The sequence below is a fragment of the Cynocephalus volans genome, chromosome X (assembly GCF_027409185.1).
Source record: "Cynocephalus volans isolate mCynVol1 chromosome X, mCynVol1.pri, whole genome shotgun sequence".
Classification (NCBI taxonomy): Eukaryota; Metazoa; Chordata; class Mammalia; order Dermoptera; family Cynocephalidae; genus Cynocephalus; species Cynocephalus volans.
The window spans coordinates 19517291-19805648 of NC_084478.1; the positions used below are offsets into that span (position 1 = coordinate 19517291).

Here is a 288358-nt window from a genome sequence, read left to right on the forward strand (position 1 = left end):
TTAGATCTCCTAGCAATTTATGGCCAAATCAAAACTTGTACATTTGGTTAATATGTTCCTAAAAAGCTGTTAAAGATAAAAGGAAGGTGTTATAATTTTACAGTGACCAAGAGGCCCAGAATTAGGGATCATGGGGGTAATGTTGGCATTTATGTTTCTCAGACAATTCCATTAAGAGTCAGTTATCCCTCCTTTATTTTTATTTCAAGCTCATATTCACAGAAACTCTCTACATGGGTAACATTTTCCCTTCCAAATAAATCACTTTGCCCCTGTCTTTATGGGATTTTTTTTTTTTAATCAATTTTAACTTCCATGGCCATTTAAAAAATTATGACTACTCTCTCCTCCACCGATTAACTCTCCTGATCGGGCTTTGGAAAACTTAAAAAGGCTCATTTTCTATTTCTCATATGACCATATTAAACCCTGGTTCTATGACTGACTTCATTGTATACCTACTTCCCTTCTACTTACCTGTTCAAAACTCAGTCAAGTTCACAAGAAAGTAAGAATGCCTCTGCATGTTTGAAATCCAAAGAGTGTCCATGTAAAGTTCTGGTCATCCATAGCCATGGTATCATGACAACTTGGAATTCAAGAGATTTTATTGGTTATCCTGTCAAATCTCAGGACGTGGCTCAGTGTTGTCATTCCCAGAGTGTAGGCCTGAGTATCAGACAGAAAAGAGAGGGGCCACTTTAAATGGCCTGGCTCTTGATTGGGCCTGCTTGACTATGATTATGAAACCTTCACATGGAGAAAACATTTCTCCAACCAGAAAAACAAGTCTTCCAGGTTCAGGGGAAATGGCAATGACTAAGCCTTAAAAAAAAATTCCACTACCTACTTCTCCTTCCAAAGTTGTGAGTATTATTGTAGAAGAGGAAAAAAACAATTATAAGTAACTGTTCAAAGTGCTTTGTGTTGTAATATCTCACTTAAGGATCACAACAAACGTACAGGCAAGTATTTTTATAGCCATTTTATGGATTATGAAACTGAGCTTAACTATATTGCCAGACCTCATTCAGGTAATAAGTGGTAGAGCCAGGACACAGATCAATGCAAAGTGTAGGCCCTTAACTAAGTTGTAGTCAGCAGTCTCAGGCAGTAATGGAGGCATAAATAAGAGGCAGAGGGACTTGTGCCTTCAGTGAACACGTTGGATTGATTTCACCACATCAAAAAGAGGCAGACTCTTACTACCCTTAATGTGAATCAAAATGCACTATCCTTTGAAGAAATAAAGCAGTGAAATGTAAATAAGAATAATAATAATGATAAAGCATGTCAAAAGAGTGAGTTGGGGGAAATCAGTGCAGAAGTTTCAGTAAGGTTCCTCCCACATCTAGAAAGCTGAGATTCACTCACTTCTCACATGCATTAGGGGAGAAAACAGGCAAGAAAAAGGGGAGCATCACGTGAGCCCCTGAACAAAGAGTTAGAATGTTACTTTCATTAAAGGTGAAACAAACCTCTACTCAGGTAACTTCCTGAATGAAGCACTTGCGTTTAGAAAGAAAAATGGGAGTAGTCCAAATTCAAGTCACTTAGGCAGAAAATAAGATTCACAGGATCAAATTAAAATGGAGGAAGCAAGTTATAAAATCTGAAAGCTAAAATAGATGGCCAAGGAGCCTGAGATAATAGTGAGGCAGGAAAATGATGGAAGTCAAGAAACTTTGAGAAGCAAGGGAAGGGGGAAAATTGTCTACAGTGATTCTGTAGGAAAACTAGAATAAAGAGCCAGAAAAAATTAGGAGACTGGGATGCAGGAAAGCGGTTCTAATTTTCAAAAGTGTCAGGGGTGAGTGTGGATTTCATAAATGACAGAGGGAAGAGTTTGACCTTGACACCTGATAAAATGATAAAATATCACTTCTAGAATGTGGTTTGCACTTGAAAAAATATAGCTCTGATGCACTAGGTATTCACTAGGAACAAGTCAAACGCTGCCTGCCTTATTCCCTCTCTGACAAAAGAATACAATAGTAAAAAAAAAAAAAAAAAAAAATCAAAGACACGGTGTGTCTTCCATTCAACAAGGGATTTAACAAAATGTGAAGTGATATGACTAGATCCAAATATCCCGCAAAACAATCAGAAAGCACAGAATTAGGAAGTCTTCTGATCAACAACAGTTCGTGTCTAAAACAAAAAAGAATCTTGATTCAACCATTATTATTAAGTACCTACTGTATCCAGACTCTACTCTAGATGCACTAATGAAGCAGGCAGGAAAAATTCCTGTGAGTATTGTGTTCTATGAGGTGAGGGCAGAGGAAAGAAACAAATAGTTGGTGATAAATACTATGACTTCTAATAAGGAGAGAATGGAGGATAAAGAATTATGGGGTGGGGAAAGAGATCTCCTATAAGGAGGGTCTCTCTGAGAAGGTGACATTTGAGCAGAGACCTGAAAGAAGGGATGACAGCTATGTGGATACCTGGAGGAAGACTTTTCAGGACAGAGGGAGCAGCAAGTGCAAAGGGAGAAGGCAGGTCTCAAGAACATCCAAGGCTTTGTGGCTAAAGCCCAGTTGCACAGGGGAAAGTGGCAGGAGGTGAAGTCAAGGAGGAAGCTGGGGCCACACCAGGAGGGCTGTAGAGACAATCGGAGGACTCTGGTTTGACTCGGAGCAATGAGCAAAGGCACTGGAAGGATTCAAGCTGAGAAGTGACCTGGCAAAAGTTTTAACAGGATCACTCTGGCTGCTGCTTAGAGAGCAGACACTAATAGGTTAAGGGTGGAAGCAGGGAGACCAGTTAGTGAGCTACTGTAGCAGCTCAATCAAGCTGGTTGAATAAAAGCTTAATATCAACCGTAAATCCAACCTGGATGCCCAACAAAAGGTAAATCCATCTCAGATTATTTTCGGCTTTGTTAACAGAAGTATTAGATACAAAATAATCTAGAGGATCATGTTCATTTCTGAGGACCACAATTTTAGAGACACAGAGAGTATCCAGACAAAAATAAATATGACAGTAGATAGGTCTAAAATATGAGGTTGAAGAACAGCTCAGACATGGAAGAGAAGATTTAGTGTACACAGCTCCCCTCCATCACAGTACTGTCATTTAGAAGATTTGGGTAGCATAACAGTTTTACTCTGCCACTTGTTAGCCATGTGACATTAGGCAGGCAATATCCTCCCTGCTCCTAGTTTCCTTCTTTTAAAGCTGATGATAGTATCATAAGTACCTCATGAGGATGTGATGAGTATTATATGAATGAAAATACACAGAACAATGCTGGTGGTCTAGTAATAAAAGCCAATCAAAATGAAGAAGCAGTATTATAAATGGGGAACTTCCATCCCTCCACAGAATGTGTAAGCGAACCATCTGCAAGGTCATCTTTCAAGGACACTGCAGCAGAGATTGGCTGGGAGTCTCACTCAAAGGTCCATTTGGACTGGAAAGATCCTGCATTGTAGAAGTTTGCTACCCTGTGCTGAAACAGTAGAATGGAGGAGCTCACCAGTGGAAGGAGTAGGGTCATTTGTGAAAGAAAAAGGGAGCCTGCATGAGCTGGCCATGGAGAACTTCTCAGGTGCTTTGGTCACCCGATTATGGTCAGGTCCTCGTATAAAACCTCCTACATGCAATAAGGAGAAAACTTGAGTCCATCACTGCTATCTCGAGGGAGAAAGGGAAAGCCATAAATGTAAATGACTGCCCCCCAATACTTACAGATGTTGTGTTTGTTGATTGCACATACTTTGCATCAGGCTTTGTACATAAACTCTTCACAACAACGATTACAGACAGGAATTGTGAGATCCATTTTGTAACTAAGGAAACCAAGCTTCCAGCATTCTCATGACTGGAAAATATTCCCACAACTGATAGCGGGGCTGGATTTTGTCCTCAAGCTATTTAAGAGACCTCTTCTTTCCACAGAGTCATGGGTTCACTCATCTGCTAACTTCATGCAGATTTAGTAAATCCTCATCAATCTGTCATATTCTTGAGAAGAAGCAGGCCCACATAAGCAAAACTAAAATGTACTGCTTTGATTATACCAGTTTTACATTGTTAAATCATTTTAAGCAGAAATTTTTCTAAAATGTATTCCATCCTTATCAAGATGTTGCCTAGACATTATTTTATGTGTGTGCGTGCACGCCCGTGTGTGTGTTTTCAGATAACTCAGTGTTATCTTGAATATTATTTACTGGCTAGGCTAAAATGTGGCAATGTCTTTAGGGCTTTACATTACATGGATCCAAACAACTTTATTGCTATTAATTCTGCTGTCTCTGCACATTCTGAATTTGCTTTCATTTGTTGGACCATCAACTTCTGATAGCCCTGCCCACCACGATTCCCCTCCCTTTCTGATCTGCTGTCTGTTAAAACCTAAATGGAAACTAGATAACCATGGAGTTCAATCAGAAGGCTCCCTCATCATAAGCTCAAACCTAGGGGTGGGTCTTCACTCTGCTAAAGCAAAGTGCATAGACTTTGAGATCCATATTTCCCTTATTGCTCAACTTTTTATGCATACCCAGCTGAGTCACAAATGGTGAGGATGCCAAATAGCTACAGTGTAAACCTCCTCCAGTTCCTCAGGTCGAGAAGGTAACTTTGGTAATGAAAAGAAAGGGTGTTTCGTGCAATTTCTTATCTTAATATCGATTAATGCTTCTGACAGGAACAAGAGAAGGTATCAGGAATACAAAGCATAAAGAAATTTAAAACTTTACATGACCAAGAATTATTTGCACTTAGTACAATTGATTTTGACCACGTGTTTATCACACAAAGTGGATTTATAAGTGCTTTACACAAAAGAGATAACAAGTTGGCTTTTCCACCTAAGGGAGAAGCTAAATCTCTTTCCTGTTTACATTTTTAGTTGGATAGTCCTTTTTTTCCTACAGATAGAGCAAAGATAATCTTCATTAACCAAATTGACAAATATTTTAACAGAGTTCAAATTTGTGAGGATAAACTGTGGATTCCATGGAGGTTGTACTGATTGTTACTAAACTGAATTTATGATAATACAGTGCTTGCCAAAGTAACCCTAATTTATTTCCACACCTAGACTATACAAAATATCAGATAGCACTAGCATAAGGGAGATACTAGTATAAATTTGCATCTAGGGCCTTAGAAGCAAAACTTGAGCCTTTTTCCTAAATGAAATGGGATCCATAGAGTTTGAACAAAAGAGTAACATGATCTCGCTTATATTTTAAGAATCATTCTGGCTGCTGTATGGAGAAGAGACTACATATGCAGCAAGACTACAGGCAGAGAAATCAGTGAAGAGGCCATTTCAACAATCCTGGTAAGATATGACACTGATTTGGTGGTAGCAGCAGAGTTGGTAAAATATGGTGGAATTTGGAATACATTTTGAAAGTAAAGCTAACAGGATTTTCTGGTGAATTTGATACAGGCTATGAAAGAAAGAGATTCAAGGATCACTCCAGGGTTTTTTGGATTGAAAAACTAGAACAAGGTTGACATCAATTTAGATGGGGAAGGTTGCTGGTAATATAGGTTTGCAGGGAAGACTAAAAGTTCAGTTGAGTTTGATATCTGTTAAAAACCCAATTGAAGATGTTGAGAAGGCAATTGGATATACAAATCTGAAGTTTGGCGGAGAGGTCATGTATTAGTCCATTTCTGTTACTTGTAACAAAGTATCTGGAACTGGGTAACATTTTAAAAAATGAAATTTATATTGCTTACAGTTTTGGAAGCTGGGAAGTCCAAAGTCCAGGGAACAAATCTGGTGAAGATCTTGGTGATGGCGACAGTGACCCAGGGGTCTCACATGGCAGAAAATGGCAGAGCAGAGAGAGAGACTAACCTCTCATGTGCTCTTCATGCGCTCTCCTTTTTAAGCCCTCAGAAGCACATCCATGACCATTTTTAATCCATTCGTTAGGCATGGTCCTCAGAATCTAATCATCTCTTCAAAGCCCCACCTTTCAATTACCATAATAGGATTTCCCACCTTCTTAACAGTCACAGTGGGGACAACTTTCTAACACATAAAGCTTGGGGGACACAATTCAATCAATCCACAGCAGGTTAGAAATGGAGATATAAATTTGAGAATTGTCAGCTAGAGATGGTTCGTCAAATATGTCTTTTCAGCTAAGATCAAAAGGAAAAGATCCTACTACTTCAGGATCCCAGTGTGCTGAAAAATTTCATTTAGTCCAGACCTCAGGAGGGAAATGGAATAGATAAATAAGGGAGGAAGTTACTTGAAACAACCCTGCCTAGATAAGTCATATGTGGATTGAACAGAAAGAATATATAAGAGAGTTTCGAGAATGTGGCCAGAGAATTACACGTCTTCACCGGTTTGTGGCAAAGAAAGGTCTCTTGAGCACAGGGTCGTTGAGTTGAAGCAAGATGCAGGTTCAGGGAAGACAGCTGATATGAGAGAAAGTCAAGTAGCTTAGACACAATCCAGGTCAAGGCTGCAACATTGGTGGGCATTCAAAGCATAAAAGACTCATTTTGGAGCCAGCTCCTGCCTCTCACCTAGTATCTGAGGTGATTCTAGTACCAGACTTGTTAACTCTTCCAGTTGGATCAGAAAACATGACTCTTATACTCAATCCATAGACTGAGATAGAGGCCACTCAACCATCAGTAGTTAAAAGGTATGGCACCTCTGAGAACTCCTGGTCATAATTATCTCTGGAACTGGAAAGGGCATGCTAATTTCAGAATAAATTAGCTAACATGAGTTATAGAGAAATAAGGTTACTCTATGAATCACCAAAGATTTGTATGTCATGTATTTGATTCATAACTGATGAATGAGTGGCCAATTCAAAGTAGATTATATAATATAATATATTAATATGGTGAGAACTCAGAAATAACATCAAGATAATCAACTATGTTATAGTTTAGTACATCAAAAAAAATAGTATTTCTAAAGTCCTGAGAGAGAAAAATGGTTATTGCAAAGACAGAATGGCATGGCAGAGTATATGATAATGACTCTATTATAATGTACAGAATTCCCTTTTCCATTTGTGCCCCTCTCTGACACACAATGTCCAAAATAAGAGCTTATTAACATTAATTGTGCTGGAAAGATTGTAAGCTTCAAGGCTGGGGATGTCTTCTTTCTTAGAAACATCAGATCTCTGGAAAGCTAGAAAAACCAGGGTGAGGCTCAGAAGAACACAGCTTGTTAGTCTGATATATAGAACCAGAGAAGGGGGCTTAATCGGGGCTTTGAAGTTTTCTTCTAGGTCATCCTGTAAAACTGATACCCTGCACAAGGATGCTAATGTTTATTTGATTGCAGGGCTCCTTTGTCCTCTCTCTCTCCAGCACCTAAGCAAGTAGGAGATCTGAGGGAAAATTTGAGAGGTTGTAGTGGATTGAATTATGTCCCCCCAAAACTCACTGTAACTTGAATTGTGTCCCCCAAGTTTTATGTATTAGAAACTTAGCCCCCACTGTGACTGTTAGGAGGGTGGGAAATCCTATTATGGTAATTGTAAGGTGGAGCCTTGAAGAGGTGATTGGATTATAGGACCATGCTGCAGTGAATGGATTAAAAATGGTGGTCAGAGGCGTGGTTCTGAGAGCTTTAAAAGAAGAGGAGGGTCTACTCTCTCTGCTTCTACCATCTTGTAATGTGAGGCCCCTGGATCACTGTCACCGCCACCAGATGGACTTTGGACTTCCCGGTCTCAGAAACTGTAAGCAATAAATTTCATTTACTTTATAAATCACCCAGTTCCATGTACTTTGTTATAAGCAACAAAAACATACTAATATAGAGGTTATAGAACCACCTCATTTCCCAAAATCACAAAGATGGGGAATAGATAAATCACTTTGTAAATCCTCATGTACCTAATATCTGAGCTTCAAGGAGGATCAGTCTGAAAGTCAAAAGGGTAAAGGCTTTAATCTCATGTCTGCATAAATACATGCACTTGGACAAGAATTTTTCTGAGGCCTCAGAATCTATTGTATTTTATATCAAAATCTCTTGGCTTTTGATGATGCAGGATATGTGATGTCAACATGAATATGTAAAAACTAGAAGTTAAGTTGGGTAAGAGCCTTACTATTACTTCATTCTTTGCCACAAAAGACACTTCTAAGATTTGCCAACCTGTCTTTAATCTCATTAGAAATCTACTTTGGCTGAGATATGTGTTTAGTGCCTAGAAATTACACAACATAAATTCAAGGGCAGTGTTGCATCATTTCTGAGGACAGTCAGAATGTGGTAGGTCTTAATATTAATTTGGATTTCATCCAGAAGGTAATCAGGGTCCTATTGCCTTGGAATTTGAATAATGCCGTCGTACTACAAGATGATATTTTTGCATCTCAGTGATTCCCAATGTTTCAACATTGGTTGAAAAGCAAAGAAGAACTCAGTGACCTCTACAAAGATGAAGTCATTAAGCAATTGTGAAGATTAAAAACTTGAGAACACACTTGGAGGAAATTTCATAGTGAATATCCTTCTCTGCTCAGCCTTTTCACTGGATTTGGTAGTTGGTATTGTCCAAAGCTTTTCTGACTCTCCTAGATCAAACTGGAATCTCCCTAAAATTAGCTGAGGAAAAAGAACAAGTTACAGCTCACTGGGCAGCTTGATTATTCTGGAGAGCTGATTCAGAATCCTATCTGGATTTATTTGGTCAAGAAGTCTCTAGGTCCAAGTTCCATACAAATTCAATATGAACCTGAAATTTATTCCTGGAAGATCTATGATGTTTAGGAGCATGGGGAACTCTGAAGACACTTTTGGTAGTTTGGGTTTATGCCTAAAATTAACATTCTCCTTGGAAAACTGGAGAAACACTGGAGGAGGGCAAAATTCTCCATCTATTACTCAGTTGGCATTTCAACCCTGGGACTCTTCTAAAAAGAAAGATACTGGTAATAATAAACAAACAAACAAACAAAACAAACAGACAAACAAAAAACAAGTAAACAAACCAGAGGTGATAAGGCTGAGAAACAGGCAAAGCATTAGGTCAGGTCCCAAGTCACTCATCATAGAGCATTAGGCATTGGACGTCCAGCACCCTGGAGAGCTCCACTGGGATCACAGAACCTCCAACAGGTATGGAGAAGTTGTGGACAAACTGCCAACTAGAATAGTGGTAATGGGGTGTGGGTGGGGGTAATGACAGAATCGATAAAGAATTACTTAGCTTTTGTTTAACAAAGAGGCGAGGAAGGAAGGAAGGGAAGGAGAGGAGGAGGGGGATTGGAAGGGGAGGGGAAGAAAAAGTGGGGGAGAGACAAAATTTTAGCACATTAACTAGAGAGCCCAGGCCTGTCTTTATACATTTTAAATAATGGCTAACATTTATATGCCAGGTACTGTGCAAAGCATTTTACAAGCATTATCTTCTTGAATCTTCACAGTCACCCTCTGAGTAAAGAACTATTATAATTTCCATTTAATAGGAGTATAAAGGAAGACTTAAAGAGGTTAACTAAACAACGCAAGTCTAATTGACAAGTGGAGGTGCCCAGATGTTAGCCCATGTATTTATCAGATGCTCAACTAATTAGGGGAAAAGCTTTGTAAATATTTTCTGTGAAGTGTCTGGCTGCAAAACTGTTTCTTCACTCTTCCCTGTATGCACACCCTTTATAATGTGACTTTGCAGTCTCTCCTATCAAGAGGTGTAGTCTACTTTCCCTCTTCTTGAGTCTGCTTTAACCAATAGAACGTGGCAGAAGTGACGATGTGTCAGTTGAGTCTATTTTGTTCTCTTTGAAGCATGTCTATATCAGTGACATAAAGCAGTGGTTCTCAATCAGGGCAATTTTGCCTCACAGGAGTTTTGTCACAACGGGGGAAAGGGTGCTAATACATGTTGTAGAAGAAGCCCAGGAATACTACTGAATATTGTACAATGCACGTGACAGCACTCCACAGCTGAGAATTCTTTCATCCCAAATGTCAAGTGCCAACGCTGAGGAACTCTGAGCTAGATAGTGCTATGAAAATATCGATCTCAAGAACTGACATGTATGAGCTGCTGCAGGAAGCACCCCAGGCTCTCCCAAGCCAGGGCAGTAGGGGACCAAGGGCCTTGGCCATGCCCCCCTGACACCTGCAGCCAGCCCAGCAATGACCATTGACCACCAAGCTGCAGCAAGAAGGGCCCTGGGTTCCCAAGATGGGGTGGTGGCCACACACCCCTGACATCTGCACTGAGCCCAGCAATGACCAAGCCACCACTGGAAGCTGCCTGGTCTCCCCTGTGGGAATGAGGGGGGTGCCACAAGCATCAATCCCACCCCTCCTCCTTCCTCCTTCTTCCATCTCATTTCCTTTCCCTTTCCCCTCACCCCCTCCCCCCAAATGCTCCACAACAACTTCATAGAATGTAAAAATTAATAATATAATCATATAAAATAATAATATAAATAAAATATTTTGTAAAAAAATAATATAATATAAAAAATAATATAAATTTTATTATATAAAAATAATATAAAATAATAATACAAATAATATTTATAATAATATAAATAATAATGCAATAAAATAATAATATAAATATTTATAATATAAATAATATAAGTATTAATAACAAACATATATATTAATAATACAAATAATATAAATATTATTATAAATAATAATAAATAAATAAATAAATAAAAAGAACTAATGTGTGTGCATGATTCCACCTCCCTACATCTCAATCAAGGCCAAGCAGAATAGTAAATCACCTATTCCCAGAAGGAAACTGCCAAGGCTCTCCAACACAAAGTCTAGTTATGTTTAGATGTGTATGTGTGTGTATATGCCATGGTTTCCATAACAAGTAGGAGAAAGCAGGAAAAATTAAAACATAAAATACTAGACCAGATAATTAGCCCTGACTAGAACAACACAGCAGGGAGAACTAACTTTTAAAATGTTTATTACGTGAAGGGCACCAAGGGACCTTACCTCGCTGGGTGCTCATGGCCACCTTTGTGGAGGTTGTTATTTCTCTTTTTTTTTTTTTTTTTTTTTTAAATTTTATTTTGTCGATATACATTGTGGCTGATTATTGCTCCCCATCACCAAAACCTCCCTCCCTTCTCCCTCCCCGCCTCCCCCCAACAATGTCCTTTCTGTTTGCTTGTTGTATCAACTTCAAATAATTGTGGTTGTTATATCTTCTTCCCCCCCCCCCGGTTTGTGTGTGTGTGTGTGTGTGTGAATTTATATATTAATTTTTAGCTCCCTCCAATAAGTGAGAACATGTGGTATTTCTCTTTCTGTGCCTGACTTGTTTCACTTAATATAATTCTCTCAAGGTCCATCCATGTTGTTGCAAATGGCAGTATTTCATTCGTTTTTATAGCTGAGTAGTATTCCATTGTGTAGATGTACCACATTTTCCGTATCCACTCATCTGATGATGGGCATTTGGGCTGGTATTTCTCAAATGCTCAAAAGGTTACTAACTAGCTCTGTGTCACCCAATAAGAGAACTGGGATTTAACCTGTCAGTGTGTTTTCCATTGCAACCCCCGCCTCTTTCTGTGGGATGCGGTATAAAGGTTCAGAAGAACCAGTGAGACTGTCAAAGAAAATAATTTTGATTTTTTTAGATAGATGAAAATGACAGAGTACTTGGGACTTGAAATTTGTTGACGTCAATACATAGGTGATATTGCCCAGGCATCTCTGTTTCTCTCGAGAAAAGAACAGGAGGAAATGGACTGAAAGGACCCAGTGAAAGCTCATGTTTAGTCCCAAGGGAGAATCACTTGGCAGTTGTAAACACCGATGCAGACTACTGAAGGGTGTTGTGTAATGTCCATCTCTGGAGGGTTCCATTGGCTGGATCCTCGGCCAGGCAGGGAGGGTTTGAGTGTGGCCTGACTGAGGGGGAGAAGATGGATGACTGGGGCTCCAGACGAAGCTGCTCTGGGAATGAGCCCAGCTGTGGCCTCATCTCCACTCCCCTCTACTGCTTCCTTCCCACTCCCTCTGTAAGGACGTCAGATTAATAGGCAGCTTAGCATCTTCTCCATTCCACCTCTAACAGGCTGACCCAGTGGGTCCTCTCTCCCTTCACTCCCAACCCTCCCAGGACCCCATCTCTCCTGGCCCTTTATTATGTCGGTTTTGAATGGCTACCTCAAGGTGATCGATATATGGGTGCTCATTATACTATTCCTCTAACTTTTCTTTATGTATGACAATTTTTATAATAAAGAATAGTGAAGGGCTTACAGTGGTTGAGAGCAGAGTATGTGGCGCCTCGTCACCATGTGGAGACTTTGGCTTTATCCTGGGAGAGACGGGTAGGCATGGAGAGGTTTAAGTAAGGGAATGCTATGGCCTGGTTTTCTGTTTTAACAGGACATGTCAGAGTTTTCTTCCTCTATTTAAACCTGGCTCAATACCAGGAGGATGAGGAGAGTTGCTGTTGTGGATGCAGTTTTGCCAGAGCCTCTGAAATTACTCACAAGAAAAGCATAAACAGCAAATGACCTAAATCAAGTTGTAGCACAGGAAAATCATCATGTCAAAGAGATACTTGCACTCCCATGTTTATTGCAGCTCTAGTTACAGTAGCCAAGAGTTGGAACCAACCTAAGTGTCCATCGACAGATGACTGAATAAGGAAAATGTGGTATATGTACTCAGTAAAATACGACTCTGCTGTAAAAAAAAAAAGAATGAAATTCTGCCATTCGCATGAACATGGATGAGCTTAGAAAAAATTATGTTAGGCAAAATAAGCCAGGCAGAGGAAGAGAAATACCACATGTCCTCACCCTAAAAGAGAGAAAGAAAGGAAGGAAGGGAGGAAAGAAGAAGGAAGGAAGCAAGGAAAGGTCACAATAATACACTGAACTTTCAAAAAGAGAACAAAACTGTGGTTATTAGAGGTGGGAAAGTGAGGGATGGGTGAGAAACTAGTTAAGGGTCACAAAGATTGATTACACTTTGTAAACATGAGTATACTAATTATCTTGATTTGATCTCATATTGTACACATGTATTGATTTTTGATTCTGTACCCCACAAATATATTTAATCAATTCTGTTTCAATAAAAAACTGTCAAAAATAAATGAATAAATAAAATTCTGAATAAAAAATAAATTAATTAAATATATTTTCTTTCACTCTTCAAAGAGCATGTTAGATCTCCTGGAATTGTCCCAAATGAAAGCCAAAAGGCTTATCACTTGAATGAATTGTTCCACTGCTGGCTTATGGCCCTGTCCTCTCAAGAACCTTTTAGTCCTTGCTTGTAGGAGCCCCAAGCAATTAAAAAATAGGACAGGTGACTCATCCCCACATACCTGGCAGATATGCCAGTGGCGCCAGTCCTCAATGTACGAGAGGCTAAGGGTCATTATAGTATTTGACCAGATGCACAGAATTTTGCCATATTGACAGCTAATTTAACAAGACAGCTTGTCCATCTGTCAGATAAAATTTTCAAACTGAACTGATTGGGAAGCCAGTTGATTTGATAAATGTCAACTGGTTCAACTATAGTCATAGATTCAAAAAAAAAAGTAACCATTTTAAAACATGATCATTATTACTCGATCAGGTAGAAGTTAATGCTGGGATAATTAGCTTTTCAATCTCTCTCTCTCTCTCTCACCATGTTCCCCCACCCTACCATCACCACTGAGGTACTTTCTTTGCAGCTATACATGCAGAGTTTTATTTTAAAGTGTTTTGTTTAACTTCTTTGTGTTGAAAATTCAAACAAATACTTTATCTATGTTCCCTCCTATTATCTCCCTGCCAGATCTATGTGTGGTTCTGTCTTTCCAGATGGGCAGATTATCTTACTTCTGAGATTCAGCCATCATAGATATGGAAATATATTCTATAGTAAAATATTTCCCTTAAATAAGCACTTTTACTCCTTTTTGTGGCTTCTAGTTGAGTAGTTTTAATATCAATTTTAATAAAGAAAAATTTCATTTGCAAAGTACATTCTCATTACTAATTTGGCTGTTTTTCATTATTTCATTCTATTCTCACAATAACTGTTTGGGCATATGGAGCAAGTATTAATTCCTTTTTGAAGGTAGCCTATGTCCAGTGGGGACAAGTTCTTTAACTGGACTGTCTCCCCTCCACTTTGATGAAATCCTGCTTGCCTGGGGCCACCTGATTAGTAAATGATAGTGTTAGGAATAGAATTCAGGCAGTACAGGTGAATCTACTCCCAGTGGGACCTGAGGTGGCATCCTCTCGTCAAATGCTGGAATATTTCAATACTATGATGGTCTCTTTAGGTACAATAAATAAAGACCATTAAGTATAATAAATGAAGACCGTAAAGAGCATTATATCTGTTCAGCTCAGGTGTCACTACAAAATAGTTTTGAGAGGTTTCTGGATTTTGGAGTTGCAGATAAAGGATTGTGGATATGTATTCCCCTGGCCCTGGTGCTCTCTGCCACCATGTGAAGCAACCAATTGTTTAATATGCAGTGACTACTTGCACACTTTTTCTCTTACTCCAGAGCTTCTCTGGAGAACATCCAAGCTACTGCTGGTCAGGAGAGAGAACCATCAGCCCCAAGTGTTTTTTTCCATCGCCTTCCTTGTGCACATGATGCAACTCTCTTCTTTCTTTCACTATTGTGAACTCAACTACACTTGGCACAATATCACTCAAATAATTTTTCACCTCTTTCTCTTTTAACTTCTTCTCTGACATCTTTAGAAACGGTCAGAGAAAGAGAGGAGGATTAAAAGGATAAGGCCATATCACAGAAGCCAAGAAAGGAGAATGTGTCAAAGAGGGTGACAGGATGCCCTACACTGTAAAATACTTCAGAGAGATTCAGGAGGGTGAGGACCAAGAAGCTGTGTCCTTGACAACCAGAAATTCATAGTGACCGTTGAGGGAGCAGTTTCCTCAGGGTGTGGGAATGCAAGCCAGAAAGCAAAGAGTTCAGGAGCAAGTGGATGGTGGTGAAGCCGACAGGAAATACGAGTATAGACCTTTTTTTAAAACTAAACAGGGTAGTATCTTTTAAAAGCCTTCAGAATGCCTGTAAGTTCCCTTTACTAGTTTCATGTACTTTCTTAGTCTCCCATCAAAATCTGCTTTTCCTCAAGCACTGACAACCAAATTACAATCAAAGCTGTTTCTTATTAAATTGTGTTCTTTTTGTTTGCTTTCATTAAATTGCTGGCATTATAACAGTTTGTCTTCTAATATTTTACATCATAAAGGTACTATATTTCAGCTACACTGTAGGTCAATACGTTATTGCGAGCTGGCCCAAAGTCTGTTGACATATTTATATGAGGAGTAGCTTTTCTAAATTTCAAAGAATTGACTAGCAAACTAACAGATTGAACCACATAAAATTGCTATTTATGTAGGTCAAAAATGGTTGTATAGCAGGCTGGCTGGTTAGCTAGTTGGTTAGAGCATGGTGCTGATAACACCCAAAGTTCAGGGTTTGATCCCTATACTGGTCAGATGCCAAAAAAAAAAAAAAAAAAAAATATATATATATATATATATATATATATATATATATATATATATGTAGTATAGCTGGATTTTATATGGTTCTACCTCATAAGTTTTCAAATGCAACTTTGATATAAACTGAATATTGCCGAATACTTCATTATTTATTAAATATGGTGGGCTATGAGCCAATAGCTTAGGATAACAAATGAAGTCCAGAAGACTTCAAGAGCGATTAAGACATGAGTCTTAATCGAACTTTTGCTAAATTTACAAATGAGGGCCACCTGTTCACAGTAGCAAGGCACCTGACAATGGCACTTTCCAGATTTGCTTGCCCACGGTGGCTACTGCTCACCTTTGCTCTATGTCACACCCAAGAGATCTTGTTCTACCCTTTTCAATGGTCTTCAGTGTGATCTAGCCCTGTTCTTCTGGGAACCTACTTCCAGATCGGGCCACAAGGCATCAGACACTTAGGAAAAAAAAGTAGGTTCACCTTCTCTGGGTCTGATTAGACGTCTCCATCCAACACCTCACAGCTGTATTTAGTGTTATATATTCACTAATTTTCAAAAAATATAAACAACATCAAGGGGTAATTATGAAAAAATTACATCTAGGGACACAATTGTCATTTCTTTACTGGCCAAACTCCCCTAATGCCCAGGACCACCATAGAGACTTACACCAACTACTCACACCCCACTACTACCTCTACTGTGTTATAATAATTAAGAGGAGATTAATGTCATGTATTATAAATTGGCTCTTATTCTGTGCCCATAACTGATATAAAATTCATTTTCAAACAATCTATGAAAATAAAGAGCAGAAGAATAACTCAGTAAATAACAATTATAAATTATTCATTCATTCATTCAAGCCAAAATTTCCTTAAGAATGGTCTTCTTAGTTATAAACTTAATGTCATCATAAATAATGAATTGGTGCCTTGTAGGACATTCTTTCTCTGAATCTAGCATATCCTGAATAAAGTGTTGGCCATTCAATAGATTCTTAAGGAAGGGAGAAGGGAAGAAAAGTGCAAAGGAAAAAAAACATCTATGCATTTGCTTATGTGATCAAAGTTAAACATACATGTGTATTTTTTTATGAAGGAAAACAAAATAAAAATGGGAAACAAAATATTATGTTAAGGGGCCCCATGAATTTGAAATAAAGACCGGTAATTTAGACTCTTGTGTTTCTTTTTACTCCTTTTAGTTCTTAACCTGTGTTTTCTCCTATTCCTTGTTCCTTATCCAGGAATGATGATAAATGTGCATATTTCATGTGGTAATATTTATACCTGGAATCTGATCATTGTCATTCTAAATGCAGTTAACTCACTCATTCTTTTAAATTATGATGTTTCGTATTGCTTAGTTCTTGTGGAAAACATGAACGATGAAACTACGCTGAAAAAACGAAAGTTATCTGCATTTACATTTCTTCTGTGAAAAAAGTCCATATTACCATCCCAGCTAATTTTTCCTGTGCTGACTTGATTTTCAGACACTTCCATCTTTCCAGTTTTACCAAGCAGTTTTTGACAAGGACATGGAGACTGGAATGACAGCTATATTTCCACTTGTTTTACATTTTGTTTCCAGTACATATCACCTTGCAATGTGTTTTCTCGTGGCACATTACACAATTGTTAAATTAAGACTGAGAGATGCAGTGGATGATTGACTGTTCTCTAATTATCCAGAGTGACTGTCAAAGGCAGTAGGAGGATATATAAGCTCTATTTTGCTATTGTATTGACTGTCAAGGTTACAGCACATCTCTGCTAGCATAGAATACTTCCCCAACAAGGATTTCTTAGTGAAGCAGACCTTTCCCAGTGGAATAAATCCCCTCCCCACCAGCATAAACAGTGAAGAAAAGGATCTAGTGATCAAAACAGGTTCAGCCCGTGCCTTCAAAATAAGAAACATATTTAAGATCAGTGTTTCTCAACTTTTTGTCATTATTGAGACTTTTTAATAGACTTTTAATAGACTTTCCTAATAGCTCCCCCATGATATTTTAATACCTTAGGTATACTGTTTATCTGTTTATGTACTGTTATTCTAGGAGGGCTATAAACCATTGGGCTTTCCCATTGTGGCCACCTACTGAATCAAGCCAGCAAAGAGAGTCTCTAGAACAAGTCTGCTAACAAGACAGACTCATATATAATATAAAGTAATTGCAAGAGTGTGACCTCTCATCACCTTTGCTGTATTCCATTCATTAGAAGCAAGGCACAGGCCCCCATACTCACTCAAGGGGACTGGATTACAAGAATGCATGAACATCAGGACATGGGAATAATAGTGGGGACACTATAGAGTCTGTCTGCCACAGCTTCCTTTTTCACTTCTTACAGGTGTATCTCCTGAGAGCACTCCCCAATAAACCTTCTACATGCGATTACTCATCTTAGAGTCTGGATCCAAGGAGCATCACTGGATGCAGAGAACCGAGGTAGAGACTGTTGCTATAGCCCTAACTATGGGTGATAGCAGTGTGAGATTGAGCAGTAAATTTTACTTCCACTAATAAATGTATAATCATTATTAGAATTTAGAATGATGTGTGGCCTATCCAGAAATAAAATCAATTCTTAAAACTATAAGATGTCCTCGAATAAGGATACACACAACAAAAATAATTCATTTCTAGGGCTGTATAGCAGATTAAACATAACTAATACAATTAGACTTACTATGTTCCACAGTGTGAAAATAAATCTCAGACCACAATCAGTCGCACAATCAAAAAGAGAAGATTAGCATTTTATTAAATTAGCATAGATTGGATTTTCACAAATTGAGGAGTCAACGAATAGAACTGCACTACTAGAGACTGATATTCAGAAAATATATAATCAACTGTTGGTATAACAGGATAAAATCAACACTCCCATTTTCATCCATCCCATTTACAATAATTACTTTTTACTTTTGCTTATTTAGTCATATACAAAGTGATATAAACGATATTCAAAAAATCTCTACTTCAAATTATTTCTACACCACATATTCTCCATTGGAAAAATTATTTTTCATTAGGTCTTCAAAGTGTGAAAAATTATAAGTCTAACCCTATTCCTGGAAATGCTTAAATCAATAATTACAAACATCACATGACTGCACTTACACATTGTGTTGTCAGAAAAATATTTTAGAATATTTTGAGTAGTCAACAGGTTATGATTTCAATGTTCTTCATGGGTATAACTGATAGCCTTTCACTTTCAAGCACATTCAAAATTCCTTACAAAAGATGAATGGTGAAACAAAATATATAATCTTCCCTCGATATTTTGGGATGCTCAGCAGCTGCACAGAAACAAGTGTTGAGTTTCTTGGAGAAGTAGAACAGCAGCCCTTCAGAGAGGGGTGAGCCACTCATCCTTTGTCACGAAGACGTCATTAATACGCCCTCCATTCTTGTGCAGGCGGTAGCAGGGGACGCCATTTTCACTTGTGATCACATTCTCACACTTTTTTTCAGTGTCATCCACTTCAGGAAGTTCGTTGTCCTTCCTAAAAGCACATAAAAAGAGTGATTGGGGTCTAGGAGGAGAAAGCGTGGCTGAGAAAGGTCTGTGCAGACATGGAGAACAAGAAGGGGAATAGGAACCTTAGAATGATGAGGTAATTGATGATACTGTGTATTTTCAAATAGATTTCAAAGAACATAAAGAATTGGTGAGGTGAAAAGATAGTATCAAGATAAGAAGTCTGCATGGATGACATATACATATTGATAGGAACAAGTGGTCTTATTTAGAATATTAAACTAAACACACATGAACATGTATATGAATGAATATATGAGAGTACTTCAAAAAGTTTATAGAAAGACTCATATTGCCTTTTAATTCTATTTTTCCACAAAATTTTTGAAGTACCCTCATATATGTATATATGTATGTGAATGAAGATGTCTATATGTACACATATACACATATACATTCACCCACACAAATTGCATAAAGGAATGTCAGAAAAATGTATGGTAAGTTGGCAAGTTTAAAATTAAAAAGACTTTATGGATAAGATCTCAAAAACATAGTCAACAAAAGGAAAAATAAACAAATGGGATTATATCAAACTAAAAAGCTTCTGCACAGCAAAGGAAATAATCAAGAATGAGAAGAAAACCTATAGAATGGAGAGAGTATTTGTAAACTATACGTCCAGCAAGGGATTAATATCCAGAATATCCAGAATATAAAAAAAAATAATAATAATCTGACTAAAAATGGGCAAAAAAGCTGAATAGACATTTCTCAAAAGAAGACATATGAATGGCCAACAAGTATATGAAAAAATGCTCAACATCACTAATCAACAGGAAAATGCAAATCAAAAAACCACATTGAGATATCATCGCACCCCAGCTAGACTGGCTATTATCAAAGAGACAGAGAATAACAAATGCTGGCAAGGATGTGGAGAAAGGGGAACTCTTCTACACTGTTGGTGGGGCTGTAAATTAGTCCAGCCATTATGGAAAGCAGAATGAAGTTTTCTCAAACAACTACAGATAGAATTACCATATGATCCAGCAATCCCACTATTGGGTATATACCCAAAGGAATGGAAATTATCTCAAAAGGATACCTGCACTCCTGTGTTCATCGCAGCTCTATTTACAATAGCTAAGATATGGAATCAACCTAAATGCCCATCGATGGATGACTGGATAAGGAAAATGTGATATATACATACTATGAAATACTACTCAGCCATTAAAAAGAATGAAATTCTGCCATTCGCAGCTACATGGATAAGCTTTGAAAAAATTATGTTATGTGAAACAAGCCAGGCGCAGAAAGAGAAATATTTCATGTCTTCACTCATAAGTGGGAGTGAGTGAGAGAGAGAAACAACAATCACGATAATGCATTGAACTTTCAGAAGGACAGAACAGAACTGTGGTTACTAGAGGTGGGAAAAGGGGAGAGGGAGGGGATACGAGAGAAATTGGTTAATAGATACAAGGAATAATTACATTCTGTAATGATGAACGTGCTGATTATCCTGATTTGACCATCACACATTATATACCAGGTATTGATATTCAACTCTGTACCCCACAAATATGTTTAATCAATTATTTTTCAATAAAAAATTTTAAAAAACAGAAATAAAATTAAGCTCTAAGAAAACCTAACAAAAATTGAATTTAAAAATGAAATAAATTCCTCTGACAGGATTTGGCAAATTAATGGTCTGCAACTACTGAGGGAAAATGAAATTGAAATGAGATATCAGAAAGCTAATTCACGTTACTTTGAAGGAACTTATAGGTTGTAGATATCACTGCTTGGCTCTACTCATTACAAAATGTTGTGGTCATTTGTAAGTCAGGTTTTTGGGACTCAGAAGATATTTTCTTAACTACATTACAACTCATAGCTGTATTTCCAGGACATTCAAAAAAACTCTACATGACAGGATACATTTTTGAGTTTCTCATACCCTGACCTTTTGTGGACGCTATCCTAACCCAAGTCATAAGCAGATCCTTAATATTTCCTTGGAGTGTGGAAAGCTGTAGCCTCAAATTCAAAAGTTTTTCCTGTCTTTTGTGAAAGACTAAGACACTAAGGCAATTATGCTTGATGTCATGTAATAAAGGAAAGAAGAGAGGTAGGTGCCTCTAAGCAACCAAAGGGAGGAGGGATTTCCCTGAGGCTTATCACAGGTTGGTGTTGAACCACTCCATGGGCACCATGGGGGCATGATATTAGGCATGAGGCTCCCAGACTTGCCAAGGAGTCTCTAGTATCAGGAATCTATGGAAACTCCAAAGAGGCAAACCTGAAGGGATCATTTGGCTGGGATGCTGGGCATTGCTGTGGTGACCAGTGTGGACTCCCACCACTATGGGAGTCCCTCAGAACCTTGATGAGTCTTTGACAGATGAGGAGGTGGTGAAGATGCCCTGACGATGACCGAGATGGAATTTTCCTTTAGTCCAGCATGAGAGTCAATTTTAACGTGCTTTTAAAAATGTGGTGGAAGAAAGGGAGAAAAGAGAAAGCTCTTCTTTACAGAAGAATACCAACTAATGTAGAAAGGGTAACAGAAACAGAAAATCACCATTATAATAATAATTGATTCTGAAGAGGATCATCAATGGATACTAAACCACTAAGTAAGAGATGGTTGGGGAACAGGATATTCACATGGTCTCAAAGTACCATACCACAAGCAACATACTAATTACAAAAAAGACACTTGTATTTTTCCAAGGGAGAAATCTGGTGAACACCATCAGTGAGACAAATTGACAAGTGCATCCTGATATGATATACTGAGAAAATCAGATATATATTTTTTTCTTTACCCCGCCCATTTTTTGACCTGAATCTCATAATAAGGAACTAATCAGACACATCCAAATTTAAAGATGTTTTGTAAAACAGCTAACCTGGACCCAGCACAGAGTACACACTCAACACAGTGGATGGATGGATCAGTAATACAGATCAATGTCTGGCTGGTTAGATAAGTTAATGGATGGACGGACTAATGCTGTAGGAAAAGCTACTCAGATAGTAGTCCAAGGCAGTTCTTGAGTGGGATCTACCACAAACAAGGAAGAAGGAAGGAAGGAAGGAAGGAAGGAAGGAGGAATTTCACACATGAAAGTTCTTGTATCTTTTGCTTTTTTTAAAAATGAATGGAGGAAAATAATTAATCTTCCTACCTTAGGAATTAGGAGTTAGTATGAATTTTGCCAGGCTTCAGTGATGTTTATCAAACAATTTCAAATAGTTGGGGTTCATAAAGTAGCATTCCAATACTATAGATCCCAATGTCATCATCTGAAAGTATGAGGGTACTTTAAAAAGTTCATGGAAAGATTCATATTATCTATCAATTCTGTTTTTCCACGAACTTTTCTAAGTACCCTAGCATTTTGTTGTTGTACATACCACTACCAAATGTCACAGTGTGTTGCTACAGGCAATCACTGAATTGGAGTAATCAGATTTTAAACATTCATTTATAAAACTTCTGACCCAATGTTGGGTTAGAAGTCAGGGATTGTAGTCCCGGAGACCTAGGAAATGATAGGCTACTGGAGTTTTCTATCCTCAGGGTACAGACACTGCACTGGCCATTCCAAGCATCAGCAATCAGCGGTCAGCATGGCTGGGGTGGACATAGAGTTGAATGTGATGAGAGGGTCCTCCAGCTAAGTGAAATCACCCACCAGGAGACTAGAACTTTTGGTCCCTCCTCCCATGGACAGGAATATTGTCACTTTCCATGTCCTCCAGAAAGCAAAAGCAATTGACATTCTACAATCATCAATCACATCACTTCCATTCATAGCACCCAAATTCATTAACAGCTATGTTTTGAGTGCCTATTGCATGTGTGGAGGAGACACAATCCTTGTCTTAAGAGGGATTCAATGAAAGAGAAAAACTCCACATTCACTTATCCTCCCTTCCCCAATTTGTAATGCTTTATAAAAGAGAGGGAGAGGGCCATGGGCCTTAGCCCTGCCCCTACCACTGCACATCCAGGCCAGCTACAGAGCCAGCCCCATACCCAGGTGGGTCTTGGGAGATGGACCATGGGCCCTACCCCCACCCCCATCCACAACAAGATCCTAGAATTTACTTATTAACCTTGTGTGTTTCTTTGGGGTGTGTGACTTATCTGCTCATGTCCTTCACCAAATCTCTGCTTAGCTTTTTCTAATTCATTTTTAAGAGTTCCTTTTGCAGAAAAGATGTTAATCTTTATGTATTTTTAAAAAAACAGAGTAGAATAATGGCTACCAGAGGCTGGAAGGGGTGGGCTGGGGCAGGGATATTAGGGGTGAACTAATGGGGACAAAACTATGCTTTCTACCCTAAGTGAGTCACTGTGCAGGATATGCATGTATTGAAACAATACACTGTACCCCCCAAAATAAATACAATTTAATTAAAAAAATTTTTAATAAAAAAAGAATGATTTTCATAGAGATAAAACCCTAGTAGCAAATGTATATTTATAAATTATCATCAAAAAATGTCTAGTTCATGTAAATTCCCCCAAAATTACTCCTCACTGGTCTAGGAGTGAATAATAATTTTGCATAATGCTAAATAGATTTCAAGCAGTCAAATCTTACCCTGAAATTTGTGTTTTAAGTATGAAACTCATAGTACAAAAATCTTAGTGAACAGAGTGAGTAACAATGCAATGGTAGTCTTAGAAATAATGGGTTGCCTGGAACTGTGGTTATGGGGGGGGGAGGCGAAGGGGATAGGGAGAAATTGGTTAATGGACACAAAGAATGAATATGTTTTGTAATGAGGAATATGCCAACTATCCTGATTTGATCATCACATACTGTACACAAATGCTGACATTCAACTCTGTACCCCACAAATATGTATAATCAATTATGTTTCAATTAGAAAAAAGAAAAAACAAACTGTGGTGTGTGTATATATATATGGTTGCCGCTGATCATTAACAAAATATTGGCTACTCCATACGAGTTAGTTTTCCAGGAATGAGGATGCGTTTACACTGATCCTTCCATTGATCCTCCACGTGACTAGTGAAGTAGCCAACACTCCTTAGGAGCATATGTAGGTTTGAACTCATAACCCCAACCTCATTAGCACCAGAGACCAACTGACTGAGCTCGTAGCTTACAGACAGTTACATCCAAGTTTTATAAGACTTTCCCTTTAGGCTGTCTCTACAATAACAAAAGAGCCTACTGAAAACTTAAATTTTGGTCCTGCACACAATTATTTAGCCTCTTCTCTGACACCAGTGAAGAGATTTTGTTTTTCTCTTTTCCGAATTAGCTGATTATTTCATAAAATTTATTCGAGCAAAGAATCACATGAAGCAAACTTCACATGGGTTCTCTTTGCTATAGATACTGAGCTGGCAATAATTCTTAAACAAACAAACAAACAAAACAAACAAAAAAAACCCTGCGAGATTGTCAGTGTCTGCAGTGGACAGAAATAAGGCCTTACTGACCCAAAATAATGTACCAAGAAAAGCCCCAGTGACTCCCATAGACTAGTTTACTGATGGTGAGACAAGCAAAATCATTTGTGCCTTTTAATTGACTTTTGTTCCTTTCCTGATTTCATGTTTAATTTGTTCTCTAATTAAAAGGGTAGCCCCTGATGTAAAAATACTGTTGTGCAAAACTCGGGACCTTCAAAACACATAATTATGGAATTGTTCCTTACTTTCCAAAAATCATTTATCATGAAATATATTTTAACATTACTGCCGGTGATAATAACTAATTCACTGATTAGATGTGATGACTAAATAAAATAACAATATAAAGCACCCAAGCAGAGAATTTAAATGCTTGCTACTACTTACTGCCACTTGAAGGTAAATCAAAACAGGAAAGCACAAAAACAAGGAAGGAAACTAAAACATCTCTGAAATTGTGATTCTAGGAAAAAAAAAAGGAGTTGAATTTACCAAAATTTGATTTAATGTAACATTTTCAGTGATTTGATGAGGCTCTGTGTCTCCTTGTGTTCTTTCCAGCCCTCCCTTCAGCGTGGCCTTTGCTGGCACATTCTTTCACTGTGACAGGGACAGAGCAGGGACAAAAGAGGCTGGTGCTGGTAATATATTTGAAAGTAAGAATTCTCAAACTTTAAAATGTGTTTCTCTTTTTACAATCCAAAATACTTCTGGTATTACCTCTGTAAATTTGCCTGCCATATCTATACTATGATATATTAAAAATAAGCAGCAGATTGTTCTCCTTAACATGCAGAAATTTTATAAAAAGTTTGACTTCCTCTAGAGTAAGTGAAAGTTACACATATCATTTTCATGCACAATGGTTTGTAGTCATTAGGAGAAAAATAATTATTTGGGTAATGACTGCAGTCATTTAAACGATCTCTTCTCTATTAAAAAAAATCAATTATTTTTTCTTAAGAAAAAAAGAAAGAATGGCCAGTGTCTATTTGCCAGTTTCTTCAGTAAAAGATGTTCTTATGGAGTTCGAAGAAAAATGGATACGGGCAGATCACTGCAAAGAATCTCACCTCCCCTTCCTCAGCCACAAAGGAAAAATAATCCATCAGGCATCACAAAGAAATTGGGAAGAAGTAAAAGGAAGATGCAAGGAGGTAAGGACAAGTTTCTCTAATTTGGAAGAAGGATAATTTATGAACCAAAAAGATTCTGAGGGGAATCACTGTGGAGAATTATCAAACTAAGCTGTGTCAGTGGCAAATCAGGTACATATTGTTCTTTTGCAACCTTATATCCAGTTGTTCAGAGCCTTGGCATTGCTGGGCTTCAGAAATTGCAATGTCAGGAACTTGCTAGCAGCTGGACATGACAAGCAGCTCAAAGGTTACCAACCATTAAGACGGCACTTTGTCACATTTCACAGTGTGTGCTGTCATAAACTCATTTGCTGCTTGTGCCTCACTCTTACTGAGATTAATAAAACTTAACTATCTTTCTGGATCCTCCTGATTTGACATTCTGCTTAAAACATGAATTCTTTTTCCTGAAAAATAAAACTGAATGTTAATACCTTCCGCTGTTCCTGCAATGTCGGGCGGTTAAGGAAGGGGATGAAAAAACCTCACCTAAAATACCTGGAACTAGCTCCTAGGATCCTTGAGAGCAGGTATCTCTCATAAATCCAGAGAAGAGGGGCAAAAGAAGTATGAGGTGGCCCTCCCAGCTAGGAGCTGCTGAGGAACAGCGTTCACTCTGTTCTGAGATAAAGTTGTGGCAACTAAATGCAGAAGAGTATTTCTGTCTCCCCTCAAACAAAATGGGGCTGAAGAGCCAAGGCCCAAGAATAACCAGAAAAACAATAAAGGACAGACAAATATGACATTTGAACAGGACAGAATCAATTACTGGGGAATTGGGACTGTCCTCATAATCAGTCTGGATGATTCCTAGAGGAATTATCAGTGTTACCAGAATGATTTGAGTGGGCATTGAAGCACAGTCAGATTGATGGGCTTTGGGATAAAGCCTATCTGGTTTTAAATTCTGGTACCATTACTTTCTAACCATGTGACTGTTGACAAGATTCTTTACATCTGCCATGTGACAGCAATAATAATAATCAGTATCTATTACATGGCAGAAATCAGACTAGGTGCTTTGTAAGCATCAATTCATTTAATTACCACTGCAATACTGTGCAGATTTTATCATTATCCCTGTTTTTCAGATAAAAGAACTGAGACTCCCATATGTAGAGCAATCTGTCTTTCAGAATGGAGCAATATTAATGAAAGGAGTTAATCTAGAATTCTATTTCATCTTCCCAGGCTTCACTCAAAACACTCACTTTGGATTTTTATCAGCAAAGAAAAGACAGTTTTTAGCTCTTACATTTCTCATTTTACTTACACTTCTAAGACTAGTTATTTATTTAATTAAAACTTGATAAGAATGTGAAGTTTCAGTATATGAAAGTGTTGAATAAGCCCCATTCCCTTGTGTAAAAAGCAACATTTGTGGAGATCCAAATGCACTTCTATTTACTATTGACATTATGGGAATAGAAGTATAACTAGAAACAAACCAAGTGAATTTACTAATGACTCTGCTCAGCTGTGAGCATTAGCAAGGGTTCTATGTCCCAAGTCCTTAACCTGGTTTTGTTACCAAATACCAGATTAAAATATTCTTGTAGGCAAGGACCATCCATGTTATCTATGTTTGTCTCTTCCACGATACATACTATATCTCCTATCACAGAATGCATGGTCAATAAAAGAACGAAATATTTTTACCTCTCTGGGCTTTGGTTTCTGGAGGGTTGGATTTAGATAATAATTAAGGTCCTTTCCTAAGACCCATTTGCAACCATAGATACAACTAAGGTCTAGCATTCTGTTTATATACTGGATTCATATATCAATTCTACTGTGTACACATAAGTCTGAAATTGGACTGTGTCTTTGATTCCCCTTGTATACCACAAGTACCAGGTTATATAAAATTAGCACTTTGTAACTGCTTTTTATGGTGATGCTAGTAACTTGATATAGCACTTTCCAGTGTATGAAACACTTCTGTATATTCTCTGATTTTGTCTTCTCATCATTACAACTATTTAGGAAATCATTACTATCCTTTTCCATATGTGACTTGGCTAAGGTTATTCAGCTAATAAATGCCAGGGCCTGAGACTGGAACCCAAAACCAAGAGTTTTGGTCCAATGCTCTTTCTCTTAAAACACACAGAACATCATTAACTTCATCACCACCACCATCATCATCTTCACCATCATCATCACCATCATCATTAATCACTACCATCATAAAGCTGACCAGATAACTAACACATCTACATCTGGGCTGGAGCTAGATAGACACAGATCTAGTACAGAATCATTATGAAGTATAAGCCGTTCATCTTGGTTGCCTTCCCACCTGTCCAGCTCCCTAACTGCTGCCCCCAAATAGAAAATACCTTTCCTAACTCTTTTCCTTCAACAAACCTCTTGTTTTCACAAACTGCTATTCTCAACCAGATGATAATAGAGAAACAACCTCCTCACATTATTTCACAAGGAGATGGCAGTTGTTGTGTGCTGGGACTGGCTGTTATTGACTTGCAAGAGCTGACTGTTAAATATTGAAAATTTTTCAGGCTTGTTAAGAAATTGGCAAATGCTACAAATCATGGTATATTTTTAAAGATAGCTGGTTAACCAGTTCACCATTATTACAGTGACCAGTAGACCACATAGGATAATTTGCATTTTTAAATAGGCACTTATTCAGCATGGAGTAGCTTCAAAACAAACATATAGACCAATGGAACAGAATAGCAAGCACAGAAATAAATCCACGCATTCATGGTCAACCGATCCTCAACAAAGGTGCCAACACACAGTGGAAATGACAGCTCTTAAATAATTGGTGTTAGGAAAACTGGATATCCAAAAACAGAAGAATGAAATTGGACCATTATCTAACATCAAATACAAAAGTCAACTCAAAAGGGATTAAAGACAAATGTAAGACCTCAAACTGTAAAAGTACTAGAAGAAAACATACAGGGAAATCTCCATGATATTGGTCTGGGCAATGAGTTTTGGGATATGACCCCAAAAGCACAGACAACAAAAGAAAAAATAGACAAATGGGATTTAGATGAAACTGAAAAGCTCCCCATAGGAAAGGGGTTAATTTACAAAACATATAAGGAACTCAAACAACTCAATAGCAAGAAAACAAATCACCTGATTTGAAAATAGGCAAAGGACCTGAATAGACATTTTCAAAAGAAAACATACAAATGTCCAACATGTACACGAAAAAAATGCTCAACATCACTAATCATTAGGGAAATAAAAGTTAAAACTACCATATGATATCACCTCACACCTGTTAGAATGCCTATTGTAAAAAGATGAAAGATAGCAAAAGTTGGCTGGAATGTGGAGAAAAGGCAACACTTATACACTGTTGGTGGGAATGTAAATTAGCGCAGCCATTATGAAAAACAGTATGGAGGTTCCTCAAAACATTAAAAATAGAACTACCATATGGTTCGGCAATCCTACTTCTGGGTATAGATCCAAAGAAATTGAAACCAGTATGTTAAAGACATATCTGTACTTCCATGTTCATTGCAACATTATTCACAAAAGCAAAGGTATGAATTCAACCTAAGTGTCCCTCAATGGATGAATGGATAAAGAAAATGTGGTGTATATATACATATACAATGGAATACTATTCAGCCTTTAAGAAGAAGGAAATTCTGTCACTTACAAAACATCTGAATGAATCTGGAGGACTTTATGCTAAGTGAAATAAGCCAGGCATGGAAAGACTAATGCCATATGGTCTCATTAATAGTGGAATCTAAAAACAAAACTCATAAAAGTAGAGAGTAGAATGGTGGTTGCCAGGGGCCAGGGGTAGGGGTAGAAGGACAGGAAGATGTTGGTCAAAGGGTATAAGGTTTCAGTTAGACAGGAGCAATAAGTTCAAGAGATCTATTGTATAGAATGGTGACTATAGTTAATAATAATGTACTTTAGTGCCGACCCCGTGGTGCAGTCGGGAGAATACGGTGCTGCTCGCGCCGCGGGTTGGGATCCTATATAGGGATGGCTGGTGCGCTCACTGGCTGAGCGCGGTGCGGCCAGTAACAAAATAGACAAAAAAGACAAAATGATAATAATAATAATAATAATAATAATAATAACGTACTTTATACTTGAAATTTGCTAAGAGAGTAGATCTTAAATGTTCTCACAATGAAAAATGATAAGTATGTGAGGTGACAGATATGTTAATTAGCTTGATTTAAACATTTCATGATCTATACCATAAAAATATAGAATTTTTATCAACTATATCTTAATAAAATGAAATAGGTGTTTATTAACTAATAAAATCTCAAGCAATGAGTCAGTGAACTGGAGAATTTTCTACAGTATGAAGGCAATATCTGGGTGGAAAAAAGATTCTTTCCCAGCACCCCTTAATCACAGCAATGGGTTAAGCTGATTTTGGATAATAATAATAATAATAATAATAATAATAATTACTGTTTATGTAGTACATACTATATCCTGGGTCTTTTATACACATTTATGTCATTCAGTCCTCATAAAAGCTCTGTGAGATATTATCTCCCTATTACAGATAGAGAAACTGGGACCATGGAAATCAGGTGACTCAACCAAGATTATACAGAGAAAGGGCAAAGCTGGTATTTCAGTTTACCTGGTTAGGGCTCCATTGATTGCATGCTTTCCATCCACTGAATAATCAATATAATGCTGTTATTGACAAAGCTAACAGAATTGTTAAAGCATTGTGTTGCTTGAGAAATCTCCTCAATAGTAAGTTTAAATAGGCACATGTGTTAGATGACTCTGGCACTCTTCTCCATAGAAGCAGAATGGTGATTTAGACCATCCTGTGGTCCCTCCAGGTCTTCTAATGTATGGATCGGACTGCTTAACATTTCTTTGACTGTCTCCTCAAGACTAAAGGCTTTGGGGGCAACTCCTATCTTTTCTATGATTAGAAAAGACTTTTATAGCAATTATCAGGGCTCTTCCCACTTCAAACTGCATCTTCTCCTAACCTTTGAAGCAAAATTGTGCCCAAGAGAAACCCACTATGGATTGTATCAAACTTAAAACACGACAAACTATTTATCTTCAGAAGGTTGTCATAATTGTCCTGACTATATTTGCTAGTTACTGATGCTCTCCAGGTTTACACAAGAGATTTGTCCATCTGTTTTCCTAGTTGGAACATGAAATGAATTTGTGAAGGCAAGGTAGTGACAACAGCCTCACTTCTCCCAGGCAACAGATTATGATGCTACACACCTAATTATTATATTACTGCAGATATGCTCAGAGGAGGGAGATAGCTGATCCCAGCACAAACTAGCTGAAAGACCAGCAAATGGCAAGATAATAAAATAATAGTTGACAGCCAACAGTTACTGAGCACTCACCGCGTCCGGGTACCACTCTAAGCACTCTACCGTATTAACTTTTTATCCCATCAAGTTAATTATTTCCTATATACCTTAAAAGTTATCTATGCACAGACAGCAAAGATAAATTTAACCAGCTTGACTCTAACACCACAAACCATTTTCTCCTGAGCTCGGTTTCCCTGACTCATTGTTTGTTCTTCCTGATTATCCACAGTTAATCGATTATATGCAAGGGCAGAATCTAAGGGAGAAATATTTTGAATCGATGCAATCTACATCCAGAGTCCATTCTTCCAACTCCTACACTATATTGTAATAATGAGGAAATTAAGAACCAAGGAGGTTGAGTGAATTCACTAAGGTTACAATTGTTAGAAACCACAGAGTCATAGCATCTCAGAATTAATGCAAAACTTACAAATATTAAACATAGGTATTCAAATATTGCAAGAAAAAATTTCTTGATATTCTAAAAACAAAACAAGCAGCTTGTCGCAATTCTCTGTGCATTCCACGTCATGCTGAGATCATCAAGAAAATCAAGCAAGTACAACTTGATCCTAATCTTTGAGTTTAATGTGGGGACTAGACATAAACCACATTTATTCCACAGCATTTCACTTATCATTTGTGGAAAAAAAAAATTACAAAGCCGAAGATTTAAAATGATTACCTTCTGTTACTAACTAGCGTGAAATAGACAGAAAGTAGTAAACGTCAGGAGAAGCATTTAGTCAAACACATACTTGGCCAAACACATCTCACATGCCCCATGTGGGTGCCAACCCTTTTGAAAACCATGTCCCTGTGACTTTGAAATGCGTGCCTGAGATTTCTCCTTACCAGAATTCCTCTTCCTCAGCATCAGAAGGGAAGGTTTAGAGGCATCAAAGTGTTTAGTGAGGAGTTGAGAACCTTCCTGTCTTCCCCTCTGGAATAGATACTTGCAAACAAAATCATTTTCTCCTTTCATCATGCCGAAAAACTCTGCCTCCTCTCCTTCTCCACTACCTCAGTAACTCTCCCAGTGGTCTGAAATTTCCTCCTGAAGCAATATCAAGAGTTCAGACATCCAAGTTTGCAAGTGCCCCAGAGTCCAGTTAAATGAACTCAAGGAGTGGGACTCTCTATATAAATTGTCAAATTGAAAGCTCTCAAAATAAGTGCATTAGGGCTGGCCTGTTATCTTGCTGGTTAGAGCGTGGTGATGATAACACCAAGGTCTAGGCTTCGATCCTTGTACCAGCCAGCCACCAAAATAATAATAGTAGAATTAGAATAACCTGGATATTCACTAAAATGCATCCCCTTCAGAGATTCTAATTTAATGGGTCTGTGATAAGGCCAAGGAAACTAAATTTTAAATAAGTGTTCCAGGTGATTCTGATACAGGGAATTGATTCGAAGGCCCCGAGGAACAAGCTCTATATGACATTACAGGCACCAGAGGGATGAGTGTCTGTCAAAGGGAGGGAAGTATAAAACAGCACAAGGGCAACTGGGACAAGATGGCGGCCTGCAGGCACGGGGCCAAGAAGAGGTGAGTCAAGGTAGCAAGGAGGCATGGAAAGAAGTGTGGAACTGCTGGCACTTGGACGTGGATAATTACCAAAGATTAACTATGTCTACCTGAAAAGTCTTACTTGCTCTGTGTCCAGCTTACAAAATCACAACACAGATATTAAAATCAAGTCTAGATATGACACACTCACATGGTATAGGATATAGAGAAAGATAGTAATAGAAGGAGACTTTGGACTCTAAAAAGTATCTGAAGACAAGATCCCAAGTGATATTTTAAATATCACCAATTTTCTCAAAGTTTCAAATTTAAGACATTTTCTTCAGCCAGAGGAAAATCTCCTTATTTTTCCAAGTCATGACAAAATAAATATGAAGATGCTCTTTAAATCACTACCTTTAAATATCTTACCTTCTATGTTGCCTGATCCCTGATAAAACCAGTACTGAAATTGCAACTGCGATGATGCAAAATACCACACCAAATACAATAATCCAGATGGGTGCAGAGGGGTCCATGGGTGATGCAAGAGTGGAAGGAATTTGTAGAAATTCCAGAGTCTGGTCATTCAAAAAGAAAGCATTGTTGATCCTGTTCCTGTTCATTCTAAAATTCAATGGTAATAAAAAAAACCAAACAAAATAAGACAGGAAAGAAAACAAAAAAAACATTAGAAACAAAATACAGACCTGTGTTTCCATGATTGTAAATATCTCTATAAACAAACCATCCTCCTAGCAGGAGACTTGAGGTCAACTAGAATGTTTGTTAAGAGCAATCATGCCACATTCTAGTAAGTTACTCCTAGTAAGTTGAAGTGCTGGTGGCCAGAGAGATGCCATCTATGTACCCGCCACTGTTGTGAATGGCCTAACAGTAACCACAAGTCCTGATCTTTCAGCTCTGCCCACCACGTTATTTTCTGAGAGGCAGCATCTAGATTAGAATGACAGAATTACATTTAAAGTGGCTTACATAAATATCAACAGTCTGAAAAAAGACAATTCTGTGTAAGATGTGGGTGATAAACACAAGAAGAAAAGAAATCTGGGAGCAGAAGAGAAAACATGAACCAGGAATGACTTCAAATTCATCAACTCATTTTTTTAAATTAATTCAACAAACATTTGCCAAAAACTTATGAAGTAACAGATATTACAATAGGTGCTTGAGATACAAAATGAAATAAAAATACCAAGGAGCTTACAGTCTAGAAGGATGGCAGATTAGTACGTCCACAACCACAGTGCAGTGCAAACTGTTCTGTGGGAAAGGCAAATATGGACACAGTGGAAGCACAGAGGAGGGCCAAGTGTATGATAGTGAGAAGACAGGGCTGCTTTCCTGCAGAGGCCATTTTGGAGCTGTGTTTTGAGGGACAAGTGAGAGTTCTTTATCCGAAAGTGTGCAGTGACACAGGAATGGAGACATGGGAAAGGAAGACTTGCTCAGTAAACTGCAAGCAGTTCCATGTGACTAAAGGCAATGGTGGTTTAGGAGTCCAAAAGTCTAGCAAAACATGTTACTTTTCCGGAAAAAAAAAAAAAAAATCGGCATTTTTGATGGTGGAAGCAGTGAGGGAGGGGGTGGTAGCAAAGACTTATTTAACTGAAGCCAAATAAGTTAACTTCTAACTGGAATTTGCAAACTAAGTGAGGAGATTCCTCGAAGGTATTTTATGTCCTTTACTGAATTCACATTACACAAGCTGACTTCATATAACTCTAGAGAAGCCCTGGAAAATAGAAATATGAGCCTTGTGTGACTTAAAATTTTCTAGTAGCTCACTAAAAAAAAAAAAGTAAGAAGAAACAGGCAATATATTTTTTGTCTAATATATCCAAGAAAATATAATTTCATCATGCAATCAATATTCATATGGTTTACATTTTATTTTTTACTGTCTTTGAATTTTGGTGTGTATTTTACACTTAGAACATGCCTCATTTGGGATTAACCACATTTCAAGTGCCTGATAGCCACATGTGGCTGGTGACTACAGTTAGCCAGCCCAGGCCCAGAGCCTGATGGTTCTGGCTTGAGAATCTCTGCAGACCGGCTATCTGATTCTTCCCAGGCTATCAGGGAAGACATCTTTTAGCAAATTAAAATCTATGCTGAGGCATGATTATTCATGGATGTGAAAGAATTCCAGCCAGATAATAATCTACAGCAAGGGATAATTTAAATGTAATTTTTATCAAACTAGAGAATGTTTTCTTTTTTTCATAACCTAGTATTGATAATCTGGGAACATAACTTTCCCACAGAATGATGAACCTGACTGCTAAGATATAACTCAGAAAAAAATGAAAAGTTGCTCTGCATTCTCATTTTACCTACTGGTTGGCTAACCCTTTGCTATTTTCTCACTCCAAGCTGGGAATGTACTATATCATCTCTCAGGCTGATTGGAAGTTCTAGTTCAGGTACAGATTAAATCTCTTCTACCACTGAAATCCCCAATCACCATGCATATCTTTCACCCAAGATCAGCCTCGAATTAGGCCAGGCCCTCATGAAAGAGCTACAACAGACATCTTAGAACTGCTTGGTCATTCCCTCTCCTCATTCCATAGTTGAGGTGATTCTACTAGAAAAAAATCATTGGATATGGTGGCAGCATGCTTAGGTTCAACTCCTCATTCCTTTTCTTTCTAGCATGGTGGTCATAGCAAAACAATTAATCTCCCTGAGCCTCTCATTTATAAACCAGGACTAATAATAATTACTCAAAAATCATTGCTGGTAATACTAAATGTCAGATGCACAAGAACATGCCTTGTGAACCAGAAAGTGTTATGCAAATATTAGGTGGGACTAGCATTATTTAGCCCAACCACATAGATTCTTCAGCCTTGAAATTCCTATTACCTGCCCTCTCGGTACCATCTCCTGTTGTTCACTCTATCCTTCCCTCCTGCTATTGTTTCCTTTATTTTCATCCAATCTTGATGTACCCTCCTCCTTCCCTAATGTAAATTCTCATTCTGTTGGCCATCCTCACCTCCTAAATAGCTTCTCCTGACATTTTGCTGTGACTGTATTTATTTGCTTCCCCAACCTTTACCCTAAGCATTCACTCTTCCTCCTCACATCAACTGAAGCCTGGCTTAACCACAGTGCCTTCATTTTTCTTGCAGCCCTCCCAGATCGTAAGGCTTGAATAAGATCTCTTTTCAAATGAAATATGATATTTCTAATTCTTACACCCTAAGGGGTGAGTCTTAACAGTATTCTTAGTGGCAAAAGTATAGAAAGAATTTAGTTCAAACCTTCTTGTTAGAGCAGATTAAACTATTTCCCACTGGTATAAATCCTTGGTGCCTTTGCTTCAGCAAAGGAAATAAATTATTGTTCACAAAAAACCTTTGGCATTTGATTATACACTCGTTATCTTAAGTGTTAATATTTTACAGAGAGTAAATTAATTCTTTCAACAGGTATTTCTTCGTGGTAAAGAGAATAATATGCATTTCTGTAACTTGCAAATCTTTTTTGAGGAGAGTTACTTTGTTCTGTTCTTTCTTGGGGGGAAAATAATTTATTTCCTGATCTCATTCTTCCAATATACCTTTCTCCAACAGCAATCACATGTGGTATTGGAAGTGCTGACACACCTGAAGTGCACGTTAATTGAAAACAAATTACATCCTTATGCTCCTTGGAAGTTTCGTTTTTGAAAGTCTGTTATGATCACAAGAAGGGGAAAGGGGCAACTATCAGAAAAGACTGTGAAAGAGTGGAAATGGGCAAAATAGATTACTGTACTTTTTATTGATTGGCCCATCTAGTGCACCTTTCTGGGCAATTTCCACCTTTCTTGAGCTATTTTGCAAATCCATAAGTTCTAGAAAACTGACATAATGTAAATGATTCTTGTCCATAGAAAATCAAATAAACTGTGTCTGATGGAACATGATTGATTACTACCTGATTATAGATTGACACATCTTTTTGTGAATGCATTTTGCCTTTTCTCATTTCCTACATATGTGTGCTTCCTTCAAGTCTCCTTTGAAGCAGTTTTAACATCGTACTAGTTCCCTCATTAATTAATGAGATAATAAAATCTTTGATAGTATTCATTTTTAATTTGTATGAGTCATAATTTTACCTGTTTTTTAAAAATTATCTTTTAAAGGTAAATTCTGCACATTGACTGAAAAAGGTAAGTCCTTAGAGACCCAAGAAACGTGAATATTTTTCTTGGTCTTAAAATAAAAGTCAAAGATATGACCTGTCCGTCAAAACTCCTTACAATTATTAACTCAATTAATCTTCTCAGCAACTCTGAGAGAGGGGTACCAGAATTATTCACATTTTACAGATGGTAAGAGAAAGGCAAAAAGAGAGTGAGTAACTTGCTTGTAGACAAACAGTTACCAAGAGGCAAAGCCAGAATGAAAAACGTAGGCGTTCTGACTCCAGAGTCCGTGTGATATCAAACCACCACATAATAGTGCCATTCAAGGTGTTCTTGCGAGAAGCAGACAATACTAAACATTCCTAGTTAATATTTAAACCAGGGTTTCTCAACTACAGCATGATTGACATTTGGGGTCAAATAATTCTTTGCCATGGTGTACTGTCCTGTGCATAGTAAAATGTTTAGCACCTTCCTTAGCTTATGCCTAGTCGATGCTGGTAACACCACCACAACCACCACACCCAGTCATGACAACAAAAATGTCTCCAGACATTGGCCAATGTTTCCAAATATTGCCAGATGTCTCCTTGAAGGCAAAATTACCCTTGAATGAAAACCATTGATCTACACTAATCTCTAATAGAAACTAACAAATGAAATCTCTGCCATCTTAATAAATAAGTCAATCTTGTGGAGCAGAGAGAAAACTCTTTAACATATCTGAAAACAGCTGAATTAATTAACAAGGTGACTGACCAGCAGAAGACATATTTAAGAGCAATTACCTTATGGCTGACTGTATCTCAACAGCAGGAAGGGTGTGATTTTTCAAAGGGTCCGTAACCACAAACCAGAATGACACCCTCTGGGTTACATTGCAAACCAAGACATGGGAAATTCTGCAGACAAAGGAAAGAAAAAACACATTATAAGAATATCATCCCAAATGGCATTAGACTGTTCACTCTGATACTATTACCATCTTGGCATCTTAGCTATAATTTAAAAAGTCATTTCTACCATTATGAAGAAATGTCTTAGAAGAAAACTATATAGGAAATTTCCTTTGTTTCAAAATCATATACTTGGGGATCATTCCTTAAGTATGAAATCTGCCCAAAAGGGGGGGAGGGGTTTAGTCAGTAGTCTCATTCTCCATCACCTGTTGGCTGACAGCCCTGAGTTTCCCAACACTTAGCCCCTCTCTGAACCAAAGAATTCTTTGGTGTTTCCTCATCAAGCTCTTTTTAGTGCCCTGCCCATTCAGCCTTCCACCTTCAGATCCACGCAGAATCTCTCACCGACTCTGGATTCGATACTTGCTGTTCTTCTATGGCCATACCACCCTGAATGTGCCAGATTTCGTCTGATCTTGGAAGCTAAGCACGTTTGGGCCTGGTTAGGACTTGGAAGGGAGGTCAGATCTTGCTGTCTGCCTCTACTTCTGACCCTCCCTCACTCAGCATTGAGGAGAGCCCCATAGGTGCCTTCTGCATGTACTTCTGAGGTAAAAGTTCTCAAGAACAGTTACTTTTACATCATCTTGAACAGACCTTCAAACCTAAATGCTAATCAGATCACCAACAGCGTTCGAACGGTTTTGTGCATGCTCTTCAACTGCAAACTTGAAATGGGACTCACTCTACTTTGTATACATGGATTACCAGTAAAAGTGGAGAGAGAGAAATGGCATTGTCAGAGGGTCTTTAGCCACAAACCTGAGATATGACACCCTGGGTTATAATACAAAAAAGACATGGGAAATTCTGTAGACACCGGAAAGAAAAATACATTGTAAGAGTCCATACCCAGTGGGTTTAGACTGTCCACTCTGATGCCATTGCTATGTTGAGAGATATCTTAGCAAAGTCATTTCTATCATTGTGAAAACTCTCTTCAGAAGAAAACTATAGCATAGGAGTATCGCTGTGTTTTCAAAATCGTAGACGTGGGGATAATTCCATAAATAAGGGATCAGCCAAAAAAAAGAACTCATGAGTGAATGGAGAGTGTGAGGGGTCTCATTCCCTGCACCCCCTGGGTCACCCACCCCGCATCCCAAAACGCTTGGCCCCCTCTGACCTCAGAAACATTTTGGTGCTTCCTCATTAAGCTCTACTAAGTGTTATCATCATTGGGCCCTCTGTCTGAGATTTGAGCCAAATCTGTTGCCCGATCCTGAATTCGTTGCCGGCTTCTACTTTATCTCCCCTGCACTGCAGCTTTCCCACGGGCTCGACAGCTTCCTTCTGCACGTGCTTTTGAGGGAAATGACTTCAGGAAGAGGTTGTGTCACACCAACGTGAACAGACTTTCTAACTTAAGCACTACAGTCAATTACCCAGCAGCCTTTGGACACTGGTTTTGAAGTTAGATCTTTTCAATTATTAGAGGAAAAGGCCTCATTTTACTCCAAGAGACCAGTAGAAATGAAAGGACAGAAATGGCATTAGGATACAGAGAGAAGACAGGGACGTATGATGGGTGAAAATTAAAGGAGCATCCACATCAACTCAGCGCTATCAGGGCTAAAACGCAAATCCTAGGTGGCTTTCGCCATTTCCTTAAGAGCTAAATTGCAGAAAGTGACATTACCATCCATCCTAGAAGAAGGAAACGTGCGTCGCCGTTACTTATGGCAGTGAATCAGTTACTCGATTTTCTGTGTTATGGTCGTTCTCACAGTGATGAGCGCGAGCACCCTTCTGTCAGTAGCTATCTGCAGTTTTCCGGACCAGGCCGAAATTCTCGCATTTTCTCCCTTTAACTGTCAGCTACAAAAGCAGAGGCAGCTGCTAGGCCCCTCGTGCCCAAGCCAAGGGCCTGGGGCCAGCAGTGGGAAGGACAGGGGCCCGAGCTTCCCTTGTCCTCCGGATGGCACGGGGTCCCCGGGCTGCCGAGCGGTCCCCTCCCGCGTGCCCAGGCCAGGGCTGCTGAACTGCGAAGAGGGGCGGTGGCCTCGCTGCCTCCGCGGGAGCCACCTCCTGACCCCTGACCCACCCCGACCCCGTCGCTGAGGCCACCAGGTCACCTCCCACGGCTTCAGCCACCCCCAGACCCCGCTCCCCTCGCCCTACGGAGCCTCCTGGCTCTTCCCCGGGAGCGGACTGAGCGAGGCGCGCGGCTCCCCAGCTGCCCAGGTGTGCGGTGGCACGTGTGATAAGTGATCATCAGTCGTGACGAGGTGTCATTCATTAATACCGATTACCAAACTATTTAATGTTTTATTTCTGTTAACATTTTACTTAATGTTTAAGAAGTATTAAAATGTTCACATAAGCATTATTATTTAAAGTGTCATTTAAATAATAATAATAATAATAATAAGAGGCAGCTTTATTGTCATAGGCATCGTCATATTCTTTTGTTCAAAGACTCTATGGTTTCTCCAACTTGGCACTATTGACATTTGGGGCCGATCATTCTTTGTTCTTGGATGTTATCCTGAGCATTGTGGGGTTTTAGCAGCTTCCCTGGCCTCTGACCAATGGGTGCCTGTAGCGCACCCACAGCTGGGACAATCAACAATGTCTCCAGACATTGCCAAATATCCCTTGGGTACAAATGTCAAAAAAAAAAAAAAAAAAAAAAAAAACCCCAAAAAACAAAACACTGGTGGAGAACTACGGAGGAACAGTGACCTCTACTGGCAGAAACAGTCAAGTTTGATCTCTCAAAATAAACAGTTTTATACTATTGCATACCAAATATGCAGAAATTAACAAAATAAAGTGTCACATTCCTGGAAAAAAATATTTTGCCGATTTTATAGAATACTTTGGCCTTACTACTAATCAGGAAATGCAAAATTGTTACTAATTTCCTGTCTGGCCTTACTGTTAATAAGGAATTGCAAAATTGTTCAAAATGAGCTAATATTTTGAACTTTTCAATTTGGCAAATATTAAAAAGTTAAATAATACCAAGTGCTGGTAAAGATGCATGGAATTGGAATCCCAGGTGGTGCTGTGGTAGCGAACGGGTCTAGCCACTCTAGAGCAGCAACCGGAAGTGTGTTTTAGAACAGAGAGGGTAGCTATCAGAAACTCGTGCACACACACAGACACTGGTGAAGAACATCTTTGCAGCACTTTTTGTCATGGCAGAGAATTGGGACCACCTAAATGTCCATAGGGGAATGGATAAAAGAAATATAGTATACGCTGTCAAGGGAATACTATATCTCAGAATAAAGGAAAGAAATAGTCCAGGGTTTCACAACCTCAGCACCATCAGGCCTATGTTGTGAAGATACCCTGTGCATTGTAGGATGTTTAACAGTAAACCTGGCCTCTACACACTAGATACCAAGGAAAAATGTGTCCAGGCATTGCCAAATATCCCCTGAAGGATAAAATCACCCCCTGGTGGAAACCACTGAACTAGAACTACATATTTTTTTAAGAAAAGGTAAATTTCAAAAATATACCATCAAGTGAAAAAGATAGGAGGTAGAATATTATGTGTAGCACATGCCATTTATATAAATTAAAGAAATACAAAATAGTATTTCTGGCTTAATGGAGGAGGCCAGAAACCAGGCAAAAGCTCATTTGGATACCTTACCTGTATTGTTCTTTCCACCTAAGGCCTCTTTAAATACTGTTCAAACATGAAATTCATGGTATTAGAGAGTCAGAAAATACAGCTGTAAACAAAGCAATGTCCCTTCTCCCACGGAGCTTGCTTTTTAATGGGGTGGAGACAGAAGATAAACAAGTAAATAAATGCATATACTACCCAGGGGGTGGGGTAAGTACTATAAGAAAAAATAAAGGGAGGGATATATACAACTCCATCAACACAACTGAGGGCCCCCAGTGCTTTCCTCTGTCCTATCACCATGGAATTCCACTCTCCCTTGCAACGAATTCATTTACACTTATTCAATGTTTCCATTTGGTGGCAACTCATACTTCATTACAGTATCTCAGCAAATAAAATGAAAATTTTTTATCTACTTAGAAATAAAGATTCCCACAAGATTAAATTTGTTGCTGAAAATATCAAACCCTACATTTTCAAGAGAGACAGTTATTGTTAGATACAAAAAGTCCCTGGACTGAAACTCTAAAAATCAAGCTTTTATTTTGAAGTTTACTACCTGCCAATTGCTGGGCTTGAGGCAAGTCATTTCACTGTGCTTGAGTTACTAGGAAGGGCTTGAGCTCTTAGTGTGTCAGTGGGGGTGTGCATTGTTGGCATTTGAGGTGAATAATTCCTTGTTATTTGGAACTGTCCTGAGCCTTGCAGCATTTTGATTATTGACCATCCCCACCCTCTAAATGCCACAGCACTCTCCAGTGACAGATATAACCCCAAAACACATCCTATTTTTATATGTCCTATGGGTGAGGTCGGTACTATACCCAAGTAAGAAACACTTCTAAATCTCTTCAAAATTTTCAAGATCATGAACAGCAAAGGAAGACAGAAACTGTCACAGAGTGTATCAGACTAAGGAGAAGATGATTCTGGAACAAAAAAGGACATTAGTAGAAAGACTAGAAATCCAAAAAATATGTCTGTAGTTAAAGAAATGATAATGAATCAATGTTCATTTCTTTGTTTTGAAAAGTCTACCACACGTATTGAACATAATAACATTAGGAAAACGGAGTGAAGGATCTGCAGCAGGGTTTGCATCCCCAGCACTATTATCATTTTGGCCTGGATAATTCTCAGTTTTGAATGTCTGTCCATGGTTTTCTGTGATCTATAACAGCACCTCTAGCTTGTACACGTGAGATGCCAGTAGCACATCTAACTGTGAAAACCAAAAATGTATCCAGACATTTCCAAATATCCTTGGGAGCAGTGTGCAAAATCATTCCAAGTTGAGAACCATTGGCATACAGGATCTGTCTGTATTATCTCTGCAATTCTTTTAAAAATCTAAAATTTTTTCAAATTAAATTCACACACACATAACATACATACATACAAATAAAGAAGCAAAGCAATTATTTTAAAAGTTGCCTGGGCACAGTAAAATTATCTACAAGAAAAAATCTAGGCAATGTTTTATTAAACAGTTCTTCCTAGCTTCATTGGTAAAAAGAGCAGATACAAAGAGATGAGGGCGCTTGAGGAAGTTCGTGGAAAAATAGAATTCAAGACAATACAAATCTTTCCATGAATTTTTGAAGTACCTTCATCCTTTTAAAATAAGAAGGAGCTGTATTCAAATGCAAGATATTGGCACCCATCAGCATAAGGATGGTCTTAATAATTATCTGAAATTTTTAAAAATGAGTTCTGTTATACATCCAAATGTATCAAATACTTATTGGGATACCTCCCACTGTACTAGTGTTGTAAGAAGCACTATCTCCATCATTTCTCCAAAAAGTGTTATTAGGAAAAAAGGTACATAGTTTTAGCTGCCTGGGGTCCTCATATTAAGTATCCTTCCTGCATGATCATTCTGCACAAAGATAGGACTCCTCTAAGATTTTAAGCAGACAAAATTTAAGCTAGTGTTCAACAAATGTCAACCATATAAACATAATTGTAGAGAAACGTCTATATTCTGTTCACATACAGGCAGTTGAACCAGGAATTAGTAAGCCCACTTTCTAAAGCAGCAAGGTTGTGGGAAAGGGGCCGGGGAAAGCTCACCCTGCTCCGAAGACAGACATATGAAGAAGGAGACACACCCACGGGCTGGGCCTTCTTGTTTGAATGATGATTTGAGAAACTAACTGATATGGTGGCTCCTCCAAGAGTAGGAAACTGAGGCTCAACAAGAGCTAAAGCCCAGGCAATGCAGAACTACTACTGTTGCCACTGTGTGCCACATCCACCATGGGAGCATCCTCCCAGGGGACTAAGGTGCAGGAAGAGGAAGAAACAGGTGGGTGGGGGCACTGTTCTCTTGTGTCCACCGCACCTCAACAGACAGGCCCTTGGTTTAAGAGGCAGGATGTTAAGCGTGCTTCATTCACTCACACATACTTGCTAAGAGCTAACCGTGATTAGCCAATATGGTTAGGAATATTTCCTACTGCAAGGGCATTTAGATTCTGTGAACTTTTCCAAAGTAGCAGGTGCAGGAATTTAGTGATGCCAAGACCCTTGACCACCAAGGCCAGTGTCTCGAGCCCATCAGAACATGAAAAGCCAAAGTGGAGTCAGTAACTCCTGAGATGCCAGAATGTGCACATCATTCCATGCCCCATCTGAGAATAAACCCAGGCATGGGGAGGGCAAAAGGCTTCTAAGATTTTGTGTGGCTTGTCCCCAGTCTTTGTCAGGAGGGTCTCCAATCCCTGCTCTGATTTGAACTTCATCGTCTCCAAGCACAGAACACCCCGTTTTAATTTTATGAGCTTCAGGGTCAATAGCGAGTCTATCAAATACTTTTGTCCATCTGCAACAAATAGATTTCTCTGGGCCCTGGGACATGAGGACAATGCCCAAGTCTGTCCTGAGCTGTGAGCCCCTGCAAGAAGGGTGGCCCCACATGAGCACTCAGTAAGTGATTGCAAGATGGATGGATGGATGAAAAGAAGGTTAACATCTCACTGTTTCTGACATTATTCCCAGAGGGACAATCAGAAAGTAAATTGGGCTGGGGCTACAATAACAGAAAGGGAGATAGGGAAGGAAGATTACTTCCCCCAAAGTTTGTCTACCCAGTCATAAATATTCAAACAACATCGTAGCACAGAGAATGTTCTAGTAAAAGCATCCTAGATAGCATGTAGCCAAGAGGAAGTGTCAATGTGAGGAGATAAATGGTGCTAAAAAGGAAGTAACAGGAAGAATAATTTTAGAGTTCAGTAGTTTCATTTACTAAGGAATGAAAGGATACTAGTTCCTTCCAATAATAGATTATGTACAATTAATGTGACTTCTCCATGGTCTTTCTTCCAAATGTGACTATGCTAAATGTCCTCCAAGATTTGAACAGAATGAAATATTAATCAAATAACAAGCACTTATTGAGCTATATGTGTCTTTTTAAAGCATGTTTTGATGCAATAAATAAAATGAAATGATGTCAAGCACAACTAAATAGAACTCCTACATTTTCAAGATTTTAAATATGGATGGGTCTGATGGAATTATTTGAATTCACTTGAAAACTCATTTTGACCAATTGTTTTACCAAGAAATTATATTAACACATACACAAGTAACTTCTTTAAATAAATGACTAAAAAGAGGTGAAAATGTTCACTCGCTTTCCTCAAGTGTGGGAAGCCCTGCTTTGATGCTAATTCTCTAAGAATTGGCTCCACTACCATTTCTCATCAATGGGGCCAGGCAGGGCCAACTGTATCCAAGGGGTGGTAAGAATCAGGCTCTTGTTTCTAGAAATCAAAAGGACTAAATGGGAGCTGGGCTGCTGTTTTATGAGCACAAGACCATTAATCCCCTTACCCTGGATACAACAGCACATTGTTCCTTTTTAGATCACAAGACTTATCCTTAAATAATTAGGCAGAGGAAGAAATCCATTACATGCCCTGAACCATTTAACTCAGAAAGAGAAAGCCGTGCCTGAGTTAGACTTCTACCTCTCTTGCTAAAAGTGACCAATTATCCTACAAGCCAGCATTTGAGTAAACTAGGCAGATACATTTCCCAGTTTACCTGAGAAACATTTTAAACTCTAAATTTAGATTATTGCTTTCTTAGAAACTACTTCGACATTTTAAAATTCCTATGAAATTATTTCAGTAAATCTGGCCTAAATCATATTGTAAATAGTTGAAAGCACCTTGCTGCCATCTTCAATCCAAATCCCGAGAAAAACTCAAGGAACCTGACCTAATGAAACCAGATCTTTCTTTTAATTTCATTTTTTCCATCCAGCTTCCATTCTGCTCCTAAGAAAATCAAGCAAATAGCAAGAAAACCATTTGATATCAAGATTTGTGAATAATAATTTTGAAAAGAATTGTTTTCTTGTTGTCACAAAGTCTATCTTCCTATAATGTCTATTAGGGCCATGTGCAATGAGGGACCCATGTCACCAGTCATTTCAATCCCAGTGGCCAGTACCTACGTAACAGTCTGTCAATGTCTCGATGACTGGGGACACCGTCTAATTCTCCAGATGTCCAGCCGCTGCTGCTCTGGTGGCAACCTGAGGGAGTCCTGAGGGTGTCTGCAAGTTGGGGAGCATCCTAGCAAGAAATAACATGCCAGCCTCTCCCTTGTTGACACCCCCCCCCCCAGCAGTTCTCTTCCTGACTTGAGGCAAGACTATCACTCAGAAAGCAAGCTCACTAGTGGAAGCTCACTGGTGGAACAGGCACCAACTAATCTGAATGGACCCCATTGTCTACACCTGCACTGGCTGCACTGATGGTGTCCATGCACAGGAGCCCATTCCTGCCCCTGTCCTATGGGGAAGGGAGTGGAAATGCCACAGCGCTCTCTACATCGTGCCTCTCTGACCCTCATAGGGGATCCCTGGCTTCTCTTCCACTGCCCACCTGGGGTGATGGTGACTGGACCAGGTCAGCCCTCCAGCAAGCCCTGCGTGGAGGCAGCCTGGACCTCTCTTTAGAAATCACATCTTCTTCCATAGCCAGTCAAGGTTATGCTGTAGGCATATGCCAGTCGTACGGTTCCAAATATGAAGAGGCACCCTCCAGAGGTCATGAGCTCTGTGTCATTGGTGCTGATGGAACTTATAAAGGAGATAGTGTAGTAAGGACTGGGTACTAGGCAGAATGGAAATGAGAGTGTTCATTACTGCATTAATTACTTTAGTAGCTTTATTTTCATTTCCTGTGATTTTATTTTATTCTTTGTGCTTTGCAGTACCTTCAAAATCTTCTGTAGTACTCGTGGATAAGCAATGAGGAGGAAAAAGAATAAACAAACAGGCAATATCCAAGATTTAGATATCTGAAGCCATTCTGTAAAAGGATATTTGCCACACTCCAGAATTCACTCTACCCACATGGGACCAAAAGACCTCTGGAAGGCAGAAGATTTAAAATCTGACCCATTTGACAAGCTACTGGTGTCTTCCATCCACCGGTCACACTGGAGAGAGGCAGCTTCTCTGCAAAGCCATGTTCAACCCCATCATGCACTGCACAGTGCCCATTCTCATAGGACTAGCCTGTTCATGTAGGGACGCAGCCTCTTTTATGGCAGCGCATGTACAAGCATACTTCCAAAAGTTCATGGAAATGTTCGTATTATCTTTTAATTCTACTTTTCCACAAACTTTTTGAAGTACCGTCATAGAATCCAGCCCAGTACTTGAATTGCACCTTAAACACATCCCACTCATCACTCATTGCTGGGACTCACACTGCCTGACCCTTTACAGAAAAACGTTTACTGATCCCTGGTCTACTGTTTTTTGGTTTTTTGGTTTTTCTTTTTTGGCAGCTGGCTGGTACGGGAATCTGAACCCTTGCCTTTGGTGTTGCAAGGCTGCACTCTAACCAACTGAGCTATCCCTGGTCTACTTTTGTAGTTTCAACTTTTACAACTGGCATTGGCAACAAAAAGCTTCTATGTATACTGTGTACCCAATTCCAAGTCAAACACCTTTCAAATAAACTAGATCAGATATTCAGACTCCTACAGTGCCCCAGCTTCTGAAGAAAAACATTTCAAAGGTAAACACAAAATTAATCCGAAATGTTACATATTATATTAGTTTTTCCCAAGAATGGAAACATAATTTAACATAATCAGGAACCAGGTGCAATGTAGGCACTTAGAGGAAGTAATAGTGTCATGAACACAGCAATGTATAAAACCTGCTTACAAGAAGGGCTAGAAGAAAATCCAAAGACACTATTTGAGGTCATACTGGTTAGCATTGTGAGATAACCAGTGCCTTTTTTTCTTTTTTTTTGTTTTTCCAATTTTTTTTGTAATGTGATTACATTATTTTCACTGAAAAAAGCTGGTTTAAATAGTTGTGAAAAGAATGGTGCAGTTTAATGGCATAAAACAAAAGTAAATATATTTTTTTCTAAAAATCTATAAGAGGAATAGAGTTTACTTAGGGCAAAACTTTGTTGTACTGTATACCTCCTTCTTTTAATTTTTTCAACCATGTGAATATACTATTTAAATACATATATTAAAGACATGTGTGCACACACAAATAAATAAATAAATAAATATATATATATATATATATATATACACATACACGTATAACATGTATATTTCTTTTGCTTCCTCAAACTCCACTGTTTTATTCTTTATATTCATAGCCAATGCATCAGATATTGTAGGTTTGAGGGAGGCCAATTAATAGTAATTCTCCTCACCAGGCTCTGAACCATTATAAAATGAAGACAAAAGAATGAAGCAGATAGGAGACCAAAATAAAAGGCTAGGTTGAAGGATATGACTTTAATCAGCTGGCAATTTTTCTCTCTAATTAAGAAAAAAAAATCCTAAAATGAAACAAATTCACCTACACTTTATCAGGTAGAGCTAAAATGCAGCAGGTATCGCCATGTACTGGTGTAAGTAACATGCAAGATATTTAACACCTCATATGATATGGCACCTTCCAATCTAAACTCACTTCAGCTATAAATTATAGCCTTAAAAGTATGTGTACCTGCCCATGAGGGGCCTGGTTCTGTACTTAGTTAGGCAGTAGCACAGGAAAATGCCTGCTGTCAAAGGGCAAGCTAGTACCCAAACAGAAAGGAACCCATGCCTGGGTTCTCCTTCCAGCTCACCAGAGAAGTTATTTCACCTCTCAAGGTGAGGAGTGAAAAAGGGAATAAAGAGAGATCAGGAATGTTACCCTAATCACAAACAGAGAAGAAAGAATAGACAAAATTATGAAACTATTAAAAGTTGTACTAAGTGCTTTTAAGAAAATAAACAAGGTGAACAAGGTGCTATGATACATACCAATAGTGGGAAGGACCTATATGTATTTAGGTTATTTTACAAATTAGAGCAGAGTTCTTTAGTTTTTATCTGCATATCCATCTGCAAGAAAAATTATATGGGTATAATAGGATGTAGAAAGCTTAGGACATATGACAGCAATTTGGGAGGATATTTATCTTCATATCACCTATTGAGCAAACAGCATGGTTGGAACATGATATAAACTGTAATTGAGCCAGATTACAAAAGTCTTTTTAAAATGTTCAATAAAAATGTGGGTCCCTTCAAAAAATTAGATTATTTTCAAGGTCAAGATCTGAAATAATGCATTGTCTCAAATAAAACTGCAAATAATCAGCTACTATTTCTCACTGTTTGCTTACTCTGTTGCTTCTCTGTTGGGAACTTTTCTCATGGAGAAAGCCACCATCGCTTTGAAGAGATATTCTTCATCTGTATCCCAGGTATACTGAAACAGAAGGAAAACAGCAATGTGAAAGCATGAGGTAAAAACGGTCCGTTGGTTTCCAACTGCCCACAATGTCTTTCGTCTTTCGTCTTTCCTCTCTCTCTCTCTCTCTCTCTCTCTCTCTCTCTGAAAACTGGAGATCACAATAAATTAATGTTTGGGGCAGGGATTCTAGAATAATTCCAAGTTCAGTGTGTTTCATATTGCACTATCTTCTTCAGAACTTGCAGTATAAGTAGCTGGTCAACAAATAGGGCATTTGGACATTTCAGCTGGGCCATATATGGTTCACTCCCTTCTTCTCTTTCTCTCTTCCCTCATATGCTAACTCTCCCTCCTAATTTCTTTTCCTTTAATAATTTCAGTATGAATTTTTTTTTAATTTTCTTAGATGTAAACTTGCATGTGTACACTGTTATGGGCTGAATTGTGTCCCCCCCAAAAGAATTCACTTTGAAGATGTGACCCCCAATACCTCAGAATGTAACCATATTTGGAAATGGTGTCTTTACATAGATGATTAAATTTAAAAAGGTCATTATAGTGGAATTTAATCCAGTATGACTGATGACCATAGAAGAAGAGGAAATCTGGACACAGACATGTACAGAGGGAAGATAATGTGAAGACACAGGGGGAAGAAGGACATCTACAAGCCAAGGAGAGAGGCCTGCGACAGATCATTCCCTCACGGCCCTCAGAAGGAACCGGCCCTACGAATACCTTGAAATCTTGGACTTCTAGCCTCCAGAACTGAGAGGAAATCAATGTCTGTTGTCTAAGCTGCCCAGTCTGCAGTGCTTTGTTACAGCAGCCCTAGCAAACGAATACAGTATATTTGACTCGTTCTGCTCCCTCACAAGGCAAATGTAAAAGCCTGATGCAAAAAGAGACTGGCATGTTTAAGGACCATCAAGAAAGCAACTAGGGCCAAGCCCGTGGCGCACTCGGGAGAGTGCGGCGCTCCCGCCGCAGGTTCGGATCCTATATAGGAATGGCCGGTGCACTCACTGGCTGAGTGCAGGTCACGAAAAAGACAAAAAAAAAAAAAAAAAGAAAGAAAGCAACTAAAGCAGAAACAGGAAAGGAGAAAGTAATAAAAGCTGAGGGGAGCGGAGAAACTGCGTGGGGGTGGAGCTGGCATGTCATGGGGACGTTGTCAGGATTGGGATTGCACTCTGAGATGGGAGTTTACTATTACTGACTTTTTCCTCCTCTAGTGGGGGGAAGGAGATAGTAAGTAAATATAGATGATTCTTAAACAACCAAAATGTATCACTCAGTTACCTTCTCTGGGTAAGGTCTATGACTGTACCTCCTCTTTTTTCCTAAATACCTTCCTAACATATTCCTTAAGCTTCCTTCTGTTGCTTGCTTCTACTTCACTCTTTCCTCTTTCAGTTGTGTCTGACATAACTCCACAGTGAGATATTTCATCGAGAAGAGAAAACTTGATCTCTTTTTTCCTCACATGCAAGTGTCTAATATTACATTTTAATATCAACTTTAGATAATATTTGAAGTGCTCCTTCAATCTCTTAATGTAAACTTTATATTTTCCATTATATTATTAAAGTTTAAAAATAATTGGTTTGTGGCATAGCTCCTTGTGTTTGATAATGCATTTGTTTCCAAAATTAGTTTTACTCAGAATAAGAGCAGCTATAGTCCAATCTAATAAAAGAGAACAAAATACAAAGAAGAAACTGGCCTGGTTAGAAATCACATGCCAACACCATTCAGTCAGGGAAGGCTGGTTACCATGATGCCAGATGAAGACTAAGGCTGCTCCAGCGTGGGTGAGAACGACAAGCTCAGTGCAGCTAAAATGAAGATGCTGGCTGGCTGTCCTCGGGTCATGAGTTTAAAATTGCCTTTCAGATCGTGGAGAAGAGATTTGACCTGATCTCCATCCTTTCATTGGTTCTCCTTAAAAACAAGAGCCTGAGCTGGCTGGGTAGGAGTGCAGTTTTGGTCACAGAACAAAGTCCCCAAGCTATTTAGATCAGAACAAGACTGAAACAATTCTAGATAGGGTTGCATATCCTGCCAGTGCAAGCAACTGATCTTGGGTGAGTATGAAAGGACTGAAAGCTTGTGCAGCAGGCATAGTTTATTTCTACTAGGGCATTCAAAACGTTTCAAAGAGAGTGGATCCATACATAAAAGGAGTTGAGCACATGTAGTAATGAGAAAATGTACAACTTCAGAAAGGATAAGGAAAGAGTCACTAAAGCTAAACATATGCATACTCTATGACCCAGCTATTCTACTCCTGAGTAAATACTCACACACAAAAAAAAGCATATGGAAAATAAATGTGCAAGAATGTTCATAGAAGCTTAGCTACCTGTTCTGCATGTATTTGACACATAAGAGGTGCTCAATAAAATGTGTGAAATTGAACACATCTTTATATGAGGCTTCACAGACCAAGTGGTGCATAGTAATTGCATGTATTTACCATCAGTTCAGATTCCTTGGCTCTGCACTTCAATAACAGTTGTGCCAAGGCTCTAAGTGTGCCAGCTCACCTTGCTTTTTGCACACATCTGAGAACACTCAAACCATGGCTAACCCCACATTTTAGGTGAGTAAACAAGTATAAGGGGAGAAAGTCACAAAACAGTGTTTGTTGGTTTAATTCTAAATTCATGATGACCTACTCCAAATTGCCTGAGAATCTTTAGGTTTCGCCATCAGTTCTCGCTCTCTTGTGGGTCACATGACTACTATGTTTCAGGACCTAAACAATATTGGTTCCCCACCTATCCTCTCTTCTGTGTATTCACTTCTGACTGGAGACTGCCCACTGACTTTCACCTGTGCTCAAATCTTCCCCATGAGAACAACAGCAAAGACATTAAATCACTTTACTGAATCTTCCTTTCTTCCACCTATTGCTGTTTCCCTCTTGCTCTTCACAACCAAAATTCTCAGAAGAGTTGTCCCTATTCCTGTTTCTGCACATTCGCTACCCATTTATTTTAAACTCTGTCCATTGTTTTCCTTCCAGCTCTGCTACTCCGCAAAAACAGCTCTCTCTAAAGTCGCCATTGACCTGCACATTGCTTAACAATGACTGTTTTTCAGTCTTCATCTTGCTTGGCCTCTCAACAACATTTAATGCTCTTAAACACTTCCTTCATCTTGAAACAAAACTCCCTACCACAGCTCACATATTCCTTTGCTTGGTCCCTCCTTTCTCTCTAAGCTCATCATGCGCCGTGCTCCTTCTCACTACTCCAATTCCAGACACCTTAGCCTTTCTTCTGTCCTTCACTCCCACCACGGTCCTTCCTACGATGAACCTTTGCACATGCTGTTTCCTCTGCCTCTCCTTCTTTTATCCTCTGGTTCATTTCTGCTCATGCTTTAGACCTCACAGCAAGTGCCAGGTACTGAGGCCGCTGATGAAGCCAAAGCCCCCTCGTACTACTCCCTCCTGCAATACTTGCTAAGATTGTGCATTTGCATTGGGTTTACTGAATAGTTAACGGATGACTGATTCTACCACTACTATAAGCTGCACAAAGGCAGGGGCAAGCGTGATTTGAGCACCATTGTATCCCCAGCATACAGCATGGCGTCTGCCCTTAAGAGTATTCTGAGATGGGCAACCCTACATACTGCCTGGGTTCAAATCTTACCTCTGCCACTGGCTGGCTTGAGATCTTCAGCCAGTCACTTAATTTCTTTGTGCCTTGGATTTCTCATCTATCCAGTGAGAATGGGAGTACCTGTACTACCTTCTTCAAAAGGTTGTTGTTGTAAGGGCTAAATGAACTGATAGGAGTAACATGCTTAGAAGGGTCCCAGCTAGAAAGTAAACTAAGTTCTTAGTAAATGCTGGCTATTATATCAATTATAACTCATTGGGTGAATAATAAAATCATACATTTGTGGATTGGCCTACAAACAGAATACTTGTAAGTTTCTTTAGCATTCTTTGTTGTATGTAGCCTGAGACATCTTAATATCACCTTCTATTGGGAAAAAATGCACAGACCACACTGGGAAACTGAAACTGGAGTTAGACTCTCTTATTAACTCACTAGTCTTTATTGTTCCTATATCCACATAGGGCCTAACTTCTATTTCATAAGCATATATATATATATATATATTTTTTTTTTTTTTTGTCGTTTTTTCGTGACCGGCACTCAGCCAGTGAGTGCACCGGCCATTCCTATATAGGATCCGAACCCGCGGTGGGAGCGTCGCTGTGCTCCCAGCGCAGCACTCTACCGAGTGCGCCACGGGCTCGGCCCATAAGCATATATTTTAAACTGTTACTTTGATAACTGAGAATGAATGAAAAAACTTCATGTTAGAATTGGAAAATTTCTGTGCTGTGAAAGACCTTATGTGGGTAGAACCATCCCTTCTTTTCAAGGACTAGAAAACCGAGGCTTACAAAATTCAAAGGACCACAACGGCAAGGGGCAGGCCCAACTCAGACTTCAGCGCCTGACTCAGGCCCTTCTGCTGCACTATGCCGGGTTGAGATGTCCAAGTTTTTTAAATTGTTTTGTGTAATCCAAAACTGCATATATTTTCTAGCATATGCTACAGATTCAACAGGCAAACTTACTTTATTAACAATTTCTCGTTTATTATAATCTACCTTTGAGAAAAGATCGGATTTGAGGTCTTTAGAAATAATGTATTGAAGATTAAGATACTATGCAGAGAGGTGCACGATTAGAGAAAGCACAGTGTTATTAGCAAACAAAATTGACATGAGAAATGAGCATGCAGGTTCTCCACTTACTGCGTTATCTCCCAGAGCTGTTTTGATACTAAGCCTCACTTTAAAAGCATTTTCTGCATCTGTCGGAAAGAAAAAGGAGCAGTATATGATAAGATCCGCAAAAACAGAGCCCGATAAATCCTAATGTTTAGTGCAACTCAAACCAACAGAACACAGAACTACAATTAAACTGCCCCAAGTACTCTCCAAACTTTAACCAAAATCATCTCAGGTGGCTTAAAATTTTCTCTCAAACTCATGAGAGTCACGGGCTCAAGTTGCAAGCCACAACACATCTGCAGATTTAAAAAAATAAAGAGTTCTTTCAGTCAACGACTTCTCAATCATTTAGAAAAATGTTAATCTATTTTTAAGTTTCAAGGCTACGTACCCGGCTCACAGAGTTCAGCATGAGTAGCAGTCACCACAAAAAACAGCAGCCACAACATTCTTTCAGAATGGAAAACACAAGGCAAACTGAGGAAAAAAAAATCTACCTTCCACTCAAAGCTGCCTTAAACATTCTGTGACCCGGATTAGAATATCTGAGAAACAATGGAGTCACCGCCTGAAAGGTTTAATCATTAACACCCATCATTTGGGTTAATGCTTCTATAGAAGTGGCCCATCTCCTGTTATTTCCAAAATCTGTTTTGAAAATGCAAACTCTTCCTGTAAAGAACATCCTCTGTTGACTCAAAGGCTGAACCCTCCTGCCACCCCTCCTGCAGTTCTCTGCTTAAGTGTAGGCGGGAAGAATTGAATCCTCTCTGCAGGTTTTCCTTTCCAAGGCTATTATCTGGCTCACAGATAGGCTATCTTAATTTGGGAAACAAAGATCACTGTTTCCTATCTCTAGTAAACAAAGGATGCTCTTCAGAGACTGGCCTCACCTGACTCTGACCACAGCAGGTGAACACACCTGGAGAGCTTCCACTTCCAACAGAGGGATTAGTTTTGCTCAGCACTAAGGTCTGGCAGTTGTGTAAAATCTAAGTTGATGATATAAAGCAGTGTGGTCCAATGGAATATTCTGTGATGATGGGAATGTTCTATATCTGTCCTATTGGATATGGTAGCCACTAGACATGGCTGGCTATTGAGCATTTGGAATGGGGCTAGGGCTGCTGAGATATGGAATTTTTGATGGACTTAATTCAATTTAGGTAGCAATGTGTGGCTGACTAATGACTTCCTTGGTCAGTGCAGCTATGCAACAGCAATTAAGAGCTACCTGCCATGAACTAGGTTCACTGGATTATTTTTCTAATACCCAAAACAAAACCTCACAGTTGTGGTTATAATCATCCTCCCTGGGAGGGAACTGAGGATCTGGTGTTTGAGTCACTGGCAGCAACAGGATGAGTGGAATGGGTGTGGCCTTACCAGCCAGACTGACTTACGCTGGGACCCTGTCCCCACCACCCGGAACCACCCTACATCTCTGGCCATCATTGGTCAAAACTGACGTTGCAACAAAACCTCAGAGATGCGTTGAGGATGGAGATCGTGAGTGTGAAAGAGTCCCCTGCTGGGTGTTCCACACACACCACAGCAGCCCCCCCAAGGGTCCATGTCAGGGCTTTTCTCTCTGCCGTGCTGCCTCTTCATGAATTCAGTCCCCAAATTCCACCTCATTCATCAAAAATCATGAATGGAAATATCAGATTGGGTGACCCTGATGTTAAGTAGAAAATTTGGATTTTGAATGCAAAAATGAGGAAAATCACCAGGACACTTCTGCAGCAACTTGAGAGACATATTTCCCCCTCCTGGGAAGGCTGGTATTTTATCATAGGTGACCCACTTCTGTTAGCTCAATCCACCCCAGGAAGCTTTCCACATCTCTCTCACCTTGCTTGCAAGGGCAGTGAGTCAGGAAAAGCTGTACTAGAGGGAGAGGCAGCCAAAAGGGAGCCCAGCTGTCCTAGCAATTCCACTGTTAGGTGCAATGGAAATTCCCTAGAAGGAAGAGCTCAACTAATCCTGGAAAAAATTGTCAGACTAGATAAAGTCATCTTGGGAAACGTTAGACTAGATAAAGTCATCATGACAAGGAAAAGTCAATACACATGGAGACAGAGATTGTAACCAAGCATATTACTGGCGTTAAGGAACAAAGCCATGTTAGATGCATGGAAACCTGATTCAGCTTTCCTGTAGTCTTGCACTTCACAAAAGTGACAAATTGCTCCTTATGCTTTTACTTAGTCATCTGTCTGAACAGGATTCAAGACAGTAAAATACCTAAGTATTTTTTTTAAGTGTATCTTATTCAGAGTAAGCCACTCATTTGAAAAGAGAAGAAAATATTTTCTTTTGAATCATGATTTCTCGGTGTTTGTTGTCTCAATTTAAAAAATGATAGAAAAAGAGCTATAGGAGTTCTGTATAGCAAATACAGAGAAGCAAAAAGAGAAAAGTAGAAAACACCCATAATACCACAAGCATGGATGACCAACGCTGATATATTTTAATAGCTGGAAAATACCTTCCTTAGCCTTGTGTATTCTTATATTTTCTTGTGTGATGTTGTGGTTTTGGAAGAAAATAATCTAAGTGATTCATTTTCAGAAATAATTCAGGCCCAGCCTGAAAGTTGTCTGACTGGTCCAGCCCATTCCTGGGGGGTTGCTGAATAGATAAAGTTGTTCTTGAGATGGTAATGAGTTACCAGCCCTTAATTCTTTACTTAAAATGCACAAAGTTGCCCTTGAGATGGTAATGAGTTAATAGCCCTTTATTGTTCTCTTCATTTCCTAGTGTTTCTCCTTTCACAGGGTTTTGGGTGGGCCTTTTTCATAGGCTTGTCCTGAGCTCTCAGACAAAGAAATTTCCTACAAGAGGGTAGTAAATTGGGGTACTCTTAGAAGTCAGCCGGGAAGACTGTACACCCCAAACAATGAGAAGCCGGGGCAGGGACTTGTGCACTAGGGAATAAATTCCTTGTTGCAGCCCTTTTCCGTGTGCCTTCCCATCAGACACCCAAACCTTGCAAGGCCATAATTGAAGTCTCGCTTTGCTGTACATCGTGTCTCCATGTCCATCCTTTGGCCTTGGATGGGTGAGGGCATTTCTCACAGGTTTTGTCTCATTGTAGTGGCACTATCAGAATAGGGTGTTGTAATGATGGTAATAACATATACCCCTTGTCTTCTTCCTTAATCTAATGAGAATGCTGCTACTCCATGCAATCCACTGAGTCACTTTTAAAATGACATTATGAAAGGTTCCTTTTATTTCTAATTACTAAAAATTATTTTTATCAGTAAGTGATGTTGCATTTTATCAACTGTCTTTTCAGTATCCATTAATATGATCACAGGGTTTTTACCATTTCGTGCATTCTATTAACCAATTTCTTCACATTGATTCAACAGTTACGTAAACTGTTCTTTTTTTTTTAAGTTTATTTTTAGCATGCTGCTGGAATTAATTGCTGGGTTTTCTCCTAGGATTTTAAAACGAATTTTCTTAGAAGTATATCATGTATGTTCCTTTTCAAGTACTGATCCTTGAAGTTGTCTTTTTTTTTTTTTTTTCCTTTTTCCTGGCCCTTATATTACCATCTTGGAAATGATACAGAAAGATTTCTAACATTGTCTATGTTTAGAAATAATTATAATGCATTAAAAAAATGAGTTCACAGGTGAAGAATCTGGGTGGGCCATGCATATTTTAGAGGAAGGGTTTTTTGAAAACGTCTTATATTATCATTGATATCAGGTTTTATACTTCTTTCTGAGTCCAATTCGGCTGTTTACAGTTCCAAAAAAAATTTTATTGTGTTAAGATTTCTAGTATTCTCATGGAATTTATAGAATATTTCCCATAGGATATCTACATTTGTTGCTATGTTCTCTTTATATTTTCTAGTGTCTATATACATTTTTCTCATTTTCTATTACACTTGCCAGAAGTTCACCCATTTTTTGTTGTTGTTTAATCAAAGAACAAAATCTTGGATGTAAATTTCAATTCTATTCTTTCTGTTTTCTGATTCATCAGACTTATCTATATTTGTTAAGTCCTTACTCCTGTGGTCATTAAACTTGTTTTCTTCTTTCGATAACTCTTGACTTGGCTAATAGGCTCATTTATTTTTAATCTTTCTCAATTAATAATGACAATATCTGTAGCTATGATATTTCCTTGGAGTACTGTATTGGCCACATGAAATAAGACATATAAATATACATTGTTCTCATTCTTATTTTCTAAATAGGTTAAAATTATAGTTTTTATTTTTTCTTTATTCCAATAATTGCTTCAAAAAGTGTTTGACAACAGCAAAAGAAACAGCAGCCCAAAATGGCATGAGTCAAAATACAGGCTTCTATAAATCATGTCAGGGGAATAGCCAAAAGCTCAAATAACAGATATGAGACACTGTAAATAACTCGACTTCAAATATGAAGACACCACAAGTTACATGTCACATGGAAGGTACTAAAAACAAATTCATTGTGATATAGCTTGATGGAGATCTCAACAAAATAGATGGGAAACAGAACTAGGCACTAGGGTTCTTGTCTCTCAACATAATGTCTTTATTTGCTTACACTTTTCAAAACTTTGCACAAAACTGGTGTTTGTTTTGACATACAAGTTTTAAGTAGTAAATGTCGAGATTTATATCTGCATAACTTGCTTCATAAAATGCTCATTTCAGAAATTTCACACATCAGAGCTTAATAACTTATTAGTAGCCATGGTAATGATGACATATAAAGCAGTTTCAATCATTCTGAATATGTTAGTATTTACTTCCAAATGTTCAGATCTTAGAAAGCGTAAATAAATAGTTCAGATTACCATTGCCAAAAGCAATACAAAAGGGCACCGAGTCTCCTGAGACAATAAAATTCAATTTCTCCATGTTCTTGATACTCCACAACACTACTGAAAAGTGGTTTCTGGGCACACAGCTATTGATCTACTGATCTGGAGTAAGTAAATTACGAGATCACATGAAAAGACAACATGTGTATTCTTTTGATTCGTGCAAGATGTCTTTTAAAGTTCAACAGAGCCATAGATGCATGTGGGGATATGTAGGCTCCATTTACCTGCAAGAAGTAGGAGGGCTAGTGTTGCTTTTAAATTTTTACACTGATTGTTCAGTTCCATTGTCACAAACAGGAATTTAGTAAACCTATAGAGCTTAAAATTACTACAGTAAGCTGTGAAACAATTTCCAATGTGACATTACGCTTTATATTTTTATTGGGTTCTGAGAAATGTATCTGGCTGTGACACAGTAAAATAAATCAAATAAAACCTTTACTAACTGAATATGGAAACCTTTTATAAGATAAAACTTTTCACTTTTTAGGTTAACAACTTAATTAAATGGCTCCAATCAATGATTTTCTAGAATAGAAGCTGCATCATTTTAAATAAATGTGATCCTTTCTAGTTTAAATTGGAATAAAATCGATATACTATGTAATAAGCCTCACGACGTTTATATTATTACAATATTGTCCGTATAATTAGGTAACAAAATAATTTTATTTTGTTTAAATTATCAATTAGTATTTACATGCATGGAGAGACAAGAAATTTTTGTCCACTGTGCAAAAATATTCTATTTTAACTCAGTGGTTTTCATTTGGGGGTTATTTTGTCCTCCAGAAAACATTTGGCAAGGTCTGGAGACATTTTTGGTTGTACAAATGGCAGGAGAGAGGGGTGCTGCTAAGGCATCTAATGGTAGAGGCCAGGGATGTTTCTAAACATCCTACAATGTGTAGAAATATCATTTAGGCTTATATCTGGTACCTTTTTTCTCCTTATAGTTAGGTTAATAGAAATAACAGACATAAGAAAGAACAGAAGATAAAAGGGAATAAAATAGTGTGAGTGTGTGTGTGTAAAACTAAGTATACTATTAGATTGTAACATCATTTGTTCTATGTTCTAAAATTACTATTAAAATAAGCTCATTTATCTTTTTATTAAGACGGCTAATGAAAAAGAATAATTTCCTGATTTTTGGAGCCCTGGGCACATGTGGGCTACCAGTCCAGCAGGCCTTATTTAGTATGTAAGGGCACACTGCAAACCCAGTGTCATGGGATGCCCTTCCTACCTTCTATTGTCCTTCTCCAGGTCATTTGCATTGAAGCCATTTCCATGTTAAAATCCTCATTAGCTCCCAGGGTCAAGTCAGAGAATCCAAACTCTTTGTCCTCTAAGCTCTGTTTAGAGCGAGGCTTTGCAGGTGCATCTGCATTCATACTCCATCCCCCAGCCCCCCAGGAGCCCTTCTATCTGCCAGTCCCTGCAAGTTGGCTACGTCCTACCTCTCTCTGTCCCGTGTGTGTGTTTTCACATGATTTGCCTAACTTGAATCCTGTGAGCTTTCATTTTTTACTTTTAAACATCTTAGCTATTGTTCCAGGTCTACCTTAATTATCACCTCCTTTGAGAAACCTTTCTTTTCTATTGCTTTTGTTATAGGGTTTTATAATTGACTTGTGAAATCCACTTACTTCTTATCCTCTCCTTCTCCTGTGTTCCCACAGCATTTTGTTCACTTTCATAAATGCATCTATTGCCCACTTGATTTACTTTTGTGTCCTACAAAATTGTAAGTTTCTAGAGGGCAGAGGCTATCTTTGGTTCATTTTTGCATTTCTTAAGCCCAGGAATATTTGATAGTTTAAGAAAATTGAATTGACTAATTTGAATCATAAACGAGAGTTCTAATAAGCTTGAGACTGGAAATGAAGTACGCTGCAGGGTTTTTCTTTTCTTTTCTTTTTTTTTTTTTGACAGTTTAAGCCAAAGAAAAACAATTTCCAGTATCCTTGATAAACAAGGAATCCTGGGCTTTAGAATATTTTTTCTCCATTCCCATACCTATGCCCTCTGTGAGATGAGAAAACCATATGAAGCTAGGATATTTGAAGAGCTCATCAAATTTTGTAGGTTAATCAATAGCCATAACTATTATGAACTTTGTCTCATTTTTAACAGATTAACATTCTTTTACTACAGAGAAAGTTAATCACTACTGTTTGGAAGTAAAAATTAATTCGGACAAACTGTAATTCTGCCAACTTTATATTTCTAAGAAAGGAATTTAAAGGACAGTTTCTTAAACAGGATGTATGGGTGACTATGTGTCTCATCTTGTGCATAAAGAACAATACTTTATAATAAGTCCCATGTGGTAAAAGCAAGATTTTACTGACACTGCTTCCTAGATAAAGAACTGTTGTCCACTGTTGCTCAGGTGTACGAGTTTTCTCATGATTATTTTTTTCTACGCTAAAATTATTACAGCTACGCTGTATGGAGTAGTATTTTCCAACCTTAATCATCTATTTGGCTGCTAGTTGGAGGTCACCCACTGACGTTCAGCCCTGACCATAGGTACTTCCTTGGCCAACTTCTACTGGGGTCGGGGGGAGAGTGGCTACCGGGCTACGTAACTTTTAGATATATGCTCTCATTTTTATAACAGAATCTTAAACTACTCTCATTATGGTTGATATAAAAGACATATGAATTATGTCTTCTTTAGGTTTTGGACAGCAACAGTGACCTTAAACCCTGTACAGTCTGAAATTCATCAAAAGCCTTATAATGAGAAATGTTTCATTGACTGCCTAAAAGATGTGCACAGGAGACCTCTATTACTACAAATCACAGATACTATATGGGTTGTTGTTTGCAGCCATTTACCCATCCTGCACCCATAACAGACATTGTTATCCTATTACAAAACTTTTTCCTTCTGCACAGACTACACGACAAAAGTTCCAACTCACCCATTCAGCCAGCTAATATGAAAGGATGCAAGTTGACACGCAAGTTGATACCTATTTGCCATCATGGGGAAAGATGATCTAAACGCTACCGTAAAGTAAGCAAGACAATTGAGGGTCTGGGTACTCAGCGAAACAGGAAAGTTTGGATGGTTCATAAAGGTGATTTAATGCTTTGTGACTGTTGCAGCAGTTTACATTAAAGGGCTCTGTGGGTAACTCCTTATGATACTTATTTCTCACTTAGCTTGCAGCAACATCATGATAAGGAATTGGATTTCCCTCAAGACTAAAAATTAAGAAAAACTGTGCTTCTCACAAACAAAATCCTGATTGGTTTATTTGAATGCTGTCAACCTTAAAATAGTTATTTTCCCTTTTTTATGGCCATTCGGAAGCTTAGAGCCAAATCTCTTGCCCACCTTCACAACCTTTATGGGTCCTATGGGATGCACACATAAGTGTCAGTCTTATCAATGCCCTGAGAACCTAGAGCGTGGCTAGGACGCAATGCAGGTAAATGCGCATGCGCAGGATGAGCGCGGCCAATGTGGCTCTCCGGGTCGCGGCCTGTGGCCTGGGAGTACCGCCCTCATTAGCCAGGACAAAGGGGTGTGGAATGCAGGAGGGAAGGGATGTGACGTCGACCTGAGGGGCCTGGCCACCGTGGGAATGGCCCCCGCCAGTGGGTAGCGCAGGCGTCAAGGCCCAGCGGAAGAGGAGTCACCTGAGTGACTGAGACTTAGTCTGTACATGAAGGGCGGGACAAAGACCGCGGGAGAGGCGTTCCCAGGCGGAGGGCCGGGGAGTTACCGTGGTGGAGAGCAGAGAGGAAGGAACAAAGTAGGACAAGTGTGACTGGGTGATCACACTTGAAATGAGCTGAGCTCAGGGGCGTGGAATGGGCGGAGCGTGGAGGCGTGCCCATAGATGGAGAGGCGGGCTTTGGAGTAGCATACGGAGGGGCGGGTAACTTGAAACAGGAAGGCGGGACATGGCGTACGAGGAGCGAAGAGACGTGCTCGGAACGCGGAGGCGGGGCTTTGCCGCGCTCAGGGGCGTGTCAAAGATGGTGGAGCCCACGGAGGGCAGGGGCGTGGGCAAGTTAGCGCGCAGGCGCGTGGCCGCAGCTGGAGGCCCGTGGCGGTGACAGGCGATATGCAGCCAGGGCGGAGAACAGCTGCGGATCCGGGCGCCGGCGGCGTGGAGAGCGCGGCCAGGACAGAGCTCCAGGCTTTGCCGGGGACTGAGGCCTGACTGACGGGGCGTAACCTGAATCAACGAAATGACGTCTCCAGCGTGTGGGCGTGGACATAGCGAAGCGAAGTCTGCGGGTCCAGGGGCAGGCAGTGGATGTGACGAAAAGTAAATGGTTTGGGGAAAAAGTGAATAAACCCTGGCCCTCCCCACCCCTCAGGGTGTGAACTGCTGCTCTGAATGTTGTTATCCTACCTAGAGGATTCCTCCTCCTCAGCATCTCAAATCTCTAGTGTTTACAGCTTTCCTCCTCTGCCTTCCTCACTCTAGGGTATTCGTTCCTGCAAGTTATTTGGGAATGGATAGAATTCAAGCTAAGGATGGTGGTGAGGAATAGCCTGAGGGTCATTCTTCAAGTGTCTCCATGCAAATTAGTATGGAGAAGGTTCCAGCTTCAGAGGTTCATTCTAGTGAGGCCCTGCAGCCTCCATACCTGCACTTAACAAAACCCAGAACCGAGTCCACTTCTACCTCAAAGAGAGCAGAAAGGCTTGTTGGTTTTATAACAATCACATGTGTTAAGCATTTGTGGCTATGGGTCATTGGCATTCCAGTGTGGGTTTATATGATTTAAGATTATATGTGAGAATGACTGTTTCTCTACTGATCTATTAAAGTAAATGTGGAAAGTACTTTCTTGACCATTTTTTTTTTAAAGATTACCCATAAGGGGATCTTAACTCTTGACTTTGTGTTGTCAGCAGCACGCTCTCCCAAGTGAGCTAACTGGCCATCCCTACATAGGGATCCGGACCTTTAGCCTTGGTGTTACCAGCACCACACTCTCCCAAGTGAGCCACGGGCCGGCCCCTTTTGACCAATTTTAAAATGTTAAAATGATGTCATACAGAAACTGGCCAAGAGAAAGATGTCCAGTTTGAATTTTGGAACAGGTTCTTTATTGTTCTTGTTAGCCATTGTCTTTTTACTAAGGTTGGTTCACAGACTGCAACTTATTTCTGTGACTCTTAAGTTTCTCGAAGTTGCGTATTAATGTTTGCAAGCAGTTCAGTAGCTTCACATTCTGGAATATTCTGCCCCAAATTAGAATTGCTGAGTCACCCTAGCTGACCTGCTTGCAAGGGTGTGCTCTGTTGTAAACATGGAACATCAAGTGAGGCAGCAGATGGTATTCCTCAAACCTCTTCCACCTCATTCCCCTCCTGGAAAGACAGGTGCTCATCCATGTCTGGGCATTGCAGGGATTTTCCACTGTACCATATTGACATGGGGGGTGTGGATCATTCTTTGTTGTTGGGGGCTGTCCTGGCTTCAGGTGTTGAATGGCATCACTGCCCTCTTACCAGTACCACACTCCCCCCATCCTAAGTGACCACATTGAAAAATATCTGAAGACATTACCAAATGTCTGGGGGGGGGCACAATAACCTTGGTAGAGAGTCACTGAGATGACAGGAGAGGATGTGTGCGATGGTGGAGAGATGACTTTAATCAACTGGCTAAATATATCTTTTAAATAGTTATTGTATATATTTCCACTATTCACAATGAATTAACATAGTTTTCAAAGAATGTCTTGCCTCAAGATTCAAGTTTTCTCACATTTTCCTCTTGGAACCTGTGTGCACATAAGAAAAAGAATTCATTAGTAATGCTAATCCAGCGAAATCTGTTCCCTTGAAACTACTTTATAAGTATGTTATTAGCGTAAGTTTATTTTCTCCATGGCTGGCTGTTCTCATTGAAATGGACTTGCCGGGGTCATCATACATTTCCGACTGCTGGGTGAACCTCCATCCTGCCAGACTGGCTTATTGCAAACACTGGCACTTGGCAGTCTAAGGCTTAAAATGGAAAAAAATTAATCACACTGATCCAGTTATTAATGTTTTGTGTGAGTGGTGTTTTTTTCCTAGTTGTTTATTTTGTTTGTTTTTATTTACGGAAATGTGAAAGTTAAAGATCTAAACTCCAATATGCTTATGTCTTTAGGATAGTTCGCTGCTTCTCAGCACTGACAAAAGCCGCATCGCAGTGGCCTGAGGAAGTGGGGCTTCCCTTGATTGGTTTCTCACATTAGTTTCATGTTTCTAAGTGACTGGGAGAAACAGGATGCCGTCACCATTTGATTTTGATTTTGCCATATTAAACTGTCCCGACCTGTTTTCACCCAGGAGAATATTATGGTTTCTGCGGACCTGAGCCACTGAGCATGTCCTGTTGCTATATTCTGGACCCTCACCTGCTTCGTTGTAAAGACACTAGTCATTGTTTCTGGCAGCTCAATACATGAATAGAAGGGCCACTCTACACTAGTGACCAAGCACGACCCGAGTTCGTGAGGGTTAGAAAAGAGAACGTGCCGAGTCCTTAGATAGTGCCTGCCACACAGGGTTGGCAGCTACTGCTGGTGAGACAATTGTCATCGTCATCATCATCTTTATCTCTTCACAGGTGCAGTGCTTGCCTCAGATGTATAAATGTGACCATTTTAAGAAGATGTGAAGCTGAAGAAGGATTAATGGAAGGAGGAAGTGGTGGCAAATTCGGAAAGCAGCACTTCAGGACAGCCCCACGCTCTGCCCTTGTGCCTTTGCTGCCCACGCTCCCCGCAGATAATCTTTGGCTGTCAATGAGATTGCTGTTTGCTGTTATCTCAAGTAATGGACAGGAACTGTTGACAGTCCTAAATTTGGGGACTTGTCATCTAATAAAATGAAGATCAAATCCTATACCTGTTGCCCAAGATGAAAATAAAATCAGTTTCACATAGTGTTTATCACCTACTGAAATTTAGCCTAATTGTCACATTAAAAGAAACATTTAGGTATGAGACCCTAGACCATAGGAAAATAAACTTAATTATGTTAATTCTTAGCTTAATGAAATATAAAGAATATCAGCTTGAATGGAAATACTACAAATTTGGTATTATTCCAATGGTTCTCAATGTTCACGATCTCCCTATTTTTAGAAAGAAGAAAAACATTGTAGGATATCCTGGACTAGAGTGGCGCTGTCTAAAATGTAGCCTCCAATACTCTGGTTTCTCTTCAGATCGCATAAATCTTTCGCCTTTTACTAAAATGTAGCCTCCAGCCACTTGTAGTTATTTACATATAAATTTAAATCCATTAAAATTTTATAGTCACATGGGCCTATCGTTTACCATATCAGATGTCTCTATCTTCAGAGAAAGTTGTTTTTAACAGCATTAATCTATATTATAACTGAACTGTGTTATAAAGTTGTTCTATTATTTGTCCAACTAATTTTGAAGAACACAAAGCCTGGAGAATAATAGTATTAAAAGGCTTGTTTTGTGGTGTCTTCACGAGGAACTCTGATATAGGTTGGGGTGCCCCAGACTGTTGTGTTTCATTAGCTTTTGAATAATCTTGAGAAACAATAGGCGGATTAGGAGCCCCTTGGAATTGCATTAATGTCCTCAGTGTTATCTTCAGCCACCTGGGACTGACAAATAGCCCTGGAACTGAGAAGCAGGAAGTGTGGGCTTCATTCTGCTGTGCTGGATAACTGCACGTGTATCCTCTGGTTAATGGACTCAACATCAAAGTGCCTTTTACAGCCCTGATGCTCCAACAAGGCACTTTGTGATTCTGCGAACGTCCTCCACAAAGTCAGATGGAGGGTCCGTGTGTATCCTGCCACTGTGCTAAGGCATAGCTAGTTCTACTAAAATGAGCCTCAGTTACATGAGGGAATAGCACATCCCTCATGGAAAGGGCAGTACAAAGCAAGGCACAGGATAAAGAGCAAATGAGGGTACAGAGGAATGCTGTCCAACAGGTACAGAATGTAAGCCACATAGGCAAATCTAGACTTCCTATTAGTCATGTTAGAAAAGGGAAAAAGAAACAGGTGAAATTAATTTTAGTAATATATTTACCTACTATATGCAGGATCACTTTAATATGGAATTAGTGGAAGAGTTATTAAGGAGAGAGTTTGCATTCTTTCCTTTGTCTTCAAACCCTGGTGGGTGTTCTACATTTACGGCACCTCTCTTTTGGCCTGACCAAGGGCAGCAGCATGGGAGGACCAGAGTTTGGGAAGAATGAGCAGAAATGAGATTGGATAAGTGGGTGGGTTCCTAGCAGGAAAGCTGGGCTCTTAGACACAGAAGTCACAACTTGATGGACAGTCTTTAGCACAAGCACATGATGAAGGTGGTAGTTGAGGAAAACTGCTGAGCTGCAGAACAGGAGTGGAGGGGTGTGATGCAGGAGGAAAGGCACCAAGATGCTCTGCATGAGGTCTGGGGTGGAGGGGCCCAAACAAGGTGGTCATGGGCAAGGCAAGGAAGAGATGAGCCCGAAAGATTCTTAACGAAGAAATAATGAGGTAATCAGCGGGGTATGAGGATTTAGAGCAAAGAGGAGAATCCAACCTTGTCAGCGATGCCCTTCATCTTCCTCGTTCCATGCACAGGTAGTGGTGTGCAGAGCAGTGGGGAGGCAGATCATTAAGCACATGTGCATATAATTGTAACCGTACCGAGTAATAATGTCGTGGAAGACGAATCCGAGTCCTGTGATTACAAAATAGTGATGCGAGGGCTCATGTTATAAGAGGATAGTCAGAGAGGTCAGGAGGTGACAGGTAAGCCCATAACAGGAGCAAGCACCGAGTGAAATGAGGGGAAATTTAAGCAAAGGAGGAGGATCAGGAACCAGGGGGCTAAGGTAGGAATGAGTCTTCCACATTTGAAGAGCTGAGGCTGGAGAAATAGGTGGTGCAAACATAAAATAAATCCAACCAAGGGCTGGTCATATAAATCAGAACTAAAACCGAACACACCCTCTGAAATCTAAAGGTCCTTTGTCGCTTATCAGTCATGGCTTACTGATGCCTTACCAATGGCAGAGTGCTCACTTAAACCATGGTTGATAAAATCTCTCTGTTTATTTCATTTTCTAAATAGAAGAAAAACCTGAAAATGAAGACTTTGATAGAACACTTAATCATCTTCCTGTTTTGAGGGACGGTTTGACAACTACCAAGAAATCATTTTAAACTGTATAAGGAAGAGAAAGGGAGGGGAGAACAGAAATATGAGTTTATCTTTAGCAAAATAAGCTCTGGGCAAAAAGGTGCCTCCACTAAGGGGAGAGGGACCAACCGCTCCTACTCGGGGGATGCTTTGGGTTAATAAAGGAGTAGATGGGGACGAAAACCTTCTGGAAGCTGAACTTGTAGCATTAAGGTCATGCAAGAGCAACTGAGGGAACAGGCCCGGTTTCCTTGGGCTGGTGTTTGCACGGGTGTGAGAGATGCTACTTTCCATTTCCTGCATGAAGTGTGGACACTTAAGGGGACCTGATCATTCGTTCACTTCTTGCCTAGTCTTCACAGTAGACCCTCATTAACTGGCTTTGAAAAGTGAGAATTCTCAAATTTCAGCCAGTCGGAGTATCTCAGAGGGGAAGATGTGGTCTCTCTGTGCCAGGAATCTTCGAACCAACATCAGATCCATTCAAGGGCTTTCCAGAAGGCATCTGCATCCTGGTAAGATATTTTCCCAGTCCAAATGCATTTCCTATTTTAAGTTTCTGAAACAAAAATTTCTTCTCTTAGGGACGAATTCTTTTACACTAAGAAAAATAAAAACAAACATTGGGTTTGGATCTCTCCAGAGATAAGACAGTAATGTGTTATAGGAAGAAATAGGAAAATAAAAAAAGAATACTCTCAATTTCCCTCGATCAGGATTTCTGAACTTTGGCACTGTTGACATTTGGGCCAGATAATTCTCTGCAGTGGGGGCCCTACCTGTGTGTGCATTGTAGGACGTTAAGCAGCATCACTGGCCTCTACACACTAGATGGCACTAGCACCCTCCTCTGTCACTGTCCTCTCAGAGCCCAAATACTTTAAAGCGATGAGAGGCCCAGAGGGACTACACCAAGCTAACTCCTGCAAGAGAGGAGAAAGTCGGTGCAGCCCCGAGCTCAGGCTTGTCTCATCTTTTATTGTGGTACCATGACCTTGGCCAAGTAACAAGCTGAGTATACTTTCAAAAGAAGTACAGAAAGGAGTGTGTGAACAGGACAGAAAACGATCTCAGTCTTCCCTACTACTGAATCAGAACATCTTCGCTGTTCAGCATGTGCTGTTTTCAGCACGTAATGTTCCCATTCTGTGCACTCAAGGCTTTTGCCCTCTGTGAATGCTTTTGGCCTCTGTGCATTTCCTGTACTAAACAGGCCCCCGTGTTCCTGTATCTCCTCTAGTTGTGACAAGCAAAACTCTCTGCAGAGGTTGCCAAATATCCCCTGGGGGAAGAATCAGTTCCTCTGTTGAGAACCACTGGTCCAGACACTTCCAGGGGAGCTTGACGTCCATACCCCTAGGATGCTTTTGCGCCCCACCCCCCAAAAAACAAGTCTACGATTTTGAAATTCCATCTTTGGGCAGCTACTGAAGCAAGAGGAACGTCTCCTGTTTTAGAGTAAACTAGAGGCAGCTTTCTGGGTTTTATGGAAATAGGAGGATGCCCTGCCATAGGTGGGGATTTGACTGAGTAGTAGCTGCCTTGTCACTTTCTCAAATCCTTAGACTCATTCTTAGCAGGGGGGCGAGAGGCAGGGAGTCGGTAATTGTGAAACTAGGGCTCGGTCTCACAGATCCCGGAGCCCATTGTCCAGACTGGGTCACAAACCCTTCACACACAGGCCTACGAATTAGGTAATAGGAAAAGGTCCTTGGAGCCATGGGGGAAGAAATAATAGGCTTTATTCAGAGCTAGGAGGGGTCAACCTAAAACGTCTTCCTGGAGCGTCCTCTGGAAGCTTCACACATCTGCGCCGTTAATCCTTTATACTCAAGTCCATAATCAAAACAAAACAAAACAAAACAAAAAACGGATGCACACGCGCAATCACATTGGACAATAACAAGGGACACCCATGCTCACGCGCATACCCACCTCAGATGCTTGGCAAGACTCCAAACATCCGAGGGGCCCTGACCATTTTCCTTATATTTTTCCAGCAGTAATGATTTCTCTGGGTCACGTTTCTTCTAGTTTTCCTCCTTGTCTTGATTCTACTCATCCATGGTGCACATCTGAAGGGCAGAGAAGTGGACCACCCCTAACTGATACACGTGGCTTCCATTCCTCATGCATGGATGTCACAACAGGTCTATCTGTGTTATCAGGAACTCTGCTGATATTTTTCAGGGACCTGCTACAAAGACCTAGTGCTTGACTTTGGAAGAAAATCAGCATCGGTGATGTCTTTAGTGCCTGTGTGGATGAATTTGTGTACACCTTAATATTTCATATTCGTGTGACTGCGAACACCCGGGACCTTCACAGTGCTGATATTCTACCCAGGTGTTACAGGGTTGCTGCCTAGTCCTCAAAGTTTGCTCACGTAAGAGGTGAATTCAGCACGCACACTAGGTGGGGTGCGCCTTTCATGGGATGCAGGCTCCACGGGCCTTTACCTCTACTACCCAAGCAACTAAATACAGACAGTACTTGATTGAAAGTTTGCTGCTCAATAATTCTTCCTCCATTTCTTTTGTTGAAAAGTTTGTTGTTGAAATTAAATTAATTGGTCTTTGTATTTAAAGCTATTTTGTGGGGTTGGGGTCAGAAAACTATCAACGGAGACAAGAAACTCATTCGTGAATACCCTGTTTTCTCATGGACTAGTCTCAGGACTGATTACACTTGCTTTAGGTGAAGTTAGTAGAGCTCCCTGGGCTCTACTAGACATTTCCCTGGTGGGGGCTCTCTGTGGGGACTCCAACCCCATTTTTTTGCTCAGCATTACTCTAGTAGATGGCCTTTGCCATGGCTCCTTCCCTGTGGCAGGTCTCTGCCTTGGCCCCAGGCTTCTCCATATATCCTCTGAAATCTGGGTGGAGGCTGCCACGATTTGTTTTTTGTGGCTGGCTTGTTACACTTAGCATAATGTCTTCCAGGTTCATCCATGATGTAGCATGTGACAGAATTTCCTCCCTTTTTAAGGTTGAGTGATAATCCATTGTGTGGATGTACCACTTTTTTTTTTTATCCATTCCTCACCTTTTGACTATTGTGTGTAGTCCTGCTATGAACATGAGTGTATAAATGTCTCTTCAAGACATTGTTTTTAGTTCTTTTGGGTACATGTCCAGAAGTGGAATTGCTGTATCATCATTACACTAACTTTTGAGAATGTGAAAAAATTCCCTTCTATTTTTTCTGCATGTTTCCTTCTACTAGTATAGGTAATATTTTCTATTAGTTAATACATATATCTCAATGTATAGATTTTAAAATTGCTATTGACATGAAATGAAATGAACACTTTGCCAGAAATCTATCTGTATGGGTGTTGAATATGTGCTAATTTTCCTCTGCTTGCTGACTTTACAATTAACTTCTATGTGAAATACTGATACTATTTAATCTGATTTTAAATTTTAAGATTGCAACATAGAGCAAAAGGACAATTAGGCAACAAAAACATTTTATATTTTTGGTCACCTGATAACATGTACGTATTTTGTCATTCATTTATTCATTCAACATTTACTGACTGCCAACCATGTGCCATGCACTGCACAAAGTGCCAGGAATACAAACCCAATTCCTGACTCCCTAGAGTTTAAAATCTAGTGAGAGAAGCACCCTCGAAGTTAGAATTATAAAGCAAGTGTGACTTAAAAATTTCTAAATGTGCTGTGGGACCACAGAGTAAGGCATGTGATGTAGACCGCTCAGAGGAGTTTATGGTGATTTCACTGAGGAGGGGACATCTACATTGGGTACTGAAGGATGAATAGGAGTTTGCCAAGAGAACTAGAAGGGCATCTTAGACTGAGGGAAAATCGTGCTCAAAGGCAGATATGATAGTATGTTCTGGAAATGGCCAAAAAAACAAAGTGATATGGCCAGAGTGAAGAATGTCTGATGTAGGAGAGGCAGGGAGAATGGTGGTCATTGAAGCCGACAAGAGCAGGTGGAGGGCAGGCTCATCAGACACTCTTATTGTTAAACAGGACAGCGGCATGGCATGATTTCATTTAATTCATTAGTCAATTAGTTTACTGTTTTTACATTAACCCAGGCAACAGAGCAGGGCCGCAAGGTCAGATAAATCTAAGTGAGAGATGGTAGGAGCCAAAACAGAGGCTGTGGCAATAGAAATAAGAGAAAGAGCAAGTTTAGAAAGCATTTGTGAAATATAAACAACAGAACTTGAAGGTGCAGTCCTCTGAAATAGAACTGAAGGCGAAGTTGACCATGACCTTGAAGATGCTTCACTTGGGAGGCTAGGGGAATGCTGGTTCCAGAAAGAAAGCTCATGAGTGATGGATGATGAGTGACTTGGAGGGAAATGTAGGGAGATCATAAGGAAATGGAATATCTGCTCACAACTTTTTCTGTAATTTAGCTGTAAATGTTGCATCAAAAAAAAAAAAAAAAGAAGCAGCACATTTTAAGTGGTCATCCCTGAAAGAAGAAATGTATCTTCAACTATTGTCACATTGGAAAACTTTTTAAGAATCTGTTTCTCTCAAGACAAGCATCTTCTCTCCTTTAGATGCAAATAAATTTGCATCCTTGCTATATAAATTTTTCTTTCCCCGAATAAATCCCTCTATTCCAAAATAGTATTAATTGCTGCTCTTGCCTAAATTTCTTCCTATTCTTTATTACTATCTCATTTTGCAGCAGATTGTCATATGCTTTTCTCAGTGGCTTTATTTTGGGTGAGGAAACATGATTAAATATCATCTGCGGAATGAGGCTCTCAGTTTATTTTGGAGCGATTCTGTATGGTCATGTCTTAAACCCTCTTTTAATGGTATTTCGGCTGCACTTGGTGTATTGGAATGCAGTCAAATTTGAAAGCTTCGAGGATGCAGCACTGGAAGAAGATGTTTGGCTGTGACAGGAGTATTTTTAAAGGTAACAAAAATCTCGCCAACTTTAAATGATGTTTTGTATCCTAGCATGAAAAGATACATTACAATATTCTTATTCAGTTTAAGAATACTGGGATCAATACATTGGTTAGATAATCAATGCTTGAAATACAGGATTGTTAAGAATATATTTTATATCTTTTAAATGGTCTAAAATTGCACTATCCAATATGGCAGCCCCAAGCCATAAGTGGCTATTGAGCACTTGAAAGGTGGCTAGTGCCACTGAGGAAATGAAGTTTTAATTTTATATGATTTTAATTCATTTATGTTTCAATATAAGAACATATAATATGTTTAATTTAGTTATTGTAAAACAAGAATGTTTGGAACCACTTGAGTATGTGTCTGTACGTTTTGAGGTGTAAATTTTTAAAAACCTAAATACAGATCAACTATTTCTTTTTTTTTTTTTTGTCGTTTTTTCGTGACCGGCCCTCAGCCAGTGAGTGCACCGGTCAGTCCTATATAGGATCCGAACCCGCGGCGGGAGCGTCGCCGCGCTCCCAGCGCAGCACTCTACCAAGTGCGCCACGGGCTCGGCCCCAGATCAACTATTTCTGATGAAAACTTAGCATCCAAATTGATGTGTGCTGTAAGTGTGAAATATGCAGCAGATTCTCAAAACTTAATATGGAAAAAAAAATGTAAACTTTGCTCAATAACTTTTTCACATTGATTACATGTTGAAGTGATAACATTTTAAAAATATTTGGTAAAATAAAATATGTAATAAGATGAATTTTACCTGTTTCTTTTTACTTTTTAAATGTGGCTACTAAAAAGTTTAAATTACCTCTGTGGCTTGCATTGTATTTCTATTTTTAAGCACTGGTATAAAAGGATAAAAGCATATAACTAAGTAAATAATGGTTAAAATGTGCAATTAGTTAAAAATATATTTTAAACAGAATAAAAAAGATAAAGGCAGACAACTATAGGAAATGATTATAACAGGAACTAATATTTGCGAGTGCTCTGTGACTCTGTATTTGCTAAGTACTTAGTTTATCTTCCCAAGAGCTCTCGGTGACAGTACTATTGTCTCCATTTTTCATATGAAGAAAGTGGAGCTTAACAAGGTTAAGTGCTTTCCTGCCGGGTCACACAGCTAGCTAATGGATAACGGGTGGTACATTCCTATACCACACTCATGGGGCCCCTGAGTTCCCGCAGGTTTAGCAGCTGCAGGCCTCCCACAAGTTTCTTGCTTTAGTCCACTCTGGAGGCTGAGTGTTTAAAGCAGGCCGAGGATTTTTTTTTTTTTTTTTTTTGTGACCGGTAAGGGGATCGTAACCCTTGGCTTGATGTCGTCCGCACCGCGCTCAGCCATTGAGCACACCGGCTATCCCTATATAGGATCCAAACCCGCGGCCTCAGCGCTCCCAGCGCCGCACTCTCCTGAGTAAGCCACGGGTTCGGCCCAGGATTTGTTTTAATCAGGTGTGGTAAGATGTACAGACATGGGAATGACTGTCGTGAAGGAAGAATTTTGTTATACACACAGACCCCTTGAAGCAGGAGGCACAGCACATGTATAGCTACACAACTACGCCAACTGTCGGGATAGGGCCATTGCTATGCTAATTGTATGGCTAGGGCAATTCATAACTCAAGCCAAAATGTTTCATTATTTTAGTTATACTAAGTTTCCATTTGTATTGTCAGGGCTAGGGCTCAGACCCTTCAAACGCACTGTACAGACTGGGTCACCAGAGCCCTCACACGCAAGTCCATGCTAGGTAATTGGAAAAAATCCGGGAAGCCATTGGCAGACATCAGTCCTCAGCTTCGTCAGCAGCAGCAGCTTACAGATCTGGCAGCAGCAGCCTCTAGGAGGGTCCTGGGGACACTTGCAGCAACAGCCTCTAGCAGCAGTAGCAGCATCCCCGGGACAGAGAAGGGGGCGCTGTGGAGCACAGCTGCTTGTCCTTTAAACTTAAGTCCGTAACCCAGGACACCTGGGTGTCTACGCGCATCTACATCAGACAATAGCCAAGGAACACCTGGGCACATGTGCATATTTACATCAAATGCTCCACAAGATTCTGAACATCTGAGGGGCCCTGACCATTTTCCTTCACTTTCCCTACAGCACACCATGCAGGGCTACCTGGGGAAGCACCAGGGTTGGTGACAAGGCAGAGGGAGCCAGGGGAAAGTGTGGGCAGGAGACTTCACTGTGGGTTTCTTGGGAAGGAACAGCAAGGCAGGGTAAGCAGCTGAGGATCTGGCTACTTTGAATATATTCAGCCTGCTTTGGGGTGGAAGGGCAGTCCCTAGTTGTGTGATACTTGACCCTGGGGTGGTTAGAGCAGGAGAGTCGTGGCCCCATGAGTAAGAGCCCCATAAAGGAGAAGGTTGGGGGTGTGGGCTGTGGATTGCTTGGCTGGCATATGAAAGGTGCTCTCCCAGTTGTTTGTGCACTATAGGAATTAGCCAGCCTTGGGGGGGACAATCCCTCCAGTGTCAGCAAGGCCCAGATGTCCAAGCATCAGATACAGATGCTAGAAAACGTGGTTATTATACAGAGGCTCCTGGAGCATGCCCTTGAGGCCTCGGGCTTGTGCTGAAAGCTGGGCCTTCCTGTGCTCTGGTTTGCTCTAGAGCTTCAGCCTCCAGAGTCCCTGTGGTCCGCGGCCTGGTGAGTCTCAGTGGCAAGCGAATGGAACCAAGGCCACTTTCCCTGCAGACCGCAGGCACATCTGCAAACAGCCTGCTCATCTGCTCTGTATCTCATTTAATTCAGCAGTGTTCGTCACATTCTAAGTTGCCAGTTTAAGTCAGTTTCAGACTGTCATTTGTTTTTAGGTAATCACCAGGTGGTTGATTTTAATTTACATTCCATTCACTTCTGTAGTCGATGTCAATTGTTTTTAAAACTTGCATTTTCTCATTTATTTTTCTTTAGCTACACAAACATCATAAAGAGCTACAGAAGTTGGTGGATACTTTGCCATCAGTTAAGCATAAGGTAATATTTTTTCCTAAATCACTTGAAATATATCTTGTGTTTCAATCTCAGAGCAGAGACATTACCAAGGCACTTTGAATCGGGAAGTGTAATTAAGTGAACTGTATTCAGGTTCTCTTTGAACGTTCCCTTAGAAGGAGACTTGCCATTTATGATGCTGTGTTGGGAAAGCCCCTGGCCCTGGGTTACTTTGCAGGGGACAGAAGTGATTGCGTTGGTGGGCACTGAGCTTTCTGGTTTTACTGCCATGCCTCTGAGGACTTGAGGACTCAGGAACATACTGCTGCCTCCTGTTCTGTTCCTGATCAGTTCTTGTGAAAACACTCAGTGCAGCCTTCTTTTCTCTAGTTACCCTCCCAACTCGGGGAGCAGAGCAAAGTTTTACAGAAACTTGACTTTTCCAGCTGGAAAGAAAAATGATCCCTCTCCTTCAGGTTGGAAACCTTTGTCCAACCCCCAAGATTAATTCTTCCATATTCAGAATCCCAAAGGGGCCTCTCCCTGGAAGTCCATATATTCCCCCATCCGTCTGTCCGCCTACCTTTTCCCCTCTCCTTTCCTCCTCATCTTTCTCTTTTTCCCTCTCTCCCTAGTCCAGGACCCTGGCGTCTCCTAATCTGCACTGTATTTTAGAAAGGAGAAATGCTCAGTTAGTCCCTCTTGAGAAAAAGAAGCCTTGTTTCTGCACCAGCCACTGTCTAATACCTCCCAACGATACTCAGAGGACAGCACCTGCTGTAAAGTCACTAGAATTGAGGGAGAACAGGGTTTTGGCTGTTTTCCCACTGAGGAGGTTCAGAAATGCAGAGCTGATTGCAGAAACAAAGCCTGGGCATGATTCTGTCCTAAGCAGTGACTCTTCAGGGAGCTGCCCAGAGGTACCTGGAGCTCCCTGGACCACGGGTGGTCCCTGGACACCTCAGAGAATCATCATTTCATCATGCGATTCCTGAGTGTTTCACCACTAAATAGTGACTCGGTGACCCCCATCTCTTGGCCAAGACAGCTTTGTGGAATTTGGGTCATTCAACCCTTCCTGCCTGATGCCCACTTGCCGGGATTACTGGACCAGCTCAGGGTCTCTGACTACCCTGCCCCTCTCTGTGTCTGTCACCTGGATCATTAAGAAGCAGCCAGTCAAGGTTGATCATGATCAGGAACGTTCTTCCTACAATTTCCACCTAAGGAAATCCTAATCTGCCCATTTAAAACAAAGCTGGGTCAAACTTTGGCATCAGTTATAATGTCTTGTAATGTTTGTACATTTTTATTAAAATGTGCTAACATCTTGTCTCAGTTTGCAGATGAATTTGGGGATGTGTTGGGAAAATATAGGAAAATAGGGTCCCTCAGCTGTTCCGAATCTTGCCGAGCACTTGATGTAAATCTGCACGTGCACCCAGGTGTTCCTTGGTTATTGTCTTATGTAATTGCGCATGTGCACCCAGGTGTCCTGGGTTATGACTTAAGTATAAGGATGAGTGGCTCTAATCCACAGCGCCGTCTCCCCCACCACACCCCCCTGTCCCCGGGATGTCCCCAGTGGGCCACGGGGAGGCCACTACTGCTGCTGGAGGCTGCTGCTGCCGTTGCTGAAGACTGAGCTCGTGTCATCTGCCAATGGCTCCTGGGATCTTTCCCAATTACCTAGCGTGGACCTGCGTGTGAGGGGTCTGGTGACCCAGTCTGTGGAATGGGTGTGAAAGGTCTGAGCCCTAGCCCTGACAATACGAGAGGAAACTTAGTATAACTGAAATAACGAAACATGCTGGCTTTAGTTATGAATTGCTTTAACAATAACATTGGTGTGGCTATTAGCTATTGCCTCAACCGACAACTGGTGTAGCCGTGTAGCTTTACAGGGTGCTTCAAATTAACTAGAGAGAAGAGCTAAATCATAGAAGAACATGAGCTTTTTACTTCTATACTGGACAATGGCATGATTTATTATACATGTATTGGTAGATTATAAAAAGGAACACCCTTTTTTCCACTGACATTCATTATAATCTGTTGGCAGCACACAACCAATATCAATTAAACCGGAACTATGCCTACATAGAAGTGGGCAATCCCATGTGCCATTCTATGGGGAACTGTGTGTCCTTAATCATCATTTCTTAGTGTTTTGATCTTCTGCTTATGCTGCTCAATTTCTTTCTGCAGACGCTCAGTGTCCTTGTGATGAGTGATCTCCACTTCATGGTGCTTTCTCAAGGCTGCCAGTCGTTCTTTAGTCAGCACTCAGGACGAGCCTTTCTCTTCGGTCTGCTCTCCCTTTCCGAAGGCTCCACCAGCTTTCCGATGCAGGTGCAAGCTGGAGCCTCGGCGTGCATGGCCCTCACATCCACACACGGGAGGCCAGTGCGCAGCTGCCACGTTTGTTAGTGCTGCACCTCTCCTCAGACCCTCTTCAGTGCAGAGATGATGTCTGGAAATGGATGTGCTCAAAACCCTTTAAAGTCCTGAAGGGAGTTTTGCTATAGAATCTCAGGATAAAGACAGAATCCAACAATCTCTATCCAGAAATTTTAATGAGGTCGATTGTTTTGAACTTGGGATTTATTTTTCCCTTGGAGACTAAGATTATGTGTTGATTACTACATCAACACAAAAATCCTGTTTAATACATAAATTAACAAACCTATAGTAATAACTGCTTTTACTTGTTTGTATTGGATTTTTATTGATGAAAAATTTTTCACAAGAACAAAAGCTTCCAAACTCTTTTTTTATGAAGCCGGAATAACAGTGATACCAAAACCCATCAAAGATTGGAACTCCTCCCTAGTCCCCTAAAGTAACAATAGGCCAATATCTCTGAAAAATATTTAGCAGAAAACGAAAGCTAATAAAATATGAGAAACAGAATCCAGCAGTACATTAGAAGAAATATATACTTTGTCCAGGTAGGATGTATTCCAGAAGTGCAAGGATGGTTCAGTACTAGGAATGATATACACATGATGACTACATTTCATCCCATCAGCAAATCCAAAGAGAAAAATCATAATCATTTCCATAGGTTCCTAAAATACATCTGACAAAACTCACCAACCCTTTATAAAAAAAAAAAAAAGAAAGAAAGAAAATTAGTAAAACAAACCAAGTGAGGATTCCCTAACTTGGTGAAGTAGATGAATCTCAGTTCAAAAATGAATAGTATGTTTGAATTGAAAAAGATATATACTAACTGCACTGTTATTAGCATAGTTAACATTATTCAGGTCGGAGCTAATACAGTTAGACCAAAAAAGATAAAGAACATTAGAGGAACAAAAACTACTAAAAAAAAAATAGATAATTTGGCAATTAATGGAGGACCATATTAATTTATAGAAATCAATTTTTTTGACACATATAACTCAATTAATTAGAAGACATAATGAAAGAAGGAAGTTTACTTATAACAGAAGCTAAAAAACTAAAATACTTTTTGATAAACTCAACATGAAGTGTTAAGAAAACTGTAGTTTCCCTGAGTAGAAAGACCATAGAGACCTTTGATGTCAACTCCCATTATGTTGTGAACTCCACAAATTTAACGTGGTCTTAATAAAAATACCAACAGAATTTTTAAAGTGGATATACTACTACTTCTAGGGTTTATGTGGAAAAGAAAACAAGCAAGAATAGTGAGAAAAAATTCTTAAAGACAAAATGAGTGATGATTAGACACACAATAAAGCCAAAATAATTAAATAGTATGGTATTGGCACATCAATAAAATTATCAATCAGGGGAAAGAAATAGTTCAGACATATGCAGAATGCATGAGAATTTAGTTTATGAAAAAGATAGCATGGCAGTTCAGTGTGGGAAAAGGTAAATTTAATAAATGGTGTTGGAGGACAACTGAGCAGGCATTTGGGAGAAAAAGTTGGATCATCAGTCCTTACAAAAATATATTCCAGATGGAACAAATCTTTAAAAATAATGCCATAAAAGGCTTCCAGTCAAGATGGCAGAATAGACAGTCCCCAGTTTCACTCTCTCTCACAAATCAACAAATTTACAACTATAAAAAATCAACAACAGCCAAGCTGGGGCCGCTAGAGCTCAGGGGAAGAGGAGGAGAGACCTACAGAGTGCGTGAAGGCAGGAGAAGCCACGATGAGATAAAGAAAAAACCTCACCGACCATTTTATGCCATGGCTGCTTTAAGGCTGGAGCTGCTGAGTGCATGGAGCAGGAGCATGGAGCTGTGGCAAAAGCCACAGCTGTGCCCTTTGGATGAAGTTACTTGGAGGCGGCAGGGGAGAAGAGGGCTGTGGTGGCTCACAGGCCAGCAAGGCCACTAATAGGGTTCCCGTGGACCCACACAGGATAGAGGAGTCACAACTGAAAAAAAGGAGCCACTCAGAGGCCGGTGAGTCATTGCAAGGGATGGCACACATCCTGTGCCATGGGAAGTGTTTCCCACATGGGCAGTGGGGGAGACAGGCCCACCAGAGGAACCGTGGGGCACAGCAAGGACAGCTGATCTGCCCCCCAGTCAGTGTAGGACCACTCAGAGGAGACTGGTCAGGAATATAGAATTGCATGGGGTGCAGTTTGATGAAAAGACTCAGGCCCAGATCAAACTTTCTACACAACCCAGGTGCACCAGGTCTCCGGAGAGCTGGAAGTACCTATAAGTTCAACTGTAAAAACCTAAGCTGCACAAGAAGCCTTCCCTAGGGAATCAGAAGCAAAGCAGCAATTTAGCTCAACCACACAGCTCAAGTACTGGTCCCCACAGGAAGTTTCCCCATTTTAGAAGTAAGCAAAGGACAAAAAGTTAGTTTCAGCCCAGGCATACCACCAGTGCCTCAGGGCCCACCCAGGGACTGAGTTATGGAGCTGGGCACTGGACTCCCCCTCCCACAACCAGGCACACCACCAGCACCAAGGAGCATGCCAGAAACATCACCTCCATGTGGGTGGCCCACCACAGCCACCACAATAACCACTGCTTCCACGGAAGAGGCTAGATGCCACAACCACCATGCAGATGATCTGCCAGCCACTGGAGTGCATTGACATGAGGAAAATCACCAGCAGAGACCAAAGAAAAGAAGAGGATGTCTCTCTCCACAAAGCCCATTTCAGAGCGACAGAAGAAGCATCTGCTCTATGATAATATTAGGGGACCTGAACACATCTATCAGCATTGGACAGATCATCTAGGCAACAAATCAACAGAGTAACCATTACTCTTTCAGAAGGAAAGAAGAAATCTAGCGTTATCAGAGGTGGGAGGGAGAGAGGGATGGGAGAGATTGGATAAGGGGCATAAAGAATAAGTATGATTTGTCACAATGTCTATGCTAGTAATATTGATTGTTGAACCCCCAAAATATGTATAACCAATTATGATTCAATAAAAATTTTTTAAAAATATCATGTAAGTGGAATAAAAACAATGTTTGGTTTTGAAAAGTGTACAGATTTGGTAGGAGATAAAGATAATACATTAAATAGTGAATTATTGAGGGCTAAAATTGTACTAATAGTATTCCAAAATTAGAGGTAATAAATGTAAGTGGATGTAATTAAGGATGAATTGCTTCAATAGTTCACTTATCTAGTATTTGAATTCATTCAACTAACAATTAGTTATCTCCTCTATACTGATTACTATGCTATCTACTTCATATAGCTTATGTAAAATTCAAGACAACCTCATTTTATAGAACATAAATCTGGGGCCCAGATATATCAAAAATCTTGTCTAAAATTGTATTTAGATACGTATTTGATTGATCAAAGTTTATAATCACTTTATATGTTTGATTTTATACAATTGCCTTTTCGAGGTTCTACATGAAAAATTGGGTTTCTTCCAACTGAATTGGATGTACCTGGGTTATGAGCCACATAATTTAACAGCTGTTCTTTTTTAAAAATAAATTATACACAGTAATTTTAAATAGCAAAAAAAAAAAAAAAAAGAAAGATAAGAAAAGAAAAATAAATAAATAAATAGAAAATAATGCCATAAAAGTACTTGGGTAAGGATAGGAAGATTGTTTTGTATCTCCACATGGAGGAAGCTTTTCTAACTATAAATCAAAACCCAGAAGCCACCAAGAAAACAACTACCAAATTAAACTACATATTATTTTTTTTTAATCCTGCATGATGAAGATCACTATAAACCAAAGACAGATGACTAAGAAAACCTTTGCAATTGTGTCCACTCACTCAGCCATTATTTAGAGAGTGCCAGCTATTCTTCTAGATGTTTGGGACACGATAGTGAACCAAACAGAGAAAGAGCTAATTGCCTTCATGTATATAAAGTTTCTAGAAGTCAATTTTTAAATGATCAAAACAGCAAATGGTATTAACAGACTGTTTACAATTAAGGAAACAAGAAGCTCATAAACATGAAAAAAATTTCAACCTAATTCATAAAAAGAGATGAAACAAGATGAAACTACTACACAGAAATACACCTGTCAAATTAGCAGAGACCCCAAAATTTGATCACCTCAGTGTGGGTACAAGTGTGAAGAAGGGGCAGCTTCACGCATTGCTGGTGAGTGGTAATGGCACATGAATAAAGATATAAATCAATGAAACAATAGGCTAAAAAGTATTTTGATTCACTAGCAATTACAGTATTGAAGGAAGGTAAAATGCTAAATTGGTACCATTATAGTAGCTATCAAAGCGCAAATGCACATAACCTTTGCTGAGGAATTTATCCTGCACATAAATTGCACACCTAAACTGTGATACATATGCATGGTTATTCTTTGCACCACTGTTTGTAGACATCCTAAACACCAGTCACCTGTATGGTATTCCTTTCCCACAATGTGTATCCTTAGTCTAAATCATGAGAAAACACAAGATAAAAGTTGATGGAGGAAGAACTTCTACTATACTTAATGTGCCCTCTTCAAAAGCATCAAGGTCACAACAAACGAGGCAGAAAAAGTCAGAGTGGAGGAGACCGAGGAGCAGTGGATCTTGGAACAGAGAAAGCACACTAGCAAAAAAACTAGGGAGATCTGAATAAAGCCTGGGGTTTACATAACAGTACTGACCCAGTGTTAATTTCTGAGATTAATGAGTACATCGTGATTATATACAATAACATTAGGGGAAGCTGAGTAAAGGGTCTCAACTTCTGCACTGTTGGCATGTGGGGCTGGATCATTGTTTGTTGTGGAGGTCTGTCCAGGGCACTGCGGGATGTTCAGTTCAGCAAGCCTGGCCTCTACCTACTAGATGCCTATAGTACCACCCTCCCTAAGTTAGTGACAACCGTAAAACTCTCCAGACATTCTCTAATGTCCATTTGCAAACTCACCTGGTTGAACAGAACTGATAGACTCTAATGATACTCTGATATCAAGTAACTAATGAAATCCTTTACCTCTTGATGCATGAGAAGGAGAAGAAAAAAACGTCTTCCATGTCTATGAGAATGGCTTTTAATCGACACGTTGATTTACCATAGAAGGCGTATCTAGCAGTGACTCACTTAATGACTGCCTGTAGCTCACCAGGAGAAAGTTGCAGTTTGTCACAGGGTCTTTAGCCACAAACCTGAGATATGACACTCTGGGTTATATTACAAAAAAGACATGGGAAATTCTGTAGACATCGGAAAGAAAAATACATTTGTAAGAGTCCATACCCAGTGGGTTTAGACTGTCCACTCTGATGCCATTGCTATCTTGAGAGATATCTTAGCAAAGTCATTTCTATCATTGTGAAAACTCTCTTCAGAAGAAAACTATAGCATAGGAGTATCGCTGTGTTTTCAAAATCGTATACGTGGGGATTATTCCTTAAATAAGGGATCAGCCAAAAAAAGAACTCATGAGTGAATGGAGAGTGTGAGGGGTCTCATTCCCTGCACCCCCTGGGTCACTCACCCCACATCCCAAAACGCTTGGCCCCCTCTGACCTCAGAAACGTTTTGGTGCTTCCTCATTAAGCTCTACTAAGTGTTGTCATCATTGGGCCATCTGTCTGAGATTTGAGCCAAGTCTGTTGCCCGATCCTGAATTCGTTGCCGGCTTCTACTTTGTCTCCCCCGCACTGCAGCTTTCCCACGGGCTCGACAGCTTCCTTCTGCACGTGCTTTTGAGGGAAATGACTTCAGGAAGAGATTGTGTCACACCAACGTGAACAGACTTTCTAACTTAAGCACTACAGTCAATTACCCAGCAGCCTTTGGACACTGGTTTTGAAGTTAGATGTTTTCAACTATTAGAGGAAAAGGCCTCATTTTACTCCAAGATACCAGTAGAAATGAAAGGACAGAAATGGCATTAGCGTTCAGAGAGGACAGGGATGTATGATGGGTGAAAATTACAGGAGCGTCCACATCAACTCAGCGCTATCAGGGCTAAAACGCAAATCCTAGGGGGCTTTCGCCATTTCCTTAAGAGCTAAATTGCAGAAAGTGACATTACCATCCGTCCTAGAAGAAGGAAACGTGCGTCGCCGTTACTTATGGCAGTGAATCAGTTACTCGATTTTCTGTGTTATGGTCGTTCTCACAGTGATGAGAGCAAGCACCCTTCTGTCAATAGCTATCTGCAGTTCTCCTGACCAGGCTGAAATTCTCGCATTTTCTCCCTTTAACTGTCAGCTACAAAAGCAGAGGCAGCTGCTAGGCCCTCGTGCCCAAGCCAAGGGCCTGGGGCCAGCAGTGGGAAGGACAGGGGCCCGAGCTTCCCTTGTCCTCCGGATGGCACGGAGTCCCCGGGCTGCCGAGCAGTCCCCTCGTGCATATTCGCTGAATACCTATTGTCTTCTAGGCAGCGCGATACAGGAGAGAATAAGACTGTCCAGGATCCATCTTTGCCTCTGGTGGGGTCGGGGCAGAATAAGACAATAAAAGTAAGCAAATGATGTGTTGACTTCAGATTGAGAAAGGTCTATTGATAAGCTAAAATAAAGTGATGTTAGAGAAGAGAAGGGGTTGCTCTCTCAGATTGTGGGCAGAGAGGTATTTTTCAGGGACTGATTTTGGAGACAAAATGTGAAAGATGATGAGGGGGGAGATATGTGAAAATATAGTGGCACGGAATTCTGGCCAGTGGAAGCAGCAAGAACAGAGGCCTGAGACAGGAACGAGATATGCAAGAGAGCCAGTGAGCAAGATGAGCAGTAAGCTGAGGAGAAAGGGGTTGGAGATGAGTGTGAGGAGGTGAGACCTGCTAGAATGCTAGACTGTGGATTTGTAGAAAGTGTGAAAGCTCTCCCTGCTGCAGGGAAAGACCTGCAGGACATCAGAAGGGGAGTTGTGTTTTGAATCAACTCCTTGAATTTCATTATTAACTTATTTGGTAGCTACTGTCCCCAGCAGACACCAGAGGTCCACACATGAGTCTCCTGGGGGTGGAGGGTTGGTGCATGGGCAGGGCAGCCTCACTGTCAAGGGTCAAATTGCTGCAGGGCTTCAATGACACAACCACAATATAAAACTTTAAGAGTTTTTAGTACTTATGGAACCTGGGGTGTACAAGGCATGCCTGGAGGAGGCCACATATACAGGGAGGTCAGGGAGGGAGTGCAGGTGGGCTGAGTGGGGACCCTTGGGCCAACACTTTTATAGCCAAACAGGTTTTCTGCAGAGAGTTTCAATTATTGGGTTTGAAGCAAGAAGGCACTAGTTCCAAGAGCTCATGCTGTGACTGAGGGGTGGTCACTCTAAGTTTTCAGGCAGATGTCTGAATGGTCCCTTTAAAGGAAGCAGTGGGAAAGCAGGTAGCCCAGCCTGCTAGGTAGAGGACATGCCCCTTAGTCTTTATCTCTGGCCACCAGCTGAAGCCATCCAGGCAGGGCATAGAACTGGAAACTGTGTCAAGGGTGACTGAACTTTTTTTCTGGTATAAAAAGTTAAACTTATATTCAAAAACGGATGCCAAAGCAACATAAAACTATAAGCACTCACTACACATTACTAAAACAAATTCACTTTTTAATTATTTTCCTGCAGAAAGACCTGAAAATAAATGAAACTGTTTTATTATAAATGTGCAGAGATCCTGGTTAATGGAAATCTTGGACAACAAAAGTTCAAATAAGCTGGTTTTACTATATCAGACATGAAATAAGAACTGTAAAATTTGAGTTTTTAAAACTGTTTTTAACATTTTTAAATCATAGTAAATGACAAGAACTGAAAATTATTAATAGCAGTATTTCTCAACTTGGAGTAATTTAGCTTCCGCCCACCCACCCAAGAGAGATGTTGGGCAGTGTGTGGAGATACTTTTGGTTGTAAAAACTGGGGGATTGGGTGCTAATGGCATCTAGTGTACAAAGAAGAACTACCCTACTCCACCTACTCTCAATAATCAACCAACCAGCCAATGTAGGCATTTTCAAGGCCTGAGATCTTTATCAAAATTCACTTTATAGGGTCCTGTTTCATGGGAAATATAACGCCTAAGAATCGTCTAAGATGTAGGAATACAGTTTTTGTAGTTATGTAGTTATGCAGTACACATTCAGTACAAAAAACCATGATACTCTATGCATCGCCTATAAATCTGATAAGCCTCTTAAAATACACTTTTAAGTAACCATAAACCAAAATGTGATATTTTTTGAGTGATTTTAGTGTATAACTTAAAAATTCATTCCTACACCACCATACTAGCACTCCTGCCCAAGAAAATGATAGCAGATCACCTGGACGTAACAAAACACAAAAGGTTATTTTTCAGGAAGAATGAACCAGATCTTCACACACGTAGCAATGCATCCAAAATCAATACTAGGCAAGATGTTTAGGATTTTTCCTTATTTATCATCAAAACGTTTTTTTGTGTGTCTGACTCAGTCCAATTCTCTCACAAAATATCAAATATATTATATTCAAGGCACTCTTTTAAATGATAATGGAATTAAATATTAAGTTGAAATCAACTGCTACCTATAAAATGAAAATTTATATTTTATGGCATAATATGTTTTGTGTTATTCTGAAGAAATGGAGATTATTTCTATCTGTAAGTAAAAGTTGAGCAGTTTTTAACTCCAAATTAGGCTCCTTGCTGTTATTTATACGAAATGATTATAGGACAATTAGTAAGAAGACAGCTAATGTTATTCCCAGTGATCCAGGTGGGAAAAGGAAGTAGCCTGGTCTATCCAGACAAAGAAGAAGAGAAGATCTATGAATTATGTAATTTAAGACAAAATTCAAAATGAGTGTAGAAGTAACTATTTGAACAGTAGAAAGAGGAGAGGATGGCACTGAAAGTGAGATTGTAAAATTTACATGAGGCCAAGACAACATTTTTCTCCTTTTCAGTCCTCTCCTATGTTTCTGAGGTGTGAGCAGAAGATTATGGAGCTTCCACAGAAGCCAAGCACACAACTGAGAATGTGCTAGTGCTGACACAAACTGCCTGTAGATCCGAGAAAATACTTAAGACTGAGTCTCACTTCTGATACTATGGGAAGATGAGGGCCAGTACTGCTGCAGTGCACACACAACAGGATGACGCTTTCAGCTGAGAATAAAAGGTTTTAAGTGTTCACACACGCTAATACTCTATATATACAGGAACCATACATCACTCTTTGCCCAGAAAAGTTCTGGGTTATACTTGTTGTCCAAGTTTGTAGAAGATTGCATCAATGTATCCAATTCTTCACCGTTCCCTCTCCCCATGTCCTTTGCTACATAACTTTGCTATGTTCCCGCACTCTAGGGGCAGCATACTATTTATCCCTTCATTCTGGTCTTGGCCATGAATTTTGTTTGGACAAGATATGACTCAAACAGAAGCTTGAAAGAGACTGAACATTTTAATACTAGAATTAAGGTTCTTTCAGTACTTGAGAGTGGATGGAAAAGCCGCAATCTCCATCTGAAATCTCGAAGTTAGGGAAGAAATATTTGACAGAATATGGAGGAAAACATCCATCTGATTCAATTCACTAGCTTTTCATGCAACTAAAAGCTGAAAACAGGAGAATATTCTTTCCCTGGTCACTATCAATAAGAAGTAAACTATCCAAAAGGGTGGAATTGGGGCAGCAGAGAAAATGCCAAGTGTACCTTGTAAATTAAAAATATCTCCTGATACAACCATCAAACTATTCCAAAATAGGACTGGACATAAAAGTTCAAATTCACTGTTTTGTCCCCAGTGCCTGGTATAGGGCCTCTACATAGGGACTGCTCAATGACTATGTGAGAAATAAATAAATGGATTATTGGAAATTATCCTAGAAAAAAAGGTTTATTTATGTATGTGTGTATGTATGTATTTATTTATTTATTTGTACCATAAATAATTGTTGAGAAAATACAATAAGCCATGCCTACAGCAAGTGCTAGAAACACAGAACTGAGCAAAATAAAACAATAAAAAAATAAAATCACAGCCCTTATACAGCTGATAGTCTGGTTTAAAAAACAGAATAAGAGAAGTACAAAGTGATCAGATGATACTAAGTTCTGTGGAGGAAAAAAAAAATATATATATATATATAAGAGATGGGTAGGGTGGGATGGGAGGACATTACAATTTTCAAGAGGTGGTTAGGGAAAGTCTCACTGGGGGGGGGGACATTTGAATAAATTTTTGAAGGAGGTGAGGGTGTGCCACATAGATACAATTCTGAGAAGTAGAGTGTTCTGGGTGGAAAGAAGGGCAGGTGCAAAGGCCCTGAAGCAAGAGTGTGCCTGATGTAGTTCAGACACAGCAAGGTGGCTAGTGTGGCAGGCGTAGAATATGGGAAAGAGAGACTATCAGGTGAAGAGCTTGCATAGTTCAAGGGGCCAGATCTTGTTAGGCTGTATATACCGTAGGTAGAACTTTGGCTTTTATTCTAAGTAGGGTAGAAACACATTTGAGCAAAGAAGTGGGAGGGTATGACTTCTGTTTTAAAAGTCCCCGCTCCCGTTATTGTGCTGAGAATGTACTAGTAGGGCAAAAAGGTAGAAGCCAGGGGAAGAGAATATTAGAAATTTCCAAATGAAAGATGATGGTGCTTTGACACTGGTGGTAGTGGTGAGGAGCAGTACGATTTTGAATACGTTGTGAAAGTCAGACAGACAGCATATATGAGAAAAGTAAACATAAAGAGTCAGAAAGAGAAAAGTCAAGAATGACCCCATATTGTTTAGAAGAACAAAAGGAAGGATGGAGTTGACACTGCTTGCCTTGTGTTTCGACTATGAAATGCTCTTTCTTCCTACAAATAGAATATTTAGACGTCTAAATATTCTATCTGTATATAGTTGCTTGGGTTACCTATATCTAAACTTCAGAAATATGTGACACACTTCTTTAATGTCTTCTAAAACAACTCAGGAAGTATACAAATTAAGCTCTTAGTAGTCATAAGATGTGGATGAATTGCAAAACCCTTGTGTAAAAGTATTTTTTTTCAGAGCAGAGTCATCAAAACTATACCATTTACTACCCTAACTTCTGGGGGAAGAAGTGTGAGGAAGGCAGACGTCCAATATGGAAGAAGCCTCCTGAGTCTTAAGATTGATACCACCCGGTTGGATTTTGAACTGCTCTTAAGTTTTTCCTTCACAAAACAAAATGGAGAAATATCAAATAACAGTGATCGTTGGGATAAAAATCGCATTGTTGTAAACATCTGCTGTAACCATTTGTTCATAGTCTGGGAAAGAGCATTACATATTGGGAACAGCAAAGTGGGGAGTCAGAACTACTCTATAAAACGCCTGGGTTCAAATACTGGCGTCATCACTAACTGTGAGGGTTTAAACCAAATACTTGACTGAGTTTGCAGTTTCAAGGTTTTTTCTCTCCAATAGGACAGTAATAACATCTTCCTAATGCCATTAGTGAATGAAGGTTAAGTGAAAAAGTAAATAATGCATACAAAAAAATGGTTTACACAGCTCCTAGGCTATGGCAATTACTTACTGGTATTACTTTGCTCCCTGTCAAACAATAGCAGCAAAAACAACAAAATAATAATCTTTGGTAGGTATAAGAGAGGAGGCAAAAAAAGGCATTACTCTGCTTTTCAAACCAAATAAGACAGGAACTGAAAAACACTACTGCAGAAATAGCAATAAGAAATACAGACTTGAGGCTCTTTTAGATTGTAAAGAGACTCTGTGAACCCAGTTAAGATAAAGAGACCTTAACTGGCCTAAGGGAAACTCTCAGTGATAAAATTATGAGAACACACAGATTTGTGCTGAATGCCTCTCAAAGAATACAACCTGAGGGCACATTCACAGAATTGACAGTATTATAATTGATTCTAATAGACAGTTTAATATGAACACAGCAGAGAAAAAAATTGGGCCATTAGCATCCATGTCATTATACTTACTGTGTATTTGCACATCCTGTCATTTAAATTTGTTTTTCACTAATACATGTATTAGTTTTTCTGTTAGTCATTTATTAATTCTTATGTTTAAATATTATTTATGATTTGTAAATGTTACTAAACCAGCAGTATCCTGGCATTGATTTGGATTTTATCATGAAATGACTGTCTAACAGAAAACCAAATAAAATAAACAAACAAATAAACAAGGGGGCTGGCTGGTTAGCTCGCTCAATAGAGTGTGGTGCTAGTAACACTGGGGTCAATAATTCAGATCCCATGCAAGCCAGCCACCAGAAAAGAGAAAAAAAAATAAAAGAAAAAAAATGATTGTAATTCACATTCAACTCCCATGTGCCCCATCTATACTGTCCCAGGGAACATTCTCTGTGCTAGAATATTCTGGAGGCAACACTGCCAGAGAGGTGTGTGGAAGTTTTTCTGTGTTTTACTTGAGAATTGTCATATACCTCCAATGCTATGTAAAATGAAGTGATTGTTACAAATAGGACTCTTCAAGTCCAAATGTGCTTAGTGTGGCTCACTTCACAGATTTTCCCTTGCAATAACAGTGTTAATGTTTTGGAGAAATATTTTTTAAAAGAACACTGCAGGAGTTGCAGCTACATCAAAAATCAACTTGGTTACTGTTGAAATTATATTTAACAGACTTGCCACATCCAAGCTTCTATTTTTCAGTTGGCCATACACAGTTGTGCATCTAAAGGAGGAAGTGCGTGACTTTCATCTTGTCTTGATAATTTTATGTTATTACAAATTATATAGATGGAAGGAATGTGAAATAAAGTGTGATGAAAGCCAAGAAAAGAAGGGGATATCACAGTTTAATAGCTGAGAAAAACAATTTTGGAATCAGAAAGACATGTGTTCAAATCAGAGTCCCTCAATTTATTAGCTGTGTGACCTTTGGCAGTTTACTTAAGTTCCCTAAGTCTATTTCCTGATTCAAAAAGGATTCTTTATACTCCTGTATCACTGAATTATTACCAAAATTAAGTAAGAAAATATGTATAACATTCTTGTCACAGTGTCTTGAACACTGTAAGCACTTAAATATTACACTTGGTCAATTATGTTATTACCTTCTTCATAATAATAATAAGCACTAATTATTATTATTTGTTGTGGTCATTGTGATTATCATCACTAAGAAAAGAAGTAAAATAATTTATCTGTAATTGTCAGTATCCACTCTTGGCTAATTTCAACTCACAGTTTCCCTTTGGCTCAGTCCTTCCCTAACAATAAGGAACGAACTTATGGATTGGAAAATGTAAGAAAATGTGTGCTGGAAGACAGAGCTTCAGGCCTAAGTGAACAGAGGAAAGGGGCTGCCCAATTCCCTCTTGGAACAATATCTTCTCTCAAAGATGGATTAAGAGAGGGATCCAGGCTTAGGCCAAGTCTTATGGAGGAGACCCAAGCCTATTCCTCTGATTCTTGCTAATGGTCTACAGGTCACTTGCTCCTGCTTCTTATTTGGTCCAGCCTTTTCTTGTCGTAGAACGTCAGATGTGGACTTGGTCAGGACATAGGTGATAAAGCTTCCCTTTTGTCAAAGGTCCTAAGTCTCCATCCCCACACACGAGATGAGTAAAAATGTTTCCGAGGGACAACAATCCTTTATGCAAGAACATCCTCTAACTTCGAAGCTTCCATGCGTGCATTTAGCAGCAGCTCCCTGTGGCAAGTATAGTTACTGTCACATAAGCACATTCTTGGGGCAGAATCCTGTGGGGATCACAAGATTCCTTCGGGGTCGAGGCTATTTCAGACAGCCGAGAGCAGGCCCAGAGGCTCCCTTTTTAGGAGATCGTAGGTAAGGGAGGGCAGAAGGCAGGGATGGAGGTTGGGGAGATTGAAGTGGGGACAGTGGAAGACAGCAGGGCCGCCGGGAACCCTGCTGACCTGTGGCCCCCCAGGAGCCGCTGCTGCCCCTGTGACCACTGCCGGCCCGAACTGCCACCTCGGCCACCGTAGCTGTCCTAGTCGCCGCAGCTACCGTTGCCAGGATACGCAAAGTGGCGGCTGGAGCCAACCCCGGGTCTGGTGCGGTGAGGCCGGAGGTGGACATGGCGAGCAGACGGCGCCACGTCAGAGTCTGTGTTCGGGATGAAGACCAGCGCTGGGACCAAGTAGGTCCCGGGGACGTGTCCTGGGCTTCCACTGAGCTGGTCCAGCTGCCTAACTGTGAACTCGATGGGCTTGAACAAATCGCTGCTTTGGTTACCTCGGTTCTCCCCTCACCTACTGGCAAGGAAAGGCTGGCTCTGGTCCTGGAAAGTGAGGATTATATTCAAAAACTCCTGCAGCTGTTCCGCACTTGTGAAAATCTAGACAACACCGAAGGCTTACACCGTTTCCATGCAATTATTAAAGGCCTGTTCTCCTTCGACAGCAAACCTCTGTTTAAGATCATGCTTTCTGATGAGTGTATCATGGATGTGATGGGATGCCTTGAATACGATCCTGCTTTGGCTCAGCCAAGACGGCATAGGGAATTCTTGAGCCAAACTGCCAAGTTCCAGGAATTTATACCAATAACAGACTCTGAACTTAGGCAAAAAATACGTCAGATGTACAGAGTGCAGTACATATATGACGTTCTGGTGCCTCAACCACCCACATCTGCAGATAATCTTTCTACTCTTAAACATTTTATTTTCCTCAAGAAGGTTGAGAAGCCAGCATGCTGCAGCGAGATCGCAAGTGTTTGTCTGAAGTTTTGGCACAGTTAACGGATAAGACTCTAGATGATGACAAATGGCGTGAATTGGTGCTATTTTTCAAGGACTTCTGTGCATTTTCTAAGACATTTCGGCCTCAAAGCAAGTATAAGCTATTCCAAAAGTTGACACAATTGGAAATTCTTCCTGCTCTTAAAATCGTAATGAGTGCTGATGATGTGCTAATAAGATCGGCTGCTACAGATATATTTACTTATCTAGTTGAGTACAGTCCATCGAAGATCCGAGAACTTGTAATGGAGGAAGCAGAGAAGACTGAAGGTGATGACCTTTTAATGAATGTAGTGATTAAACAAATGACCTGTGATACTGATCCTGAGCTGGGAGGTGCTCTGCACGTGATGGAACATCTGCGCACTTTGCTTGATCTGCACAACATGCTGTCAGTATCCAATAAAAACGTAAGATGCGATTTTCTAAGTTTCTTCTATAAACATTGTCTGCATAACTTCATAGCACCACTTTTGGCCACCACTTCAGAAGACAAACGTGAAGGAGGTAATATATCCACCGAAAGCAACAATTGCCCCAATAATTATCAAACAGCACAGCTGCTTGCTATAATTTTAGACCTACTCACATTTTGCTTACAACAACACACACATTACATAAAAAGCTCTATTTTGAGCAATGATTTGCTAAGAAGGGTCTTGATTTTGATGAATTCAAAGCACACTTTCCTGGTCTTGTGTGCTGTTCGCTTTATGAGAAGGATGATTGGCCTTAAAGATGAACTTTATAATAGTTACATCATCAGGGGAAATCTGTTTGACCCAGTTGTAAATGCTTTTCTGCATAATGGAACCAGGTACAATATGTTGAATTCAGCTATTATTGAGCTGTTTGAATACATAAGAGTGGAAAATATCCCGTCTCTTGTTGCACATATAGTCGAAAAGTTTTATAAGGCACTTGAATCGATTGAATATGTCCAGACATTCAAAGGATTGAAGATTAAATGTGACGATCAGAAGGACAGGGAAAGTCGAATACAGAATTATTTGCGTTCCATCCCATATGGTAACATACCTCAAGGAGGTGCCAAAGTCTCGGAGGTAAAGGAAGAAATGTGTTTTAAAGAAGATATGGGAGTAGCAGTCATGCCATCATTGGAAAATAACTTTCCAGATTCTTATGATCAATTCATGGAGACAAAAAGACCAAAAGAAGATTGGAACGAGGTAGGCCTTCCCAAAAGAGCATCACCTGGTGACTTAAAATTTTGTTCTTCTCCTTCTGCTGCTGCTGCTAATGGAACAAGGAGCCCAAACGGTAGCAGCGTAGTTCGTTTAGTGGATTATCCAGATGATGACGATGAAGAAGAAAATAAAGAAGAAGAAACATCCCCCAGGGAAAGACCTTATCTCAGCAAATAAAATCTTTATGGAAGACCCTCAACATGTGCTTCAACTAAAATTCTACAAATTTCAATGAGCTGAAAAGTCTGATTCCAAAAGCTTTCTTGTGTGAGATATACAATAGCATATATGATGAGTTTAAGAGGGTTCAATTCTGTAAAAAACAAGATTTTTCATAATCTTAAAAAAAAAAAAAAGTAACCAGACTTGCTTGATAACTTGTTAGCAAGAAAGTCTTAGTTTGGGGGAAGACACAGGCTGATAAAGTAATATTAATGTAGTGTAGTTTCAGGGGTTTATATTAGAAACAACTGCGACAGTTCTTGCAAAGTCTACTTGCACAATGGTTCTAGCCATGGTGTTCTTCCCTTCAGTTGCCTTTCTGAAATGAATGTTTATGTTTATATGGAAAACAAAGTTAACTAGAGTAAAAAATAAAGTTATGCTGTCCAGATCTTTGTGCAAATATTTAACAAAAATTCAGCCTGATGGGTAGAGGGAAGGAACTTCCAGAATATATTTCTTTTTTTTTTTAAATTTTATTTTGTCAATATACAATGTGGTTGATTATTGTGGCCCATTACCAAAACTTCCCTCCCTCCTACCTCTTCCCACCCAACAATGTCCTTTCTGTATGCTTGTCATGTCAAATTCAAGGAATTGTAATTGTTGTGTCTTCTCCCCCCCCCCCCCCCCCCCCCCCGGTTTATTTTTTTGTGCGCACGCGTGTGTGTGTGTGAATTTATTTGTTTATTTTTAGCTCCCACCAATAAGTGAGAACATGTGGTATTTCTCTTTCTGTGCCTGACGTGTTTCACTTAATATAATTCTCTCTAAGTCCATCCATGTCATTGCAAATGGCAGTATTTCATTCTTTTTTATAGCTGGGTAGTATTCCATTGTGTAGATAAATGCTGGAGAGGTTGCGGAGAAAAAGGAACTGTCCTACTTTGTTGCTGGGACCGCAAAATGGTGCAGCCTCTATGGAAAATGGTATGGAGGTTCCTCAAACAATTGCAGATAGATGTACAATATGACCCAGCTATCCCACTGCTGGGAATATACCCAGAGGGATGGAAATCATCAAGTCAAAGGTATACCTGCTCCCCAATGTTCATCGCAGCACTCTTTACAATAGCCAAGAGTTGGATCCAGCCCAAATGTCCTTCATCGGATGAGTGGAAACAGAAAATGTGGTATATCTACACAGAGTATATTTCCCTGAATAAAAAAGGCAAGCTGGGTTCAAAATGTGCAGTGGTTGATCTAGTTTTTTTCTTAGACAATAGATGGCAAGGAACAGTTTGGTATTATTCCCACAGGGTTTTTCTCCAGGACTTTGGGGGTGAGTAGAACTGAGTACTTTTAACTGTCTAGATTGAAAAGATATTTTTAAGTCATTTCCTGATTCATTAATGAAATTTATCCTTCTTTCTAGGGCAGAGGTAAGATTTAAAGTGTAATTTATAAAGACGAACATACAGAAAAAATAAAAAAACCCGTGCTGAATAAAAAGGCATTTCATATGTAGAAGCCATTTTGGGCCAAGAAAAAGTTACTTAAGTGTCAAAGTCAGCATACTGCACGTGAAGTTCTTTTCTGTAAACAAGTAAAAGTATACTATAAAAAAATACTTTATTAAAGAGTTTATGCAGTTGAATCTCTAAAAAACAGATCTAGCAAAGAGTTAACAGGATTTATTTCTAGAGGAACAAGTTAACTTATTCTATTTTTCCTGGAATTTCTTCAACTGAAAAGCAGTTTCTCGTGTTTTGAAGATTTCAGAGTTAATGTTAATTTGTGCTGTCTATGTAGATTAAAGTATAGTTTTCCATAAAACAGATATTTATTTTGTATATTAAAAGTACCACTGTACATTTTTGTACCATTTGGTGATATTCGTGCTGAACTATAAAATTTGGGAGTTAAAATGTTACCTGTAATTCCAAAAATAAAAGAGACTATATTAAATTTCCTATTGTGCCAACAGGAGACACAGCTTATGCAAAACTAAGAGCCTAGTGGAGAAGCTACAAAGAGACTATATTCCTAAGAACAACAAGCAATAATTTCATCAGATATAGCATCTACTAAAGTGTGGACATGACCTCAGGAGATATAATTACACACTGCAGAGGACACAACACAGTAGGGAAACTGCGTTTTTACACTTCTTAAGCCATCCTAGTTAAATCAAATGTTGTAACGGGATTATTCACATTGTGATTGTATGTCAAAAAAGATAGTTTGTTAGAAAGGAATTTCATGATTTCCTTCTGGCTAGACTGTCATGGGGGTGATTTTCTATAGTACACATGTACACAGAGTTGTGCTTTGAAAAAATATGTTTAAGTCTTTATTGTGGTGGGTGTAGCCGAAGGTCCCTAGCAGAGCAGCTATTCACGACTGGACAGAGAAGAAAATCTCTGTTTTGACATTATTTCTGTTTATTCTCTTCCTATCAGCTAGTTTTAATCTGCCATGAAAAGAAAAAAAAAAAAAAAAAAGAGGACAATAGGATTAAAAGAAAAAAAGAATACTGGCATTTCTTGCTGTATTTTTCCCAGTGAATTTGTAAGGAAAGATGAAAGAGGGTTTAGAAGAATGGGAAGCAAAAATAAATACATAAATAAATAAATAAAATGTACAAAAGAAAAACAGGACAGGCGTTCTATTGAGCTGAGTAAGTTCTGTGAGCCCTTTTCTAGTCTCAGCTACCTAATGTTAGTGGAACCAGTGTGACAAGCAAAATGGTGCAAAGGCAAATTCCCCATCAGATGGCAGAACCTACTATGCAGAGAACATCCAAGTGGGCAACGAAACACAGAAGAGCAATCCTTACTGTGTACACACTGAGTGAAACATTGATCAGAATGTTCCGTGTGTCTAGCTGTGGTGTGTGAGAAGAGAACCATGTCAAGAACGTGTAATTTCCTAGTTAAGTTTTTTAGAAGTAATTTCGAAAGGACCCTTAAGTAGGTCATTAATGATATGAAAAGAAGCAGTTCGACATGGCACTGTATGTACTATAAACTCCGGGCAGGCATTTTGGAGAGGTGCCCTGGACTCATCAAGGTCTGGGCTTTAAACATACAACTTCCGGTAGTTTGTATGTCTTGGTGACTTTCTAAACCCACCAGAAAGGGAGGGTGACATAACAGATAAAGCAAAAGCTTCGTATTGAGATGGCCTTTGATGATAATGCAGGCTCGGATGCTTACCAATTCCATGACCTTAGTCCACTTGTTTCTTCTCTGGGCAGTTTCTCTATCTTGTCTTAAAATTAGAAACTATGTATAAATCACACAGAACATAGTAAATACTCAAGAAATAGATTTTCAAACTCATTTTCAACAACAGCAGCCGTATAATCATTCCTAAGTAGATGGGGGACAAAGCCAGCTATAAGCACTTACATCACAAATTATGCCTAAAAATTCATAATCTTATATTCTGGATCAGATTGACAGCAACATAATAGATCAAGAATTAATGAGTTCAGTTCTGGTTGGCCAAGACGTCTATGTGTATGCGATGGGCCCTGCTGAGGTGCAGCTGAAATAAAGAAAAGAAAAAAGAAAAATGACCCTCATGTGGCAGTGAGGACACTTGGTAGCGTTGTGTGTGGCATGTTGAACAAGGAATGAGAGGTGACAGGAGTGAAGAGTGAAACGGAAATTAGGGGAGTCGGAGGGGACGTGGGAAGCGAATGGAAGGTTTGTAGAGGTGACAAGAGTCACTCAGCCTTCTTCCCTCCATGCCTCACCCCAGCAGGCAGAGCCGTCACCTAGAACGTGTCCCTAATAACAGACCACAGGTCCTTCCCCTAAAGCAATTGAAATAACAGGCCAGGTGGTCCTGGGGGTGGCGGGGAGGGGAACGAGGGGGATTAGGATGGACAGACACCACGAGAGTGGCTCCGACAGAGGCTCTGAGGACAGGAGGGGGACGAGGGGGACCAGGACGGACAGACACCCCGAGAGTGGCTCCAACAGTGGCTCTGAGGACGTGAGGGGGACGAGGGGACCAGGGTGACGTGCAGGAGGCGGTGCAGACGCGGAAGGCGGAGCGCGGGAGAAAAGGCGGGAAGACAGAGTGCCTTTTACAGGAGAAGAAGAGAGGAGTGGAAACGTGCAGGATGGGGACACGGCCCCAACCACTGTGCTCTGAAATCATTGCCGTGTTTCCTCCCAGGCTGTGCTTCCGAAGGGAGGCTCCCAGACAGGGATTAGCATTGCAGGGGTGCTAAGTCAGGCTCATGCCTGGGAGATGAGGGCCTCCCGTGACTGCAGACTTTCGCTTAAGGGCTTTCTGAAGGTCTTCCTGAACTTTCTTTCGACTGCACGTTAAGCGTGGATGTTTCCATCATAGCTTTATTCCCTCTCTTCGGCACTTGGACTCAGGTGTACCTGGTGGCTCTTCTCACCTCCTGCTGCTCACTCTCCATTGTCTCTCATTGGCATTTCCCCTAAGAAAACCCCTGCACACTAAATCTTCACATGCTGACTGCTTCCTGGAAAACTTGGACCAACACAGTACATCACTCTATTTTTTATAAGAAACAGAGGCACAGAACTACTATTAGTGAGCCTGTATTTAGGTATAAGTTCGTCTGACTCCATAAACTGAGTTCTTTCCCCAACATATAATGTGTCTCAAAATCTATAGTGAAAATACGTTAAGTATTAAAACGATTAAATGCAGCTGCTGTGTATATTTATTAACACTCATATAGAAATATGGAAACAATATATAAGGTCTATGAACAATCTAAGCACATACACAGTAACAGTGTCTTTCTGTCTACTTTGCCCATGCTTCCAAAGGTCATGTTAAGTTGAATTCTCCCCCCAAAAATGACAGTACTCTGCAGACTATTGTCATCACACTCACCACCGTAGTTGCTAAAGAGGTAGCTAGTAAAATTCTCACTGTTACCTTTGAAACGAAGAGAGGTAAAACAGCTAACTTATACCGTGTGCCAAGCTTCGTGCTAAGCACAGGACTTTATATGTATGGTGGGATACTTCAGTAGTAACAATGTGCCCCCATACTGGAATTTAGTGATAATTTAAGAAAAACGTTGGGAAAGAAAACGTAAGTTACTGTGAGTAAGCTTCAGATCCACTAAACAATGGTGGCTTGAAACAGAATTTATGTCCAACTTTATAAAACTCGGAATTAAATAACTTGCACGTCTGAGTCCATGAACTGAGTGCCCCGGGCACTCGTGTTCCTTTCCAGCTTTCCGTTGGTTTGTTTGAGTGTTTGTTTCCCTTTTCCTCTCTACTCTTTTGGAAGTTATTCTTTCTATTCTGATCTGGTTAGTTACCTGTAAATTGTAACATGCATACTTCATTTTACACAGGCTAAATTTAATCCGTCAGTATATCCTTCCCTTTTATAATTAAGGAAATTATTTTATATCCATCAGTCCTTTCGAGTATTGCATGTGATTGCTGTTTTAACATATCTGACACATTTAACTGTTTTTACTGGCCCAGGTTTTTGGTTTCCAAACTTTTGGAATCAGAAGCAAACCGAATTTCAGAGATATAATTTCCTGCCCCACTGCAATGCAAAAATTGAGAAGTTATGTGGGCACTATTTAGAGAAAACTGTGGAAAACTACTTCTGTTGGACCTTTGCTAAGGCAACACTCTGGACAAGAAAGACAAACTCGTATGAATGGGCTGAGGAGCCTGTTTAGCCACCCAATAACACAGGAATGTTTCTGCTGTACACATTTTCAGAGATACTCCACAAAATCCGAAGCGTGCGTTAGTCTATCACACTTGACAGTGGAGAGTGTACTGTATTTTAGCATATTTCCAAACATTGTGAAATATCAAAGAATGGTACATTTAATTCACGACTAATACAAGATGTGCTGTTTTAGGAAAGCTATTCGCAGGTTTTTTTTCAGATTTATGGATTTCTCTTTAAATGTTATAAAATTCTGTATAATTTTTACTGATCCTAAATACTAAGATGTTTTAAATGCATAATAGATTATATATTATGAGGAAAGTTACACTATGTTACAGTTTAGAAAATAACATTTATATTTAGAAAATAACATTTCCTTGTTATATATATATATATATATATATTTTTTTTTTTTTTCCACTGGTAAGGGGATTGTAATCCCAGGCTCGGTGTCTTCTGCACCACGCTCAGCCAGTGAGCGCACCGGCCACCCCTACATAGGATCTGAACCCGCAGCCTCAGTGCTACCAGTGCTGTACTCTCCCGAGTGAGCCACGGGGCCGGCCTGATAAATACATTTTTTATAATTGGATTATGTATGATTGTTTTGCATATCTTTACTAATATATTAGACATGGGTGAAAAGTTTTTTGTACTAGATATGGATTTAGTATGGTTGGGATTTTGTCATCATTGAAGTACTTTCTACCAATTGGGCTTCATTCAGATCACTCGTTTAACCTCTCTGAGTCTCAGGTTACTTACCTATAAAATGATTCTGATGCTATAAATAATAATCTAGATAAATTTTTAAATACGACAGAGATGTTGATGATTAGTATATACTTAGTTAATCTCACATTATAACAGTTTGTCTTTTATACCTAACAACTAATGCAGTTCATTATTATTTCTCAAATCAAATATTATATCTCAGTACTCAGAGATGTAACCACATGTTGATTCCCTGAAATTAGACTGTAAGCAATAATTTACAGCAAACTCATTTTTTTCTTTTATAAGGTATTTTACTCAAATGTAAGAGGACTGGCAGATTTTTCTCTCTTTTTTTTTTTTTCTGTCTTCCTTTGTAATTTATAAAGTGACACTTCAAACACGAATATATTATTCTTGTAAAAAATACCTTCTACAATTACTCGAAGTTGACACGACAAGCAAACAGAAAGGACATTGTTGGCGGGGAGGGAGGAGAGGGAGGAGGGAGGGTGGTTTTGGTAAGGGGCAACAATAATCAACCACAATGTATATCGACAAAATAAAATTTTTTTAAAAAGTACCTACTCATAAGATTTAAATCTCCTTTTACCATCATGTGTAATCTAAAATCTGTCAAGCCTACATATTGCTCAGGATCCCATCTTTATCAGTCTGATGTACATGAATTTGGTGTCCCATGGATTTCTATAAATGGTATACTTATATCAACTTCACATTATAGCTATGTGAGTATTTACATAAAATGTATATATGTTGTTATGTAACATTAGTAGATTTTTGCTTTTTGTCTTATCCATTATCTCTCACCTTCCTTGAGAAGTATTCTAAATTTCTAATAGGAAATTTAACTCCTAGTCTTTTTTTTTCTTTCTTTTTTATGACCGGTAAATGGATCATAACCCTTGGCTGGGTTTCACCTGCACCGCGCTCAGCTAGTGAGCGCACCGGCCATCCCTATATAGGATCCGAACCCGCGGCCTCAGTGCTACCAGCACCGCTGTGCTCCCAGCGCCGCACTCTCCCGAGTGAGCCACGGGGTTCAGCCCTTAACTCCCAGTCTTAACGAAGCAGTCTGGCTCTGTGCCAGGCTGAAAAAGATAGTGCTCCAAGTGATAAACATCTCCAAATCCATGTAACTGGTGAATATAACCTGAAATGGCCAAGTCTTTGTAGGTGTGATTTAGTGATGCCTTTAAGATGAGGATATTACTCTACATTATACTCGTTGGCCCTAAATGAAACCACATGTATCCTGATAAAAGGAAGGCAGAGGGAGATTTGAAATACACATAAAGAAGAAGACAATATGAAGACTGAAGATAGAGAAAGATTTGAAGTCCTGCCTTGAAGATTAGAGTGTGGCCACAACCCAAAGAATGTTGGCAGCCATCAGAAGCTGGAAGAAGCAAGAAGCAGATTCTCCCCTGGAGCCTCTGGTGTACTGCTGACATCCTGATTTCCACCCAGTGATAGTGACTTTTGGACTTTTGGTCTCTAGAACTGTGAAAGAATATTTCGTTGTTAGAAGCCACCCAGTCTGTGCATACAGTAAACTAATACATATACACTCTGGAAAAATTAAATATATAAATTAGAGTAAAAATGACTTGTTATTCTGCAATGATCTCATAGGTAGATGGTTATAATGTTGATTAAATACGGTGATGGAAGCAATGGGGGTACTTTTATTCCATTCCACTGCAATTTCGAAGTATGCATAGAAATAAACACTAACCTTTGATTCATATATTATCTTTTTAGAATTTTTCCTACTAACATATTTAAAAATTGTGAAGAGAGAAATATACTTTGATATTTAATTGCAGTGTTGCTTAGAGTAGCAAAGTCTGGAAACAACCTAAGTGTCCATCACCGAGTGATGAAAATTACACATTGTAGTACAGCATAGTATAGTATACATACATGTAAAATAATTTGAAAATGAGATTTTTTTTCTCTGCTTCAGCAAAGGTCCCAAAGTTGGAAAACAGAACAAAATAGTTGTTGTTAAAGTAAGGCCCTAGTCCACTTCGGCAGTTCGTATAAAGAAGTCGTATAGAGAAATGTTGCCTGCCCTTTAGCCCACACCTGAGACTGTGAATGGGGTTTAAATTGAAGTGAGGTCAAGAGAGTATTTTTTGGAGATGTTTTCCGTAGTGCTCTGGTACTTCCTCTTATCTCACAATCACACTTACCTCTTGGAAGGGGCCAGGGGGTGGCCAGTGGTGCTTTTCATTACTAGCCTAGTGAGAGGAACTTTATGTAAAAAAACCATCTTGAGATTTTGAATTTTCTGATTTTGTGTTGCTTGAAGTTTGGGGGACCCAGTGTTCTGGTGTTTGACTCTTACCCGAGACTTCTTAAGAGGCCTTGGAATTATCCAGAGATAAACAGGGTCATTTTAGGAACAAACTGCACTTCCACCCACAGAATGAGCAAGGCTATGAGTGTGTTTTGCACAAATTGGTATGTTAATATGGGAGCAGAGAAATAGAAAATAGCTTGAAGCCACTTGACAGTAACTTGGCCAAAATAGCTCCCTGAAAGAGAGATGGGGCTTCAGTCTTGAAAGTCTGCTGACTAACCTACCAGACACCAAGGAATGTGAGAGCCATTACACACATCATGTGGACGAAATTCTCAGAAATCCTTAAAATAGCCCTATGGGAGAACAAGCTATCTTTCAACAGCTGCCAACCCCAGAGATTGCTGGCTGATAAGCACACACAGTAAATCCCTTCTGGAATTGTCAGAAACCATCAATAGTCAGGAAAATAAGAGAAAAGAGAGAGAGATTGAAAAGAGTGGTGGGGGAGGGTGGATGGTGCTGATTCTCCCCATAGGTGTCCCCCCGAGACAGAATCAAGCTGGACTAAGACAGCACTTTTGAAATTCGTCGCCAGAGGTTCATCACACTAAACGATTTGTTATTCGAAGAAGATGGGTACGTTGTTTAAAGATACAAGATTATTACCGCTATTATCCCTGACTTTAAACGATATTACAAAGCTACAGTAACCAAAACAGCATGGTACTACTGGCACAAAAACAGACATGAAGGCCAACAGAACAGAATAGAGAATCCAGAAATCAACCCATGTATTTATTTATTTATTTTTTTATATGGAAAGAAATTTTATTTTCAAGGATTTGTGCAGACAATGGTGAATAAAAAATTGTACTTCAACTATAAAAAGGAACTGACTTCGTTCCACCTGGCATACAGGGTTTATGGTGATGTCAGTTTGAATATGAGACAATATTCCCAGAGGAATAACCTCTTATAATTTTTAGTCAAAAATATGACATATCAACCAAAGTAACGAGTTAAACAAGTTTCTACTTATCTACTTACATAAAGTCTATAAATGAAATAAGCTGTATATTTGTTTCTTGCTGTAAATTACCTTCACTTGTGCACTTTTTGGTACATTCTGGTATGAAAACATCAAAATATATCTACTCAAGAGTTTATGTCAAAATTACCCACCCAGGAGTCTGTGAAAATTGGTTTGAACTGGAACTGTGGAATGGAACTAGTTTAAAATATGAAGCAGCTCTAAGCACCAAGCTTAGAGACATTAGCCCTATTAGAAAACATGAATCATTAAAGCTACAAAATAACAAGTGCAAAACACGCTGAACCTGTTTCCAGAGAGTGACATTCCCTTTAGCCATCAGGTTCCAAAATCACACCTACAAGGTGTAACTGTCCTTCCTGTTCAACTAATTTCCTTTCTCTCATGCAAAAGATGATGCTCAGAAATGACAATGGGAAACATATCAATCATTGAAATGTACCCTGTGGACCAATTCCTGAAGAGATAACAGCCACAACTCTGAGATGATTAGATATGTAGTGTTTAGTTGGTGATTTTCTATACTTCTAGAAACCCTCAAAACACTAAACTGCGTATTTCATAATCTAAATTTCAGCAACTTTCATTCTTTTGGAGTAAGCAGACAAAAGACAATTTATTATGAAATGGGAGTCAACTACAGCTAACTTGTCCACAGGTAAATTTTACTGTTGTGGACAACTCAACTGGAAGTCCTATTTCTATGCTTGTTTATTATAATAATCTAATTTCAGACCTATTCTTTTTTTTTAAAAAAGAGAAGTTATAGGCTTCACAAATCTAACAGCTTATACTTTAGAAGATCATATGAGGAGAGAATGGAAAAATCTTCCCTTCAAATGTTGAGTCATCTAAACTGATTTGCTCAGGAGTTGCCGTACTCCATGGAAAAGCTCTTCAATCTCAATTGCAAAGCTGTTTTCCTTCACTTCAGAGAACACCCTCATTTTGTTTGTGGATTCTATGAAACATACAAACATGCTGATGAGTATCAGCAGCTTATCTCATTTAAATTTCTCGTGTTCTTATAATAAATAAAATTTCCAGAGATAACTAAATAGTACTACTGCAATATGAAAAAAATTGAAGAGTTAGCCAAAAAAAATCAACTAAAAATTGCTGTAACAACCCAGATTTAACAAAGAATAAGTTTGTATCTATTATAACATGACAAAACTTCCATCTAACATCACAATAAATTCTTATACCAGATGAATTTACTAGTATATGAATTAATACGCTAGATTTATTTCTTCTACCCTAACTGCAAATATATTAAACAATTATTTCTTCAATAGTTTCTTTTTCTCCTAGTGGTGGCATTTAAAACCGAGTAAGAGTATTTAGCACTAAGTAATTCAGAGAACATAAAAAGTCTTTAGGAAATAGCAACAGTTGATTCATTCTTCATATACCATTTGACTGAAGTCTCCTTTTGGGGATACTAGCGAACAGAAAATTTTTTGTCTAAGCCACTGCTTTCTGGTCTCTTCACAGATAGATAATTCCCAAGTTTTATGTAGGTCCATATTCTCTTGGCAAAACTCTTGACCTACCAGCATGCAGCACAACTACTTTATCTGTTCTCTTTTTGCATCTTTCCAGATGAGTATATGAAAAATAAATTTCTATAGCCAAACAATTTCTTGGCGTTGCATAACTCCTGTTTGCCAACCAGCAGCCTGCCTCATTCTCAATCTGCCAAATCCCGAACAGTGAAAAAAAGTCAAGTCTTGAAAATTATTTCCTCTCCCAAGATGTCTGAACACAGCCTATTTCCTTCCTTCAGTTTGAAAAACATGAGCCTCAGTTTGAAAAACATCCTGATGAGGGGCTGAAGAACAAAATAGCTGAGATTTTTAAGCAGGACATATGTGATCTTTTCTTCAAGGGGTGTAATTTATCTGTAATACTATATGCTCTCTGCTGAAGACTGATTTACACACAGACCAAAGGAAGTTGGCTTTCTGGAGTCCCCTGAAGGATAAATAATGTTTGTGATCATGAGTTTTCCCCACATATGGCAGGGTCAGATGCTGTGGCGTCATCCTGGGGACTCTGATGATTTTAGCTGAACTCTCCTATTCTGGGTCCAGGCCCCCAACAGGTTCTTCACCCCCATCCCCTTGATTGGCAGTTGATGAGTTGGATACTTTGGAATTCATTTTATAAACAGGACGTAAAACGCCATTACAACACAGGCGATTGCCACAGCAGCATGCAGCCTGGTTCCAATCACAGCAGCTTTGTAAAACACACCCCAAACTCCCTTCTTCTCTGATAGCAGCCAGGTTTTGAGACGAGGTACTTTCTTGAAGTAGGCACATGTGCAAACAAAGAGCAAACCAAACACCAGAATCCCATCCAAGGAGTACACGTTCGTCATGGCGGCTGGGCCCGGGCCTGAGTAGGCGGTCCGGGTTTAGCGGTGGTAGTGGCGAAGGGGAACGCGGTTCCTGGTTGATACTTCCCGATCCGGGCCGCAGCGACGGGCCTCAACCCATGTATTTATAGCAAACTGATCTATGAAAAGGGCACCAAGAAGATGCAATGGGGAAAGCAGAACCTCTTTGATAAATGGTGCTGGGAAACTGGATAACCATACGTAGAAAAGTGAAACTGGATCTGTACCTCTCACCATATGCCCCCCAAAAACTCAAAATTGATTAAAGACTTAAAGACACTTGAAACATTAAAACTGCTAGAAGAAAACATAGGGGAACCCTCCAGGATGTAGGACTGGGCAAAGACTTTATGAATAAGACCCCATAAGAACAGACAACAACAAAAATAAACAAAGGGACTGCATCAAACTAAAGAGCTTCTGTACAGAAAAGGAAACAATGAACAGAGTGAACAGACAGCCTACAGAATGGGAGAAAATATTTGCAAATTATGCATCCAACAAGGGATTAATATTCAGGATATACAAGGAGCTCAAACAACTTTATGGTAAAAAAAATCCAATTAAAAAAAGGGCAAAGGAGCCAAATAGACATTTCTCAATGGAGGATATGCAAATGGCCAACAGGTATATGACAAATGCTCAACATCACTAATCATCAGGGAAATGGAAATTATATACTGGCTATTATCAAAACTACAGAAAACAACAAATGCTGGGAAGGATGTGGAGAAAAGGGAACCTTTCTGCACTGTTGCTGGGACTGCAATTTAGTACAATTATTATGGAGAACACTATGGAGGTTCCTTAAACAACTACAGATGGATCTACCATATGATCCAGTAATCCAACATTTGGGTATATATCCAAAGAATGGAAATCACCATGTCAAAGGGATACCTGCACTCCATGTTTATTCCAGCTCTGTTTACAATGGCCAGGTTACGGAACCCATCTGAATGTCTAACCATGGGTGACTGGATAAGGAAAATGTATATATACACAATGGAATACTACTCAGCCATAAAAAGAATGAAATTCTGCCCTTTTCAGCAACATGGATGAGTCTGGAGAAAATTATGCTAAGTGAAACAAATATGTATAAACGGTTCAAAATTGGCATTCTAATTTCACATTAAAATATCCTTCTTTGAAATACTATAAACCTTTTACACTTTCCTTAAATAATGGCTATCAAATGGTTTTAAAGTGGAAATCTTGACTGCTTGACGTTCAAGACCATATAATGACACACACAACCTCACACTGAAAGGTTCATAAAGATTTAGAAGAATGAAATATATCACTTACAGTAGACTCTTCAGAAGGTAGTTTGTAGTAAAGGTGGAAGGCTTCTTAATTAAGCACCCATTCCATGCTGAATAGGAGGTTATTCTATTCCATGCTGAATGGAAGCTGGCTATGCATCAGTTTCTGGCAACTCAAGGGAGATGTCACCTCTACTATAAGTTCAGTTATGGATCTCAGTTCTGGGATATATCCCAGAGCACCATTCACTATCGAGAATAACTCCAGATAAAAATAACCTATTATGTCACAAGGCCTTATCTTGTAGCCAGCTTCGGAAAACAAGCCTTTAAATCTTTTTTATGAGCCCAGATAAGGGTGTTTTATACCATCCTTCTGGGTGACAATTTCAAAGCTATTTTTCCAGGACGATTGTGTACATAGTCTATTGTAAGAAACAGGCATTGGTTAGTATTCTGTCTAGACCTGTGATGATTGTTCCATGTAAAATCCAATTCCAAATAGACTCTTTCATTTTGATCCATACCGATCACTATGAATGAAAAATTCTTAGTAATCACATTGCAAGTGAAATTTTGTTTACAGTAGGAGATGGGAGTTCTAAAGATAATGAAGCATATACAAATGTTTTTTGAGTAACTAGTGTTACTGTTAACAGAGAAAAGGTTGAGTGGCAGAGAGGTACAGATTTCCGAGAGCACAGAACAAGGCTATTCAATTTGATCTGGAGAGAAGGCTTTTCAGAATAAAGTAATATAGACAACAAACTTGAAACATGAATAGGATAGTGTTCAAGGCAAAGAAAAATGACACATTCAAAGAAGAAGAGATATCATGGTGAATTCGAGTGTTTATAAAATTTCTGATCATATATAAAGATGGTAGATCAATCTTTATGGAAAGTACAAGAGAATTACATTCTGTTCATTTTCTGTATTCATATACTGTCTACATAATGAACAGTTTATCTCCTAGTTTGGGATTCCCATAGCTTACTGTGTGCTATTTGCTAATACAGGAAAATAACATATGTTCTCTTGTTAGTATTAATAGATAAAATAGTGGTCTATTAAGTGTACAAACGATATATATGTATATATATACACACACATGCACACATATGCATACATATTTATTAATCAAGTTAAAATCTCAATATTAATTCCATGTTTTTGTCCCTTTGGCTATATTCTTCTTTAGTAAAATGTATGACTTATCTTTTATGATCAGATTATAATTCTAAAATTTTTCAACAAAGGTTATGAGTAATATTTGCAGACATTTTTAGGATTTTGGGGAGTGGATCCCCATATATTACTAAGAAATCTTAAGAGACAGCTGAAAAGAAATCCTGGAGCCCAGCTGTTCGTGAGGCTTATAAAATACTTGTGCATCCTTTCTTACGTGTGATAAATATCCACAGCAATGTGGGAACAAATGGATTTAACTCTTCTGTTCCCTTCCCTCCTTTTGTTTTTTCTCAAAGGTATGCTCATCTATTAATTATATTTGGTAACATTAAATAGAAAAATTAAAATGTGAACAAGTGTTTTTCAGATTATTATAAATTATTATAAATTAGGTATATGCACCAAGGCAATAGTGTAAAAATAGCATAGCTGAACAACAAGACAGATGACATAGTGCATTTTTTAGTGGGTGTATAGACAGGGCTTCCTGATTCTTCTTTCATATTGAAAGCAAGAATCTCTCAGCTTCCACCATCTTGCAATGTCAGACCCCTGATTCACTGTCGTCACCACCAGTCAGGCATTTTGTTATAGGCAACAAAAACAGATGAGTACAGAAAATCGGGCAAGTCCCATGTGGTAGAGATGCAGAGAGCATGTAATGGTGCAGCCCAGCGACCCTTAGATAAGATTAGTGCAAAAGAAAGGGATTGTCAAGAGAAGGGGAAAAGGCCCAGAAGGCATTGCAGAAGCCTCTGGGGCCAACCCTTCTGTTTCAGACCCAAAGACCTGGGGAAACAAAATGGTCCTGGAGAAAAGCCTGAGGTGCCCTCCACGGGCTTGTTGCCCAAGGCCAACTTGGGATGCTGCTCCCCACTCCAGCACCCCAGCTGCTTTGGCTGCTCCAGCTGTGGCTAAACTGGCCCCAGGTGTGGCTCGACCCACAGCTTTGGAAAACACAAGCCAGAAACCTTGGCAGAGTCCATGTGGTGTTAGGTGTGCAGGCTTGCAGAATGCCAGAGCTGGGACGGCTTGGGAGCCTCGAATGCAATTTCAGAGGATATATGGAAAAGTCTGGCCCAGAAAGAGATCTGTTGCAGAAGCAGAGCCGCCCTAGACAACCGTCACTAGAGCATTGCCACGTGGAAATGTGGGGTTGGAGTTGCAGCAGAGAAACCCCAACAATGCCATGTCTAGTGGAGCCGTGAGAGCAGGACCACCACAGCAACCCCAGACTTGTGGAACTACCAAGGTGGAATACCAGCCCGAGAGAGCTGAAGTGGGGCCTGAGACTAGGAAAGACATAGGAGCAAAGGTGCCCAAGCACTTGGGGATGCAACCCCCACACAAGCTTGCAGGGGAGGTTGAACATGGCATTGTTTTCCAACTTTGGGACCTCTGCTGAAGCAGAGAGAAAAAATCTCATTTTGAAACTATCTTACATATATGTATACTATACTATGCTGTACTACAATGTGTAATTTTCGTCACTCGGTGATGGACACTTAGGTTGTTTCCAGACTTTGCTCCTCTAAACAACACTGCAATAAATATCAAAGTATATTTCCCTCTTCACAATTTTTAAATATGTTAGTAGGAAAAATTCTAAAAAGATAATATATGAATCAAAGGTTAGTGTTTATTTCTATGCATACTTCGAAATTGCAGTGGAATGGAATAAAAGTACCCCACATTTCTTCCATCACCATATTTAATCAACATTATAACCATCTACCTATGAGATCATTGCAGAATAACAAGTCATTTTTATTCTAATTTATATATTTAATTTTTCCAGAGTGTATATGTATTAGTTTACTGTATGCACAGACTGGGTGGCTTCTAACAACGAAATATTCTTTCACAGTTCTAGAGACCAAAAGTCCAAAAGTCACTATCACTGGGTGGAAATCAAGATGTCAGCAGGACTCCAGAGGCTCCAGGGGAGAATCTGCTTCTTGCTTCTTCCACCTTCTGATGGCTGTTAACATTCTTTGGGTTGTGGCCACAACACGCTAATCTTCAAGGCTACGACTTCAAATCTTTCTCTATCATCTGTCTTCATCTTTGTGTGTATTTCAAATCTCCCTCTGCCTTCCTTTTATAAGAATACATGTGGTTTCATTTAGGGCCAACGAGTATAATCTAGGGTAATATTCCCCTTCTTGAAAGCCATCACTAAATCACACCTACAAAGACTTGGCCATTTCAGGTTATATTTACAGGTTCCAGGGATTTGGAGATGTTTATCACTTGGAGGACTATCTTTTTTAGCCTGCCACAGAGCCAGACTGCTTCGTTAAGACTGGGAGTTAAGGGCCGACCCTGTGGCTCACTCGGGAGAGTGCCGCGCTGGGAGCACAGCGGTGCTGGTAGCGCTGAGGCCGCGGGTTTGGATCCTATATAGGGATGGCCGGTGCAATCACTGGCTGAGCGCGGTGCAGACGACACCAAGCCAAGGGTTATGATCCCCTTACCGGTCACACACACACACACAAAGAAAAAGACTAGGAGTTAAATTTCCTATTGGAAATTTAGAATACTTCTCAAGGAAGGTGAGAGATAATGGATAAGAGAAAAAGCAAAAATCTACTAATGTTACATAACAACATATATACATTTTATGTAAATACACACATAGCTATAATGTGAACTTGATATAAGTATACCATTTATAGAAATCCATGGAACACCAAATTCATGTACATCAGACTGATAAAGATGGGATCCTGAGCAATATGTAGGCTTGACAGATTTTAGATTACAGGTGATGGTAAAAGGAGATTTAAATATTATTAGTAGGTATTTTTTACAAGAATAATATATTCATGTATGAAGTATCCCTTTATAAATTTCAAAGGAAGACAGAAGGAAAAGAGAAAAATGTGCCAATTCTCTTACATTTGAGTAAAATACCTTATAAAAGAAAAAAAAGAGGTTACTGTAAATTATTGCTTACAGTCTAATTTCAAGGTATCAACATGTGGTTACATCTCTGAGTACTGAGATACAATATTTGATTTGAGAAATAATAATGAAATGCATTAGTTGTTATGTATAAAAGAGAAACTGTTATAATGTGAGATTATCTAAGTATATACTACTCATCAACATCTCTGTCGTATTTAAAAATTTTTGGATACGGAAAATGTGGTACATCTACGGAATGGAATACAACTCAGCTATAAAAACGAATGAAATACTGCCATTTGCAACAACATGGATGGACCTTGAGAGAATTATATTAAGTGAAACAAGTCAGGCACAGAAAGAGAAATACCACATGTTCTCACTGATTGGTGGGAGCTAAAAATTAATATATAAATTCACACACATACACACACACACACAAACCAGTGGGGGGGGGGGGGAAGAAGATATAACAACCGCAACTACTTGAAGTTGATACGACAAGCAAACAGAAAGGACATTGTTGGGGGGGAGGGGGGGAGGGAGAAGGGAGGGAGGTTTTGGTGATGGGGAGCAATAATCAGCCACAATGTATATCGACAAAATAAAACTTAAAAAAAATAAAAAATAAAAATAAATAAAAATAAAAAAAATAAAAATTTATCTACATTATTATTTATACCATCAGAATCATTTTATAGGTAAGTAACCTGAGACTCAGAGAGGATAAATGAGTGATCTGAATGAAGCCCAATAGGTAGAAAGTACTTCAATGACAAAATCCCAACCATACTAAATCCATATCCAATACAAAAAACTTTTCACCCATGTCTAAAATATTAGTAAAGATATACAAAACAATCATACATCATCCAATTATAAAAAATATATTTATCAGGCCGGCCCCTTGGCTCACTCGGGAGAGTGCAGTGCTGGTAGCGCCAAGGCTGCGGGTTTGGATCCTATATATGGGTGGCCAGTGCGCTCACTGGCTGAGCGTGGTGCAGAAAACACCAAGCCAGGGATTACAATCCCCTTACTGGTCAAAAAAAAAAAAAAAAAATTTATATATATATATAGCCCACACCTGAGAATGTGAATGTTTTTAAATTGAAGTGAGGTCAAGAGAGTATTTCTTTGGAGATGTTTGCCGTAGTGCTCTGGTACTTCCTCTTATTTCACAATCACACTTACCTCTTGGAAGGGGGCAGGGGGTGGCCAGTGGTGCTTTTCATTGCTAGCCTAGTGAGAGGAGCTTTATTTAAAGCCTGATTTAGCACCCCAGCAATGCTAATCACTGTCTCGGAGCCTCCCTTCGGAAACACAGCCTGGGAGGAAACAGGGCAATGATTTCAGAGCACAGTGGTTGGGGCCTTTAGTCAATTACACTCCCTCTCTACAAGGTGCATTCTTGTGGCCACCCCACCCATCATGCAAGTTTATTGTGAAATTGGAAATAATGTAGGTAAATGGCGGTGGACAGTGTGCTCGACTCATAAAGAATAAAGAATACCTATTGTCATAGCCCATGTGTGGACTCTTTCTCGTAATGACTCTGTGGTATTCATAGGATATGTATTCTTTAACAGTCACAAACTCCTTCCTTTCAGGTGTTTGTATTTGTTTTCTAAGGCTGCCATAACAAATTATCACAAACTGGGAGCTTAAATAACAGAAATTTATGTTCTCACTGTTCTAGAGGCTAAGAGTCCAAAATCCAGCTGTTGGCAGTGTTTGTTTCTTCTGCGTCCCTCTCCTTGGCTTGCAGACATTTGCCTTCTCCCTGTGTCCTCACATGGCCTTCGCTCCATGTGTGTCTGTGCCTTCATGTCCTCTTCTCATAAAGACTCCAGTCATATTGGATTAAGGCCTACCCTAATGACCTCATTTTAATTTATTTATTTAGGACTTTATCTCCAAATAAAATTACATCCGTAAGTACTGGGGGTTTAGGACTTTAATATTTGAATTTGGGGGAGGGGGGCACATTAGCTGTAACAGTGTTATTGGCAATCTTTACAAACAAGAAAACTGAGAACCAAATAAGATGCCACAGTTACACTTGTAATGAAAAACAAAATCAGAATCTCTGTAATTCTAAGCAAAGTGCATTCTCTTTTCATCAATGTGCTTTATGCACTCTTGTATGTACTTGCCTTTTGTAGGTAGCAGGGAAATAGAGAAGGTGACTCAGGCTAGTGGAAGTGGACCCGACATCCACAAAGTAAGAGAAGCCTTTGAATCAATCTCCACACATCTTTCAACCAGTGGTTCACAATCAAGGGTGATTTTTGCCTCCTCAAGAGACATTTAATGTGTTTGGGTACATTTTTGGTTGTCACAACTGAGCTTGTGCTGCTGGCATCTAGTAAGTAGAGGTCATGAATGCTGCTCATATTTTACCAAACACAGTACAGACCCCCTAACACCAAATTATTTGGGACAAAGTGTCAACAGTGGTAAAGTCGAGAAACCCAACCACAGAATAAGACAATTTGGTCGCTGCACCTGTCTGTCCCTAGAAAGGGATCATTCCATATTAGCCACCTCCAGCTAGTGATGAGAACTAAAGGGGTGGCAAATTGTATGGATTTATTTTGAAAATTTAGAATTCTATCCTGACCATTCCTGGGCATGATACATATTTTTTCTCCAGGCCAGCCTGATTGGTCCACCCTGTGATTAGCAGCCTGGCAAAAATGGGGCCTATGAGATCCAAACTTAATTCTGGTGAACGTTTCTAAAACTGTTCTTGTCCTTCTTTCATCTGATCTTCCTACATGAAAGGTTTAGGTGAGTGTAGAGTATAATTGGGGGCAAAATGACAAAAGTTATAGTGAGAGAAATGGGACACTTAGGTATTGTGTAGGGTGGGAGAAGAGCAAGAACCCAGCATCTAGGGTGTACAAGGGAGGAAGGGCATTAATGACTTGTGTCTATTAGAACTGCCGCTGGAAGCTTTCTCCCCAAGGAACATTCTGGTGCAGCTCTTCTAAACTGTTGCAAGAACCTTCAATTTAACTGACTGCTGGGTCTGACACCCCAGCCAGATGGCTCTGACCACCAGTTCCTTTACTTTTGAGAGATCTATCAGAAGCGGCAGGGGAGGCTTCCAGCTCCTGTCCCTCCCTCCCTGCTCACACACACAATCCTCTCCCAATGTCAGTCATTTTATGGAGCAGAGTAATGCCAGACCTCCCAGCTCCTGAAAACACTATGACTTGTCCCTTACGGGTGGCAAACTTTCAGCATGTGAGACCCTCAATCACTCTAAATAGAAGGGCTTAACTCTGAGGCAACGACAGCCATACTAAACCCTCAGCTTTGCCTGTTATTTATTTATTTATTTTCAAAGAGAAAGACGTTTTTATTGTTTTAGTAATAAAAGATATAAAAATGGGATTGTTTACAGAAATTTACCTTTTGCAGAACAACCAGCTTGAACTCATGTATACTTCAAACAATGTTTACTGTACACGTGACATAATGAAGTTAGAGGGCACCATTGCAGTGGTGTCTTCTCCTAATCTTGCCAGCTGCACACATAATTAATTCTTATTCAAGTCTGTTACATTTGTGCTACTGAAACGTGGTCCATACACTGGCTGCCTGTCTGTGAACCGCCTGGTCCGCAAGATCAGCTCGCATCAGAATGGAAACCGACTAAGGCATTAAGCACACTGTTTAGTCCAACTGACATTTTTTCCTTCACAGCAAGACTTTCTGCAGGAAGGAAGCAGTGTGTTCACTGACGTCCTGGCTCGAGCTCCTGCTCTCACTGTGGACCTGCTCTGCTGTGCCCCAATCACCGCGTCCCTTCCCTTCACTGCCTGTCCCACAGACGTCCTCGAACCTCCTCACCAGGGCCTCCAAGAAGTGAGCCCCAACCTCGATTGCCAGCGTGTGGTGCAGGATGCTGAGCAAGAGCACATGCTCAATCACCAGCCTGCTGGGCATGGCCGCGTCACAGACACAGGCGCCCAGTAGGGCAGCGGTCAGAGTGTCACTCACGTCTTTCCTGCTGGGCCATCACAGCGCCTGCCGCTGTCCCCTGATGGACGCCATGTCTGGTCCACTCAACCTGCTCATCAGACTCTTCGCCTGTTTCCTTCGCCTTTGCATTTCTTCCTCTTCTGGACATCCATCGTCTGCTCAGCTCGCCTCCCATGAGGGGACGTACTGAGCACTGTCGCAGAGCGCAGCTGCCCCGCCGTGTCCCCATCCTGCACGTTTCCACTCCTCTCTTCATCTCCTGCAAAAGGGACTCTGCCTTCCCGCCTTTTCTCCTGCACTCCGCCTTCCGCGTCTGCGTCACCTCCTGCCCGTCACCCTGGTCCCCTCGTCCCCCTCATGTCCTCAGAGCCTCTGTCGGAGCAACTCTCGGGATGTCTGTCCTGGTCCCCTCGTCACCCTCACGTCCTCAGAGCCTCAGTCGGAGACATTCTCGCAGTGTCTGTCCTGGTCTCCTCGTCGCCATCACATTCTAAGAACCTGTGTCGGATCCACTCTTGGGGTGTCTGTCCTGGTCCCCTCGTCCTCCTCACGTCCTCAGAGCCTCTGTCGGAGCCACTCTCGGGGTGTCTGTCCATCCAGGTCCCCTTCCCCCCCCCCCCCGCCGCCCCCAGGACCACCTGGCCTGTCATTTCAATTGCTTTAGGGGAAGGACCTGTGGTCTGTTATTAGGGACACGTTCTAGGTGGCTGCTCTGCCTGCTGGGGTGAGGCATGGAGGGAAGAAGGCCGAGTGACTCTTGTCACCTCTACAAACCTTCCATTCCCTCACCACGTTCCCTCCCACTCCCCTAATTTCCGTTTCACTCTTCACTCCTGTCACCTCTCATTCCTTGTTCAACATGCCACACACAACGCTACCAAGTGTCCTCACTGCCACATGAGGGTCATTTTTCTTTCTACTTTTCTTTATTTCAGCTGCACCTCAGCAGGGCCCATCGCATACACATAGACGTCTCGGCCAACCAGAACTGAACTCATTAGTTCTTGATCTATTATGTTGCTGTCAATCTGATCCAGAATATAAGATTATGAATTTTTAGGCATAATTTGTGATGTAAGTGCTTATAGCTGGCTTTGTCCCCCATCTACTTAGGAATGATTATATGGCTGCCGTTGTTGAAAATGAGTTTGAAAATCTATTTCTTGAGTACTTAATATGTTCTGGGTGATTCATACATAGTTTCTAATTTTAAGACAAGATAGAGAAACTGTGCCCAGAGAAGAAACAAGTGGAGTAAGGTCATGGAATTGGTAAGCATCCGAGCCTGCATTATCATCAAAGGCCATCTCAATACGAAGCTTTTGCTTTATCTGTTATGTCACCCTCCCTTTCTGGTGGGTTTAGAAAGTCACCAAGACATACAAACTGCCGCAAGTTGTGTGTTTAAAGCCCAGACCTTGATGAGTCCAGGGCACCTCTCCAAAATGCCTGCCCGGAGTTTATAGTACATACAGTGCCATGTCGAACTGCTTCTTTTCATATCATTAATGACCTACTTAAGGGTCCTTTTGAAATTACTTCTCAAAAACTTAACTAGGAAATTACAAGTTCTTGACATGGTTCTCTTCTCACACACCACAGCTAGACACACGGAACATTCTGATCAATGTTTCACTCATTGTGTACACAGTAAGGATTGCTCTTCTGTGTTTTGTTGCCCACTTGGATGTTCTCTGCATAGTAGGTTCTGCCATCTGATGGGGAAATTGCCTTTGCAGCATTTTGCTTTTCACACTGGTTCCACTAACATTAGGTACTTGGACTAGAAAAGGGCTCACAGAAGTTACTCAACTCAATAGAACGCCTGTCCTGTTTTTCTTTTTATACATTTTATTTATTTATTTATGTTTTTATTTTTGCTTCCCATTGTTCTAAGCCCTCTTTCATATTTCCTTACAAATTCACTGGGAAAAATACAGCAAGAAATGCCAGTATTCTTTTTTTTTCCCTTTTTTTCATGGCAGATTAAAACTAGCTGATAGGAAGAGAATAAACAGAAATAATGTCAAAACAGAAATTTTCTTCTCTGTCCAGTCGTGAATAGATGCTCTGCTAGGGACCTTCGGCTACACCCACCACAATAAAGACTTAAACATATTTTTTCAAAGCACAACTCTGTGTACATGTGTACTATAGAAAATCACCCCCATGACAGTCTAGCCAGAAGGAAATCATGAAATTCCTTTCTAACAAACTATCTTTTTTGACATACAATCACAATGTGAATAATCCTGTTACAACATTTGATTTAACTAGCATGGCTTAAGAAGTGTAAAAACGCAGTTTCCCTACTGTGTTGTGTCCTCTGCAATGTATAATTATCGCCTGAGGTCATGTCCACACCTTAGTAGATGAAATTATTGCTTGTTGTTCTTAGGAATATAGTCTCTTTGTAGCTTCTCCACTAGGCTCTTAGTTTTGCATAAGCTGTGTCTCCTGTTGGCACAATAGGAAATTTAATATGGTCTCTTTTATTTTTGGAATTAACTCCTAAATTTTATAGTTCAGCACGAATATCATCAAATGGTACAAAAAAGTACAGTGTATTTTTAATATACAAAATAAATATCTGTTTTATGGAAAACTATACTTTTATCTACATAAACAGCACAAATTAACATTAACTCTAAAATCTTGAAAACAGGAGAAACTGCTTTTCAGTTGAAGAAATTCCAGGAAAAATAGAATAAGTTAACTTGTTCCTCTAGAAATAAATCCTGTTAATTCTTTGCTAGATCTGTTTTTTAGAGATTCATCTGCATACACTCTTTAATAAAGTATTTTTTATAGTATACTTTTACTTGTTTACAGAAAAGAACTTCACGTGCAGTATGCTGACTTTGACACTTAAGTAACTTTTTCTTGGCCCAAAATGGCTTCTACATATGAAATGCCTTTTCATTCAGCACTGTTTTTTTTTATTTTTTCTGTATGTTAGTCTTTATAAATTACACTTTAAATCTTACCTCTGCCTTAGATGGAAGGATAAATTTCATTAATTAATCAGGAGATGACTTAAAAATATCTTTCACAATCTAGACAGTTAAAAATACTCAGTTCTACTCACCCCCAAAGTCCTCGAGAAAACACTGTGCAATGCTACCAAACTGTTCCATGCCATCTATTGTCTAAGAAAAAAATTAGATCAACAACTGCACATTTTGAACCCAGCTTGCCTTTTTTATTCAGGGAAATATACTCTGTGTAGATATACCACATTTTCCATTTCCACTCATCTGATGATGAACACTGGGGAACAGGTATACCTTTGACTTGATGATTTCCATTCCTCTGGGTATATTCCCAGCAGTGGGATAGCTGGGTCATATTGTACATCTATCTGCAATTGTTTGAGGAACCTCCATATCATTTTCCATAGAGGCTGCACCATTTTGTGGTCCCACCAACAATGTACGAGAGTTCCTTTTTCTCCGCAACCTCGCCAGCATTTATCTACACGATGGAATACTACCCAGCTATAAAAAAGAATGAAATACTGCCATTTGCAACGACATGGATGGAACTAGAGAGAATTATATCAACTGAAAGAAGTCAGGCACAGAAAGAGAAATACCACATGTTCTCACTTATTGGTGGGAGCTAAAAATAAATAAATAAATTCACACACACACACACAAACACACACACACACACACAAACACACACACACACACACACACACACACAAACCCGGAGGGGGGTGGAGAAGACACAACAATTACAATTCCTTGAAGTTGACACGACAAGCATACAAAGAGGACATTGTTTGGTGGGAGGGGGGAGAGGGACTAGGGAGGGAGGTTTTGGTAATGGGCCACAATAATCAACCACATTGTATATCGACAAAATAAAAAAAAAAAAAAAAGAAATATATTCTGGAAGTTCCTTCCCTCTAACCATCAGGCTGAATTTTTGTTAAATGTTTGCAGAAAGGTCTGGACAGCATAACTTTATTTTTTATTTTATTTGGCCTTGTTTTTCCATATAAACATAAACGGTTATTTCAAAAAGGCAACTGAAGGGAAGAACACCATGGTTAGAACGATTGTGCAAGCAGACTTTGCAGGAACTGTCGAAGTTGTTTCTAATATAAACTCCTGAAACAAAACTACGTTAATATTACTTAATCAGCCTGTGTTTCCCCCAAACTAAATATTCAACAAAATATTCAGCTAAATATTTAACAAAAGAGTTAAAAGGAATATTTTTAAGACAGAAGTTCTTTTTGATAATATGTAGGTAGGCAAGAAAAAAAAAATAGTCTGGGACTACTCCTCGGAGTATAATTTCAAACAAATTATACCGTATCGTAAAATTATAGATGGTTTACATTCTTCTTCATATTACTTTCTTAAAAGCAAGTCTGGTTCCTTTTTTTTTTTTAAGGTTATGGAAAGTCTTCTTTTTTACAGAATTGAACCCTCTTAAACTCATCATATATGCTATTGCATATCTCACACAAGAAAGCTTTTGGAATCAGACTTTTCAGCTCATTGAAATTTGTAGAATTTTAGTTGAAGCACATGTTGAGGGTCTTCCATAAAGATTTTATTTGCTGAGATAAGGTCTTTCCCTGGGGGATGTTTCTTCTTCTTTATTTTCTTCTTCATCGTCATCATCTGGATAATCCACTAAACGAACTACGCTGCTACCGTTTGGGCTCCTTGTTCTATTAGCAAAAGCAGCAGAAGGAGATGAAAACAATTTTAAGTCACTAGATGATGTTCTTTTGGGAAGGCCTACCTCCTTCCAATCTTCTTTTGTTCTTTTTGTCTCCATGAATTGATCATAAGAATCTGGAAAGTTATTTTCTAATGATGGCATGACTGCTACTCCCATATCTTCTTTAAAACACATTTCTTCCTTTACCTCCGAGACTTTGGCACCTCCTTGAGGTATGTTACCATATGGGATGGAACGCAAATAATTCTGTATTCGACTTTCCCTGTCCTTCTGATCGTCATATTTAATCTTCAGTCCTTTGAATGTCTGGACATATTCAATCGATTCAAGTGCCTTATAAAACTTTTCGACTATATGTGCAACAAGAGACGGGATATTTTCCACTCTTATGTATTCAAACAGCTCAATAATAGCTGAATTCAACATATTGTACCTGGTTCCATTATGCAGAAAAGCATTTACAACTGGGTCAAACAGATTTCCCCCGATGATGTAACTATTATAAAGTTCATCTTTAAGGCCAATCATCCTTCTCATAAAGCGAACAGCACACAAGACCAGGAAAGTGTGCTTTGAATTCATCAAAATCAAGACCCTTCTTAGCAAATCATTGCTCAAAATAGAGCTTTTTATGTAATGTGTGTGTTGTTGTAAGCAAAATGTGAGTAGGTCTAAAATTATAGCAAGCAGCTGTGCTGTTTGATAATTATTGGGGCAATTGTTGCTTTCGGTGGATATATTACCTCCTTCACGTTTGTCTTCTGAAGTGGTGGCCAAAAGTGGTGCTATCAGGTTATGCAGACAATGTTTATAGAAGAAATTTAGAAAATCGCATCTTACGTTTTTATTGGATACTGACAGCATGTTGTGCAGATCAAGCAAAGTGCGCAGATGTTCCATCACGTGCAGAGCACCTCCCAGATCAGGATCAGTATCACAGGTCATTTGTTTAATCACTACATTCATGAAAAGGTCATCACCTTCAGTCTTCTCTGCTTCCTCCATTACAAGTTCTCGGATCTTCGATGGACTGTACTCAACAAGATAAGTAAATATATCTGTAGCAGCCGATCTTATTAGCACATCATCAGCACTCATTACGATTTTAAGAGCAGGAAGAATTTCCAATTGTGTCAACTTTTGGAATAGCTTATACTTGCTTTGAGGCCGAAATGTCTTAGAAAATGCACAGAAGTCCTTGAAAAATAGCACCAATTCACGCCATTTGTCATCATCTAGAGTCTTATCCGTTAACTGTGCCAAAACTTCAGACAAACACTTGCGATCTCGCTGCAGCATGCTGGCTATCTCAACCTTCTTGAGGAAAATAAAATGTTGGAGAGTAGAAAGATTATCTGCAGATGTGGGTGGCTGAGGCACCAGAACGTCATATATGTACTGCACTCTGTACATCTGACGTATTTTTTGCCTAAGTTCAGAGTCTGTTATTGGTATAAATTCCTGGAACTTGGCAGTTTGGCTCAAGAATTCCCTATGCCGTCTTGGCTGAGCCAAAGCAGGATCGTATTCAAGGCATCCCATCACATCCATGATACACTCATCAGAAAGCATGATCTTAAACAGAGGTTTGCTGTCGAAGGAGAACAGGCCTTTAATAATTGCATGGAAACGGTGTAAGCCTTCGGTGTTGTCTAGATTTTCACAAGTGCGGAACAGCTGCAGGAGTTTTTGAATATAATCCTCACTTTCCAGGACCAGAGCCAGCCTTTCCTTGCCAGTAGGTGAGGGGAGAACCGAGGTAACCAAAGCAGCGATTTGTTCAAGCCCATCGAGTTCACAGTTAGGCAGCTGGACCAGCTCAGTGGAAGCCCAGGACACGTCCCCGGGACCTACTTGGTCCCAGCGCTGGTCTTCATCCCGAACACAGACTCTGACGTGACGCCGTCTGCTCGCCATGTCCACCTCCGGCCTCACCGCACCAGACCCGGGGTTGGCTCCGGCCGCCACTTTGCGTATCCTGGCAACGGTAGCTGCGGCGACTAGGACAGCTACGGTGGCCGAGGTGGCAGTTCGGGCCGGCAGTGGTCACAGGGGCAGCAGCGGCTCCTGGGGGGCCACAGGTCAGCAGGGTTCCCGGCGGCCCTGCTGTCTTCCACTGTCCCCACTTCAATCTCCCCAACCTCCATCCCTGCCTTCTGCCCTCCCTTACCTACGATCTCCTAAAAAGGGAGCCTCTGGGCCTGCTCTCGGCTGTCTGAAATAGCCTCGACCCCGAAGGAATCTTGTGATCCCCACAGGATTCTGCCCCAAGAATGTGCTTATGTGACAGTAACTATACTTGCCACAGGGAGCTGCTGCTAAATGCACGCATGGAAGCTTCGAAGTTAGAGGATGTTCTTGCATAAAGGATTGTTGTCCCTCGGAAACATTTTTACTCATCTCGTGTGTGGGGATGGAGACTTAGGACCTTTGACAAAAGGGAAGCTTTATCACCTATGTCCTGACCAAGTCCACATCTGACGTTCTACGACAAGAAAAGGCTGGACCAAATAAGAAGCAGGAGCAAGTGACCTGTAGACCATTAGCAAGAATCAGAGGAATAGGCTTGGGTCTCCTCCATAAGACTTGGCCTAAGCCTGGATCCCTCTGTTAATCCATCTTTGAGAGAGGATATTGTTCCAAGAGGGAATTGGGCAGCCCCTTTCCTCTGTTCACTTAGGCCTGAAGCTCTGTCTTCCAGCACACATTTTCTTACATTTTCCAATCCATAAGTTCGTTCCTTATTGTTAGGGAAGGACTGAGCCAAAGGGAAACTGTGAGTTGAAATTAGCCAAGAGTGGATACTGACAATTACAGATAAATTATTTTACTTCTTTTCTTAGTGATGATAATCACAATGACCACAACAAATAATAATAATTAGTGCTTATTATTATTATGAAGAAGGTAATAACATAATTGACCAAGTGTAATATTTAAGTGCTTACAGTGTTCAAGACACTGTGACAAGAATGTTATACATATTTTCTTACTTAATTTTGGTAATAATTCAGTGATACAGGAGTATAAAGAATCCTTTTTGAATCAGGAAATAGACTTAGGGAACTTAAGTAAACTGCCAAAGGTCACACAGCTAATAAATTGAGGGACTCTGATTTGAACACATGTCTTTCTGATTCCAAAATTGTTTTTCTCAGCTATTAAACTGTGATATCCCCTTCTTTTCTTGGCTTTCATCACACTTTATTTCACATTCCTTCCATCTATATAATTTGTAATAACATAAAATTATCAAGACAAGATGAAAGTCACGCACTTCCTCCTTTAGATGCACAACTGTGTATGGCCAACTGAAAAATAGAAGCTTGGATGTGGCAAGTCTGTTAAATATAATTTCAACAGTAACCAAGTTGATTTTTGATGTAGCTGCAACTCCTGCAGTGTTCTTTTAAAAAATATTTCTCCAAAACATTAACACTGTTATTGCAAGGGAAAATCTGTGAAGTGGGCCACACTAAGCACATTTGGACTTGAAGAGTCCTATTTGTAACAATCACTTCATTTTACATAGCATTGGAGGTATATGACAATTCTCAAGTAAAACACAGAAAAACTTCCACACACCTCTCTGGCAGTGTTGCCTCCAGAATATTCTAGCACAGAGAATGTTCCCTGGGACAGTATAGATGGGGCACATGGGAGTTGAATGTGAATTACAATCATTTTTTTTCTTTTATTTTTTTTTCTCTTTTCTGGTGGCTGGCTTGCATGGGATCTGAATTATTGACCCCAGTGTTACTAGCACCACACTCTATTGAGCGAGCTAACCAGCCAGCCCCCTTGTTTATTTGTTTGTTTATTTTATTTGGTTTTCTGTTAGACAGTCATTTCATGATAAAATCCAAATCAATGCCAGGATACTGCTGGTTTAGTAACATTTACAAATCATAAATAATATTTAAACATAAGAATTAATAAATGACTAACAGAAAAACTAATACATGTATTAGTGAAAAACAAATTTAAATGACAGGATGTGCAAATACACAGTAAGTATAATGACATGGATGCTAATGGCCCAATTTTTTTCTCTGCTGTGTTCATATTAAACTGTCTATTAGAATCAATTATAATACTGTCAATTCTGTGAATGTGCCCTCAGGTTGTATTCTTTGAGAGGCATTCAGCACAAATCTGTGTGTTCTCATAATTTTATCACTGAGAGTTTCCCTTAGGCCAGTTAAGGTCTCTTTATCTTAACTGGGTTCACAGAGTCTCTTTACAATCTAAAAGAGCCTCAAGTCTGTATTTCTTATTGCTATTTCTGCAGTAGTGTTTTTCAGTTCCTGTCTTATTTGGTTTGAAAAGCAGAGTAATGCCTTTTTTTGCCTCCTCTCTTATACCTACCAAAGATTATTATTTTGTTGTTTTTGCTGCTATTGTTTGACAGGGAGCAAAGTAATACCAGTAAGTAATTGCCATAGCCTAGGAGCTGTGTAAACCATTTTTTTGTATGCATTATTTACTTTTTCACTTAACCTTCATTCACTAATGGCATTAGGAAGATGTTATTACTGTCCTATTGGAGAGAAAAAACCTTGAAACTGCAAACTCAGTCAAGTATTTGGTTTAAACCCTCACAGTTAGTGATGACGCCAGTATTTGAACCCAGGCGTTTTATAGAGTAGTTCTGACTCCCCACTTTGCTGTTCCCAATATGTAATGCTCTTTCCCAGACTATGAACAAATGGTTACAGCAGATGTTTACAACAATGCGATTTTTATCCCAACGATCACTGTTATTTGATATTTCTCCATTTTGTTTTGTGAAGGAAAAACTTAAGAGCAGTTCAAAATCCAACCGGGTGGTATCAATCTTAAGACTCAGGAGGCTTCTTCCATATTGGACGTCTGCCTTCCTCACACTTCTTCCCCCAGAAGTTAGGGTAGTAAATGGTATAGTTTTGATGACTCTGCTCTGAAAAAAAATACTTTTACACAAGGGTTTTGCAATTCATCCACATCTTATGACTACTAAGAGCTTAATTTGTATACTTCCTGAGTTGTTTTAGAAGACATTAAAGAAGTGTGTCACATATTTCTGAAGTTTAGATATAGGTAACCCAAGCAACTATATACAGATAGAATATTTAGACGTCTAAATATTCTATTTGTAGGAAGAAAGAGCATTTCATAGTCGAAACACAAGGCAAGCAGTGTCAACTCCATCCTTCCTTTTGTTCTTCTAAACAATATGGGGTCATTCTTGACTTTTCTCTTTCTGACTCTTTATGTTTACTTTTCTCATATATGCTGTCTGTCTGACTTTCACAACGTATTCAAAATCGTACTGCTCCTCACCACTACCACCAGTGTCAAAGCACCATCATCTTTCATTTGGAAATTTCTAATATTCTCTTCCCCTGGCTTCTACCTTTTTGCCCTACTAGTACATTCTCAGCACAATAACGGGAGCGGGGACTTTTAAAACAGAAGTCATACCCTCCCACTTCTTTGCTCAAATGTGTTTCTACCCTACTTAGAATAAAAGCCAAAGTTCTACCTGCGGTATATACAGCCTAACAAGATCTGGCCCCTTGAACTATGCAAGCTCTTCACCTGATAGTCTCTCTTTCCCATATTCTACGCCTGCCACACTAGCCACCTTGCTGTGTCTGAACTACATCAGGCACACTCTTGCTTCAGGGCCTTTGCACCTGCCCTTCTTTCCACCCAGAACACTCTACTTCTCAGAATTGTATCTATGTGGCACACCCTCACCTCCTTCAAAAATTTATTCAAATGTCCCCCCCCCAGTGAGACTTTCCCTAACCACCTCTTGAAAATTGTAATGTCCTCCCATCCCACCCTACCCATCTCTTATATATATATATATATATATTTTTTTTTTTTCCTCCACAGAACTTAGTATCATCTGATCACTTTGTACTTCTCTTATTCTGTTTTTTAAACCAGACTATCAGCTGTATAAGGGCTGTGATTTTATTTTTTTATTGTTTTATTTTGCTCAGTTCTGTGTTTCTAGCACTTGCTGTAGGCATGGCTTATTGTATTTTCTCAACAATTATTTATGGTATGTATGTATGTATGTATGTATGTATGTATGTATGTATGTATGTATAAATAAATAAACAAACAAACACACAAACAAATAAACAAATAAACAAACCTTTTTTTCTAGGATTATTTCCAATAATCCATTTATTTATTTCTCACGTAGTCATTGAGCAGCCCCTATGTACAGGCCCTATATCAGGCACTGGGGACAAAACAGGGAATTTGAACTTTTATGTCCAGTCCTATTTTGGAATAGTTTGATGGTTGTATCAGGAGATATTTTTAATTTACAAGGTACACTTGGCATTTTCTCTGCTGCCCCAATTCCACCCTTTTGGATAGTTTACTTCTTACTGATAGTGACCAGAGAAAGAATATTCTCCTGTTTTCAGCTTTTAGTTGCAAGAAAAACTAGTGAATTGAATCAGCTGGATGTTTTCCTCCATGTTCTGTCAAATATTTCTTCTGTAACTTCGAGATTTCAGATGGAGATCCCGGCTTTTCCATCCACTCTCAAGTACTGAAAGAACCTTAATTCTAGTATTAAAATGTTCAATCTCTTTCAAGCTTCTGTTTGAGTCATATCTTGTCCAAACAAAATTCATGGCCAAGACCAGAATCAAGGGATAAAAATGTATGCTGCCCCTAGATTGCGGGAACATAGCAAAGTTATGTAGCAAAGGACATAGGGAGAAGGAAGGGTGAAGAATTGGGTACATTGATGCAATCTTCCACAAACTTGGACAACAAGTATAACCCAGAAGTTTTCTGGGCCAAGAGTGATGTGTGGTCCCTGTATACATAGAGTATTAGAGGGTGTGAACACTTAAAACCTTTTATTCTCAGCTGAAAGCGTCATCCTGTTGTGTGTGCACTGCAGCAGTACTGGCCCTCATCTTCCCATAGTATCAGAAGTGAGACTCAGTCTTAAGTATTTTCTCGGATCTACAGGCGTTTGTGTCAGCACTAGCACATTCTCAGTTGTGTGCTTGGCTTCTGTGGAAGCTCCATAATCTTCTGCTCACACCTCAGAAACTTAGGAGAGGACGGAAAAGGAGAAAAATGTTGTCTTGGCCTCATGTAAATTTTAGAATCTCACTTTCAGTGCCATCCTCTCCTCTTCTTACTGTTCAAATAGTTACTTCTAGACTCATTTTGAATTTTGTTTTAAATTACATAATTCATAGATCTTCACTTCTCCTTTTCTGGATAGACCAGGCTACATCCTTTTCCCACCTGGATCACTGGGAATAACATTAGCTGTCTTCTTACTAATTGTCCTATAACCATTTCGTATAAATAACAGCAAGGAGCCTAATTTGGAGTGAAAAAATGCTCAACTTTTACTTACAGATAGAAATAATCTCCATTTCTTCAGAATAACACAAAACCTATTATGCAATAAAATATAAATTTTCATTTTATAGGTAGCAGTTGATTTCAACTTAACATTTACTTCCATTATCATTTAAAAGAGTGCCTTAAATATAATATATTTGATATTTTGTGAGAGAATTGGACTGAGTCAGACAGAGAAAAAATTGTTTTGATGATAAATAAGGAAAAATCCTAAACATCTTGGCTAGTATTGATTTTGGATGCATTGCTACATGTGTGAAGATCTGGTTCATTCTTCCCGAAAAATAACCTTCTGTGTTTTGTTACCGCAAGGTGATCTGCTATCATTTTCTTGGGCAGGAGTGCTGGTATGGTGGTGTAGGAATGTATTTTTAAATTATACACTAAAATCACTCAAATAATATCAAATTTTTGTTTATAGTTACTTAAAAGTATAATTTAAGAGGCTTATCAGATTTATAGGTGATGCATAGAGTATCATGGTTTTTAGTAGTGAATGTGTACTGCATAACTTCATAAATACAACAACTGTATTCCTATGTCTTAGATGATCCTTACGTGTTATGTTTCCCATGAAACAGGACCCTATGAAGTGAATTTTGATAAAGATCTCAGGCCTTGAAAATGCCTACATTGGCTGGTTGGTTGATTATTGAGAGTAGGTTGAGTAGGGTAGTTCTTCTTTGTACACTAGATGCCATTAGCACCCAGTCCCCCAGTTTTGACAACCAAAAGTATCTCCAGACACTGCCAAACATCTTTCTTGGGTGGGAGGGGGGAAGCAAAATTACTCCTAGTCGAGAAATACTGCTAGTAATAATGTTCAGTTCTTATCATTTACTAAGTTTCCAACATGTAAAAAGCAGTTTAAAAAACTCAAATATTACAGTTCTTATTTCATGTCTGATATAGTTAAACCAGCTTATTTGAACTTTTGTTGTCCAAGATTTCTATTAACCAGGATCTCTGCATATTTATAATAAAACAGTAAATGTCATTTATTTTCAGGTCTTTCTCCAGGAAAAAAATTAAAAAATGAATTTGTTTTAGTAATGTGTAGTGAGTGCTTATAGTTTTATGTTGCTTTAGGATCCATTTTTGAATATACGTTTACCTTTTCATACCAGAAGAAAAGTTCAGTCACCCTTGACACAGTTTCCAGTTCTATGCCCTGCCTGGATGGCTTCAGCTGGTGGCCAGAGAGAAAGACTTAGGGGCATGTCCTCTACCTAGCAGGCTGGGCTACCTGCTTTCCCACTGCTTCCTTTAAAGGGACCATTCAGACATCTGCCTGGAAACTTAGAGTGACCACCCCTCAGTCACAGCATGAGCTCCTGGAACTAGTTCCTGCTTGCTTTAAATCCAATAATTGAAACTCTCTGCAGAAAACCTGTTTGGCTATAAAAGTGTTGGCCCAAGGGTCCCCACTCAGCCCACCTGCACTCCCTCCCTGGCCTCCCTGTACATGTGGCGTCCTCCAGCCATGCCTTGTACACCCCAGGTTCCATAAGTACTAAAAACTCTTAAAGTTTTATATTGTGGTTGTGTCATTGAAGCCCTGCAGCAATTTGACCCCTGACACTGAGGCTGCCCTGCCCATGCACCAACCCTCCACCCCCAGGAGACTCATGTGTGGACCTCTGGTGTCTGCTGGGGACAGTAGCTACCAAATAAGTTAATAATGAAACTCAAGGAGTTGATTCAAGACACAACTCCCCTTCTGATGTCCTGCAGGTCTTTCCCTGCAGCAGGGAGAGCTTTCACACTTTCTACAAATCCACAGTCTAGCATTCTAGCAGGTCTCACCTCCTCACACTCATCTCCAACCCCTTTCCCCTCAGCTTACTGCTCATCTTGCTCACTGGCTTTCTTGCATATCTCTTTCCTGTCTACGGCCTCTGTTTTTGCTGCTTCCACTGGCCAGAATTCCGTGCAACTATATTTTCACATATCCCCCTCATCATCTTTCACATTTTGTCTCCAAAATCAGTCCCTGAAAAATACCTCTCTGCCCACAATCTGAGACAGCAACCCCTTCTCTTCTCTAACGTTGCCTTATTTTAGCTTATCAGTAGAACTTTCTCAATCTGAAGTCACCACATCATTTGCTTACTTTTATTGTCTTATTCTGCCCCCACCCCACCAGAGGCAAAGATGGATCCTGGACAGTCTTATTCTCCCCTGTATCGCGTTGCCTAGAAGACGAAACGTATTCAGCGAATATTAAGAACGAGTGTATAAAAGAATGTGAAAAAAATCACTCTCTTCACTATGATGGAAGGATTTCATTATAAAAAGAATTAAATTCCTTCTCATTTTATTAAAATCTATTAATTTAGTATCAATTTCAGAAACCAGTTTTTTTTTTTTCAGGATCTTCCTTAAACTTTTTTCTGTCTGAGTGTATTGAGGTGAACAAACTTGTCCGAGTTTCCACAGTAAAACTCAGCTTAGATTTGAAAACTGGAGTCAGAGTCAAGAACCTGTGTGGTTAAGCTCTTTGCTCTACAGCATGTCACCGTTCTCTTTCCTTTCTCTTTAAAAAGGTGCTGAAGCCAAATTATATATCAATGTTATAAAATCATCAGGTTAGAATTCTAAGCTTTTCGGGACAGGCAAATATATGTCTCCATATGTCCCTTCCTTTCTCTCACCGCCCTCTTTTTCTCCTTAATGGAAAGAATAGAGGGCAATTAGGTATCAACTGCTTCTACTTGGTCATCTCTCTACCTTAAAGTATTTGTCTCCAAAACAGAACTATTCTTATCCTATTTCTTATTTTTGCTGTAAATAGAGGTAAACTAATTTTGAGTTTATTTCTTTTTTCCACATGCTTCTGATTGTACTAAGCTTCAGTTGAAATGCTAGCTTTACAAATGTGTGCTACTCGAATTTGCCTTCAGCATATCTCGCCCCTTGACTTTTCACAACTGTTTCTCTTTCCAAATGTATTTTTTCTCTCTTTATTTTTTCCCACTCTGAACTCATAAAAGATCTTTGTAAACATGGTTTTTACAGCCATTTGTCCCATTCACTCATCAGTGGGATCACTCTTTGTAGTAATCTCATTACGATGCTTGCCACTCATTTGCTCAAGCTGTATCTCTTTTAATGCAGCTGTATATGGAGAACTCCTTTTAAAATTTTCCATTTGAGGGGCTGGCCCATGGCTCGCTTGGCAGAGTTTGGTGCTGATAACACCAAGGCCACGGGTTCAGATCCCTATATAGGGATGGCTGGTTAGCTCACTTGGAGAGTGTGGTGCTGACAAGACCAAGTCAAGGGTTAAGACCCCCTTACAGCTCATCTTTAAAAAAAAATCCACTTGAGATTATCTCATTGATACTTTACTCTGTGCATCTCATGCCATCCATAGGTAGAATTAGATTACCTAGACTGGTTTTATTATCCAGAGCAGAAGTTTTTTTTTAAATTTTATTTTAAAGATGATCAAGTAAGGAGATGTGACAACTTGCATAGATAATATTTTCTAATATCATTCAGCTTGCACCAATCAGACCCTTTTTTGCCTTTCCTCTCAAATAAACATTCCGAACGTTCCTGTTGTAACTTCTCCTATTCTCTTTTCACTGGCAGAGGCAGAGAATGACAGGTCACATACGCTGAGTGGCTTCCTTTCATCAGAAGGTAAGCGCCAGTCTTCCCCAGGACAGTCACACCTGACCATGCCATTGCATTGATGGTGTCTGACTTTCTTGGTTGCATGTTTCTCTCTTCACAAAAGATAATTTTAGCAGCATATCTCAAGGAGAAATAGAATTCTACTATATAGCAATTCTATATATCTTCAAAGAACCCCCCATTATTCTAAAATTATATCTACCTAATGATCCAATTTCTGTGTCTTGTGTATTTATGTTGACTTCAGCAATATTAGCCTGTTTTTCACTTTAATTCAACAATGAAAATATGAGAGGAAGAATATGCCTTTTTTGTAATATTCTTGAGGTTGCTCTTGGCACATACTTATGGGAGTCTTTGCCATCTATTAAGAATAAGCAACAAAGAACAGCAATGAAAAATGATAAGACATACCCATTCCCTAGGGCTCTAATGTTCAGGCTCAACTGGAGTCCCAAGGGTGTTTTAACACCTAAGGCCTCTGACTATAAATCTGTCCCTGGGGTCTTTTCAGTTACTTCAGGGAAGTGTCAGTTGCTTACAGTATAGGAAGCAATTACCCCCATGCAGAAAATAGATCAAGGAAAGGAAGGAAGAAACCTAGTTACTGGAACAAGGAACTGAAAAAAGAAAGCCTACAAGAAATGAAAATAAAAGAGCACATGGAAAAAAGTGCAATGACATATATTTACTATTTATTTTATACTTAGAAGATATATATAGATAGATACAGTGGCATATAGTTATAGTCATCTATATGTTCATTTGCATCCATATTTATATCCCATCCACATATGCATACATATGCAGATCCACATTTCTCTCCTTATCTGTGTCTGTCACTGAGAGGAAGCAGTCTTGGTGATTAAGAGCTCAAACACAAAAACAGATAGTTCATGTTGAAACCCAGGCTCTGCCAGGCACTAGTCATGTGACATGGACAGATATCTAATATGTCTGGGCCTCAATTTCTGCATCTCTAAAGTGGAACCATTCTCTACTTCATTTGCTTGTTATAGGATTAAAAGAGGTAACATGTATAAAACACAATGGTGCTGGGTGAAGTCATTATTATACTCTTTAAGGCACATTACTCCCATTAAAAGAAAATGGGTCCAAGAAACTGAAGCCTTTTTGTTTACGTGGGCTGAGTGGCTAGGCGTTAAATGCAAATTTATCAAGGCTTGCATATGCCTGTGAGCTGTTGAGAGACATAATCTCCCTCCCTACTTCCTCAGCCCAGGCACTTTCTGAGGTGAAGGCAGCAAAAGAGAGGAACCCTGTGATTGGCTTAGAGCCTGGGAGGCTCTGGAGGAGTGGCTGGTCTAAGCTGTGTGCTTTAGAGCTGGACGGTGAGTTCTGTATAATAGGAGTCCTCTCAAAAGCCTGTGGTGCTCTAGGTGATCCTGCCATTTCTCAGTACCCTTGATTTTAATTGGTTTTCTCGTGAAAATAGGTCAAATTGCTTGATTTCACTTACGGCTTGGGTCCAGAGCAGAGTCAATTTGTGCAACTCAAGTTTTCATGAGTTATTGCTTGTGTTGCAGTGAGTTACTGTGAACTCACAGGTACAGGCAGGAAACACCAAGGATTAAAACAGGAAAACAGAGTTTATTGATATGCTGGCGTTGTCTCACCAGACTCAAGTCCAAATGCTGAGCATCCCAACACAGTGGGGCAGTTATTTTTATAGTATAGTATTTCAGGGATTCTGTGACTGAGCAAGAGCAGTGATCTTATGATCTTATGGGGGTATGACTCTGTTTCAGGGTGAAAAAGTACAGCAGGTGAGAAGCATGCTGAAAAATTCTGTTTTAGCAGTCTGTGGAAACCACAGGGTGAGACCTAGGGGGCCTGTAGCTGCAGCAGGGTGTTAACAAGTCTGTGGTAACCACAGAATGAGAGAAGGCGGGGTGACATGACATCTGGTGGGGGTCTTGGTTACTGCATAGCATGGCACAGCATGGATGACTAACAACCCCAGCTGGGCTGGACACAGCCAGGTAAGTATGAGTGCCTCAATATATGCTGAGTTTTACACACACGCAATCACACTATTTTGTTCCCTTTTATCTCCTGTTCTTTCTTGTGTGGGTTATTTCTATTATCCCAACTACAAGGAGAAAAAAGGTAAAAGATATAGGTCTAAATGATGTTACTATAGACTGTAGGATGTTTAGCAACATTCCTGGCCTCTACCATTAGAGGCCAGTAGCAGCCCTCTCTCCTGCCATTTGTACAAGCAAAAATGGCTCCAGACATTGCCAAATGTTTTCTCGAGGACAAAATAACCCCCAACTGAAAACCACTGAGTTAAAATAGAATATTTTTGCACAGTGTTCTTGTCTCTCCATGCATGTATATACTAAACAGTAATTTAAAGAGGATAAAATTATTGTTACCCAATTATATCGAAGATAGTGTACTAATAGAAACATTTTGATGTTTATTATATAGTATACTGATTTTATTCCAATTTAAACAACAAAGGATCACATTTATTTAAAATTCTGCAGCTTGTACTCTAGAAAATCATTGATTGGAGCCATTTAATGAAGATGTTACCCTAAAAAGTGAAAAGTTTTATCTTATAAAAAGTTTCCATGTTCAGTTAGTAAAGGCTTTATTTGATTTCTTTTAATGTGTCTCAGCCAGATACATTTCTCAGAACCCAATAAAAATATACAGAGTAATGTCACATTGGAAATAATTTCACAGTTTACTATACTAATTTTAAGCACTATAGGTTTACTAAATTCCTGTTTGTGACAACGAAACCGAATAATTAAGGTAAAAGTTTAAAAGCAACACTGACCCTCCCTACTTCTTGCTTTATTGCAGGTAAATGGAGCCTACATATCCCCACATGCATTTATGGCTCTGGTGAAATTTAAAAGGCATCTTGCATGAACTGAAAGAATACACATTTTGTCTTTTTGTGTGATCTCATATTTTACTTAATCCAGAGCAGTAGATCAATAGCTGTGTGCCCAGAAACCACTTTTCAGTAGTGTTGTGGAGTATCAAGAACATGGAGAAAGAGAATTTTTATTGTCTCAAGAGACTTGGTGCCCTTTTGTATTGCTCATGGCAACAGTAATCTGAACTTTTTATTTACATTCTCTAAGCTCTGAACATTTAGAATTCAATGCTAGCATATTCAGAATGATTGAAACTGCTTTATTTGTCATTACCATGGTTACTAATAAGTTCTTAAACTCCCATACGTGAAATTGCTGAAATGAGCATTTTATGAAGCAAGTTACACATATATAAATCTCAACATTTACTACTTAAAACTTGTATGTCAGAACAAATACTAATTTTGTGCAAAGATTTGAAAAGTGTAAGCAAGTAAAGACATTATGTTGAGAGACAAGAACCCTAGTGCCTAGTTCTGTTTCCCATCTATGTTGTTGAGATCTCCATCAAGCTATATCACAATGAATTTGTTTTTAGTACCTTCCATGTGACATGTAACTTGTGGTGTCTTCATATTTGAAGTCGAGTTATTTACAGTGTCTCATATCTGTTATTTGAGCTTTTGGCTATTCCCCTGACATGATTTATAGAAGTCTGTATTTTGACTCATGCCATTTTGGGCTGCTGTTTCTTTTGCTGTTGTCAAACATTTTTTGAAGCAATTATTGGAATAAAGAAAAAATTAAAACTATAATTTTAACCTATTTAGAAAATAAGAATGAGTACAATGTATATTTATATGTCTTATTTCATGTGGCCAATACAGTACTCCAAGGAAAAGTCATAGCTACAGATATTGTCGTTATTAATTGAGAAAGATTAAAAATAAATGAGCCTATTAGCCAAGTCAAGAGTTATCAAAAGAAGAAAACAAGTTTAATGACCACAGGAGTAAGGACTTAACAAATATAGATAAGTCTGATGAATCAGAAAACAGAAAGAATAGAATTGAAAATTACATCCAAGATTTTGTTCTTTGATTAAACAACAACAAAAAATGGGTGAACTTCTGGCAAGTGTAATAGAAAAATGAGAAAAATGTACATACACACTAGAAAATATAAAGAGAACATAGCAACAAAGGTAGATATCCTATGGGAAATATTCTATAAATTCCATGAGAATACTAGAAAATCTTAACACAATAAAATTTTTTTTTTGGAACTGTAAACAGCCGAATTGGACTCAGAAAGAAGGATAAAACCTGAAATCAATGATAATGTCAGACATTTTCAAAAAACTGTTCCTCTAAAATATGCATGGCCCACCCAGATTCTTCATCTGTGAACTCATTTTTTTAATGCATTATAATTATTTCTAAACATAGACAATATTAGAAATCTTTCTATATCACTTTCAAGATGATAATGTATGTCCTGGGGGCGGGGGGAGGATTTCAAGGATCAGCACTTGAAAAAGAACCTACATGATGTTCTTCTAAGAAAATTGGTTTTAAAATCCTAGGAGAAAACCCAGCAATTAATTCCAGCAACATGCTAAAAATAAACTTTAACAAATCCCAGTTTATGTAACGGTTGAATCAATGTGAAGAAATTTAATGCTAGAATGCATGAAATGGTAAAACCTGTATGATCATGTTAATGGATACTGAAAAGACAGTTGATAAAATGCAACCTTAGTTAGTGATAAAAATTATTTTTTGTAATTGGAAATAAAAGGACACTGTTATCACATCATTATAAAGGGACTTACTGGATTGCATGGAGTAGCAGCAATCTCAGTAGATTAAGGAAGAAGACAAGGGGTATACGTTATTCCCGTCATTACATCACCCTATTCTGATAGTGCCACTACAATGAGACAAAACCACAACATCACACAAGAAAATATAAGAAGACACAAGGCTAAGGAAATTTCCATTGCACCAAACAGTGGAATTGCTAGGACGGCTGGGCTCCCTTTTGGCTGCCTCTCCCTCTAGTACAGCTTTTCCTGACTCACTGCCCTTGCAAGCAAGGTGAGAGAGATGTGAAAAGCTTCCTGGGGTGGAATTAGCTAACAGAAGTGGGTCACCTATGATAAAATACCAGACTTCCCAGGAGGGGGAAATATGTCTCTCAAGGCGCTGCAGAAGGGTCCTTGTGATTTTCCTCATTGTTGCTTTAAAAATCCAAATTTTCCACTTAACATCATGGTTACCCAAACTGATTTTTCCATTCATGATTTTCGATGAGCGAGGTGTGATTTGGGAACTGAATTCATGAAGAGGCAGCACGGCAGAGAGAAAAGCCCTGACATGGACCGTCGGGGGCTGCTGTGACATCTGTGGAACGCAACCCCTCTTCTACCACACCCCCTACCAGAATAATTATTCACCTTGACTTTTATTCACTGGAACACTTTATTTTTTTCCTACTTAAATATTACCTGCCTTTAGTATCTACAGTGATGGTGTTTATATTTTCACATTTTATTCTCCATCACTTTAAACTGGTTTCAAAGAACTTTGTGAGGGATAAGGAGATTATAACATTTTTAATTTATGCTGCTTGAACTTTGCGTATCTGCAATACTAGTGGACAAGGCATATTCGCACATTTGATATATAAATAACATGCTTTGGGGGCAGGATATAATTACAAATCCCACTTCCCAGAAAACTTTCAAAACTATTTTTTATAAAATTATAATTTAAAAAAATTTTGAAAATTATCGTGAATGCAATGATTACCAAAATGCAGAAATAATTTACGTGAAAGATACCTTCCTTAAAACAAAGTCACCTATGCTAAAATTCTTGTTGAACATTAATTTATGGTAAGCTCAAATGTCATTATCTTTCTAAATCTTTAAAGAGTATTACTTATGGAACTTCATGAAGAACCGGTGCTTTGTATTTTAACCCTACATCTGCTACTGACTTAATTTCAGTAATTTTTTATATGTGATATATTGCAGTGCCTTATTTCTCATTATTATACAGAATTACCAAGTCGAAAATTAATAAATGATTTTGTACATTGCCTGTCTAAAGATCACCATGTCAAACATTTTTCTCCTTCAAACAATAGAGAGAGAATCCATTCATATACAAACAACAACAACAAAAAAATCAGTTTTTAAAGGTCAAATAGTATTTGGTTTTCTCTGACTTACGTTCCGATGAAAAATGTTAGCGTTACAAATCTGGTATACTAAAACAGCCCTTCACTAGAGAGAAGGAAAATAAAACAGAGGCCAGTCTTTTCATTTAAACGTTTCTGGACAAATAATAAATCCTTTTGGAAATCTTTTCTATTTATATTTACATTGCATATAGATGACAAAAGATCATTTAAGTCTCGCCACTATTATTGTGATGGAAGAATTGTTGACACTTTTCATTAGTTAAATAAACTCTTCTTTATTTAGAAATCAAGGAACTCATAAAGATAAAAGGATGATAAACATTTTGCTTCTTTTTACATATTCTGCATACTATCTTCTATTCGTTCCAATAGATTTAATTGAGGAACAATAAAATAGTATTTAATAAAATCAAACAAAAACTTTGTAAGACACATGACTGAAAAACATATTTCTCCAGCTTATTCTCTATTGTGTATAGAAAAATAGATGCAAACTGACCATTGAACATCAAAATTAAAATTATGAACCCTGGGCATTAAAATTAAAAAAATTTGGTTTCAGGATAGAGTATTTTAAATACACTCTAATTAAATGAAAATGCATACTCTTTAGATATTCATTCAACTCTCCAAATATTCATTTATTCAACCAACTAACCAATAGGTTTCAGCATCTAATATGTGCTAAGAGCAGTAAAAGGTGCAAGATAAACACTGACAGATAAGAAATTGTATTGTCTACCTGCAGAATCTAACAGGACTCAATATGGTTATGGGTTCTATGGATGATAACAAAACAAACGGGGTAGATGGGGGCTCCATTCTACCTTGAAAGTTTAAGAAAGTCTTCATATATATGCCATTCTTAACTTCACCTTTAAAATTGCAAGTGGAAAATTGAGGAAGTCCTGCTTAACACATCAAGTACTGTGAGCCCTAACATGGCTTTCTGAAAGACAATGCTACCAAACTTAAACATGAGGCTGAAGAGCTGGTCCAAGTTACAGATCGTGGAGGGATCCTCAAGGCAACAGGAGCCACAAATGGGTACTTCTACCATGAACAGACATTCTGTTTTGAAGGACCAGGCTAGTGTGATTGTGGATGAAAACCTGATTTCGAGTTATTTTCCTAGGAATCTTTCTCTCTTGAAGGAATTCTTCCTGGGATTAACCCTTTCAGGCCTCTCACTGCTCTGGAGAAATGGGCTTTGAGTAATCCTTTGTGCTCCATCACCCTGGGAGAGGTGACAAAAATAATTACTGTTGTAGAATAGTACTACATGCCAAAATATCCTCATCCCAATCCCATAACTTTTTGGCATATGTGAAATGTGAAAGTATGTTCTGATATAGTTTGAATGTTTATCCCCTCTCTAAAGCTGATGTTGGAATTTAATCCCCAATATGGTATTTGAAAGGTGGGGCTTTTAAGAGGACCATGCCCTCACAAAAGGATAAATTAATAAATTAATGGTTTAATGGGTTATCAGGGAGTAGATTTGGGGCTTTATAAGGAGAAGAAGAAAGAATGTTGAAATGCCCTTGCTCAGCCCTCTCACTATGTGATACCCTGCATTGCCATAGGACTCCATAGAAATCCCACCAAGAAGAAGGCCCTCATTAGGTGTGCCCCCTGAACCTTGGACTTTCCAGCCTCCAACACTGTAAGAAATAAATTGTGTTTCTTTGTAAATTACCCAGTTTTAGGTATTCTGTTATAAGCAGCAACAGAAAATGGGCCAACACACGTTCTAAGAAAAGTTTTATGCACCACAGATAATCACAGATTACTCTACCACCTTCTTTTCATGCCTCCATATAGGGAGTTCAAGAGATTTCAGGGCTGATCAAGGAAAAAGATAAGACCACAATAAGGCAGCATACACAAGCTTTATTTGGCCAATGCTTTGACAGGTTTGCATGTGGGGGAAGTCCCTCACAGCCCTAGACTGTCCAGAGGCTTCGGGGCAAGTGAGATACATATGGAGTAGTATTTCACTGACCTGATAGGCCATTACTTTCCCAGGGCTGGAAAAGTACACGAGCAAATGTTTGACTGTGGTGATAGTCTAGCATGTGCGGTAGGACTTAAACACAGCGGAAGTGATGCTCGGAATACCCAGTCAGTGACTTCCTACAGGCACCTTCACTGCAATCAACCAGGAGACTACACAGCAGAGCACTACTGGAAAGGTCATCAAGTGCTTGAGAAGAAAGGCATTCCCAAGGGCTTAAGACAATTGGCATGCACTCAGGCTATGAGGAAAATGTAAAGCATCACTACACTGAAATGGGACACTATTTTCAGAACTGGTGAGGTACATAACCTCCGGTGGGTTGTGGTGACTGTCTCAGCAAAGCTGAAAGATTTTACCAAAGGGCAAGTGACTATGGCAATAACAATTCCAATGCACTGTAGTGGCAGCTACTTCACTGCCATCAAGTGGGGTGGCAAAAAGGCAGAGTGACAGTGGAAGGCATCATTCATTTTGAGCAGAAAATTTTAGCAACATGGTCTTGGCAATCGTTTGGACTTCAGAGAAATACATGAGTCTTCATTACATTGAACTGATACACTGCCTATCCTTCCCAGGTCTGTACACAAACTGTACACAAACTCAGCACCAATTTTTCCAGTATTCGACAGGTACAATAGGACGTAAACATAGAAAGTGATATTTATAAAAATCAATGTAATGGATTGTAAACTGGCATTGAAATTATCATCAAGCCAAGCTGCATGCAGCAGGGGATTTATTAGGATAGATTTCAAACATCTGAACAGAAAGCATTCAGATCCGTTGGTAGGGCCGGCCTGAGGCTCACTCAGGAGAGTGCATTGCTGATAACACCAAGGCCACGGGTTCGGATCCCATATAGAGATGGCCGGTTAGCTCACTGGGTGAGCATGGTGCTGACAGATCCGTTGGTAAAACAGTTTTTCTGACCTGTGAGAAACAACAGAAATGGTACTACAAAGATATGATTTACTGTCCAGTCTTCCCCGTGCTGGTGAAGTAAATTCAGTGGGGTGTAACAAGTCAGATGTCACACATCTGAACAGAAGGGTGTTGGATTCATGGACGTATCATTTTTTAAATGAAATGTAAGAAAAAAAACACAAATAGCACCATGCTGACTTGATAGATTGCCCTTTTTCCCATAGCTGAAAAAGTACATGTCTAGCAGGTGCTGAAAAAGGTGAACCCAGGCAAATAATGGTTGGTAAAAACAATCCAATGGAGTATAAAACAGGCACATTCATTGCCATTTAGTTGGGCTGTATCCAGCAGGGCATTATGGAAGAAGTCATCGAGCATTTTGATCAAAAGGGACACTGATTCATATCCATGACATAGCTTTAACTCTGCGAGGAACGCTTGAAGCAGCAGTATGATAATCTACTGGATCAGCCATTTTCTCTACTACTGGTGGAGTAAATTGACATATGGTTGGCTGTGGTCATTGTCCAACAGTTGCTGAAGAATATGCAAAAAGGTAAATTGAGGCTTTACAAGACTAATTCACAGACTTCCCATAACCAATGAAAAAAAATGATCTCAGAAATACTTGTGGTCTTTGTCCAACAGGTATGTAATGAGGTAAACAGGTGAAAAATGATGTTTTGAACAGAAATTCAGTGCATTCTAAGACAGGTACCAACGCTTCTTTCAAGTTTGTAAGCTTGGTAGAGTAACTCAGGAAAGAGAATGCAAGGTGAGTTCAGAGGACGAGACTGAGACTTGCTTCCATGAAATTCAAAAAGAAATAGGGCACCTCTAAAGCAGAAATACTGATCAGAAAGATGAACCATTTTTGTACATGAGATAAAATACAAGAAAAAAAAACACATCATTTCTGGTGACTATCCAACAAAGCCTGAGAAAATGACCAACAGAGGGAGGGATGCTTGCAGACACTAATTCAGTAGACTCTCAGCAGTGCAATGACATCCAGCAAAACAGCAGGCAATGGGGATAGGAGCAAGAGGTCATGAAAAAACTAAACATGAAGAGAACGAGCCTCATGAGCAAAACACACCTTACCCACTACTGAAACACATGAAATAAAACAAATGCATTGAAAAGAGAAAACCAGATACTTCAAAACCAGAAATCCATTGTAAAAAGTGATATGAGGTGCAACAGCCCTTCAGAAAATCAAGGCCGGGAATGAAGGGAGTGATTCTTGGGAAGAACCAGTACACTGCATTCTACCACATGCTCCACACATTACTCCACAGGACAGCACCCAACTAACCTCCTCCTCATATCTTACACCACACGCCCAGCAATGACAAGCAAACAGTCCGAGCTGGGGTAAACGAAAGACAAGGCGCTTGGCACTGAAACCAATCCCACCCTACAGTCAAAGATAGGCACATAAGGGCCAGCTAGGCTGTGTCACCCGAAGGAGGCTGAATTCACAGCCCAAGGTACTTGCTCCAAAAATGCAACACCTAAAAAAAGGGACTGGAAGGGGAGACAAAGAAAGGAAAATAACTTGGATAACTCGATGTCTGAAATGCCAATTCTGGGCCCACGCTTCTCACCAATCAGGGAGATACGGGCTCAGCCCCCTTCTGTACCGTAAAACACCATTACACAGCAAAGCAAGAACATGACCCGAGTTGGGAACACAGGACAAGTAATTCTCAGGGAGACACACAAAAAGGCTTTGGTTCAGACACCCGCAATTCTAATACAGTGGAGGTAAACACCGGGATTGGAACACGAGTGCAAGTGAAGCAATTAGAGGGGAAAGCAAGCAAGCCCCGCCAGCACTATGGATTATATTTCTCCCCCCGCCATGAGAAAACGAGGTGTCAAGGAAGGATGCATGCATTCATCTCACGGAGAAGACAATCTTGACTACCGTGCCAAGAGGTGTGACACTAGGGATGAGACCTATGGATGAAATATCTGCGAAGGATTGTACTAAAGGGAATTTCATTTCCTTGGAGGATAATGTCACACAATGGGAACATACGTGACCATTCCCGAAGCAGTACAGAACAGAAGATAGTCAGACTCTAGGGGAGAATGTCTTTGGACACGCATGGGAGCCAGGGGAACAGGCCAGAGTTCACGGGAATGGCCAGCTTCCCTCACGGGAGCTGACAGAAAAGCGAACCCTGCCCGCAATGGACACGTCCCACAGAAACAAGAAGCAGTCAAAGCGGGGGAACCGGCTCTGGGGTAAAACTGACTTTGCCTTCAAGGGAGGGCGCATCCTCTTCTCTCATAGGGAATAGGGAATATCTTGGCAGATGTGCTTTCCCAGCAGGGTGCACATGCTATGAGCACCCTGCTATGAGCCTTTGAGAGGAGTGAAATAGGACCTGTCATGGAGGACACAACCAGGATGAATACGAACCCAGCATTCTAAGAATAATCACCATAGGGACAGCTGGTGGGGACAGAAGCGAGAGCCTATACACTCGCTGAAGGACAAGAGGAGGAAGAGCAACTGCATGACATTTCTTCCATTACTGGCAACACCCTTCAGCAGCAGAAATTCTTGGAAATGTGCCAACACCTGTCTTCATACAGGACATTGACTGTAACCAGCTCCTTAGGGGACAACAGCACCTGAGAGACTGAAGGCCGTGAATGCAGAGAGTCATGTTCCGGAAATCCAGTACAAAGCATTCTACCTTCTCGACCATCACATTTAACCCCAGGGGACCTCCACATGGTTCTCCTTTCATATCCCACAGCACATTCTGGATGATTTCTAACACTGGGTCCTTCGAGGAGCATTTACTCTGTGAATCATTCTGCACTGAAGGGATTCCCTGTGTATTCATTATTGGACCCGTTTTTGTGGACAGGCCTGGCTCATGCAGTGGACGCTCCGTTTCTAGCACCAAAAACTTGGTGCACTGTGGCTGCAGCGTGCACGCTGGTAATCTAAAATAACATCTCTGACACCGAGCCCCGACATGCTGATACGGGCTACTCTACTGCTCTCATGTCCAGTGTCTACAAACAGGCACTTGAAAACCTGCCATCATACTGCTGGACGAGAGGACCCAGGAATTCTGGCTGGATATAAGCTCGATTTCGGACCCTACACACAGCATCAGAGAGCAGTGCCAGCACCAGACTTAAGTTGGAAACACAGGACAGGTAATTCTCAGGAAGACCCACACAACGGATTCGGTTGAGACACCCTCATTTCTAATACAGATGTGGCAAACCCCGGGATAGGAACACGAGTGAAAACGAAGCACTTTGAGGAGAAGGCAAGCAAGGCCCGCCACCACTATGGATTACAGTTCTCCCACTTCTGAGAGAAAAGCCAGTTGTCAAGGAGCACGCATGGACTCATCTGATGGAGAAGACAGGCTTGACTACCGTGACAAGACGTGTGACACTGGGGATGAGACCCATGGATGAAATATCTGTGAAGGATTGTACTAAAAGTAATTTTATTTCCTTGGAGGATAATGTCACACAATGGGAACATACGTGAGCATTCCCGAAGCAGTACAGAACAGGAGACAGTCAGACTGCAGGGGAGAACGTCTTTGAGACAGGCATCAGAGGCAGGGGAACAGGTCAGAGTTCACAGGAATGGCCAGCTTTCATCGCGGGAGCTGACGGAAATGAGATCAGTGGCCTCAGTGGACAGGTCCAGCAGAAACAAGCAGTCAAAAAGGGTAACTATGTCTGTTTTTATGCCAGTACCATACTGTTTTGGTTATTATAGCTTTGTAGTATGACCAATGGAATAGAATAGAGAATCCAGAAATTAACCCACACACTTACTGCCATCTGATCTTTGACAAAGGCACCAAGCCTATTCACTGGGGAAGGGACTGCCTTTTCAGCAAATGGTGCTGGGATAACTGTATATCCATATGCAGGAGAATGAAACTAGATCCATACCTCTCACCGTATACTAAAATCAACTCAAAATGGATTAAGGATTTAAATATACACCCTGAAACAATAAAACTTCTTAAAGAAAACATAGGAGAAACACTTCAGGAAATAGGACTGGACACAGACTTCATGAATACGACTCCAAAAGCACGGGCAACCAAAGGAAAAATAAACAAATGGGATTATATCAAACTAAAAAGCTTCTGCACAGCAAAAGAAACAATTAACAGAGTTAAAAGACAACCAACAGAGTGGGAGAAAATATTTGCAAAATATACATCTGACAAAGGATTAATATCCAGAATATACAGGGAACTCAAACAACTTTATAAGAAGAAAACAAGCAACACAATTAAAAAATGGGCAAAAGAGCTAAGCAGGCATTTCTCTAAGGAAGATATCCAAATGGCCAACAGACATATGAAAAAATGCTCAACATCACTCAGCATCCGGGAAATGCAAATCAAAACCACACTGAGATACCACCTAACCCCAGTTAGGATGGCTAAAATCCAAAAGACCCTGAACGATAAATGCTGGCGAGGTTGCGGAGAAAAAGGAACTCTCATACATTGTTGGTGGGACTGCAAAATGGTGCAGCCTCTATGGAAAATGGTATGGAGGTTCCTCAAACAATTGAAGATAGATCTACCATACGACCCAGCTATCCCACTGTTGGGAATATACCCAGAGGAATGGAAATCATCAAGTCGAAGGTATACCTGTTCCCCAATGTTCATCGCAGCACTCTTTACAATAGCCAAGAGTTGGAACCAGCCCAAATGTCCATCATCAGATGAGTGGATACGGAAAATGTGGTACATCTACACAATGGAATACTACTCAGCTATAAAAACGAATGAAATACTGCCATTTGCAACAACATGGATGGACCTCGAGAGAATTATATTAAGTGAAACAAGTCAGGCACAGAAAGAGAAATACCACATGTTCTCACTTATTGGTGGGAGCTAAAAATTAATATATAAATTCACAGACACACACACACAAAACCAGGGGGGGAGGGAAGAAGATATAACAACCACAATTACTTGAAGTTGATACGACAAGCAAACAGAAAGGACATTGTTGGGGGGGAGGGGGGGAGGGAGAAGGGAGGAAGGTTTCGGTGATGGGGAGCAATAATCAGCCACAATGTATATCGACAAAATAAAATTTAAAAAATAAATAAATAAATAAATAAATAAATAAATAAATAAATAAAGGGTAACTCGCTCTCGGGTAAAACTTCCTTTGCCTTCATAGGACCGTGAATCCTTCTTGGTACATAGGTACTAGGTTATATCTTGCCAGGTGTGCTTACCACCAAGGTGCACATGCTACCAGTTGCCTGCTAATGCCCTTGAGAGGACTGACACAGGACCTGTCACAGAGGGGGAGACAACCAGGGGGAATCCCAACCCACCATTCTAAGAATCACCAGTATAGGGACAGCCTGTCACGACTGAAGCGTGAGGCTATCCACTCACTGAAGGACAACAGGACGAAGACTAAGGGCATGACTTTTCTTCCATTACTGACAACACCCTTCAGCAACAGAAATACTTGGAAATGTGCCACCACTTGTCTTCATATAGGACATCGACTGTAACCAGCTCCTTAGGGGACAAAATCACCTGGGAAACTGATGGCCGTGAATGCGAGGTCATGTTCTGGAAATACAGTACAAAGAATTCTACCTTTTCCACCATCTCGTTCACCCCAGCTGCACCTCCACATGATTCTCCTTTCATATCCCACAGAACATTTGGGAAGATATCTGTAACTTCATCTTCAGAGGGGCATTTACTCTGTGAATCATTCTGCCCTCATCAATAACCTGTGTGTTCATGACTGGCCCTGTCTTTGTTGACAGACCTGTCTCTTGTGGGTGAAGCTCTGCTTGCAGCACCCAATACTTGTTGTACAATTTCTGCAATGAAACTGCTTGCTATTTAAAATAACCTTTTGCAATCTGGTTCCTGACATAATAAGACCAGTATCTCCATTGCCCTCTCTCCTTTTGGAGCGGGAATCATGGACCCAAGAGGGAGGGATTCAGTCCCTTCACCCAGACCTTCATCCACCAATGCCAGGAACCAAGGAACCCCTGAACCACCAGTACTGTGCAGTGGTGATCAAGGTGGTCTGGCCTGTTCTGAGGAGTAGGTACACCCATAGGGAAAAGTTCTACTGGCATGGCACTCCTGGGATCATTAGGCACGCTTGCTGGCCACCATCAAAGCGGCATGATGCAAAGGGAACACACAAGAGGGGCTTCAGGATGTTGTGTGAGGAGGATGCAATTAGCCTCATGGGCAACCATTTCCATCTGGCCATCACAGCATGGAACCTTCATTCCCCTGGGATCTCCAGGAAATAAACTGGTCGCTGTGTGTTTAAAGCCCACATGCCATGAGGCAGGATGATGTGTAGAAGCTCTGACCGGGGTGCACACACGACCAGTTATTAACCTGAGCACTGCTCCAAGGGAAAGATGGTCTTTTCTTGCCTGTGCACTAGATAGACTTGTGGTAGAAAACTTCTAATAGTGCCTGCATGGCCCTGTGAATAAACAATGAGAAAGTATAGATCTTAGAAATTAGTGGCTGACATAGGAAACCTGGAGCATCCCTGTCATCAAATGTTGTGGTATGCACTAGACGTAGGTTCGTATAGCACTGCACTTTTTGGCAAATGCAACAACCCCCTTTGATTGTAGATGACAAGGATGTCATTCTCTGTGAGACTGATATAATGAATGTTCAACAGAGCCTATAATTTTCCTCATGCTGCTGGTTTAATGAAAATTTAAAATGTAGAAATGAAGAGTTTTAAGAGGAATTTAATCATCTCCTTGATAACGAAAGTCTTTCAGTAATGTGAATAATCACTGAATCCCCCATACCTTTAACTGCTAAACAAGGCTTTCTTATGCGGCCCTGTAGTGTGCTGAATAAATGCTGCAATCTTAGGTACTTTTCCATGTTATTTTTAAGCAATATACCTGCATCACTCCTGTGGGGAGTCACCATGCTATGGCAGCATGCATGGTAGTTTCTAAATCAGTAGTGATGGAGGTCAATCTGTCTGTCTCATGGGCATATAATTTTGAGGCCCTAATTCAATCTCTATAGCAGATATAACAAGACCAACTGTTTTTCCTCAGGGAGGTGAGAAAAAAAAAAAAAAAACAGTACCAATGTTCACCTAGTTCAGCAGAAATTGAAGGTAGCCAACATATGACAAGTGGTCCTAGTGAAATTATTGCCTGGTATACATAATATGGCACCATTTATTTCCTCACACAGAAAATATTGTGCTGGGTAATTGTTCACAGCCTGCATCATATGCTGCATATATGACCGTAAGTGGACCCGAGGAAAGTGAACACGGAACAAGTCATTCATATGGAAACCAATCCAATAGACTGACCTTTTAAGTGGCATCCAGCAAAGGGGCAGGGAATGGGATGACAGAGGACAGCTCACCAAGCACCATGAGAAGAAGAGTTGGAGTTTCCTGAGCATAATTTTCACTCAGGCACTGGGGAAACCCCTGAAGCAGCAGTTCGTTGACACTAGACCACACTAGACCAACAATTATTTCTGATGTACACAGTAGTTGTAGTGAGTTACATGTGAGGTAACATCCACTAGAAACTGAACGTCATGAACATAGGGACTGATTCCAAGGTAAACAAATCCACTGCTTTCTATAACACACTCTGTATTAGTCGCATCTATTGGACTTACACCTGGTCCACTTTGTATGTCTTAAAGAACATGCTAGAAAATGACTCCATACAACACTGAATAGGATAAATACTGGGCAAGTCATTCTGGAGTGGAACAATACCCGCTTATGTAAGACCAACACATCACGGTAATCAAGCCTGTGTCATCCAGGGGGAGCTGTGTTCAGAGCCAACAACAATTGCTGGCCCTGTTAGGGTTCAATAAAAAAACAGGGAATCTGGGAAACCAATGACTGACATGCTAGTCTTGACAACTTCACTGTCAACAAGTCACGTGGCCTCCACTGGCTTCATGTTCACATCCTACATCACTACTCGACAATGGCAACAATTGGCTGAGTGGATAAATGCGAGGGAGCTAGTTTTCTGTATGAATCATGCAATGGATTTGAGCCAGGCTTTATAATTTCCATCATGCTGTCAACATGAAGTGAACATTAAAATGAGTTGATATGAAGCACTTAGGAAGGGAATCACCTCTGTTACTATGACGTCCTTCCAGTAACGTGAGGAATCACTGAAGTACCAGCACTGTGAACGTTAGGCTGCTAGACCAGTTCATTTTGTCTCACCTAAATTCCTTCTGGGAAAAAAAAAAAAAAGCAACTCAACCTACGGAACACATCGGTAGTAACAGATCTTCTCTGCTTAAATATTTGGCCCTACGTTTCTCCTGTTTCCCATTTCTACCCACTTTACACACCAGGGACATTGTGAGGACCAAATTAAATAGTCATTTTGAAGTTACTTTAGAGTGATAAAGCAGCTTCTTGAACCTCATCTCTGCCGGACGATTACTAGGAGCAGCAATACCGTGAAATGACAGATCAGCCATTCTCCGCGGGTTTGGTGAAGTACGCGGGTCCACAGCGAGTTGTAGCTGTCGCTGAGCAGGCCGTGAAGGATTTGGAGACAGTGTGAATGAATCTTGGGAAGAACAATCCAACGCAGTGTATACCTGGCACCTTCACTGTCACCAAGCTGAGAGGCACGAAGCAGGCATACAGGAGAGTTCATCACATGTTGTGAGCAGAAGGGATTCAGACTCACACCCACGAAGTTCCTTATGGCCTATGAGGAAAACTGGAATCAGCATTACAATGACTCTAGAGACTGCCCGTCCTTCTTAGGTCTGATGAAGCACATGAACGCCGGCCAGCTGTGGCCACTGCTCAGCAGGTGCTGAGGGTGGTGAATCCAAAGGGGTTGTGAAGATTCCTAGTACGGGTTGAATCTCCCTTTGTGTTCACCACCTATGAAAGGAAGAGGAAAATGTTTCTGAAAATAATAGAAATAATTACAATATAATATGGTTATTGCTTCCATTGAAGATGTGTGGAAGTTGGTGTAAAAGCACAGAGAATGAGAAAAATATTGTCCATTCATGTTTCTCAAACTTAGGCTGCACCACAATGACTTCAGGCTCTTGTTAAAACATAAACCTCAAGAGTTTCTGATTCAGTAATTTTGTTGTGTGGCTTGAGAATTTACATTTCTATCATTTTACCAGGTACTTATGCTGCCTGTTTGGGGTCACAAGTGAGAATCACTGACTTACACTAATGGGGGACACTTGTAATGAGGTCAAAGTCGAGCTGGGTCTTCCAGAGCATATGGAGTCCCCACGGATGATTTTAGAAGAAGGATATTAGAGACAACAAACAGGCATCCTTTTAAGCCACGAAACAATAGCTATGGGGAGTACGGATCAGGAAAGACCTCAGAGATACCGGGTTTGACAACTGAAGATGGAGTATATGTTTACAAGTGAGACAAAGAGTAAGAATATTCCACACAGAAGAAAAATATAACATATGCAGAACAGGGGAAGGGGAAGGAAGCTTGTTCCATTCAAATAATTTCTAATACTGAGATCATTCGTGAGGTCAGCAGAGGTGATGAGGACATGAATGAGAGATGTTCATAAAGTCAAAACCTGAGGTCGCAGTAGTGCGGGTGTAGAAGAAGAAATAAAGGTGCAAAACAAGGGAATCCTGAGGAATTCATGACCAGTTAGATTAGAGTGAATGAAAAAGCGAGGTACAGAAAGGAGTCTGATTATTCCTGGACTTTTCAACACGATAGTTTGTAAATGTTAGGTCTTGCCAGAGAAAACGTGAGGAAAACTATTCTGTGAGTATGTGTGTGTGTGGCAGTGCTGGGCAGGGGAGTTTGGTGGGTAGGGACTGTTCTGTGGAGAGCTTTGAAATGTATCAAAGAGGCAGCAAGATGATGAAGAATTCTCAGGCACAGATTTATGACGTGAGAAAAAAAAGAAAGAAGCCCACTACATTGTACATTGGGATAGTTGTGCTCTGGTGGCATTTACTCATCCTTAAATGACCACCTGAGAAGCTATTGTGCACTTTTGTTGGCCACAGGGAGATAAATGGACAATGTGAGCCTGGGATCTGCTAGAGATCAAGTAAATCGTCAGTTCTTTGTATTTTTGTGATCATTTGTTGACTTTGAGAATGACTGGGCGTTTTTAGATACTAAGGAGAAAAAGCAATGGAGAAGAAATGGGTGAAGATAGAAAAGGTGGGAGAAAGACTGCCTTCGAAGAACCTGTCCTAATTCCTAACATAAGTATGTTTTCAGCATACGTGTAAGTGATATATTTCTCTCACACACATGCATGTATAAAACAGAAGGACGCTGGTTTGGGTGTAAAAAACAATCTATTATGTAGCCGCAATGAGTAGCTTTGCCACAAACAAAGCATTCCTTATTGAAGTGTTTATCACTTTGGCTTCCAGGGGTCTGTCAGATTTGGCCTTAGTGAACATTTATATCAACATTTAGGCAATTAATAAACATAGAATTAAATTGTAATTTTATCCAAAAATGTGCATAGATTAGATTAGTTTTAACATTGTATACTGAACTTAAGGAATTTTAATATAGGCATTTTACACTGGAAAAGAAAATATTATCAAATAATGCTACTATATGAAATATTACAGAAGTATAACTTTGAAAACAGTGAGAGTTTTTATTTTATATAATTTTAAATCTCAAATTATTTAACGAGGTTTTTGTTATCTCATTATTTCTAAAGAACATGTTCTATCGACTTTCTTCCTGCACTCTAATGGATCAGGCCGTGTCTCTCTGCAGGTGCCCTCACTCGACCTTGGTGCCGCTGTCGTGTGTCAAGAACCTACCGAAGATTCACGGGCCTCCTGACCACTGAGCTTGTTCTCTGTGCTCCCAAAGGATCCTGTGTGCCCTTTTCTCACTACTTGATATCATTTCCTACTCTGTGAACACTGTTTGTTTGCTTCTCCATCTCTCTCACTAAATGGTGAACTCAAGAGAAAAAGTTATACCTTATTTGTCCTTATAAAACAATATCTGGCAAAGAGCAGATGTTCCGTAAATGAGATGGGAGGTGTACAGCAAATAAGAATGTAGGAAAACGTATACGATCAACAGACATTTTCACCAAACAGTGGTAAAATGATATTTTAAACAATAAAAGATTGTAATATTTCACCCATCATAAGAGTCTTCTCTGCAATAATATAATCTAGTTAGTATATGCAATGACCACATTTGTATCCAATATATATTTCTAGCTATTTCCAGATGATGATGTGGGCATTTCTTTTTCATTATAATTTTTCTCACGGACACTTTCAAAATTACTACTATATAACTACACACACACAGACACACACACACATACATTATATAAATGCTACTACATAATTTAATATATAGCATTAGAGTAGTATATTACTATATTCATGTAATACACCATGTATATATACTTTATTCATCAAATTTAGACAAGGTACCTCAAATTTTAATATATCTACATTTAAAAAATAATAATCATAAAAAGAAACTTTTTCTGCTTCTCTTCATAAAATATTTTATGCTTTCCTTTCTTCAAACTTAAAGACAAATGTTGACTTTTTTCCCAAATAAAACTCTATATTTATTTCGGGTTACACTCTCTCTAAGCGTCTTCAATTCTCACCAAAAAGCACTCAGAGAGAACCAAGCTACAGCTCACATAATAGCACAGCAAACAACCAATTTTAATTCAGTTTTTAATTATTGCCATTTTTAAAAATTAGGCAGGCGAATCTCATATTGTAGAGAATAATCATGCTTTACCACTCATATATACTGATTATGATGATGGCTATAAAGATAAAGGAGGAGCAAGAAAAAAAGCAAAGGGAAGAAAAGGAGTGGGAGAGGAAAGAAGAAAAGGGAGAATAAAATCCTACACAATTATCAGGATATTATGAAGCCACAATGTCCTTACCGAAATTTCTGTTCCTAAGAACAAAAACTCCATCTGTGACTTGCCTTTACAATGAAAGTGCAAAAAGAGCAACTTCTGGAGTTCATTGTGTCAAGACTTAATTCTCAGCTGCATCAGTTTCCATGGCCAGATTACGTACGCCTTAAACCCCAGTAACGTCATCAAACACATAATATCGATCTGTTACTGTTTGTAAAAGTTAAAGTAAATAACCCACTGCAAGTTCTATGTGCGACACCTGACGCACAGTAGGCACTCAGAAATTGGGGCCTCTCATTATCACTGGTTCCATTCCTCTGTAAGTAATATCCTTCCCTTTAACACAGTATTGCTGTTGCTTAGGCATTTTGGTTTCATTGGTTAATTTGGATGTCCACTTAAGCAATGCTAAAACACAGTGAACATTTTCTTAAGCCTGTAGCTGTTTGGGCTTTGATCACATAATTGTTCCTTGATGAATATAAGTGCCCTTTGAAGCTGAGATCAAGTCATGTTTATCTCCTAATGGAACAAAATAGGATATTCTTTTGATAAATATGCTTTCTGTGACTGCACCCATTTTCCTTTTATTGCTCCTATAAATGGCAGTACCTGGCACCAATGATGAAACAACAGGTTACAGTAAAACCACCCTTTTACAAAGCTAAGGGGAATGCAGAAAATGGTATCACACAAAGAGTACATTAGACAACCTGCTCGCAAAAGTGAATAATTAAGAGATAAGATGTAAGGAGATTTCAGCACCAATTCTTACTCTGTTATTACATTATGTGAAGTAAATTAATTCCAAGGCACCATTGTTTTTTCTCTTCTGTGTGGAAATGTAACCATTCTATTGAATAACCAGTACTGAATCTGGGACACAAAAAAATGTATTCCCTGGGCCTTCCACTGCCTATTTAAATTTGTTCACTGTCTAAACTGTGCACCCCATGGATAAAATCTAAGTATGTCCACAACTTTTTCATTCACTGATAGAAAAAATTATCTTCTGGCCACTTTGGTATCCAAAAAAAAAAAAATTGACTCATTTTAGTAAGTAAAATATTCAAGTACGTATAATAATGGTAAAAACTCAAATATTTATTTAAAATTATATCTTCTCTGTCTACCCTGAAAATCAACAACTCCGCTCCTAGCATGTACCCATGAAAAATAAGTGCTTATTTTCACCAGGACAAATGTACCACAATGTGCATACACCCTTATCCAAAGTAGCCACAGACAGGATAAATTCAAATGTCAGGCAACAACAGAATGGACAAATATCCATGTGATGGAACATTCAGGCAATAGAATACTACACACAAAAAGCAAATGGAAACTGATCCTACAAACGACTACAAAGATATTACTATTAGAAAAAGAAGCTGGATACAGAAAGTACATATTATGTGTCCAGTTAAAAGAAGTTATCTCTTTAAAATGTTTTATTAGCATATACATGTGGTTTACACATGAAATACAGAAATTATTAATGAAGTGAACACATGTATAACTACCAGAAAGAGAATATTACCAATGTCTTTGGAACCCCATACATACACTTCCAAAATTTTACCACTCTGCCTCCTAGAAAAACATACACAAACATACAAACACACAAACACATACACACACACCAAACAGTTAGTGATGATATTTCCTTGGTTTTCTAGGTAATATTTATTGTATTTATATGTCCTATGTATTTGTCTTTCATAACATAATATAAACAGAGAAGAGTGAAAAAATACCAAATAACCAGATCCATGTAGTTAGGCAAAGAGAACACAGCTTATAAACACCACTCGGGTGGAGAATGAAACACTCTCAGACTTCCAGAAGAATAAGAGAGATAATTCCCTTAACCAGCTCCCATCACAATGCCTTCCCTTTTCTCCATAGCTAATCACTGCCCTGCCTCCTAACACTTTAGACTGATTTTGCATGTTGTGGAGCAAAGGAATAAAAGAAATCCTGTAACGATTTCTTCTCTACCTGGAATGCGAGGTGGGAGGAAATGACCTCCTTATAAAAGTGCTAATGACATTGGTAATAACTCTTTGTAAACATGCTAATAGTTATCACTGTCTTACCAGAGCACAACTTCTCTAGCTTGTTTATTCTAAATAAACCTAGAAGGGCAGACTTCAGGAGAGATGTGCAAGGATCTGGGTGAATACCAATCCCTGTAAAACAATCATTGAACTGGTGAATATTATATCAAAAACATTTGAAGTTTCTGGAAGTTAATGGCACATAGCAAATAGAAAAAGAAACATTCAATAAAATCTACTAAATCTTGGTAAGAACAGTAAGAGTCTATGACGGTGACATTTGAGTTATGATCTGCTCTCATGCACCCTCCTTCCAGCTCTGTTACAGAATCTCTACTGCAGGAAGTGAAGCCAAGAAGACAATCACTCCCTCCTCTCACAGCATACAATGTAGAGCTCCAATTTCACTTTGGGAGGACAGGCTATGTCTCTCATTCACCACGTCCCCTACAAGCCCTCTGTTGAAGAAGCTCTATTCCAGGAAAGCACTGTCAAGATGACTGGGGTACATTTTTCTCACCTAGCTCCCACTTGTAGGGCAAGGGCTCTGCCCCAGGAGGTAATTTCCCTCTCCTACATGTCTTGTTGGACAGAAGTTGAGTTTTGGAGAAGGCAAGCCAAAAAGGCCAGGGGCTATCTCCTTCCCCCGCCAGTGCCCATTCTTACAGCAGAGATGTCACTCTGGCAGAAGTGGATCTCTATCCCCTACCCTAACTAAGACTTAGTAGTAGTGAGGTTTTGCCTACGGGAAGAAGTAGGCTGTACGGACTAGTATATCTGCAGCTGTGCCTAAGGGTACTGACTTTGTATGGGACAGAATGTGGACAGTTCATGCCCAAGGGCTTCAAAAACAATGGAGATATTGGTGACAAAATATTAAGGGGCTGGGGGCTCCATGGAAGTAGTAGCAACAAGGAAATTGTAGAGCAGCCAGAAAATTAACAGAGAGAACCAGAGATAGAGAAAGCCAGGAAGGGCCTATTTGTGATCACACTTATGCCTGGGGGTCCAGAAGGATGTTTGCATGTTCTAGGCTGCATCCACTGAGAAGTTACTGGAGTAGGATGTGGAGGAAGACTTTAAAGCATTCCCAAATTACAAACAAGTCAATCAGCAAAAGGTAAAAACCTCAATGGCTCAAATCGCTTAAACATAATCTGACTAATCAGGGGCTGAAGAATAAGCTATTCTCAACCCAGGGGATTCCTATAAAGCCAAGCTGAAAAATAAAATTATATTCAGTCTGTTCTTTCTGATGCTAAAAGATAAAACTTTGAACCTGGAATGATGAAAGCAGTCTCCAAGCAGCAAATAGATCCAAAAGTAAAGGATGAACATTTTTCCACTTTAGGGGCTCAAGTACAACTTTTCACCAATAAGTGTTTTCTGCCGACAAAGGGAGGATCCCTAGGAAGCCAGGCTAAAAAGATAAAAACAGAGAGAAAATCTGAGCAAGGATATCAGAAGCTGCACTATGAAGTAGAAACAGACTTCCAGTCAAGTCACTCAACAAACAATAAGCCTGTTTGGAGAATAGTATCCAGATTTAAAATATTACTAATATGTCCAGTTTTTAACAACAACAACAAAAATACCTGAAGACATGCAAAGAAAAAGGAAAGTGTGATACATATACAAAACAATAGGCAAACAATAGTCAATGCCTTTAAGGGAAACTATATGTTGGACTAGCGGAAAAATAGTTCATAACAGCTATTACATGGGGAGTTATTGTTTAATGGATCCAGAGTTTATATTTACAATGACAAGAAAGTTTTGGAAATAGAGGTGATGGTCACACAGCACTGTAATTGTAATTAATTTCACGAATTGTATGTTTAAAACTGCTTAAAATGACAAACATTATGTTATATACATTTTTACCACAATGAAAGATATATGTATATCAGCTTCAAGTAAGTAGAGAGATTAAGTGTGTTTAACTGAAGAGTAAGTTTTACATATTCTTTAAGATCATTAAATGAAAAAATCAGCTTTGATAAATAGGTTCAAAGTACTAAATAAAACTATGTTTAAAGACGTAAGGAATATGTGATAACAATGACTAATCAAATAGTGAATATCAAATAAAAACAAATCCAGACTTAGGGAGAGACTTTCATTAGAAAAAAAGGAAAAGAAATAATTAGAAAGAAAGGGTAATAGGGAGAACACTCTGATCTCATTCTTTGCAAGTACACATAAAACATTGTCAAGAATAGAGATACATTAGGCCTAAAACAAAGCCCAATTAATTCAAAGGAATTGTAATAAAACAAAGTATGTTCTCTGACAATAACGGACTTAAATTGGAAAACAACAGAAGGAAAACAGAGAAATTTACTAATAAGTAGATATTAAACCACATCGTGAAAGAACCAGTGGGACAAAGAATAAATCACATGGAAACTTTGAAAATCTTTGAGATGAATGAAAGTGCAAACAAAACATCAAAACAATTTAGGGGATGAAGCTGAATAAACAATTAGAGGAAAATTTATAGCTGTAAGCATCTATATTCACATAGTGAAAAAGATCTCAGATAAATGACTTTACCATAACTAGAAAAAGAAAAGTAAGTTAAAACTAATAAAAGCAGAGGGTAGAAAAAAATAAAGATTGTAGAAGAAATAAACAGACAATATAAAATAATAAAAACATCAATGAGAGCAAAACTTGATTCTTTAAATATACCAACACAATTGATAAATGTTTAGGTAGACTGACAAAAAAAAAAAAAAGAAAAAAAGCTAAAATAACTAAGATAAGGGATTAAACAGAGGACATCACTCTCAAATTTGCACAAATAAATAAAAGGCTTATAAGAGTTTACTATAAACAACTACATGCTAAAAATTAGATAACTTACACAAAATTGACCAATTCCTAGAATGGCATGAACTAATCAACTCCTTCAAAAAAGAAAAAAACAAAACAAAACAAAACAAAACAAAAAAACAGAACTTCTGGAGAGAACTATAACAAGTAAAGATACTGAATTAGTAATTTGAAAGTAATATCTTCCCATGAAGAAGAGCCCATACCCAAATGGCTTCACTGGAAAATTTTAAAGAACACTTAAACAATAAATAACAGCGATTCTTCACAAAATGTTCCAGAAAATTTAAGAGGAGAGAACACTTCCCAACTCATTCTATATTGCCAGTACTACCCTGCTACCCAAACCAGACAAACACATCACAAGAAAAGTATAGACCATTATCTCTTATGAATACAGATGCCAAAATCCTTGACAGTATACCAGCAAACTAAATCCAGCAACATATGAAAGATTAAACATTATGACCAAGTAGGATTTATGCTAGGAATACAAGATAGTTTCAATATCTAAAAATCAATCACTGTAAAACACCACATTAATAGATTAAAAAACTAAAATCATATGATCATTTCAAGATATTCAGAGAAACACATGACAGTATCCAACACACTTTCATAAGAGAAAACAAACTAGGAATAAAAGAGAACTTCCTTAACCTGAAAAAATGCATCAACAAAAAACCTACAGCTAACATTGCACTCAATGAGAGATGGTATATTTTCCACCTAATATCAAGAACAAGATAAATATGTCCACTCTGACCAATTTTATTCAATATGTGTTTGCCAGAAACAGACATAAGGTATACAGATTGGAAAGAAAGAAGTAAAACTATGTCCACTGGCAGATAACATTAAACTATATAAAAATTCTAAGAAATCCACTAAAAATTAGAACTAATAAATCAATTTCACCAAGGATGCAGAATACGAGGGAATCCTCAAAATCCATTGTATTTCTATACAGTCAATGAATAGGCCAAAACTGAAATAAGGAAAACAATTGTTTACATCACTAGATATTAATTACTTAGTAATATATTCAATTAAACAAATGCAAGACTTACAGATCAAAGAGCACAAAACAATGTACAAAGAAATGATTAAAGATTTAAATAAATGAGAAACAATCATATTTACAGATAGCAAGTATAAATATTTTTATGATGGAAATACATCAATTGGAAAAGAATGTTTTCAACAAGTGGTACTGGGACAACTGGATATCTACATGCAAAAGAAAGAAGTTGGACCCTTACCTCACTTCACACAGAAAACGGAACTCAGGTGGATCATAGATCTAAATGTAGCTGTTACAACCAAAAGGCTCCTGGAAGAAAGTACCTTAACCTTAGGTTAAGCAATGATTTCGTAATTATGACAGCAAAGCACAAGGAATAAAAAGACTGATAAGTTGTAACTCATCAAAACTGAAAATGTTTTTGTTTCAAAGAACATCATTAAGAAAATGAAAAGACAATTCACAGAATGAGACAAAATCTTTAGAAATCATATGCCTGAAAAGGGATCTATATACAGAATATGAAAAGATCTTTCTCAGTAAGATAAAGACAATCTAATTTTTTTAAATTGGCAAAGAATTCCAATAGGAGTTTCTCCAAAGAAGATACACAAATGGTCAATGTTCACATGAAAAGACGTCAAACATCATTAGTCCTTAGGGAAATGAAAATAAGCCCACAATGGTATACAAATTCACATCCAAAAGAATTAGTATAATCAAAAACACAGATAACAAGTATTGGTGAGGAGAAATTGAAACCCTCATATATAGCTCTACAATTTGGTAATTCTTCAACAAGTTAGACAAACAGTTAGTATATGACCCAGAATTTCTAACCTTACCTGTCCACTCCAGATAACTGAAAACATATATCCATGCAAAAATTATATCCAATTGTTCATAGCACCATTATTCATAACAGCAAAAAGTAAAAACAACCCAAATGTCTGTCAACTGATTAATGAACAAACAGAATGTGATAGAACCAAAGGATGGAGTATATCTGCCATTAAGAAACCTAAAATACTCATCATTCTGAATCTTGGTAAAACTAAGGAAAATTAGGCTGAAGTTATTCTCTGCACAAAATAGTGTATACTTGTCTCTCCTTGCTCCTTTCCACTAAATACAGCCAAAAACCCTGGAAAGAATACAAAACACAACTAAAAAGAAACTCTGAACAGTGGTCAGAAGAGGGCAGGCATCTAAGTGGAGGGCAAAGTGAAGGAGGGCAGAGCAGCAGGCATTTGATGACGACCCACCCTACAAAAGAAGGTGACCTAGACCTGGTATTTCTCAAAACGCAGCAAAGCAACATAGTTTGGCCCCTGGAGGCTCATTTCTCCCCAGGATCCAAGAAGAATTCTGCCCAAATCGCCAGACTAGCCAGATGGAATCAAAAAGAGGGGTGTTATTGGAAATACTGATGACAATAAAGAGCCAAGGAATGTGCTAGACTTCCCAACTCGACCTGAGACCCTGTTCCAATCAGTGCATGGCAGGATGCGCTGGCAGGGATCCCGTCACAACAACAGTTTGCATGTAGAAGAAGTCTGTTCATATTCATTGGTGAATGGCATTACATTGTGTGATATACCTTATTTTACCCATTCTTAGAAATGGTGAACTTTTAGATTGTGTCCAGCTACTAAGTATTACTGTTTCTATACATGTTTTGGCACAGAGGTGCATTTTTAGGATAACTATGTAAGTTAGAGTAGAATTACTGAGTCGTATTGTATGTGTCTACTCAGCTTAATAGAATCTGCCAAAATTGTGCCAGAGTCCTGGCTCTAATTTCTCTTTCCACAAACTAGGTATGAGAGTTCCTCACTGACACAAGCTATTGTCAAGGTGAGAGATTTATGTTCGCCCAGGCCCTCTGGATGAGGCAATTTCACCTATGGCAGGGAGTTTGAAACAGGTAGAGCATGGCAGAGTTGTTAAGCTGATGAAACAGAGATAAAAGTCGAGGCTGCTGTGCAGCTGAGATTTACGTGGTACGACACTCTAGATGAGGGAGCTGTTCACAGGACCAAGGCAGAAGTCTGTGTGGAAGTTTACAATAGGTCTTGGTCAGGGCCTGGGCTGAACATGTGCACAAGAATCATCAAGGCATAGCGGAAAGTGGATGTGAGGCTAAGAGAGGAATGGAAATAACAGAGGTCTTGCAGTGCCCATTGACTGTGGGAAGAGTACAGCAACCTATAGCGACCTGTTAGATAATATTCAATCATCAAACATATACTTAATCAGAGTGCAATATGAGGAGGGAGAGGAATCGATCAGGAAAGAAAACCATATGATTTGTAGAAAAGAGGCCAAAAATTCCCAACTTTACAAAAATATATTCTAATTAGAAATCCAAGATTAGAGGAACCAAAAAATCAAAATAGATATGCATGTGGTACATCATACTTAAGCAGCTAAAGCCAAATAATAAAACTGAATGTGCTAGAGAAATACAAATGAATTGCCTTCCCATCTGGGAATAATGATGTAAATAATGGCTGCTTTCTCAAGAGTATCCACGGAGAGCTGGAGAAAAATGGACCAGCATCTTTCCAATGCTAAAGAAAAAATAAGATTGTCAACTCAGAATTCTATATCTAGCAAAATTATCCTTCCAAACTCAGAATGATATAAGAAACATCCACATAATCAAACCTTAGACAATTGGCTGCTGGATAACCTGTAATGCAATTAATACTACAGTAAGTTCTTCAGACTAAAGTGAAGCAACACTTCATGGAAATTAAAAATTACAGGAAAAAATGAAGAGCACACACAATAAAGAAAATAGGAAAATATGTGGTGAGTGATCTTTTTCAAGGGCTGCTTGATTCAGTTTGATAGTATTTTGTTGAAATTTTTTGCATCTTTCTTCATGGGGATATTGTTTCTTTTTCTGTTTTTGTTCTTGTCTGTTTAAGGAATTATCCCAGGGATGCAAGAATGGTTTGACATTTAGGTTGGTTCTGCATTTTGGCTATTTTAAGTACAGCTGTGATGAACATGGGAGTGCAGGTAACCTTCAACATGATGGTTTCCATTGTTTTGCATATATTCCTAGAAGTGGGATTGTACCCCCAAAACATGTACAATCAATTATGCTCCAGTTAAAAAACAAAAGAGTGGTTCAACAAAGGCAAATCAACAAACTTGATACATCACAGCAACAAAATGAAGGACAAAAAGCAAATGATCATCACAACTAACACAGAAAATGTATTTTATAAAATTCAATATCCCATTATGACAAAAAAACCAACAAACTTGGTATAGAGAGAACATACTTCAACACAATAAAGGCCACATATGACAAACTCACAGCTAATATCATACCAATGTGGAAAAGCTGAAAGGTTTTCCTCTAAGAACAGGAATGACACAAGGATGCCCACTCTCACCACTCTTACTTAACACAGTACTGGAAGTTTTACTCATAGCAATTAGGCAAGAGAAAGAAATAAGGGGTATGCAAATTGTAAAGGAGGAAGTCAAATTGTCCCTGTTTGCAAATGACATGATCTTACATATAGATAATCCTAAAAGCTCCACCAAAAACTCTTAGAAGTGATTAATGAATTCAGTAAAGTTGCAGGATACAAAATGAACATACAAAAATCAACAGTTTCTATAAACCAATAACAAGCAAGCTGAAAAAGAAATTAAGAAAGTAATTCCATTCTCAAAAGGTACAGAAAAAGATAAACTACCTAAAAATAAATTTTACCAAAAGGATGACAGATCTGTACAAGAAAAACTACAAAACAGTGATGAAAGAAAGTGAAGACACAAAGAAATGGTAACACATACACATTCCACATTCACAGACTGGAAGAATCAATAATGTGAAAACTACCACACTACCAAAAGATGTCTATAGATCCAACTCAATCTCTATCAAAATGCCAATGACATTCTTCACACAAAATAGAATAACAATCCTATAATTTGTTTGAAACCACAGAAAAACCCTAATAGCCAAATTAATCCTGAGCAAAAGGAACAAAGCTGGAAGCACCACAGTACATGACTTCAAAATATATGCAAAGCTATAGTAACCCAAACAGCATGATACTGGCATAAAAAAAGACTAGAAACTAATAGAACAGAATAGAGAACCCAGAAATAAAGCCACATATTTACAGCCAACTGGTTTTCTTTTTTCTTTTTTTAGACTATAAAATGATTAGTTGATAACTTTAGTTAAATCTTGAGTAATTTTTTTTTCTGTTGCACATCACAAATTATATATGTCACAGAAATGATTCTTTCTTCTTATTTTTATTTATCCATATTTAGGGGGTTCATAGTTGATTACCAGTATTTGCATATGGTGTGTGATGACCAAAACAAAACTGATTATGGGCAAAGACACTAAGAATATTCATTAGGGAAAGGACAGTCTCTTCAATAAATGGTGCTGGGGAAACTGGATACCCATATGCAGAAGAATGAAGTTAGACCCTACCTCTCACCATATACAAAATCAACTCAAAATGAATTAAAGGTTGAAATGTAAGACCCAAGACTATGAAACTACTAGTAGAAAACATAGAGGAAATGCTTCAGAACATTGGTCTGAGAACAGACATTATGAAGAAGACCTCAAATGTACAGGCAACAAAAGCAAAAAAAAAAAAAAAACCAAACAAAAAAACAGACAAATGGGATTACATCAAACTAAACAGCTTCTGCACAGCAGAGAAAAAAAATCAATGGAGACAACCTACAGAATGGGAGAGAATATTTACAAACTATGCATCTGACAGAGGATTAATATCCAGAATATAAGAAGAATTCAAATAACTCAAAAGAAAAAACCAGCAAATGAAAAATCCAATTAAAATATGGGCAAATAAGCTGAATAGACATGTTCCAAAAGACGACATGTAAATGGGCAACAGGTATATGAAACAAAGCTCCACATCACTAATCATCAGGGAAATGCAAATCAAACCTACAATGCAATATTACGACATTCAAGTTAGAATGGCTAATATTAAAAAGACAAAATACCAAAGGCAGGCAAGGAAGCATAGAAAGAGGAATTCTTACATACTGTTGGTGGGAACGCAAATTAATATAGCCATTATGGAAGGCAAGACAGAAGTTTCTCAAAAAACTAATAATAGAACTACCATGTGATCCAGCAGTCCCACTACTGGATATATATATATAAACAAAGGAAAGGGAATCAGCATATCGAAGAGATGTGCGCACGCTCATGTTTATTGCACCACTGTTTATAATCACAAAGATATGGAATCAACCTAAGTATCTATCCACAGTTGAATGGATAAAGAAAATGTGGTATGTGTACACGTGATACTATTTAGCGATTAAAAACAGTGAAATCCTGCCATCTGTGGCAACACGTATGAGCTTGGAGGACATTGCATTAAGTGAAATAAGCCTGGAGCAGAAAGAGAAATACCACATATTCTCATCCATATGTGGAAGCAAAGAATTTTTATCACGTGTAAGTAGAGAATAGTATGGTGGTTACCAGAGATTACCATGCTGAATTGTTACCAGAAGGATAAAGGGGTAGGGGATAGTGAGAGTTGATTAACAAACACAAAATTACAGCTAAGTAGGAGGAATAGGATTTAGTGTTCTATAGCACTGTAGGGTGACTGTAATTAAGAACAATTTATTGTATAAATTCAATCAGCTGGAAAAGAGGATCTTGAATGCACCTAACACAAAGAAACAAAAAATGTTTGAGGTAACAGGAAAAAAAATACCAGTGGTTACCAGGTTCTCAGGGAGAGAGAGAGATGCACAGATGAACAGGTGGAGAACAGAGGCTTCCTGGGGCAGTGAAACTATTGTGTATGATACTGTACTAGTGAATACATGACATTACACATCTAGCAAAACCCATAGAACTATACAACACAGAGAGGGAATCCTAATGTAAACTTTACTTTATAATAGTTTATCAATATTGGTTCATAACTGTAACAAATGTATCACAGCAACGCAGGATATTAATAATAGGATAAACTCTGTGTGTGTGTAGGGGGGTATTTTCTGCTCGATTTTTCTGCAAACCTAAAACTGCTATAAACTAAAGTCTACTACTCAAAAAAAAATAAAATGTATGGGGAAATATAAGACAATTTTTCTATTGTTTTTAAAATGCATTTCAATGTATAAAGCAAAAAATGAAAAAAATAGTATCGTATATGTAAAATATATGACACCAAGACCACAAAGTCCCATGTCATGAGGGTACATTTACATGGAGTGGTACAAACATAACTCTCAGTACACCAGGGCAAGATAAAGGTTGATATGCCACTCCCTAGAGCAACAATTCGACATGGTATAGGTAGTAATCTGGTGACTGTGGCTGTATAATTCATTCCCCCAATCTAATCTGTTTAGTATACTCATTATTTACTGTTTTTGTTTCCTAACAAACTATACCTCAATAAAAGTACTTGCATCATATGGCTCATACCTTGTGCATGTTAAAAACTAAAGAATAATTTATTAAATCTATGAAATATTTAACTTGAAATAATTATGTATAATGAAACAGAGAAAAAGCACTCTTCAGGAAGATCATTTGCCATAAAAGCAATTGTTTATCTTATGGAAATATAGACTGAATTAACTTTCTATAAAAGAAATAAAATGTACAGATTCAAAACTATTTCAATAACTAGTATTTGTAGAGATATACTATTGCTTAATAGCACACCAGCCTTTTCAGCTCAACCATCCTACTGAGAAAAACTAGGAAAGCTGGAAGATATTAAAGATATTGTTTGGGGCCGAGCCCGTGGCGCACTTGGTAGGGTGCTGCGCTGGGAGCGCGGCAACGCTCCCGCCGCGGGTTCGGATCCTATATAGGACTGACCAGTGCACTCACTGGCTGAGTGCCGGTCACGAAAAAACGACAAAAAAAAAAAAAAAAGATATTGTTTGAAGGCACCACAAATCAAAGGAAGAAAGCATTCAAAAAGACACAGTCTCAATTAGGAGAGAAGCCTTTGTCACGAGAACCATTCACATTTGTTACCGCTTCTCCCTTGAAGGCTTTTGCTGATTCCAAGGATGTGAGTGACGATCAAGGAGGCTTCAGCAGAAAGTTGGAGCTGAGCAGCTAAGCAGCTGAGAAAGACTTCTGGCAGTCTCACCCAACCAAGAGGACACAGATTAAACCTGACAGTTCACAGACGAAACGAATCACAGAAAACAAACCAAGGGTTCATTTGGCATCCCCAAGGGGTTATGTCCTAAGGTCAATATAAACCTAAAATAGAAAACTCCACACAAAGCTCGAGATCCAGCTTTAAAAGGACTCAATTTCTGACGGCAGTGCGATTAACTGTCCCCACCCTAACTGCCTGTCAAATGCAAATGTATGCCAGAGAATGATAAAATCACCCAGAAACTCCAGTTACCTCTACACTATTTCATACAGAAAATCCAGCCTGCAATCAAAAGTACCCACACATGCAGAAAGCGAATGGGGTGGGAAAGGACTAGCATCAGGATTGGAATCCATTTTCTCCATATAATGAGGTTGCCTGGAACAGAAAGAACTAAGACTTGGTGATTCCCACACAATTTACAGCAACAGTGAGATACCACAACACACCTGCTAAATGAGAAACAATGAAAAATAATAACCAAGTGCTGAGAAGTACTTAATTAAAGGTGACTCTTTTACACTGCTGCTAGGGTTTAACACTGCAGAACATTTACACAAATTCTAAAGTATCTGAAAGGCACAACTATCATGTGATCTAGCCATTCTGTTCCTTGAAATTTTTCAAAAAAATATAAAATTTTATGTCCATATAAAGACTCCTTCAAGAATGTCCATAACACAGGAAAGGGTGGAGGGCTTGGGCAGGATGACAGGGGAGCAATATGAGGTTCATAAGGAACCTTGGTGGAAGAGGAGAGGATATTTATGTTATCTTGATTGTGATGACAGTTTTATTAATACTTGAAAGTCTTTAAACTTTTATGATGACTTTAACATTATGTGGTTTATTTTAAATCAATCATACCTCAAAAAATTATTCAAAACGTGCAGTATGCACCAAATATGTGTCTCAAAGAAATTTCAGATCATTCAATTCAAAAAAGAATGTACTAAAATTTATAAATCTGATAAGCTCAATTATTTGTAAAAATACCCGGTAATTTTAATCTAAAAAAAATGAAAAAAAAATTAAGATTAAAGGATGAAATTTTTTCAGTTATAAAAAGTTGAATCAACATATCCATAAGTTATTTTAAGATGTTACTTTTGTTGTTTTTATTTTTGGTAATAGGTTTAAAAATGATGAACCCTTGAGACACTTATCAACACAAAAACCAGACATTATTACCAGGAATGGAGAATTATCTGCCCAGATCCTTGAGACATACACATAATATTTTAAGCAAACTTACGCTGATAAATTGAAGTTACATTAAATCAGTAAATTGTTTAAGAAAATGAAATTAGAGAAAAATTTAGGAAGTCTCAATAATCTTACATCTATTTGAAAAATTGCATCTGTAATTAAATATTTCCTCCCAGTGATTCTATTCTACACCCTGGTGCCTGAAGACTTGCTGTTTTCCATATAATGAAAAAGAACCCCAATCTTGCACAATTTTTTCCAGATAAAAGAAATGCTTCTCAATTATATTATGAGACTGGTATAAACTTTACACAAAATCAATACTATAAGAAAGATAAGAAAATAAAATCAGTGGTTATAGTGGAGAACAGGAGAAATATAGCACCATCTTTCCAATGCTGAAGGAAAAAGTAAAACTGTCAATTGAGAATTCCATATGTAGAAAAATTATGCTTTCATGGAGAGTGAAATAAGAAACAACCGAACTTGAGACAATTTACCACTGGGAAAACTGTAAAAGAAGTAATACTAAAAGAAGTCATTCAGTATGAGGGTAGAGTTATCTCTCCTGGTGCAAACTAAGAACTGCAGGAAGAAGTGCAAAGCTCTGATTAAGTAAAATATGTGAATAAATACACGATTATTTAATTCATAAATGAGTAGAGCTAACTACTCTGTTCAAGCAAAACATCACAACAAAATAGAGTTGCCATCTTCAACTACGTTATCAAAGGTCCACCCTGACCAGGCTGTATGTAGCTAGTTAACTCAAATCACCATCACACGGCATCCATAGTGGTGCAGTTGGAAGCTGGTACGTTCATACTTGCTGTTAGTAAAGAGTGCACCCTCCACCACACCACACTCTTAATGGAGAGCAGGTAGAAAGTTTGCACTTCTACTCTATTGGAGTTAATGACATACTGCTCCCCTTCTTGCTGAAGTGCTGTCAGAGGAAGCTCAGAGAAGAGTAACAGTTTTCACCACAGCCCATGGTAAAGAAGTCACTCTATATGGTGTCAGTAGTATGCCCATGAGGAGCTGTGACCTGCCACTCTCAGTGGAAGCCTAGTGGGGGGACAGAACTTCCAACCCTACCCAGGAGTAACGAGGAACATTCCCCACTCAGGAGTCAATGGAGGCCAAGGGTTGAATCTGGACTTCTACAATCACCTGGCAACAGAGGCCGTGCTTTCACTTTCCCCCTGTTGATGTGGTGCAAAGGAAATAATCATTGACACTGAAGGCAGAAAAAGAGTAATTACCCAGTCAGGAAACAGAAAGGAAATATGAGTAAGGGGGTGGGTAGGAGAACAAAGTCTCAGAGACCTGTGAGTCAATAACAAAGGTTCTAACATTCCTGTCATTAGAATCCCATAAGGAGTGGACAGAGTATAGTACTGAGAATACTTTCAAAAATAATGCCTGAAAACTTCCCAATTTGTCAAACAAAATTTAAACGTACACGGCCTTAACAAAATTCTCTCAGGATGAACCTGTAAAATTCCAGACCAAGATACATCATGATCAAAATTCTGAAAACTAAAGAGAAAAAAAAATTTATTGAAAGCAGCAAGAGAAATGCCATCTTACCTATAGAGGAAAAAAAAATACAAGAACATTCAAATTATGTTGAATTTATCATCAAAATCCAGGAAAGCTAGTAGAAAGTGCCACATTTTTCAAGTGCTGAAAGAAAAGAACTGTGAAATTCTAAACCCAGTGAAAATATCCTCAGGATTCAAGTGAAAACCAAGACATTCTTCGATGAAGGAACCCTAAAAGAATTTACTGCCAGTACAACTACCCTAAAATAATAACTAAAGGAAATTTTCTGAACAGAAACAAATAATAAAGTCAGAAAACTTGGAACATCAGTAAAAGTAAGCAAAAGACAGGTGAATAGAGTAAACCAAGTTTCTCTTCTTGAGTTTTCTAAATTACGTTTTACATTATAAGTAAAAATTATAACACTTTCTGATGTGGACTTCAAAGTATGAAGAGGAAGTATTTATGATAATTATATTAAAAATAGGGAGTGGGTAGAGAGATGTAATAGGAGATAAGGTTTTTAACACATCACTAAAAGTGATAAAATGATTACACCCGATTGTAATAAGTATACATATACATATATTTATATATATGTAATGGTCAGAGTAATCAGTAAAAAGAGTAATGCAGAAAGACACACTCAAATACGCTATAGATAAACAAAAATAAAAAAATGAATTGCTAAAAATTTTTAAAGTACCCACAGGAAGGCAGACAATAGAAAACGAAAAAATAAAAACAGAGAAAACAAACAGAAAAAATGTTATACCACACTTAAATCCTAACATACACATAATAACATTAAATAAAAATGACCTATACAATTGTATGACAACTAAAAGACAAATATTGGCTGAGTGAATTAACAAAAAAATGACTCAACTATTTTCTGTCTACAACAAACTTGCTCTAAATATAATGACATAAGCAGACTGAAAGTAAAGGATATGGAAAGATATACCAAAAATAATCAAAATAAAGCAGGAATGGCAATAAGAGTATTAGATAGAGCAGAATTCAGAGCAAAGAAAATTACCAGAGACAAAGATGGACATTATATTATGTAATAACAAATGGCCAATTCAACAAAAAGATCTAGAAACCCTGAATATGTACAAAGTATGAGAAGCAAAACTGATACACTTGAAAGAATAAATAGTTGAATTCACTATTATAGCTGGAGACTTCAACCACTATATCTCAACAGTTGACAGAAAAATTACATAGATTCAGCAAAATTTCTGAAGAAATCAACACCACCATCATTCAACAGGATGTGTTTCACAATTACAGAACACTGCACCCAACAACAGCAGGAGACAAATTTGTTGCCACTGTACATGGAACATACACCAAGGCAGATCATATTGTCAAGCATAAAATAAACCTCAAAAAATTTAAAAGGACTGAAATCACAAGAATGTGTTCTGTGACCATAATAAAATCAAATGGGAAATCAATAACAGAAACATAACAGGAAAACCTCCAAAAACTTGCAAAAAAAAAAAAAATATTCACTTGCAAATACTATGCTAATAGCTTTATTTTCTGTTAAGCAAACAGAAAGACAAGCTACATACTGGGAAAAATATTTATAAGCCAAATATGTGACAGAAAACGAGTATCTGTAATATAGAAAGTATACTCATAACACACATTTTGAAAAATCCAACTGTAAAATGGTCAAAAGAAATAAAGAGAGATTTCACCAAAGAGAATATACAAATAGCAAATAATCACATGGAAACATGTTTAACATTATAGTTATTTGGTAAATGCAAATTATAATCACAATGTGATATCACTACACAGCTATCCGAATGGCTAAAATAAAAAATAGTGACACCATAAAATGCAGACAAACTCAGACACTATTTCTTGGAATGTAAGATGGTGCAGCCACTGTTACAAATTTCGGCAGTCTTAAAAAAAAAAAAAAAAAAAAAATCCCTGACTATGCAAGTACCATATGACAGAGCATTGCACTCTTTGGTATTTAGCAAAGAGAACTAAAGACGCATGTTTCCAAGGAAACATATACAGAAATGTTTGACCCAGATTTATTTGTAATAGCCCCAAAGTGAAAACACCCAGATGACCCTCATATAGTTAAACAAAATGTGGTATATCCATACCATGGAATTCTACTCAGCAATAAAAACTTTAAAAACCTATTTATACACACAACAATCTTTATGAATCTCCAGATATTGAGAGAGAAAAAAAAAATGTCCCAAACATAACATACAGAATGATTCCATGAATATGATGTCAATAAAATTTTTAAAAATTACACTAATGAAGAACAGATCATTAGTTGCCAGAAGTCAAGGATGGGGAGATGAACGACAGCGACCTGCCTATAACAGGGAAACGAGAGGGATTCTTTTGGCGATTGAAATGTTCTCTATCTTGACTGTATAAATATTAATATCCTGCTTGAGATAGTGCTCCATGGATTTCAAGATGTTAAAACTGGGTAAAAGTAAGTAAAGGGTACATGGATCCCTTCATATTAATTCTTGTAACTGCAAATGAATGTACACTGACCTCAAAATAGAAAGTTAAGTTAATTTTGTTCATAGTCGTGATATAGAATTGGGATTAGTTGGCTATGGGAGGAAAACACCTATTAATTAAAACTTATTTTAAATAATAGGTTTTTAGGGAAAAAAAAACCTGCCTCCTGTAATAATCTACGAGTCCAAGCATCCTGCTGAGAAAAACTGGGAAAGCTGGAAATATATGAAAGATATCCCTTTGAGGTATTACAAGTTTAAGGGGGCAAGAATTAAAGGTTCACAATCTCAGGAGGAAGAAAGCCCAAGTGGTGAGATCTAACTTTGGTATCATCTTCGCCACAAAGTATTTGTTAATTGAAAGATCTGAATGAGCACTCAAGATGCTAAGCACAAAATTGAAGCTGAGAAACTAAGCAACTGACCGTCTTCCAGTACTACCTCCATCACAGGCAGCACAAATTCAGCTCAGAGCCCACAAAGCAGAGGGCTAATTATTTTTTTTTTAATTTTAGGTTCTTTTGACATCCTAGAGGGGCTATGCAGTAAATGTCTATGTGAACAAGAAATACAATATAACTTGAAATCCAGCCTCAAAAGTTCTCAGTGTCAGAAAGGGCATTTCACCAGGTTACTGCCTCTCAATAGCAAAAGAAATGGTCCCTGGAGGAAGATAAAATCACCCAGAGCCTGCAATTATCCCTATACTACATCAAACAGAAAATCCAGCATGCAATAAAAAAGAACTATACATGCAAAACATGAATGGAAAGGATTCGCATCAGGCCTTTAATCTGTTTTCTCCATTTACTGGGAATGCTTGGAACACAAAGAACTATGACTTGGTTACACCTTGCAACATAAAGCAACAATGTGATACCAGTGCATACCTATTAGAAGGGCTACAGTTAAAAGTTCTGACCATGACAAACAATGGCAAAGACGTTGAGCACCTGTGACACTCATATTGCCGGTAAGCTGTAAAATGGTATAATGTTGCAAACTACTTTGTCATACTGTAAAATAACTTAAAGAAACCCTAATCATGCGATCCAGTCATCCATTTCTGGAAGTTTACTTTTTTTTAAGAAAATGAAAGTATATGTCCATAGAAAGACTTACACAAGGAGGTGCATAGCATGGGGAAAATGTGGAGTGTTTGGGCAGAACCAGCAGAGAGGGAAGACATATATGCACAAGAAAACTTGGAAAAGTATGTGAGATGGATAGTTACATTATCTTGATTATGGTGACTGTTTCACAAATATATAATATCTCAAAACATATATTGTTCATTTAAAGGTTGTGCAGTTTTTTAAGTCAATTATACCTCAATAAAGCTATTACGAAGTATGAGTTGCACCAAAATATGTTTACATGAAAATAAATAGCATTACTTACACAAGTGGAAATACTGAAAATTTAAGATATAACAGCTCACCTCAAGAAATTGAAAACTGTGTAATTTACTACTAAAAATAATTGAAGACATGAACCAATAAAATTAAGATTGGTGAATGAAATTTGAATGATTGCAAAGAGAAGATTGACGAATCCCAAATTTTTATTGAACTGAAAAGAAAATTGACAGATCCCTTGCACAAATTATGGAGAAAAATAAAAGAAACCCATTACCAGAACCAGAAATGTAGACTGAATCATCACTACCAATCCTGTAGACAAACACATAATACTACAAATTGATATTTATATAAATTTTATGCTAACAAATTTTTAAGTATATGGAATGATAAATAATTTTAAAAGGTTGGGAAATCTCAATAGCCCTTCAATTATTAAATAAATTATGTCTATAATGAATATCCTTTTTATGAATGAATTCCAAGTCCTAGTGCCTGAATTCCTGAACTTTTCCATATAATGAGAAAGAAATAACGCCAATCTTGTACAAACTCTTCCACAGAATCGAAAAACAATCCCCCAAATGTTCTAGGAGACCCTTATAAACTTTACATCAAATTTAAGAGGATATTATAAGAAAGTAAAATCATACGTTTATATCCTGCATGACCAAACACAGAAAACAACAACTTATGTTGGATAAACAAAATCAAAGATGCATCAATTATAAAACACAATGAACAAATTGAAGTTAATCCCAGAATGAATTCTTCTTGGTTTAACATTTTGAAATCAAACCACTTAAAAAAAAAGAAAGAAAAATTTAATGTACTATTACAATGGGTCTAAATCATTTGACATAATTTGCCACACTTATGATTAAAAACTAAAACTCAGAACACTGCAACAAATATCATACTTAGTGAAAAAATATTCAAAACTTCCCCCTGAAATCAGAAAAGATACAACAATATCTCCTGTCCCCTGTTCTATTCAACATTTTATGGAGGTCCTAGTCAGGGCCATAATGCAAGAAAAAATGTAAAAGACCAGAAATTAAAAAGGAAGATATGCAAACATCATTATTCCCAGATGACATGTTTGTTTCCAGACTATCTAAAAGCAATCTGTAGAAAAATGCATTAGAATTAATAAGTGTTAGCAAGACTGATGGACACTAAAGTAGTAATCTGGTTACTGTGGCTGTATAATTCATTCCCCCAAACTTATCTGTTTATTATACTCATTATTTACTGTTTGTGTTTCCTAACAAACTGTACCTCAATAAAAGTATTTGCAATATATGGCTCATACCTTGTGCATGTTAAAAACTGAAGAACAATTAATTAAATCTATGAAATATTTAACTTGAAATAATTATGTATAATGATAACAGAGAAAAAGCACTCTTCAGGAAGATCATTTCCTGTTCTGCACTAACTCAAAAAGGAAGAAAGAAAAGCATAAGCCAACTTTTTTCTATTTCTTTCATTTTTCATTTATTAATTACACATACATCGTATGCTCATTGAACACTCTCCAAAGTGCAGATCTACATTCCATTCACAAGTAACCATGAGCAGCAGTGAATTGTGTGTATTAATAGATCTACACACACATATGTATTCACATTAACAGTATATTTACAGATTGGAAAGTGAATTACAATTTGCTTACCTTTATAATAATATATCCTGGAAGTTTTTTCCATAAGTCTACCTCTAGATTGGTTGAAAAAGCTACATAGTATTCATGGTACAGACAAAGCATAATTTACTCAGAAATAGCAGTTTTGCCATATTCGGACGCATAATTTAATGTACATTTGTGAATAATTGTGTCAGATGTGGTATTAGGAGGTGAATTACTTTATAGAACTTTAAGTAAAAAAAAAGCCAAATGACTTTCAAATAGCCAGTTCTATTTTATACCACTTTGATAACTTCGTATCAAGATATTATAGAGTCTTGCTATGAATAACTTGAACTAAGTATTAAGCATATTTAAGAGATTAATTGCCAATTTATACTTAGCTTGTGTATACATCAGTACTTAGATGCAATGTTAAGTCCATTTGTTAACCTATCATTATAATTATTTTAAATACCAAAACTATTACATATTAAGCCTATCAAATTGTTACACATATCCTCTCATCACTGGCCTGTGTTCTATCTGTCCATAGGAAGTATATGTCCATACTGATAGATTCGGCTTGCTACTCATAGATTCTGATATTTGCTACATTTCTATGAATCGCTTCTGATATGGTTTTGCCAAAGTTTAATGTTACCGAATGCTGTAGAATAGCCTTAGACATAAAATATTTTGCAATACAAGTGTCACTTCCTTATTCTCCCTCGAGGGGTTTTGGCATTTCTCATTCAATTTCTCATCCAAGTCACAAGTAATACCAGATCAGAAATAATAAGAACAAACCATTGTATGTTTTATGTGGAAATGTACTTAATTTATTTCAAGTTGTGCACATGCAGATACCTTTACGTATTGAAGATAATATTAAATGTTTGCTTTTTGGCTTTTTTTATTTTTCATACCAGCTATATGTTCTCCTTTTGCTTTGCTTTATTGTTACTGTCCAATAAATTATCCTTTTATTTACACATATGGAATAATCTGCATTCACATAAAATATATAGAAGTTTTTGAAGTCTTAGTAAACTATATATTTGACACCTATGTGAAATATAAGTAATATTAATGAAATAAGCAAATGTATACCCACGAAACACTTCAGAGAAATAGATATAAGTTACCAACCCATGAACAATGATTTAAATGACAGCTGCCTTCTTAGCAGGATCCATGGAGAACAAGAAAAATGGCATGCAATCTTTCCAATGCTTAGGGACAAGGTAAAATTTCAAACCCAGAACCATGACAGCAGTACCCTAGCCACAAACACAACCAGAGGTAAAGGATGAATACCTTTTTGGTAAGAAGCTTAAAGATAAAACCTGTGACAAAACAGTGTCTTACGCTGACCAGACGAGGAACCCAAAAAAGCCAAGCTAGAAAATGACAACATGGGGGAAAATCCGTGAAAGGATATCAGAAGCCGTACTCTGCAGTAGAAACAGACTTCATAAAATTAGTCCAGTTATGTCACCAAACAAACACCAGACAAATGACAGCACCAAGCCATGTGGGGGATAAATCCCCATAATTCCTACCTTATATTATGCAACATGTCCACTTCTTAACAACAACAAAAATTATGAGACATTGAAAGAAACGGGAAAGTGTGACACATATACAGGACAAAAGGCAAACAACAGACACTGCCTTTGAGGGGACCCAGATGTTGGACTAGCAGACAGATGTTACAACAGCTATTAGGAATATGTTCAGAGAACAAAAGAAAATCATGTTTTAAAATTTAAACACATACAGTAAGAACAATGACTCATTAAGTACAGATTAATAAACACATCGAAATACTTTTTAAATTTTTTTCCCTTAATTTTATTTTGTCGATATACAATGTGGTTGATTATTGTGGCCAATTACCAAAACCTCTCGCCCTCCTCCCTCTCCCCCTTCCCACCCAACAATCTCCTTTCTGTTTGCTTGTCGGAAACTTTTTTTAAAAAGCACTAAATTGAAATTCTGAAGCAGAAAACTATGTTAAACAAAATGAAAAATCCACTAGATGACTACAAAAGTAAATTTGAGATGACAGTAGAAAAATCACCAAACTTAAAGATAAATCAATAGGAATCATGCAATTGGAAAAACAGAAGGGAAAACGAATGAAGAAACATGAACAGAGCCTCAGATAAATTCGGGATGCAATCAAGAATACCAATATACACATAACTAAGTACCAGAAAGAGGCAAGAGAGAACAGGATAGATAATATATTCGAAGAAATAATAACTAAAAACCTCCCAGATTTTATGAAAAACACTAAACTATACACCTAAACACCGAATGAACTTCCAAGAAGTTAAATGTAAGGAGATTCACATCAAGAGATATCACAGTCAAAATGCTGAAAGCCAAAATGAAGAGAAAATATTGAAAGCAGGAAGACAGAAGTAAATCAGCACATAGAAGTGGTCATGGAAAAGACCAGCAGATTATTTTTCATCAGAAACGCTGCCAGAATGCACTGGCATGACATATTCAAAGTGCTGAAAGAAAAAAGAAACTGTCAACCAAGATGCCTGTTTCTAGCAAGGCCATCTTTCAAAATGAAGGAAAAATTAAAACTTTCTCAGATAAATAAAAACAAAGAATTTGTTGTTAATATTTGGCAATGTAAGAAATGTTAAATGAAGTTCTTCAGCAGGAGAGGAGTGACACTAGACGGCAGGTAGAATCTGTATGGAAAAAAATTAAGATCTCCAGTAACAGTAATTGTGTAGATAATGATTAAACAAAGCATAGTGACTTACTGAAGTTCCTTTCTAATCATAACTGACTTAAAGGACAACGGCAAAAAACAATATCAATAAAACTGTATTTTGGTCATATAGCATATTATCAATGTAATATATTTGACAATAAGCACATGATAAAGGGGTTTGTGAATGAAACTATATAAGAGTAAGAAATTAAGACCAGATGGTAACACAAATTCACAGAAAACAAATGAAAAAATTCAGAAGTAGTACATAAGTTTAATACAAAACCAAATGAACTCTACAAATATAATTCACTCTCCTTTCTTCTACCTTCTTCAATGGACATTAGATTGTATACAGCAATAAACATAAATGTATTTTGGGGTGTGTAACATACAAAAACATATGCATAAAATAATAGCACAAAAATGAGGGAGTTTAATGGTAGTAAATATTCTGTATCCTACTGGATAGATGTATAGAATGCACGTATAGACTAATTTCGTGTAAATCTGAGAAGTGGTGGACTAATGTGTACAAAACTATGCTCTCTGTCCTAAGTGAATCATTGGGCAGTACATGCATGTATTGAATCAACACACTGCACCCCACAAATATGTAAAACTAAATGTTCAAATTTAAAAAATAGTGTACATCCAAACTAGATTCTGATAAAATTTATACTGTAAATCACAGAGAAACCATTAAGAAAATAACCCAAAAGTCTGATCATAATTATTAAAGAAATTAAAATGGTACACACAAAAGTCTACTTAATAAAAGGAAGTAAATGCGGAGTACAAGGAAAAAATAGTCATAAGTCATATAGAAAACAAAACCAAAATAAAGTCAGACATAAATCCAACCATATCAAGCACAATATTAAATGTGAAAGGATTAAGCAATCCCAGCAAAGGAAAAGATTGTCAGACTAAATAAAAGAAGATATAACGCTATGCTGTCTACATGGGACACATTATATTCAAAGTTGCAAATATGCTGAAAGTAAAAGAATGGAAGAAGCACCATACAATGCACAACTGTGAGAAAGCTGGAGTGGCAGAACAGAACATGTAGGCACAAAATCAGGCAAAAAATCAACAATTATATGCAAGATGTGAACAACATCATAAAATAAGAAGGCCCAAAAGACACCTGTATAATACTCCATCCAACAATGGCAGAATACACATCCTTTGCATGTGTACATGGAACATTTTCAGTGTAGACCTCATATTAGGTCGTAGAACAAACCTCAACAGAGTAAAAGTACCAAAATGCAATAAAGTTTGTTCTGTAGCACAACACACAGAAACTACAAATCAACAACAGACAGGAATTTGGAAAATTCTTAACATGTAATAATTAAACCATATTGTACCACATAAAAAATATGTCAAAAAGAATTCAAATGAAAAATTAGAGCATTAAAAAGACAACTAATTTTGCTAAGCAAAAATGTGAAGTAATATTTCATATATAAAATATAATTTATAAAATTCATTGAAATGTTAGATTGAGATCTACACATTTAACTGAATATTCAATTTTCTCATTTAAAATATTAATGGAAAATTTCCACAAGATATTTGAATATAATATAGGACAAAAAGACCACAAAGAAAAGGGGGGATAAATGGAATTTTCCTTTTAGGAGGTTGCATTTACATAAAGTGCTACTTTCTTAACTCTAAGTAGATCAAGATAAGTAAAGGATTCATTTGCCAAACTTTATTGCAACCAGTAAACATAACTCACAACACAAAAAGGTATATATAACAATTTGGTTACTAATGTAGCCTAATAATTACCATAAAACTTATATCCTATAATATATTCCAAATTTCCTTGTCTGCTTTACACTATGCTATACCTCAATAATGTACCCCCACCACATGATCCATACGTGGCATATGTTGGCAACTGGAGAAACATTTAGGCAATCAATGAAAAATTTAAATGCAGTACATTAAGCAAAAAAAGACAGAAGAGATCCACTCCTCAGAAGACTACCTGCCTTTAAAGAAAATTTATCTTATTGTTATAAAGATTAGGTTGATTTGGTATGAGAGCAAAAACAACTAAATGTCTACCATGCTAACCATTCTCTTGAGAAAAACTAGGAAAACTTGAAGACATTGAAGGCACTACAAACCCAAGGAAGCAATCATTTGAAGAGACCAGTTCTCAGAAGAGAAGCCCAAGGGATGAAATCTAATTTTGGTAACTCTTTTTTTCCTTCAAATATATGCTAACTCAAAGGAGGTGATTAAGAACCCAACATGCTATGCAAAAAGTTGTAGTTTAGAAACTAAATAGCCGAGCAGAGATTCCAGCAGTCTCAAAAGTTCAGCTCAGGGGACACAAGTTGAGCTAATGGTGAACTAAAGAGAAAGGTTCTGGAAGACAACCCAAGGGGTCATTTGGCATCCCTGAGGGACTATGCCATAAATGTAATACCAACCAGAAATAGAAAACACCTCACAAAACCTGAGATATAGATTCAAAAGAAGTAATTCCCTGAGATGAACTATGAGATGAAATTTCTGCATGCTAACTGCCTCTCAGAAGCAAAAGCAAATGCTCAGTAAAAGAAGAAAAATCAATTCAGAGTTCTGATTATTTCTATTGTATTTCACACAGAAAATAAAGCGTACAATTAAAAAAATACATACATGCAAAAGTGTAAATGTGGGGAAAGGATTAGCATAAGATTGTCATCCATTTTCTCCATTTACTGGGGATAACTGTGACAGAAAAAATAATGACTCATGTACACCCGTACAATTTAGAGTGACAGCGAGACATCACTGCACACCTATTAGAGGAGCTACAATTAAAAACACTGACCATAAACATCTGTGAAATAACACCTCTCATATGACTCAGCCATTCCACTTCTTGAAGTTTATCCAAGAAAAAATGCAATTACACACCCATCAAAAGACTCATACAGGAATGTGCATAGCGTGGCAAAGTAGGGAGGGCTTGGGCAGAATTACGAGGGGAAAATCCAAAAGTACACTAGGAAGTCTGGGGAGCGGGATAAATATGCTCATCATCTTAAATGTGGTGATGGTTTCTCTCTCTCACACACACCAAAATATATAGTGTTTATTTTCAATGGTGCGGTTTATTTAAAATCAATTATACCTCTTAATAAGCTGTTAAAAATTGCGTGGTATATACCAAAATACATGTCTAATGGAAAATTTAGAGCATTAATGTAAAAGGTGAAATCCTGAAAGTTTAAGATTTAAAAATAATTTTCATAAAATTAAAAAATAAATCAGTAATTTAAAGCATAATTTTAAGCATGAAAAATTAAAGTTAACATCAGTTAATGAAACCAGAAACAAACAAAAAAAGGCAAATGCAAGAGCTGTCATTTTTTGTGAAACGATAAAAAGGTGATAAATCCCTGGCAACACTGATCAAGGGAATACAAAAGAAGACGCACATGATCAACAGCAGGAAGGTGGACGGGATCATCATGAGGATACTGAACACACGTGCATCACGTTATGAGCAAATTTGTGCCGATAAATTTAAAATCCATGAAATGAATTCAAAAAATATTTAAACTAGGAAATCTCAAGCATTCTTTATTCAATAAACTGCATCTTTATAGAGAAACTTTCCTATAAATGAATTCCATCTCTTGGAGCCTGAATTCCTGAGTTTTCCCATGTAATTGAGAATTAAATAACAGCCAATACTGCACAAACTCTTACTAGGAGAGAAACAGCAAAAACTGTCCAAAATCTTTTACAGGTCCTCGATAAAATTGATACCAAACTTATAAAGATATCACATGAAAAAATCAAATTCTGGATGCCTCATAACAACCATAAATTTAACTGGAACTAAAAGTTTACGTTTAACAAACAGAACTCGAAGACACTACAACTTCAATGCACCCCGAACAAGTTGGATTTAATACAGGAAGGCTGTTCTTGTTGGTTTCACACTTTCAAATCAAACATCTTTGACAAACAAAATCAGGTCACTCTGACAGCAGATACAGAAAAGCCGTTCGAAATAATTTACCACCTACATATGAGGGGTTTTCTTCCTAAAAAAGGACCCACCCAAATCTAGAAAACTACAGCAAATATAATGAGTGGTGAATGACTGAAAAACTTCTCCTTCATATCAAAATAGAGACAAGGATGCCTACTACCTCCAGTTCTATTTAGTCAGGGAAATAATGCAAGAAAAAAAGAGAAAAAAGCATGATGACTGGAAAAAATGAAACGAACCCAGCCATTATCAACCACACAATTATGCCTTCAGAGAATGTAAAAGCAACCTGTAGATAATGTAGTAGAATTAATAAGTGAATTTATAAGGATTGATGAATACCACACAGTTAAATATAAACACATTTTTCAGACAGTAGCAATTCTTAATACACTTTTCATACACATTATAAAACAGGAGAATAACCACCCTGCACAAGGTTATATTTTTAAGATTTTTTCGATATGCTTATCAGATAAAATTTGAGTCACCATAACTCTAAAGATTTCTATCATCTTTTCTGATATCATGAAATTAGAGGCCCTAACATATACAATAAACTTTTACAGAACACTTGACATTTAATACAAGGGGAACAATGAAAAGATCATTCTTTGTGCAAATTTTCCTACAGTCTTTTGTTTAATGATCTCACTGACTACTTAGACATCGGCTTCTTTAAAGTGAATCATAACTTTTTTTCTTATTTCTTAAACTTTTGTTTTCTTTTTTCTTTCCTTTCTATTTTCTAGTTCTATATTTGAGCATGAATTCTTAACTGTTTCTGTACTACATTAAAAGGAAAAGAAAAAAGGCAAAGGGTAGTTCCTTATAAAACAATCACTAGTTACATGCAATCGTGACTATTTCCTTAATTTTATTTTACTACATAAATTTGGTCAATGTTCAGTAAAATTTTCAAAAGGGCAGATGTATCTTTCCTCTCAGAAGTAACGATGATGATCAGTGAAGAGTCTCCCAGAACAGATATTCACGTATGTTTGTATTTACATAAAGATTATATTTATACACGTGTGCACGCATGCAAAATTACAATTTGCTTTCTTTTTTTTATTGGCAAAATATACTGACGACATCCTCTGAAACTATATAAAATCTACCTGATTCGTCATATACCCACAAAATATTCATGGAATGAAAACGATGTATTAAAAAATCACTTTTGTTAGTTTTGTAACCATACACTTCTGCCCATTTGTAACTAGGTGTGTTCCATAGTCTTAAAAGGCAATATTTTCTTTACGTAGGTGAAAAAATACTTTGCTAAGACTAAATTAATTTCAAAAACCACAGTACCATTTTATACTCCCTCCATAATCTGTTATCAAGGTAAAGAAACATCTTGTAATTTATTTAATTTGTACTAATTATTAAGCATATTTTAAGAGTTAATTAAAATTTATGCTTATTTTCTGTAAATTGAAGTATCTTAGAACTACATTTTTAGTTAATAATTTAAAATTATTTTAAATCCCAAACATTTTATATATTGAACTTGTGCATATACTCTTCTCACTGTCACTTATGTTCTATATTTTTGCCTGTTACTGAATCAACTCCTATGTGTGCTATATTTAATCTATTTCAGACACGGAATATGATTTGAGAAAACAAATATTTTGCTATAGGTAATACAAGTGCCACTTCATTATTCTTTATAAAAAGTTTTCATTCCTTCCCACGCATTTCCTCATGCATGTCAATATCAGCAACACATGAGCAATTATAAAAACAACTTTTAGGTTTTTCTTGGGAATGTGCTTAAATTATTTTATTTTGTATATAATTTGTAGATATTTATATACTTAAATAAAAATTAGATGTTTCTCCATGGGAGCTTTTCCTTTCCTTTGCTGTGTTTTGTAGTGATTGTCAGTCAAAACATGTTTTATTTTCATTTACATAAATGGAATCCTCAGATTGACACCATAGGTATTGGAATATTTGATTTTTTTTAATTAAACTATATGTTAGGCATCTATATGAAATATACAGAATATCAGTGAAGTGAGCAAATGTATACCAAGTGAAAACGTCTGAGAAATAAAGATACATTACCTATCCCAGAGGGACGATTGGAAAGACGGCTTCCTTCGAGACAGAATCCATGCAGAACCGGAGAAAACCGAGCAGAATCTTCCCAGTGCTGAAAGAAAAAATAAAACAGTCAGCACAGAATTCTACATGAGGCAATATTATCCTTTCAAACTGAGAGTTAAATAGGACATGGCCACATAATCAAACCTGAGACAATCTGTGGCGGGACAACCTGTACTCTGCGTTGTTACCTGAAGTCCTTCTGGCTGCTGGAAGTGACACGTGATGTAAATGAGAATCTCGGGAATCCGTGAAGAGCACCCGGCGCGAGGGCCACGACGGCGCCCTCCGCTGGTGGCAGTTGGTAATGGCGGGTGATAGAATTTCAGCCCAGGAATTTGTGTAATGTCACAACTGCCCGCATTGTATGGGTGACCAGAGGCACTAAGCTTTCTCCAGAGTCCAGACAAGGGGCCATAAACCCTACTCTTGAAAGAAGGACGTGGCATAGAATGGGTGGGCGTGTTTTTAAAATGTGTCAAATAAAAATCCAATGAAGGAATTTAAATTGAAGAATAAAATTTTCAATTATCCCAAAAGTAGACATGGAAGGTGGAATAGAGAAAAAAAAAGTGATGAAAATAAATAAAAAAATAAAAGACTGGCAAAATGGCCAACTTTAAATCAAACAATATTAATATAAACATGAATTTTTTAAAAGTCTAAACATTCCAATTAAAATGCAGAGTTTTTCAGATAAGGAAGAAATAAGTCCCAATTATATGCTAAATGAGAGGCAATTATATGGAAAGGCACAGTAAGGTTGAAAGTAACAGTACAGACGATAATATACCACGTAAAATTAAGCATAAGACAACCGGAACTGGTAGAGTAATGCCAAACAAAGTAGACTTTCCGGAAAGGAAGGTAACTAGAAGTAGAGAACACTGTCTTATGATTAAAGAATCCATTTATCAAAAATGGAAGAAACACATTATTTACAAAAGAAATATCACTACAGAATCTGGAAACAGACAAAATATAAGCATTTACATGCCAATAAATTTGAAATTCTATGAAATGTAGAACTCCAAGTAAACCCACCTTAATGAAAAACAAAACTGAGAAGGTCTGCATAGTCTTAAGTTTGTTAAATAAATTACGCCTATGATGGAAAACCTTCCTCAAGTGAGTCCCGAGCTCTGGTCGTGGAATTGGTGAATTTTCCCTACAGTTGAGAAATACATGACACTCATCTTACACAAGACACTGCAGAGAATAGAAACAGCAGGCATCGCCTCCAAATCTTTTAACTTTACACTGAACTGACTACATAAAAGGAAAATGATAGGGTTATATCTTTCATGACCAAATGAAACAAAAAAGTTAGTTTAACAAACTGAATCCAAAGTTATATCAAGTCTGATACACCATGAAAACCTTAGATTTTATCCCAGAATTGATTCTTGTTGGATTAACACTTTGAAATCAAATGACTTCCATAAAACAAAGAGATATATAATAATGTTATGATTATTACAATAGATGCAAAACATTGACACAACTTATCTCCCACTTAGGATGAGGAAAAAACCATAAAGCTGCAGCAAGTATCATAATCAGTGATAATCAGTGATGAAATAGGCACATCTTCTCTGTGATCAGGAATGAGAAAAGGATTCCTACTATCATCAGTTCTACTCAATATTTATTTAGGGCAATAATACAAGAAAAAGAAAAAGAAAAACATAAGGATTGGAAAGGAAGAAATGAAACTGCCCTTATTCACATATTGAATGTGTATATTTCTAGAGTAACGTCAATCTATATGTTACATATTAGAATTAATAAGTGAATATATAGCACATTACTGGTTACCTGGTTAAAAACAGATTTTAACTGCAATTCCTAATACCAGCAACAAAAAATTAAATTAATTTTCTTAAAAATACCATTTACAACTGCATTAAAGTTTGTCAAACTCCTCAGTAAAATTTTAATGAAAGCTGGACAAGATCATCACACAGCAAACTACAGGAAATTATTGAGAGGAATTCATGGAGATATGAATAACTGGAATGGTGAGCAATATTTACTAATGGAAGATTTGGGTTTTTTAGGGCAATCAATTCTTCCCACATTTTTTTTTTGTTCATTTTTAATTTTTATTTCTTTATTTTTTAAAATTTCATTTTATTTTATCAATACACAATGTGATTGTTTTTTGTGTCCCTTTTCCGAATCCTCCCTTCTCCTTCCCACTTCTGCTCCCTCCCATCAACCTCATATCTAATCTCTTATCTTAACAATTTCAAGGAATTGGGATTTTTGTGTCTTCTTCCCTACACCCCCATTAGATTGTGTATTTATTTATATATTTTTCGCTCCCACAAATAAGTGAGAACATGTGGTATTTCTTTTTCTGTGCCTGACTTGTTTCTCTTTATATAATTTTCTCTAATTCCATCCATGCTGTTGAGAATGGCAGTCTTTCACTCTATTTTTACAGCAGAGTAGCATTCCATTGTGTAGATATACCACTTTTTCCATATCCATCATCTGATGATGGACATTTGAGCTGGTTCCAACTCTTGGCTATTGTAAATAGTGCTACAATGAACACTGGAGTACAGGGATGCCTTCGACATGATGATTTCCACTCCTCTGGGAATATTCTCAGCAGTGGGACAGCTGGGTCATATGGTAGATCTATCTGCAATTGATTGAGGAACCTCCATACCATTTTCTGTAGAGGCTGCACCATTTTGCATTCCCAACAAGAATGTATGAGAGTCCCTTTTTCTCCGTCACCTTGCCAGCATTTATCATTCACAGTCTTTTGGATATTAGCCATCCTAATGGGGTGAGATGGTATCTCAGTGAGGTTTTGATTTGCATTTCCCAAATGCTGAGTGATGTTGAACATCTTTTCATGTGTCTATTGGCCACTCATATATCTTCCTATGAGAAAGGCCTATTTAGCTCCTTTGCCCATTTTTTAATTGGGTTACTTGCTTTTTTGCTGTAACGTTGTTTGAGGTCCTTGTATATTCTGAATATTAATCCTCTGTCAGATGTATATTTTGCAAATATTTTCTCCCACTCTGTTGTTTGGCTTTTCACACTGTTAATTGTTTATTTTACAGAGCAGAAGCTTTTTAGTTTGATATAATCTCATTTGTTTATTTTTCCTTTGGTCACCCATCCTTTTGGGGTTATATTCATGAAGTCTGTACCTTGTCCTGCTTCCTGGAGTGTTTCCCCTCTGTTTTCTTTAAGAAGTTTTATTGTTTCAGGGTGTATATTTAATTCTTTAATCCATTTTGAGTTGATTTTTCTATATGGTATGATGTATGGGTCTAGTTTCATTCTCCTGCATACGGATATCCAGTTACCCAAGCACCATTTGCTGAAGAGGCAGTCTCTTCGCCAGTGTATAGACTTGGTGCCTTTGTCAAAGATCAGATGGCTGTAGGTGTATGGGTTGATTTCTGGATTCTCTATTCTATTCCATTGATCCGTGTGTCTGTTTTCATGCCAGTACCATGCTGTTTGGGTTATTATAGCTTTGTAGTATAGTTTAAAGCCAGGTAGTGTTATGCCTCCAGCTTTAGTTTTTTTGCTCAGAATGGCTTTGGCTATGCATGGTCCCTTGTTATTCCATATAAATGTAAGGATAGTTTTTTTTTTTTTTCCATTTCAGAGTAAAATGTCATTGGAATTTTGATGTCCTCTATTAAGTATTTTATATCTACTTGATTTGTTGTAGAAGCTTCATAGTATTCTTGGTATGGACACAGCATAATTTATCAAAAAATACCTGTTTTGACTTTTTTGTGCCCATACTCTAATGCACATGAGTGAGGAGCTTTGTCAGATACAGTCCTAGAAGGTGAATTACTGTGTCAAACGGCATGTAAATTCATAAACTTTTAAAGAAAATGACAAATTACACTCCAAAAGCCCATTACCATTATATCCTCTTTTGATCAGCTGGTATCAAGATTTTAAAAGAATATATTGTTACTTAAATAACTTACACAAGGTATTAAGCATACTTAAGGTAGAAATTGTCCATATATATTTATTATTCATCTACTATTGGATACACACTATTGATCCCATTTTCTATTGTTTCATAATTTAAGTTATGAAACAATATTATTATACATTACAGGTAAAAACATACATATTTACAAATATCTACACCTGACTTTTTTTTTGTTTTATATATTTCCTTGTACCAGATTTTCATACATACTATATGCTGTTTTATATAAATTACTTTGCTTGTACAATACATTGTATTTATTAAAATTATGATAGATATAAATATTTTGATATAGTTAATACAGTGTCTTTTCATTATTCTTTATCTGAAGATATTGGCTGTTATACATTATTACATTCATATCAACATTACCACAGGATGGGAAATAATAATAAAAAAGTTCGGCTATTTTATATTTGTGATGAAAATATTTTAATTTGTATATGAACAGTACAGATACATGTATGTATTTTAATAAGAAAAATATTGGTCCTCTTTTGGTTATGGTAGTTTTCATGCAGCTTATCTCTGTTTTTCTTTCTTTTTCTATTGTTGATCAAAAATTAACCTTTTTTACACAAATGGAATCATATTTGTTTACAACATAGCTAGCGAAGATTTGAAATAGTTCATTAGCAAACTATATACTTGGCACCCCTATAAAAAATAAAGTATTTTAATAAATTGAACAAACGTATATCACCAAAACCTTTAATAGATACACTACCTACCTGAAAATGATGACTTAAATGTTGCCTGCATTGTCCACACAATCCACGGAGATTTGGAAAATAAAACACTATTTTTCATATGCTGAAAGATGACACAGAATTTTAAAACCAGAATTCAATATCCAACAAAATTGTCCTTCCGAACTACAAGTGAAGTAAGTCACATGCAGATAAGCAAAACTGAGAAAATTTGTTGCTAGTCAAACCTTAAGCAATACTACAGGAATGTATTAGTTTCTTAGGGCTGCCATGATAAAGTCCCACTAACTAGGAGGCTTACAATTAGATGGCATTAAAAAAAAAAAAAAAAAAAAAACAGGAATTTTTTGTCTCATACTTCTGGTGGCTGGAAGTGTGAAATCATGGTGTCTACAAGGCCACGCTCTGTTTGAAACCTGTAGCAGACTCCTTCCTTGCTTCTTTTGAGTTTCATGGTGTTTGCCAGCGATCTTTGACATTCTTTGGCTTGCAGCTGAATCACCCCAATCCTCCATCTTCACATGTTATCCCCCTGCATGTATCTTCACATAGACTTTCCTCTCTGCATATCTGCATCTGTGTCCAGATTTTCCCTTTTTGCAAAGACACCATTCAAATCGGATTAGGGCTCATCCTAACAACCTTATCTTAACCACATCTTGCAAAGACCCTATTTCCAAATAAGGTCACATTCTGAGGTAACGGGAGGTGTAGGACACTTTTGGGTGACAGAATTCAACAAGTAGCAAGAAAGTTCTTCAGGCTGAAAGGAAATGACACCTGATGGAAACCAAAAACTACAGGACTACAAGAAGGCGAGAAGAACACTGGATGGGGAAAATAAGTGGATAAATATAAAAGACATCTTTTTAAAATTTATTTAAGAGATATTTGCCTCTTTAAAACAAAAATGATAAACGTTGCTACTGATCTAAACTATAAAGCAAGAACTCAAAGGAAAGTGGAAATAAATAGAATTGTAGTGTAGTAAGGGTACATACTCAGGACGTGACACCACCTAATTCTATGACGATGAGGAAAGTAAAGAATTTAATATCATTCAGTCCCTGAGGAATCACTAAACACACCACAAAAATGTATACATAATATTCTAGTTACTATCACAGGATAACAAATTATCACAAAATTTATTTTCTATAATATAATCTATATACAGTTGTCTGTTTTTTCATTAGGCTTTCTAGCTCAACAGTGTAACTATACCATATCATCTGAACTTGGCTCACATTTGAAATTGAAGAAATACTTATGGGAGGAATAAATTAACTACAATGAAAGAAATTAAGCAAATCACTGCCAAAAAAAATTGAAAAATTAAAAAGATCCACTGCTTCTTCATAAAGATCATTTGGTAAAAAGAAAAAAAGATGTTGATGTCTGCTTTCAGAAAGATGGAATATTTTCCCTATTTCTTCCCCTAAGTCCAACTTAAATCCCTGGATATTATATACAGTGAACATAAAAAGGTGGAAAAAATAGGGAAGACTGACTAGGATCCTCAAAACTCAGGAAACAACGTGGTGTTTCCACAGTCTTTTGTTTTGTCTTGTTTTTGCCTCATAAATCCAAGACCTGGAGCATAAAAATCCAACAACCCGAAAACACCGAAACGTGCTAATAAAAGCCTTTAAAGCCTGTTCTCTCTAAACCAAGGACTAGGAAAGTCACAGATAAAAGAGACAGAAAGCTTGTAGACAGTAAGTGCTCTATGCCAGACAAACACCATCGTCATCCACACCAGCAGAGACTCTGTAGTGAACCTAGACCCGGTGAGGACCAGGCTCCAAAGAGTCACCCTTAAATGTCTCTCCCCATGCTAATTAATTTTTCCATTTACTGGACACGCATGGGAAAGAAAGAACTATGACTTGATTATACCTATGCAATTTAGATAAATGGTGAGATACCACCACACACTTATTAGATGAGACACAGTAAAAAACAATGGCCATTACAAGTGCTGATAAGAGTACAGAGAAATTGAGACTGTTGGTAGGATATAAAATGGTACAATCACTTTGCAAAAGTCTTTGACATATTCTGATATAACATAAAGGTTCACCCACCATGTGATCCAGCCATCCTTTTCCTTCATCCCCATCCAAATAAATAAATATATATAAATACATATACATATACATACACAAACACACACACAAACCTTGAACAGTAATGCATACAGCATGGTGTCTGAAGTCATGATCTTATCCATATAACAGTAAAAGAAATAACATCATATTTGCACAAGGCTTTCCACATAAAAGAAACTGTAAAAGTGCTACCCACAAATGCATTGTGAGAACCATATCAACTTTACGTCAAAATGATAAGAAAAATGAAATTCAATGGTGTGCATCCATCAAATCCCTAGCACTTCCCAACACCCAATCACTCCTCTCCCAAAACACAACTTATGTTTGACAAACAGTACCCAAGGGTACTTCCACTATTCATGTACCATAATCATTATGGGTATATCCAAGAATACATTCAAATCAGATAAAAATTTTGGTATCAGACAACTATAACACACAAAGGGCAACATTATGTCACTGTCACTATCACAGTAGAGAAACAATATGGCCAAATTTAGCATCCGATCACAGAAAACACACAACACAAAAACTGCAGCAAATAAACTTAGTCGTGAAATATTGAAACTTCTCCCTGAGGTCACACAGTGGAATCAATCGGTAAATTTAGCAAGACTGTCTGATTAAATAAAGTTAAATATTAGCTCATATTTCCAAGAGCAGCAATTGTTACTAACCTGTTTTTACACATCATAGGAAATGGTAGAAAACCCTACACTACAAGGTCACATTTTTATTGCTTTTTCCGAACAAAACTTGACAGGGTTTTAACCCTTATTATTGTTGTCATTTTTTCTGCTATCGTGGTAACTGAGACCCTGAAATATGAGAAAGTTTACTATACATTTGACAGTGTATAATTCTAGTGGAACAATAAAAAGATGATTCTTTGTGACCATTTCACAAATGGCCCCTCGTCTCATGATCTTACTGACTGGAAGTTCAACTTTACAATTCAATTAAATTTGTTCTTATTTTTATTATTTTTCCCTTCTAACTCCTTTTTTTCCTTTTCTGAATCCTCTAACTTTTGCCTAACTTCCTATCTCATTCTGTACTACATTAACATAACAAAGCAAAGTTCAGGTTTTTAAAAAATTAGGAAATGTCATCACCATGGTGCTTTTATATATGTTATTATATATATAGTTTATTATGTATATAAGTATGACATCTGTTCAGTGTAAAAGTTTCAAAACCTGTGATACATAACTGTTTTAGGAAGTAATTATGATTAGCTATAAAGTATGCATATTAAACTGGTGTAAACATATACATATATTTACATGAGTAATATATTTACTAATTGTACACATATCTCTATGTAAATTACAATTTGCTTCCCATATTAGCAACATACCTTGAGAATGTATTTTTGAAAGTACTTAACATACACCTATTTGGTTTTAAAAGCTTCATAGTACTCATAGTATAGACACGGCACAATGTATCAAAAAATAGTTTTGAATTTTGGGGCCCATACTTTATTGCTGTGTCACGTATAGTTCTGGAAGGTGAATTATTATGTATTACTGAAGGTTAATTTATACTAAGGTAATTTATACTAAGTATAGAGCCTAACTAATAGGCAGTTGCCCATTTAAATTTATTTTTGTATATCCTTTGAAGGGTAATACTAATCCCACTTTTAAGAACTCTATCAGTTCATAATTATTTGATTACTGAAATTATTATATATGAAGTCTATATACATTTATATATATACACACATATGAATCATATATAGATAGTATTACATACATTCATAAACCATCATTGCTTTTACTTACGTTTTATATATTGCATTGTACCTAATACTTGTGTATTATATTTATGTAAATAATTTTACACTTAAAACAAATTTTGCCAAAGCACAACAGTACTGTATACTACAAGAAGCAATACTATGTAACTCTAGGTAGAAAATAAAAGGTAAAGAATTCAAACATCAATCCCTTGAGAAACCACTAAAAGTAACACAAAAATATACATTAATATACTAGTTACTATTACTACATAAAAAATTACCACAAAATTTATCTGCTATTATATATTCCACATTTAATTGTTTGCTTTCCCACAGGGCTCTCTCAATAATAAAAATGCAGCACATAATCCACACCAGAGACACTATGGGAACTGAATGAATATTTATGGGATGAACGAAATAATTAGTTTGAAAGAAATTAAAGAAATGACGGGCAGAAAGAAATCCACTGTTTATTAAGATCATTGTCTAAGAATATTCTTGAATGTCTGTGTGTGAGAAAATGGAGTAGACACACCTTTCCTATTTTTCGCTCTAGGTAACACTAAAAATGTTGATGTTATATATAAAACAAACATGAGAAGGCTTGGACAGGTGGAGATACGATGTGAGATTTGTTAGGGAGCTTATGACCCCATTAAACATCATGATGATATTTTCCGTATTTTTCGATATTTTTCCGTATTTTCCCTATTGCTGTTTGTTTGTTTCTATTTCTTCATTTTGTTTTGGTTTGGTTTAATTTTGCCTTATACATCGCAGATCTGTAGCTGAAGATTCCGGCAACCCAGAAATGCCAGAGTGTGTGACAAAAAAAATAAACAAAAAAACAACAAGGCTTGCTTTCTGAAACAAAGTGCAAGAAAAAGGACAGTCTGACATTACGGAACACTTTTAGACAGTAGCCACATGACTACAGCCAAACTCTATCCTCACCCATGCCTGAAAACTTTTAGACAACAGACACATAATGACAGCCAAACACTATCCTCACGCATGCCAGCAAAGGCCAATTGAGAATCTAGAATTCACACTTTCTGGGCTGTAAGCAGTCACCTCAAACTGCCCCCAATGTTGTCATGGATGTCTCAATAGAGAGCTGGGACATTCACCCTGGAAGGATAAAAATAAAGAGCATGCCACACAACATTCAGTTAATGCATCTGTACCTGGATAGGATAAGGGGAGCCTTGATTACCATTCTCCCTGGGAAATCATAAAGTTCCTCTTCTCTCCTTGCTGGAGTGGTGTCAGAAGCGGCCTGATGGAGATTAATAAGTACTATGGATTGAATGTTTGTGTGTCCCCCAAATTAATATGCTGAAGTCCTAACCCCCAATGTGATGGTATTTGGAGATGGGGCCTCAGGCAGATAAGTTTAGATAAGGGCATGAGGGTGGGGTCCTCATGATGGGATTATTTGTGCTTATAAAAAGTGGCACCAGAAAGTGTGTACTCTCTCTCTCTTTCCTTCTCTTTCTGAAACAGTGAGAAGGCAGTTCTCTGCAAGCCAGGAAGAGAGCCCTCACCAGAATCCAGCCATGGTGGCTCTTAGATCTTGGCTTCCCAGCCTCCAGAACTCTGAGAAGTAAAGTTCTGTTGCGTAAGGCACCTAGTCTACGGTATTTGGTTATGGCTGCCCGAACTGACTAAGAATGACTTTTAAAACAGCTTAAAGGAAGGCAGAAAACGGAAAACAGTGAAAAAAAAAAAAAAAGAGACAACGAAGAGAAAAATAAATAGATGGCAGACTAGAGCAATAACACATTAATAATAACATAAATGTAAATGGTGCACACATAACATTTACAAGACAGACACTGGCACAGTAGATTAAAACAACATTCCTCCACTATTGGATGTCTACAAAAAACACTTTAAATACAATGATAGAGGCAGACTGAAAGTAAAAGATGAGAAAATATGTATCATGCCAATGATAAACAAAAGCCAGCAGAAAATAGCTATCTTAATGTCAGATAACAGAATTCAGAGCAAAGAAAATTCTCAGAAACAAAGAGCATTATATAAGGATTGAAAGTTTAATTCAGTAATTAGACACAGCCATCCTAAGTGCATACACCCTAAATAACCTATCCGCAAAGTATGTGAACTAAACTGATAGACCTAATGGGAGAAATAGAAGAATCTAGAGATTACTGCTCCCCTTTCACAATAATTCATAGAACAACTGGGCAGATTCAGCAATAATACAGAATATCTCCACAACACTGTCAACCAACAGGTTCTAATTGATAATAATTGAACACTTCTCTCAACAGCAGCAAAATTCCGTATTTTTCAAATCTCTACAAAACATACACCAAGAAGGAACATATCCTGGGACAGAAAACAAATCTCAACAAATTTAAAAGAACAGAAATCATACAGAGTTTGTTCTCCCATCACAATCTAAGCAAGCTGAACCCACCGAAACATAAAGGAAAAACTCCAAAACTTTGCAATGTGAACAATATACTTTATACGTAACCCATGAGTCAAAGAGGAATTATCAAGGAAAATCAGAATATCCACTCAAATAGATGCAAACGCAACATTTCAAAATTTAAAACAGAAAACAGAAATAGAAAATGAATAAAGAAAAAATGAAACACTTCTCAATTCATTTAATGAAACCACCTTTACTTTGATAAAAGCAGAGAGAAACATTAGAGAAAAATAAAAAATACAGACTAATATCCCTTGAATATAGACACAAAATCCTTAATGAAATATTAGCAAAAAGAATCCAGCCATATATAAAAATATTATAAACTATGACCAAGCAGCATTAATTCCAGTGACACCAGGTTGAGTCCATATTTGAAAACCAATGAATGTAATCTACCATAATAACGGGCTAAAGAAAAATAAAAATCACATGTATATCATATATATATATATAAATATATATATATATATATATATATATATATATGATATACATATATATATATATTTTTTTTTTTTTTGGCAACTGGCTGTTACAGGGATCCAAAGCCTTGACCTTGGCGTTACAATGTCATGTTCTAAGCAACACAGCAAACCAGTAAGCCATTTAAAGGAAATGTATTATTTCATTAGGGAATCTAAATCTAATATTTTATTTGTGGAAAAGCAGAATATAATATGTGCCCAATTCTTTCTTTGTTTACCGAATTTTTGTATTAACAATTTATTTATTTATTTTTCTGTGCCTGGCCAGCATGGGGATTCAAACCCTTAACCTTGGTGTGATAACATCACCCTCTAACCAAGTGAATATGATTGTATCAATGGATGAAGAAAAACAATTAACAAAAAATCAAAACCTGTTTATAATTTTTTAAATGCCCTCATGAAAACAGGAGCAGAGAAAAACTTTTGAGACTTTATAAAGAGCATCTAGAAAAACCCATAGCTAACATTATGCTTAATTGTGAAAAACTGAATGCTTTCCCCTTAGGAAACAGGGAGGGAACGTGTACTCTCTTCACTCTTATGCAACACAGTGATGGAAGGTAAGTTAGGGTGGTAAAGGAACAAAAAAGGTGTAATAGGCATACATAAAATTGGCCCTATTTGCAGAGGGCATGATGTTTATATAGAAAATCATAAGGAACCTAAAAATAACCTCATAGAAGTAATGACTCAATTCATCAAGGGCGCAGGACAAGACAAGCTTACATAATCAACTCTATTTATGTATACTAGCAATGAATATACACTGCTTTTAAAAATACAATAAAATTTATGATTGCTGAAAAAATAAAGCACTTTTGTATAAATCAGATGAATCATGAGTAGGCCTTATATGTTGAAAACTTCATGATGCTGATAAAAAATAATCAAAGTAGATCTAAACAAATGCAGAGACGTACCATGTTTGCTGATGAGAAGACTGAACACAGTAACATTACAATTCCCTCAAATTGATATATTGGTTTAGTAAATTCCTAACAAAACCATAACAAGATTTTTCTTTTTACATGCAGATAGGATAGTTCCAATAAAAATGCAAATGCAAAGAAATGAGAATAGATAAATTTCAAATTAAAAATAAAGTTATAGGAATCACAGCACTCAATTTCAAAATGTATTGTATAGCTACAGCAATCAACAAAGTGAGGTACTGGTGAATGGATAAACATAGATCAACAGAATGGAAGGACAACCCAAAATGTCCCCACAGCAAGGCCAGCTGATTTCCAATCAAGCTGGAATGGGAAATCAACAGAGGAAAGCATAATCTTTCAACAAATAGTTCTGGAACAATAAGATATCCAGAAGCAAATACATGAACCTTGATCTAAACCTCACAGCTCATACAGAAATTCACTCATAATGGATCATAGATTTAACTGTAAAACGTAATTAAATAAGAAAAGGAAATCTCTGGAATAACGCAAAAGAAAGAATCCTTAGGCTTGATACCAAAAGCATGAACCATAAGGGAAACACTGAGAAATTAGGCTCCAAGAAAACTGAAGACTTTTGCTATTCAAACAGTTTTATCCTGTGCTAAAAACATGAAAAGACAAACTGCAGACTGGAAGAAAATATTTTCATGCCATATGCCCAAAACAGACTTCGATCTAGAATATATAAAGAACTCTCAAAGCTCGACAGTATAAAAGGAACAATCCAATTTGAAAATGAGAAAAAGACATAAACAGAAACTTCACTAAAGAGGCTGTACAGATTGCAAATGAAAATGAAAGGATGCTACTGGCCATCGCATCTTGGGCACAAGTGGTGACAATCAGCTCTGTATCTCATAACCAATACAATAACGTGGTAAGAAAAAAAATGTAAAAAGAAATAGAAATTGAAAGGATGCTCAACATCACAACCACCAGATAAATGCAAATGAAAACCACAGTGAGCCATCATTACACGTATATCAGATTTATTATTTTTTTTTTCAAATAGTGACCTCACCAAAGACTGAGAAGGCTGTAGGCAGTCCAGATCACTCACACATTGCTGTGGGAATGTAAAATGTCTCATTATGGAAAACAGTGAGGTTCTTTAAAAATAAAGAAACTAAACTTGCAAATATCATACAATACAGCAATTGCAGTCTAGGGCATTTATCCAAGAGAAATGAAGACTTTTGTTCACGTGGAAACTTACATGTTCATTGCAAATTTTTTAAATTTTGAATTTTTTTAAGTTTATTGTTTTCATTGTATATATTTATGGGGTACATTTTTTTGTTTCAATACATGCATATATTCTATAATGTCTAATCAGAATAATTAGCATATCTATCATCTAAACAGTTATCATTTCTTTGTACATATAACATTCAAGATCCTCTTTTCTGGCTATCTTGAGATATACAATACAATATTATTAGCTATTGTCACCCTAGAGCACCAGAACTTATTCTTCTATGTAACTGTAACTTTCTAACTTTCTACTGGCCTACCAACCTTTCCCCGGGCCCCCCATCCACTCACTTTCCCGGGCTTTGGTAATCACTATTCTATTCTCTATTTATCTCTTTTTTTCTTCTATTCCTTATTTATTTTTCTTAATTACATAGTAGATTTATCTGTATTGCCTAAACCTGAAACAACCTGAAGTCCATAGAAGTGTAAATGTTTATTAAACTAAATGTGGTACAGCCATATCAGGAAGTACTATTTAGCAAGAAGAAGGAACAATCTACTGATACATGCAAAAACCTGCATAAATCTCCAGCAAATTACGCAGTGAAGTAAAAGAAATACCAAGCTGACATACAGTATTATTCTATTATACAGCATTGCTGAAATGAATCATTCATGTATACACATGCACACACACATACATATATGATGAACAGATTATTGGTTGCTGGAAATCAGGGATGGCAGGGAGGTGGGGGCTGGAGTGGTGGGATGTGGGTGGATTTGTAAAGTGCAACACGAAGATGCTTCAGACGACTCAAACATACTTCAACCTGGCTGGATCAGTGTTAATACCCTGGGCGGAATATTGCACTATGGCACTGCAAGATGATAAAACTGGCTGGAAGTGGATAAAGGATTCTTGGGATGTCTCTGTATCAGTTCTACATTTGCAAGTGAATCTAGGATTATCACAAGATGAAAAGTCCCAGTGACATTTTCCAAATTTAATACCCCTCCCTCCCCATAGTGTCCTAACTCAAAGGAGGATATTGAAGACCCAAGATACTAAGTAGGGTGGCACTATATAGCACTGAACACCTATCTGCATTTTAAAATAATGACCATAACAAGTGGTAACAAGAATAGAGAACAAATGTAAATCTCATACACTGCTAGTAATCTATGTAGAGTATAAAATACACAAAAATATGCAAAAACATTAAAATTTTCTAAAATAGCCACACCATGTCTTCATGTTTATACAATAAAATAAAAACATCCATCACACAAACACTTGTAGACAGGGTACACCTTATATGAGAAGGACAGGGTTATGGCAGGAGGAGGAGCAGGAAATATAAAATTGCACAATGAAACTGAAGTAGAGGGATGAATACACACATGGCCTGGCTTTTATTGATGGTTTCACAAATAAATGTACATATGTATGTGTGTACATATCTATATACTTATTTATACATGAGAGAGTACTTCCAAAAGTTCATGAAAAGATTCCTGTAATCTCTTCATTGTAGTTTTCCTGAACTTTTTGAAGTACGCTTGCATACACACATATGAAGCTTGTATTATTTGAAGTTGAAAATTTTATTGAAATACAATTATATTCCAATGAATCTGTTATAAAGAGTAAGATGAACCAGTATATGCCCTAAAGGGACATCTATAGCAATAAATGCAAAATGGAAATCCTGGATATTTGTAATCTGATAATATATCTCAAGGTATTGAACAAAAAGCAGTAATTTAATATTAAAAATTGGCAGAAATGAGACAAAACCTCTAGTTCCTAGGAGACATGTAAGGTGCTTGGAAGGTGTCACTCTCATCCTCACAACAAGAAAAGAGCTGAACAAACTGGAAATTAACTCTTCTTAATCCATTTCACAACTGATGATGTTACAGTGTGAAACGCTGCCCCAAGTACTGAAGAGAGGAAAATAAAGAGTCACAGCTTGCTGAAGCAAAAGCCCAGGAGCAGAAGGCCACCGCTGCAGCTAGTACCAAGGGTATTACAATGCAAAGAACTGCACATCTCAAACCTTATCTAAGTCTCTAGGGAAACTAAAAGACAACAGGGAGTCCAAACAAGGACCCTGGAAAAATTTTTGACCTATGACACCTACAGCTACAACTAACAGTAGATGCAGTCTAACACTCAGCCAGATAAAAACATAACACCTTACACTAAAGACTTATTTACCTCAGTTCCTTATACCCAATACCTTATGTTGGGCTTTCAACTAAACATTACAAGGCACGTTAAAAGGTCAGAAATAAAATAAAATAACAGTTTGAAGAGTCAGCATCAAAAGCATCAAAATAAATCCAGATATGGCAGATATTTTGGAATGCTCAGATTGGAAATTTTAAATAACTATAACTAATACGTTAAGGGTTCCAATGGAAAAAGTGGACAACAAGCAAGAGCAGATGGGTAATGTAAGCAGACGGATGGGAAACCTAAGACAGAAGCAAAGGCAAGTAGAACAATATAAGATTAGAAAGAGATATTAATTTTAAATTAAAAAGAACAAATCATCTAAAAAATTTTATTTTCATAAAGGATTAAAAAAATTGATAAGTCCCTAGCAAGACTGATCAAAGAAAAAAATCTGAATAATTTATATCAGCAATGTAAAGGAAATCCTCACACAACATCCTGGATGCATATACATAATTATATAGGAACATTTATACTAAAAAATATGATATTACACACAATGAGAAAGTTCCAAGAAAAACAGAGCTCGACAAATCACAAAACTAGGAAATCTCAATTGCCCTGCAGCTCATAAAAAAATTGCCACTATATTGAAAAATACTTTTACAAATGAAATACAAATGAATTCTATGCCTGAAATCATAAATTTTCTATATGATGAAAATAAAATAAGAACAATCTTTTAGAAACTCTTCCACATTATAAAAACTGTAGAAACCCTGCCCAGATGTTTCATGTGACCTTTATAAATTTTATGTCACAATGACAAGTACATTATAAGAAAATAAATTCAAATATTTATATTCCTCACGAAAGCACACTGCCCAACCAACATCTCCTCCCGCCCCCCATCTCCTCCCGCCCCCCCCCAAATAAACCAGAAACGACTTATGTTTGACAAACAGAAACAAAAGCTTCAATGATATAAGATCATGAATAAACTGGGTAGAATGCAAGCACGAATTATTGCTGGATTAGCATTTTGGAAAGAAACTACTTTAATAAAGCAAAGGAGAGAGTTATATCACCATCATAATAGATACAGGGAAACCATATGACAAATTTACCATTCTGTTATAATTTTTTAAAAAAATTACCAAACTTAAGTAAATATCATAATTAGTGGTGAAATATTGAAAACCTTCCCCCTGAGATTATAGAGATAAGAATGCCTACTATAACCAGTTCCATACAGAATTTTAGGTAGGTTACATAGCCAGGACAATAATGCAAGAAAAATAACAAAATGCATAAACATTGGAAAGAACAAAATGAAACCCCCTTTACTCACAGATTGAATGATTATGTTTTCAGGCTATTAAAAAGCGATCTATAGGTAATACAGTAGAATTTTGAAGTGAAATTAGCAAAAACGCTGAAATTCACAGAGTTAAACCTTAACATATTTTTTCTAGGAATAGCAATTCTTATTTAAATTTTTTAACACACATCATAAGAAATGGCACAAAAATCATACAAGTTCTTAATTTAAACATTTTTTTCTAGGTATTCATCAGCCAAAATTCAAAAGTCATTCTACCCAGATTCCTGTTACCATTTTTTTCTATTATCATGGGAACAGATGCTTCTAAATGTATGATAAACTGCACAAAAACATACTTAATATTTAATCCTAGTGGAACAAATAAAAGGGCACTCATTGTGACAATTTTACTTTTGGCCACTAGGTTAATGATCTTGCTGACTAATTAGAGATCAGCTACTTCTAAATGTTTCACTATTAAATTATATTCTTTTTCTACATAAATTCTTTATGTATTTTCTTATTTCTTTTTTTTTAACACTTTACTGTTTCTGGCTTTAAATGTTAGTGTCTTACCTGTTCTGTACTATCTTACCAGGAAAAAAAAAATGAAAAAAAAGAAAACAGTAGATCCTCCAAAAATATCACTAGGGATGTGCCTTTATATCATATTTCTTTGATTTTTCTCTTACTAATTATCAACCTGTCATGTACTCAATGTAAAATTTTTTTAAAAATAATGTAACTGTATATTCCTTCACAGAAGGAACCATGATTAGCAGTGGGGTGTATTTTTAAGCAAGATACATACAAAAATATTTACATATGTAATACATTTATACACTCATGCACATGAGTGAAATAAAGTAGTTTGCTTCCCTTTTTATTTCCTTGTGATTGCTTTTGCAAGTATATTAGATCTACCTAACTGGTTGTAAAAGTTACATAGTATTCATTGTATTAACACAGTATATGTTATTTAAAAAATATTTGTTTTGCCTTTTTGTATCCACACTTTTATGCACACATTTAACAAGGTCTGTCAGACACAGTGGTAAAAAGGCAATTACCATATAAAGGACTAGGCAAATTTAAAACTTTGCTAAATATGGCCGAGCCCGTGGCGCACTTGGTAGAGTGCTGCACTGGGAGCGCGGCGACGCTCCCGCCGCGGGTTCGGATCCTATATAGGAATGACCAGTGCACTCACTGGCTGAGTGCCGGTCACAAAAAAACGACAAAAAAAAAAAAAAAAAAACTTTGCTAAATATACCAAATTAATTTTAAATATCCAAGACCATTTTATACATCTTCCATAATCTTGTATCAAGAAAAAAATAGGGCATCTGGTTATTTAATTTCCACTAAGTATTCAGCATATTTTATACACTAATTGCTAATTCATGATTATTTTTGTGTATATCCTTAGTGCATTTTATTAATTCCACTTATTAAAGAGACTATCATTTCATAATTACTTGAATACCAAAACGATTAAATAGTAAGCCCATGTATACACCTAAAATTTTGTTACATCCACTTATGTTTATATATTTCCTGTTACTTAATTGATTTTTATATATACTACATATAAATCACTTCTCATGTAAAATATGTTTTTCCAAAAAAAAAAATGAACAAATATTAAAGAGTGTTTTATTTCTATTATTTCATTAAAAGACAAATAACACTTGAAACAAAAATGTAAGTAGAAACGTAGAGGGAAAATATGTGAAAATTCATCAAAGTATAAGGTTAAGATTTGTGTATTTAACTTAATGGGTTTTAAATCCTTTACCAAAAGTAATTGCACTGTTGTGGTTATACAACTTTTTACACAAAGTGATATGATCCTAACTTTAAATAAACCAAGATAAGTAAAGGAATCATATGCTAGCCCCTTCACAATGACTGAACATAATACAAAGTGGTATAAGTAATATTCTGGTTGCTATGCCTGCATAATAACAAATCACCAAAACACATACTGTCTACAATATATTCCATTCTTAATTCTTAGATTTTAATAGACTGTACTTCTACCATATAATTCATACCTGGTACATGATGGGAACTAGGGAAATATGTAGAGTATCAAAGGAAAAAATTTAACTGGAGTACATTAAACAAATTATGATAGAAAAGCTCCACGGCTTGGGTAGGTTATTGCCATAAAATATTTTTATATTATTAATACAAATATTATTAATTGTCTATAGAAGGAGAAACATCTAAAACCAAAAACATATTTCAAAAAAATAGTATGTGTAGTATTGTCTGCTATCATTAAATGGCAAACCAGACATTTCCGTCCACCCTTCTTGCTAAGAAAAACCAAGAGAATGGGTAGATATTAAACACATTGTATGAAAGCACCATAAACCCAAGGAAGCAAGCATTGGAGGAGACTGGATCTCAGTTGGAAGAGAAGTCCAGATGGTAAGACCCAAAGTGATATTCATTTTCCCTCAAGGCTTATACTAATTCAAAGGAGGTGACTGAGAAGCCAGGATGCTATGTAGGAAGTTTTAGATGAGAAGTTAAGCACCTGACCAGGGATTTCAGCAGCCTCACCTAATCAGGGGACGCACATTGAGTTCAGGGATCACCATGGCAGAGAAGATCTGGAAAACAATCCAAAGATTGACACAACATCCGTCATAGGCTATATTTACTTCGTGTTGATATAAACTAAAAATGAAAACTCTTTCCAAATCATGACATCCAGCTTCCAAAGGACTCAATCACTGATTGAGATGAGATGAACTACCCCACCCCACCTCTGAAAGCAAAAACAAAATACTCCCAGGATAAAAATAAAATGATCCAGAGCATACAATTATCTTTAAAGTATTTCATACAGAAAATTCAGCATGCAATAAAACATAAGTATACATGCAAAATGTAATGGGAAAGGGTTAGTTTCAGGCCAACAATCTATTTTCTTCATTTACTGGGGGTACCTGAGACAGAAAGACATACGACCTGGTAATTTACAGTCACGGTGAGATACAAAAGAACTAACTATAACAACTGCTGGCAAGGAGGTAGAGCAACCGCAACTCTTACTGCTGGTAGGATGGAAAATAGTACACTCACAACCCAAGACACTTTGACATGTTCTAGAAAAAATTAAATATACAACTCTCATGTAATCCAGTCATTTCTTTCCTTCATGTTTTTCCAAGACAATACGAAACAAACAAACAAGCAGAAATACCCAAAGCATATGTTAATACGAAGTTCTGTGCAAGAAGACTTCTAATAGCATGTGAATGGTGAAAGGGCTTAAGTAGAAACAGGAAGGAGAAATACAATGGCCGAAAAAGAAACTTGATGAGGGCGGATGGACATTTACATTATTTTGCTTGTGGTAGGGATTTCATAAATATATAAATATTAGAACTTGTACTGTTTCTTTTAAAGTTGTACAGTTTACTTTAAATCAATTATAGCTCAATAAGTTATCAAAAACTGTGTAGATGCATCAACACATGGGCATAAAGGAAAATTCATGCCATTATTGCAAAAGAGGATGTACTGAAAATTTAAGACTTGATAAAACACAAAATTAGAAAATAAATGAGGAATATAAACCAAAACTTGAAATAAAAACTTAAAAGTATGATCAATTAATCAAACTAAAAAATATTAAATAATCAACAATACTCAATGGATTTTTCCCTAAGGTTAAATATGTTAGATAAACCCTGGCAAGACTGATCAAAAAAGAACACCACCACCTGCACCACCAGCATCACCAGCAGACATACAGAAGGGATCATCACTATAGATTCTGGAGACACAATAATTATATTACAATCAAGTTTATGCCACTAAATTTTAATTTCATGTAATATTAAAAAAACAATAAAAATAAAAACACCACTCATAAAACAGATAAACTAGGAAATGTCAGTAATTCTGTATTTATTAGATAAAATGCATCTGTACTGAGAACCTTCTTACAAATGAATTCCATGTCCTGATGCCTGAATCCCTATCTTCTCCATGTAACTCAGAAAGATGTAACCACCAATCTTGCACAACCTCTTCCACAGAAAAATAACGTCAAAACACTCCCAAAATGTTTTATGAGACCCCTATTAACTTTGGACCAGGCTGATAAAGACATTATACATAGGGAATCTACAAAGGTTTTTATGCCTCATGTCAAAAAAACAAACAAAAATAAATAAATAAAATGTAAAGCTTTCGTTTTACAAAGAGATCAAGAAAAATACCCTATTCAAAAAATGTGTTTCATCCAAGAGAAGATTTTTGTTGTCTTATCATTTTGAACTCAAACTACATCGGCAAACAAAGGAGTAAAATCATATCACTATCACAACTAAAGATAAAGAAAACCTTTGGACATAATTTACTACTAATTTATGATTTTTAAAAACTTAGAAAGCTGCAGCAAATATTGTAACTATTGGAGAAATATGGAAAACCTCCCCCTGAGATCAGAAGACAGAAGAATGCCTACTGTCACCAGATCTATTCAACATTTTCTGGATGTCATAGCCAGGGCAATAATGCAACACAAAGAGGGGGAAAAGGCATAAACACATTTTTCTGAGAATAGCAATTCTTTCTTTTTTATACACATTTTAAGAAATGGCACAAAAACCTACACAAAAAGGTTATATTTAAATGTTTTTTCAATATGCTTATTAGATAATATTTGAGAGTCATTATAACCCTGATTATTGTTGTCGTATTTTCTGAATCCTTGTGAATAGATGCCCCAGAATGTAAAATGAACTTGATAATACACTTGGTGTTTAATCCAAGGGAAATGAAAAAGCATTCTTTTTGAGAAGTTTACTTATGGCCTCCAGTTTATTGATCTCATTTACTAATTAAATATTTGCTCTGTCTCACTTTTAGGTTTGTCTTTAAGCATAACTTCTCATCTATTCTGTACAACTTTAAAAGGGAGAAAATTACATCATTAGTGATATCCCTTCATGTGACTATTTCTTTGATTTCCTTTTACAAATTAAAAATTTAGCAGGTGCTCGGTGTAAAATTTCCAAAATTGCAGATCATATCTCTTCACGGAGGTAATAATGATCAGCAGTGAAGTTTTATATGAACAGATATACACATACACATTCACTTGCACATATGATATAGTAATACAAATGCACACACGTATGGAACAAACTACAATTTACTTTCTTTTTTCGTTAGTGATATAACTTGGACATATCTTCGGCTAATGTATAAGAACTACCTGATTGGTTGCAAAGCTTTAAATGCTATAAACCATAATATTCATGCTTTGAATAAAATATAATTTACTTAAAAATAGATCTCTTGTCATTTTTTAACCAAATTTTTATGAACATTTACGAGTAGCTTTGTTGACTGTAGCCCTAGAAGGAAAATTACTGTTTATAAACGGTTGACATTTTCTAAAATATCTTAAACATACAAATATCATGGGATCCAGCCATTCTATTCCTTGATGCTTTCCATGAAAAATGAAAGTGTCTGTGCAAATCAGGATTGTATTAAAATTTTCAGAGTATGAAAAATGGGGAAGGGCCCAGGCAGGACCAGAAGGGGTAAATCCAAAGGTGCACCTGGAAACCTGGGTGAAGAATGAATAGGTTCATTCTATTAATTGTGATGATGGTTTCACAAATATGTACATATCTCAAAACGTTATATTATTACAAAGTTCTGTAGTTAATTTTATGTCAACTATAACAAAATAAAGTTGCTAAAAATGTGTAGTACCCATCATAATATGAGTCTAAAGAAACATTTCAGCATTAAAAGCAATAGACCAAATCCTGAAAATTTAAGGTCTGACAGCCACCTCAAAACTTGGGAACAAGGGAGTCAATGTAAACCAAAAGATAATTGAAATAAAATAATAAAATTAGAATCAGTTAATGAAACTCAGAAGAAAAAGGTAAAATCAACAAATCCAAAAGTCAGTTTATTTTTAATTGCTTTCTTTTTGAAAAGGTTCAAAAATTATAAATCATGACAAGACTGATGGGAAAAAAGATAGAAAAAGAAGACATACATTTCAACTCCAGAAATGTAGAGTAGATCATCATTAAAGATGCTGGTGATGCTTATATAATATTTGAAGTTATACAAAATGATAAAATTCCAAAAAAAAAAAAAAAAACACATCTTACAAAATAAGAAATTCAGAAAGTCTCAATGATACTTATGTGTATTAATTGAAGCCCATAGTGAAAATCCTTCCTACAAAGTTTCCACAGCCTAATGCCTGATTTTGTGAACTCTGACATACAGTTAAGAAAGAAAGAATACCAAACACGCACAAAATCTCCGCAGAATAAAAACAGTAAAAACACTCCACAGAATGTTAGTAAGATAATTATCAACTTTACACTTAACTAATAAGGACACTAGTATAAAAGAAAATCAACGGCTAATATGCATCATGACAAAATTTTTTAAAAAATCATATGTTCGACAAAGGGAATCCAAAGACACTTTCAATTATAATACCCCACGTACGAACTGGGTTTAATCCAAGGGACTGGTATTGGTTTAGCACACTGAATCTCTTTAACAAAACAAAGGACAAAATCATGTCATGATCACAACAAATACACAGAAACCATTTCATAAATTTACCGTCTAGTTATAGTTAAAAGAAAAAACTCAGCATACTGCAGCAAATATCATAATTAGTGATGCAATGTTGAAAAGCTCACCCTGAGATCAGGATTGAGACAAGGGTGTCTACTATTTCCATCTATTCAGCATTTTACAGAGGTCATAGCCAGGGCAAAAATGCAGGGAAAAAAATGTGTAATGACTGGAATGGAAGAAATGAACCCACTTTTGTTCACAGATTTTATGTTTATGTTTCTAGCATATCTAAAAGCCATTTACAAGTAATAAATTAGAATTAATAACTGCATCCAGCAAAATTGCTGGATTTCATACAGTTAAATCTAAGCACACTTTTCTGAGAACAACAATTCTCGCTATTTTACAGATATCATAAGAAATGGCATGAAAACCCTGCACAACAAGGCTATATTTTAAGTCTTTTTTCATATACTAATTAGATAAAAACTGAGAAGATTTTAACCCTAATTATTGTTGTCAATTATTCTGATATCATGACAACAGTGGCTCATGAATATTAGGTAAATTCTAGCTTACACTTCACATTTAATCCTAGCAGAACAACAAACAAATCATTCTTTGTGACAATTTCTCTTATGGCCTCCGCTTTAATGATTTCAATGACTAATTAGAGGTCAGCTTCTTATAAATCAATCACATCTAAATTAAAAATTATTTCTCCACATAAATTTTCGATATTTCTCTTATTGTTTTTTTTTCCTTTATACCTCTGTTCCAACTCTGGCTTTAAGCATAACTTCTTACCTGTACTGTAACGTAGTCATTAAAAGAAAAAAAAAAAGATCGCCCAAAAGAATCATTAGTAATATGCTGTCACGTAAACATTTTATTTTCCTTTATTAATTACAAATAAAATGTTCACTCAATGTCAAATTTCCAAAAAATACAGACTCATAATCTTTCACAGGACCAATCATGATTAGCAGTGAAGTGCATAATTTAACACATATACATATCACTATATACATACATAAATAATACATTTATGTACATGGGAACACGTGGAAAAATTAGAGTTTGCTTGTTTTCTCACTAACACTATATAATGAAGATATCTTCTATAATTATTAAAGATTTACCTGATTGGGTGTAAAATCTGCATAGTACTTATGGTATCAACTCATCTTATTTTATTAAAAATAGCAGTTTTGCCTTTTGATATCCATATTTTTATGCACTTTTCAAGAAGAGTTCTGTCAAATACAGTCATAGAAAGGCAACTACTGTGGAATAGGACAGGTGAATTTAAAATATTGTGTAAAAATATCATATTGATTTCCAAAAGAGTATTATTTATGTGCTCTCCAGAATCTGGTATCAATGGATAACAATGTGATATCTTGATATTTCATTTACACTAATTATTAAGTATTTTGATACTAATAGCCAACTAATACTTATTATTGTGTATTTCATATATGAATTTTACTAATATCATTTATTAGAGTGTGTCATTTTATAATTATTTACATACGAAAATTATTACATATTATGTACATAAATATATGCATAAATTGTTACTTTCACTTACATTCTATACATTCCTTGTTACTGAATTGGTTCTGATATGCACTCTGTTTACATAAATCATTTCACTAATAGAACATGTTTTCCAAAGCATAAAGTTATTATATATTACATAAAGTAATTTAAATTATTTTGCTATGGGTAACACAAGTGTGTCATCTTACAGTTTCTCACACTATTCAACATTAACATCAGATCAACAATTATGACGATTGACTTTAATATATGCTTGTAAATGTGCTTACATTCATTTAATGTGTGTACATATAATTGATGCAGATTTTTAATGTTTTTTAGTGAGAAATTAAAAAATGGGGCGTTTGACATTTGTTTTTCTCTATACGTGGGGTTTTATTAGCTTTTGTTTTGTTGCTATTTACAATAAAATAAATTATCCTTTTATTTACACAAATGGGAAAATTTGAATTGAATTGCTATTGAAAATAGCTATTAAAATTTGAAAAATTTAAGCTGCCAGATAAAAATCTAAAAGAACAACTTAAATATAATAATAAAAAAATCCAATAAACACAAAAGTAGGTACAAAAAGAGGGACAGGAAAAAAGTGAGGGGACAAATAGAAAACAAACAGCAAGATGGTCAATTCTAAAACAAACTATATTAATAGTAACACTGACTTTAGAAGGAGCAGGTCAGGAAGGGTGAAAGCAATTCAATTCAAAAGGAAACTCTCTGAGAACTAAAGATACATCACCTGTCCAGGAATGACGATTTAAAGATGGCTGCCTGCCCAACAGAATCCATGGAGTACCAGAAATAATGAGCACAATATTTCCAGTGCTGAAAGAACAAATGAAACAGTCCACAGAATTCTATATCCAGCAAAATTTTCTTTCCAAACTAAGAAATAAGACATATCCACATACACAAACCTGAGACAGTTTGTCACTGAATTGTCAGTAATTTCTGTTGCTACAGGAAGTTCTACAGGCTGCAGGAAGTGGCACGTGATGAAAACCGAGATTATCCCATATGCCAGAAAAGCCCTGGGCAGGAAGATTGAGATTGCGCCCTCTACTGACAGAAGTTAGTAATGGCAGTGGGCTGGAACTTCAGTCTAAGAATTTATGTAGCATCACAACTGCTGCACTGTATTACTGGTCCTGAGAGAGTCACTAAGCTTGGTCCAGAATCCAAGCAGGGGCCATAGCTCCATCTCCTTTCTCTTTTCATGACTTTCGCTTGTTTGTTTGTTTGTTTGTTTGGTTTGGTTTGGTTTTTGTGGGTACTGCGATCTGGCCCCATGACCTTGGTGTTATAGGGCTCCACTCTAACCAACTGAGCTAATGGCCATCTCCAAACCCCATCTCTTGGTGGAATGTATGTCAGTGAATGTGTGGGCATATTTTTAAACCACCACAGGTAACAATCCAAAAGAGAAATTCAAATCAAATAATTTAAAAATTTAACAACCATAAAAGTAGGTATAAAAAGAAGAACAGAACAATAAAAAGTGATGGGAAAAACAGAAAACAAATGGCAAGATGTACAACTTTAAAACTAACTATATTAACAATAACACTGAATTTAAAAAGAGAGGGTCAGGAGGGGTGATTACACAACTCCATACAGAAATTTGGCAGATAACAGTTATGTTTATTATCTTGATTGTGCTGATAATTTCATTAGTGTAGGCATATTATAAACTGCATCATATTGCACATTTAAAAACTGCACTTTTTTTGTATGTCAATTATACTTCAATTAGTCCATTTTCAAATATGTGGAATTAGCCTCAGTATACATCGAAAGAAAAGTTCCCACATAAAATACAAAAGAAAAAATGCTGAAAAAAAAAAAGCTAAAATACCTAAGATCAGGGATTAAACAAAGGACATCACTCTCAAATTTGCAAAAAAAAAAAAAAAAGGCTAATAAGAGATTACTATATACAACTACATGCTAAAAATTAGATAACTTACATAAAATGGACCAATTCCTAGAATGGCATGAACTAGTTAACTGCGCAAAAAAAAAAAAAAAAAAGAAATTCTGGATAGACTTACAACAAGTGAAGGTATTAAATTAGTAATTTGAAATTAATTTCTTCCCATGAAGTAGAGCCCATACCCAAATGGCTTCACTGGAAAATTTTAAAGAACACTTAAACAATAACTAACAGCGATTCTTCACAAAATGTTCCAGAAAATTTAAGAGGAGAGAACAATCCCCTACTCATTCTATATTGAAAGTATTACCCTGATACCAAAACCAGACAAAGACATCACAAGAAAAGTATAGACCAGTATCTCTTATGGATACAGGTGCAAAAATCCTTTGCAGTATACCAGCAAACTAAATCCAGCAACATATGAAAGGATTATACACTATGACCAAGTAGGATTTATGCTAAGAATACAAGATAGCTTCAATATCCAAAGATCAATCATTATAAAACACCATATTAACAGAAAAACAAAAATCATACCATCATTTCAAGATATGCAGAGAAAGCACGTGACAGTATCCAACACATTTACCTAACAAGACAAGAAACTAGGAATAAAATAGAACTTCCTTAACCTGACAAAATGCATCAACGAAAAACCTACAGCTAATATCACACTTACTGAGAGACTATATGTTTTCCACCTAATATCAAGAACAAGATAAATATGTCCACTCTGACCAACTTTATTCAATATGCATTAGCAAGAAGCAGACACATAAGGTATACAGATTAGAAAGAAAGAAGTAAAACTACCTCCACTTGCAGATGACATTAAACTGTATATAAAAAATTCTCAGAACTCCACTAAAAATTAGAACAATGTTCAATTTCATCAAGGTTGCAGAATACGAGGAAATACACAAAATCCATTTTATTTCTATACAGTCAATGAATAAGCCAAAACTGAAATTAAGAAAAATAATTGTTTACATCACAAGATATTAATTACTTAGTAATATATTCAATTAAAAAAATGCAAGACTTACAGATCAAAAATCTCATAACAATGTAGAAAGAAATGATTAAAGATTTAAATAAATGAGAAATAACCATATTTATAGATTGCAAGTATAAATATTTTTATGATGGAAATACACCAATGGGAAAAGAATATTTTCACCATGTGGTATTGAGACAACTGGATATCTACATGCAAAAGAAAGAAGTAGGACCCTTACCTCACATCACATAGAAAACGGAATTCAAGTGGATCATAGATCTAAATGTAAGGGTTACAACTAAAAGGCTCTTGGAAGAAAGTACAGGAATGAACATGTGTTACCTTAGGTTAAGCAATCGTTTCTTAATTATGACAGCAAAGCATAAGCAATAAAATAGAAGACTGATAAGTTGTAATTCATCAAAATTGAACATGTTTTTGTTTCAAAGAACATCATTAAGAAAATGAAAAGACAAAACAAAGAATAAGAAAAAATCTTTAAAAATCATATACCTGATAAGGGATCTGCATACAGAATATGAAAAGAACGTTCTCAATAAGAAAACGACAATCCAATTTTTAAAAAGTTGGCAAAGAATTCCAACAGGCGTTTCTCCAAAGAAGATATATAAATGGTCAATAATCACATGAAAAGACGTCAAACATCATTAGTCCTTAGGGAAATGCAAATCAAACCCACAATGGTATACTACTTCATATCCAAAAGAATTCGTATAACCAAAAAGACAGATAATAAGTATTGGTGAGGAGAAATTGAAATCCTCATATATAGCTCTACAGTTTGGTCATTCTTCAAAAAGTTAGGCAGTTAGTATATAACCCAGAATTTCCAACCTTATATGTCCACTCCAGATAACTAAAAACATATGTCCATGCAAAAACTATATCCAATTGTTCATAGCACCATTATTCATAATAGCAAAAAGTAAAAACAACCCAAATGTCTGTCAACTGATGAATGAACAGAATGTGCTAGACCCATATGATGGAGTATATTTGCCATTAAGAAACCTGAAATACTCGTCATTCTGAAGATTGGTAAAACTCAAAAAAATTAGGCTGAAGTTATTCTCTGCCCCAAATAATGTATACTTGTCTCTCCTTGCTCCTTTCCACTAGATACAGCCAAAAACCCTGGAAAGAATAAAAAACACAACTAGAAAGAAACTCTGAACAGTGGTTAGAAGAGGGCAGGCTTCTAAGTGGAGGCAAAGTGAAGGAATAACAGAGCAGCAGGCATTTGATGACCACCCACCCTACAAAAGAAGGTGACCTAGACCTGGTATTTCTCAAAAACCAGCATAACAACCTATTTTGGCCCATACAGGCTCCTTTCTCCCCAGGATCCAAAAAGAATTCTGCCCAAATCGCAGGACCAGCCAATTAGAATCAGAAAGAGGGGTGTTATTGGAAATACTGATGACAATAAATAGCCAAGGAATGTGTTAGCCTTTCCAACGTGACCTGAGACCCTGCTCCATTCAGTGCATGGCAGGATGCGCTGGCAGGGATCACGTCACAACAACAGTTTGTATGTAGAAGAAGTCTGTTCATATTCATTAGTGAGTGGCAGTACATTGTGTGATATACCTTATTTTACGCATTCTTAGAAATGGTGAACTTTTAGATTTTATCCAGCTACTAAGTACTAGTGTTTCTATACATGTTTTTGGCACAGACGTGCATTTTTAGGATAACTATGTAAGTTAGAGTAGAATTACTGAGTCATATTGTATGTATCTATTCAGCTTAATAGAATCTGCCAAAATTGTGCCAGAGTCCTGGCTCTAATTTCTCTTTCCACAAACTATGTATGAGAGTTCCTCACTGACACAAGCTATTGCCAAGGTGTGAGATTTATGTTCGCCCAGGCCCTCTGGATGAGGCAATTTCACCTATGGCAGGGAGTTTGAAACAGGTAGAGCATGGCAGAGTTGTTAAGCTGATGAAACAGAGATTAAAAGTCGAGGCTGCTGTGCAGCTGATATTTACGTGGTACGACACTCTAGATGAGGGAGCTGTTCACAGGACCAAGGCAATAATATGTGTGGAAGTTTACAATAGGTCCTTGGTCAGGGCCTGGGCTGAACATGTGCACAAGACTCATCAAGGCATAGCAGAAAGTGGATGTGAGGCTAAGAGAGGAATGGAAATAACAGAGGTCTTGCAGTGCCCATTGACTGTGGGAAGAGTACCGAAACCTATAGCAACCTGTTAGATAATATTCAATCATCAAACATATACTTTAATCAGAGTCCAATATGAGTAGGAAGAGTAATGGATCAGGGGAAAAAACATATGATTTATAGAAATGAGGTCAAAAATTCCCAACTTTTGAAAAATATATTCTAATTACAGAACCAAGATTAGTGGAACCAAAAAATCAAAATAGATATGCATGTGGCACATCATACTTAAACAGCTAAAAGACAAATAATAAAATTAAATGTGCCAGAGAAATAAAAATGCATTGCCTTCCTATCTGGGAATAATGATGTAAACAATGGCTGCTTTCTCAAGAGTATCCACGGAGAGCGGGAGAAAAACGGACCAGCATCTTTCCAATGCTAAAGAAAAAATAAGTTTGTCAACTCAGAATTCTGTATCCAGCAAAATTATCCTTCCAAACTGAGAATGACATAAGAAACCTCCACACAATCAAACCTGAGACAATTTGCTGCTGGATAACCTGTAAGGCAAGTAATACTGTAGCAAGTTCTTCAGACTATAGTGAAACAACACTTCATGTAAATTAAAAATTAAGGAAAAAAATGAAGAGCACACACACAAAAAAGAAGATGTGAAAATACGTGGTGAGTGATCTTTTTAAAGGGCTACTTGATTCAGTTTGCTAGCGTTTTGTTGAAAATTTTTGCACCTTTTTTCATCGGGATATTGGCCTATAGTTTTCTATTCTTGTTTTTGTTCTTGTCTGTTTTAGGATTGATCCCAGGGATGCAAGAATGGTTCAACATTTAGGTTGGTTCTGTATTTTTTCCAGTGTAAATAAAGCTGTGATGAACATGGGAGCGTAGGTATCCCTTCAACATGATTTTCATTCTTTGGGTATATTCCCGGAAGTGGGATTGTACCCCCAAAATACGTATAATCAATTATGCTTCAGTTAAAATGCAAAAGGGTTGTTAAACAAATGGAAATCAACAAACTTGTTATATCACAGCAACAGAATGAAGGACAAAAACCAAACGATCATCTCAACTAATGCAGAAAATTTATTATAAAATTCAATATCCCATTCTGACAAAAAGCCCAACAAACAGGGTATAGAAAGAACATACTTCAACACCATCAAGGCTACATATGACACACCCACAGTTAATATCACACAAATGTGGAAAAGCTGAAAGTTTTTCCTCTAAGAACGATGCCCACTCTCACCGCTCATAACACAGTACTGAAGCAATTAGGCAAGAAAAAGAAATAAAGGTCATGCAAATTGTGAAGGAGGAAGTCAAATTGTCCTTGTTTGCAGATGACATGATCTTATATGTAGAAAATCCTAAAAGCTCCAGCCAAAACTCTTAAAACTGATAAATGAATTCAATATAGTTGCAGGATACAAATGAAAATACAAAAATCAGTAGTTTCTGAACACCAATAATGAGCAACCTGAAGAAGAAATCACGAAAGCAATCCCATTTACAGCAGCTACAAAAAACATAAACTACTTAAATATAAATTTTACCAAGGGAATGACAGATCTGCAGAAGAAAAACTATAAAACACTGATGAGAGAAATTGAAGACATCAAGAAATGGTTAGACGTGGACATTCCGCATTCACAGATTGGAAGAATCATTAATGTGAAAAATACCACACTACCAAAAGCTGCCTATAGATTCAACTCAATCCCTATCAAAGTGCCAGTGACATTCTTCACACAAAATAGAAAAAACACTACTGTAATTTGTTTGAAACCACAAAAAAACCCTAATAGCCAAATTAAACCTGAGCAAAGGGAACAAAGCTGGAAGCACCACATTACCTGACTTCAAAATATACTGCAAAACTATAGAAACCTAAACATCATGATACTGGCATAAAAAAAGACTAGAAACTAATAAAACAGAATAGAGAACCCAGAAATAAAGCCACATATTTACAGCCAACTAGTTTCCTCTCTTCTTTTTTCAGATTATAAAATAATTTATTGATAATTTTTAAAAAATCTTGAGAAATTTTTTTTCTGTTGCACATCACAAATTATATATTTCCCAGAAATGATTTCTTCTTATTATTATTTGTATTTTTACATATTTATGGGGTTCAGAGTTGACTTATGAGTATTTGTGTATGGTGTGTGATGATCAAATCAAAACTGATTTTGGACAAAGACCCTAAGAATATTCATTAGGGAAAGGACAGTCACTTCAATAAATGGTGCTGGGAAAACTAGATACCCATATGCATAAGAATGAAATTAGACCCTATCTCTCACTATATGCAAAATAAACTCAAAATGAATTAAAGGCTTAAATGTAAGACCAAAGACTATGAAACTACTTGTAGAAAACATAGAGGAAATGCTTCAGAATATTGGTCTGGGAAAAGACTTTATGAACAAGACCTCAAATGTACAGGCAACAAAAGAATAAAAACAAAAACCAAGAAACCGACAAATGAGATTACATCAAACTAAACAGCTTCTGCACAGCAGAGAAAAGAAATCAACAGAGACAACCTGCAGAATGGGAGAAAGTATTTGCAAGCTATGCATCTGACAAAGGATTAATATCCAGAATATAAAAAGGACTCAAACAACTTAACAGCAAAAAACAAGCAAACTAATAATCCAATTAAAATATGGGCACATGAGCTGAATAGACATGCTTCAGAAGAAGACATATAAATGGCCAAGAGGTATAGGAAACAATGCTCAATATCAGTAATCTTCAGGGAAATGCAAATCAAAACTACAATGCAATATCATGTCATTCCAGTTAGAATGGCTAACATTAAAAGATGGAAAATACCAAAGGCAGACGAGGATGCACGGAAAGTGGAATTCTTACACACTGTTGGTGGGAATGCAAATTAATACAGCCATTATGGAAAACAAGATGGAGGTTTCTCAAAAAGCTAATAATAGAATTAAAATATGATCCAACAGCCCCACTATTGGATATACGTTTAAACAAAGGAAAGGAAATCAGTATCTCGAAGAGATGTGTGCACACTCATTTTTATTGCAGCACTATTTATAATCACAAAAATATGGAATCAACCTAAGTATCTATCCACAGATGAATGGATAAAGAAAATGAGCTATGTAAACACACAATACTATTTAGCCATTAAAAAGAATGTAATCCTGACATGGGCACATGTGTGAGCTTGGTGGATATTATGTTAAATGAAATAAGCCAGGAGCAGAAAGAGGAATACTACATGTTCACACTCATATCTGGAAGCAAAGAAAGTTGATCATGGGTAAGTAGAGATAAGAATGGTGCTTACCAGAGTTTACCATGTTGAATTTTTGCAGAGGATTCTTAAAGCAAATGTTCTTCAGAGGTCCTGGTTTTCTAAAGCCGTGCAGTTTCAAATATTGACCTTGCAGAGGACTGGACATTTTCCTCAGGCTATAAAGTCTGCTGTAAGATAAAGATTTGTGGAACAGCAAGGCTGCTGGCTCAAGGACAGAAAGGTTACTGATTGTTATGTGAAGATACTGGAAAATTTCTGGAAAGAGAAGGAATGTTTGCTAAGATCAAGCTTTTGGTGGTGGATCACTTAATTGTCTAAGGGCATGTCATCTGACTTGTTTCACTGAAAGGTACCAGCCAATATTGTTAAACTATAACCCCACCTTTGTTCTCTTCCTGTAACTTCCTGCTCTGGAAAATAAATGCAGGAAGAGAACCCCAATTCGGGGTTGACTTCCTAAGGAAGGGATGCCTCTCGCTTGAGGGTTCTGGGGAAGTTAACCACTTCGGCGCTTCTCACTGCTCAGAAGAGATGGGCTATGAGTAATCCTTTGTGGCTCCGTCACTCAGGGGACGTGGGGTGACAATTCCATGGGCAAAGCAACAAGTTTTTAGCAGAAGGATAAAGTGGTAGGGGATAGTGAGAGTTGATTAACAAATACAAAATTAGAGCTAGGTAGGAAGAATCGGATTTAGTGTTCTATAGCACTGCAGGGTGACTGTAATTAACAACAATTTATTGTATACATTCAATCAGCTGGAAAAGAGGATCTTGAATGCACCCAACACAAAGAAACAATAAATGTTTGAGATAACAGGAAAAAAAATACCAGTGGTTACGAGGGTAACAAGGAGAGAGAGAGAGATGCACCGATGAATAGGTGGAAAACAGATGCTTATTAGGGCAGCGAAAGTATTCTGTATGATACTGCAATAGTGAATACATGACATTATGCATTTAGCAAAACCCATAGAACTATACAACACAGGGAGGGAATCCTAATGTAAACTTCACTTAATAATAGTATATCAATATTGGTTCATAACTGTAACAGCAATGCTGGATATTAATAATAGGATAAAGTCTGTATGTGTGTAGGTGGTATTTTCTGCTCGATTTTTCTGCAAACCTAAAACTGCTATAACATAAAGTCTACTACTCATAAATAAAATAAAATGTATGGGGAAATACAAGACAATTTTTCAATTGTTTTTAACATGCATTTCAATGTATAAAGCAAAAACCGAAAAAAAAAACAGTATTGTATACGTAAAATATATGACAACAAGACCACAAAGTAAAAAGGATTAAAAGAAAGGACGAAGTCATGAGGGTATATTTACATGGAGTGGTACAAACATAACTCGAAGTACACTAGGCTAAGATAAAGGTTGATATGCCAATCCCTAGAGCAACCATTCGTCCCGGTGTAGGTAGTAATCTGGTTACTGTGGCTGTATAATTCAATCCCCCAAACTTAGCTTTTTATTATATTCATTATTTACTGTTTTTGTTTCCTAACAGACTGTACTTCAATGAAAGTACTTGCATCATAGGACTCATACCTGGTGAATGCTAAAAACTACAGGAAAATTTATTGAATCTATAAAAAATTTAACTTAAAATAACTAGGTATAATGATAATAAAGAAATGCACTCTTTAGGAAGATCATTTGCCTTAACAGCAATTGTTTATCTTATGGACATATAGACTGAATTAACTTTCTATAAAAGAAATAAAATGTACAGATTCAAAACTATTTCAAAAACTAGCATTTGTAGAAATAAAAATAAACTTGCTCTAATAGCACACCAGCCTTTTCAGCTCAAACATCCTACTGAGAAAAACTAGGAAAGCTGGAAGATATTAAAGATGTTGTTTGAAGGCACCACAAATCAAAGGAAGAAAGCATTCAAAAAGACACAGTCTCAATTAGGAGAGAAGCCTTTGTCATGAGAACCACTCACATTTGTTACCGCTTCTCCCTTGAAGGCTTTTGCTGATTCCAAGGATGTGAGTGAGGCTCCAGGAGGCTTCAGCAGAAAGTTGGAGCTGAGCAGCTAAGCAGCTGAGAAAGACTTCTGGCAGTCTCACCCAACCAAGAGGACACAGGTTCAACCTGACAGTTCACAGAAGAAACGAATCACAGAAAACAAACCAAGGGTTCATTTGGCATCCCCAAGGGGTTATGTCCTAAGGTCAATATAAACCTAAAATAGAAAACTCCACACAAAGCTCGAGATCCAGCTTTAAAAGGACTCAATTTCTGACTGCAGTGTGATTAACTGTCCCCACCCTAACTGCCTGTCAAATGCAAATGTATGCCAGAGAATGATAAAATCACCCAGAAACTCCAGTTACCTCTACACTATTTCATACAGAAAATCCAGCCTGCAATCAAAAGTACCCACACATGCAGAAAGCGAATGGGGTGGGAAAGGACTAGCATCAGGATTGGAATCCATTTTCTCCATATAATGAGGATGTCTGGAACAGAAAGAACTAAGACTTGGTGATTCCCACACAATTTACAGCAACAGTGAGATACCACTACACACCTGCTAAATGAGAAACAATGAAAAATACTAACCATAATCAGTGCTGACAAGTACCTAATCAAAGGTGACTCTTTTACACTGCTGGTAGAATTTAACACACAGTATGTTCACTGCAGAACATTTACACAAATTCTAAAGTATCTGAAAGGCACCACTATCATGTGATCTAGCCTTTCAGTTCCATGAAATTAAAAAATAAATAAATAAATAAATAAATAAAAATTTACATCCATACAAAGACACCTTCAAGAATATCCATAACACAGGAAAGGATGGATGGCTTTGGCAAGATGAGAAGGGAACAATATGAGGTTCATAAGGAACCTTGGTGGAAGAGGAGAGGATATTTATGTTATCTTGATTGTGATGACAGTTTCATTAACACATGAAAGTCTTTAAACTTTTTTGATGACTTTAAAATTTTGTGGTTTATTTTAAATCAACTATACCTCAAAGAATTGTTCCAAATGTGCAGTATGCTCCAAATATGTGTCGCAAAGAAATTTCAGATCATTAAATTTAAAACAGGAAGTACTAAAATCTGTAAATCTGATAATCAAGCTCAAGTATTTGTAAAATTACCCAGTAATCTTAATCTGAAAAAAATGAAAAACAAAATTAAGATCAATGGATGAAATATTTTCAGTTACAAAAAGCAGAATCAACAAATCCAAAAGTTGTTTTTAGATGTTACTTTTGTTGTTTTTCTTTTCTGTAATAGGTTTAAAAATGATGAACACTTGAGACACTTATCAACACAAAAACCAGACATTATTACCAGGAATGGAGAATTATCTGTCCAGATCCTTGAGACATACACATAATATTTTAAGCAACCTTACGCTGATAAAATTCAAGTTACATGAAATCAGTAAATTCTTTAAAAAAATGAAATTAGAGAAAAATTTAGGATAAAAGAAATGCTTCTCAATTATATTATGAGACTGGTATAAACTTTACACGAAATCAATACTATAAGAAAGATAAGAAAATAAAATCAGTGGTTATAGTGGAGAACAGGAGAAATATAGCACCATCTTTCCAATGCTGAAGGAAAAAGTAAAACTGTCAATTGAGAATTCCATATGTAGAAAAATTATGCTTTCACTGAGAGTGAAATAAGAAACAACCAAGCTTGAGACAATTTACCACTGGGAAAACTGTAAAAGAAGTAACGCTAAAGGAAGTCATTCAGGGTGAGGGTAGAGTTATCTCTCCTGGTGCAAACTAAGAACTGCAGGAAGAAGTGAAAAGCTCTGATTAAGTAAAATATGTGAATAAATACACGATTATTTACGATTATTTATTTAATTAATAACTGAGTAGAGCTAACTACTCTGTTCAAGCAAAACATCACAACAAAATAGAATTCCCATCTTTAACTATGTTATCTAAGGTCCACCCAGACCAGGCTGTATTTACCTAGTTAACTCAAATCACCATCACATGGCATCCATAGCGGTGCAGTTGGAAGCTGGTACGTTTATACTTGCTGTTACTAAAGAGTGCACCCTCCACCACACCACAGTGGTAATGGAGAGCAGGTAGAAAGTTTGGACTTCTACTCTCTGGGAATTAATGATATACTGCTCCCGTTCTTGCTGATGTGCCGTCAGAGGAAGCTCAGAGAAGAGTAACAGTTTTCACCACAGCCCATGCTAAAGAAGTCACTCTATATGGTGTGAGTAGTATGCACAAGAGGAGCTGTGACCTGCCACTCTTAGTGGAAGCCTAGTGGGGGGACAGAACTTCCAACCCTACACAGGAGTAACGAGGAACATCCCCCACTCAGGAGTCCATGGAGGCCAAGGGTTGAATCTGGACTTGTACAATCACCTGGCAACAGAGGCCGTGCCTTCACTTTTCCCCTGCTGATGTGGTGCAAAGGAAATAATCATTGATCCTGAAGGCAGAAAAAGAGTAATTACCCAGTCAGGAAACAGAAAGGAAATACGAATAAGGGGTGGGTAGGAGAACAAAGTCTCAGAGACCTGTGGGTCAATAACAAAGGTTCTAACATTCCTGTCATTAGAATCCCATAAGGAGTGGACAGAGTATAGTACTGCGAATACTTTTATAAATAATGCCTGAAAACTTCCCAATTTGTCAAACAAAATCTATATGTACAAGGCCTAACAATATTCTCCCAGGATAAACCTGAAGAATTCCAGACCAAGATACATCATGACCAAAATTCTGAAAACTAAAGATAAAAAAAAAAAAAAAAAAAAAAATTGAAAGCACCAAGAGAGAAATGGCTTACCAAAAGAGAAAAAAAATATGACAACATTCTAATTATGTTGAATTTATCATCAAAAACCAGGGAAGCTAGACGAAAGTGCCACATTTTTCAAGTGCTGAACGGAAAGAAATGTGAAATTCTAAACCCACTGAAAAGATCCTCAGGAATCAAGTGAAAACCAAGACATTTTCAGATGAAAGAAAACTAAGAGAATTTATTGTCAGCACAACTACCCTAAAATATTAGCTAAAGGAAGTTCTCTAAACAGAAAGAAATTAAAAAATCAGAAATCGTGGAATATCCAAGAAGAAGGAAGGACAAGGTGAGCAAAAGCCAGGTGAATACAATAAACCAAGTTTCTCTTCTTGAGTTTTCTAAATAAGGTTTTTCATTAGAAGTAAAAATTGGAAAAGTATGTAAGATGGATAGTTACATTATCTTGATTATGGTGACTGTTTCACAATATATAATATCTCAAAACATATATTGTTCATTTAAAAGTTGTGCAGTTTATTAAGTGAATTACACCTCAATAAAGCTATTACGATGTATGAATTGACCCAAAATATATCCAAATGAAAATAAATAGCATTAATTGCACAAGTGAAAATACTGACAATTTAAGATATGACAGCTGACCTCAAGCAATTGAAAAATGAGTAATTTACTATAAAAATAATTGAAGACATGAAACAATAAAATTAAATCAGTGAATGAAATTTTAATGATTGCAGAGAAGATTGACGAATCCCAAAGTTTTTATTGAAATGAATATAAAATTGACAGATCCCTTGCACAAATTATGGAGAAAAATAAAAGAAACCTATTACCAGTACGAGAAACGTAGATTGAATCACCACTACCAATCCTGTAGACAAACACATAATACTACAAATTGATATTTATATAAATTTTATGCTAACAAATTTTATAGTGTATGGAATGACAAAAAATTTTAAAAGTGGGCAATCTCAATATTCCTTCAATTATTAAATCAGTAGTGTTTATAAAAAAACCTTTTTTACAAAAGAATTCTATGTCTTAGTGCCAGAATTCCTGAACTTTTCCATATAATGAGAAAGAAATAACACTAATCTTGTTCAAAGTCTTCCGCAGAATAGAAGAACACTCTCCCAAATGTTATAGGAGAACTTTGTAAACTTTACATCAAATTGATGAGGATATTATAAGAAAGTAAATCAAACGTTCATATCCTGCATGACCAAACCACAGAAAACGACAATTTATGTTTGATATAAAAAATCAAGGATGCATTAATTATAAAACACAATGCTCAAATTGTGGTTAATCCAAGAACGAATTCTTGTTGGTTTAACATTTTGAAATCAAACCACTTTTTAAAAAGTAAGAAAAAAATGTACTATTACAAAGGGAATAACCATTTGACATAATTTGCCACACTTAAGATTAAAAAGTAAAACTCAGAACACTGCAGCAAATATCCTACTCAATGGAAAAACATTGAAAATTTACCCCTGAAATCAGAAAAGATACAACAATATCTCCTGTCCCCAGTTCTACGCAACATTTTATGGTGGTCTTAGCCAGGGCAATAATGCAAGAGAAAATGTAAAAGACCAGAAATTTAAAAGGAAGATATGCAAACATCACTATTAAAACATTACATGTTTATGTTTCCAGACTATCTAAAAGCAATCTGTAGGAAATGCATTAGAATTAATAAGCGTTAGCAAGATTGATGGACACAAAAGAGTCAAACATAAACACATTTGTCAGAGAATAGCAGTTCTTTAATGAACTTTGTATACATATCATCAGAAATGGCAGACAAACCCTAGAGGACAAGGATTTGTTTTTTAGGCTTTTTCTATATACTTATTGCATAAACTTTGAGAGTCGTCATAACCCTGATCATTGTTGTCAATTTTCTCCGATATCACGGTAACAGAAGCCCCTGAATATAAAGGAAACTATATAATACACTTGACGTTTAATGTCAGTGAAACTTCTAATTCTGTAGTTTTTAAGCATAGCTTCTTTTCCTGTTCTGCACTAACTCAAAAAAAGAAGAAAAGCATATGCCACCTTTTGTCAATTTCTTTGGTTTTTCATTTATTAATTACACATACATCGTGTGCTCACTGAACACTCTCCAAAATGCAGATCTCCATTCCTTTCACAAGTAACCATGACTAGCAGCGAACTGTGTGTATTAATAGATCTACACACACATATGTATTCACATAAATAGTATATTTACAAATTGTGCACAGATTGGAAAGTAAATTACAATTTGCTTTCTTTTTTAGCAATATATCCTGGAAGTTTTTTCCATAAGTCTAGCTTTAAATTGGTTGAAAAAGCTACCTAGTATTCATGGTACAGACAAAGCATAATTTACTCAGAAATAGCAGTTTTGCCATATTCGGACCCATAATTTCATGTACATGTGTGAATAATTGTGTCAGATGTGGTATTAGAAGGTGAATTACATTATAGAAGTTTAAGTAAAAAAAAAGCCAAATGACTTTCAAAAAGCCAGTTCTATTTTATACCACTTTGACAACCTCGTAGCAAGATATTATATAGAGTCTTGCTATGAATAACTTGAACTAAGTATTAAGCATATTTAAGAGAGTAATTGCCAATTTATACTTAGCTTGTGTGTACATCAGTACTTAGATGCAATGTTAAGTCCATTTGTTAACCTATCATTATAATTATTTTAAATACCAAAATTATTACATATTAAGCCTATCGAATTGTTACGCATATCCTCTCATCATTGGCCTCTGTTCTATCTGTCCACAGAAAGTACATGTCCATGCTGATAGATTCTGATTGCTACTCATAGATTCTGATATTTGCTACATTTCTATGAATCACTTCTGATATGGTTTTGCCAAAGTTTAATGTTACTGAATGCTGTAGAATAGCCTTAGATATAAAATATTTTGCAATACAAGTGTCACCTCCTTATTCTCCCTCAAGGGGTTTTGGCATTTCTCATTCAATTTCTCATCCAAGTCACAAGTAATACCAGATCAGCAATAAGAATAACAAACCATTTGGATATTTTATGTGGAAATGTGCTTAATTTATTTCAAGTTGTGCACATGCAGATATCTTTACGTATTGAAGATAAAATTAAATGTTTGCTTTTTGGCTTTTCTTATTTTTCATACCAGCTATATGTTCTGCTTTTGCTTTGCTTTATTGTTACTGTCCAATAAATTACCTTCTATTTACACATATGGAATAACCTGCATTGACATAAAATATATAGAAGTTTTTTTTTTTTTTTTTTTTTTTTTTTTTTGTCTTTTTCGTGACCGGCACTCAGCCAGTGAGAGCACCGGCCATTCTTATATAGGATCCGAACCCGCGGCGGGAGCATCGCCGCGCTCCCAGCGCTGCACTCTCCCGAGTGCGCCACGGGCTCGGCCCTATATTGAAGTTTTTGAAGTCTTAGTAAACTGTATATTTGGCACCTATGTGAAATATAAGTAATATTAATGAAGTAAGCTAATGTAAACCCACGAAATACTTCACAGAAATAGATATAGATTACCCACCCATGAACAATGATTTAAATGACAGCTGCCTTCTTAGCAGGATCCACGGAGAACAAGAAAAATGGCATGCAATCTTTCCAATGCTGAGGAACAAGGTAAAATTTCAAACCCAGAACCATGAGAGCAGTACCCAAGCCACAAACAGAACCAAAGGTAAAGGATGAATACCCTTTTGGTAAGAAGCTTAAAGATAAAACCTGTGACAAAACAGTGTCTTATGCTGACCAGACGAAGAACCCAAAAAGCCAAGCTAGAAGATGACAACATGGGGAAATATCTGAGAAACGATATCAGAAACCGTACTCTGCAGTAGAAACAGACTACATAAAATTAGTCCAGTTTTGTCACCAAACAAACACCAGACAAATAGCAGCACCAAGCCAGCTGGGGGATAAATGTCCATGTTTCCTACCTTATATTATGCAACATGTCCACTTCTTAACAACAAAAAAAAGTTATGAGACATTGAAAGAAACAGGAATGTGTGACACATATAAAGGACAAAAGGCAAACATCAGACACTGCCTTTGAGGGGACCCAGATGTTGTACCAGCAGACAGATGTTACAACAGCTATTAGGAATATGTTCAGAGAACAAAAGAAAACCATGTTTTGAAATTTAAAGAGATATACTATTAGTAATGACACATCAAATACAGAATATTAATAAACACTTAGAAGTTCTTATTTTGAGAAAGTACTAAATTGAAATTCTGAAGCAGAAAACTATGATTAACAAAATTAAAAATTCACTAGATGACTACAAAAGGAAATTTGAGATGACAAAGAAAAATCACCAAACTTGAACATAAATCAATAGAAATCATGCAATTGGAAAAACAGAAGGGAAAAGGAATGAAGAAACATGAACAGAGCCTCAGATAAATTCGGGACACAATCAAGAATACCAGTACACACATAACTAAGTACCAGAAAGAGGCAAGAGAGAATAGGATAGAACATATATTCAAAGAAACAATAGCTAAAAACCTCCCAGAATTCAATGAAAAACACTAATCTACACACCTAAGAACCCAATGAACTTTCAAGAAGTTAAATGCAAGGAGATTCACATCAAGCGATATAAGAGTCAATATGCTGAAAGCCAAAAATGAAGAGAAAATATTGAAAGCAGGAAGAGAGAAGTAAATCAGCACATAGAAGTGGTCATGGGTAAGGCCAGCAGATTATTTTTCATCAGAAACGCTGCCAGAATGCACTGGCATGACATATTCAAAGTGCTGAAAGAAAAAAGAAACTGTCATCCAAGATGCCTGTTTCCAGCAAGGCCATCTTTCAAAATGAAGGAAAAATTTAAACTTTCATAGATAAATAAAAACAAATAATTTACTGTTAATATCCTGCAATGTAAGAAATGTTAAATGAAGTTATTTAGCAGGAGAGGAGTGATAGTAGACAGCAGGTAGAATCTGTATGGAAAAAAAATTAAGATCTCCAATAATAGTAATTGTGTAGGTAATGATTAAACAAAGCATAGTGACTTACTGATGTTCCTTTCTAGTCATAACTGACTTAAAGGACAATTGCACAAAACAATATAAAAGAAATTGTATTTTGGTCATATAGCATATATCAATGTAATATATTTGACAATAAGCACATGATAAAGGGGCTTTTGAATGAAACCCCATAGGAGTAAGAAATTAAGACCAAATGGTAACAAATTCACAGAAAACAAATGAAAAAATTCAGAAGTAGTACATAAGTTTAATACAAAACCAAATGAACTCTACAAATATAATTCACTCTCTTTTCTTCTACCTTCTTCAATGGACATTAGATTGTATACAGCAATAAACATAAACGTATTTTGGGGTGTGTAACATACAAAAATATATGAATAAAAAACAGCATGAAAATGAGGGACTTTAATGGTAGTAAATATTCTGGATCCTACTGGATGGATGTATAGAATGGATGTATAGATTAATTTTGTGTAAATCTCAGAAGTGGTGGACTAATGAGTACAAAACTATGCTCTCTGTCCTAAGTGAATCATTGGGCGGTATATGCATGTATTGAATCAACACACTGTACCCCACAATTATGTAAAACTAAATGTTCAAATTTAAAAAATAGTGTAAGTCCAAACTAGATTTTGATAAAATTTATACTGTAAGTCACAGAGAAACCATTAAGATAATAACCTGAAAGCATGATAGAAATTATTAAAGAAATTAAAATGGTACACAGAAAAAGTCTACTTAATTAAAGGAAGTAAATGCGGAGTACAAGGAAAAAATAGTCATAAGTCACATAGAAAACTAAACCAAAATAAAGTCAGACACAAATCCAACCATATCAAGCACAATATTAGATGTGAAAGGATTAAGCAATCCCAGCAAAGGAAAAGATTGTTAGACTAAATAAAAGAACATATAACTCTATGCTGTCTACATGGGACACATTATATTCAAAGTTGCAAATATGCTGAAAGTAAAAGAATGGAAGAAGCACCATACAATGCACAACTGTGAGAAAGCTGGAGTGGCAGAACAGAACATGTAGGCACAAAATCAATCAAAAAATCAACAATTATATGCAAGATGTGAACAACATCATAAAATAAGAAGGCCCAAAAGACACCTGTATAATACTCCATCCAACAACTGCAGAATACACATCCTTTGCATGCGTACATGAAACATTTCCAGTGTAGACCACATACTAGGCCGCAGAAAAAACCTCAACAGAGTAAAAATACCGAAATGCAACAAAGTATGTTTTCTAGCACAACACACTGAAATTACAAATCAACAACAGACAGAAATTTGGAAAATTTTAAACATGTAAAAATTAAACCACATTGTACAACATAAAAAATATGTCAAAAAAGAATTCAAATGAAAAGTTAGAACATTAACAATACAACTAGTTTTGCGAAGCAAAATGTTAAGTAATATTTTAAATATAAAATATGATTTATAAACTTCATTGAAATGTTAGATGAAGATCTACACATTTAACTGAATATTCAAGTTTCTCATTTAAAAAAATAATGGAAAATTTCCACAAGACATTTAAATAAAATATAGGACAAAAAGACCACAAAGAAAAGGGGGGATAAATGGAATTTCCCTGTTAGGAGGCTGCATTTATATAAACTGCTACTTTCTTAATTCTAAGTAGACCAAGATAAGTAAAGGATTCATTTGCCAAACTCTATTTCAACCAGTAAACATAACTCACAACACAAAGAGGCATAGGTAACACTTTGGTTACTAATGTAGCTTAAAAATTACCACAAAACTTATATCCTATAATATATTCCAAACTTACTTGTCTGTCTTACACTATGGCATACCTCAATAATGTACCCCCACCACATGATCCATACCTGGCACATGTTGGCAACTGGAGAAACATTTAGGCAATCAATGAAAACATTTAAGTGCAGTACATTAAGCAGAAAAAGACAGAAGAGATCCACTCTTCAGAAGACTACCTGCCTTTAAAGAAAATTTACCTTATTTTTATAAAGATTAGGTTAATTTGGTATCAGAGGAAAAACAACTAAATGTCTACCAGGCTAACCATTCGCTGAGAAAAAACTAGGAAAACTTGAAGACATTAGAGATATTATTTGAAGGCACTACAAACGCAAGGAAGCAAACATTTGAAGAGACAAGATCTCAGAAGAGAAGCCCAGGGGATGACATCCAAGTTTGGTAACTCTTTTTAACTCAAAATATATGATAACTCAAATGAGGTGATTACGAAGCCAAGACGCTAAGCAAAAAGGTGTAGTTTAGAAACTAAACAGCTGAGCAGAGCTTCCAGCAGTCTCAAAAGCTCAGCTTAGGGGACACAGGCAGAGCTAATGGTGAACCAAAGAGAAAAGTTCTGAAAGACACCCAAGGGTTCATTTGGCATCCCTGAGGGATTATGCCCTAAATGTCAATACCAACCAGAAATAGAACACACCTCACAAAACCTGACATCCAGTTCAAAAGGACTAATTCTCTGAGATGAACTATGAGATGAACTTTGTGCCTGCTGACTGCCTCTCAGAAGCAAAAGCAAATGCTCACTAAAATAAGTAATATTAATTCAGCTTTCTAATTATTTCTATTGTATTTCACACAGAAAATAAAGCATATGATTTAAAAAAATACATATACGCAAAAGCCTAAATGTGGGGAAAGGATAAGCATCACGATTGTGATTCATTCAGTCCATTTATTGGTGATAACTATGAAAGAAAAAGTAATGACTCGTGTACACCATACAATTTAGAGTGACAGCGAGATATCACTGCTCACCTATTAGAGGAGCTACAATTAAAAACACTGACCACAAACATCTCTGAAATAACACCTCTCAGCCATTCCACTTCTTGAAGTTTATCCAAGAAAAAAAGAAATTACAAGTCCATCAACAGACTCATACAGGAATGTGCGTAGCATGGCAAAGAAGGGAGGGCTTGGGCGGAATTACGAGGGGAAAGTCCATAAGTACACTAGGAAATCTGGGGAGAGGGATAAATATGCTCATAATCTTAACTGTGGTGATGGTTTCTCTCTCACACACACCAAAATATATAGCGTTTATTTTAATTTGTGCAGTTTATTTTAAATCAATTACACCTCATTCAAGCTCTAAATAATTGTGTGGTACATACCAAAATACATGTCTAATGGAAAATTTAGAGCATTAATGTAACAGATGAAATCATGCAAATTTAAGATTTAAAAATATTTTTTCATAAAATTAAAAAGTAATTCAGGAATTTAAACCAGAATTTTTAGCATGAAAAACTAAAGTTAACATCAATTAATGAAACCGAAAACAAACAAAAAAAGACAAATGCAAGAGTTTTCTTTTTTTGTGTGAAAGAATAAAAATGTGATGAATCCCTGGCAACAGTGATCAAGGTGATAAAAAAGAAGACGCACATTATCAACAGCAGGAATTTACGAGGAATCATCATTAGGATACTGAACACATGTGCACTACGTTATGAGCCAATTTGTGCCAATAAATTTGAAATTCATGAAATGATAAAATTTAAAAAAATAGCAAAATAGTTAAAGTAGGAAATCTCAAGGATTCTTTATTCAGTAAACTGCATATTTATAGGGAAACTTTCCTATAAATGAATTCCAAGTCTTCCACCTAGAATTCCTGATTTTTCCCATATTTGAGAATTAAATAATATCCAATATTTCACAACCTCTTAAAAGGAGAGAAACAGCAAAAACCGCCCAAAATGTTTTATAGGACCCTTTAAAATTGACACCAAACTGATAAAGACATCATATGAAAAAAATCAAAGGTCTGTATTCCTCAGAATAAACATAAAAATTTAAGTGGAATTAAAACTTTACGTTTAACAAACAGAACTCGAAGACACTACAACTACAATGCACCATGAACAAGCTGGATTTAATACAGGAAGGCTGTTCTTGTTGGTTTCACACTTTCAAATCAAACATCTTTGACAAACAAACAAAATCAGGTCACTATGAAAGCAGATACAGAAAAGTCATTTGATATAATTTATCTCCTACATATGAGGGTTTTTTCTCCTTAAAACAACCCCCCCAAACCTAGAAAACTACAGCACATATAATAAGTGGTGAAATATTGAAAAACTTCTCCTTCATATCAAAATAGAGACAAGGATGTCTACTACCACCAGTTCTATTTAGTCAGGGAAATCATGCAAGAAAAGATATTAAAAAAGCATGAAGTTTGGAAACAATGAAATGAGCCCCGCCATTATCCACTGCATAATTATGCCTGCAGAGAATCTAAAAGCAACTTCTAGATAATGCAGTAGAATTAATAAATGAATTAATCAAGATTGATGAATACCGTACAGTTAAACAAGACACATTTTTCAGAGAATAGGAATTCTTAAAACATTTTTCATACAAATCATAAAAAAGAGCACAATAACCACACTGCACAAGGTTATATTTTGAAGACTTTTTCGATATGGTTATCAGATCAAATTTGAGTCACTATAACTCTAAAGATTGCTATCATTTTTTCTGATATCATGAAAACAGAGATACTAACATATAAAATAAACTTTTATAGAACACTTGACATTTAATCCAAGGGAAACAATAAAAAGATCATTCTTTGTGCAAATTTTCCTACAGTCTTTTATTTAATGATCTCACTGACTAGTTAGACATCGGCTTCTTTAAAGTGAATCACAATCACTTTTTTTCTTATTTCTTAAACTTGTTTTTTTTTTTTCTTATTTCTTTCCTTTCTATTTTCTAGTTCTACATTTCAGCTTGACTTCTTAACTGTTTCTGTACTACATTCTGTACTACTAAAAGGAAAAAGAAAGCAAATGGTAGTTGTTTAGAAAACAATCACTAGCTTAGTCCTAAAAGGCAGTATTATTTTTAAGAAGGTAAAAAAATACTTTGCTAATGCTAAGTTAATTTCTAAAACACCAGTACTATTTTATACTCCCCTGATATTCTGTTATCAAGATAAAGAAACATCTTGTAATTTATTTAATTTGTACTAATTATTAAGCATATTTTAAGAGTTAATTAAAATTTATGCTTATTTTGTGTAAATTGTTTGATGTCTCTTATTATTACATTTTCACTTTATAATTCAAAATTATTTTAAACACCAAAAATTTTATATATTGAACTTGTGCGTATACTCTTCTCACTTTCACTTATGTTCTGTATTTTTGCCTGTTAGTGAATCAACTCCTATGTGTGCTATATTTAATCTATTTCAGACACGGAATATGATTTGACAAAGCAAATATTTTGCTATAGGTAATACAAGTGTCACTTCGTTATTCTTTATAAAAAGTTTTCATTCCTTCCCACGCATTTCCTCATGCATGTCAATATCAGCAACACATGAGCAATTATAAAAACAACTTTTAGGTTTTTCTTGGGAATGTGCTTAAATTATTTTATTTTGTATATAATTTGTAGATATTTATCCATTTAAATAAAAATGAGATGTTTCTCCATGGGAGCTTTTCCCTTGCTTTTGCTGTGTTTTGTAGTGATTGTCAGTCAAAACATGTTTTATTTTCATTTACATAAATGGAATTCTTAGTTTGACACCATAGGTGCTGGAATTTTTGAATTTTTTTTATTAAACTATATGTTAGGCATCTGTATGAAATATACAGAATATCAGTGAAGTAAGCAAATGTATACCAAGTGAAAACGTCTGAGAAATAAAGATACATTACCTATCCCAGAGGGACGATTGGAAAGACGGCTTCCTTCGAGACAGAATCCATGCAGAACGGGAGAAAACGGAGCAGAATCTTCCCAGTGCTGAAAGAAAAAATAAAACAGTCAGCACAGAATTCTACATGAGGCAACATTATCCTTTCAAACTGAGAGTTAAATAGCACAAGTCCACATAAACAAACTCGAGACAATCTGTGGCGGGACAACCTGTACTTTGCGTTGTTACCTGAAGTCCTTCTGGCTGCTGGAAGTGACCCGTGATGGGAACTGAGAATCTCGGGAATCCGGAAGAGCACCCGGCGCGAAGGCAACGACGGCGCCCTCCGCTGGTGGCAGTTGGTAATGGCGGGTGATAGAATTTCTGCCCAGGAATTTGTGTAATGTCACAACTGCCCGCATTGTATGCGTGACCAGAGGCACTAAGCTTTCTCCAGAGTCCAGACAAAGGGCCATAAACCCTACTCTTGAAGGAAGGATGTGGCAAAAAACGGGTGGGTGTATTTTTAAATTGCCTCAAATAAAAATAAAATGAAGGAATTTAAATTGAAAAATTAAAAAGTTTCAATAATCCCAAAAGTAGACACGGAAGGAGGAATAGACAAATAAAAAGTGATGAAAAAAAATCAATAAAAAAGACTGGCAAAATGGCCAACTTTAAATGAAACAATATTAATATAAACATGAATTTTTCAAAAGTCTAAACATTCCAATTAAAATGCAGAGTTTTTCAGATTAGGATAAAGTAAGTCCCAATTATATGCTAAATGAGAGGCAATTACATGGAAAGGCACATTAAGGTTGAAAGTAACAGTACAGACGGTAACATACCACGTAAAATTAAGCATAAGACAACCAGAACTGGTAGAGTAATGCCAAACTAAGTAGACTTTCCGGAAAGGAAGGTAACTAGAAGTAGAGAACACTGTCTTATGATTAAAGAATCCATTAATCAAAAATGGAAGAAAGACATTATTTATATAAGAAATATCAGTACAGAATCTGGAAACAGACAAAATATAAGCATTTACATGCCAATAAATTTGAAATTCTATGAAATGTAGAAGTCCAAGTAAACCCACCTTAAAGAAAAATAAAACTGAGGTCTGCATAGTCTTAAGTTTGTAAAATAATTACACCTATGATGGAAAACCTTCCTCTAAGTGAATCCCATGCTCTGGTGATTGAATTGGTGAATTTTCCTCTACAGTTGAGAAATACATGACACCAATCTTACACAAGACAATGCAGAGAATAGAAACAGCAGGCATCGCCTCCAAATCTTTTAACTTTACACTGAACTGACTACATAAAAGGAAAATGATAGAGTTATATCTTTAATGACCAAATGGAAATAAAAAGTTAGTTTGACAAACTGAATCCAAAGTTATATCAAGTCTGATACACCATGAAAACCTTGGGTTTTATCCAAGAATTGATTCTTGTTGGATTAACACTTTGAAATCAAATGACTTCAATAAAACAAAGGAATATATAATAATGTTATGATTATTACAATAGATGCAAAATATTGACACAACTTATCTCCCACTTAAGATTAGTAAAAAACCCATAAAGCTGCAGCAAGTGTCATAATCAGTGATGAAATATTCACATCTTTGGTGATCAGGAATGAGGAAAGGATTCCTACTATCACCAGTTCCACTCAATATGTATTTAGGGCAATAATACAAGAACAAGAAAAAGAAATACATAAGGATTGGAAAAGAAGAAATGAAACTGCCCTTATTCACATATTGAATGTGTATATTTCTACACTAACATCAATCTATATGTCACAACTAGAATGAATCAGTGAATATAGCAAGATTATTGATTACCTGGTTACAAAACAAATTGTAACTGTAATTCCAAATACCAGCAACAAATAATTAAATTAATTTTATTAAAATTACCATTTACAACTCCATCAAAATTTCTCGAACTCTTAGGTAAAATTTTAATGAAAGCTTGGCGAAATCATCACACAGCAAACTACAGGGAATTATTGAGAGGAATTCATGGAGATATGAATAACTGGAATGGTTAACAACATTTATTAATGGAAGATTTGGTTTTTTTAAGGCAATCAATTCTTCCCACTTTGAAGCATACGCAATCCTATTCAATGTGAACCCAGGTCAAATCCCAACAGTAACTCAGCATGTCTTGTAAATTCTTTAATTTAAAAAATGGGCTAATGTAGAGTAACATGTTGGGAAACGATTAATTAGGCCAGTTCCGAAAACTGCGGATTCCTGAAACTGGTGTTCAAGTACGAACTGTATGGACCGTTGATGAAGATGTTCTACTTGGAAATTAAAGATAGGGTGGCTGGCGGCTTGTGACACTTACACTTTATATTATATCTCAGCTGATATGATTCCATTGCTTAAGAGTATTTGGGTATCTGATAACCTACCTACTGGATTTTCTTTCCTTTTTATTTTCATTATTTTTTTTTAATTTAGAAAACTTTTTTTAAAATGATGACATACTGAATTTGAATATGTATGAATATATATGAATTTGATTGTATATACAATTTTCTTATAGCATATTATTCAACAGTGCATCTTTTAAACCATGGAGAGGGTTTTCATTTTTATGATTATTTTATCAGCACCACACTCTCCCGAGTGAGCCACGGGGCCGGCCCTTTATGATGATTTTAAAATGGCATGCTTATCCAAGGGTACATCGAAAGGTTCGTGGAAAAACGGAATTAAAAGACAATACGAATCTTTCCATGACTTTTTGAAGACTCACTGTATAAAAGATACGTTGTATAATTTGCTGCACATTTAAATATTAGCATCTCTTTGGAATACTATACCTTATGTTCAGGCTTGTGTCATGTACTTGGTGTTCAGATCCTATAGAATGGGAGCACTTAAGTGACGCTTTGCTTGTTTGAAAAAAAAAACACTAAAGTAAGAGAATCGACCAGATTTTCCCATGTTTAAGGAGAGAATAGAAGAATCGAACCTTAGAATATCCCTACTGTAATCCAGTCCTGAGCATTAGACTATGCTATTTCCATAATCCATATGTAAATTTCCATAAAGGTGGACATTTATCCACAAGTGTGCTTCCCTGTAAATGAGAGGCAGACACATTCAAAATCATCACAATCAGATTCTCGAATTTGAGTTAAGTGCTGTAATTGAGATCTAATCTGGCCCAGGTCACAACTAATCATTTTTTTCATTTCTCCAGTATGTAATCACAAACAAATGAAGCATTGTGTTTTTAAAAACTATTTCTGAAAGCTGGATCTTTTTATTCACTATATTCCTCACTTTCAAAATAAGCTCAACAGTCCACTGATTTTGATGTCGCCTACGTGGTTTTCTGCACTCTACTTTGGCCCTATCATACAGTCTAACATAAAAGCATTTTTCTCTTTTTAAATTTTAAATGTTTAGATTTTCAAAGTTCTTACGACAAAGAAGCAATAAGTATATGAGGTGATGGATGTTAATGAGTCTGATTTGGTCATTCCACAACGTATACGTGTATCAAAACATTACATTGTACCCCATGAATACATGCAATTATTATTTGTCAATTTAAAATAAAACAGTTTCGTTCTTCAAGTTCTCTGCCTCAACTAGCAGGCTGAGCAAGCTGTCCCTGGAGTGTAGCACTGTAACTGCTTCCCCCGATAGCCCAAGGTTTCTGTCTCCCCAAGTCTGCTCCCATAAGCAGGCTATATCCGGAGTAGAAAACTGTAACCGTCTTCCTAGGCTAGGCCAGATGACAATCTTATCCCTAGAAAAATGACACCCTGCTGTCTCTCGGCGCTGACGCCATTTCTCGGGTCAGGCCGGTAGGTCTGCATGTTGCTTGCTAACAAAATCTTCTCTTCTTCCTTTACCTGTCTAGTGTCTCTTTCCTCAGCGACCTTACACAAAGTACTAAAACTTGAAGTGTTTGTAGAGACATAGCTTTTAATAATGGCAGAGAGACTTTATAGCCCAACCATGCTACTGAGAAATACTGGGAAAGCTGGAAACTTCAAAAACATATGTTTAAAGGCAACTTAAAGCCAAGGAAATAAATATTTGAAAAGACAGGGTCACAATTAGAAGAGAATCCCAGGTGGTGAGACCCAAACCTGGTACCCTTTTACTCCCAAGACTTTTGCTAACTCAAAGGACATGACTGAGAAGTCGAGATGCTAAGAAGTAAACTGGAGCTGAGAAGCTAAGCAGCTGACCAGGGCTTTCAGCAGTTTTACCATCCCAAAAGACACAGATTGCACCTAAGTGTGCACCAATGAAGAGAGGTTCTCAAAAACAACCCAGAGGTCCATTTGACATCCTGGAGGGGCTAAGACCTAAATGTCGATATGAACTCGAAAGAGATCATTCCTGACAAAACCTGAGACTCAGCTTCTCAGTTCCTGACTGCTGTGAGATAAACTGCTTCCATGTTAACTGCCTCTCAGAAGCAAACTTAAATGCTCGCTGGCTTCAAATTACTTTCATATTATTTCATACACGTGATACAATTTGCAATTTAAAAAGAACCATACATGCAAAATATGAATAAGAGGGAAAGAATTAGCATCAGGCCTGTGATCCATTTTCTCCATTTATTGGGATGCCTGGGAAAGAAAGGACAATGACTTAATTATGCCCATGTACTTTAGAGGGACAGTGAGATACCACTGCATACCTATTAACAGAACCACAATTAAAAATACTGACCATCATTTTGTACACATGAAACTTATAAAGGAAAATACAGTGCTGACCACTGCAAGTGCTGCAAGGATGTACAGCAACTACAAGTCTCATGTGCTGCTGGTTGGGTGTATAATAGTATAAGCATATTGCCAAACACTGATATTTTCCAAAATAACTGAAAGGTACACCAATCATACAATTTCATTTATTGAAGTTTATCCAAGAAGAATAAAATTATGTATGTATACAAAGACACAAGAATGTTTATTTCAAAGGAAAGGGGTGGGTACACAGGCAGAAATAAGAAGGGGGAAATGAAAAGATACAGAAGAAACCTTGGACATGTGAGAGAGAGATTTACATTTTCTTAATCGTGAATATGGTTCTACAAATATACACACATTTCAATACTTGTTAATTTAATACTTGTTAATAAAGTAACTTTTTACTTGTTAAATTCAATACTTGTTAGCTTAATAAATATGGATTATTTTAAGTCAATTATATCTCCATGAATCTGTTATAAAATGCATGTAAATTATACGAAAGTACATGTGTAAAGGAACTTATACACCATTTCAAAGCAGCAGAGGAAATCTAGAGAATTTAAGATCTGATAATCAGCCTCAAGAAGATGAAATTTAAAAAAAGAGTAATTTAGTAACAAAAAAAAATAGAAACAAAACGGTAACATTAAGATCTAGAAAAGAAATTTTGAACAAAATTACAGAGAAGATAAACTAATTCAACAGTTGGTTTTCATTTTTGTAAGAGTTCAAAAAAGATAAACTCATGGCACAACTGGTTAAGAAAGAAAGAAGGCTACCGTTAGCAATACCAGGAATGTAGAAAGTATCGTTAACTACAGATTCTGGAGACATAAACATAATACTATAAGCAAATTCATTTTAATACATTTGAAATGACACAAAATGATGAAATTCAGACAAGCACACATAATATATAAGAAAAAACTTTAGGAACTATAAATATTTCGATATCAACTAAGTAAATTTTGTCTAATCAAAATCCTTCCTAAAAATAATTTCCATGCCCTGGTGCCCTAAGCCATAAACATTTCCATAAAATCAATTGAGAAAGAAATAAAATCAGTCTTGCAGGAGTTCTTCTACAGAAAACAAAGAGTAAAAGCACTTCCCAAAATGTTCTATGAGACCTATATAAACTTTACACCAATCTACTAGGGACAATATGTGGAAGGATAAACATATCTCTCATAGAAAACAGCAATCATAAAAATTACTGTGATATTTGTACATTTATCATTAACTTACAAAAGCTAAAATAAACAAACAAACAACAACAACAACAAAAAACTTATTTCTGGGCTGGCTGGTCAGCTCAGTTGGTTAGAGCACGGTGTTAGAAAACCGAGGTCAAGGGTTTGGATCCCCATATCGGGCAGCTGAAAAAAGGAAAATAAAAAACAAAAAGCTTTTTTGTGAGAAATGGATTCCCAAGACACATCAAATATCATGTATCTTACAGCACTGTTCATATGACAGGAAAATCTGGGTTTAATCCAAGACTGAATTATTGTAGATTTAACACTTAGAAATCAAACAACTTTAAAAAACCAAAGGAATAAAAATGTGTCACATCACAATAGATAGAAAAACTATTTGACAAAACTTATCACTCACTTATTATTAAAAAAAAACTCAGAGAATTAAGAATAACATGATTAGTGGTGAAATATTGAGAATCTTCCTCCTGAGATCAAGAGTGATAAAAGGACACCTACTATCACCAGTTCAGTCAACATTTTATAGAGTTCCTAGGCAGGGCAATAATGCAAGAAAAAAAAAAGAGCATGATCATGTTTGGAAACTAAAAGTAACCTGTAGGTCATATATTAAAATTTCTTAGAGAATTTATCGAATTTGTTAGATTACATTCAGTTAAACACAAACATATTCTTCTAAGAATATCAGTCCTTACAAAACTTTTATTACACATTACCAAAAATGGCACAAAAAGTCTACATAATAATGCCATATTTTTTCTATATACTTATCAGATAAAACTTGAGAGTTTATTATAATCCTGAATATTATTATTATTTTCTGACATTATGGTAACAGAGGTTCTAATCTTTAAGATAATTTACAATACATTTGAAATTTAATCCAAGTGAAATAATAAAAGAGAATTTTTGTGACAATTTTACCTATAGTTTCTTGTTTAATGATTTCACTAACTAACTAGAGTTCAGCTTCTTTTCAATAGCTCACAATTCATTTAAATTAATTTCTCCACATATCGTTTTTCTATTTTTTTCTTAAAATTTTTTCTTTTTACCTGTTGTTAAAAATCTCTATAGAGGCTTACCTTCTTAAGCTATCCTGTACTACTCTGAAATAAAAGCTGTGTAGGTTTTTCAAAAAAGGTATTAATAAGAAGTCATCATGTGACTGTTTAAATCTCTTACTGCATACAAATATGGCATATGCTGAAAGTAAAATTTTCAAAAAATTGCTAATGCAGACGCCTTTTAAGAAGTGATTATAAGGTGATATCTCAGAGTGGTTTTGATTTGCATTTCCCTGATGAATAGTGATGTTGAGCATTTTTCATATACCTGTTGGTCATTTGTATGTCTTTCTCTGAGAACTGTCTATTCAGTTTCTTTGCCCATTTTTTAACTGGGTATTTGTTTTTTGCTGTAAAGTGGTCTTTGCTCTTTGTATATTCTGGATATTAATCCCTTGTCAGATGCACGTTTTGCAAATATTTCTCATTGATCAACAGACACAAAGAATTATCACATATTGTAACAATGAATAAGCTAACTATACTGATCTAACCACCACACATTGTACACAATTATTGAAAATCAACATTGTACTGCACATGTATGTACAATAGCAAATAGAAATAAATAAAAAAAGAAAATTTAAAAAAGAAGTGGTTATGATTAGCACTGCAGTTTGTACACAAGTATACACATGCATTTAAACAAACCATATATTTACATTTTTGTACTCAAGTTTGTAAGTAAATTACAACTTGCTTTATTGTTATTAGCAACATGTCTTGGAGATATATTCTGTAAACATTTAATACCGAAACGAGTGTAAAAGCTGCACGGTATTAATAGAATAGACATAGGATAAGTTATTTTTAAAATAGCAGTTTGGCTCTTTTGCTCTTTTTACTTTTTCAAAACTGAGGTAAAATTTACATAGTTAAATTAACCAACACAAAGTGATGAATACAGTGATTTTTTTTGCTTTTTTGTAGCATATGCGTAAGTAGCCTTTTGTACCATATGTGTGTAGTAGTTTTTGTGCACGCGTGTAACTTTCTCAGAGAGTCCTTCAAGGAAAATTAATATGTCAACCCATAGGTAAGTTAACAATTGAACAACAACAAAAAAATACTTTTCAAAACCAGTGACATTTTATACTCTATCAGTAATCTGTTATCAAGATAAAAAGGGTATCCTGTTACTTAAAATTTTTACACTAAGCATTCAACATATTTAATACACTAATGGCCCATTTATATTTATTCTCCTTACATCTTTGGATGCAAATTACTAATTCTGTTTAATTTTTTTTTGGCAGCTGGCCAATATGCACACTTGAACTCATGACTTTGGTGTTATAACACCATGCTTTAACCAAAGGAGCTAACTGGGCCCACCCGAATAACTCTATTTTTTAAAGTCTATTATTTCATAATTACTTGAATATCCAAACTATAAATTAAGCCTCCCTTTTTTCTCTCTATCTTGTTCTTTATATATATAGAGAGAGAGACAGAAAGGGAGAGAGAAGAGAGGTGCTTAATTCATAAAAGTATTTATAACATATATTGTATATATACACCCATATATAAACTCTTGTTATGTTCATTTATATTCTATGTATCACATGTTCCTTAATTGATTGTGACATTTTAGTATATTTAAATAAATAATTTTTCATAAAGAACATATTTTCCCAAAGCAAAATGTATTGTATATTATATAACTATATTAGACATAAAATATTTGCTGTAGTAAATATAAGTATCACTATCAGGATATTTTGGCTATCATACAATATCAAGTCCAGGATACTTAATGATCACATTATAAGTTGTAGCAACAAACTTTTTCGATATTTTGCTTGTGAATGTGCTTCAATTATTTTAATTGGTATATATCTATGCAGGTATTCTTACATATTTAAGTAAGAAATCATTTTTTCTATTTGGTGCTTTTCATGCAGACTTATTGCTTACGATTTTTTTTTTTTGCTCTTTTTGATTAGGTTATTTTCTTATATAAATAGAATAATTTTCAGTGGTAAAATAACTAGTTATGTTTTTGAAATATTTAATAATAAATTATACATTGGACATCTATATAAAATATAAAGTACATTAGTGAACTGAACAAATGTATATCCACCAAAAAATTCAAATCCATCTGTGCTTGGCACTTTTCTGAGGGGAATAGTAAAGTGCTTTTGAAGGGAGAATTGTCACAATTAGCTGATTACTCTAGTAGGCCGGTAGGCTAGTTTCTCTTATAATTATACCCTCCTGCTTTTGTGATTTAAGGTGAATACTGACCAACCTTTTTCATTCCCAAATCTACTTTGGACAAGTGTATCCGTTATAGTTATTTCATTTAATGTTATATAAACTAATAAAATAAGAGCAAACAAAAAATAAATGAAAGAAATAAGCACACAATACATTCCCAGGAAAAATGATTTAAATGGTGCCTGTCTTCTCAACAAAATTCATGGAAAACAAAAGTAAATGGGGAGGCACCCCTCCAATGACAAAAGAAAAGATAGAACTTTCAACCAATATTATATATTCAGCAAAATTATCCTTCCTAATTTAGAGGGAAATCAGGCATAGATACATAACAGAATCTGAAATAATATGTCGCTGGCTGACCAGTAATAAAAGTCATGCTAAGGAAAATTCTTTACGCTAAAGGGAGATAATACCTGAAGAAAAACATTTGGATAAATTTAAAACGGCAAAATTTCAAATATTTTTGAAAGACAACTGATTCTTTAAAGCAAAATGATAAATGTTAGTGTAAATGAATATTATATAAGAAGAACATAAAGGAAAGGGTGAATATATGAAATTGTAGTATTATGAAGTTACATTTCTAAAAAGTGATTCTATTTAACTCTACATGGACCATGAAAAATAAATAATTCAAATGCTAATCCTTGAATCACTGAATCTAATGCAAAAAGTTAGGTAATATCCTAATTGTATTACTGCGGAATAAATTAGCACAAAATTTATCCTCCATAATAATACCCACATTTACATGTCTATATTCTTACTAGGTTGTTCCTCAATAACATAATTCCAGCACATTGTCAATACCTGGGATGTGTCTAAATCTAAAGTCACATTTATAAGATGAATGAAATAATTACATTAAGAGAATTAAACAAATGAAGCTCCCCCCCCCCAAAAGATCCGCTGCTTCTAAAGGTAATTTAGCTAAAAAATATTGCTGGATATCTATGGCAGAGAAGATATAGTCAACGTCTTCTCCCCATATTTTACCCGAAGGTCAACTAAAAAATCTGGATATTATATATAAAACAAACGTAAAACTGTAGGTGGAGAGAATTCAAGACTACTAGGGAACTCAGGACCCAAGGAACAATAGGATGCTAAGTTCCCTTCTGTTTTGTTTTGCTTTGCTTTGCGTCATACATGCCAGACCCAGACCTGAAGAATCAGGCAATCCCAAAATGCCAAAGGGTATAAACAAAAACAAGAACAAAAAATGGAAGCCAACAAAAGCCCACTCTCTAGACAAAGAACTAAGAAAGACACAGCCAAACAAAACAGATAACCTGTAGACAATAACTACTCTTCTGTAGCCAAACATCATCTTCACCTACACCATGAAAGGTCCAATTGAGAGTCTAGACCTCCACTCTCAGCCCAAATGTGCCCTTTCCTTACCCCAAATGGCTCCTCCCCATGGTGATCTATTTTCTCAATTTACTGAGAGTTACCAAAAAAAAAAAAAAGTATGACTTGCCTACATACAGGCAATTTAGATAGACAATGAGATACCAATGAAAACCTATTAGAAGGGCTCAATTAAAAACTTTGATTATAGAGGTTTCAAGATGGCGGTTGGCGCGGAGTAGCTGAGGTGGAAAAGGCGGCCAGTGGGCTTCAGGCAGCCAGGAAACTTGTGGACCTTCTTCTTGCCATCTCTTAAGGGAGGACCGCAGCTGCTGGCCGGTCATGGGGGCTGACTGCCACTTTGCCCCCGGCAGGAGAGGCTGCCTCATTTACAGGCAACAGCTTTGAAGTATGGAGCAGGAAAAGAACTGTTTCTTAGCTGCAGCGAGTCTCAAAACAGGGAACACGGCGCCAGGGCTGCTGTGGATGCAGACAGGATCCTGGAGGCCGGGGCCGTGCTGAAGGCAGCCAGCTGCCTTATTCAGACACTGAGGTTTCAGGCCGGCATTAAAGAAGATTCCTGGGAGTGCCCGAGCCGCGCCGCGACAGAACAACCCGACGCGGCAGCGGCCAAGAACGGGGAAGGCGGCAAACCAGAGGCAGAGAGTGAGTGCCGGACCTGGCACAACCCTGTGAGTGAACCCTGGACCAGCCCTGTTTGGGGGGCTGACGCCCACGCGGCTCCCGCCTGCATCACCGGGTCACTCAGTGCCCCGGGGCTGCCTCCATTTTCCCAGGTGCTAGCAGCTCCGCCCAGCTCGGCCGTCACTGAGCCTTCCCACTTGCTGGGCCCGGCGCGGGGCTTTCCGGAGCCTGTGGGCCGGCCTCCCCTCACACTCCCTCCGCGGTTCTCTGGCGGGTTGGTGGCGTGGAGCATCCCCGGCCAGTGTCGGGAGGGCAAGGAAGTACGGGTGGGCCGACTGTCACTCCACCAAACCCTGGACTCCAACCCCGGTAAACTTCCTGTTACTGGGAGGCAGATACCATCTCTGTGGCCACCAGTTTGGAAAAAAGCCTAACCAATTTCTGGTTGGGAATAGCGTGGTAGGAGAGTTCCCAGGTCCGCTTGAACCTGCCGGAGAGCTGGCTGCAGGCGGGCGCTAGACTCGGTTTATACCGGGGGGATACAAAGGTGAACAAGTCCCGAGAAAGATCTACACAGTACTACAAAGGCACCCAGAGTGACCGGTCGTCTGTGCCTAGCAGAAACCTGGTAGACTTCCTGGGTGAGGCGGTGCCGAGCAGGGTCTTGAAGGCCCAGCTGATAGATGAGGGTTGCAGAAGACACGCCCTAGGCCAGGACAGTGCGCACAGAGTGGGGAGGCATGCGGCCAGGGAGGCGGAGACTTGACAGAAACCACACACCCTGTAGGGTCACCACTGCACGATCCAACAGCCTGGGCCAGAGCACACGGAACAGGTAGAAGTCCTGCACAGGAAGTGAAAGCTCAACAGCAATCACACACCCTGTGGTTGGTGATCTACCAGCCCAGCAGAGTCCAAGCTGACCAGAAAGGTGGCTCCCCAGAGAAGCCCAAGACCCGAGGCAACCACACACACAAGGCACTAGAGGCCAACTGAGCAGCCACGGAGGTAGCCATACGAAATTGGCAACCACAGCAACATCCTAGTTAGTCATTAGTCTCAAACCGGTGGACTGTGAAATCCCCTGCTACAATGAATAAACATCAAAAAAAAGATACCAGAAATACAAAAAATCAAGAAAGTACACCACCAAAAGTTAGTAAATCTCAAACTCTAGATCTTATAGAACAAGAAGCCCTTGAAATGACTGACAAGGAATTTCGAGTGATAATTCTAAGGAAACTGAATGAGATACAAGAAAACACAGCTAGACATCATGATAAAATGAGGAAAAGTATACAGGATCTGAAAGAGGAAATGTACAAGGAAATCAATGTCCTAAAAAATATGTAGCAGAACTTGCTGAACTGAAGAAGTTATTCAGTGAAATGAAAAACACAACGGAGAGTTTAACCAGCAGGCTTGTCGAAGTTGAAGAGAGAACCTCTGAACTTGAAGATGGGCTGTTTGAAATAACACAAGCAGACAAAAAGAAAGAAAAAAGAATCAAGGACATTGAAGAAAATCTGAGAGAGATATCAGACAACCTTAAGCGCTCAAATGTCCGAGTCATGGGTATTCCAGAAGGGGAGGAAAATGGAGATTCCATAGAAAACATATTCAACAAAATAGTGGCAGAAAACTTCCCAGGTATAGGAAAAACCACAGATCTTCAGATCCAGGAAGCTCAACGATCTCCAAACATATTCAACCCAAAAAGGCCTTCTCCAAGAAATGTCATAGTCAAATTGGCAAAACTCAGAGACAAAGAGAGAATCTTAAAAGCTGCGAGAGAGAAGCGTCAAATCACCTATAAGGGAGCCCCAATCAGGCTAACATCAGACTTTTCATCACAAACCCTAAAAGCTAGAAAGGAATGGGATGATATTTTCAAAATACTAAAAGACAAAGATTGCCAGCCAAGAATACTCTACCCTGCAAGGCTATCCTTCTGAAATGAAGGGCAAATAGTATATTTCTCAGACAAACAAAAACTGCGGGAGTTCACTACCACACGACCACCCTTACAAGAAATCCTCAAGGGAGTACTAGGTTTGGTTCCTGAAAAATAACTACCACTGCCATAAAAACCCAAGAAAAATCAAAACCCACTAGTATAATAAAAATGGCATTCAGGAAGAGAAAACAAGCAAACAAAAATGCTATCTACAACCTAAGGAACCAACAAACACAGAAACCAAACAGTAAATCAGAAAGCAAGGAACAAAAGACACCTAAGACAACCAAACAACCAATAAAATGCTAGGAATAAATCAACACCTTTCAATAACAACTCTTAATGTAAATGGCTTAAATTCCCCAATCAAAAGACACAGACTGGCTGACTGGATCAAAAAGGAGGACCCAACTATATGCTGCCTACAAGAGACCCACCTCACCCATAAAGATTCACACAGACTAAGAGTGAAAGGATGGAAAAAGATTTACCATGCAAACAGAAAAGAAAAACGAGCTGGAGTAGCTATTCTTATATCTGACAAAATAGACTTTAAACTAAAAACCATAAAAAGAGACAATGAGAGACACTACTTAATGATAAAAGGACTGATGCATCAAGAAGACATAACAATCATAAATATGTACGTACCCAATGTTGGAGCAGCCAGATTTATAAAACAAAGTCTATTAGACCTAAAGAAGGAAATAGACACTAATACCATAATAGCAGGGGACCTGAACATCCAACTGTCAATATTAGACAGAACATGTAGGCAAAGAATCAGTAGAGAAACACAAGATCTAAACAAGACTCTAGACCAATTGGAATTGGCAGATATCTACAGAACATTCCACCCAACAACCTCAGAATATTCATTCTTCTCATCAGCACATGGATCATTCTCCAGGATAGATCACATATTAGGTCACAAATCAAGTCTCAATAAATTAAAAAAAATTGGAATTATCCCATGTATCTTCTCAGACCACAATGGATTAAAATTAGAAATTAATAACAAACGAAACTCTGCAAACTATACAAACACATGGAAATTAAACAGCATTCTAATTAATGAGATATGGGTCCATGAAGAAATCAAGCAGGAAATCAAAAAGTTTATTGAAACTAATGAAAACAATGATACATCATACCAAAACCTGTGGGAAACTGCAAAAGCAGGACAGAGGTGGAAATTTATTGCATTAAACGCTCACTTCAGAAGAATGGAAAGATGTCAAGTGAACAACCTAACACTTCACCTTAAAGAACTAGAACAACAAGAACAATCCAAACCTAAATTTAGCAGACGGAAAGAAATCATTAAGATTAGAGCAGAACTGAATGAAATTGAAAACCAAAAAACAAGTCAAAAGATCAACGAATCAAAAAGTTGGTTTTTTGAAAAGATAAATAAAATTGACAAACCATTAGTATGGCTAACAAAAAAAAAGAAGAGAGAAGACTCAAATAACAAAAATTAGAAATGAAAAAGGCGATATTACAACTGATTCATCTGAAATACAAGGAATCATTCGAGACTACTATAAACAACTATACGCCAACAAATTTGAAAATCTGGAGGAAATGGATAAATTTCTGGACACACACAAGCTCCCAAAACTGAACCATGAAGACGTAGAAAATTTGAACAGACCAATAACAATAAAGGAGATTGAAGCTGTTATCAGAAGGCTCCCAACAAAGAAAAGCCCAGGACCAGATGGATTCACAGCAGAATTTTACCAAACAGTCAAAGAGGAATTGACACCGATTCTTTACAAACTATTCCAAAAGATTGAAATGGACGCAAATCTCCCAAACTCATTCTATGAAGCAAACATCATCCTGATACCAAAACCAGGTAAAGATATAACCAAAAAAGAAAACTACAGGCCGATATCCTTGATGAATATAGATGCAAAAATCCTCACTAAAATACTAGCAAACAGAATACAGCAACACATACGTAAAATTATTCATCACGATCAAGTGGGATTCATCCCAGGGGTGCAAGGTTGGTTCAACATACGCAAATCAATAAATGTGATACACCATATTAATAAACTCAAACACAAGGACCATATGATCATCTCTATAGATGCTGAAAAAGCATTTGATAAAGTTCAGCACTCATTCATGACAAAGACCCTCTATAAGTTAGGTACAGAGGGAAAGTATCTCAACATAATTAAAGTCATATATGCCAAACCCACTGCCAATATCATCCTGAATGGGGAAAAGCTGAAAGCTTTCCCTTTAAGAACAGGAAGTAAACAAGGATGCCCACTCTCACCACTCCTATTCAACATAGTGTTGGAAGTACTAGCCAGAGCAATCAGAGAAGAGAAGGAAATAAAGGGCATCCAGATTGGAAAAGATGAAGTCAAACTGTCCCTGTTTGCAGATGACATGATCCTATATATCGAACAGCCTAAAACCTCTACAAAAAAACTGCTGGAATTGATAAATGATTTCAGCACAGTAGCAGGATACAAAATCAACACACAAAAATCAGTTGCATTTCTTTTCTCCAATAGTGAACATGCAGAACGAGAAATCAAGAAAGCCTGCCCATTTACAATAGCCACCAAAAAAATAAAATACTTAGGAATTGAGTTAACCAAGGATGTGAAAAATCTCTATAATGAGAACTACAAACCACTGCTGAGAGAAATTAGAGAGGATACAAGAAGATGGAAAGATATCCCATGCTCTTGGATTGGAAGAATCAACATAGTGAAAATGTCCATACTACCCAAAGTGATATACAAATTGAATGCAATCCCCATCAAAATTCCAAAGACATTTTTCTCAGAAATGGAAAAAACTATCCAGTCATTTATATGGAACAATAAAAGACCACGCATAGCCAAAGCAATGCTGAGCAAAAAAAATAAAGCTGGAGGCATAACACTACCTGACTTTAAGCTATACTACAAAGCTATAATAACCAAAACAGTATGGTACTGGCATAAAAACAGACACACTGACCAGTGGAATAGAATAGAGAATCCAGAAATCAACCCACACACTTACTGCCATCTGATCTTTGAGAAAGGCATCAAGCCTATTCACTGGGGAAGGGACTGCCTCTTCAGCAAATGGTGCTGGGATAACTGGATATCCATATGCAGGAGAATGAAACTAGATCCATACCTCTCACCGTATACTAAACTCAACTCAAAATGGATTAAGGATTTAAATGTACACCCTGAAACAATAAAACTTCTTAAAGAAAACATAGGAGAAAGACTTCAGGAAATAGGACTGGACACAGACTTCGTGAATACGACCCCAAAAGCACGGGCAACCAAAGGAAAAATAAACAAATGGGATTATATCAAACTAAAAAGCTTCTGCACAGCAAAAGAAACAATTAACAGAGTTAAAAGACAACCAACAGAGTGGGAGAAAATATTTGCAAAATATACATCTGACAAAGGATTACTATCCAGAATTTATAAGGAACTCAAACAACTTTACAAGAAGAAAACAAGCAACCCAATTAAAAAATGGGCAAAAGAGCTAAGTAGGCATTTCTCTAAGGAAGATATACAAATGGCTAACAGAGATATGAAAAAATGCTCAACATCACTCAGCATCCGGGAAATGCAAATCAAAACCACACTGAGATACCATCTAACCCCAGGTAGGATGGCTAAAATCCAAAAGACTATGAGCGATAAATGCTGGCGAGGTTGTGGAGAAAAAGGAACTCTCATACATTGTTGGTGGGACTGCAAAATGGTGCAGCCTCTATGGAAAATGGTATGGAGGTTCTTCAAACAATTGCAGATAGATCTACCATACGACCCAGCTATCCCACTGTTGAGAATATACCCAGAGGAATGGAAATCATCAAGTTGAAGGTATACCTGTTCCCCAATGTTCATCACAGCACTCTTTACAATAGCCAAGAGTTGGATCCAGCCCAAATGTCCATCATCAGATGAGTGGATATGGAAAATTTGGTACATCTACACAATGGAGTACTACTCAGCTATAAAAACGAATGAAATACTGCCATTTGCAACAACATGGATGGACCTTGAGAGACGTATATTAAGTGAAACAAGTCAGGCACAGAAAGAAAAATACCACATGTTCTCACTTATTGTTGGGAGCTAAAAATTATTATATAAATTCACACACACACACAGACACACACACACACAAAACCGGGGGGGGGGGGTAGAAGATATAACAACCACAATTACTTGAAATTGATACGACAAGCAAACAGAAAGGACATTGTTGGGGGGGAGGGGGGGAGGGAGAAGGCAGGGACGTTTTGGTGATGGGGAGCAATAATCAGCCACAATGTATATCGACAAAATAAAATTTAAAAAAATAATAATAATAAACAAATTAATTAATTAATTAATTAATTAATTAATTAATAAAGCTTATGTCCTATTATGTATTAAAAATGATAGATGACTCCTGCTAGTGTAACTGTGTATAAACTATTAAATCTCCAAGGACAAAAGTATCTCCTGCATTTTAAACAAAATAAAAATTCTTATATGAGTTTTTTCTTATCTATTGGGAATAAATTGAACTATACCAAATTAAACACGTCAAGCTTAAAGGTGGGTTTCCTTATTTAGCCTTTAAATATATCATTATGTCATAACATTAGCTATCTTCAAAAATAATCATGGTAGAACAATTGTTTATGCCTCAGAAGCATCTTTGTGATTTATATTCTGCTACTTATATTAATATTCCTATCAGTAATTTCAGCAGAAACTGTATTTACCCTATTTTATGGACATCAAATTCATTTCATGAGGGGTAAAGATACACTTACTAGCAAACTCAGACAGCTTGAAATGCCATTAAATCTCTCAGTGTTTTCCCCCTAATCCTCCTTCCACAACAGATTTCTATATCATAACACCTCCAGGGTAGAGAGATGAAATTGTGTTTTTGAATCATTCCTGAGAAAAAAGGTGTGGAGAACACATGATCACGAAACATTGTATCACTAAAATCCAGACAGTGACAATCCCCCAGCTGGCCACATTCAGCAAATTGTCTTCTCTTTAATGCTTCTTAATGAAATGCATTAATGGAATTTTTAAAAGAATGCTTCAACTTACTCCAGACTTGGGAAGAATAAATCTTCAATAACTCTTCATTACTCAAAACCCGAAGGCAGCTTTTTATCTTCTAATGGCCTGCTTTCCTATCCTTGCAAGATGCCTGCTTTGTCTTAATCAGTTCAGCTATATAATAAGCCTTGCGAGAAATCCTTCTTTGCCACCCTATGAAAATTGTAGAAAAGCATGTAAATGTTCTTGGAAAACAAACCAAACAAACCTGACCAGAGTTTTGAAGTCAATTGCATTGAATCTACAGGTCAGCTTGAGATAAATGAGGCACTTTAAAATTTAATCTTTCAAGATAAGAGTATGGTTTATTTCTCCTGTGTTTTGGACTGACTTAATTCCTCTCAATAATGTATTATGATTTTCTATGTATGATTTTCTATGTAGAGGTTTTTACATATTTGTTTAGATTTTTTCTAGCTATTCAAATTTTTTAAATTTCTTATTCTGTTTGTTTCTAATAAAGAAGTGCTTATTTTTCTTTAATTACTTTGTATCTAACAAACTTAATGAACATATTTATCAATTCTCATAATCTTTTCATATACTCTTTGTAATTTTCTAGAAACACAGCCCTACCATCTCTGGAAAAAATGATTTTTATATCTTATTTTCCATTCTTTGAATTTTATGTGTGGTGTATGGTTACAAGAAAAGTTTCTTTTCAGAGTACTGGTTTTCATTTGTTTTGGATCATTTATTGAAAAGGCTATTCATTCCCTATTGAATTATCTTGGGACCTTGGCCCAAAATAATTTGAACATGTGTATGTGGGTCTGTTTCTGGACTCTACTCTGTTCCATTTTGTTTGTGTCCAGGGCACACCTCAATACAGACCGTCTAGACAATGATGGTGACTTGGTCTCTTTGACACAATTCCATGAACGGAGCTCACAGGTCATTTATATTGTCTGCTCCAGTGCCACTTCCTCCTGGGTATCTGATTATCACTGATTAAGTGTTAATCATTTTAGCAGAAAAATTAAAAAGAAAAATAGATCCTTCTTCTCTTATTCCACTGAACTAAGATGAGAAGTAAGAAAGAAATATGTTTGCTCTGTTAGGTGTCTGCAAACTCCAAACACTTGGGGGTTCTCTGGGCCAGTTCCAGGAGCTGAGCTGCCATCAGTGGGAGGACCCGGTCCAGGTGCACTGTCCTCCGCAGACAGCACATGAGCTTCCTGACCTGACCCAGGGCAAGGTGACCACAGGCTCTGCACCCCGCTCCTCCCCACCCCATCGCTAACGTCCAGCCTCTGCATCTCTGCAGCTGGGAGACATCCCAAATGGTGCTCGGCGGTCACACAGAGCCGCTGTCTCTTATGAGCCCAGGAGGTGATATCACCAATAAGATCCTGACCTCTGCGACGGTCGTGTGGGGAAAGATGTGGACACTAAACAACTGCAAAAGTGTTGAATAACGACATATTTTAAAGCCACATACAACCCTCAGTTAAAAGCTGCTCGTGCATAAAAAAGTGAGTGGCTTTCAACTGCGTAGAGTCCTCGTTGCTAGTTATAACTCCGCTTTTATCTTCCTTCCATCAAGCTCTTTATAAAAACAATAATTTCATTTATGTAGCTTTTTTCATGTAAATAATTCAAACTCTTCTGCCAATAGTACATTAATGTTACCTTCCTTCTCTGAGATCATCGAGGAGGTAGTAGAAAGTTTGATATTTAATTTTAACCATAGAATTGCAGTTTTAGAGGGAATCGAAGGTGGTCTTCAGTCTCACTCATGCTGCACTTGAGACACATCGATAAAATTCTCATTGGCTGTTGGTCCAGGATTTGATTAAAACTAACACTGGAAGAGTGGCCTTTCCTGCAGGACGGTGATCCTGGCCGGTGGGCCCCACTGTCTCCAGGGCTGTCCATCTCCAGCCTTTGCTTCCAGCTTTCCCTGGGGGAAGCCTTCCCGACGGTGCCTCCCAGGACTTGGTACACTACGGCATGCCCCGTCTCTTCCTTTTCTCTGGGATACTTTATGCATTACTCATCCCGTAGTTCTGAGTCCTCTCTCTGTCCCCCTCACCAGCCCCAGAGCTCCAGGGGACAGTTGTCCTCTGGGCTTCTGTTGCCCACGGGGGGCATTGGGTAGTATCTGGATGCATCTATGGTGTCACCCATGGCCTATATGGGTGGGAGCCAGGATGCCACTAAACACCCCACGAGGCACAGGACAGTCCCTATGGCCAAGAAGGACACCAAAGTGCCCAGGTGGGGAAAGCCTGGCCTGTGTCCACAGGATGCCTTCCCCAGCAGCTGCTCTCTGACCACTAACCACAGAGCAATGCTTATTTTACACCAGCCGGTAGCCTCTGTCCGTCCAGCGTGTGGTTATAGAGTCACACTGACTCCTGTGGCCGAGGAAAAATCGAGACTGGATGTCCAGGGACGTCAACTGCCTCCTCCCTGTGCTTACCAGGTGGACTTTCAGTCCATGTGCAGGGCCATAGAGGTGACAAATAAAAGTGTGTGTGTGCACACGTGTTACATGTGAGGGCATGCTGTGTGACACACACACAACAAGCTTGCGGTGCACCTGCCGCAGATGCATGCACATCTGCAGGACACGCTGGGTGATCTCCTGTGCCGACAGCTGATGCACATCTGGTGCTTCCAGGTGGTTGCACAGACTGTCTTTGGGAAGACCCCATCTTCCTGGGGGTCTCCCCTCTTGTCCTTGCCGTGGACTTCATTCCTCCTCATCCAACATCCATGTGCTCCACCCTGGCCTGTCCTCAGAAACAGGCTCCTTTCCTTCCCTCCTCTCAAAATTACCAACCCTGTGTCCTGCTGCTCACCTGCTAATGGGTCAGCTGAAGCAAGGTGTCAGGGGACAGTTAAGGCTCAAAATGCTCCTTTTGGGGGGAATATCTGAATTTTAATAAGAACTTTCAGTGACCTGACCTTAAAAAGAGAGTTCTGTGAGGATTTTAGGTACAGGTTTGGTGGAGTGGGGACAATTGTTTTGATAACTTGTTTCTGAGACTCTCAGATGGTGTGACCGCTTGGAAAGCCAAGCTGAACTGTCCTGCCTCAGGAAGGTCTGTGCAGGGCTGACCACAGCAGCTAGAGTCCTGAGCACAGTGACAGGCTTGGATGGATGCAGCCGCCACGCAGCTGCCACGGAGCTCCGCAGTGGAGACTCGTCTTTGGCTCTCGCTTGCTTCAATGGCAGAGCAAAGTACAAGGAACATGGGCATCAAAGATAATTTTCAAAGAAAAATAGTGACAGAAGGTCTTCTCTATCAGGAGAGAAACTAATGTAAAATGTCATTTTTCTGACCATTGGACTGAATAATCAAATACCTAAAAGAATTTTCTCATTCATCAGACATAAAAGAGGCAGAGAAAGAACAGTATTAGAGAATCATGGCCTCACTTTGTGACTTTAAGTTTAGAAGAAAAGCTCTGGCAAAATGCATGGTTTTGTTTAGCTAAAGTAAGGATCTGTAAGATATGCACAGCACTCTATAAATACTAAGATGGGTGAGGATAGCATAAAGGATTTCCAAGTGGGTTCAGTGATAATCAGTTATCTGGACTATTTGCTGATAGCCACCAGATTACAGACCAGTGATCACTCAGTGATTGTGGTGTTGAGTTCAAGCACTCAGGAGTCAGCCAGGCACACTGGCCACAGGCGTGTTTGTATCAGTAACTCACACGGAGTGATCTAGTCATGCATGGAGGCTTGGCTCAGAGCCGGGGTTTGCTGCCCAGGAATCGTCTTTGTCAGAGACATGTCTCCTTTCCTGCTGTCATCATATATAAAATCACTTTGTTTTGAAGATCATGTCTAGGGACATGGGATCTGTTAATGGGATCTGTTCAATGTTGAGTGAGTGAATCCATAACTGCTTTCATAAGACACCAAAACCACACTCAGGATAGTGAGAGAAAACCATGTCACAGTGGGTCTGGATCTATAAGCTACCAGAATTCCAAATAGCATATAGAAAATCATATCCAGCAATATATGAAAATCATAGAAAACTTTCACTAAGTAGGTTTTACCAAGAATAGCAACGATTTCAACACTGCAACATGGATGCACCTTGAAAACATCACACTAAGATAAGGAAGCCAGTCCCACACAAAAAAACACACATCGGATGATTCTGTTTATATGAAGTACATCCAAAAGAGGCAAAAACATAGAGACAGAGGTAGATTAGTAGTTTGCTAAGGGCTAGGGGTGAAAGGGTGAGAGGAATCGGGGTGATAAGTAACAGGTAGGGGTTTCTTTTTGAGGTGATGAAAATATTCTGAAATTGATGCACAGTTCTGCAAATATACTAACAAAATAGATGTAGAACCCCCCAAAATCAAATTATTAGGAATACAGTGAGGTTTCCACATTTACCAAGTGCAATATTAAGAAATAAAAATCAATAATATAATACTAACAAGTGAACGCTAATAAGAAAATGCAAAAGAATAAAGGATTGTGTCTATAACAATGAAATACACAAGACAAAATAATGAAAAAGAGCTTTAAAAAGTCGAATGAAATCACAAGTCATGATTTAAGAGACTTAATATTATTAAGATACCTGCAAAGGCAATTCATTACCATAAAAATAACAAAACAACTTTAATTTGACAGTGATTCTAAAATTTATATGAACGAGCAAATGGGCAAGCGAAAACAAGACATTTGTGAGTGGAGGGAGAGGAAGTGGTGGAGTGACGGGTAGAAAATGGGTAGAAAACAGTGCCATGTACCCTGAGTGAATCACGGTGCAGTGTGTGCATGTACTGAAACACCACACTGCACCACACAAAACTAAACATAAACAAAATTGAAAAAATTAAAAAAAAAAAAATTATGAGAAAATAGCACAACATGGTGACATATGCCCTACCAGACAGAAATACATACTATTAAATTATTGTTAATTAAACATTATGACATTGGCAAAGAGACAAAATTAAATGGAACAAGTGTTTATTCACTAGGAATCTGTGTGTGATGTAAGTTTCACTAAATAAATAGGAAAAAAATTGAATATACTATTTAATCAATGGTGCTAGAACAACTCAAATCCAAATTGGGAAAGATAATAGTGACCATTCTCCTATTATCCACATGTAATAAATTCAATGACATCAATACGTTAATAAATTCAATGATAACAAAAATCTTTGAAAATAAATCTTTAAAGTTATTAAAGAAAACAAAGTTGTGGCTTCATAATCTTATAATTAAAAAACATTACTGAAGACAAAATAAAAAGAGCATTAAAAAATTAATAAATTTAAATATGTCAAAAATAAAAGTTCTTTAGTTATTTAAAACTGTACTGTCAACATAGGTAAGGAAGAATCAGTATCCAGGATACTTAAAGATCTCTCATAAACAAATGAGAACAAAGTGAAAAATGCATACACATGTGTAGGTAGCTTATGAAAGGATGTTCGGATGCCCAGCAACTGTATGTAAAAAAACTTCCATGTATAAAAATAAGGAGGTGGTTTAATTAGTTTATTTGCCTTTCTATTACTGAGTTGTAAGAATGACCACACGCAATGACCACAAAAGTAGACCAAGTACTGACAAACGCCACAATGTGGATAAACCTTGAAAATGTTACCGTGAGTGAAAGAAGCCGTCACAAAAGGCCGTGTCGAGTGCTGTGTGGTGCCATTGACAAGAAACATCCAGAACGAGCAAGTCCACAGAGACAGAAAGTAGGTTAGTGGTTGCTTAGGACTTGGGACAGTCCAGAAGAGAAAGCCAGAGGGGTGGGGTTTCTTTCTGAGGTGATGAAAATCTGCTAAAATTGATTGTGGTGATGTTTACATATACTAAATATGCAAAGATATATGAATATGCTAAAAAATCATTATTTTTGAATTGTGGACTTTAAATGGGTGAATTGTATGGCATGTGAATTATGTCTCAATACAGTGGCCACCAAAAATAAAGAAGTAAAAAAGAAAAAGAGGTCAGCCTAACCACATACTACATTTTGTTATGAAACTATAAAATTGGCAAAACTCATCAAACTGTATGGTTAAGATGGGTGAATTTTACTGTTTATAAATAACGACGCAATGCAACTCTCAAACACACATGGTGCACACACACACAGACAGGAAAACCAGGACAGTCTAGATTCACCCAGCAGACTGCCAAATTCATAGATGTTGACGCCACATGTGGCCAATGGCCTGGGTTGCAGAGCTCACCTGGCTCAGCGACTATACTTCAGAGTGTGTGTCTCAGGCAGCAGATTAACTTCCAGGTCAGAACACTCTACACAGGACTGTTTGCAAAGACACGGCAATAGCTCAACCTCCATGTGCAGGGGCTGAGAACACAGTGTCCACAGGCCATTTCCTGGGGCCAGAACTGGCACTGAGAACCACAGCAGAAGAATCTAACCCAACACCTGGGAGTGATTTGGGGAACCAGCCCCTCCCAGGGGCTCCATGAGGTGGCAGTCTCAGGTCCATGTCTGCCCACCATACGGTGGGCCTGTGGGGCTCCTGGACAGAGACACCACCCCGGGCCATGCAGGGCCTCTCTGAGGGGAAGCTCGGTCTGGGCTGTCCACACGCTAATTTCCTGTGTGCTGATCTAAGCTCTGGAGAGAATAACAGGAGTGGGAAGTCCAGGTGGGGTCCAGGGCGGCTGCTGCCAGAGGGGCTGAGGGCCGAGAGCCAAGCTGACACTCCGTCGGCACCGTGTCTGGAAGGAGGTGAAGCCCTTAGGGCCTGGGAGGCAGTCCAGCTGCGATGTGCCTGCAGGTCTCCCCCGAGTCCTCATCCCAACTCAAGCCTATGCTTGGGGAGGAAAAGGGACACCGCATAAATGGAATTTATGATTATGCTCTCAAACAGGGATTGGGTTGGTGACTGAGATGACCAGCAAGGTTAAGGGGTTTGTTAGAGGTTTCCTTTGGGGATGCGAGTAAGAGATGAACTGAGTTTGCTTGAAGGACATTATTAAAGGAAAAACCAAAAAAGCTTTTCTTGTTATAACCTACCATGCTGAGACCACGGAAAACCCAGTTAAGACTACAGTGGGCTGCTATGTAGCCCTCAAAAGGGATCCCTCAGGTCTGTGTATCGACATCGTGCTGGGGGTTAATGTTTGTGCCCTCCCCAAATTCACACACTGAAGCCCTAATCCACAAGTTGTTGGTGTTTGGAGATGACACCTTAGGGAAGACATTAGGTCATGATGTGGAGCCTTCATGATGGGATTAGTGCCCTTATAACAAGAGGCACCAGACAGACAATCTCTCTCTCCACATGTGAGGACATGGCCAGAAGGTGGCTGTCTGCAAACCAGGAAGAGAGTCCTCACTGGGAACTGACAGGCTGGCACCTTGACCTTGGACTTCCAGCTTCCAGAGCTTGAGGAGGAAACGTCTGCTGTTTAATCCACCCAGTCTTTGATATTTTGTTATAGCAGCCCAGGCTGACTAAGACACATGAGGAGATTTCAAAATCTATTACTTACGATAAAAATAAATCTGCACAATGACACAAACAACACATCACCATCAAAAATGATACTACATACCTTCTACTGACACACCTGTGCACACAGTTCTTATGCACAAGTATAGGAAAAGGCTGGATGGACACACACTAGTTAATGATGGTGTTAAGTGGGGAGGAGGGAGGGCGTTGAATGGGGGTGAGCGGTGTGCAGTCCTTTACAGGTACTATTCTCATTTTTAAAATGCCAAGTACGATTGTATTATTTATGCAATGTAAAAACATGTACTTAAAGAACAGAAGCCAATATGAACACATGTTCACTGAGGTTAAGGCTGACTATTACTTTCTATTGCGCTCTTCTGCATTTGCATATTTTTTTTCAAAAATCATTATTTTAATGTGTGCTTTTTGAGCAAACCATAAAAAATGAGTGATGGAGAAATATAGTTTAAATGAAACTGAATTAAAATTGGTTCTCTTCAAAGGGAAATCGTGTTGGTCTGACGCTGCTGTGGTTTCTTTGAATAACAAGGCATGTTTTGAGGTCTTTGGTCTCGTGCTCTCCTCAGCCTGGAAGGCTTTTCTTCTCAGGCCTCCACTCAAATGTCATCAGAGGAAACTCCCTGACTTGCTTGACTTGCTTGAAAGAAAGCACACACACCCCTGTCCCCCTCCAGCTCAGCTTTCTCTGTAGCCCTGTCATTCTGTGATTTCGTGTATGAATTTTCTAGATGCTCAGCTTGGGGAGGCAGAAGATTGAAGGTTGTGTCCTGGTTATAAGCCCAGAGCTATGCTCAGACATGAAATTAACACTTTCAAATGCATCGTGAGTTTTACTAACGGCACCTGTGTTAGTTTGCTGGGGCTGAAATAGCAGGGACTTACACAGCAGACACGCCTCTTCTCACGCCTCTGGAGGCTGGAAGTGCGAGATCAAGGTGTCAGCTGGGCTGGTCTCTCCTGAGGCCTCTGTCCTCGGCTTGCAGGTGTGTCTTCTCCCTGTGTCCTCCTGTGGCCTCCCTTCTGTGCACACACATCCCTGGTGTCCCTACCTCTTCTTATAAGGACACCAGTTCTGTAGAATCAGGACCCCACCCGTATGAGCTCGCTTTAAGTTAATCACTTCTTTAAAAGCCCTGTTTCCAGAGACAGCCACATTCTGAGGTCCTGGGTGTTAGGGCTTCGACATGAGTGCTAGGAGCACACAGTTGAGCCCAGGACAACTCCATGCTCACATTTCCCTTCTGGGAACAGCCTGGCTGCACCCAGAGAGGACGGCAGTTCACAGCTGCCTCCTCGAGGAAGGCCCGGGTGCTTCCAGCTCAGGGTTCCTCCAAGCCCATGTCTGGAAGCCCCCTCCGAGCAGATCATGAACAAAGCAGGCTCTTTCATTTCTCCCTCAAAACCGCCTTTGCCCTCTGGGTTTCCGTCTGGTGCTTTGAGATCAGCCTGGCACATCCACTGAATTCTGTCATAGAAGAAAAACCACATTTGACCTCGATTTCTTGAAACAGACTCTGAACTGCACTGAATCCAATGAAGGTTGTAATTTTCATGGCAGCAGAAAGCAGCATTTTTGAAATTGTTGATGGAGGGTGGTTAGCCTCTGGCTGAGATGGGGGCAATTTCCCCTAATGTGCATCCACATATTTTCCTCTGAAGCGGGGAAACCAGCAGCAGGTAAAGGATTCAGGCCATCTGCATGTGGACACAGGAGCAGGTGTTCCACCAGCTGAAGTTTCCACAACATTTGAGCACTTTGAAGACATGGAGTCTTGCAATGTTGTGACGGGGCTGACGGTGGCTGCAGCCATCCTGTTTTCACGTGGTTTTGTGCTGACAGAGACAGGGCACAGCTGCCAGCTCTTCTGTAACACTCTTTAGGTGCTAGAGGAGACATGGGCCCTTCTGCTGTGATTGATGTCACAGAGGTGATTCTCAGACCTGAGAGGCCACCTCTGGACAAGGCCCTCGCCGAGTTCTCTCCAATTATTTCCTGCCTTGGCAACACGATAAACAACTGCATAGGCCCTCGTACAGAGGATTTCATTTTGGAATATGTCCAAGCTCGGTAATATTCTGCTGTCTTCAAACCGGGCCTTTCTTTTCCTAGCGAAAGCACCTCCAACAATGAGAGTGACTGCAGTGAGCCGTGTCAGCTCATCAGTCACTCAGAGTACAGGGCTCCAGTGAAGCAGCCGTTCCATCCTGTCCCGGGTGTCCACGGGCTGGGGACCTGGGAAGGACTCTCTGGGGTCCCTGGGCAGCTGCAGTCAGATGCGGCCTCTGCTCATGCTGTCTCGGGCTTCTCTGTGTCCCCCCAGTGTGCCCTATGGGCTCCTCACAGCATGGTGGCCTCGCGGCAGGTAGACGGTATGTGTGGTGGCTCAGAGACAAGCACCAGCGTGCTGCCCCCAAGATGAAGCTGCCCCATCAGGACCAGCCTGGACAGCACAGTGTCGTTCCTACTTCATTGCAGTGGCTGTCCCATCATAGGTTGGTTGCTCATTACAGCGGGGGTGGGGGTGAAGACCCCACCTCTCAGGGGGCAGCTCGGAGAGTTTGCAGGTGTGCTCACATCTGTGACTCTCCTGTGCTGTTGTGTCACATGTGCCTTCCAAGGGGACGGTGTAAGGCCTGATTCAGCCTTCTGTGCTTCACGCTTTCACATCCCGCTATGGCAAAAGGGCTGGAGCGTGCACGCGGTTCCACTTGCTGTTGTAGACAAAGACCAGCAGCACCACCTCTTCAAACATGCAGCTGGGACAGCATCCTGAGGATGCAGATGTCTGTGAAATGGTGACAGAAAAACACAGGCGTGAAACTATGTGTCTGATTTCTTTTTTTTTTTTTTGCCTCACGTATCTTTCTGTAGGGTGCTGAATAACAGCCCCCAAAAGAAAAGTTCACGTCCTGATCCCTGCAACCTGAGAATATGTTACCTTACATGGCAGAACAGGACTTCCAGATGTGATGAGATTGAGGATCTTGAGGTGGGGACATAGTCCTGCACTCTGTGGGTGGGCCCCAAATTCCATCACATGTGTCCTTACAGGAGGGAGAGGCAGGAGATTGACGGGCAGCAGAGGCAGAGGCCGCGTGCCTGCCGAGGAGAGACTAGAGTCTGCACCACAGCCCAGGCACTCCTGCAGGGGCAGGACAGGGCCTCCCCCAGAGCCTCTGGAGGGAGCACAACACTGCCAGCTCCTTAGTTCTGGGCTTCTTGCCTCCAGAACTGTGAGAAAATAAACTGCTGTCCTAAGCCACCGAGTCTGTAGTGAGTTGTTACAGCACCTCTAGGACACCAGCGTGCTTTTCACACCTCGCACAGAGTTCCTGAGATGTCCAGCTGGGACCAGGCCTTTGTTAGGGAGGAATCAATATAAAGTGAATGGCTTAGTAAAAAGTCTATTTTATTTTTAAAATTTTTGATGGAGTACAACATCATTGTACTAAGAACTCTTTGCATAATTCCAGATCATAAAGATTTCCCCTCATGTTTTCTTCTGAAACTTTTATATGTTACATTTTACATTGATGTCAAGGATTGATTTTGAGTTATATTTGTGTATGATGTTAGGTTCAGACTGAGTTTTATTTTTTTTGCCTGTGGACGTGGACGTGACCCACAGCTGTTTTTTGGAAAGACTTCCTCCTGCCATCATTCCCTTGGCATGTTCGGGTCCGTTTGTGCTGATATTCTGGATGCTGTATTCTGTTTCATGGATGTGTGTGTTTGTTACTCTGCCAATGCCACCGTCTTGATTACTGGAGTCTTACAGCAAGTTGCAGAATGGTGTGATGTAATTCCCCCAACATTGTTCTTCTCCAGTATTAGGCAGCATGTTCTAGGTCCTTTTCCTTTCTATGTAAATCTTAAAATCAGCCTACTCTAAAATTTCTGGTGGGGTTTTGATTGGAATTGCATTAATGTACAGATCAATCTGGAAAGAGTCAACATATGAACATGACACCTCTCTCTCTCTCTCTCTCTGCCTCCCTACAGCTTGTATGTAATGCTTAGAGATCCTGTGCATGTTTCAGTTATATCTCAGTGTCTCATTGTTTGGAACTATTGTAAAAAGGTGTGTAAAAAAATTGGATCTCCAATTAAACATTGCTATTATATATAAACGTGATTTGCTTTCTATGCATATGTAAAATTATGGTTTGTTGAGCATAGATCGTACAACTTTTCTAAACATTCATTTTTTCTGAGAGTTATTTATTCATGTATTTCTTGAGATTTTCTGTGAATAAAATCATGTCATCTGCAACTAAGGACAGTTTTATTTTACTTTTTTCCAATCTACAAGCATTTTATTTTCTTGCCTATTGTACTGTCTAGGATTCCCAGCATGGTATTCAGTAGGACTAGCATACTGGACACCCTCAGCTTGCTCCTGATCTCATCGGGAAAGCACCCAGTCTTTCATCATCAAGTGTTAACTGTAGACATTGTGTACATACACGTTCTCAGGCTGGGGAAGTTCCTCTCTAGTCCTTGTTTGCTGAGTTTGTATCATAAATTGATGTTGACTTTTACCACATGCTTTTTGGTATCAGTTGATATGATCAGGTCATTTTTCTTATTTAGACTGTTAATATGGTATATGATATTAATTGATTTTATTTTTTAAATAAGAAATCAGGCTTGCGTTCCTGGAATAAACAACACCACTTGACTGTAGTGTAGTATTCTGTCCATATACTGCCAGATTCAATATGATAATATTGTGGTGAGGACTTTTTTGTCTATGTTTATGAGAGGTTTTGATCTGTAGTTAATTTATTTGAATGTTCTTTTTCTGGTTTTGGTATCAGAATGACTTGGCCTATTAAACGGTTTGGGAAACCTTCTTTCTCTTCTATTTTCTAGAAGACATTCTTTAAAACTTATGACTTTTTTTTATTAAAGATGAGTGGAGGCCGGAGAGGCCGGAGTCCTGTGGAGACCACCCACCCCACAGTGCCAGTGCACGACCGAGCAGGTAGGCCTCGCCACCGCTGGACCCCATCCCCAGCCCGGCTGAGTGTGCGCCAACCAGAGAGGTGCCCCGCCAGAGAGGTCCGAGTCCTGTGGAGACCATGTGCCCCGTGGTGCCAGCAGGTGACTGAGCAGGTAGGCCTCGCCACTGCCGGACCCCATCCCCGGCCTGGATGTGTGCGTGCTGACCAGAGAGGTGCCCCCCCAGAGAGGCCCGAGTCCCATGGACACCATGTGCCCTGTGGTGCCAGCACACAACCTAGCAGGAGGCCTTGCTGCCATCGGACCCCATCCCCAGCCTGGCCAAGTGTGTGCTGACCAGGGAGGTGCCTCCCCAGAGAGGCCCAAGACCTGAGGTGACCACGTGCCCAAGGCACCAGCAGGCAACCGAGCAGACACTGAGGTAGCTGTACCAAATTGACAGCCCTGGCAGGATCCTACACAGACAGTAGTGTTGAACCAGTGGACTGTGAAATCCCTTGCTACAATGACTAAACATCAAAGGAAAGATACCAGAAATGTGAAAAATCAAGAAAGTACACCAACAAAGGGTAATAACTCTCAAGATCTAGATCCTACAGAACAAGAAGCCCTTGAAATATCTGAAAAAGAATTTCGAGTGATAATTCTAAGGAAACTAAATGAGATACAAGAAAACTCAACTAGATAACATGAGGAAATGAGGAAAAGTACAGAGGACCTGAGAGAAGAAATGTACAAGGAAATCAATGCCCTGAAAAAGAATGTAGCAGAGCTTGCAGAGCTGAAGAATTCATTCAACGAAATAAAGAACACAACAGAGTTTAACCAGCAGGCTTGCAGAAGCAGAAGAGAGAACTTCTGACCTTGAAGATGGGTTGTTTGAAATAACACAGGCAGACAAAAAAAGAAAAAAGAATTAAACACATTGAAGAAAATCTAAGAGAGATATCAGGCAACCTTAATTGCTCAAATATCCTAGTCATGGGTATTCCAGAAGGGGAGGAAAAAGGAGATTGCATTGAAACATATTCAACAAAATAGTGGCAGAAAACTTCCCAGGTATAGGAAAATACACAGATCTTCAGATTCAGGAAGCTCCAAAATCCCCAACTGTATTCAATGCAAAAAGGTCTTCTCTAAGACATGTTATATTCAAATTGGCAAATCTCAAAGACAAAGAGAGAATCTTAGAAGCTGCAAGAGAGAAGTGTCAAATTACCTATAAAGGAGCTATAATCAGACTAACATCAGACTTTTCATCACAAACCCTACAAGCCAGAAAGGAATGGGATGATATGTTCAAAATACTGAAAGACAGAGATTGCCAGCCAAGAATACTCTACCCTGCAAGGCTATCCTTCCAAAATGAAGAGCAAATAGTATATTTCTCAGACAAACAAAAACTGCAGGACTTCACTACAACATGACCACCCTTATAAGAAATTCTCAAGGGAGTACCGGGTGTGGTACCTGAAAAATAACTACCACTGTCATAAGAACTCAAGAAAAATCAAAACCCACTAGTAAATTAAAAATGCCAACAATGAAGAGAAAAAAAAATTATCTACAACCCTAAAAACAAGCAAATACAGAAGATAAAGAGTACATCAGAAAGAAAGGAACAAAAGACACTTAAGACATCCAAACAAATATTAATAAAATGCTAGGAGTAAATCAATACTTTTCAATAGAGACTCAATGAAAAGGATTAAATTCTCCAATCAGAAGGCACATTCTGGCTGACTGGATTAAAAAGGAGGACCTAACTATATGCTGCCTTCAAGAGACCCACCTCACCTATAAAGACTCACATAGACTAAGAGTGAAAGGATGGAAAAAGATTTACCATGGAAACAGAAATGAAAACTGATCTGGAGTAGCTATTCTTATATCTGACAAAATACACTTTAAAGTAAAAACCATTGAAAGAGATAAAGATAGCCACTGCATAATGATAAAAAGATTCATGCATGAAGAAGACATAACAATCGTAAATATATATATATGCACCCAATGTTGGAGTGGCCAGATTTATAAAGCAAACTCAATTAGACCTAAAGAAGGAAATAGACTCTAATTCCATAATAGCAGGGGACCTGAGCAACCCACTATCAATACTGGACAGATCATCTAGGCAAAGACTCAGCAGAGAAACAGAAGTTCTAAACAACACTCTAGACCAACTGGACTTGGCAGATATATACAGACCATTCCATCCAACAACCTGAGAATATTCATTCTTCTCATCAGCACATGGATCATTCTCCACGATAGATCACATGGTAGGTTGCAAAGCAAGTCTCAACAAATTCAAAAAAATTGGAATTATCCCATGTATTTTTTCAGACCACAATGGATTAAAATTAGAAATCAATAACAAACAAAATTCTGGAAACTATACAAATGCATGGAAATTAAACAGCACTCTATTTAATGACATATGGGTCCAAGAAGAAATCAAACAGGAAATCAAAAAATTTCTTGAAAATAATGAAAACACTGATACATCATACCAAAACCTGTGGGATACTGCAAAAGCAGTTTTAAGGGGGAAATTTATCACATTAAATGCTTACTTCAGAAGAATGGATAGATGGCAAGTGAACAACCTAACACTTCACCTTAAAAAAACTAGAAAAACAAGAACAATCCAAACCCAAAGTTAGTAGACAGAAAGAAATCATTAAGATAAGAGCAGAACTTAATGAATTTTAAACCCCCAAAACGATACAAAAGATCAATGAATCAAAAAGTTGGTTCTTTGAAAAGACAAACAAAATTGACAAACCATTAGCATGGCTGACTAAAAAAAAGAAGAGAGAAGACCCAAATAACAAAAATTAGAAATGAAAAAGGTGATATTACAACCAATACATCTGAAATACAAGGAATCATTAGAGACTACTATAAACAACTATACAGCAACAAATTTGAAAATCTGGAGGAAATGGATAAATTTCTGGACACACACAAACTACCAACCTGAGCCAAGAAGATGTAGAAAATCTGAACAGACCAATAGCAATAAAAGAGATTGAAGCTGTTTTCAGAGGCTCCCAACCAAGAAAACCCCAGGGCCAGATGGATTCACAACAGAATTCTACCAAACATTCAATTCTCTACAAGCTGTTCCAAAAGATTGAAACAGGGGCAATTCTCCCAAACTCATTCTATGAAGCAAACATCACCCTGGTAGCAAAACCAGGTAGAGATACAACTAAAAAAGAAAACTACAGGCCAATATCTTTAATGAATATAGATGCAAAAATCCGCAATAAAATGCTAGCTAACAGAATACAGCAACACATATACAAAATTATACACCACGATCAAGTGGGATTCATCCCAGGGATGCAAGGTTGGTTCAACATATGCAAATCAGTAAATGTGATACACCAACCATATCAATAAAATTAAACACAGGGGCCATATGATCATCTCCATAGATGCTGAAAAAGCATTTGATAAAATTCAACACTCGTTCACGATAAAGACTCTCTACAAATTAGGTATACATGGAAAGTATTTCAACATAATTAAAGTCATATATGATAAGCCCACTGCCAATAACAACCTGAATGGGGAAAAGCTGAAAGCTTCTTCTTTAAGAACAGGAACTAGACCAGGATGCCCACTCTAATCACTCTTATTCAACATAGTGTTGGAAGTACTAGCCAGAGCAATCAGAGAAGAGAAGGAAATAAAGGGCATCCAGGTTGGAAAAGATGAAGTCAAACTGTCCCTGTTTGCAAATGACATCATCCTATATATTGAACAGCTTAAAGCCTCTACAAAAAAACTCTTGGAGTTGATAAATGAATTCAGCAAAGTTGCAGGATACAAAATCAACACACAAAAATCAGTAGCATTTCTATTTTCCAATAGTGAACATGCAGAAAGAGAAATTAAGAAAGCTTGCCCACTTACAATAGCCACCAAAAAAATAAAATACTTAGGAACAGAGTTAACCAAGGATGTGAAAAATCTCTACAATGAGAACTACTAACCACTGCTGAGAGAAATTAAAGAGGACACAAGAAGATGGAAAGATATCCCATGCTCTTGGATTGGAAGAATCAACATTGTGAAAATGTCCATACTACCCAAAGTGATATACAAATTCAATGCAATCCCCATCAAAATTCCAATGTCACTTTTCTCAGAAATGGAAAAAACTATCCAGATATTTATAAGGAATAACAAAAGACCATGCATTGCCAAAGCAATTATGAGCAAAAAAAATAAATAAATAAACCTGACTTTAAACTATACTACAAAGCTATAATAACCAAAACAGCATGGTACTGGCATAAAAAAAGACACACTGATCAATGGAATAGAATAGAGAATCCAGAAATCAACCCCACACCTACAGCCATCTGATCTTTGACAAAGGTCTCAAGTCTATACACTGGGGAAGAGACTACCTCTTCAGCAAATGGTGCTGGGATAACTGGATATCCATATGCAGGAGAATGAAACTTGACCCATACCTGTCACCATATGCTAAAATCAACTCAAAATGGACTAAAGAATTAAATGTACACCCTGAAATAATAAAACTTCTTAAAGAAAACATAGGAGAAACACTTCAGGAAGTAGGACTGGGCACAGTCTTCATGAATACGACCCCAAAAGAATGGGCATCCAAAGGAAAAATAAATAAATGTGATTATATCAAACTAAAAAGCTTCTGCATGGCAAAAGAAACAATTAACAGAGTTAAAAGACAACCAACAGAGTGGGAGAAAATATTTGCCAAATGCACATCTGAAAAAGGATTAATATCCAGACTATACGAGGAACTGAAACAACTTTACAACAAAAAAAACAAGTAAACCAATTAAAAAATCGGCAAAAGAGCTAAACAGGCATTTCACAAAGGAAGACATACGAATGGCCAACAGACACATGAAAAAATGCTTAACATCACTCAGCATCCGGGAATGCAAATCAGCCCTTCAGATGAGTGGATATGGAAAATGTGGTACATCTACACAATGGAATACCACTCTGCAATAAAAAATAATGAAATATTGCCATTTGCAATGACATGGATGGACCTAGAGAGAATTATATTAAGTGAAACAAGTCAGGCACAGAAAGAGAAATATCACATGTTCTCATTTATTTGTGGGAGCTAAAAATAAATAAATAAATACACAAATAAACTGTGGGGGGCGGGGAGAAGACACAACAATTACAATTCCTTGAAGTCGATAGGACAAGTGAACAGATATGAGGTTGTTGCGAGGGAGGCGAGAGAGGGAGCAGGGAGGGAGGTTTTGGTAATGGGCCACAATAATCAACCACACTGTATATTAACAAAATAAAATAAAATTATCTCTCTCTCTCTCTATATATATATAGTAGAATTTCTCAGCAAAACAAACTGGGCCTGGAGATTCTCACGTTACAAGGTTTGGAACTATGAATTCAGTTTCTTTACTAGTAGCCCAGTCCTGGTCTGTCTTGGTAGTGGATGAGTTTGTGTTTTCTGGAGAACTTGTCTGGTTTATCTGAGGTGCTGAACTGATGTGTGTAGACCTGTCACATCGTTTCCTTCTTTCCTGTGATGTCTGCAGTGTCTGCGGTGATGTCCTGACCTCCTCTCTGGACATTGGCAATCTGCGTCTCCCCCACCCCCCACCTTATTTTTCCTTCAACAGTGTTGCTAGAGGTTTATCAATTTTGTTCCTCTTTTCAGAAAATCAGGTTTTGATGTCATTATTTTTCTGTGTTTATTTTTATTTATAATTTTATTTTTTTCTGCTCTTTATTATCTCCTTCCTCTTGCTTGTGTTTGATTTTTTATTTTCGGTTTTCTTTTTCTACATTTTTAAAAGTGGAAGCCTACATTATCGAGAAGTTTTTCCTTCCCAGTATAGTTATTATCAATAGGCCAGTGTTAATACCCTGACCATAATTGTGTCTTTGTCTATTTGTCCTTTCAGGTTTGTTAATTTTTGCTTCAAGTATTTTGAAGTTCTGTCATTCGGTGGATTCACGTTTCAGGTTCCTGTTCCTTTAACCCTTTCATCACTGTATATTTTTTCTCTTTATTCCTGGCAATTTTATTTACTTTAAAGCCTACTGCGTTTGGTGTTGTGCTCGCTTCGGCAACACATATACTAAAGCCTACTGCGTTTGGTGTTAACACAGCTTCCCCATCTGCCTTTGATTAGTGCCTGCATGGGATATTGTTTGAAGTGATTTAATTTTATATGGTACATAGTTGTCCAGAAATTAAATTATACATATTTAGCTTTTCACAGTTTGCTTAGAATCAACATTTCACTAGTTGGAATTTATCAACCTACAATCCTCTAGGTCTCCTTTACCTGCCTTCTCCATTTATAGTACAATTATCTTGTGTGTTATATCTACACGTGCTGAAAACGCCACCAGACAATATGATAACTTGTTAACCATTCTTTTCTCAGTGTTTTTTTTCCTTGTTAATATTGGATAATTTCTATTCACTTGTATTCCAATTCACTGACTTTTTCTTCCATTCTGCTATTAATCCACCTTCTCCTACTAATCTCACCTGGTGAGGTTTTTAATAAACTTGTTCTTTTTTGAATCCCCACTTCTACAATGTCCATTTGGTTTCCATATGTCTTCTATTTCCTTCCTGAGGTTTTCTGTTTTTCCCTTGGTTGAGGAACGTGCATGACCTCAGGTTGGAGAGATTTTATCACAGCTGGTTTTGGGCCTGTGCCTTTGTCAGCAAATTACAACATCTCGATCATCCTGGTGTTGGCACATGTTGGCTGTTTCCTGTGTGAGTTGAGGTTCTCTGGGTTCTTCACATGCCTAGTAATTTTGGATTGTGTTTTGGACACTATGAATATCATGCTGTGAGATGCATCTTGTTTAAATCAAATGGAGAATATTAATATTTTTTGTTTTAGCAGGGAGTTGACCTGATTAAATTTAGGCCATGGGTTCCAACCCACCTCTTGGGGACTGGGATTCCAAAGTCACTTCAGTTTTCAGAGGCTTCGCAGGGCTCCTGCAACTGTCCTATGCGTACGCCAACCCGTGCTGGAACCCATGCACACTGCCATTTATGGAGCCTCCATCCCTCACTCCTCCCTCTCTACAGTCTCTTGGAACTTTCAGATTCCAAGGAAAGGACACACAATTCCTGAAGCGTGATGAGACATTACTTGTTTAACTTGGGCCTGACTCACATGCTGTATCATAAGCGCCCAAAGGTCCTTCTTTCCATGAATGTTCACCTCAATTATGTACCAGGCAGCTGAGGGGAGGAGCCAGGTCTGTTATTTCTTTAGGATTGCCCCTCAGTGCTGACAGTATTCCTGAAGGCAGACAAGGCCACCGCAAAACACTAGAGTTGCCTCTCCTGTAGCAGGGAGAGCAACCAAGCTGAATCTAAGCATGTACTTATTGGGGACAGTCGCTTTTACTATTTCTGTTTTTGGCGGCTGGCTGGCATGGGGTCTAAACCCTTCACCGTGGTGTTATAACACCGTGCTCAGACCAACTGAACTAACAGGCCAGCCCCAGGAGAGTCACCTTTAAGGTTGGATCTCATCGACCAACTGGACAAAACAGGGCAAACAGCAGGGAGGTAGAGGAAGGAACACTGTCCACCATGCATTCCAAAGGCGGGCCCCTGTTTGTCCCTCCTCTCTATCCTAGAGCACTCCCTCACCTCCGGGATCAGCCCAAGAGGACTTTGTAAGCAAGTCCCAGCATCAGGCTGTGGAAGGGTTGAAATCGACTCTGTTTGCTCAGCCAACTGTGGGTACAGTCCCTTCTGTAGCCTGAAAAAATAGTGCTTTTCCTCCCAATTACTAGTCTCAGTCTTTATGTATTAATTTTGCGCAGTACATAAGCATATGGCATTTTTACTCTTATGGATAGAGCCCTTGGTTTAAAAGTTTGGGCAATCCCACTCTAGAACATATTCTCTAAGACATTCCAAGGATGAGAAATCACATGCGTGGAAGATCAAAGCAAATGCTGGGTGTACCTGGAAGGTCTTAGAGCTCAAGGTGCAAAATTCTGCAGGCTAGAGAGGGTCAAAGGATGGACTGAGAGGCAAAGCTAGGGGAAAGATCACTTTAAACACCTGGAAAACTCACAGGAAAGAGAAAGTACATGATAGTCTCTGCACTCAAAATGTACAAACCTTACAGAAATAAAGAGGGGCACTGAATCATTCAATTCTCAGATCATTCAACTTGACACACTGTTCCAGCCAGCTGACTATCAACCCTGGAGCCTCAGTCAGGGCCCCCCCTGTCTCTAGTGGAAGTTGGGCCACCTATAGGCAGAGGGACAAGAGCCGGAATATCAGGGAGGCAGGTCCTGGGTCCCAATGGTAAAAGAGCGGCCAGAGTTTCCAGCCAGATGTACAGACTCAAACAGGACGAGGTATTTGGGGGCACTGGCAATTTCTAGCATGCTCGCATAATCAGTGATATCTGAAGTAACAAAGCTTTGGAGCACAGAAAAAGGTCACAGATTTAATTGCTTTTGGGCCCCCTGGGGTCGCATTTAAGGTCCATGTCAGAGATCAGCCCTTTGCTCCTAGGCATCTGTTTACCAGTAGTATCAGGCAGATTTTAAAACTCTAGTATTTGATGTAAAAAGCCACAAACCTACTAAAGTGGCTTTTTAAAACTTTTAACTAGTTCACGCATGAGTGTAGTACAGGGAAGGTAAGTAAACTCAGTTCTGAGTCTCTGACATCAATCGTTGCAGTTATTGAACTTTATTATATTTTAAAATCAGAAAACAGTAAAACAGTATTTATACTAACACCTGAGGACTGTTCAATTGGACAGAGCATCTTCCTACAAACAATGTGAAACAAGACTAAGTTTAAGTAAGAATCTCGACTTCTAACATAAAAGGAATAACACAGGCGAAGCCTTCCTTTCAATAGCTGCCTTCATGTCTAAAGTACATTTGGCTTTCTAAAAGGAAAATGAACATTCTTGCCTCAGGTGGGCATTTTACTGGCATTTACAACAAATGTCGAATACTTTTATAACTGATTCTTATGACGTATAAATACCACACCAAAGTTACACATAGTAATATCAACGAACATATAGCAACATTTCCCCTTGAAAGTTCTAAGTTATAAAATAAAGCCCCACACAGTAAGTCAGAACTAACGTATCTTTCCAAATGGAGCAGAATAAATGGCTCAGAACCAAGCAAATTAATTAGAACGTTGTATAGGACAGGGAATTCCCTGTATGGACACCAGTCTACAGATCGTTTCTAATCCCCTGAAGAGTAAGCTGAGAGGTGCTGGGGAGAGCAAACGCCGTGTACTGCATGGAATAGAAACATCTAACCGTATACACAGCTCACCAGTACTTCTGTGCAGTGCAAGTGCCATATTACATTCAAAGAGAAAAAGGTGTACTTGTGTGTATACTTCAGGCATAGAATAAACATAAACATTAAACAGCAACCGCACGAGGAATAAACAAATACAATAAAATATATCTCTTCAAGAAATTTGGACATAGCGATCGTCATAGAGAGATTTGAACAATACTTGCCTAGTTTAATGTCCAAATTTAGCCAACATATGTAAGTTTCAAAATAATAGGTATTTCTTTGTGAAAAATACAGTCGGACTCTATCCAAACCACCCTTACAGTACGGTATCTCTCACATAAATCTATTCTATCTATCCTATAATTTATCCAAAAAGGGGTAAGAACACTTCATGGAACTTTATAAACTTGTTTCTGTTCCCTCTAAATTTGAATACAACAGAGAAATGATAAACGAAAGGAAATTAATTTCTATGGCTATTCCCTTTCTATAAGCTGGTAAAACATGAACAGGACACTGTCGCATCAGACACATAAAACACATGAGAGAGAGATGATATCTACACGTGCACCTTTAAACTCTCTTCTGAGGAAAAGTTCTCATGGATTTAATCATAGAAGTTGTCAATCCCTGATATTTCCTCTTTTAGCTGTTTTGGTTCCAGATATAAAGATGAACCAAAGTCATAGGTTTTTCACTATTTCCTACATGAAGTATATTTGTAGATTATGCACCGAAAACAATAAACAGACATAAAGGATGAACTTCCAACTTAACTATGCAAATACTAACATGTTAAGTGGATTTTAAAGAACTAGACTGAACTTGTGGTGATAATACATCTTTAGATGATACTTACACAAAACAAAATCTAGTAAGGGAAAAAAAGTGATTTCACACCAAGAAGGCACTGGTCCCCCCAGAAATAAGCCCCATCTAAACTGACACATTTTCTTCAATTGTTGTAGAATTTTTCTTCCTTAAACTTTCAATGTAGTGACACAGCTTCATGGCTGGCCCGAGCTTCAGCCCCATATCTTTCATCATTTTGTCACTCGTGAGTAGTAGCAGGGCCTGTCCATCAATCCCCTACAGAGAAAATAAAATTATAATAATTAATAATGCTTTCATATTTCATCAGATAGAGGTTCCTTCTTTATATACAAGAACATGTAAAACAAAGTAGAGAGCAGCTCATTTCACAAGTATATTCTTGGAATATGCCTCTACTTTATGAAAACTATTAAAAATATAGTTTGGACAGTGACGCATCATTTGATAATTTAGAAATTCACTTCAAATTTTAAGATAAAGGACATTTAACCTTAATACCTTAAAAAATGAACTGTGTCAAACTACCTAATTTTAAAAACTGAGTTTTGAATAAAATACTACATATCTCCAACAAAGAGGAACAAGTATAAGTGGTAGAAATGAATTTCAGACAGTCAACTTTCTGAGCAGGGCTGGCAATAAGAGTAAATCCACATCAATGCAAACTGTGAGTGTGCTATACACAGCTGTCCTTATGTTGAAACCCAGTCAGTTGTCCGAGGCTAATTAGATACTAAAACGAGTTACTGATTTTCTCACCATACTGAAAACGGTACATCAGGCATGTGGCCAGTAACTTTATACTCCAGGACACACTGTCAAAATATTACTTGATAGTCACAAGGCATCCTCCTAAAAGTTCTTCTTATTTTAATGGACCAACTTCTGCTGCTGAAGCATATTATTGGGTTTTCACAAATTCCAGTTTAAAAATAAACCTTTACTTAATCATGTATCACTGTCTGAAAAGACCTGAAATCCCTTACGACACCTCCTTTGTCACGCAACTTCTATACGTTTCCGACCAAGTACAACAAGAAATTTAAAGAAAAGAGAACTTGGAAAAACGTAGACCATGAGCTTTCTTTGCAAAGCAGGAGGGTATCGGCATCACAAATGGTAAATAACCATATAAGGTCAACAGAGGCAATGGAATCAGTTGCTGGATTCATTGGGTGTCATAACAAGAAGGCCACCCTGTTACCGCTTATGGTCACCCCCTCCTCCTCATGGTCCTGGGGTTGAGCTGGGAGCAGGTGTGTGTGTGTGTGTGTGTGTGTGTGTGTGTGGGCAGGGGACCCTTGTATCTGTCATCACAAAAGGGAGGTCCACCTGAGGGTGGCGAAGCTGAATCATCACCTTTTGAGAACTTGAGGCCGTGTAGTATAGTAGACACTAGGACACCCATTGAAAGAACAGATCGTTAACCTACCATTTAAGGATCTAACCTTTCTCACATATGGAAAAATCAGTTGATAGGGAGCCCCCACCATCCACACGACTCTGTATACAGCTGAAAGGCCTGCACAGAGGTCATTCAAAGGCATTACGGTAGCAAAACTGGAGAAAAAGATACATTACATGGTGCCTGAAGAGGTTGGCGAGGGGGCCTAATGTCTGAGGATCTGTATGTTGCAGAAACAGGATCACTTCATCGACGGACCAGGCTGAAGGGTCCTCAGAGACATAGGGGTCAGGCTCCACTGGTGAACTTGTAGCTTCGATGGGGAGAAAGAAAGACAAATCATACTTGACCTGCTCATTATGCTGAAAGAAGAGATATTATTAGGTAGGGAGTAACAGTCTCATTCCTCGAATCTTCTGTAAAATACCCCAGCAAGGACTCAGGACTCCAACTGCAAAATCTAGTGAAAGCCTGTGTAAAGATGATGTAAGGATGGCTGCACAGGAGCGTCCCACCTGACCTTCCCCAAACAACAGAAGCAGCTTCAGAGGTTACCTTAAATCCTCACACATAACAGGCACTCAATAAAAGTTAGTTATCATTACGAATATCACCTAAAACCATCCCTCAAAAGAAAACACACAGCTTCCACTACCTTGCATCAAGAATGTTGATGAATACGGTTAAATAGTGCTATTTGTAATATGTGTCACTTCAAACTCACCACAACCAGAAGGGCCGTAGATAGATGGTACAGTATGTTTATTCCCCAGGAAGACTGAGTGACTCTTCATTTCATGGGTATACACTGAACTGGACTCTCCCTGGGTCAGCAGGGCTGCAGGTGCTGCCCCGGAAGCTGGGGCATTTGGAAGGATGCTGTTGTTAGCTGCCCCTGGGCTGGTACAGGAGGGCATTAAAGAAGTGCCCGGCAGAGGGTTATCAGGCACGATAGGAGGCTGATATGAATCTGCAGACAAGAGTAGAAGAGTCTGTTTGAGCATCAGCTCCCGCTCCTTCTGCTTCTGCTCCTGCTCCCTGAGCAGTGACTCCTGATCTGTTTCCTGGGATTCCTCCGACTGATTAAATCCCCCTTCAGGGATGCTCTGGGAATCAATCTCCTGGCTCCCCACTGGTGAAGTTGGGCTAGAACTTTCACAGTAGGAGAATGAACTGGAAGGCCCCTTCTTCCTCATTCTCTGGAATTTACGTCTTCTAGACAGCCGGTACTTATAATTTCTGAAAGCAAATCCAAATAGCTTCTGAAATGACAAAAACCCACCATAAATTAACAGTGAGGAAAAAAGGAAATAAAATTAGTACATACACATTAATATTTATTTTCCATGCAACATTGCTTTGTATTATTAAAAATAAAGGCTCTATTTTGATTATATAATGAAGTTTTATGCCTCTTCAACCCTACATTTTAATTGTATTCCAGACATTACAGTTAGAAACATGAAAATGGTCACTGTCATGCATTTATCAGACCTAAACTTCAGCATTCTTCCAGCAGAGCCTTAGTCGCCATCTGCTACTAGAGCAAGTATCGATCAGCCTCGCTAATCTCACAGAGTGACTAGTTCTCTATCAATTGTAGCAGATTGGCAATTTTAGAAACCAGAGGTTTTTCAGAGTTGTGAGAATAGTGTTTATAACACTTACCCGATGTTGCCTCACTGATTTCGCATGGAGACGTTGGAGTTTTGAAACCTTTGCATGAATGACATCAAGTTTCCTGTCCAGGTTTCGAATAGCTTCACGTACACCCTATGATAATACAAGGTATTAGTAGTTCCTATGTAAAACGAAAAGTAACATATGTGAAAACACCGTTAAGCCAGGGCCGGTCCGTGGCTCACTATGAGAGTGTGATGATGACAACACCAAGGCCGTGGATTTGGATCCCTCTATGGGGATGGCCGGTTGGCTCACTCGGGATTCGCAGTGCGGACACCACCAAGTCAAGGGTTAAGATCCCCTTACCAGGCATCATTTTCTTAAAAAAAAAAAGAAGAAAAAGTAGAAGAAAACACCGTTAAGCCAAATTTTAACTCCTAGATAAAACAAAATTTTTCAAGCCATCAGAATAGTCTTGTTTCCTACTTTAGGCCTGGTTGTAGGTGACACAGAGCCAAACTGGCTGTGATGAGTAACCCCAACTTTTTCCCTGCTCTTCAACTCCACGTAGACTTTTTAAAACGCTGTGATGCTGGAAAGTGAAGGTACCACAACTCCTACAATCATCACCTTTATGATGGGAATATTCCACACCAAGAAAGGTGCTATTTTAGGAAAGAAATCTTCAAATGTGCTAAAAGGACAAAAAGTCCCTTTTCATATACACACGTGCGTCACTTAACAATGAGGACACATTCTGACACACGTATCATTAGGCAATTTCTTCCGTACGTGAACATCAGAGAGTGCACTCACACACACCTCCATGGCAGAGCCTACTGCACACATCCCGCTCCATTATAAACTTTGAGGACCGTCATCCTAATACGTGGCCCACTGTTGACCAAAACGTCAATATGTGGCACATGACTGTCATGACTTATGACCTGAGAAGACTGAGTACACTACTTTGGAAAGAACATTAAGCTAAACGTGGCTTTTGTCTTCAAAGTATTTTAAAATCATGCACTCTACAGTTAACCTTCCAAAACCATTAAGGACACATCATCTCTATGCCAAACAGATATGTGACTGTCTCCAGAAAAGAAGAGGCAGGACTGAGGGTGTGGAGCTCATGGAGGCCCTCATGAAGGGTTAGCAGGCAGGGGACAGCCCGCACAGGAGGACGTCATCCCCTCTGCTCCCAGCCTGCAAAGGGCTGGGGTGGACTAAAGCGGATGCCGCGCTCCGTTGAGGGAAGAAGAAAACGACAATACTGAAGTAGTTTGGAAGGAGGTGGAGGAAGGACAGAGCCAGCCTATTCGGAGAAGGAACAGGAGCCGTGATGGCCCACTTCAGGGTGTGACTTAGGAACCTGGGCCCTCCTCATCCCAAACGCTGACCCCACCCGAGCTGGCACAATTGCCTAGGGGGCCCCTGGCCGAGCAGTGCAGACCTCGGCCTCCAGGATGCTTAGGTAAAGCTAAGGCAGGCCAGGGAGAGCCCCGCTCAAAGCAGAGCCCTCTGCCTCCTACCGCCCGCCTCCGCACACCCTACCCCACAAGAAAACAATTTTATGCGAATATTCAAAGTCTAATATACACTCATTAATGACATGTCCACGTTCTTTCCAATCAGGTTTTCATCCTGTTTAGGAAGATTTATCAATAAACCAAAAGGAAATAGGGAAAAAAGAATTGAAGGAAACGTTCAGGACTTCTGTTTTGTTTTCAGGAAGTGTCAAAGGCCTATTTGTGATGTCAAAGGACCTTTGCCCACTGAAGAAACTACAGCAATATGAAAAGGTGCACTTGCAGAGCTGTGTTCTCATTAACCCAGCTACACGGCACAACCCATGACACCACTTTCCATCCAGCTTAACCCCTTATGTACTTCAGGATAAAAAGGCTAGTCTTCCAGTAACTAACACCAGAACTGATTTAAAAAGCAAATATTTCTAATGAGGAACAAAGAACCAAATGTTACATGGCTTTTGATTTTCAAATAATCCAACAGTGACACACTGTGGACCAGATAGGAAACACTTAACCACCTATTTTTCTTTCTTATTTTTTAAAAAGATTTTTTCAAATTTTTATTTTTTATTGTTAGCACATTCATTCGTACAAATTGTGATATTTCTTTATGCCCTTTACCCAACCTCTAAATCATCTTAAAATATTTTTTTGGAAGAAGACAACGTATAAATAAGTAAATAGATAATAACTATTATATTTCAATATAATAACTCTTTAGTCAAAGGAAGAATTATGGACTGTAAGAATAATCTTATTATAATCATACCAAGTAGTTATCAATGTCCTTGTTTGAAAATACATGAAAAAAAAAATACCTGAATTAGACCTGCATTACGAACATATTAGGAAACAAAATTATATGCAATTGTAATATAGATTAATATTTATAAACACAATATTACTATTTTACCCTCATAGAGTGCTTCATGCTTTCCAAAGTGCTTTCACATAATTATGGCAGAAACCATGACGCTTGATGAGCAAGTAACATCCCCAAAGATGAAACTAGTGGGACTGATAGAAGTTGAGAATTGCCTTTGTTACTTATGTGGTATTAGTATCCGCACCCTCACATAAGGATTTTCTGTTCAGCCAAATTATATATAATTTAATCGTCTATTTTATTTAACTCCAGAGATCAGGAAACACGGCCAAATATAAAACTAAAAAATAGTACAACCACTTCAGAAAACTGTTTGGCAGTTTCCTATAAAGTTCAACTTTCATCTACCCCATCACCCAATACTTTCACTCTCGGGTATTTGCCCAAATTAAATGTAAAAATAAGTTCACAAGGAGACTTCCATAAGTATATTCGTAGCCAGCTTACTCATAAGAGCCCAGAACTGAAAACAACCCAAATGTCCATCAGAAGAAGAATGGATAAACAAAGTATGGATATTTATACAACAGAATACCACTCAGCAATAAACAAGAGTGAAATACTGAGACTATAAAATGAACCTCCAAAACATTATTCTAAGGAAAAGAGACTGTGACACAAGAGTACATTCAGTATGATTCTTTTTATATGGAGTTCTAGAATAGGCAAAAGTAAACTAGGAGGAAAGAATATCGGAAGGTTATTACTCCCAAGGTTAACAGAGATGGGGACCTGCTGGGAGAGGCATGAGGTGACTCTCCGGGGTGAGGGAAATGCTCGTTATCTCGATGGGGTACATGTGTACATATTTAGCAAAACTCATTAAACTGTACACTTAAGCTCTGTGCTGTTCACTGGATGAAATTAAACTCAACTTTACAAGAAGAAATATAGCAGAAAGAAAAAAACAAAAATTTTCACTTTAATATACAAACCGTATTATTCTCCTTTACAGTAGATGGTTGTCCTATTCTGTTCAATGGGATAAACTTGACTGAGTTGGGGTTGTATCTTTTAAAATTCGCTGGACGGTTCATTTGTAAAACTGCTTGGCCACCCTGGACTCCTAAACCTTCAGCTCCTGTAAAGCAATGCATAAAAAAGTTATTTCACACACATTACTTTAATAACCTTAATATGGACAGGTTCTCAGAATGCTACCTCAAATTGGAGTCCTCGTTGAATTTTCAAGAATGGCAAAACAAGAATTCTTCCATTAGTGATTTAGCATGTCTTTAAAAATTGAAGGGTTATATCGCCCATGAGCAGGAATAAGAATCAAATCAAACACAATACCAAATTGTGAAGCGAATACTTTGCAACTTAAAGTCTACAGAGTAAATGCTGGAAACAGATGAACGAGAGAACACAATGGCTAACTGCTTTAGCTGCGATGTAGTAAAGTGATTGGCTTTTGTGTATTAACCTGGTTTCTTGCAACCCTGCTATAATCGCTTACTACTTCCAGGAGATTTTTGTTGATTCTTTCAGACTTTCTACCCAGATAATCATGTCATCTGCTGTACAGACTCTTGACCTGAGCTGTTATTCCTATACGTTCAATTTTAGCTTTCCACTTTTGCTTGGCCACCAAATAGTGATAATTATAGTTGTCCGATAGAAATAATTTTCAGAGGCAGAGCATGTATTCTCCACAATGTTTTCTGAGGCTGTTGCCCCATAGAGCAAAAAGAGTAAAGGGCACACGTGAAAGATTAAGTGAAGGGAAAATGCAAGCACAACCAACCTCTGTGGTATTACCACAAAACTTGGCCCTCTGCTAAACACTTATTAATGTAAAGGTTATCGGAATATTTCAGCAACTCACTGAAAATGGGAACCAGAGAGCAAATTTTCGCCCAGAAGGAAATTTAACAAAATTACCATATGACATTCGGGATGGCTGCTGATAGTCATCACTGTCGCCTTCAGTCTTTGGTTGTACAGTCAAACTGTCGTCAGAATCTTCTATTATGATGGCATCATTGTTATCAATCCTACTGTCACGGTCTTCTCCATCACTTACAACAATATAAACTAAGGAAAAGCAAAGAGAAAGTTTAGATCGGATACCACATTAAATAAACAATTTCTAGAAGAAACTACCTTATAAACTTATGGATTGTTTAAAAAACATATTTTAGGGCCGAGCCCGTGGCGCACTTGGTAGAGTGCTGGGCTGGAAGCGCGGGGACGCTCCCGCGCCGCGGGTTCGGATCCTATATAGGAATGACCGGTGCACTCACTGGCTGAGTGCCGGTCATGAAAAAATGACAAAAAAAAAAAAAAAAAAACATATTTTAGATGGAAAAATTACATTAAGTATTTTTAAATCTATAATCAGTACAGGTTAGCTAACAAACCAATTGTTTAGTATGAAGCTTTGAGATACATATATAGGTATGTATGTATGTATGTATGTATGTATGTAAACACATGCAGAGTATTATTTCTACTACTTTCAAATTTGTAGAGCAATGAATTTATTCTCGGTTATGAATTGTGACCACCTGGCCCACACTCTAATGCGTTCACTGATATGCTTTAACTTTGAAACGATGCAACTGGTGTTACATAGCTACATTTGTGGTGACCATGAACTTCCAAACTTGTGCTCTAAAAATTAGTATTAATAGTTATACTAATTAATAATGCAGAAATAAAGTGCAAAGTACATGTTCTTATAAAGCAAATTCAATTCAATTTGAATCTCACAGACCTTGAAATAGGTAACTACAAATAAACTGGATGTGAAATATCTACTCAGTAAACCATTTTCATATATATGTGAAACAACCCAGTATGCATACTATCTGATATCTACATGGGTTTATTTCTTAAATTTGGCCTGGAAAAGAACATGTTTAAACTTGAAGTATTTACTCACAGATCGCGTGTACACAGACAGCATGATAACTTGGATTCACTGTACTTATTCCAAATGGACCAAAACAGAAGAATAAGGTAATTAGCAAGTGTGAGGGGTATGTGATGGTGTGAATATGGTACTAAATTAGAAATCACATAATGAAGTTTCCGATTCGACCTCTGGGCCAGAAACATCGACTCTTTCCCCTTGTTTTCTCATCCATAACACGTGCCGTTGGGTTTGAAGAGCCACTGTGAATTCTACTGAATAGTCTTAATGGGGGGGGGGGGATGGAACATTAGAAATTACCCTAATTATCTAATAATTATCTAAACAAAAAGGTTAAATAAACAAAAGCTTAAATAAGCAAAATGTGAAATAAATTACGGCATTTCCCTAATATAGAAGGTACGCTAGATAAGCATGTTCTCAAAAAACATTTCTAACGACATGGTAGAAACGCTTGTGATATAATGTTAAAAGGGGAAAAAAGGTTTTAAAACAGAGAAATACAGTATAATCCCAACCTTGAGAGCCAAAGAGAACATCAATGGTTATCTAGGTGGTTATCTCTGAATAGCAAAATTATTACCTTCATGCGACTTCCCTGTAGATTCTCTGCAACGAATTTTGACTTTAGCATCAGAAGAAAATGGTGGTTGAATTACAAAGGTAACTGAAAATTTATTTTTATTTTTATTTTTTTTTATTTTTATTTTTATTTTTTTTTATTTTTTTTTTAAATTTTATTTTGTCGATATACATTGTAGCTGATTATTGCTTCCCATCACGAAAACCTCCCTCCCTTCTCCCTCCCCCCCTCCCCCCCGACAATGTCCTTTCTGTTTGCTTGTTGTATCAACTTCAAATAATTGTGGTTGTTATATCTTCTTCCCCCCCCCGGTTTGTGTGTGTGTGTGTATGTGTGTGTGTGAATTTATATATTAATTTTTAGCTCCCTCCAATAAGTGAGAACATGTGGTATTTCTCTTTCTGTGCCTGACTTGTTTCACTTAATATAATTCTCTCAAGGTCCATCCATGTTGTTGCAAATGGCAGTATTTCATTCGTTTTTATAGCTGAGTAGTATTCCATTGTGTAGATGTACCACATTTTCCGTATCCACTCATCTGATGATGGGCATTTGGGCTGGTTCCAACTCTTGGCTATTGTAAAGAGTGCTGCGATGAACATTGGGGAACAGGTATACCTTCGACTTGATGATTTCCATTCCTCTGGGTATATTCCCAACAGTGGGATGGCTGGGTCGTATGGTAGATCTATTTGCAATTGTTTAAGGAACCTCCATACCATTTTCCATAGAGGCTGCACCATTTTGCAGTCCCACCAACAATGTATGAGAGTTCCTTTTTCTCCGCAGCCTCGCCAGCATTTATCGTTCACAGTCTTTTGGATTTTAGCCATCCTAACTGGGGTTAGATGGTATCTCAATGTGGTTTTGATTTGCATTTCCCGGATGCTGAGTGATGTTGAGCATTTTTTCATATGTCTGTTGGCCATTTGGATATCTTCCTTAGAGAAATGCCTACTTAGCTCTTTTGCCCATTTTTTAATTGGGTTGCTTGTTTTCTTCTTGTAAAGTTGTTTGAGTTCCTTATATATTCTGGATATTAATCCTTTGTCAGATGTATATTTTGCAAATATTTTCTCCCACTCTGTTGGTTGTCTTTTAACTCTTTTAATTGTTTCTTTTGCTGTGCAGAAGCTTTTTAGTTTGATATAATCCCATTTGTTTATTTTTCCTTTGGTTGCCCGTGCTTTTGGGGTCGTATTCATGAAGTCTGTGCCCAGTCCTATTTCCTGAAGTGTTTCTCCTATGTTTTCTTTAAGAAGTTTTATTGTCTCAGGGTGTATATTTAAATCCTTAATCCATTTTGAGTTGATTTTAGTATACGGTGAGAGGTATGGATCTAGTTTCATTCTCCTGCATATCGATATCCAGTTATCCCAGCACCACTTGCTGAAGAGGCAGTCCCTTCGCCACTGAATAGGCTTGGTGCCTTTGTCAAAGATCAGATGGCAGTAAGTGTGTGGGTTGATTTCTGGATTCTCTATTCTATTCCATTGGTCAGTGTGTCTGTTTTTATGCCAGTACCATACTGTTTTGGTTATTATAGCTTTGTAGTATAGCTTAAAGTCAGGTAGTGTTATGCCTCCAGCTTTATTTTTTTTGCTGAGCATTGCTTTGGCTATTCGTGGTCTTTTATTGTTCCATATAAATGTCTGAATAGTTTTTTCCATTTCTGAGAAAAATGTCTTTGGAATTTTGATGGGGATTGCATTGAATTTGTATATCACTTTGGGTAGTATGGACATTTTCACTATGTTGATTCTTCCAATCCAAGAGCATGGAATATCTTTCCATCTTCTTGTATCCTCTCTAATTTCTCTCAGCAGTGGTTTGTAGTTCTCCTTATAGAGATTTTTCACATCCTTGGTTAACTCAATTCCTAAGTATTTTATTTTTTTGGTGGCTATTGTAAATGGGCAGGCTTTCTTGATTTCTCCTTCTGCATGTTCACTATTGGAGAAAAGAAATGCTACTGATTTTTGTGTGTTGATTTTGTATCCTGCTACTGTGCTGAAATCATTTATCAATTCCAACAGTTTTTTTGTAGAGGTTTTAGGCTGTCCGATATATAGGATCATGTCATCTGCAAACAGGGACAGTTTGACTTCATCTTTTCCAATCTGGATGCCCTTTATTTCCTTCTCTTCTCTGATTGCTCTGGCTAGTACTTCCAACACTATGTTGAATAGAAGTGGTGAGAGTGGGCATCCTTGTCTAGTGCCTGTTCTTAAAGGAAAAGCTTTCAGCTTTTCCCCATTCAGGATGATATTGGCAGTGGGTTTGGCATATATGGCTTTAATTATGTTGAGATACTTTCCCTCTATACCTAACTTATAGAGGGTCTTTGTCATGAATGAGTGCTGAACTTTATCAAATGCTTTTTCAGCATCTATAGAGATGATCATATGGTCCTTGTGTTTGAGTTTATTAATATGGTGTATCACATTTATTGATTTGCGTATGTTGAACCAACCTTGCATCCCTGGGATGAATCCCACTTGATCGTGATGAATAATTTTTCGTATGTGTTGCTGTATTCTGTTTGCTAGTATTTTAGTGAGGATTTTTGCATCTATATTCATCAAGGATATCGGCCTGTAGTTTTCTTTTTTGGTTATATCTTTACCTGGTTTTGGTATCAGGATGATGTTTGCTTCATAGAATGAGTTTGGGAGATTTGCGTCCGTTTCAATCTTTTGGAATAGTTTGTAAAGAATCGGTGTCAATTCCTCTTTGAATGTTTGGTAAAATTCTGCTGTGAATCCATCTGGTCCTGGGCTTTTCTTTGTTGGGAGCCTTCTGATAACAGCTTCAATCTCCTTTATTGTTATTGGTCTGTTCAAATTTTCTACGTCTTCACGGTTCAGTTTTGGGAGCTTGTGTGTGTCCAGAAATTTATCCATTTCCTCCAGATTTTCAAATTTGTTGGCGTATAGTTGTTTATAGTAGTCTCGAATGATTCCTTGTATTTCAGATGAATCAGTTGTAATATCGCCTTTTTCATTTCTAATTTTTGTTATTTGAGTCTTCTCTCTTCTTTTTTTTGTTAGCCATGCTAATGGTTTGTCAATTTTATTTATCTTTTCAAAAAACCAACTTTTTGATTCGTTGATCTTTTGAATTGTTTTTTGGTTTTCAATTTCATTCAGTTCTGCTCTGATCTTAATGATTTCTTTCCGTCTGCTAACTTTAGGATTGGATTGTTCTTGTTTTTCTAGTTCTTTAAGGTGAAGTGTTAGGTTGTTCACTTGCCATCTTTCCATTCTTCTGAAGTGAGCATTTAATGCAATAAATTTTCCCCTCAATACTGCTTTTGCAGTATCCCACAGGTTTTGGTATGATGTATCATTGTTTTCATTAGTTTCAATAAACTTTTTGATTTCCTGCTTGATTTCTTCTTGGACCCATATGTCATTAAGTAGAATGCTGTTTAATTTCCATGTGTTTGTATAATTTCCAGAGTTTTGTTTGTTATTAATTTCTAGATTTAATCCATTGTGGTCTGAGAAGATACATGGGATAATTCCAATTTTTTTGAATTTATTGAGACTTGATTTGTGACCTAATATGTGATCTATTGAAAATTTATTTTTAAATCGAGCGTTTGTATATCGACAGATTTTTCAAACTACAATTAGTTAAAGCTACTGATGACTCCACTAAGTTTTCTCAATAAATGTGTAAAATTCCAATTAATTTCTTTAGGTATACATATAACCTTCATAATGAAAATTTAAAGGCATTATAATATTTAGAAGTTTTTTCAAAATTACGCTCCCAAGGTGCAAAGCATTCACTTGTATTCAACTTATCAGATAAGGCATGGTTCACAATGATGACATTTCACCCCAGGACCACTTCAAGGAATACACAGCAACCTGTCACAACGGCCAGACAACTCCAGTTTTTTTAAAAAACAAAACTGAGGGCTGACGTGGTGCTCAGTTAGTTAGAGCACAGTGTTACAAAACCAAGGTCAAGGTTTCGGATCCCCTCATGTCCAGCCACCAAAACATAAATACAATGAAATAAAATAAAATACCGTATGTTAATACACTGACCAATCCCTTTCTGAATCTTCTCGCAGGACTCTAAAAAGCAGCCCTTTCATTGTCCGTGTCAAACTTTAGAGACCACCAAGTGCTATCTTTAAAATGGGCGATACTGCAGCCAAAATTGTATCCCATCGTCCAGCACGTGCTGCAGGCCAGACAAGTGAGCTTGGGAAGTGCGTCTAGCCGGTGCTTTGCTTTATAGAACGCCCTGCAGAAAACTTGTTGGGAAAGTCGCTAATTGGAAACATTGAACCAGTTTGCCACCTCATGTTATGAACCCTAGAGCAGTCCGAACTTGGGAGAGCAGGACAGAGGCGGGAGGGAAGCCACCTCCTACAGACCTAAGGTAGAGCCTTTTCTATCAAAGGCCTGTTCAGCAGGCAGGCTGGGCCCTGGAGCTAGCATGGAAAAGCTCCCCGGCTTTACAGGGATCCCCACATTTTGAAGCATTTCCTGACTCTGGCATCTGCCCTCTTCAAGCAAAAGACAGGATCTATAGGCGTGGACTTCTCCACAACACCCCTACACCTTTGTTTTCGTCCTCATACGTGTATTTACAATGAAACACCGAAGCTCCACTCTCTGTCTTTGACCAAACGCGGTTACCATCAAAGTCTCCAAATCGACGTCTCAATCTCAAAAGACCTTAAAGGAATCAATTCACGGATCTGTCAATTCTCAAAACGCAAGTCTGAGAGTCTGGGTCCTTCCCCCGACCCCTGCACCAAGGAAGAGAGAGGATGGAAACGGATCAACTTGGCCCAGAAAGTCAGCACCAACCACCTAATAAATGGCCCAAATGCGAAAAAAAAAAAAAAAAAAAAAAAAAAGAAAGACAGAAAGAAAATACAGACCATCGCCCCCACGAAAAGAAAAAAAGGAACATGCACTTTTCTGATATCCTTCTTTTAAAAGCTTGATTTAATCATACCACATTGTATACATATATCAAAACATCATTGTACCCCTTAAGTGTATATAGTTATGATTTGCCGATTAAAATAACATTAGTTTTAAAATAAACAGATAAAAAAGCTCCCACTCACAAGGACGTGCTGCCGTCCCAGGAGAGCCGTGGGAAGCACCCAGTGCACCCCGCCGCGGCGCCGCTGCAAGTTGAGGCTGCAAAGTGCAGACTCGCTCGTCCCGCCAAGCAGATTTCTACTCCCAGGAGCGCCCCAGCCCAGAAGCCAGATCGCTTTCCGGCTTTAACAAGGCTGTGCTCAAAAAGAAACAGCACAGAGGGACAGACCTGCCCTGGCGCCAGACGCCAGAGCCTGCCACGCCGAAGCTCCAGAGGGCGCCAGAAACACCTCGTGCCGGCGCAGTCTCCCCCTCTCGGTGACTGCCCGGAATGTTTTATGGCCCCTCGAAGCTCGTTCTGGAAAAATCCGTGGGCCCTGGATGCTGGAAACCAGGCCCACCCTCTTGACCCGCACTCGTGGATGGCCCTAGTCACCTCGAGCCCCTGAGACACCACAAGCACTCGGATCACTGTGAGCCCTAGGGTCACCTCAAGCCCTGTGATGCCACAAGCCCAAGGGTCACCTCAAGTCCCAAGATCAAACGAACCTAGGGTCACCTCAAGCCCCGAGACAAAACGAACGTATGGTCACCTGAAGCCCCGAGAGGCCGCGAGCCTGAAGGCCTCCTCCAGCCCTGAGACACCACAAGCCCTAGTTTCCCCTCGATTCTCAGGGACACCTTGAATGCCTAAGGCACCCTGGACACTGGAACATACCCGATAGGGGCACCCGGGTCCCCACGCGTGATCTACACAGTGGGGACAGCACCGCTGACCCGTCAGCAGGTGGAGGCCGGCGGCCACAGGCGGAAGCTCAGAGGCACCGTGGCCACGCACTGACCGTTGACCACCTGATCGGACTAGCCCGTGAGGCCGTCTAAGTGGGCGAGGTCCCAACCCTATCAGAGCCCGAGGCAGAAGCTAGTGGGGACAGCTGCATTGAGGGCCCCTTACCCTGCTCCTCAAAGTCTGACATGCTGAGGTGCTGGTGCAGGCTCTGAGGCCTTAGGCTCGGCGTCTGCCCTGCAGTCGGGTAGCGACTGTGCCCACCTGGCGTCCGCTATAGACAGAGGGGCCAGACGTGGCGGGTGCAAAACTTCCTGCATAGAAAGTTTCTGCGGCTGCGCAGTAGCTCGCCGCACACGAGCGGAGCGCCGCTCTGTGGGCGGCTGAGGTGACGTCAAGCTCGGCGCCTTGCCTCCCCACTTTCTACCTTTTTTTGTTTCTTTAGTGTACGTTTGCAAAAGCATAAATATATATTTATATGAACCGGTGGCCAACAGTGCAATTTTGCTCTTCCCAAAATGCTCTTCACACACAGCACAATATATTTAAAAGTATATAATGTAAGAGAATTGAGCTCAGACTCTAATGTTTTCCCGGGTTGCATACTCACTCACGAGCAACGCCACCTTTGGGAACAAAGCTGAAAACAATCCAACTTTTAATAACGCCACCATGTCACCCTGTTCTTCACCTGCACCACTCTCTCTGCTTGCCATTTTCCAAACAGCCATGTGCTTCCTTCCTTCGTAAAGTAAGAACATAGTAAGAACAT

At 38.0% G+C, this 288358-nt stretch overlaps 3 protein-coding genes and 1 long non-coding RNA gene across 4 annotated transcripts; 1 reads left to right on the top strand and 3 right to left on the bottom strand.

The window, feature by feature from the left end:
• Window positions 1–18839: 18839 nt before the first annotated feature.
• CLTRN (collectrin, amino acid transport regulator) lies at window positions 18840–54118 on the bottom strand. Its single transcript, XM_063084451.1, has 6 exons — window positions 54061–54118; window positions 53691–53749; window positions 48831–48916; window positions 37389–37502; window positions 32865–33059; window positions 18840–18996 (listed from the first exon to the last, which is right to left on the bottom strand). The coding sequence occupies exons 1-6, from the start codon at window positions 54116–54118 to the stop codon at window positions 18840–18842; spliced, it is 669 nt and encodes a 222-aa protein (XP_062940521.1).
• Window positions 54119–64085: 9967 nt separating this feature from the next.
• LOC134367660 (uncharacterized) lies at window positions 64086–208863 on the bottom strand. Its single transcript, XR_010022427.1, has 4 exons — window positions 208826–208863; window positions 208648–208733; window positions 182522–182609; window positions 64086–64283 (listed from the first exon to the last, which is right to left on the bottom strand). It is a non-coding gene; the product is annotated as an uncharacterized LOC134367660 (long non-coding RNA).
• On the top strand, window positions 91976–94026 carry LOC134367026 (serine/threonine-protein phosphatase 4 regulatory subunit 3B-like). The gene is given in 3 exon segments (XM_063083671.1): window positions 91976–92582; window positions 92585–93181; window positions 93341–94026. Coding segments are annotated over 3 exon segments (1890 nt in total).
• LOC134367027 (serine/threonine-protein phosphatase 4 regulatory subunit 3B-like) lies at window positions 120150–122201 on the bottom strand. Its single transcript, XM_063083672.1, has 2 exons — window positions 120995–122201; window positions 120150–120835 (listed from the first exon to the last, which is right to left on the bottom strand). Exons 1-2 carry the CDS (start codon window positions 122199–122201, stop codon window positions 120150–120152), a joined length of 1893 nt encoding a protein of 630 aa, XP_062939742.1.
• Window positions 208864–288358: the final 79495 nt, after the last annotated feature.

Coding starts and splice junctions, on each gene's coding strand:
- CLTRN (XM_063084451.1), bottom strand. CDS start 54,118: ATGTTGTGGCTGCTGTTTTTTGTGGTGACTGCTACTCATGCTGAACTC. Junction 53,750..54,060: donor TGCTGAACTCTGTGAGCCGG/GTACGTAGCCTT, acceptor TCTTTCCGACAG/ATGCAGAAAATGCTTTTAAA. Junction 33,060..37,388: donor GAGATACAGTCAGCCATAAG/GTAATTGCTCTT, acceptor ATTGAATTTTAG/AATGAACAGGAACAGGATCA.
- LOC134367027 (XM_063083672.1), bottom strand. CDS start 122,201: ATGGCGAGCAGACGGCGTCACGTCAGAGTCTGTGTTCGGGATGAAGAC. Junction 120,836..120,994: donor CGAAAGCAACAATTGCCCCA/ATAATTATCAAA, acceptor TCCTGGTCTTGT/GTGCTGTTCGCTTTATGAGA.